Raw genomic sequence first — 231,748 nt, forward strand, 5'->3', positions numbered from 1 at the left:
AATGCATACAACTTCATCTGAAAGTAACGAGTGTTTGACAGTTATCATGCTTACAATGCATTTATTATTTATGAATTTGTGACCATACAAGAAGCATTATAAATGTGATAGTGAAATACTGATTGCCTTTTCAGTGGTATCTTAGATGAAGATTCTTAGCCAAACCCTTCCAGATATGTGTAACTGATTCCCAGCTGACTAGTCTGATTCTCTAATCAACTAGACTTAATGCTTTTGGGGAATCTTCAAACAAATTCAAGTGTTCACCCCTGTCTGCACAAAGTAGACAAAGAGCTTCACAAGTTGAGCTGCTGAAAGTAAGAAAGGCTTGTCTAAATATTTCTTGTCCCATACTTAACTGTGGTGGCAAAAATTCGCTTGCAGTTCTCTCCAAAATCCGACTCCAGCCCTCCTTTTGTCTGAGTAAAGTGGGCTGCTTCAGTGAGTTTACACTTCAATGTAATTGTTTCCCAACTAGATAAACATTTGACAGCAAACACTGTTTCAGACATTGCCAAGATTTGTAGAACACCCTCTAAATGGTGTCAGATGGTCTCCTGTTTACTGCAATGTTTACTGCAGTAGTGTCTGAAACACACAAATACCCCCCTCAATTATTTTCTGTCTCCTTTACTTTTATCTCACCTAGACTGTGATCTCTTCAGAGTAAGAACTGGCTTAATTTTGAATTTTGCATGATAACAGGTAGAGTGTCAAAGCTCAATGATTAACAAACTGTTAAAGACAAATCTCTGCAGGAGCCATACAGGACTGCAAAGGCTGGATTTTCTCTAACAAAACTTTTCCCATATGAAACTTCGGACGTACTGTACTTTTTTCCACGTGCAAATTCCCATTTTGAGCAAGGATATGCAAAAGATTAATAGAAATTGAGAATGTTCATACATACACGGGCTAAGAGTCCTTTTCAAACAAGTGTAACCAAACTCCTGTGTCTTTAAGAAGCCATAATAAGTACATTGCTCTTAGATATATTTATTTTTTTCTCCATAGATACATAATCACAGACTTTCACTAAGAAATAATATAAAAGCAGCACCACCTAGTGGTACCAAAATCACAGTGTAGTATTTTCAGTGGTTTCCTGAGGAGAATCCTGTTGGAAAAACAGGGAAAACTCAGCTGAAATTATTTTTGAAATACCCACATGACATTTACGTGTTTGGTTTTTTTTTTTTTCCAGCAAGAACATGCATAAATATTTTCAACCTCTTAGCATACATATATGTATACTTATTTTCTGTTGTAAGTATCCCTCGAAAGGGATAAAGGGAACACATGCATTAATCACAGCAGATAAAATATTTTTCTTTTTATTATACACACACACACACATATATATATACTTTTAAAAGATCAGGCACCAAAATAATTTACTACTCACACCTTTCCATTCACCTTTATTATTTACTACTGAATGTGTAAGGTTTAGGTGAAAACCTACACAGGAATAAGAAATACTTAGCAACTTTGGACTGCTTCCCAAATATTTTCCAGCACACATTCCAGGGAACTGTAGTTTATCTTGCTTCAATAAATATTGTCCACAACAGACGTGCTCACTTCACAAAAATCAGAAGGGTCCAATGTGTAAGACCAGTTGTTCTCCCCAGTGATGGTATTGGCTTACATATTTACATCTGTGCTCAGTATCTGTACAGTGCTGGGACTATCACTTGGTAGCATTTTAAATCATCCTACCATCTGCTTTTCACTTGGCCCTGTAAATCCTCTATTGACACTTCTGTGACACTTCAGGAGGTGAAAAACCCTTGGATGCATCTGCCACCGTGGGAGCCCGCCAGTGCAAACTAACATTGTTCTGAGCACTGAGAATCAGTGGTTTGTTACAGCATTTCTGAGTCTTTCTCTGGGCATGCACTGGCGAAGTTTGGCATTATCAAAGATATAAATCTCTAGTAATCATATGAAATTATGTGATAGCATGTTTTAATGTTAATATAAACATTGTATGACAACATACCATAGGAAGGAAAAGCCTCTGTGATCAAAACCAGTAGGGGCCTCTTTTTTTGCAAATAGTACACATCAGGCACCCAAACTACTCCTGCTTCATCCTTTTTTCTTAGCCTGCCCCATCCTCTGTGCAGTCCACAGCTCACCTCTCCACTTCTTGAACTTGCAGCCCATGTGATATTTGGTACAGCCACAAAGCTTCTGCTCCGTGTGGCTTTCCCACTCCTCGCTTCCCAGTCCCAAGTACCAGCACAACCCTTCTGTTCCTAGTTCCAAACACACCCCCAGTGCCTACTTCTCATGTTCATGGCTGCCAGGCATCCTACTCTCCATCTTCACAGCCACATCACTGCTGGGCTATTTAAGAAGCTCCGCTGGCATTCTGACTATTTCACCACTGACCTCATAGATTCCTTCCTTGCCTACAAGGGAGTATGGAAAAACAGAACAAACTGAATAGACTAACTCTAGTTGAACTTTATGGAATTCTTTTTACCATGCTTTATCATTTCATGGTTGGGGATATATTATTTTTTTTATTTTTTTCAGTCTTTGCCATGTCTCACAGTGACTTTATTCTAAACTTAAATTGTCCTGATAGTTTGAAACTTTCCACACCAGTTTATTTATTCACTGTTACTGGTGATATTTGTTTTGAACAGGAGTTGTACTTTACCTTAAGGAGTAAAGAGCTTAACCTGAAAGTATTTGAAGAGAAAATTGATGTCTTCTTACAATAGTCACTTTTCTAGACTAATTACATTAACTTTTTGAGAATAAATTTAGTCTCTTGCAGACATCTATGTTTCCACTATCTATTATCTAATCCAACTGGAAGGAGTAAAATCAGTCCTGAAGTTTTGTGTCCAACAAACCAAGTTCTCCTAAGCCCATGGTTACATATCTGCCAGATGTGCCAGGGCTTGATTTGCCATCAAACCACAGGGAGGCAGAGCAAAAACCATTGTAGTATAACCCTTTCTCCACTCACAGAAACTATTAACCTGATAATCTTAGTGTATCCTCATCTATCCAAAACAAACTGTACCTTTCTTGAACACTTAAGGACACTGTACTGTAGCATTTAAGAAGAATCTCTGATAGAAATTGGGGAAGAGTAGGTCAGATTGCATGTCATACATTGTAGGCTGTATTTGTCATTATTCTCACATATTTGCACTTTCTAGTCACCTGTGATTACGTAGGCCTTCCTCTACATATTACATTCTCAAGCAGTGAGCTCCTCAAATAAATTATTTTTATTTCCTACATACACATATTTTGCTATGAAATTCCAGCCCATTTCTATTACATTTTGGTTTTTTGTTGTTGTTGTTGTTTTGATTTGATTTTCACACTTTATGCCTTTTTTCTTTATATCTTAAATACTCTTCTATGTATTAAGCAATTAATCAAAACATTAACATTAGAGTCAGTCCTTGGGTATTTCTTGGATAACTTTACTAGCACCTTTCCTCCCCAATGACAGTACTCTTAACATAATGTTATTTCCCCTTTTGCCAAGTCATTACACACCTTCAATTCTTGTAAGAATCCCCGTATTTTCTAGCTGAACTGTTAATTTCCCATGAAGCAGTGAATATTTCACCTCAATACAACAAGTTAAAGACTTTAAGCTGTTAAAGGAAAATGCAAGTATAAATAGTAATTAATATAAGAACCAAGACTTTTAAATTCTGTATAAATATTTTATTATGTATAAAAGACAACTTACATGGATAGGTGCTCTATTAGAACAAAATGTTGGCTGTTTTCATTAAAAGATTCAAATGCTACAAAAAGCATTTTAGAATGTCTTTTCCATCTTCTACATTGATGTATTACTTAGGGATTCATACCAAGCAGCAAATGTACTGCAACATAGCAGTGGCTAGTGTTTCTAATGATGCTATGACAAAGCAAAAGCTAGGCACCATATGGCATCCAAATTTAGATTCAAGGCAGGAGTTCTTTGTCTCCAAGTCAACAAAACCAGGCAGAGTTATGGAGTCAAATACTCAGTCCATAGACTTTTAAACTGATTTTGCAAAACATCTCATTTGGGATGTCAGCTGGCTCTGGCAAATACAAATGTCTTCATTTGATTTAAGATGGAGACAATTGAAATAAACAATGAGAAAAGGGAAAAAAGGGGAAAAAAAAAAAGAAAATAAACCCAAAACATGGAGTAATTGGAAGCCCTGGAAGAAGGCAAGCTTGTTCTAGGAAAATACTCCTAACAGAATACCTGGTTTTCTTACAGTACACATATATACTCGATACAAGGATAACATTTTAAAGTCCTTATGTAAGCATTTAATCCTCTTATAGATCAGATCAATTTTATTCAGTGTTATTATTTTGTATATGAGTTCCATACAAAGGAGATTTTGGGATTTTTTTATCTAAACCTTGAAAAGGCACCACAAAAAGGAATCAAAATACTATAACAATGTGACTGTAGTAGCTAGCTAGCAATGTGAAATTTCATGTACACCATTAAAACTACAGTGTTATTTAATTTCTAACCTGTCTTTGACTTCCAAAGGTAGACAATCAAAGAAAAATTTTGCCAAAAACCAAGTTGCAAAACTTTTGCTAAGTTTATTTAGCTGAAATATTTATGATTGTCATTATGTAAACTACCTCCCAAAAAACAGTCAGAGCCTGACATGTAAACAGTTAACTATATATAATTACATATGTATCATATTTGGATATGCAGGCTTGAATGTTGTTCAAGGCATAAAGCGGATACAGGGTACAAGGTTTGTCTCAAAAATGAGAATGTAAGGTTAGTGCAGTGATACTAAAGTTATCCAAAGTATCATGTAAGAGTTTTCTGTTGGCTGTCACAGGAAAAGTAGTAATAATGAAAAAACCAACCAACCAAACAAACAAAATTATTCCCAAAAGACAAAACCCAGACTTCCAGGTGTCCACTCTTTCTGTTAGGCACCAGATAGCAAAAAACCTCTCTGAATACATCAGTAGTCACATTTCCATCCTACAGAACTCTGTATTTGCCTATGGGTTCAGCAAGTTAAAATGGGAAGTTTACAATTCTTACTGTTGAAGAACTGTGAATAAAGTTAAAAGTAGTATTTTAAAAATGATAAACATGTAACAACTACTTCCTTTTAATATTTACATTTGAGTTTGACATATTAGCTAGAACAATGAAAGTGTCTTGTGCTTTGGTGATGAGAACAATGCCTGGCTTCAAACTCTCCAATGTGAAGTTTAAATTTTCATTTTTAAGATTTTTATTTTTTTAAAACTATATAGAAACATTCTATGGGGATTAAGTTTAGATAAATTTGTATATGTTCTGTATTTCAAGTCTAAACAACATGACAAGTTGCACTTTTTCTATCTTTACTTTTTATATTACTGGATTTTTTTTTTCATACATGCAGAGTAAATGTTTTTACATACAAAAAAATGATCTCATAATTTCATTGTTACATGGAAACTTCTAAAAAAACCCACTGGAGGACAAGAAACAGGAAAATACAAACTTACACATGCAGCTAATTTCCACATATTATATAATAATCCCCTTGTTCTCAAATACACTCACTGAATAGCAGCGTAACAAAACTACTGAATGATATTGACATGTCCAAATTTACTTTGGGTTGATTTTTTTCAATGCATGTCTTGTTATTACTAGGAATTCTTCTAAATAAAAGGAGATTCCCAGTGCAAGAAGGAATTTTTTGGTATATATTTTCATATGTGTAATTAACTGTTACAGGAGAGGTAATTGCTCTTATGTACTGCTAGAAGGCAGAACATAATACTTCATTATATTGTCAAATACCTACAAACCAGAGAACAAGCGTGTTTTAAACTTTCACAAAATGCAAACCTGTTTCCATGAAAATTGTACAAGTATTTCCGAAACATTTGAGTTTCACTTCCTGTCAGAAAATCTGACATTGATGGAATTTGCAGGAGTCAAAAGCCCATGAGTTTTGGCATGAACTGGTTCAGTTTTGGGAGAAATTTTGATTTCAAAATTCTGAAGTAACTGTGAACATAAACAGGACAAGTATTAGAAAAACTGCAAAATTACCAGTGAAGAGTAGCCTTTAAACAAGAGAGCATAACAGACTGTCACAAGCAAAATATGTGTTGCCAGTTGGGCAGTGTTTAAGTGCTATGATTCCCATCCAGGAAAAAAAAAGAAGGTGTTACAAGGTAAAGATTATAGTTCAAAATCTTCCTCCTCTGATGGAGGGAGGACCAAGCAAGTCCTTACTGAAGAACTTCTACATAATCAGATTAAACAGTCTGAACTATCAGAGAAACTGGTCAAAGTTTCAAAGGTCTCTTAAAAACTTTGTGAGGTTCCTCTCTACGTGTTTTTTATTTCACTTCCTTTAGTATCAATCAATGTGTGAAATTATTAAGAAAGCTATAGGAATCCCAATCCCATCAGACACATTTTTCTGAAAGAAGAATACCTCAGCTATCTACTTTTACACTTTCAGGAGGAAAATACTGCAACATCCTCAACTTTTCCTAATAATAAATCTCAAACACTTTTTTCTATAAATAAAGTAGTTATCTCTTATCCTTCTTATTATCTTTGTCTTCCAAATATTGTTGAATTTGGCTATCTTGTCTTTAAAATGCAGTGTATAGTGATAGCAGTTTATAGTTGCCTAGTGAGAATTCATCAGTTTGGTAAAACTGAGTAATTTAGCTCCTCTTTCTGACATAAAAAATGCCTGCTAATGCTGCTGATATTATCTAGAATCACATAACCTTGTCAGAATTGACCAACTTTTTACTATATCACTCCAGTCTGTTCCTATGATACTAATATTATCCAGACAGTTGTTTATAAATTTGTATTTATGCATTTCTTTCTTCTCAAGGGCACTGACTTGTAACTGTTACTAGTGAATAATTTTGTGTTGCTTCTGGAACATTTCTCCTTTTTTGTCAAAATTCTATATTCACATCCCCTGGTTATAACTTAATTCACAACAGCTTGGTATCCCATGAAAACTGTAAAAGTATTCTCTAATCCATCACTTACTCTGTTAATGAAAATAACAGCCTAAATCAAATGCAGGACAGACTTTTATAGAATTTTAATTAAATGCTTTCCCAGTTCAACAGCAAATATTTGATAGCCACTGCCTCCAGCTATTTCCTTTTTCCAACCAGCTGTGCATGTATTTTATGGGCACTTCCATCTGGAACTAATTTTATTAATTTAATTGAGAGAAAAACATACAGGACATGTGAACATACTTCCTGAAGTCAGAATACCTGGCTTACTTTATACCCCCACATGAGGTAAGTGATCAAGTTAAAGAAAGAAATCAGACTGGTCTGAAACAATTTCTTTTTGATGAGCTCCATGTGTTTCTAATTTTAACTCACTTAAATATCACCTCTTTGTTTGTAAATAGGTTGTGTGCTATTTTATTCTAGTTTCTTTCCAGAAAACAAAGCAGGTTCTCCATGGCTTCCTTGAGTGTCTTTTTCAAAAAGATGGAAGCATGTTTGTTTTACCAACCCCCCTGGGAGAGCTCTCACTTGCAGTTCCAAAAGACAGGCACTAATTGTTCAGAGATTGCTCTAGAAATTTACTGAAGGAAATTCAAAGAAAAATTCAATCAGACTTTCCTTTGAATACATAAAATGGATCTAAATATTTTTATAGTTAAGTAGCTATAAATAGTTACCAAATTTTTGCTATTTGATTGCACAGTCTGGACTCATTATTTGAGCTATAGGCTGTCTTGTAAATGACAAAAAATGTAGCAGCTGTTGGGAACATTTTCTTTATGATATGACCAATCAAAAACAATATATCTCAATATGTACTATTTATATGACTATAAATTATGTATATCTAAAATGATAATGAGTTTGAAGAAAGAACAAGAAGATACAGAAAAGCCCAGAACACAGAAAAATTATACTGTTTGTCGTGACACTGTGATCAGTACAAGGATATAAAATCTATTTTATGTCTTTGTAAGTTATGAATTCTTTTAACTAAAACACAGAAACTGAGCAGGTAACCATTCTAATATATGTTAAGATTTCTGATTTTCTTACGAAAACCTTCTATGTAAGCCTACTACCAAATTTATGTATTTCCTTAACAAACTTACCTTTAGTTTTACATCATGTGTATCATACCATTTTAGATAGATAGTAGTTTAGGTAGTATGCTACATTTCAAGCATGATTATTTTCAATTTTTAAATCCTTGCCCCATGAGTACATTAGACAACACTCCAAAACAAAGGTTTTGGAGTGTTGTCTAATATTAGATACCCAGAAATGGCATACATAAAAAAATAATACCAATTCACTTTTCTTCTTGTAATGCTGTCACATAGTTCTAACCTGAATCAGTGCAAGATGGATTTCCAGCTCTGCAATTCTTTTTCCTATACAACTTCGAATGCCATAACCAAAGGGGATGGAGCCAAAGTTGTCCACTCTGTCCAAATTATCTTTCCTCAGCCAGCGCTCAGGTCGGAACTCATTTGCCACTGAGAAATTTTCTTCACTGTATGAAGTAGCATAATGACAAAGTGCCAGCTGGGTCTGAGGAAAAATATTATATTTATATTTAGCTAGTTCCAATGCACATAACAAAATTTAAAAGAATTTGCAATTACTGTAATTTCTGCAGTAAGAGGTGATAAAATTTAAGCAACTCTGAGTAATTCTAAAGACAAAGGGATACTTCAAAAATCAAATCCCTTTCTCAGTTGGTCAAAGGAAATAATCTTCCAATTGTTTTCAGTGTTGCTGGATATATTAGAGAAGATGCAGTGGAGAGGGAAATGGCAACAAATCACAAGTATTGGGAATTGTTTCATGAAGCTGCTATGAGAAAAAGAGAAAAACTTTCTACAAAGGGAGTTAACAGACAAAGAATTACAAAACTCCAAGAATAATGAAATTCATGCTTTTTTTATTGAATTATACCATTACACAAGTATGTTATTAATAGACCCCACCCTCAAAAATATTAAGAAGAAGTCACGATGATAAATTTCATTTGCCTGTGAGGACCCAAATAAAAAATGTCAAAACAACAACAATAAGTAATAAAATCTGTTTGTGGCATATAAATGGGTATTACTGACATACTTTCCTCTTAATGTTCTAGCATGGTGAAATCTTTTAAAATCAATGAAGTGTATATATACTGTAGCAGATCATATTCCATTAGCAAAAATTAAACTGTTCTCTGCAGCGGACTGCAACATAACCTACCCCTTTTGGTATCAAGTATCCTCCAATGATCAAGTCTTTTTGGGTTACTCTTCCATTTCCTGGCAGTACTGGATATAACCTAGTGAGAAATATTTATCTGGAGTTCAACAGTAATAACTAATACAATTTAAAAAATTTAGATTCAAATTTGCATTCGCAAATATGGTGGATGAATGCTATATTCATTTACACCAAAAATGTTTTTCAGGAGTACAGAACACCTTGGAGCTTCAAAGACCTTGAATCATCTGTGAGAATATAACCATCATCTGAGAAAAGTTATTTATTAGTAACTGAAGGTTGAGCTATTTGTCCTATGTATTTATTTGCTTTACACATGTACAAGCATGAAGGTAGGTGGTCAAGCTGCCAACATTTTAGCACTGCTGCTAAAGCTGAAAAAGCTTTATTGATGCCTTCTTTAAAATCCTCTTACTCCCCTCCCCTCATCTCATGATGGACATTTAGTATGAACATATTAAAAAAAAGTATGTCACATGCCTTTAATTTAAATCGAAAAGCTTAAAATCATTGAAGCGGCACTGAAAAGTACCAGTGTGGGGAAGGAGTTTCCTACATTTTGTCACACAGACTAAAGGGAAAAATCAAGCTTTTGATTCCTTACCTTAACAAACACGTCCTATGTATGTGATACCACTTCTACCATACTTAGAAACATTAAACATTACATAATCTATCTTATTCATTGCTTAAGCATCCTTGGACACAATACTGCTGAAATAAATAAAAGTAGAAGCAGCAAATTGCAATAGCAACAATAAACTAAAAATGCTAAAATGGACTCAAAATTCATTAGAATAACATTGAATTAAATATTTTAATTGTCTGCTGCTTACCTCAAGGTTTCTTTCAGGACAGCTCTAATCAGAGGCAATTTTGGGACATCATGGGCAGCTGGAACTTGATCTTTCCTCAGCTTATTGACTATTTCCTCATAAACACGTTGCTGCACCTCCGGGTGCTTTGCCAGCAAGTATATTGCCCAGGACAAAGTAAAAGAAGTCTAAGGAAAAAACCACAGTCATCAAGCTCAACAAGATTACATTAAAAATAATCTCAAGCCAAGAAAAACAATCAGCTTTCAACTATGTGTTTTATATGTTTAAAGTTATGAAACAGGCTGGCAATGATTCACATCTGGATTCAATGGGAGTTGCCAGACTTCGCCATCTCCTCCTTCATCCCTTTTCCATCTAAAAGTCCACCGCATATCAAAACAATCCATGTTGATATTTTCCCAGTGAAATATAAAAAGCAACAGACAAACCAAATGCAAACCCAACTATGTAAACAATATTGAAACATAAACACTCTAAACAGCAATGTTAGCCCTTAGTTTTCAATATGCATTTTACCTTTCCTTCCAACAAAAACACTTCACAGGAAACAAGATAAGAAAATACTACTCAGAACATTTCCAACCCTTTTTGAGCATATGGTGGTCCCCTCATAGCATCCACAGGACAGAATTGATATCATCACTGCTAAGATTATACTTTATCCTTTTTGGTAAGAAATGCTACACCACTACCATTTAGAATATTTTTATTTTGTGTGAAAAAGAAACACTAGGCAGGAGATAATCCAACTTTGAACACAAGATAATTTAAAGAAACCCATCATCTAATCTTTTTTCACCACAGCTGGAAAAAAAATCAGCTTGTGGAAATGTCTTATTTTGGTCTTAAGATCAATTTAGAGTGCAAATTCATCATGGTGATGACCTTTTATGTCTTGTCTTCAAACTGGGGTATAGTGCTAGAAGTACCATGCTCATAGGCTTTTCTTGTTTTTCTTGCAATATTGAATGGCTGTGCCTTCTACAATGCAACCCAGTTCTATTCTACAGAGCTCTGTACACAGCTTCTCTGATATAAACAGTGTTCCTTCCCAGCTTCCCAGTTTCTTCATAACTTCTTATAAATCAGGACTGTTCCAGCAACAGACAAAATGCTTTGTAGCCAACAACTGCCTCACAATTCTGTTGAAAGCTTTTATAATCCTCTAAACCTCTTTCAGTTTCTATGATAAAATGAGATCTGAATTGACGGCAGTAGGGAAAAAAAAGATTCCTTCAATTTTTGTTTTGTAGTTGAAAATGAAGAGATCAGAAGTATTGTCCTCTCAGAAAAAGACTGCTGCCAGCTGAGAAAGCTGAATCAAATGGAAAGGGAAATTCTTGTTGGCATGAGCATTGTCCTTTTATTTTAATGACAAATGTCACACACTAAAAATGGAAAATTCATGCTCTGAAAGATTAGAAAATGAATGGGATTAATAACTGTGTTTTATTCAAGAACAAAACATCAAAAATGTCTGCAAACTCATAAGCCCTTGGGACATTTAACTAATGGAGTCATATTCAGCATATAAAGAAGTTTTACATATGCTCCTTATTTTGGAACTCAAAAGTGACTGCTGTTGGGGTTTTTTCGTTTTCTTTAGAAACCTTACAACTTTCTTAACCAAAAAAAAATCTGAATTCAATTATCCAGAGAGTTTTTATTTTCTTTAAGACCATTTTACTTTTTTACTTATTTTAAACTTTTCTACTTTAAGACTATTCAAGTCCTACATACCACTTCTTTATCAAATTAATATAATTTCTTTTAAAAATTTGTTCAGTAGCAATCATCTATAGTAGTAGAGTTCATTGATATTCTAAATAACTCTGTATACATTGTACATACAATATCTCATCTTTCTTTTTCCTTATTCTTCCAATTATAATGCTGCAGTCAATACTGAGCCACACTGATTTCATACAACAGGAATGAGCAGGGAAGATACACGCACAACATTAATGTTACTTCAAATGGTCTGTATGGCAAATCAGAAGAATGAAGAATGAGAGACACTTGAAACACATTCCTAGGTGTTCACATACTGGATACACCAGCCCCATTAGTCCTGAGCCTTTACACAGCCTTTACACTGAGCCTTTTTGCCTCAGCCTGACTCTGTGTTGCCACCACAAGCAGGGGTAGAGTGAATTTATGCCTTATCCACATCATTGCTGGCCTAACTGCTCCCTCTTAATGGATGCCAGCAGAAAGCAGGTATCTGATCCATAATGTGTGTTCCATTTGGTTTAACTAGCCATACATGAAAATCCTTTACCAAACTCCTCACATGAGTTTATTGATCTATTTTTTTCACATTAACTTTCAGCTAACTTTTCTACTGTGGTTTACCTAAAGTAGCACAAACACCTACCTGATAAGCAAACTATGAAAAGAAAATGCTTGAAATACAAGCTGAATGCAAAGACAATTGCTATTTTATCTGTTTAATAAACTGTGGAACAGACACTCAAGCGGTGGGTTCCTGTAAAACACAGCTAGAGCGGTGATTTCATTCCAGTGGAGAGATTACACAGTACAGGAAGTATTTTGTATCACTTTAAAGGTGTCATGGCTTCAATGTTAAAATTACATCCTTACAAACAAGGTAACCCCTGTGAAGAGATCTGCCAGTGATACTGGTTTACAAAAATAACTATGCACGAGAAAAAAGGTTACAAGCTTACTGTGTCCACTCCTGCCAGAAGCATTTCAGTCATGTTGGCATAGATCTCTTCCAAAGTAAGTTCCTTACTCACTAGGAGGTGTGTAAGTAGCCCACCTTTCAGTACTTCTCCTTGGTCCAGCTGAGACTGAATAGCCTTCAATTTGTTGTCAACATGGATTTGACCTTTGGGATTCAAAAAAATTGTTAAGCCTCCATTTTTATTTTTCTGCTGGTTCCATTCAGTAACCACATTTCTCACACTACACTGCACATCTGGGGGGGAAAAAAATTTCCATAAGGAAAAATCTTAGAGTGGTAGTGGAGGTCCTTGGGTACTCATGGAAAGGAAAGATTGAGCTGTCAGGAACCCTGGTAGTTCACAGCATGAGAATGCTGAGCACAAAGAAATGACACAAGAGACTTCAGTTCCCTTCCTCGAGAGAAGCTCGAGGACAAGTTTTTATGCCCACCTGGCTTGTCTCCTGATGACTCTGCAAGAAGATGCTAGCAAGCATCTCTACAAGATGCTAGCAGCAACCAGAAGGTCAAAGCCACAGAACTTAATTACTCTGAAGACAAAGATGAGGAGCATCTTTTGTTTTGAATAACAAAAATTCAAAAACTTCAGTGAATGACACACTGAGAAATTTCACCTACAATTCCATGTATACTCTAGTGACTGCAAACAACATCTTTGGTCAAGCAAGGGATTTAAGAAGATAAAAACTCCTCAGAAAGTTAATGGCTCACAGAATAAACTTAGAAAAAAATGAAAACCCAGCTCTCAATATTTGAGAGAGAAAACAGTTCAAGTTTTTTTAACACTCAAGAACATTAAAAAAATAAAATTGCAAAGACAACTCCTTCTTCCTACTTACATGAACTTATATGAAAACTGATTCATAAAGTAGCCTGGAATGTTTTATTTACCAAAGAAACCCATATTGGAGTACATCAATGCATTTCAATGTCACCTTATACACTTGTGTATACATAAATCAACTTTATGAAGTATTTAATTAATTGCCAGAGGCTAGTTTATTAACTTTCTAGATAATTTTTGTGGTGATTATTTGTCAGGGTGCTTAATTGAAATTTTGCTGAAATCAACAAAACTACCCTCATTAAAATTGAAGTGGTTTAAGATAAAACCTTGGCAAAGCACTTGGACCTGGAGTGGCAAGTGGGTGCTGAAGCAGATGAAGATACATAAAGAAAGAACAGTAAAAAATAGGGGAGGAGTTTTGAAATTTACTGGTAAAGTTTATTTTCAGCAGAATATTTTTTAAAACAGTTCCCCTGGCCAGTCTGTATTTAATATGAAACTTACTTCTGCCACAAAGTCTTCTTAAAATTTTAGAAGAGAAATGCAGCTTGTCCCGTTCAAACACACACAGAACCTGCAGAAATACAGCTGAACTTTTCTACTACTAAATCTTACTAAATTTGAAGAGTCCATCCCAGGATCTGCAGAACTCTCTCCAGGGTTTTGGAATAAGTGGGCGAAGCCATTTGGGAATAGCACCTGCATACATAGTAGTCTTAAACATGCTAAACATCAATTCCAGAGCCTCAATATATTCAACAGTCTGCTGTGGAATGTTGTTTTCAAGGCAGCCCAACCGGCATTCATACAGAATAGTTGCCACACCTGCACATAAAAAAATGAAAGAATTGTCTATACACATGCATTAATACATATTAATAATTTAAGGAATTAAATAACATAAAATGAAATTCAAAACACAGTAAAACAGCCCAGCTAAGCACTGCAGCAAGAGAGTAGTTGCTATGTCAATAATGCTCAGCATGGGAAGAGACAGGAATTCCACCAGAAGTAGAGCAGCCTCCAGCCTGTTCGCTGTGTTTTACCCTGCACTACAAATCCTCAGCCTGCCCTGTTGGCCTCTGAACACACAGGGACACACAAGTCCAACGACATTTCTGATAACTGGTGACAACACAGGAGTTTCTACCAGTGGCTGTGTCTGTCATCAGTTAGTAGCAAATGGATATTGAGTCTGTGTAAATGGATAAAAAGCTTGCACTCCAGACAGTGCTTTACTCCACACACCATTCTCCACATGGCCCTAAAAAAAAGGAAGTGTGACACTGTTGCAAGTGACAATGTTGACTGTCTCTTGTTCTGACTTGTAATTTTCAGATCTTTTTCTGCAGTACTGTGGGCATCCCCACTAGAAATTATCTTTGCTGACAAAAATAATTTTAAAATTTGGTTATTTTCAACTCACTCTTCCTTTCCTAATTTTCCACCATGGGAAGATTTTTTTCTGTGCCTTTTCTTTCTTGTGTGCCTCTTTCAGAAACTGCTAGTTCTTCTACATCCTCTTGCTGCTTACTAGGTCCTTTCAAAGAAATCTTACGTATTGGTTCCCTGAACAGTTACAGAGTAAGTTAAATAAACAGCAAGTCATGTGGAAAATAAGTGTGCCAAGCACAATTATAAATGAAAAAATAAAAGAATGTGAAGAATTTAAACTAACCCTTCAGTTATAGTGAATCTGTAAGCTCATAGTTTGAAATTCCATAAACTGGTAGTTAAATGCCATTTTTAGACACTATTAATGTGAAACAGACCAAGCAGGCAGCCAGCAATTTGACACATCTTCATAAGTGAGCAATTTGGAAATTCTTCAAATCCCAAATTACTCAGCTGCCTGTCAGAAAAGAGTACCAATGTTTTTAAAAGACATTACATCTAACAAGATTAGAAAAGATAGTTAAAGAAATACATGAAGTATGTATCACTATGAGATTTCTGTAAGAACACAGGAAATGCCATACAGGCTCAGTCCAGAGCTTCATTCAGCATTCCCCTCATTAATGGTACCCAGTGGTAGATGATCTTAAGGCAAGCATAACAATCCCATACTTGGCATCTGTAGGCAGGGAAAAGAAGTATCTTTTCCCACATTAAGCTATGGACTGAATTTAGATGCATCACATGGGGATTCCTCATTGGAATTTGGCTGGTATATTGTGAAATTAACATGTCTTAGAAGCCATCTGTTAGAAGGTCTGCACCCTTATTCTTGAGAAATAAATACAGAAATATGGAATACTGAGACTGTTCAAGGCCTTGATTGAACATCTTACCTATACACCAGCATTTCCATAGGAATTGCTCCTTAATACAATGTATCATGTCTTTGAACTTTGCAAAGAAATTCTACTGATACCCACTGCACTAACTAGAAGGACACATGAATGCAGACTATCAAACTTCCCTTTCAGATTAATCACAACAGGGCACAGTCATTTGACAGACATGCCAAACCACAACCACACTGCTTTACATCCATTTTCTTTACAGATCCAGCCTGGGCTTACCTTCCATTGAGTACTTGAAGAAAAGGTTGTTAACATTGATCACTGTTTCCCCATCCTCCTCTTGACTTCTGAGGGTGTGGATTCTTTTAATTAAGTCTGTGATAACTTCATTGACTCCTTCAGAGTAAATAGCCACATCTTTGGGTTTCAGAATTTTTTGCCTCAGTACACTTCTCATTTTTAGCCATTGCTCCCCCTCCCTAGAAGAAATTATTAATAAAGTCTGTATGTAGTTTTCCTTAGCAATCATCAGCTGGGTAAGAGCTCTGCAACTATACTGTTTGTGATTTTTCATGTCAAATGAAAACAAATGGTAAAATGAAAATTATGATAATGGGTGTTTTGTGTTATGCTCCTACAACTTTATTCTGTATTTATTGCATGTCCTCATTAAATTTCAGTGTCACAACATGTATTTTAAGGTGTCAATCAATCTCTGGGTTGAGTGACAGAACTTGCCCACTCAGTATTCTGAATTTGACAAGTGTCCCGATGTTAGTCTGCTAGTAGTGGCTAACGCAAGAAATTAGTAAAATAATCTACTAAAATTGCTTTTAAATAAATATTTGAATAGGTAGTCTGCAAAATTGATTTTACACAGAACCAGTACTTAATTACCAAGTAAAAGTATCACATTCAGATCTGACAAATCAACAGCTTGAGTTGGTACCATAAATTCCATTACTGATACATCACTTTCAGCTACCCCAGTTCTAAACCTGCAGACCTACCTGTAGAGAAATGACTTACAGCTACAGATTCTGCTTTAGCTGATCCATGCATGGAAACCTTTTTGCTGAAGACTAAAAATCTGGAATTTAGTATCTACATGCTCCATATCAACAGAGTATTTGGGAAAAGTGGTTCCAGGAATACCTTTCCATTCCTTATGAAAATGGGTAATTATCTTTTATGTGTTTATTTTAAATTGTTATATTTCCCATTACTTTTTTTTTTTTTTTTTTTACCTGGAGCAATGCCACTGCAAGGCACAGAAACTTATTGGCCAGCAGAAGAATTTAATGTCTTTAATAAATATTTCCTGAGTCCTCTGATTTAAGATCTCTTTTCACTAAGTATCAAGAAACTGTTAGTTTGAGTCTCAACTGCAGCTTAAGATTTGAGTCTGCAATGCAATACATAAAGCCTTTTGCTACCATGAAAAAACAGACTGCCCATGACTCAGGAAATTAATTTCCCTCTAAATAAACATCCTATGTCAGTGGGGACTGTGAGTAGTTCCCAGTGGCAATTAACCACACCCACATGCTCTGCCAGGTTATGCAAGCTGTACAGACAGATAACTCCTCTGGAATCAGCCAGATTCAAAAATATCTGTGTGGGGATGCACTACAGTGTGAATTGACCATTCTCTACGTTAGTCTACGGAGGGGGCATTTCGGTGAACCATAAAGCTAAAACAAATCTGAGCTAACAATTCCGCACAGCACACCGCCATCCAGATGGAAGAGTCAAGAACTGATGCAATAAAGCCACATTCATGCAGTGCAATGCCAAAGCTAGTAAGCTCTATTCTGTAAAACTGTTTGCAGGTGAGTCAGCTCAGACAACTCCAGTTGATACACATTCCCAAAGAATGTCTTCATGTAAAGTAGCTCACTGCACGTTCAACTACACATCATTACCATCCCTTTGAAATTTCACAGCAGAACAAATGCACAGCATTCACCACAAATACCTGCTCCCTTCCCCCCACTAGACGAACAAATTTCCCCACACAGAAAAGCCTGCTTTCCCAGATGACTTGTACAGTCTTTCAGAAAATTACTAAACTTGCACAAGAAAACAAGGAAAGTGAAGGACTAACAACACTTACGCAGAAATGAGCCCTGTGGCTCTCCCCCGTAAATCTCTGTACTCCTGCCAGGATTCCATGTTGGCTCTTTGTGGTGCTCTGCCTTCTGCTCGGAGGACTTGAGCAACCATGTCTCGATCTGCAATGGATACAACAAACTGGGGACCAAAGTGAGACTTGAAGATCTTTCCATATTCCTGAGTGTGTTTTTGCTACAACATCACCAACAAAGAGAAACAGAAGCCAAGTATTACTAAGGAAAACTACCACAAAAGGAAACTGACAATTTGTCATACACAATCTCTCACATCTAAAATTTGATCCCCAGCCTTCTAGTCAAGGAACAGTTTGAAATGTCAGGAGAAGCATCTAAGCATTACTGTGAAATATTCACAAGGAAAACAGAGAGGTCACAGGGTTCAGGACCCTGACTGAAAAGACCCAAAGCTCTAAGGCAGAGCGTAAGTGAAACCAAACACTGAGAAGATGAAAGGACCTGGTGGACTTTAAAACACATCCCTTCAGATCAAACAGGTTAGAAAGAATGTCTGCAAAAATTAAAAACATGGAAGTATATAGGGTTAAATTACCAGCATAATACAAATATATAATTTAATATCATGTGTAATAACTACTTACTCTATTTAACTGCTTATTAAAAAACTTTGTATGAGTTTATCACACCTAACCAAGAATATTGACAGCACAACAGCCTAGTGAAAAGCTGCATTTTGGAACAGATTTGTCAGCAGTGAACTTGAGAGAGACATATGCTAATTCTGCAAAAGAAAGGAAGAAATGGGGTCTTATTCTTGCAGTAGAGTTTATTGAGTGGTTGATCCACAAATCATGTGATTCAGGCTGGAGGCAAACAAGAGGACTGGAAATTAATAAAGAGGATTGGAAAACATTGAACTGTGTATATATATTAAACCAAACAAACAAAACCAACCTAAAAAGTTTACCAGTAAGATTGCACTATCACTGTCCCATGAAATGTTACTGATTATTTAAAATAATTTTCATTCTGACATGGTCATGAAGTGAAACTCTCAATTTTCACAAATTCACTTGGAGTTGAGGTACATCCTCATTTCAGAGGGAAAAAACCCCAGCAAAACTGCAAAGCAGTTATTTAAAAGACAATCAATTTTAAAGCTTTTATTTCTGGTTAAACTATTAAGACAAGTTAAACAGACCAGAGTTTAACTTTGACACACTACCTACATTCTAATCTAAAGACATCTGCACAGAGAGTTACGCTGATTATAAACCAAAGATGGTTGACACCAACTACACTTGTGAAAGTCTAGTATTGACCCAAGATTAACTCAGGTGAAATATATTTTATTCAATCTTAGTTACAGAAATGAATTGTTTAATTGCCAACAATAAGTTTAAGACACATGAATCACTCTTCAGAATATGATACCAAGTGCACATAAAATTGTAATTCTTTTTGTCTAGTTTCCAAATAAAACACGAGTTGTGCAATTGTGGTCTCTACCAGTCACCTCTTAACTACTTTTGGAACACAATGGCCAACTTCAGTCTAAGTTCTAAAGGTCTCCCAAAACGATATTCTTACCATTTTCAAAAATCAGCTTCTGGATTCATATGAGACACATGTATTAGTCATCCTGATGAGTGAAATGCTACAGCAGGAAGTCAGTTGTCATTTCTGCTTGGTCTGCTCCTAACCAACACCACAGATGGAGCAATGTATGAACAACCACTCCCAAAACCCAAACTCTTGCCTCAAAAATACTTCAGGGATACTGAACTTGGAGGTCACAACTTTGAGAGTATGTGTCTCTAAAGGAAAGCATGAGTTGGGAAAGGAGTACAGCAAGGAAAAATCAGTGGAGTGAGGAGGATACAGGCCACCAGTCACAGAAAAATGGTTCAACAAATTTTGGTATTTATGGAGCAGTTTATTATTTTCACTGATGGTGAGGTTTAAATGGAACAACAAATTTCAGAAGAAAATAAATCAAGTGACAAGATATCCAATCAAATAAATTAAATACTAGTCTTACACCAGAAATGAACAAGGACAAAGTATTTGGACATCCCTTTCTTTCAATAGACGGAACACCATTCTATCAACTTGATGTATAAAACAATGCCCAGGATTTCTATTTCCATGTTTTCTATCACATCATGGGTTTTTCTTTCTCTCGTTCCAAACCTTGAAAATGTTCCACTCTAATGCCTCACATACCACTCTCACATCAGTCATTCTTTCACACACCATCAATTCAAACTGCTGGCATCCTAAGCCCTCCCTCCTCACCTTTCTTTTCTTTAGCCTTGCATAGCACTGATGAGACAAAGGAGATCCAACCCCATCAAATTTAAAATACTTTCCCTTTGTCATAATTGCTGTAGGCATTACTACTTTGGCCAGGACTAACTGGAATCATGTTACTGAGAACAGAACCTCCTTTGTGAAAAAGCACTTGGCTTCCCCACCCCTTCTGCATATAGCGGGCAAATATTTGTGTGCACCAAAGGACACCGTTTAAGTAGCTGTGCTGGTTCCCAAAGCGTTTGGGATTAATTAATTCCTCATGTTCACTGTATTGTTAAATTTAACAGACTGTTAAATTTAATGCCTACTTGCATTCTATGTGTAGGCAAACAGGGCATCCTGTGATTCTTGAGACTCTAAGCAGAATGAAAACGAGTATTATATTGCAACTTCTTCTTATCCTTCCTCACACTTTCCTTTCTAGGAATAGTATTCACTAAAGAAGAAAACATCCATATCAGTTAATGGTAGTGAAAAGGATATACTATTTAGTATGTGTTATATTTTTTTTAATATTTTGAATAATTTTCACCGTTTTGACAGTGAAAGAACTTGAATCCAATGGTAGCTTCTTTTTTAGTGCTATGAAACTATGATGAGTACCTCTCAAATTCTGTACACCACCACAGAGTTAGAGGAAAAAAAGAAACTGAATGAAACAAAAAGCTTTAGTTGTCTTCAGGTTTCATCTGAAGCTTGTGTCTCGGTTAGCAAGCAATCAAGCTGAGCAATTCATCATTAGCAAATTGATCTGGCTGCCATGGAATATAGCATAGATCCTAACATTTCTTCTTAAAAATCTAAATCGTAAATATAAGAAAGCTGGACAAAACTAAGCAACTTATGTGATTCTCTTTTTTTCTGTCACCTGCTTCTTTCTGGTGTTTTTAGGCCCATTGTAAATCTTAACTTTCAGGTTTTGATTCTCAAACAATTTAAAATTCTATTTTCTTTCGTTTCCCTTTTCTATTCTTATTTCCTTTTCTCTCTCTTCTTTCTTCCTGAAATTTCAGTAATTTTCAGGCAGCAAACCTCTTGGGGCTGACTGTGAATTTAGTCCTAGCGATTTGGGAAAGGTCACTAAGAAAAACAAAATAACAAAATAACCCCGTTTGAGGTATTCCAAACGGCGTACTGCCGATGGAAAGCTTATGGATCCACAGCTGCAAAAGAGTGAAAAACACAGCTTTCCTCTCTTCTACACAAAGTGCTTCCTTTAGAATCTCTTGGACTACACGGGGAAAGGGCCCCAGGAGATGCGCTGTGACTTTTCAGGAATGAAACCCACATGTTTGGCCAAGCAGCCAAAAGAATTTATCTCTGGATAGCGACAGCCTTATGGTAAGAGCGCTGCCCATGCCAGCATCCCCGAGGCGCTGCGCAGAGAAGGAGGATCCTGGTCCACGCAGCTCCCGCAGGAATAACGCGCCTCACCCGCCCTCACCAGGTGCGACCGAGCGAGGGACCCGCCGCGGCCTGCGGGACGCCACAGCACTGCAGGTGCCCAGACCAGAGGACGCTTCTCAAGCCCCACCCGGTCTCTGGTTGGCTTGACCGTCTCCCCAGGCTCCAGCACCGCCACACGCCAGGTGACAGGAGAGGCTCTCGCCCGCCTCCCTCCTTCCCTCCCCTCAGGCCGCCATCCGGCCCCGCTTCCCGCCACCCGCTCCCCTCCCCCGCTCCAATGTGGAGGCCGGGGAGGGGGCGGCAGGGCCGCGGGGCCCGTGGCCGCTCCCGGGCCGGAGCCTCGCCCCCCCGGCAGGGTTCAAACCGCCCGCCTCCCGCCCAAGGGACGGGGGCGGCCGCCGGGGGCCGGCTAGCGCTGACGGCAGCGGGGCCAGGCGCATCTACCGCCCCCTCAGGGCACCGATATAGGCAAAGTGTATTTACGTAAGGGGAGGCCGGGATAGGAGAGACAAAATGGTCCCTGAACGCGGCGGAGCAGCGCCGAGCCGGGCTGAGGGAAGGGCAGCGGCCGAGGCGCCTCAGCCGCGGCAGGGCTGTGCGGCCCCGGCTGCCGGCACAACCTCGCCGCACGGGTGGGTGCTGAGCTCTAAGAGTCCTGGTAAACTTCTCAGCCCTGCCAGCCAAAAATAAGCCCTCTGCAAGCTTGTGAAACAGCCCAGTTAAAAAAAAAAAAAAAAAAAAAAGGTACTTTTTTTCAGTCTGAGGCGCCTCCCCGGTTTAGACCGCGCACAAAGATGCGCGGGGAGCGCTGGCGGGCGCCGGAGCACGGGGAACCGGGATCGTGGGATCCCCTGGGAAACAAAACTACCGGAGCCTCCGGTGCTGCGGGAATTGGAGTGGGGGATCCCCCGAAACCCGGCTGTCCCCAGCGGGGAGGCGGCGCGGCGATGCCCAGCTGCGGTGCTGCTGACCCGGCGATTCACCAGCGCTTTATGAGGGGAGGAAAGGAAAGGTTTAAGTAGCGTGGCGTGATTAAAGCATTATATACCCGAGGGAGCTGTACCTGGATTTCATGAATGCGGCCGAAGCCGTCCTTCCAGAAGAATTCGTAGAGGTTGTAGAGGGTGTTGGGTCCGGGCATTTCGTGCAGGCTCTTCACCCTGCCCAGGCGGCGCGGGGGGGGCTCCAGCAGCTCCGCTCCGCGCCCCTCGCCTTTGTTCCCCGCCGCCGCCCGCGGGCTGCTCCGCACCTCCAGGGACTGGCTGCTGCACAGCCGGGGCTGCCCGGGAAACCTGCTGCTGGCAAAAAGCGCCTGGTAAAAGTAAGTCCTCTCACATTCAAGTGTCTGCTTGCATTTCATCGTCAAAACTCTGGTGAAGAAAGACATGTCTTTTAATTTCAGAAGGGTCCACTTTGCTCCTGCAGCTGCTTTTTATTTGGTTGCTCTTTCTTCAGTGCCTGCTTTAACTTGTACAAACAGCACTTCTCCAAACTCTTACTGCATGAGCATCAGTTTACACAGACCATTATTTAACGCTCCCTCCCCTAGGGCTGGAAAAGGGGGGTGGGTCTGGGATGAGACTTGAATAGAAAGAACCTATTATTTTGTATAATTCAAATCAGATAAATTTACCCATTATACATGCAGCCAAATTTCATTTTTTGCCTGTTTCACCCATTAGTTTGGTGAAAAGCTCACCCCATCTTTCTCCTGTTTTAAAAAGGCAGGATTAGGCCTATTTTTTCCTGTGGCATTAATTCATTCCCTTGTGTTAGAAAATAGAGTATTTTCTGTAAAAAATTATCTTAGAACCGTTCATTATGCTGTAACATATATGAAAAACATTTCTGCATCCATATGTAAGTAGCACAGTAACCTTACAAAAATTTATGTAAATTACAATATTCAGAGATGTTATTTGTATTTCAGAATGATTTATCTTTTGGTCAGGATATACTCCATAAGAAGCTTGTGTCAACTTTTGTAGAAATCTACACCATTTAGAAAGTATTCGTGTTATTTTCATATGTATTTCTGTATAATTCCAAAGGTGTTAGTGATTATTTGTAAAATGTTGATTAATTTCAGAAATTTTGTGGAAGAGACTATCTTGCTTTTTAAGTGAATCAGACACAGATAAAATCTGAGGACAGAGGAAAGTCTCAAGGAAGATCCACATTTCTAGAACAGAATTATGAGTAAACTGCTGGAAAAGTAAATCTAGTAAGCGTCAAAATTACTAGCTTTTGTTTTCCTTATTTACATTCACTTTGAATTTGAGGCTGTTAAGCTCTGTGCTGCTTAAGCTCTGTGTACATGCTTACTTTGAGCACTGATAAGTCTGCTGAAACAAATGACTCCAAGGTTAGACAGGCACATCAGTCTTTATGGATACAGCAGTAAATATTACAGGAATAAAATCTATCAAAGTATTTGCTGGTTAAAGCTAAAATAATGTCTTTGAAATGGACTTCATCATACTTGAAAGGGTCCAGAGAAGAGCAACAGGAAAAAGAAATGAAAAGGTTTTTAAAAACTACATAAGAAGGTTGAGAGACATTTCATCTAGGAAAGATGACTACTACAACCATGACAACAGCCTACAGATGTGTACATATTTTGTTAAAAAAAAGGTGTACGTCAGAGAGAGAAGAAAGAAAATAATTGGCTTAGTTTGCAGCTACAGATTTCTTGATTACTTTTTCAGGTAGCCTTGGTACATCACATTTCAGGTAGCCAAGGCATCACAGGACATTATGTACTTGCTATCACTGAGCTTTGCAAGAACATCACCAGGGAACCTCTGAAGTTTTTCTTTATACATTTCTATGTAGTGTAGCTACATTATTTCTTTGATAGTTGTCTAAAGGTAGAGAATTCTCTCTCTGGAGAGAAACAGTTACACAGATTTTTAAATTATGTTAACATTGTAATTTCTAGATTGATGGAAGGAATATGTGCACCCTTCCTAGAAAATCCTGCCCACAGCTATCAGTATGGTTGTTTTTTTTTGTTTTTTTTTTTAATTTGGAGTCATACATGATTAAGGTAAAGCATCTGCTGCTATTAATGTGCTAGTGAGATAAACTTAGATACATTATGCTGTAAAGGTTACAGTTTTGCAACTGGGTAGTAGCTTTCTCTGTATCTTTTTCCGGTTTCCCTATTTGGAATAGTCCACTGTTTTCCCCTGCTACCCCTTTTCCATGAACCTCATTGTAGGACATATTGTTTCTAGCCAGGATACTTGAAAAAGCTTCCGAAGCTTTATCTTTTAAGTACTTCATCAGAACAGTACCTGATTTCCTTCTGATGAATTTCTGGAGGTGGCAGTAGTCCCAGCACAGGAACTGTATTGTATAACCCCATCTGCACTCAGTTTACTTATTGTTAGATTTATGTTTGTTTGCAGTAAAATGGTCTGAAACACAGACCCCATTTAAAAAACTCAACATGCAAACACTCAGAGAATATGGGATTTCAGTGAAACAGGGAGCTCACCTGGCACAGCCCGTAAAGCAGCTCCAGATATTCAGATCTCATTACTGGCAAACCTCAGCAAGTTTTCTATACCAGTCAAACATTCTGTGATTACCAACTATCAAGTTTATATGTGCAGCTTATACAATTACAGTAGAGGCAAATTAATGAAAATATTCTAGCAATCCATTGTGCTACATCTCCTGAGGAACTGGATGCATTCTCTGCTGTCTGTATAGACTGCTGTTGGGTTTTAAAATTACACTCAGAAGTATGAGGTCTGAAACAGTTTATTTCATTAGTCAAGTGCAGATGTTTATTACAGTAAAAAAAAATCACCTAAAATTATAGAAAACCTGAAAGAAAATTCCCAACCCCCACCAAAATACAACTCCAATGTATAAAATTAATGTTGAATAGGCTTTTATACTTGGTCTAGTTTTAAAGAAAGAGTAGGATGTGCCATTTGAGAAGAGTCCTGACCCAGGAAATGTCTGTGAGACACCTCCATTACTGCTTACCGTCTTCTAATTTTATTACAAGGAGACATCAGTGTTTGATAAGCAAAGCCAAAACCACACAATCCTGAAGAATTTCCAGAGTACATTATTGGCAATGGCAGCGTGTAACAAAGAACGAAATTAGAGCAGAAAGTGGCAATGCATTAATGATTAAAATTGCCAAATTTCTTTGATATAACAGAAGGATTTAAAGGAGTGTAAAGGTGCCATTATGCAAATCTGTATAGAGCACTTTCCTTGCACAAAAGGAGATGAATGGATTGACATCCACAGAAACAATTTTTTTGTAATGCAGGTGGTAGGCCCAAAGGTCAATGGGCCAAAAATATGTATAAATAATAGATATTTATAGGCAGCTTGCCAGAGGGAGTAGAGCCACTAAAAGATGCAGCTCTGGTGCACTATCAAAACATTACTCAACAATAATTATCAGTAATACCATGGCAACCCATCAGTGCAGATACAAGTTTCTTTTTCTTTGTAAACTGTACAAAAAGAATACTCCAGACAACAAGAGCCAAATTGTAAGGTGGTTCAATAGCTGAATAAAGGAAAAGAATGTTTATGAATGTGGTGTGGGCTACCAAAACATAGAATGGGTAACTAAATCATTCACTTCTCTTTGCTCTGCCAGATCATAATTGTGTGGTTTTGTTTGACTTTCAAATTAGAGTTTTAGTGTATGTGCCACTAGTGTTCCTTCTTTACCAACAAACTTCACATCCTTACTACTGCAGAATCTGAGTTAGAGGTCAAACTTACAAACTGCAGAATGTTCAGTAGTCAACATTATGAGTAAACACCAAAATGTACATGACAAGAGACAAATGAAACTGAAATAAGTTTCCTAGTAGAGATCTGAAAAAGAGAGAGGAAGAGTAAAGGAAAGCAGCCAACAAATATTTGAAAGAGCCGCAGAGGGTGAAAGGTTTAGAGGACAACCTAAAGTGGTGGAGGGGCTTGGCATTGTCTGGTCCCATTTTCCTCCCAAATATGAACACAGACTTGTTTCAGGTAATAGAAGTCCAGTAGTAGTGCCACAGAGTTCCCAGGAATAATGGTGAGTATAGTGGCCATTCTACAAAACCTCCTTGCAATCCACATAAAACCACCAAACCATAAAGAAGGGAGGAGTTATGCCATCAGCATAGGCCAGCCAAAACACATTTATGTGACTTAAAAGATAAATATTTTCTCCTACTTGTACAACCTACCAGTATATATATTTATCAGACATCTTACCACCAACTCGGAAACACACGCAGAGTTCTTTAAATTTAAACAATGACGTTTGTCCTAGCCTGTTGGTCCTTGGAGTCTGAAAATATGTTTTATGTAACAAGTCAGTTGGGACTTTTGTTATTTTAAACAAGTTGGAGCACATGCCCTTTCACAGCAGACATGCTTCAGTTTTAGTTGACTTTTGCTATGTAATGGGATCACAGTAAAAACTAAACTTGGCTTATTGATAATTTAGATTATGTATTATTTTTGGATAATTTGTCTTCAAAACCGCAGTCCTGCTGTTCTCTCAGTCTAGACCCCCTAATGGTCTGATTAACTGTACTTGGTTACCTTCATTTAGTTGTTCCTAAATCCAATTTAAACTTGCCCTCCTCTTTGCATGAACTCTCACAAAGTTCAGTCAAAGCTCTTTATTACAATAACATTGGTATTCAGAGTCAATGGTTACATTATCATCTTACCAGGAATTCTGTTTTCTTGGAATTATTCTCACCTTTTAACAGTCTTGGCTATATCTGATTTGTAATTATTTGAATATACTTTTATTATATCCAGTATAATAAATATGGTACTGTATGTTTTACATAACTGTTGAAATAGCTACAAGTATAAATCATTTACAATTTATGGACATAAAAGAGATTTAATGGGAGGCATTTAACTTTGCCCAAGTAACACCTTCAGCTAAAACTACACAGATATGCTCTTCAGAACATTTGCAAAGAAAATCTGAAAAGGGGGCTGCAATGTCAAAAATGTAAGCAAAAGTTTTCAGTGTAGTTTAAAACCTTTTTACTGAAAAAGCCAGTAAGTAATAATTTTTGCCTTTTCTGACTGTCCTCAAACCCATTTTCTGAAAGACCCTTTCAAGTTGTGAAGTTACTTCTTTGTAATTTTAAATGCTTTCTAAATTCCTGGTTTTTCCTGAAAACAGGACAAATTTAAACTTCACAGGCTAAATACTGATTGAATGTTGTACAAAAAGAAGGTATTTAAATCAGAACAAGCAAGTCAGTGCCACTGTGACTTACTGTTCAGCCATTAATAAAACCCCCATGAATCAACTGTAAAGAATTCAGTTCTACTTGCAGACTTCTTACAGATTTAGATCCTTGCCCCGTGCCTACTAGGGCATACACCACTAAGTTATACTGAGAACCACTTGCCTTGAAGTCCAGAGTTTTTTAACACATAGAGGAAAGTATGGCATTATGAAAAATGACCGTCAGGATGGCATAAGGAGATAAAAAACTGGCTGTAGTTGGGTGTTTTGGTGAGTTGTAAGGCTGTGAAATTGCCACCCCATCACCACTGTGCCCTTTTAGTCTAGAATGCCATTTTAATGAGTAACAGCAGCATCCTTCAAGCATTAACATCTTCACATGGACATTTGCTGGTTTGCCACAAGAAGGAAGGGCATATAAACACAAGCTTCAGTATTGTAGCCTATCAGAAATAAAAACAGCAAATATTAAACAAATTCCTGAAGAAGATTAAGTCTCCAAAGAATGGAATTCAGACCAAGGAGGGGGCCGGGGAGCAGAGAAAAAGCTTTTCTTCCAGCAAGGAAACCTGAGTTACATCCAAGAAAATCACACCTCCTCTATCCACAGACTTCCAAGAAATCATTTACTTACCCCTGAGTTCACCTGCCTCTGGCATCCCTCATAATCTGAATCACAATTCTGCCACACTATCTGTTCTTTTGTAGACAATTTAGTTTCCTAGAGGACTGGGATTACAGATCTGGAGCTGTCTACTGTGACCCTTGGGTGCCTTGCCAGAGTGCAGGGGTAGGGAAGGGCTAGCAGGACAGAAGCCCCAGGAGCCAGCAGCTCCTCTGTGACCAACCTGGCCCACCCTCTTATGGTACAGGTGCTGCCACGTGCAGCACCAACTCAGTCCTAGTGAGTAAATGCACAGTCTGCCACTTGCTGCTACAGCCTGCAGTAACAGCGGGCAGTAATTACCACTTAATCTTATCAACGTAATGAATTTAAAAGTTTGAATGCCAAGATGCTATCACTGATGCACGGAGTCATTCATGCCTCGTAAAACTATTATGCTTGATGCTGAATGTACTGCATCCCACACACACATCACTTGGAGGAGTGATATCATTAGTCACGATTTACTACACATGAACTACAGCGGTACTAAATCCAGCTACTACTAGTGATACCACAATTACAGGGACCACTATTAAGCCATTTGCTTTTAGTAGGTTGTTGTGGTTTTTTCCAAGTTTATGAAGGGTGGAGAGTAGTTTCAAAGCAATTCATAAAGCTTTTAAGAGAGAATATTCATAAAGCTTTTTAAGAGAGAATTATGCAGAGGGACACTGTCTGATTTGCTCAACTAAACCCCTGTCACAGGCCCCTCCCATTACACTAAATTGCCATTTTGCAGCTGTTGCCATTAGAGCTGGTCCAAAATACTATCAGAAGTAAAGACTGCTTTATACTCTTTATACTCTGAAGAGGAGATCAGCACCAGAATACTAAACAATTATCTCTTCTGTATAAGCCACTCAAGCACTACTATGGCTGGTTTCAGGTTGTGAGGCAGAAGACTCAGCATAAGAGAAAGAATCAAGTGTTACAGAGTAGGGCTCAGAGCCTAAACAAAGTTTAAACTGAAGCAGATCAGTTCCCTTTTCAAATATTACCTGAGACCAAAACCAAGCACCATCTGTTCTCAATTATTAAACGCTTACAATATTTCTACATTCTCAATTTGTGAATTCATGCTAATAAGAAACAGAATTCAGTATTCTTCTGAAGCTCATTTGTTGTAAAACCGGAATAGCTGTACTATGCATGCTCCTGCCAGTATGGTAAACCTTTATACCACCCTATTTTCAACCAACAGAGGTTGTTCCTAAAGCCCTACAACCAACCAGTGGTATAACACCTCTTAATACAACACCAAGTAGCATGTTACATTATTAAGCAGATGTTACATAAAAAGCACTCTTCTGCCACAAACCACCAACATTTCTCCTATAATTTTCTAGAATTATAATGCAATCTTCATAAAAAAAAAAAACAACCAAAACTCAGGAATATTTCTTTCACACATTCTTCCAGCTCACCTTGCCAGAAATCAAAATGCTTTTTGTATCAGTAATAACTTCTGTGGTGACAGTGCACTGTTTAGCAGCTACAAAGGTTTTTATTGCATGGTTAATAAATAGAATATAAATAACAAGAGAAACAGTTTTTATTTGAGCAACTTCTCAACAGTAGCAAGAAAAATTAGGAAAATGAGCACAGAATTCATTTGCATTTACTACTAATACTTTCCTTGAGTTTTCTTTGGAGATAGAGTCCCTCTTTCTTCTTGTCTTAAACTCTGAAGTATTTCTGAAGTATTTCTGACCAATTTGTTAGAATTTTAATACAGGTAAACTCACAAGTATAAGTTAGCTCTCAGTTTAAAAATATAATGTAAAGTGCTCCTCTCAGGATTTGTTCAGCTTACTGAATGATTTTATTTAAGCATTTTGAAAAACAGTATGTTGTTGAGCAGACACGAGAATCAGATAAATAATATTTCAAACACCAGTACAAACTTCATTTACAAAACCTTTTCAGGACTCTTCTGAAAAAGGATCTTCAGCTGATAAAAATAAAATCTATTAATTACCCTGAAAACCAGACAAGTATTTCTCTTAAATGAAGTGGCCCGTATCCTTCTGCCCTCTGGTCATGAGGAAATGAGGGCATAAGACAAGGAGTACAGTGCCACACATAAAAAAAGTATGTGCTGTGACATATTTGTATCTTAAAGTTCCTAAAAATATTTTCATGGTAAGATTTAGTTCCTTCCTTGCTTTTCCATTCACCTATGAGAGCACACACATTGGTAAGTAAATATGTGGCTATACAGATGCATATAAAAGAGCCTTTTAAAGGACCTGTCATAAATTTCAACTCCATCTTTTCAGTTCCAGGAACAAGTACATGCACCCACAGTTTCAACAGGACGCCCATGTAAAGGATGTCACTTCCGGAAGCGTTTGAACAGGGGGTGGATGTGTTTGTTAGTAGAAGCCTTGCTCCGTGAGGAGTGGTATTCCATGTAAACCGTGTCATCTGCTCCGGACATGGAGCTCATGGTGCCTGTACGACGGGACACCTGCAAGTACAAGCACAGGCATGTGCTTAGTGTGTGATCAGAAGTTTAAAAATATTTTCATTGCATGTGACTTAAAAGATTTACTTAAAAATCTGTAACAACAGATCTGTTACCTTCTCCTCCAAATATGATGGAGAAGGTAACAGATGTCTAATGTCTAATTTCTTCTGAGTGCCCAACAAGTTAATTATTCCAATAGCTAAAGGCTAATACAGATTAAAAAATGAATCTGTTCTTTAATGTTTCACAAAGATACCAGGCCAACAATGAGAACATTACATTTAAAACTGGATGGAAATAAAATGGCCCAGTTCTGTCCCACCTGTGGTCATCCTTTTCAAAGAATTCTTCATTACCTGAGCTGACTTTGAACCATATTCTCCAGCAACTACTTCCTCCTCAGCATCCAGGTCAGATGCTTGCAGGACTTTCTGGAGAAGCTGCTGTTGCTCTTCTTTGGTTGAAAATGAAAGTTCTTCTTCTTCCATGCCTGCCAGCTTTGTGATTACCTAAGAAACAGAGCACACTACAAGGTGAGGGCTCTTCCTCCTCACTGTTAGCTGTTTAAAACCAAGAGAAGTATGTCTGATTCCATATCCTGTTGGAACTGCTTTCAACTTTTATTAATGGCTGGAAAAACCTCACACTATAGATAGCACAGATACATATAAAATCTTGGTAAGTGATGTACATATACATATACACATGTCTCTTGTTATATTCTATCTGGAAATGCAAAAGACAAATCTTTGGGGGAAAAAAAAAAGGAAAAGAAGAAAAGCTCTGAGCAGAGCATGTCAGCTAAACACTGACCAAGAACCTGACCAAGCACATATAACTCATATAGGTATTCAACTTAGTGCAAGGTTAGTGTCATGCTGTAGGCTCTAGATTTGTCTAGTTTAAGAACCAGTATTTTATATTTAACAACAATAATCCACTAGCTCTGCAAAGACTTAGAATTTTAGCAAGAAACATTCAGGACAATGGGGAAAAACCTTAAAAATTGAGATGTACAGCTGTTGTGAAACAGTGCAGCAACCTGCAACAGAGCATCAGCCACAGAGCAAAAGGACTCTTCCAGCCTTTGAGTACTTAAACACTTAGATTTGTTCTCCTTGGAATTCTCAGTACCTCATCTGGTAACTGTGGGTACAGGGCACATGTGACCTACTGGCAATGCAGTGCCATGGGCTCCATCAGCTGACAAACCTCCTCTTCTGAAGAACTGAAAAGATCTCAAGCTTCTGTTATAAAACTTGGCAACAGGCAGCTTACTTTAACCAGAGGTATTTTGAAAATTTTACAAGAATTTTCACTGTAGTTAAATGCTTTTTGTAAGCGTATGTTTATAGGTAACAATCAGTTTTCCCACTGTTCCCAACTTGACAAGGTTTTGAGAAAGACATTCTAATTCAGCCACTGATTATTCAGTGTTTTCCCTCCTCATCTTTTCTGCTTACCTCTTGAGTTAATACAATTAGAAACTAATTAACTCACAGGTTCTAACCTCTGGGTTAGAACAGATCACAAAGACACTGTAAATAAAGCTTAAGGTAAAAGAAATCCATATTAGCTGCCAAGTACCATTTTTTAAAAATGGGGTAGGGAAACACTGGAACAAATCATCAGTGCTGTGGGCTGTTTGTGGGAATTTCTAGTTTGAAAAAGGATGCTTTCCTGAGAAAATATCCAAGCCTGAAGAATCCATTCATGGAAAGAATCAGTTCTACATGGCTAAAGGAACACTACGGTACTCCTTGTTTCTTTAGGAGGCTATGTGCTATGGTCATCCCAAAAATAAAGAAAAAGGAGTCACAAAAATCCATTTTAAATTGCATTTGCCTGTTTCCAGCTCTGGTTGCAAAACAGTGCTAGCATGATTCATAGAATGGAAAGAATTCCCACTACATCATCTTTTAAGCTGTCCAACTGATGCTCTGTTTAAAAGTTACCCCAAATTCTTTAACATACAGAGTTCTTCTGCTACTGGTTTAAAATTTAGTATATTTGGTCTCTAAATAAAAACACAATACAATAGCAAAGGCAACCAGTTAGCTAACCAGAAAAAAACAGCTTGCAGTACACTCCAAGCAGTAAATTGTAATAAGGCTGATATTTAAGGAGCAAAGACAAGATACATGGATTTAGCAAAAACATATTACTCTAGTTCTCTCTGATGAAAGGCAGAGAATGAAGCTATTGAGAGATGACAAGAAGAAAATCCTAAACAAAAAGTGAAAACTGTTACCATTTTAAACTAGTAATGAATTTTTAGTTATTGAGGAACACAAATTCTGAAGGACATTAGCATTGAAATAATTACCTAAAGAAGAGGTAGAGTCTCCATATTTGTAATACTAAGAAGGCAGACATCTACTGAGAATGGCATACACATAGTTCATCCTTGCTTGGAATGAAGAAACACAATAGATGTTTTTTTGTAAGTTTCTTTCAGCCCTATTATTCTTTGATGCCAGCTATGACTAAGTTTGGCAAACAGAAGAAAATAGATATTCTAATGTTTTGTTTCTAATCTGCAAATAAAGAACATTCCAGTACTGGTCAGCAAAAATGTTGCTCCAGATACTAAGCTGGCCACTTGCACTGCTTTTGTCCCACATTACACCAAAGCTCCAAGGACTATGAGCTCCTTCTTTGCAAAATGAGAGCCCTCTATTTTAACCTCTTTCTCACTTCTAGAATCCAGGGCATTCAAATATAAGTAAAGGGATTGCTCTAATCTTCCTGGCTATAGCCACACAGATGCATTTGCTGTAATTAGTTGCAGCTTAGTACTGGCCTACAACTTTGTTGATCACTACAAAGGGAAACGAAGTTTTCACCTATAAAGACCAGGACACCTCTGTTTCTAAAGAGCTCTTTAATGGGCTGCTCTTTACAGAGCAGGGATTTGCTCCAGCCCAGCAGTTCAGGGGGATGTCCTGTACTGGCGCCTCATACAGACAAGCTCTTGCACAGCCAGATGTGGGAGCCTTATTTTTCATTCTCCCCAGTACTGCTTCTTGTTGGGAAGGCGTCTAATCAGAGCAGTAAGCTCCAGCTTTTTGAAAGAATAATTTACCTAAACCCAAGAGCTATCATGATACTCTGCTGCCTTTACAGCCTAACAGATGAGCATACAGGGAAATCCATGCATTAAAAGAAAAATAAATGAGATACACCATGAAATCTATAATATAGAGGAGCTTTGGTTATGTTTAGAAGATGACATAGTGAAATACTGGTCTGAGACTGGAGCTCTTTGGAAATTGTCACTTCCTCAGTTTTGGAAGTTGTCTAAGTTGCTGCTGCCCACTCTGACAACACCCAACACTGCTTTATGCAACACCAGTGCGATATAATGGGAGGCCTGCACAGATGGACAACTGAAGAGCACAAACATAAAACAACCAGAAAGGAACATACACTGCACTCTGCAGGGTGCCTGGTTTGAAGTTACAACACTTATCTTTCTAGAAGCTGTACAGGAAGCTACTTGTATCTGCCCTCACAATAATACAGATGGTAAAACAACACTGGAGCAGTTCTCACCTGCAAGAAAAACCTTCATTAATGCATTCCACAACAAGAATTCTCAAGTACTAGACCAAATGCTTACATTAAACAATATGAAAACGACATCCTTAGGCCTCAAGCATAATAAATAGAAGGGATGAGTTACCTTGAAGCTATAACCTTGATCTACAAGAAACCGTTGCCGTTTTGTTGAATATGCCATTTCCTGAGTGTCTTGGGATACAAGGGAATAAAAAAAGGCATTGTATTCCTCTGCAACCATGCCTAGGAGACAAAAGCACTCAGTGATCAGTTTCATTTGGAACACTGCAACAAAGAACAACCAAGGAATAAATACTGAAAACAGGTACTTAAGTAACTTGTCCCCACAAAAACTATTTGTATTGTTTAGGTGCACCCAGGCCTTGCGTAAACTGATTGACACAGCATGGAAACTCCTACTTTGTTCTTAATAACTTCAGGATAGGTGACAAGACGAAAACAGAAAAGGAAATGTAGACTAACACAATCACGCAGGTGCTCTAAGAAGAATCTACTGCTTTTTTCTGCTAGGCAAGGTGAAAGTTAAAATTTAAGTCTATTATGTCAAGAAGAAGTGAAAAGTCAAGAGCAGTGAATGTCAAAAAAGTTCAATAGAAAAAGACAAAGGAAATATTATCCATGTGAACTAGAGTTTGCAGTGGTTTTGAATTAAAAAAGTGAAACAAAGAAACTTAGCTAAGAATTCATAGCACTATCTGAAGACCAGCATATACCAGGCTGTGTAAAAAAAATTTTTTTTTTACATTTATGTCCTTTTTTACATTTTACATCCTTAAAGTCTGTTACTCTGGTAATAGGGTTCTCTTTTAAAACCCAGGGTTTCACTAAGACTTTGTCAATTCACTAACATGGGTTTTGTTTGCATTTTCTAACAAAGCCTTACCTGTAACAAGCACAAACTGCACATAAAATAAGTGTGCAGAGCTTAAGTCTGAGTAGAAAGTCTTTTAATAGTAATTGTTCTAAACAAAAAAAATTCCTTTGCCCATATTTTACAAAAACGCACTAGTCAAAAAACAAGTCCAATTTTTAAAAGCAAGTAATCTACAGTATCAAAAATGTGATTTCTAGAGGCTTGCTTCTTAGAACAATATTATGTTTCCTCACAATTTCATGTTGAAGAAAACATCAAGGAATGAAAAAGTAAGAGAACCGCCAAAGAACAGAAAGTCAGATTTCTTTCAGCTTTTTTTGTCCTTTAGAAATTTTCTCATCACTAAGTTTACTGACCCAGAAAATGCTTAATTTTCATTCACAGGTATATAGGTATATTCTCTTTGACTAAAACATAATGCAAGGACAGTATAAAGAAACCTCATGAACATCTAGTTTCTCCTGCTCTAGGGTGCTGTGATCCAAGGCCCAGAGCCCAACCACCACCTCCTTTACCTTTTTTGGCTCTCAGCACTCGTCCCAGTCTTTGAGCCTCCTGCCTTCGTGACCCACCATGGGATGAGATCTGAATGAGAACATTGGCTTCCGGCAGATCGAAGGATGTGTCCCCCACCTGTAACAGAGCAGCAGCATGTCAGCAGTCCCTTATTTCCACATTTCCCTAGCCAACATTAGATGAAATGGACAGCCTTCTTTGTGAGCTATGACACGAAGATGTCAAATCACACCACACTTGTGCAGCTGACTCTTAAAATTCACTCCAAAGACAGGCATAAGGATACAGTGAATGTACTCCCTCACCTTGGAGATGAAAATAGTGTTTATTTTTGGATTGTGCTTGAAGTTTTGTAGAATTTGCATTCTTTCCCCTTGTGCAGTAGGACCATAGATATAGGGTCTGAAAAGAACACAACATATACAAATGAAATAAATTCAACATTTCTCATGCATTTCTTATGAGGTACCATAGCAGGGAGGGCAAGACATATTTGAGCAGATATGAAAACAAACCAGATTTTGGTATAGATTTCAGTTTACTTTTAGCTTGTTTGGCTCCTCATGGCAGCTGCCCAGCAGTTTGTCGAATCCTTTGCAGCAACCCAGTCAGCCAGAAAGAAATCCTGACAGTTACAAATGTTTTGCAATTATGTGCACCAATGAAGCTGTATATCAACAGACTGAATATATTTGCTAAGCCCACATGAAAGACTGAAGGCAGCTGTTAAAGAGATTTTTTTCCTCAAATGTACTGAGTTAGCACATTTACAGCTGCAACCTTCACTTCCTATTTAAACACTTGAAAATACAGGCTCTCTATCAAGGATATACTGGGTGTCACAAACGGGCTGCTGGGTGTTTTTCTGGGAAAATTATTTTTGCTTTGAAAGCTAACCTCTTGCCCCTTCTAATACCTTCTGGGCCTACTGAAATAAGAAAAAGGCCTCAAACATTTCATGAGCACCTCACACTGGCATTCCATGTATGATGTCTAATGTTTGACAATGAATTACATGGAACTTTTAATGTCTCAATCCCAAAGGCTCAAACAAACTCTCAGTCAACTCACAGACTTCATGAGTAATTTGGACTGCTACGAAATTTCCAGTGTCTGGCTGTTTTATTTCTGCCTAAACAGAGTTAAAAAAACCGTAAAGCTAAAAAGAGCAAAGACCCTGCAAAAACAGTGAGCTGCATGCAGGACAGCACTGCTGCTGCTTTGTCATCTGTTGCATTACTTTTCCAAATGCTGGTTACCAAGCATCTCCAAACAAATGGAGTTAAGTTTTCCAATTACTCTTTTGTTCACATTTCCACAAATTATTTCTAACACAAAGAACCAAGCTGAAATTTTCTACTTAGTATTGCACATACATGAGTGGTAGCTGAAAATAAACACAGCAGTGCACAGGACTGAGTTTTTCTATTCTTACCAACTAATCCCTGTGCACTGGCTCCTCTTGCTTTCTTCATTACAAACTTTATCCTAGGTTTTTTTAGCAAACAATCCTAGTCTTCTCTAATCTAATTCTTCTATACAGTCTGTTTAAGCAGACTTTCAGAAAAAAAACAGCTAAAAAATGAAAGTGGCAAATGAGTCAACTCTGAAAAAATACCTTCATTATTCAAATGGTGGCATTCAGTAATATCTTAAAGTCTTATTCTAAATGTCATCTAGTATTTAAACTGTGAAGTTAAATGGCAGATTTACACTGAAACTAAAGCATTTTTGAGCCTTCCTTTTCTAAAGAACACCAAGAAAGCATTCAAACACATTTTGTATTAAAAACAGAATAATCCTGAAGCCCTGGCTATCAATCCCTCAATTTAACTTGCCCAGATCCTACCTGACAGCGATTCATTGGCATTCCTGAATACTTTGCTGTATCTAGAACATTAAGTGCTAACTGGGTTCTTTTTTAATGATTCATTTTCCTCACTGCAAAAAGACATTTGAGGGATTTACAGAGATAGATTCCTCTCCCATTAACTGACATAACCAAAGAGGCATGGTCTTTCAGAAACAGTGATTTAAACATATTCCTAACACCAGTAAAGTCAGTCAGTACATGAGCTATGCTATACTGGATGACAGACTCATGACAGAGGGAAAGCTGGCTAAGCAAATTTGGATTCTCTGGCCCCAAAAATTGCATTCAAAGTAATTCCGATCATGTGCATGGTCTTGCATGGTCTTTCCCTGATATTTCCCCACTACCAAGGGCAAGGGGGTTAAGGGAGCAGCCAGCAGAGGCAGCCGGACTGTGGCCACCTCTTCCGCCATGTGGGAGCCCACCCAGCCCAAATGCTTCTGTCAGGCCATGAGAAGGGCAGTGAGAGCTGTGCTCCTGCTGGGCACACAGCCACAGCACTCCTGCTGCACCCACTGAGCTGCTCTCTCCTTCACACACAGAATTCCTGCCCTGTACAAACTAACAGCTCCCTTTGGTTTAGCCTGCTCACAGCAAACTGATACAAAACTCCGATTAAAACAAAGGCTCCCTCACCTTCATCCAGCACTGCAAGCCTCCTTTCCTTCTAGGACTGACAACCTGGAGCTCCATAAATGACGTGAGAAACACAGAATTCATTCCAGAATATAAAAAGGGGCCACCTACTATTGTAGTTTTCCTGCCACGCTTCCACAGCACATACCCCACTTACATCTGCTGTGCTCCGTAGCATTCCCCCCTCCCAGCACTGCCAGTGCTAAAGGCTTTGTCTATGGTGCACTGAACACTGCTAGAGACATTCCAGAGGCATCATTACAGCTAATCTCTGTCCAGACAGATTAAAAAAATGATGAAAGAGACCACGGGTGTTGGAATTTATCCAGCACCATTAGCACTGCTTGCTATTTGATGTCACAGCATGCCAGCACAACATGGTCCCTTAAACTGCAGCCAGAACTGATCATGAATTTTGGAAAGTGTAAGGCTTGTTTGTGGTTTTGCTAAGGAGTACTGCTGAAATTCCTAGACACGCAATCATACACCATCAAAATGCCCCACAGCTTCTAGCAAGCAAGGCTGCACATTATTTGTGCTTGTCAAACAAAGTATGAGGCCAGCTTATATGGTTATGTTTCCCAATAATCTCTCCATGCCTGATCCTGACCAACTCTCCCTGACCATCCCTCCCCAAATCCTACCAACAGACTGATGCTGACCCCTCATTAAACCTTGTTTGCACAACCTTCTGTAACTGCACTCATGTTACAGTCATTTAAGGTAACCAAGGAGCTCTAGGGAGAAACGTCCTTTAGTTTATTAAACAGTTACTGCAGTTCTAGGTACACTTGTACAGCACAGATCCCAAAAAAGCTTGTCTCAGTTTTTTTAGACAAGGGTAAGACCTCTTGGGAACCTGAAGAGGAAGACCCTGAGTCTCAGAGCATCTTAAAAGATCCAGAGATTACATATCTGAAAACCTTTGTCTCAGAGAGACAGGGGAAACTACCATTCATTAAGGAAGCAGTTCTAGTGATATTTCTAAAAGCCTCTCATTTTTCCAGTGGCTTTTACTAATTAAAATAAAATAAAAATACTAAATCTTTCACAGAAACCCTGGATGTAAACTTTTCTGAAACAAAAGCGAAACAGAAACAAAAATACCTTCCTAAGCTTTTTATACAGGAGGAGTGGAGTTACAGCACTATAGAAAATATTAAAGATTACTGAAAGCTGTGAGGTTGCAAGGAAATTGTCACGGAAGGAAGAAAACAACAGCGCCATCATTCATTGAGAACACTTACTTCCCAAGTCTGACTGCATATTCCTTCAGTGCAAACACATTGTCAGCAAAGACGATGATTTTATCATTCCGTCGCTCATGAAACTTAATCAGAAACTGACAGGCTCTGAATTTATTTGGGTTCATGGTGTAGAGCAGTATCCTTTTCTTGGTTTTAATTGCTACATATTCTCTGTAAAATTCAGGTGACATTGGGCACCAGACCTACAATCAGAAAACACACGCACAAGCAAAATAGCACTGTTATTTACTGATTTAATTCCAGTGGGAATTGAAAAAATATTGGGGGACGGTAATGCATTAGGACTTTCTGTCTACTGCAGGTCACAGATTTTAGCACAGTCATCTCTGTACCAAAATGAAAGCTACCAGTCAGTGAAATCTCCTGCACCACTATAATCTGTTTTTCCAAAATGCTTTGGCATTGAGATCTGTGACAGAAATAGGCAGTGGGACTGGAACAAGACTGAAAGATAGTTATTTTATATTCACTCTTTAAAAATTTACTGAATGCTACTACTTCTTACAAAGCAGTAATTAAGGGAATGAACTTGTCTCTGTAGTCTCCCTTTCACAGCAGTCAAAGCTTTTCCCATGAAGACTAATTTTCATCCATATTCTGAAAGCTGAGACATATTTTGTGTGTCTTTCTTGTGTGATCCATCTTTCTTCATATATCCACAAAGGAGTGACCTTTATTTTAATAGCTATTGAGTCTAGAACTTCCAAAACACTAGGATTGATTGGAAGTTTGCAACAGACAATAACATCACCCCAGGATACCTAAGCAATTCTTCTATTAAGTAAATAACAACCATAGTACTTCAGTAAGTCTAGGCTTATTTTTTCTACTGTAGCATGAAAAAAGAAGAAATTATGAAGTTTAAGCCAATGAAGTGACTTGATAGTATTGATAACATCTGACACTATCCATATGGCATATAATTTAGGAAACATTCACTCTGCTATACATGGGTTATTCCCTCATATCCATTGCACAATGGAAATTAACAAACTACCACCTTTTTCGTAACCACTATTCAGCTAAAGAAGTTAATGACAATTTACAGGCATTTATTTAAGCAACATGAATAGTTCTGTACTGATAAGACCTAATTTTTTGTTTCAAAATATTTTTTCCAGTGAGTTAAATGCCAGATGATGCTTTTATTATCCTTTGGCTACATTAAAAATAAACTCATGCACTGAATAGGCTCTGTTGTTATTGTGTATTGTCCACATGAAAGACTTAAAACTCTTGAACCAGAAGACAATTACATCAAAGTGACAATGACATACAAATACTGAATATTTGACTGCAGTAAAAGATTTCATCTATTGCTCAATGCCTCTGACTACACAGCAAACACATGTATTTTGTATCTGCAGGATTAGGAAATGAGTAAGATCTACTTCTTACTCCAATGATATTCTCATTTTAACATTTTGCAAACAGGCACTCCAAAAACTTAGTATGGCTGCTCGGAAAAGGAATTATTTGTAAATTACAAAACTCTGAAAGAACAGGTAGAGAACAGGCTTGTTGTCTTTTTTTAAACTTCGCATAACTTTTTAGACTGTGCTGCTCATTTTCTTTTAGAGCAGTGAAAGAGCAACACCTACAACAACCATGATCTGCCCTATGAGACATCAGCACTGCCCTCTCCAGCCACCTGGGAAGAACTGCACCTACAGAGTGAGTCAGACACCTTTCCTGGCTGAGGGCAATAAATCAAATTGATTAATGATCCTACTCCTCAGGGAAATCCAAACAAATATGCAAAGCACTTGTGCACGTATTGGACTCAACACTGGGCTTCTTTATTCTCTGCTCTTGGTAGAGTCATCGTATGTTAGTTCGAAACATTGGCCTAAGGAATAGAAACTTGCAGGATTTCCCCATTCAGAACAAAAGGTAGCCCATGCTTCCTTTTTCAATGACTAAAGGACAGTTGAAGGACTGAGAATTTTGCTTGCACAGCAGAACTAACTGAAGTGCCTAAATGCAAATTTGAATTTGAGGACTGGTTACTCTCCCTTCAGCAATTATTTTCTAGGTGCCTTTCACTTGCATTCTATGAGTTCAAAACAGTGGGTTTTTTTCCTTATAAAACCTCCAGTTTGCACAGCGTTCAAAAGGAGTACAGCTGACTGCATCTGCATCTTTTATTCCAGTACCACAACTAGGGAGAATTGCATGAAATTAGCAAGACAGGTTTAAAATAAACCACCACAACAATAACAAGAACAAAAAGACAAAAAAAAACCAAACCCCAAACCAGCAAACAAAGACTGAAAATCCCCACAAACAATGGAGAAAAAAACACCAAGAAACCAAATAGACAACAAACCTTTGTAGAAGTCTACCATAACACATTGCAGCTGCTAAAATTTTACTTCCATTCAACAGGAGACCAGATAAATCCATGAAAAAGCAGCCCTCTAATGGTTATGCTGAAACCTTATAAATAACATAGAGCCTGGAGAAAGTTATACTCTTCCCCAAGTACCTTCCATGTCAATTATCAGAGGCAATACATTGAACTAGGCTTTCCAGAAGGATTACTTTAACATTCTAATATGCCTATTAAAAAAAAGATTTTTACTTCTTTTGATACCAGATTAATCTCTCATCCATATGCTGGAAAGACCAGAGGTAACACCTTTATACTGGAAAAAATGGTGAGATCCACTCCCACATTTTCAAATTTCACCCACTTCTGTTCAGGCTTGAAATATGCAGGTGTTTTCTTATGTTTTTTAAAATTTCTACTATCCTTCTTTGTTATAAGAGCTGCAAGTATTTTTCTCAACTTTATAAGCATACTAAATAAACACTAATAATACCAAAAAGCAGAGCATCACCTCAGCACACTGGACTTTAGCAATGTAGCCACTGTTCTGCAGCTCCATCCAGTTGGCTTCATAGAGCTTTGGTCCAATCAGGAAGTTCAGGTCAACAATTTTATCATCTTCTCTGACCAGGGTAGCAGTCAGCCCCAGTTTACAGTGAGCTTGTACAATAGTGAGCACACGTCTGAACATTTTTGCTAAGAAATCCAAGACAAATTTTTTGTTAACTTTCCTGAATGGTTTTAGAAGATAAATACTGCAATTCTAAAAGACATTTTCATCAACTCCTGAACATAAGGCAAGCACAGCATTGGGAAATAGTACCCCTTTACACACACACTCCTAATAAATCTGTGTTACAGCAAAATTTCACAGTTATTGCAGTTTTACTTTGCATTGTCAAGTGTACTCTGAAAATCCCAGCAAACCTTCTGGCATCTTTATTATTTCCCATTCCCCAGGAGAAAATTAATATATTCAGAGGTTACATGGCTTGGTTTGGGTCTATATTATTTCTTAGCAGGAACTATGACACAAGGACTCTTGGCTGACTGCCACATTCAGGACTTTCAGGATATGGTAGAATTACTCATCTTTAGTACTGCCAGAGATCACACAGGAGCTGCTGTACCTTCATTGCTATGAAGCCAAGCAAGAACAAAAGTGACAGAACAGTGCCAGCACTATGCTACTTTGATAAAAAGGCAATTAATCATCAAGGTCTACTTCTGAAATCCATTACTTCAGTAGACACCAAAATATATTCAAATAAGAATAAGGAAGAATAGCTAACAGGATCTTGGGTGGTTTTTTTTAGCCAGGATTATTCCACAGACACTTTAATATTACATTATTGCTTTCCAGTAGTACAGATCTCAATTACATGGTAATTTCAAAGACAACAGTTATTTCTGTGTGTTAATCACTATGGTTACTCATGGAAATTAAAAGCTGGCCTGCAGTGCTATTGCATCGAAGAGAATAAGGCAGATGAATTATTCTTCTGTTCAAATATGTCTACAGCAAAATTACGCAAATGTAATTCAGGTATTTTAAGAGCACTTTATCAACCTACACAGAGGAACTTGTACTTTTCACTGCTATTACAGAAAACACAGTGTCTAATTTGAAGGGTTTCAGAAAACTAGTGGTCAGCTAAACTATGTAGTATCATGAGGAAAAAAAGAAAAAAAAAAAAAGGTAGAACAAGGCAGTTTGCTTGTCTCAAAACCCTGAGCCATGGATTTACTCACTAATTAATTGTTAGAAGAACAGCAAAAAACCACCACTTCTACAAGAGCAGAAGGCCATCAACAATGTGCAACACATTGCACACCTTTTGCTTACCAGGGATGGTATGGACTTCATCCAGTATCATAAGGCCCCACTCTTGACTTTTAAGCCACTCCATTACTCTTTCTGCTTCCCAAGACCTTTTTGTTGTGTGCCCCAACATGGAGTATGTGCTGATGGCAACAGAACAGCCAATGGGCTTGTCTTTGGCATCAGATGTGAAGCGACAGATCTGGCTGTCATCGATGGTGGACCACATCTTGAACTGGGCCTTCCACTGCTCCACAGACACGGCGGAATTCCCGAGCACCAGGCACCGCTTGCGCACAGTGCATGCAGCTGTCACTCCCACCAGAGACTTGCCAGCACCTACACGGCAGGAGGAGTGACACTCATTAGTCTCTCAGACACCACAGGAGTAGGAGGAAAACAAAACAAAAGAGCAAAGGAAAACTATGAGAGGATATGAATTCATGCAAAGGCAAATTTCTTTGCTTAGAGGTGGCTACAGAAAGCTTCCCTAAGAGTGCTTTATTCCTCTGTCTCTGCCAGTGATCACATTCCCCCAAAGAGCAAGTCCTTAAATCTTCCCATCCTTCACACTCCTCCCAGCACCCTTTACACACACTCAGGCCCTCATGACATGTCCTATGCACTGCCTCCTCCCCCAATACTGGTACTGGCACACAGTCTACTGTTTGCTTCTTTTTCCCGTTTTCTGTAGGCTGTCTCAGTCAGCATGTTTCTCATTTCTTCCTCAAAGTCCCCTGCCCAGCACTTGTGCACACAAGCTCTTTCCTTCCTTGGACGCCCCTTTATGCCACCTCTGTATCCCCAGCTCCCCCCAGTTTCCCTACTCCCTATCAAGGAACAAATTCCAATGCCAACAGCTTTACATTTCCCAGGAAGATGAGCAGAGGTGGCAGAGGGCACAGCGGAAGCATGACTGGCAGTGTGAAGGTGCCACAGCTGCTCCCCTGCCCCTGTCACAACACTGACAGCTCTGTGACCCAGCTCTCCCTCAGCACAGCCTCACCACCAGAACTCTGCACAATGGGACCAGAACAGTCCCTGCTGAAATCCAGGCAGCTGTCATCTTTGGAATTCTCTTTACTACAGGCAAATAAAGAACAAATTGTCTAAGTACAACACAGAAACTTACCACATGGCAAGACAATAACTCCAGACCTGGCTCGTCCATTCCCAAACATCTTTCTTAGGCTTTTCTCTTGATAAGGTCTCAGAACTGCAGTAGGTTTCAAATCTATATTGATATCAGGATTCACAGAATCATTTCTGAAATCATATTCTGCCAGTAAGGGGTACTCCAAATGGATACAACGCTTCTGAAGTTCTTCAATCATCTCCTGAAGAGGAAACAAAACTTCAGCTGATAAAGTCTCCACAAGAATTAATTTCTTTTTCCCTAAAAACAACTAGGTTACATAGCACCAAGTGAAGTTACATTTATTTTTGATGATTATGAAGTCTACAAGAGCTAAGGTTTATTCTGGAAACTTTACCTGTGATTGCCCCAGCCCCCTAAAACTGTCATTTTGAACAACAGTTAATATTAGAGAGGGCTCTGTAGGCAGGTGGAAGAACACGACACATTCAGCTCAGATTGCTGCTTACCTGGCAATGATTAAACTACACCCTGAAGTTCTGCAATGAAGAGTTCAGTAACAGACTCAAAAGGTTCTCCATGTTACACAAAGCTGCACAACTGTTACCCTGAAAACCTCCATACCCTGTATGGAAGTTATTCCAAGACAACAATGGTCTGCATCAGTCACCAAGAGGTTGTTGGTTTGAGCTGGCTTTTTTCAAATACACAAAACAGCTACTAAGTTATCCTTCTCTAAATTCCTTTTGCCCCCACTAAAGCAACATTAGAATCACCAAGTCCAAAAACAACTCGAGGTCTACAGAGGCTCTCTGAAGGTCAAGCAAGGACTGTGCTCCAAACCTCCAGCTCCCCTTCTCAAGTGATGAAATTGGAACCACCAAGAAAGAGTTCCTTCTGCAACCATCAATTACAAAACAAAAGCAGGAGGGGAAAAAAAGCTCTCTGAAAGCAGCCCTCCACTGAATTCTAGTCTTGCAGTAAGTAATACTCAGCCACACGTGATGGGAACCTCCCCGAGTCCCTGGAGCCTCTGGCCTGTGAGCACCGCGCTCTGCAGGCTGGGAAGGAACAACATCTAGACTGCCACCCTCTAAGATTCTAAACTTTGCAAGGTCAAAGCAAAGAAATGTTAATGACTTCCAATGATCTCTTCTACCAAACAAGGAGCTACAGTACTTTCTAATAAGTTCTCATGCTTCTGTGCAGTATTCATACCTGCTTGACTTCAAAAGACACTGTCTGTGTTTCCTCCTCCTCCTCTTCATCTTTGTCCATCTGTTCATAAAACTCAAATAAGTCAGCTGGGACGTCTGGCTTATTCTGAGCATCTGTTCCCTGTGAAGTTGATGGACCAAGGCCAGCTTCACTGGATTTGGAAATCTGAAATAGAGGAACATGAATTTTCACCAAAGGTTTCATTAGAGATGGCTCCTCTCTTCCCCCCAGATTTGGGCTCATTAAAGAGACAGAGTTTGTTGCTGGCAGAATGAAGCTGATACAACAAACAAACAATAGCAACTCCAATCACTGCAGTAATTTTAGAATATGGCTGGACATACCGCTGATTTACTTGTGAATGTCTCTGTAATGAGCTCTGTCTCTTCACCTTCAGCATTTCTCAGACGACATTCTTTAATTACATGATCTTGCAGAAGCTGCTGAATGACATCAGGGTGGGTACTTTCCACAAAATACCTAAAATTAAAGACATTTTTATGACCTCATTAACTGAGTAATTCACAGGAAGAGTAGCATAGAGGATTAAATGCATAGCTGTCCCAGGTGCACTCTCAAGCATCCAATCTTGGGGTACTAATTTGAAAATAAAGACAAGGCAACCAAAACTTTTAAAAGATGCCTCACACCAAAAGCATCATGTACTGTGCAGTCATCCCTCCATCTTTCTCAGATGTTCTCTAACCTGAGCAGCAAACTCCAGCAGAAATACCCACACAGACCTCTGACATGTATGTCTTATTTGTGACACGCAAGTGAAGTAAATTGTTTTGAGACTGAACTGAGGTGAGTTTGTGAGAACATCACATATGGTGTCCACAGCACCAGAAAAGCCCAAAAGACAAACCTCCAAACTTCCAAAACAAAAACCACCTAAAAATCTAAAACTAATGCATCCTGGAGATTCCTCAATGATGATGCTGGTTGGAGATCACAGTTAAAATATGTGCTGACCTCTCCAGGCCCCTTCCAGCATTATCCTCTTGCTTTAAAACAAATCAGATTCAACACAAACACAAGCACCCACCTCTTGCTATTGGATTTGCTTATCTTTCCCAAATGATTTGAAAACCTCAAAGACATATTGCAAGTCCAAACAATAAAGAAACAATCTACAATATAAAATCTGCAACCTACTTTTAAAAATGTGACGACAACCAGCACTAGCTCATGATAACCAAACACAATTCATCAGCTGACGTATTAAATACTTCCAAAAGCTGTAAAAGTGATACCTGAGAACTGTTACACTCAGCTGGCAGCTGTGAGACTCCAGAGCTCCTGAGAGCACTCACTCACGCACAAGTGTGTATTTGGAGGGCTTCCTGCCACAAGAGCTAAGGAAGAAGCCACTTACCTGTTATGTTTCAGAACCAACTTCACCTTCCCATAGCTGACGGTGCACAGCTACAAAGAGAGCAGTCATTAGTAACATGCAAAAGAGAGATTCTAGGTTTAGGACCAAACACTGCAATGGCTTTAGCTCTTTGTGGGGAAGCACCTTACCACAAAATATTTACTTGCACTGCTATTATGCTCATGGGACAAACTTGAAAATGTATTTTCAGAAGATGCTCACATCATCTCATGCAGGAGATCAGGCACAGATACTCAGTTTTTGTATCTAATTTCAAACTGTTTGCAAGACTGTGAGAACACACTTGCAGGATAAGACAGGGTGTCTTACAGTGCCTCACTATTACAGACTGCTTCCCACAGTCTCATTTTCCCTTCAGAGCACATCTGAGGAAACTCTCCCCATGTATAAGTCATACTAGCTGAAATGATCTACACAGCCACTTAAATGTGCTTTTATAAATATAAAGGATATAAAATGAAAATAGTATGTGTGCAGCAATATCATACGCAAAAAGACAGAAAAAAAAATAATGTTCTCTTGAAACAATGACAGAAGAATAAGACAGGTAAAAGTGATGACTGATTAAAAAATAAATCAATTAGGCAGAGGCAGCAGGAAAGGAATTCCTTAGTAGAAACAGATGTATTCTCAATGCCAGCAAAATAGCCTTACCTTGATAAACTGAATTATTCCATCTGGGACACCAGTCTTGCTGAGTTTCTGCAAATACTCAGTGATGTCACTTGTCTGTAAGCCCACACTCACAGCAGCATATAGGGAGTAAGCAGTCAGCTTGTACTCGTGAATATGGGTGGGTCTGCACACAGGCTCAGCAATGGCAACCAGAAAGTCCTGGGCATATTTGTAAACTGGAGAAAATGCTTCCAAAAATATATGGCCATCAGGAGCCTACAGAAATAAAAACAAATGCTGAAGGCACAACAGTGTTATTAGTTGAACTGAATCTCATAATGAAGTTATAGAAAAAGAATACACATATAACTTTTGTCTTATGAAAATGGTCCAGGCATTGACTTGTCCATGTTCCTTCCATGGCATTATGAATAAACCACACCCAGATTGATAAAAATTTTTTCAGACTGACATGCTGGAGTATTCCTTCTTTTTTAATGCTACAGAAATTGGTTGAATAGAGGTGAGCTTCCAGTCCCATTCCCCTGGAACAACAAAACTTCTCGCTCGTTTTACGCAAAACTAATAAATGAATAAACGAATGAATTAATGAATGAATGAAAGAAAGACAGCACTTCGGTGTCACAGCACTCGGTGACAGGCACCCTGCAGAAGCTGGCTGGGAAACCACCTCTTCCCTAGATGCTGCACCACTGGCCAGACCTTGGGCAAGCTCACTAATGTCCCTTTCAAAGGGCAGAAAAAACAAATGGCACCAGTTACAGAAGATGAGGCCAGCCTGTCTTGAAGCTTTTTCATTCCAATGTAAAAACCCTGCTGCTGTGTCACTGCAGTGACAAATCCCTCTCGTGTCTCAGCCAACGCGCTCCTCTACAGCCCTCCCCGAGACGCCTGGCTGAAGAGCTGCTGTGCCCTGCCTGGTCCGCAGCGCAGCCGCGACACCGGGGACCACGCCTGGAGGCTGCCGGGGCTGGAGCAATTCCCTGGGCATTGCCGGGGCTCCCGTCCCGGCTGTCCCAGATCACGGCGCTGCAGGGGACGGGCCCACCCCGAACCGCATCAAACCCCGCTCCCAGGCGCGCCCGAGGCTCTCTCCACCCGCACGCTTCGGCCCGCCCCGGGCTCCCGGCCTGACCGCGCAGCAGTGCCAGGGGAACACCCCCTCCCCTCCCCGGCCCTGTCCGGGTCCCGCAGCGACCCCGGCCCCCGCGCGTCCCCGCCTCGGGCACACGGTGACAGCGGCCCCGCCGCCCCCCGCGCACGCACCACCCAGAGGGGCCGCGAGCTGTGGTCGGCCTTCAGGGGCATCTGCAGCCGGTAGTCCTTGGCGCCGTACTCGTCCACCTTGGTGCCGCTCTCCTCCACCTGCTTCCCCGCCGCCGACGGCACCGCCTCCTGCGGCTCCTTCCCGGCACCTTCGTCCTCATCGTCTTCGTCGTCATCGTAATGGCGCTTCTTGGACTTCTTCTTATCTGGGAGCAGAGCGGGAGCTGTGAGGAGCCCCGCTAGGGCCCCCCCTCCCCGGCCCGGCCCGCGCCGCGCCCCGGCCCCGCTCACCCCGCTCCTTCCTGCCCATGGCCGCCGCCGCCGCGCGCTGCGCCCGCCCGCGCGTCACTTCCGCCGCGAGAGAGAAGGCACGGTCGGCTCTCTGTTCCCGGGGCCGCCCCGCCGCGGGCAGACGCGCGGGAGGGCACGGGGCGGGGCCTCCGATACGGGAGGCAGCCACACCCCGGGCCACGCCCGGACCAGCAGAAAATAAGGAAAAACAATTTAAAAAATTAATAAAAGAAATTTAACTTCCGGAAAACGCACCGTAATTAATAAAAAAGCCGACTCGGAACTGAGATACATGACATTGCACAGTGTTCTGGAGTACAGAATTCTTAAAAGAGAAATCACACTGTTGTCCCTACAGAGTGTTTTAATATATTTCTAAGTACAATTCGTGTCTGATTTTGGAAATACAAATACATTTCGAATGGTTAAAAACAAAAATTAAAAAAATATTTTGAACATCAGCCAGCTGAAAATATATTTATCTAGTAAATCATCTCTCAAAGCTTTTATATATTTAATTATTCTAACTAAACATAGTACCCTTAAAAAACAAGTTCATAAAAATGTAGAAATGAAATTGTGGAATAAGATTACTGGAATATATACACACACACATTCAATGCATACACAGAATTACAAGGCGGGGTTGGTTGGTTGTTTTTAAGTTTGGAAGGTTGTTAACGGAACTAGCAAGCAATGCTCAACTCCTGAGTTCCTCAACCACAATAACCATAAGCTGATTTTTAAATTGTTTTTATCTTTTTTTTATACACAAGATATTCCATGTAAAGCAGCAACAGCAGTGCAGTTACTGGTAGCAACATCTCAAAAGTAATAAAAAACCCCATACACCCAGACAGTAGTACATTGCACACACACGTGATTCTCATACATCCATCGACAATTGGTCAGAGTATTAAATCAGTGTACAAATTAAATATTTCCAAAAATGTGCAAAAAAGTCAACGTTGATAGAAAAAAACACCTTTGTGTACATACATTACAAACTGTGCCCAGCATTCAACTGAGAGTAAAAACATTTACAGTGAGAAACTGATAGATTAAATAGAGAATTTAATGGCTACATAAAAATGTACATTAGATCAAGAGTAAATTTACAAATTTTTATTCATAGCTTCATGAAAACTAAAAGTCTACTTTCCAATTAATCTCAGTCTCCTCCACATATTTACAGTGATACTCCATTTTACAACTCCTGCGAGGTCTGAGATGACAGACACTATGCTTTAATAAACCATTCCAATTTTAGGGTGACACCACCTTTTTTTACTGGTATTAACAAGAAACAAACACTAGGGAACTGACAATCTAATGGCTGTTCAGAAAAGAAAATGAAATCCTTGTTTTTATATCCACATTATATAAACCTCTGGGGAAAAAGGATCATCTAGTTTTCAGGTAAAAAGCACAGAAAAGCTCTGATGTATTTCCTATGACTATCCACTCATGAGCTGGAGTATCCTTTTCCTTATCTCTCAACACAAGACCCAGACCTCCAATCCTTACCTGTGGACTCAACATAAGGGCTGAACTATGAGATACAATTTTTATGCTGTTTAATCTAGGTCCTCTCCCTTTAAAATAAGTTTCTGAAAACTAAGCCCTAGTCAAGGTGTGACTGCTCTGAAACATGAGAAATAATTTCCTCTACCCCATCTACCCCTCAACTTCTGTATTGCTAGAGGAAACCCAAGGATTGAGACAGCAAACTGGGAGCTGCATCCTGGGTTCAAGTGATGGACTCCATGGTCTAAAGCTGGACACACGCCTTATTCAGGAGCTATCACGGGCCACCACCTATGCAGGACTACAGCTTTGCCAGCTAGAAAGAAAAAGAAATGGTGTGGGCCAAGTGGAGGATATCAAATGAGAAAGGAGCTCCTTTGTTTCTGATCACAGATTTTGATTCAGAAACCCTGGGTTGATAGCAAACCTGTCTGACTCCCCAGTGAACATTAGTGGCTCCTCCTGAAGGCAGCACCCACACCCAGGTAACTGTGGGTGACATCTGGCTGTCACAGAAAGAGGACTGGCCGCTTCCCAGAGCTTTGGAACATTCTCACTATGGCACACAAAACAGATCAGGTCACAATTTCATCTTCACGGTGGTTCCTGAAATGTCCCAAGGCTCAGACCCAGCTACAGAACTGACCAGGTTTTAGTCACCAAGCTTATGCAGTAATTTTAGAATGACAACAGTAAGATCAAATTAGAAAGAGCTTTTAAAAAGAAAACTCTTCATTTTAATACAAGCATGAATTTTGCATATCAGAACAGCAACTATAAACACCCACATGTCTGAAATATGGGCAGTGTCTATCACTTTTTACTAGTACCTGCTTTACTCAGCAACAGTTTACTGGTGAATATAAGCTATCTATAAGTGACATGAAACATCACTTTTGGCTATATGTATATGGGATAGAAAAGCTTTGGTAATTGTATGTGATTCTACACTGCAGACTTGTCATTGCCACAAGACAGCAAGTTACCAGCAAGAAGAAATGACACTGGCAGCAATACTTCCGCTTTTCCAGAAACACCATAGGGACTTACATTCAAGCACACAAATTATACTTTTCTATATGCATGACACAGTCTTTCAAGATTAAAAAAGTAAGAAATTGGTTATAAATAACTGTAGATCTGACCAATTTGCTTGAGTCTCTGAAGCTGCAGTTAGACATAGCTCTATGCTGTCCAAAAGAATGGCTTGCTATACTGCACTGTACCTACGGGTTCTATGAGGCTTTCAGTCAAGACAATGGCAGGATTAGGATTATCCAAAAGGCACAGGAAAGAAATCTGTTAGTTTGCTTGGACAGATCATATTCCTGTGCACTGAAAGTAAACAGCTTTTAATACAGTACCATGCTTACAAATGTACCAACTTTGCTTTCAAGCCCGGTAAGAAACTCTGCTGCAGAGTCTGGTACCCAGAGCCAGGAAGTCAAATTGTGACAATCCAGTTACTTCTGTGCACGCAGACAAATCTCTTTCTGGCATGTGCATCAGTGTACAATCTCCAGAATGCAAATACAAAACGTGTATTAGCACAGGAAGCCAAAAATCACTTTAAAGTTCTAAATTTGAATGTCTGCTGCAGATTATAACTCAAGCACACTTTTCAATGCAGTTAGGCAAACTCTGCTTTGGGCACTTTGAAAAAACCCATTCTCTAAGACTGCTTTGGTGACATGGAATTGTATGACTTATTTCAATATGGTGTTCTAACATGAACAAAATTAAGGCATACAGAGAAAAAGGCACTAGCTAAAAAACAAAACTTTTCATTTTATTTGACTGAAAGGACTGTTTAGCTACAAATCTAATTGGAAATCAAGTTACAAGTTTTAAGACTATATTTAAACTGTCAAGAAAAGACAACTAGATTTAACTTTGCACTTATTTGATCCATGCCTTTTTGGGTTCGTCCATGAATATTTCTATCACCCAAATAAAAAATAACTTTTGTGTTAACTTTCTCTAACACAACACAACTGAAACCATGAGTCATACTCTAACAGGACTATTACACCATTAAAACCATACCACGAAGTAGCTCTTGTTACTTAATATGTGCAACAGAGAGAATGCTAAAAATCATTAGATAAGTAAGACTTTTGAAAATACACATACTCACCGTGAAATTTTTCTTATTTTCTGAGAGTATAGCTTCATTGTGGCATTTACAGAAAAGCAACCCAACCCTACAGCAGTATTGCTTTCACTGGCATCCTTTTATAATTGGATTCAACAATTAAGGCCAATTCACAATTCCAAAATGCTGGTGGCTTTTAAAGTGACATACAAGAAGGTGTGAGCAGGGATCTTGGCTCTGCAATCCTCCTCCGGTGGAGTTTAAAGCATGAAATTCCATGCACCCTCACAAATTCTAGAATGAGGGGTAATTCACCATCATCACAGGAGTCCCTGTAAGTGTTTAACAAACCCTGTATACAGCTCATTTTACTACATTACCTCATTAGGGGTAAGTAATAGCCAACCTCTTGGTAAAAGTCTGATTTAGCTTTATAATTATTTCTAGCTCAAAATATTTGCATTAATAACCAACTAGTTTACTGTAAGTTATTTAAGTCAGCAGAGATTCTCCTTAGGGTGAAAAAAAAACTAGCTTAAGCCTAACCTTGGTTAAATTTGTAAAATTTTACTAGAATCACTCAAACTGGAAAATGTCAACTTCATTTAAGAAGCACAGTTTTTACATTGGCAGCTTTCTGACATGCCAAAGACATGATGAAAAATGTATTTTGAAAGCTGCTTTTTTCCTGGCTCCAAAACACTGACCGTTGTCATGACTGAATGCCATTTTTTTTTTAGAAAAGGCACAAAAGCAGCAAACTTGATTGTTCAGTAATTAAAAATCACAACAAGAAAGTGATATTGCAATATACATGATCCAGCACTGTCTCACAAAAAGGTCACATTATAAGAAAACTAGATTCTGAAAATGTTCAAGCTTCAGAGAGTGCAGTTTCTCTTTAGAATAATATATTTAAATGTTATGAATGCTACAGATAAACCTGGTTACATTTTCCCTTTAATGTCCTTTTTTGGTAATATAAAATTTCCTTACCTTTTCAGGTATCACTGACCACTACTGATTTTTATATACATTTCCACCTTGGTTTTGGTACCTGTTTAGTCTAAAATCAATCACTTCAATTACACGATCTTGAAAATTACCTACATAAACTATTAGGTTCTACATTAAACTTCCCATCCCTACTGTCACTGTATTTTGCTTATAAAGCAAAGGTCCCTTACAGCAGAGTATATACCAATTCTTAAAGGCTGCTTCATAGCTTTTATCTAGTGACAGAGAAACAAGAAAAAAAGTCAGTACAAGCTGCCTTTCCTTTCAGCCTTTTATACTTTTCCTGGTCTGACTACTACTTCCTGTGCTCAGGAAACCCTGCACAGTTGTCTACCCTGACCAAGAAAATTCTAAGTTGGTAAAATACTCACATAAGCTGAAGAAGTCACCACTCTCAGTCTCTGGAGAGATGGCCACAAAAAAGTCATTCTTACTCCACTACAGGTAAAGTGATTAGGATAAATCCATACTCCGGCTTATGCTCTGATAAAATATATGGAATTCAGAAGAATAAATTCAGAAATCTCATATGTGAGTGACTGTGAGAATAGGTAAGCTTATTGTTCTGTCTCCATGCATTTTGTAAACCTGACAGACCTCTAAAGATGCAGAACAGGTAGAGCCTTGTCAGACTAGACAAGGGTCACAGTACCAGCCTGCTCTGCCTTTAAAAAACAAAAAAAGCAAGCAATGAATCATCCAAAACAGTAAACATAATTTCAGTTCTGTTGTCCAATAGTTTATTTCCAAATGCCCCTTTAAATTATTTATGTTCTGTTCTTCTACAAAAATATGAGTCTGACTTTTCTGTTGTGAAAAGTCAGTTATTCAGTACACCTGATTAGTACCTGGGCTTCTCAGCTGAGAAGCAATATTCCAGATTTTTACTTCTTTTATTATGTTCTTTCAGAAATAGAAAAAGTAAGTAACGTACACTTTATGACAGTTGGAAATCAGACAAACACCAATCTGGATTATCAGGCTGGAATAATCACACTGATGTTATTTAATTGCTGGCTCTCTCTGCACTTTTGGCCTGTTCTTTGTACAGTTTTCTGGGCTGTGCCTCCATCTTCATAGGATTCATCAGTGCAACTTTATTAAAAATACAGCTGGAGTCCTAGCTTTCTCAGTGACTCATTCCTGATGTTAAGAGATGTTTGACTTTATTTCAGGAATTATTAACACATCCTAGATGACTGACCAGCATTACTAAACCATTTTTTTTTTAGTGCAGAATGAGAAGAATTTTGTATTATTCAGGCACTTGATGTTGACATACATTCCATCCTAGCGCCTCTCAACAGCTTTGAAAACATTTCTTATAGCTCATTCTGAATCCAGTAACTCATATACTGCACAAGGATTAGTTACTCCCTTTCCCCTGCAGCCATTCATGGGACTGTGGAGGAGAACTGACCCTCAACACCAGTATTTTTTATCAGCTAAGATAACTGTCTCCCTTGAAGCTTATGCAACAGAGGTTCTCTTTGGCAGATAGAGCAGGAGGCGTTCTCCTAACTATTTACATCCAATAGCTGACCCTTGTCTAGCATGGAAAATTTCCCCTTTGCAGTATAGTAGTTTCTAGGAGTCTGGGCCCATAATCTGTTTACCTGTAATTATTTTCCTATTAAGATAATACAATAATTCTACACCAAAACCTCTAATTAGTACATCAGTTTTGAGCTCATTTTTGTTCTTTTCTTTTGGTCACACAGAAGTACCAGCTAGACATGCTGCTGTACAAAGAGTTCCAAGTTCTTCAGCTCCATCAATTAACTCTCAGAACTGCATGTTCCTGTAAATTCCAAACTGTAAATTCCAGAAACTGATTAAATGCTAAAATAAAATAAGAACTTAGAACTCTCTGCTGCAAGTACCTACAATATAGATAAGAATCACATAGAAGTAACCTTCTTGTCATTTAGCTGCATGTCTATTTTTCCCTGCACCCTGAGTCAGTCAGCGGTGTCAGAAAAAGTCACACAGTTCCTGACTGTCCAAGCATTTTAAATTTTTTTCCTCTTTAAATAAGGAACAAATATGTACTAAAGTGCTTTATCTACATCAACCACATCAGTACATTATAGAAACGAAAAGTTCTAGTCCTGTTGGGAGGAGGGAAGATTCTCATTATAGATACAAAATTTAGATTGTTTACAATCTAAGTGAAACAAAGATTCAAGAGAATATTCTCTCTCTTGTCTTTTTTCTCCTTTTTCTTTGTAAAAAATAAAAAAGAAAAGTGCAGTCAAATAGAAAATAAATGCAGTAGATGCAAGCTGAGTTGAGGCAGGTGTTAGTGATAGTGTGCAAACGTGTGTCTTAGCAGTTCATCTGCAAATGGTCGCAGCTTGGCCTCGATAAAAATCCGTTTCAAGAAATCCCGAGCGTGGTCGGAGACGTGAGGAGGGAGCTGGGGGTTGGTTGGCTGAGTGGCAATTTTAAAGATGGCAGCCATGGCTTCGAACTCTGCCCACGGGGGTTTCTCAGTGAGCATTTCTACCACTGTGCAACCTACACTCCTGAAACAGAGGCAGAAGTGAAACAGAAGGTTACAATAGAGTCATGCCCTTCCAGGAAAACAAGAAATAGCAGAGAGGGACTAAAATACCACAAATAAGCAGTGTCCACTGAACACTACAGAGTAGCTTCAGCATGAAACAGGCATAGGGAAAAAACATCATGAAATGCTCTACCTTTATCTCAAAGTTACACAAATCACTACCTATATGTCTCCACTTTATTACTTCCTTGAGCTGAAATCTACTACCTCAGTGAAGGGATAATTACATATTTTTCCAGGCAATACCAATCGTGGTAGGGCACTGCCAGGATCCAGTGCTCAGCGGGCTGACAAAGGCCACGCACTCAGCACTGCACTTGGAAGCTTTCCTGCTCCCTGAGGCTGAACAGAAATGCAAAGCATCATGAATGCTCTGTGCATGCCATGTGTACTGCCAACTCATTAGAAATGCACAAGCTATCACCAGTGAATAGTGTGCAAACATAATATGGCAGCTGAAGAACAAAAGCCCTACCTCATGATATCTTCTCTTTTACTTAAGGATACTAAAAATATACTTAGATTGACAAACAAAATTTTAAATTCCTAAACAATCTTTGTTTAGTAACACTGTTTAAAGAATTTAGGAAGGCAGAAGGGCATACATGGCCAGAGAAACTTTGTTCCAGATGTCCTTAAAGATCAGCATCTCCCAATAACAAGTGAATGATACTGCAAAAAGGATAGGCTGAAATGATTTCCCAATTCCAAAAGTTTGAATTTTCCAATTCTTCAAAGTTTTTCAAGATGCTTGCAAGAAATTTTGTGCTTTAACAGAGGCACAGTGCTTTACACAATAAGGATTTACTGACTGACAGCTCAACTTCAGTATTTTTTCTTAAGCTTCCACCAAAAACACACAATAACCTTGGAACTAATACTTCAAATTTGAACAAGTCAGCTACTTGATGCTAAGGATTGACCAATTATTCACACATATAAGAGTAGTTACTAAGTAACTGATGTAGCCAAAGTTAATTTCCCTGAGGTTAAAAGTATTGCCATTGCTTGTATATAATGTAGTTCCTCTCTAAACACACAGTGTTACTACTCCTGCCTGTCTTCTGCTGCCTGCTCATTACTGCGTATTCACAGGTCAGCTCAGCGCAAAGCGGGTCTCATTGCCAAAGTCATCTGGGCTAGAGCCATGTTAGACTGTAGCATATACAATGTTTCATTAACCTTCATTTTCGAAAATTACCTTTCCCTCTTAGTTCTTAAGTATTTGACAACTAACCAAATTATTTTTTTATACTCCCTTTTAAATCTGACAAATTCACTCTTAAGTGTTCAACTTCTGAGTTTAGAGGAGTAGCATTTTATTTTATGCCTTGCAGCAAAGGTATTTTGGTGTTGAAGCTTCATTACAAGATATCGACTGAACTGACGTTTCAAAGCTTCACATATTGCTTTCAGTCAGTACCTCTCCACAACTAACAAACAGTCTGGTAAACCTAACTTCATGCAAGGTCAGTTGAAAGGATTCTCTTATGATCTCTAAACTGATGGGCTGAGAAATTGCCACATGAAAAATTAAATTTCAGTGTTAAGACTCCAAATATGACTGTTGATGCTAACATTTGCCACCCTCTTCATCTTAAATCCCAGGATGAAACACTGCAGCGTCAGATAACAAACACCTACTCTCTGTTGAAAATGAACTGACACTTTTCAGTAGAGAAGGGTTTTTTTAACATACCAGATGTCTGCTTTTCTGCCGTACCCTTCTCCACTAATAACTTCAGGACTCATCCAGTAGGGAGTTCCTGTGACAGACTTCATTCCCGTACCAGAGAGACAAATAGTCTGCAGTCGTTTGCTGGCACCAAAGTCACCAAGCTTCACATTGCCTGCTGAATCCCGCAGAATATTCGCTCCTGGAAGGAAGGGAAAACAGCATTACCTTCACAAAAGACTCAAGGTTTTGGTACAGGAAAGAGTAACAGAAGTTTGGATTCAGTGATACAATTCAACATCAGCCTAGAATTTCTAGCCAGACAATTTACTTTCTCTGCTCATTCCTACTCTGTTCTGGAGCTCAGAAAATAATGAATTGCATACACTGGTTTGCATTCTAGGCCTTTTCCAGGAAGGGGTAGTCCCTTTGTAAAGTCCTCCTGAAAAAATAAGGAATGTGCCACACATGGGAAATTTAAAAAAAAAAATGGGAGTTTCCACACAACTGAAAATGTCTCCATACTATTTTATAGCAAAATTTCAAATAGTGTTACAGATTTATTCAAAGAAGTTATCTGCACAAGACAGATGTACAAATTGACTGTGATATCTCAGCCTTCATAGGAACAAAACACTGTTGATATAAAGTGACAGAAAAATGGTAAAAATATTAGGGAATACAACAGCATTGTGTTCAACACACCTATTCTGCATGCCACCATCTTCCTACATATTCACACCTTGCTTATGAAACACTTGCAAGTCACCTATACCTATCTGCAAAAAGTAAATGTTTCACCAGGCTTCCTAGCAGTAAAATGGAAGAAGCCTGATCAGGCAAGTCACCTCTGCCAGTCATTTCTTGTAAAGGAAGGAATTCATCCTGATTGTTTTGCAGATGGAGACTAAAGAAACATTGTCAAAACTCTACTAGAACATCCCAAAGTTGCTCATTTTTCCCTCCCCAGGTTACAACAGTGACAAGATTAAAAGATGGAAAGCAATCATACTAATTTTAAGTCAATATTTTGGTATTTCAAACTTAATTGCATTTTAGTGCTTCACATAAGATTGGAAAAGGTTCAGTAATAAAGAGCACTGAAGTGTGCACAGATCTATCATTACCTTTAATATCTCGATGGACAATCATATTACTGTGCAAATAGTGAACTCCTTCCAAAATCTGCCGTGTGTATTTACGAGTCACATTCTCTGTGAGTGCTCCATATGATTTCAATTGGTCTTTGATGGAACCCTATGGCACAGAAGTATAAAGCACTAACACTTCTAGAATTCAACTGAAATTCAATTAAATTTATGCCTGAAATGTAGACATTGAAAATTACAACTTTTCTTGATTTAACCTTGAAACTCGCAAGCAGCTGAATAGTTCCAGTCCAATGTACAGAAATAGAACAGCACCCTCAAACTTTTTGATGGGTAAGTGATGATACTCAGGATGGACATAACACATACCATGTGTGTTAGCTTATACTCAGATGAATACGCTGTCAAGAAAAAAAAACACCATGTGCTAAAGCACCATAGAGTGGTGCTTTAGGTAAAAAATAAGAGGTAAGAAAGTCTTAGATTAATATAAGATTAAATCAAAACTCCTCGGGCTTTTTGCAAATGTTTTTGTAAAACCTGTCTTTGTCACATGGAGTTACAAACTGCTAAGATTACTTCTGTCACACTGCCCTCCAAATTTCAGAAAAATTCAAGAAGTCCCACAAAACAAGGCCCAAAACTCAAAAAAAATGAAGCAGCAAACAAAAAGTCCACCACCAAGAAACAATGCAGACACTGCTTTTCCCCTCTGGAGTCTCATAGTAAGTAGACTGCTGTAACTTTTCAGAAATACAGAGCCTCTGTTTTTATAGGAGCACATTTTATTTAGTTCTGCTGACCCCACTTGGTGAGAAAATGAAAATCTGCAGTTTTCTGACTTTATAGTATATCCTAAGAAAACAGAAGAACAGCAGTTCAGCATGTATTAGGTGCCACACAAGAAGAACGTACCAAGATTATTTTCTCTATGCACTTATTCCCACCCCCATCTCAGCTACTTTTTATTTTCCAGAAATACTTCAAGCGTGGCAAAACAAAACAATAAAATTCAGGGAGATTTAAGAGCTTATTAATGATAATATTGTCTTTTCAAAGACATTGCTAGGCACCACTTATGCCAAAAACAAACACAAAGAGCTTTTGTATGAACCACTGAAATTCTGAAAACCCAAGCAAGCAATGGAGAAGACAGGAGGCTGCAAACACTTGTCAGTACCCATCTTTGGTGTTTTTAACTTGGACAGTTTTAAATATCTGTGTGTACTTATACAAAGCTGAATGCTTGGGTGCTCATCACACTGCACACAATCGATGGCTGAAGTGGATGAGCTCTGTTGCTTACCCCAGGCATATACTCCATGAATATTGAGAGTGTCCTTTCAGGTGAATCTCTCAAGAAGCCATAATACTGAACAATTCTTTCATGCAGCAGATTTTTCAGCAACTGAATCTCACATTCAAGTGCATTTACTTCCTGAAAGGACAAAACAGGACAGATTTACCATGCTTGATGTAGTAAAACTAAGATTTTGAATTTTTTCAAGCAGAGCAGTGTGTACATATTGAAGTGTTATGCAAAGTAAGTAACAAAATGCTACAGCTAATGTAAAGTTTTTTGCATTCTATAACAAGAAAATACCAATGTTAACTTGAGGTAATTAAAAATAAACCAAAACTATCTCTTTTCTATACATTATCTTTGGGATGATTTTGTTGTTTTTTTATTGTTTCTCCTCCTTGAAGTTATGTTTGTTTCAGAGCACAGCAAATATCAATAAGTGTATGAGGTCAGTGATCATTTTACAACATGTCATAAGCCTCCAGTTGGGTAAAAAAAAGCAACTAAGAAAACACAGAACCCACCCCTCCGCATTTTAACCTTTGTGGTGGAATAATTAACATTAATTCTTAACTCTTCCAGGATGATAGACTATACTTTAAAAATGCTTTTGAATAGCACTTCATATTGTAATAATGAAATACAACAGAGGAAAACACTAGCAACTGGTCTTTTCTCCAGAGCCATCCAAAATACTACAAATTTTGCAAACAGGAAGCAAGATAATTTGAAATGGACTGTACAATTAGATGCTGGAAAAATACTAACCCACAAATTCAAACTTGACTAGATTCCAAATTTCACCTAGAAGTTTTTCATCAAAACCTGAACTTTTATCTGTCATAGAGTATTATGGATACCCTCATACTTCTGAGACTAGAAAGGATAGAGATTTTTTTTCACACAGAGACAAATAATACTACAAAATGCTATGATAATTGAGCTCACAAAACTGTTGCTTCAGGAGAAATACTACCATATTTTAACATTTCCAAAACATAATGAGTTGTTTTGTTACACGTTTTTAAAAAGCAGCAACAACAACTACACTAGGAATCTACAGCACAAATGATTCTTGACTTTTTCTTTGATCCTACACCACTAATAGCAGCAACTATAACTGGCAGCCACTCAATACTGCAATCATGCTTACACCCATTGTTTCCCTGGCCTTGCTCCCCACAATGCAGAATGCAGCCATAATGTAGGGAAAGTTATAATTCTCTTCCCATCCTGTAAAAAGCAGCAAGTATGGTTTGGGAAAAGAAGAAATAGTGAATTGGTGCTACTTTTGAATTGTTTATCTCCTTCAGCATCCAGTATTTAAAGATGGACAAGTTTAATTTTAGAGAGAGAATAAACTAACAAGGAAACTTTTGCTCTTTAGGGAGAAACAGTGTACAACAGCGCTGCTGTAAGACAGCAGCTAGTCTTGATGCACAAAGTTAAAAAAAACAAAACAAACAAACAAACCCCAAACATAGAAATACCCCCAAAAAAGATGAAAAAAACATGTAAAAATCTCAAACTGTCTTCACAGCCAAAACCAATTTGTTTTCAGGAATACTTATATTCGTACAGCTTTTTCTGTTTATAAATGTAACTTCTTCCAATTCCAGTTAGTATAAATAATTATCTATTTCAGAGCACACTTCATAATAGATTGTTTAATTTTAGAGACCAAGACTGCACCAAATCAAATTATGCATCTTCACAGCATAAGGATGTGTCTGAAAATCAAAAAATGTGATGTAAAGTTAAAATCAGGTAAGCAGGTGAATTATCTATGGTACTACCAAAACAGAATTCCTAACAAGGACATGGTTTCCTAAAACAACACGGTTCAAAACATGTTCAAAACATGTTCATCCTGTTCAAGGAAAGGAATGTGAGTCTGGTCTAGTTCACACCACTCCAGCAGAAGCCTTTTCTCTTTTAACTTACCTTGCTGGTTTCCGGACTATCGGGATCAAACTGAACTTGTTTAACAGCCAGTTCTCTTCCAGTATCAGCATCGTAACACAGATACACTCTGCCAAATGCACCTTGACCCAGCAGTTTACCAAGTCTCCAGTTAGTTGGAGCTCGTGGTGCTGAAAATATAAGTATGTTTTGGTTTTCAAATGAGCTTGTTATTCAGCTGATCGAGAAAAACTGGAATACACAGAAAATAATTTTTTAAAAGACTACTTTTTCAACAACAGAGACTGTGTGTCCTAAGCCTTACCAAATAGATTACAAAGATCAATAAAACTCCCTGTAAGATGGAGAATATGAGCTACTTAAATTTATTCACAAAGTAAGTTGTGGTAGAACTAGACTTGCTTAAAACAACTAGCAATAGCTAATCTGAAAAACAGAATAAGCATGTTAAACAAACAACTTTCTTTTAAAAAAATCAAGGCATAATTACAAGGTATGAGCTACTGAAGTCATCACAAAGTATATTTGCTCTTGAAATTCTACCACAAGTATGAAGCAGTACCACTAAAAATGTATAGTTTAACTCAAAATATGACCAACATCTGTAAAAATAAATAGTAACTGCAACCTACAAAACCCTTCTCAGGTCCTAAAGAGTGTAAAAAATCACATACAATGTTTTGTTATCATAGATGTAAGTTCTAACTGAAAGTCTACATGAAGGTTAGCAAGGTAAACAATGAAAATACTGATTACCTTTACCTATTAGAGAGCTAAAACCAGGTTATTTAATGGTATGTATATATGTATAAATATATATATTTATTGGATGACATGCTAGGTGGTTTTGACACGATACACTTGAAGAGTAAAGAGTTTTACAGGAGGGTTCACAAAATGCCAGAGCTTACAGCGGCTGGGTGGGCTGATGTCCATGACTGACAAGGTAGGATTGTCTATGTCACTGCTCCTCCTCCTCATTCGGTTATCTTCGTATTCTGGCGTAAAGACGCTGCTCCCACTGCTGGTGCTCAGCGAGTGATCAGTGGGACTGAAACTAACTGGTGATCGGAAGTTGTTCCCCTGAGTCCTTCTGGCTCTTGGAAAAGTTTTACGACCTTCAATGATATACACAGAACACAAATGTTACAGTACAAAAAGATACTGCAATGCAATGCGTGCATGCAAATACTTTATGAATTCTACATCATCTAGTTCGGATCTGCCACAGTGGAGGACAGGACAATCATCATGAAATGTACTGCTTTAACCTTCCACTTAGAAGAAAACAAACATTCATCACAGATGTACATAAAGACTAGACAGAACCAAAATCTTGTGTTTAAGAGATGAAAACTGGGACCAAATTCTGGAACTGTTCTGAAATATAATCAATGTGCTTGAAAAATCTGGAGACCTGTAAGAGGAGAAAAGGAAACATCATGCCTCTGCTTTTATTGCTCTATTAATATGCAAATACCAAATTTCTGATATTTAGGAGAACAAAATACACGTTTACAATCCTGTAGTGCCCAAGCCAGCCTCTTCCTTCTGTAAACTAGAAAGAATTGAATGCAGAGAAAGACTGACACATGGAATCAACAGGAAGACCACAGAAGTGCTTTAGAAATCAAAACACAAGCAGTACAAAATTTGGAGATGGCTACAGCATCAGAATAGAAAACCAGAGCACCAATCTTCAACACGTTAATTTAATTACAACCAGATGACTAATACAATTTATGTTAATCTATTTAGATAACACAACTATTTTTAGGATAGCATCTCTTGATTAAGTTTCATCCTACAGAACTCAGCAATAACTGAAGAAGTCTCTGATTCATTAGGTATTACACTGGAGGACATGTTCCCAGAGGACTAAAGAAAGCAGATAAAATATCTTTGAAATAGTAGACTCAGACTTATATACCAGTCTGAACAATTTAAATTCCAAGAAAGATATGCGAGCAAGTAATCAAGCACTTTTATTCACCACTGAGAAGATAAAAATGTGATAAACCAGTCATAATTGGTTTGTCTTATGTAGCTAATCCAATTTTCCCATTCCAATGGGACATTCTCACAAGCCAACTCATGAAGTGTTGCAGACCAGCTTACTATGCAAATTATACTCAAGACAGATTCAGAGCCATTATCAGTGATTTCTCATCAAAGGGGAGGATAATTTAAGTATACATCCCTAGCAGCTCATCTTCAGTCCACTTCCATACACTGTTTTAATTCATGATGTACATATGATGGAACTTAACACACTGCAGTATTGCAGATGACATCATGCTAAGTGTGGCTGAAAGTCCATTTAAAGATAAAAATCAAAATTCACAGTGATACTGGAAGTTAGAGATGATTCAAAAATCAACAAGATGAAATTCAGTAAGGAAGTACTACACACATACTTAAAAGAGAAATCTACTGCAGAAACTACAAAGCGTGAAGCAATTGGTTGGCCTGAAGTCATGAAGAAAATGATATAGGAAATGTAAGCAAAGACTGAAGAGCAGTCAGAATGTAGGTCAGTACCAGAAAGCAGGGTCATTCTGCAATGTATTAATGCGACTGCTACATACCAACTTCTGCTTATATCCTATGTTACATAAATATATAAAGGTGGCCATGAGAAAAGCCTCAGCTTGGGGAGGAGAAGAAACTAAGGTGAGATAACAGGTAAGTGTGTGATGCAGTGACATATGAGAGCAATGACTCATTGTGTTAAAATAGAGTAACTAGTTACTATTTTCACTTGCAGGAAAAATGTTTTGGGAGACAGAGAAGTTAAGTTATAAGATAAGCTATTTTGGAATCTGGTAACATAAAGAAAGTATGTCTTCTGTTGAAGCCAATTTAGAGTTCACTTGAAAGTAAGTGTGACAGATCTTTGCCTCTTTAAATCTTGCCTTAGAGCAAGGGACTGGACTTTGCAGTGCCTCAGTTTGGTATTTCTGTGATTCCTGTAACATAATTCCATTTATTGCTGTGCTCATTCCACACTGCAAGTGACACCATCTGGTCTTGGGAGACATTTCTTCTTAACACTTCTTAACTAGTGCTTGACACACCCTTAAGTATGAAAATCCTACAGCTACTCCTCTCTACTTTTCCTTTAGAAATTTAACACATGTTAAATTTATATCAATGGTATTACTGTCCAAACCAGTTTTGTGGACACATTAGCAGGTGCTGCTTTGCATTCCAACAATTTATTTCACCTGCTAATTCTCAGTTTACATCACTGCTCTTAAATTTTATTTACTCTTTTAATCTAAGAAACTGTTAACAGGAACTCCATCGTACTTGAGATTTCTTAAAGCAAAACAAGACATTACAAACCGACGTACCTAGTTTAGCTATAAAAGGGTCACAAAGGTCAAAAACTTACAGTGTATGACCTGTGTGCGGCCAAAGACAGCAAACATTTCCACAGTTGTGCATATGAGTCAGAAATTCTGAAATCCATAACTCTGCCAGACAATAAAACTGCTCAGAGGTTCTATCAATCATTAGAAGCTTAGCAAGTGAGTTTGGGGAAAGCATATAAGCTTTCAGTTTCTTCAATATTTTAAGATCTTACAATTTTATTCACATTTTCAGATAAGAAAAACAGATAATTAAAACTGTTGCAGTGTTCATACTTACCATCACTGTAGTCTTGCTGATGATATGAAATATGATATCGTCTGGGATAAGTCCCCCCCTTTCCAAATTTCTCAAATATTGGGATATCATACTCTACTAGAAAATAAAAGGATTCATTTCAAAATTTAAAATGTGACAAAAGAATGTTAAATTAATCACTTTGGTAATACAAACTTACATATCAGAGGATATGAAGGATTGAAGCATCAGAGCAAAAAGAGGTTTATAAAACAAAATCACACAACTCAAAAGAACTGAAAGGACTTCAGTCAAAAGTCCCAAAGGACCAAAAATTCAATAGCTCAAGTGGTTTGTAACCTCTTCCTTAAAAAGAATGTTGGAGGACTGCAGTGTGCCTGATTATTCCAGTTTTAAAACTACTTTCTAGAGGAGAAACTATTCCAAAGAACATAATTTAAAGTTGTATAAATAAGAAAAACTGGTGAATGAGTCAACACAGCTTCAATTACTAAAACACATTCAATGGATCCTCTTTTAAAAGTTATTGAGGGGTAAAAGTATAAGACAAGGGGAAAAGTCCCTCATGCATAAATAATTGGTTAGAAGATAAGTACATAAATAGGGAGGAAACAGTCAACAGTCCACAGGAATCTGGGCTAAAACCCATGAGTTTAATTATCCATGAATTCTCTGTACAGAGCAAAGAACAGTGAGGTGACAAAAACCACTCTGAGAAATAAAAACAACAGAATAATTAGAGAAGGCCCTTAAGAGTCTACGTGACTGGTTATTTAAGTTGCAGATGAAATTCAGTGTAGGCTTCTGTAAAGGTTTGTGATAGAGACTTCCTAAAAAGCAGCAGCTGAACTCTTTGTATTAGCTGAGAAGAAAATTAAGTGCTGCAAGATACACTGAACAAAATTTTGGTCTACTCCATTTCAAAGAATTTAGTAAAACTGAAAAATATTCCGAAAGACAGAGATGATCAGAGATACGAAACTGCTTTTCCATAAGGAATGGAGGCCTCTGTATACTAGAAAAACAACAGCTCAAAGGGAGCAAAGAGGTCCATTAAAAAACCAAACCAAAAAAATCCACCAGAAAAACAGTAACAAAAAAAACCAAAACAAAGCAAGCATTAAAAAAAGTCACAAAGCACATACTTCTTCATAAAACACAATAAATTGCATAACTTTCTGTTGCAACCTACAGCTGATGCTGAGAAAGTTTATACAAGTTGAAGTAGGGACAAGAAAAATTTGTGGAAAGAAAAGAAAAAAATCTATCGAATCACAGATAGATATCATATATCAGATATATCAAATATCAGATAGATATCCGATATATCAAATATCAAATCACAGATAGATAGATACCGAAGAAGAACATCTTGCATTTACAGAACCCTTGAGCAATACCTGACTAGGAGTATATTCTGAGAGAGGAACACTACACACTCTCTGTAGAAGCCCAGTACTGGTTGTGGCAGGAGGAAAGACTAGGCCAGATGGACATTTTTTCTGCTTGTGCTACACATCAAATCATGATAACAAATATTGAATTAATGATTACTATCTATCCCACTGTCAACATACCAGAATATGCCATGGGAAAAAAACCCCAAGAAATCCCCATTAAAAATATTGCAATATGATCTTATCAGAAAAGTAACTGCAATGAACACAATGTAAAATAAACTACATTAGGATTATACAAAAGGCAAAGTAATTTCTGACATTTTCAAGTCTTTTGGTATTTATCTCTGCCACCTAAATGCTTCTTACACACAGTTTTAGTTTTATTTAAACTAAAGTTTTAGTTTTAAAGTTTTTTAGTTTTATTAAAAACTTTAGTTTTATTTAGTTTTATTTTATGTAGTTTTATTTTTATTTAAAATAAAATCTGGTGCAGTCTATGAAGCATTCCAGAATTCCAAAAAGAAAAAACTCACCATCACACATTTATATTGATAAAAGTTCAGAATCAAAATAAAAAAGTGCCTCAAAATATGTAACAGACTGAAGAAACACAAAACCTTTTTGATTTACTGGAAACTAAGTATTGTTCAACAGCAAAGTATTGTAGTGAGACATGACTGTGAGAAGACACTTCAGAGCACTTTCAAGGTTACCCACTGCACTTCACAGCCTGAACCCTGCACAACAACTTGGATTTGAGCCAGAGTATTGTATCAAAAAAAAACCATTAGTGGTGATGATTAATTTATAGGCACAGCACACAGCTCTCCATCCTTTCACTTTGCAGTGCTTTCAATTACAGAAGTCATGAGCACTTCAAAGTGATTCTTATTTCACATGGAAGAAAACGAAGGCTCCATGTACTGTTCTTGGCTGGGCTAGAGTTAATTTTCTTCATAGCAGCTCTTATGGTGCTACATTTTAGATCTGTGGCCAAAACACTGTTGATAACATATTTTAATTATTGCTGAAGCACATTTACACAGAATCAAGGAGCTTTTGGGCTTCTACCAGCTGGTAGAGTGGGCTGGGAGGCACAAGAAGTTGGGAAGGAACACATCTTGGACAGCTGGCCCCCACTGACTCAAGGGATATCCCATACTATCTGAGGTTTTGCTCTGCAACAAAAGCTGGGAGGAAGACAGAGGGAGGACATTTGTAGTGATGGTGTTTGTCTTCCCAGGTAACTACTAGGAGTGATGAAGCCTTGCTTTCCTGGAAATGGCTGAACACCTACCTGCTGATGGGAAATAGTGAACGAAGTCATTGTTTCGTTCTGCATGTGTGTGCAGCTTTTGCTGTACTATTTAACTCCCTTTATTTTAACTCATGAGTTTTCTTACTTTTCCCCTTGGATTCTCTCCCCGATCTCATATGGGGGAGTGAGCAAGCAGCTGTGTGGGGCTTAGCTACCTACTGGGGTTAAACCACACCACCTCCAAATTAAATAAACTGACTACAGTTATACACCAACTTAGATATTACAGTCCAATTTAACTAAGTGTTGTGTGCCCCCATACATTTGTTCTTTATATGGAGGCAGACAGTTATACTACACCCACTAGGAGTGGTGTTACACACAATCATCTGGAAAAATGTGAAATTTCTTGTAATTCCGTGCTATCTTTCACTGTGTGCGTTTAGTGTTGCTTTCTTCTACCATACTGTTAGTGCAATAAAATACTTCTCCAATGTGAAAATCCATTCTTAGTCCTGTTATTTGCAAGAGGAGCAGTTCTGGAAAGCTAGTGTGTCTCCAGTGATTTTTGCCTACCTGAGAATTCCTGATGATTATCTGGATAGCTCTGTGCTCTTGGCATCCGAGACTTGGGATAGTTGTCCCTGGAAGTGTAAAAATACACAGAATCTGGAATCTGTTAATCTAGACTTAAGCTTACTGTCGTCTTATTGATGAAAAGCCACTGTTTTTTTTACAGGCTGCTGCACTGGTTTACAAACGCGGAACCCAATTCTGAAACTCAATTCTAGTAGGTAACTGTAACAACTGAGGATCAGTAACAATGGGAAAGCTTGCTTATTGAGCTTAATGTAGGTAAGAAAGCAACAGACTGTTAATGAGCGATGATATTAGTAAAAACATGAATGATCACAAGTACAGCCACAAAGGAACACTGTTATATTTAACACCTTTATGGCTAAACACAAAGGTTTACAGACTGGCAAAATCAGTTATACAGACTACAGAAACTCTTGAGGAAATTTAACCAAAGAAATGTAGAACCTTTTAATGAGGAAAAACATTTCCTCTTCTCTCCATGAAAGCCATAGGATTAAGAGAGTGATTTTATTGAGTTATAGAATGATGAAGAATTTCTTGGTTCTTACATGATCACATTGTTTCTTACCTACAGTTGGTATGTAACTCCCAGCCACCAAAAGGAATGGATGGGATTGCCAGTCAGAGCAATCGATAACAGTTTATTTCCATAAACATACCAAAACAGTGTCCTCCTTTTTCTGGTAAGAATTTCTCTAATGGGTAACAGAAGCTAAATGGAGACACAAAACCTACATCTTTGTAGGAAATATTAAAATGGGAAAAAAAAAAAAAAAAAAGGAAAACAAACTAAGTAGAGGTGACAAATTAAGTAAATAAAAACAACCAAAAGAAGTTTTGAAGAAGAAATATGAATTGCATTAAGTTTGCTTTGTTTCCCTTCTTCCACTCTTACCCCACAAAACCCTAGATTTGGCAGTTAGGTAAATTTTTTTTCTATGGAGTCACATTAAACACTGTGTATGTATAACCTACCACACTAAAACCACAAAATACTTTTCACATCTACTGTCTTCTTGCTAGTGAAATGCAGATTTTTTAAACTCAAAACTGTATTTGTTAGACCAAATCTATTTGTGTCTTCAAACCACATATTATCAACTGAAATAGTACTACTGAGTAATACAGCTCTGATTAAATGCGACAGTGACCTCCAACTCTTCACCATTCTACCAATTAAATAAAGTATTTAATTAGCAGTTTTATTTGTTTGGCAGTTTGAAATAAACAAAGAGCAAATCTGCATATTAAACCCAAGGTTATTTGCCTGACCACCATAAACCAAACAGGAATATGTTTGTACTTGACTTGGCTGGTGGACAGTGACCCCTTCAAAACACAAGTCTCCTCAAGATTGACAAGAGGTCAATCCAAAAAGACTCCCCACAGCACACACTGCCCCTTGCTGACTGGTGGGCTTTAATAAAGAAAAATAAGTTCAAAGCTTGCAACAGGAACAAGGGAAAAAGGAAACAGACAGTAATTGCAAAGGAAAGGATGGGATTGCCTGTTGAAGCCTCTAAACGATTCTACCCTCCTTCTTGAATTGGGTACCCCCTGCTTTGGCAAAGGAAAGCCTACTTCATTCAGCAGTACCTAAGAACTGTAAATTTATTGGAGTGGCTCACTGCCAAGCAATATACACTACACATATGAATGACCTAGCAACATTTAGTAAAAACCTTCAGTACATTTTTTTACAACCTTAAACCTAAACGTTTGTGGTTTAAATACAAATTATTGAAGGAAAAAAAAAAGCGCTACAGAATTTTCTATGTATTAGTAAGCAATTAAGTTTCAGTAAGTTTTTATAAACATTTCAGAACTTACAAAGAAATTTCTGGAAGAAATACTGTCACTCGAGAGGAGCTGTATTTTACAACTGAGACATTATCCAAGCTAATAAAGATAATTTATTAATTAATGTAAATAAGTTTTACCCATCTAACGGGCTGTCAAGCGAGGGACAACTTCCTGAGCCAGAGTTTTCAGGACTGCTCAAAGACAATGGATCCAGCATCTAATAAATAATAAACAGAGGAAGATCAACAAGTTCAAGGGGGTTTTTCTTCAATTTTTTTTTTTTCTAAATAGTTAAGAGTTTTGCTATAAAACAGCTAATAAGAAACAAATCCAAATCAGATAAGAACTGGTAAAAACAGACTGAAAAGCTCATCTGTTACCTTAAAATGAGCTCCTTCCTAAAATGAAGCCTGCTTTGGCATATTATATAACATCTGTTATTTTCTATGAATTGGACACCAGGCTTTTGCTGTAAATTAAGCAGTTATCCCTCCAATTTTTATGGTCTGCGCTGCTTCTTAAAGGTCCTGGGCACATACTTTGCCATACACCAATCAAGGAGTTACTAAAGAAATAGTGTCCAGAAAGTGAGTTTGCACTCTACAAACTCAAAACACTTAAATGAACTCTGCATTAGGGAAGACAACATTTACTACAGGTTCAGCATTTTTATTCCTCTTGTCTCATGCTGAACCATATTGATTATCTCTCTAACCCAATGCACTATGGCCCAACTGGCAGCCCATGGGTTCTATCCAACCCCTCATCTCTTAAAGCAAGTATGGGGTCTGCTGCCAGAGTGCAAATAGCTGTGCTCAGGCAGATCAACAGCAGAGCAGAGCAAAACCCTCCACTCTAAATTCCCTTCTTGTCTTTGTTGGGCAGGCTGTGACAGATAAAGGCAGCATGGCCAACACTTGCCAAGGTGATGCGACAATGTGGGAGGGGGGTGGGGAGGGAGCGAACAGAATTTGTGAGTCTACTACCCCAAACTGGCCCCTGAGGTTGCTTAGGTTGAACTAACTTGGCTTCTTATGGAATTAAGATTCATTAATTTAAACCTGCTGACAGGTCACACAGCTATGCATACATGACCGTTTATATATTTCTGGAATACTTAAGAGTGAATGGACATCCCAGGCTTCAGGGATCATCCATCTGTCTGACCAGTCAGTGACCAGAAATTACTTTGCCCAGGCCAAAAGTAACTATTTCACTGGAATGAATCCAGACCTGGAGTGGATCTAACCACATGGCTATGATAATGAATAGCCCTGGTCTGGAAAGTAGGAGATTCAGTCTCTATTCTCAGCTCAGTCATTAAAATTGTGCAACAAGTTGCACTATCCCTTTGCCTTTATTTTATCATCTGTCTCTCATTTAGTCAGCTCATAAAACCCATTGCCTCTTGCCATTTGTAAATACACTGCCAATGTCAACAACAACTTGAACTGATTTGTGTATGCAGCATTATTTTTCTTTCCTCCTTGAAACATCTCTTTCTCCATTGCCAATTCTGTAAACAATTACATTCCTGCTTCTTTCCCTGCTGTTTTGAAGGGCAATTTTTTATATTCAGAGAGCAGGATTTTTATTTTTGCTTAGTGTGTTGATATCCTACACTAATGCAGGTGAAAAAGAAGAAAAAAATAACATATATTTGTGATCTTTACATACCAAAAAAGTGAATTTGGAAAGTATTTCAGAGCTTATTTATGCAAGGCCTACCGCCATCCCTTTGCCTCTTCCCCACCACAGCACCTACCACACAGAATCACAGAATATTCTGAGTTGGAAAGAACCCACAAAGATCATTGAGTCCAACTCTTAAGTATCAATTGAATCCAAATAATTCTGGCAGATCCAAACTCTTTCTAAAAATCTCCTTTTAATTACCTGGAAAAGTTGTAAAGCAGGTCTTGCTTACATATCATTTTCAGTAAAAATAAAGGGGCTTGTGCTTTCTAATGTAGACATCTCAGCTGTTATTTGTGTCTATCACTATCTCACTCAACTATTGTGACAATCAAGAATATTCTCTTTCTCCTTGTGACAGAATATTTAAAAATTGAAGAGACAAAGGATAAAAACCAACCAGGTTCTGCAAGACTAAACAGCACAATTATTACAACCTTATGTCACCAATCAAGTTTTATAGATTTATCATCAAATTTTTTGCTGTTCTTTCTAATAAATCCACATCCTTCTTGAATGGCAGTATTTAATAAATAAACTTAACAAAAACTTTAATTTCAATAATCACAGATGTACCTGATCCATACTTTCTGGAATGAATTCACCCTCACTGTTGATACTGGTGAAGGACCCATTTCGAGCCACCTGATGCAGCTCATCTGGAATGTATCCTGGGGGAGGTGAACTTCTATCACGAGTATTAGAACCTTTTGAAAGAAAAGGACCAGTCAGAATCTCTCCACCAACCCAGAATTCAAGGGCTTTATTCAAATGCTTCACAGGCACTGAACCTGCCTGGATCACTTCTTGCTTGAGGAATCCCCCAAATGCCCATGCAATACAAGACTTAAGTATAGCATTTAAAATCTGCAATCCAGAAATTATGATAAATTTGGGGCAGAGTTGTCTCAATGACATTAAAGAGAATTTTCATTATACAGGAACAGAAATATAATATGCCCACACATCTAGCAGGGTAAATTCCTTCTTTTGAATAAAATCAAAACCCAAACCCTTCTACACATGTCAACTAATCCTTTCCAGCTCTTGAGAATTTCAATATTTCTTTGTTTAATATTACATCTACAAGAACGTAAATACATGTATTCATAATAAATGCATAATGATTTAATTAAATTGTCTGGAAAATTATTCATTAAGCTCTCCACAGTTTCGTAATTAAATTTGGAAGTTAACATCACCCAACTTTAAAACATGATTAAGCAAAAAGGTTATACCAGTCCCAAAATCAGTATCTTAAACAAATGCTCACAAAGTAAAAAAATATGGGGGTTCTAAACTGAGCAAGGAAACATATTGCCATATAAGCAGATTTTTCAGTAGCTCACTCCTGTATCAGAAAATAAAGGGGAGTACTAACATCAGCTTTTTAGGTTACCCTGAAATAACTCTACATACACTTATTTACTTGTGAGCTGGTTTTGATAATTTTCTGTATCATATATTTAAAACACTTTTGTCTCAACAGTCAAAATCCACGCCCCCAAATGCAAATTCCCTAGTAGTCATTGATGAGTTGTAGAGACAGTCTGTGTTGAGAGCAAAATTTTCATTAAGAGAATACTACAAAAGACATTTTTACAACTAAAGCTATTGAAATGTGCAGCTTACCTATTACAGACAGTCGCCTTTTTCTGTCTGTCACACCAAACACTGTATTATCTAAATCTTCCAGTGAGGGCAAGGGTTCCACGTTATTTACACTGGGAGACTGAAAATGCGTAAGTATTACAACCTGCAGTTATTACTTTACATTCCTGACAATGAAAACACTTTACGAACTTGATAGGTTTTGTGCAGTACATTCCATTTTTTAAGCAGTCAAAAAAGTAGCTTGCCAATTTACATCAGAATTCATCTATTTAAGTAGCTCACTTGTAGTCTTTAAAATTCATTTTCAATATGCACCAGTATACAAATCCTATGAATATCAATGCCATGATTTGTTAGATAATACCAAAATATCTCAGCATTTAGTCTACAGTCCACTAGTCTTTGCTGCAACAAATATTGAACTTCCCACATATGACTTAAAGAACAGTTTCAAATCACTACCATTATTTGAATTCTGTATGCTTTTTTAGTAACATTCTACTAAGGCTCACTTTTCTACCACTGTAGGGTAGATAAACAAAAAGACAGGAACAGGATCTAGGAAAGAGTTAAAACTGAGTAAGAACAAAATGCTAATGGATGCTTAAAGTGAAATGAAGAAGCAATCAGTATTATATTCAATTCATAAAATGCCATCTTTAAGAAAAGATACAAATTATAATGCATTATGAAAACCGAGGTAAAAGATATTTATCATGTCTACTCATACCTGTGTATTTCCATGTATTACAAGCAGTATCTTGAGACTCTTCATATGTACACTACGGTCAAGTAGCTCAACAGCTTTGTCCAGGTCATCCTGTGTGGTTAATGGAATTACAAGCTACAAAAAAGGGGCGGGGGAAAAAAGTCTTAAACAGGACACAAGAAATTCACGTGCAGAGAAACCAACAATCTTTCCTTTCATAGCAAATAACTTGAAAATAAACCTTATTAAATGATCCCCTAAGTAAGTATTAAAAAGTCTGGAGATCAACCTTAACTCTTCCTTCAGATTCCTCTTTTAAGTGGAACAAGTCTTCACAAGAACCAACATTTAATATATAGGACTTAAATATCTGAAAGTTTCAGCAAGACAGATGCAACTGGATCAATGCCTAAATTAACACAAGTCTGTAGGATAAACAAAAGTCCTATTTCATAGAGAATAAGGCAGATTTTTGTATTTCAAATATTACAAATATACTTGTTTAAAGTTGCATCACTAACAGAATTTCTCCACTGAAAACCAGCATTTGTTAAGGAAGATGTGATCCACGGGCAACAACTCTAGTCTTCACTAGAATCTTACCTGGATCTAATTAATTACAATTAACTTGACATAAATGCATCTTTATAACAGAAAACTATGCCATTAATGTGCAGCTGAGGTCTGAATTCCATAACAATTAAAATTTGGCTCGTATTTCAGGAGTGTAAATTACAGCTTCTTCTTATAACAAAGCAAAAACTATACAGATTTTTAAATCTATTCTACTTGTAGAATAAATGTATTCTACTATTTTAAATCTGTTCTACTCAGTCAATGATACTCAAATACAACACCAGTCCAAATAAAGTACTTTTATACAAAAAAGATAGGATTGAGGAAGATCTTGATAAAATGAAGAGTATGCTTATTTGTTAAATTGCACTTTCAATGCTAGTGACACATTATTACCGTCACATTTCTGACAGGTGATGGGATGAAGTGCAAACTAGTGCAGAAGGTAATAAGCAGAAACATACTCAAATGCCTAAAAATCTACCAGTGGAAGGAGTTGAGGCTAAAGCATTATGAAGGGCCATTTCATCTGACCTTCCTAACTGCCAAAAACCTTCTGATGGAATTCTTAATTTTGAGGATCAGTTTCACAGAAGCGCCTGGTAGTGAGTAACCAACAAACAGCAATCACTGGCATTTTCTTCTGCAAAGATGCAGGGTAGATACAGCAGTTACATTGTGCTTAACCAAGCAGATGAACAAGCCTTCAGGCACTTTGCTGACTCAAGGCAAAAGCCAGATGTAACCCCTAAGAATGGATCCTGCATCTGTAAATATGTTTGCTATTAATAATTCCATGGCTTCTTCTAAAGGAAAGCCAGAAGTAATATTTATCAGGCATAAGTGGCTTGACAGTGCTGGCACTGTTACCAAGAAATCTTAGGGAACTAGATACTTTAGAGAAGCAACAGTTAAGCCTAGTTCTCCAATCTACACATTATCTAAATGCAGCATTCTAGCAATTATCTAACAAGATTAATCCTTAAAGAAAATTATCTACAAGAAAGGATAAATGCTATTTCAAGTTTACAAACATGACAAAGCTCAAAGAGGTAAAGAATTTCCCAAGGTCCCACAACAGGACTGTGGTAGATCAGGAAGACAATTTATCCATTCCTCAACAATTTGGAGGCATCATTATGATATAACACTACTCAAGAAACACTTCATGCATTTCCTGCCTATCCTAACTTGGACAAGACCTACATGTTTGAGAAAACACATATACACACATTTGGAATCTGGGGTTTTGTTACAGGAGTAAGTTGGGTCATAGAAGTTGTTCCCACTTCTTACAAGATCAAATTTCAGCCTTAAAACGATCCATGTCCAAGGCAAGAATTTAGAGGACACAGAGTATTACCTCATTATTGCTGTAATGTAAATCCATAGTCTGTCCAAAAGCAACTTTAGCTTTAGCTGCAAGATCTTCAAGTTTAACAGGCCTTGGTAATTGCAGGATCCTGAAACACAATTTAAGTTATAAAGCATTTCTGTCCGTTACTTATGAAAATCTGACAACTCATTACTTAAGAACTATCTCAGAACTAAATTTATTACTAAAAATACTGTTAAGAGGCTATACTTTACTCCCTGTCCTCCATATTTTGAGACTTTCAAAAAAGAAAGTAGTGAAAAATCTCCAAGGGATAATCAGATAAAGAATTAGATTTCATTGTAACTACTTAACACACTTAATGCTTAAGCCTCCACTTCAGAGGGAAATTCTTAGATACTTCTACATTTTTCCACTTGAGAAAACTAAGACAATGGAGTACCATAGCCTGACAAGCATAAGCATCAGAAAGGAATTACTCCTGTAGTCCCCACTTTTTGGAAATCCAAAAGACTATCTTACCTGAGGAAGGTAACTAAATGTCACCATCTTTACCATAATGAACTACACACTCAAACTGCCCAGTCCATCACTAACTGCTTCAAGTGTATTCCTGTAAGAATGGTGCAGTTGTAGGTCAACAACTTAGATTTTCTTTTAACTCAATGTCCCATCAAACCAGTTAGCCCTAACTGCCTATAACTAACCTTTTGCTATAGAAAACCATTTTATCTTTTGAGCTACAACACCATGAAACAAAAAAGAGCTTTCAATAGCGACAAAGCTATTACTGTACATTCAATTCACATTGAAAAAAGAAAGAGCACTCAAATTCTCTGATGTAGAAAAGTTAGCAAAGGGTAACTGTCCCTTTCATCAGTAGTTCAGTTAGTAGTATAGTGGTTTGGGGGACAATTTTTTTTTCACTGACATGAGGCTAGAAAGGCCACTTCCAGTTAAAAATTACTTAAAAAAAATAAAGTCTTTTAAAAAACACCCTAGAAAACCAAACAAACCAACCCCTCCCAAAAACCAACAAACACCAATTCTTGCTGTAGTTAACAATTTGGGCAGCAAGCCTGCAACTCTACCCATCAACTACACGGTCCTTGGAACAAAGTGCCACATTCACCGCTGAAAGCAAGTCTGGAATCACTTCTCTTTTTCACTTCCCTTTTTAAAAACTAGTGAGAAAGCCATTGCATAACTTTTTTTTTCTTGCATGATTTCTTTACTTCATTATTAGAGCTACATGCTCAGGCAAACAGAAGTATTACACTGAGCAATGAGCCTAGGCTGCCCAGTACCCCTGGGCAAGCAGGCTGAAGTCACTTGGGACAGTTCATAACAGAACTAGGACCATGAGCATAAAAACTTGGGAAAGGTATCTTTCCACACACTTTATGCCTGTAATAATATTGAACTGGTTAACTTAGTCCACTGTGAAAGTAAAATATGATGACCTGCAAAATGCACCTCTGTGCAAACTGGAAGAAAGTAAACATTTCTCTGTTTTAAATTCATGCTTCCTCTTACTTCACAAGAAATTGTTAGGTAGATGAGACCTCAATTCTCAAAACCTTCAAAAAGACTTATTCCCTCCAAGTTACTTAGAGAACTCAACCATTACTAATGCCGTTTTACATGTGATGTTCAGAGAAGTGATAGGAAGAAGCTGAAGAATGTTGATACCTAGGGAATGCTGGTTTTTTACTGCTCCATGTGAAGAGAGGGCACATACTACAATCAGTTGATACACAGCTGTTGCACTTGACACTAAGGGCTGCCCAGAACTAGTACAGGTTTTAATGAAGCTAATTTTACTTAAACAATTTACTATTTCTCTTGAGAAATAGCATGCCCAGGATATTACTTCCTTTTTCCGTAAGTATTTTCAAAGATCTTATTCTATAATAATTTCTCTGTAGGTAGAATGAAATTTGATACTTTCAGAAAGAGACAGACAAAATAAATTGTCAACAAACTGGTTCTGCATGGAATTATATATCAAATTCTGCAAAAGCTTTTGAACAGCCACCAGAAAAGAGATTATATAGACAGATGTTTGCATACTTTAAGCAGGTGCATCATCCACCTCTCATAAACAAAATGTAAATAAAAGTAACTGATTAAATGAAAACAATCTAATACATTTTCCTCTTACAGTTGTCAGACTGGCACCCCTGAAGTGTGAACAATCCAACCTCTTCCACTGGGTATTACATTAACAATAAATTATCACACATTTATTACACACACAATGAAGGACAAAAACTTATTTTCTGATCTATTCAAACTTGGGATCTATTTTAAAAACATAAGTAATTATTCATAGCTACAAATATCTATATAAAGTGTAACCAAATGAAGGATACTACATTGGATGTAGTTACAGTATAACATTTAGGTGTTTATGCATACTTAGAACCCACATTAATAGTTAATTCTCTTTAAATTGTGTTCATATAAAAACTAAATTTAAGCTCAAATAAAAAAAAAACTTAGAGATCCAAAGCACTTCAAACCATTAATTTGAAACTTTACAACAAGAGCACAACAAAATTCTATAAACAAAGAAACAAGACTGTCTCCTTACCTTTTTTCACCTCGATGTTCAAATTTGACTCTAACATCATTCTGTAAGAAAAGAGATAAAGGAACCACTATTAGTTTGTTATTTCCTCTTTTGATGAAGCCAATTAACTCCCATTCAATACTCCTACACTAGAACGAAGTTCCATATTAATTTTCTGTCCTTTCCAATATATCAAGTATTTTAACAAGCTATCTGCTGAGGTACATGATAGAGGCTTAAAGAGTTAAAAAACAAGTGTTAAAAATAACTTGAAGTGTTAAAATACAAAATACAGAAACTTATTCTGAAGCACAATGAATGCTTCTGTAAATAAAGATATTTTCTATCAATACACATTAATACTGTAATAGATTTATGACTTCAAATTTAATGTGGAATTGGTTACCAAAGAATTCTCTATCCTGAATAGGCAGATAGATTTAGCTACCAATAACGTGTTTGTAAGTACACGTCGCAGCTGAATGTTCCAGGTCTAAGAAACATATCTTGTTTCGTAAGCATTACCATAGAAACCCACACATGTAGTTAAGCCAGCAGTCATGCAGTACGTTTCTCAATAACCATCTCTGTATAAATTTGTAGTTACATGGAAATAATATTGCTTTGCAAAATCTTAATTTAAGAATCCAATTGTATTAGCAACTATTGCAGGAAAAACAATAATGCATTCAACCACAAAGTTTATCCAAGTAGCAGTGCTTCATCTTCCAAAAGAACTGACTTTCAAAAGATGACTTTCAAATCCACAAACTGAAACAGTGATAAACATTTTTTTTAACTTTCTAAACATACTTAAATAATTTTAGATTATATGTGCATGTTAGCACAGTGTCTAAAGTCACAGCTTAGAAGTGAGTTTCATGACAGTAGCAAAGCACCACTGTGTTACACACTGAACTCGCACAACTTTTAAAGCACAAAATTATGTAGACATTCCGTTTTGACAGTTTAAGAGTCAAATATACCCAAATATTTTGATTTTTAAAAGGTTAAAATAAGCACAAACTGAAGTTTATTGAACTGGAAATTAACAATCAAATCAAATAAACATACAGTTAACTCAATTTGGGAAGAAGTCTACATCCTCTCCTAATATCTCCATATAGTAGCTCAAACCTATCAACTAAGTATTTACTACTTTTCTATTTGGGTTCAGTATCTACAGAAAAAAAAAAATGCAGTGTAAAGAACTCTTATTTCCAGCACGTGAACAAGAAATTGAGGCCAAGGATGTAGTGAAAGAGTTTAAGCATATTACTGCTGCTGTACTGACATTCTTTAGTATGATACAGGTGACAACTGGGTAATCTACTAAACCTATAAAATTATTCCTTGGTATTTTAAAATAGTATAGTTTCAATATAATAACAATAACAAATATAAAATAACTTTACATATGGTGTAAATACCTCTATAATCTTCAATTTATTTATTTAAGCATACACTATGATCTGTTCTGAAATGACACCATTTCATTTTGCTGCTAGTATAAGAATATGAACAAAGAAAATGGCAGCACACGTGGGAGACTAATAGCTCATTCTGGTATGCTCACTGGTCTGGCAAGAAAAATAGTTATAGAAGTCACAGCAGGATATTCCATGTTCAGTACATTAGTGAGGATATTGAAGATTACCTGTTTTTTAGGTGAAGATGACTTTGGTTTTCCTGTTTCTTGCTGGGGCAATACAGGACGACTGGCCTTATGAAGCACAGCCAAATCCTGCATGATTGAATTCAAAGCTTGCTGCTCATCTGCTCAGAGAAAAAGACCAGACAAGTGTTACTTTTGAATGGCATTTCTGTCTCATTTTACAATTATACAGGCATTAATCTAAGAGTCTGCATTACACTTCAATACATAATTGCCAAATTGAAAAAAAAAAATCACTGCCAAATTGTAAACATTTGTATTTATCGCTAGCAGTGCTTAAGGAAATAAACAGCTTAATCAGTAATCCAAATTCAGTAACAGATTTTAAAAAATTGAAGTCATAACAGAGATTAAACTTTACACAACTGCAGGCTGTATTAATAAGAGAAAGGAGATGCAGGGGAAAGCTTTGTCTACTTCGATTCAAACAATATGCATGGATGAGATGTTGACTAGAGATCATACTTCCTCCCTCTTTCCAAAAAATAAAGAACAAAAAGCAAATTCTTCTGAGCTATTTCTCGTCTGTCCTGAACAGGTATGATTATGCCCATGAGAGGCATACACAAACTCCCACATGAACACCTCAATTGCCTGAGCATCTGCTGATAGTCCACAGAGCATTATAAAAATCCAAAACAAAAACCCCACCACAACAAAAAAACAATAAACAAACCAAATATAAAACATCACAGAACTTTTCCAGGACTGAAAATACAGAGGATTTTAGGGCTTAAAGGAAGAATTCACAAGAAGAATCAGAAGTAGTGAACCCAAGGGACAATTTGGGGGTAGGAATGCTATATAACTTAGGTTTCAGTTACAAAAAATCCTAAATCCTGACAATCTGCTGCAGCTGTGATGTCCTGATAGACAAGACTTGCCCTAGAACTGGGATGTTCCTTTACACAGAAAAGCACTTAGGAGCTCAAAAGCTTGTACATTCATCACTAAGAGTAATTTATTTCTAATATTTTATATTAATTCCTTGCCACAGCCATAGTACTGCACCCAGCATATATCTAGAACACTGGATAACAAAATTTATCTCCAGATGTGTTGACTGTGTGCCCTCATGCTCCTTCACAATGGATATGCTTGTTGAAGAATTCATTGGTAAATGCTGTGATTTATAAAGAACCATATTTCTCAAACATGGACCTGAGAAAAACTCAGCATTAAAAGGAGCAAGCAAGCACCTCATGTGTTCAGCAACAGTAAGAATTCCTTCACATTCTACTAAAATATAACCAAACATATTTATCATATAAGGAAAACTTGGGATTTCAGTGTTCTAATTTAACAGATTCCTTATAGAAAAGAAATCTGGTCTGAAAAGTTAGTAACTTTGATCATCACTCTTGCTGTCATTATTCATAACTCTACTAAGATACGCAAATCTATAAAATAAAGTTTTACCAGCAATATTTAGTAGCAGAACTGAAGGCGTTCTTGCAGGTCAGTTATTCATTTCACACATGGCAAACTTTGCCATAATTAAAACAGTTGAACTGTTTTATTGTGTTATGGCCTATTCTAGTGCTCAGCAATGTAAAAAATAAAATAATGCTTTAGCAGTTGGTTGGAGTTTACAGCAGTTACTAGATTGTGTATTTTATACAAAGAAACCAAAGTACTGTGACAAAGTTTCTAAAGCTACTAAATATCCAATATGACTCAACAATCGCCTCCCACACAAAATATGGGAGAATATCAGAAATCTGAAGAGTGCTGTATTCCTAGATTGAGCAACTTGATTATTAAGCATAAGGTTAGAAAATTGATTATTAAGCATAAGGTTAGAAAAAACTGGCAAAACATTAAAAGATAAACAAAAGCAATACAAAAATGTGTGTGGTGTGGCTGGTTGGTTTGCTGGGATTTTTCTGGAGAGAGAGCACCAAGAAATTATTACAATAGCAACATGGTTAACTCACCAAAAACATACAACTTGAAAAACTGACATACAATTTAAAACGTGCCATAAAACTAGAACAAGTCCGACCATCTGCTCAGAAGTGGCTTTGCACTGTAGTAAGGCAATAAGATAAAACTCTTATATGTAGATTTTTGTGGTTTGATTCTTTCTAACATTCATTACACCACTTAGTGCACAGTAAGTATTGCTCAGTACCCTAATACCATGAATCTCAATTTCCTGAACTTGAATCTCTAAGTTATCATGTAATGAGGGAAAAGTACTGTTATATGGAAGGTAAACAAACAACCCCCCAAAAAACCCAAAAGGAGTATTTTCAATACTAGTGAAGCTGCTGAACACTGCCTTTCACATATAGATGTTACACTGTGTTAAACAGCCAAAGCACATTTCCCAGGAATTGTAGTAAATTTTAATGTAAATTACACAGAATACTTACCCATTATAGCAGTGAGCCTGAAAACTCAAACTTCAAGGAAATGGTTGCTTCATTAGCATTATTTTATTTCCTAAAATACAAAACAAAAAACCTTACAATTACTAAAGTTGTCAAATCCATGTAAAACAGTCAACTTATTGTTTACGGGCAGTTTTTCTAAGATTCTACATAGCAAACACACATAAACCACAAATAAGCTTGCATAAGACACACATATGATGTGTGGAGAAAACAGATATTGCCCCCAAAGCCTCACCATCTCTGAGTAGCACATATAATTTCTGAAGATATCAAGCCTGAACTAAATATTCTAGACTAAAGCTGATTTTAATCTCTACCTACACCCCTAAATGATGATTAGTAGCTTAACAGTAACACTATACTACATGGGCTACCCACAACTGCAGATTATTAAGATCCAGTTCTTTTTCTACAGGTCCCTGTATCTGGTGTTCAAAGTTCTGTGTTCAGAACCACATACATGTAGTTCATATCTATAAATACATATGAAACTCACAGCACAAATCAAGAGCCAGCAATACCTACTGATTACATAAACTAGAAAATTTCTGCCTTTTACCTATATATCAGATGAGTCACCTACCACCAACTATTACAAGCTCCATAATAACCAAGAAGAGCTTCAGTTTCTAGGGAAGACCCAGAGCTCCCACTATGTAATCAGAAACCAGTTCAGCTAAAGAACACACAAAAAAGCACATGAGAACTAAAAGAAAGATGAAAATGCAATTGAAATGTATTCTGAGTTACATACTCCCAAGTCTATGGACACTCTCACAACAGTACCTGAAACATCCTACAAACGATGCGGGAAAAAAACTCCCATTTAATGCTTTGTAAAGCATTAAAACCTGTAAGAGTCTGAAAAGTAAACCTGGCCTGGGCTGTCCACAGCCTCATGGCACAACCCCAACTTTTACTACTAATGCGGTCTTCAGCCTCCTGATGCCACCACAGCAAGAGACAGAAAAATCAGTTTCAAAAAAACCTCACGCAAAACATACAAAAAACAAACAAACAAAAAAAGGTTCTGCTGCTCTGTAAAAGAAAAGGAAACCCATGAAGACAAAAAAGCAGGGGATTTGTATTAATCCTCAGAGGAAAATGGGCTGAATTTTCACTTGTTTGCTGATTGAGAGTGGCAAACATCGCTCAAAATAAGGACTGTATCTTTGAACCTTGCTCTCACACAAGATGCCAGGAGATCTGATTTACGTATTGAACTGGGATTACCTTTATGGCCTTAAATATCAAAACTAATGTTTCTTCCCCATGAGCGATTCTTCGCATCTTTTACATCCCTGAGAGTCCAAAAAAGCAGAACATACATTAAATGATTCCCTATGCTATGTTTTTTGTATCAGCAGTTGTCTTGGATGATCTTCCAAAAAATTATTCACTAAAGTGCTTATAAAACATCTTTTTAATTCTGTATTTGACCAACTGTCTTAAAATGAGAGCTAATGTCATTTTCGTAAAATGTCTGTTTTAATTAGCTGTCTTAATACATTAAACATGACAAGGTATTTCATGACTTTGGATAAAGTACTTCTGTAATATTTCTTCGTAAACATTTTTAAAGAAACACAATAGTTCTGTGAGGCATTTTAAATCTTCTACCACATCTGAAGAAAACAAAACCAACTTATATCTCCAAACAAAAACACCCCAGATGTTCTTCCTCAACCTAGATGAAAAAAACCCAAACTTGGAAGCTGAAGATATTTGAGCTTAAGGGCTCACATAGAGCTGAAGAAAAAAACATCTCCTCCAAGTTCTTCCAGCTACAACTCATTCTTTAGCATTAATCTGTGACATGTCTCACTAGAACATAAGCTAATAAGTGAGCATCCATTTATTTTCCCCTCCACTTCCTTCTTATTCCTCAAAAGAAAAAAAACTTTAGAAAATTAAATTTCTCTGAATAGCTTGTGTTTCTTCCTTTATCTCCCCTTTTAACCAAAATTTCTGTTCAAATATGAAGTATTATCAGTCGCTTTAACAACCTTTGTGTTAGCATTTAATGCTAGTTTAAAAATTAGCTAACAACATTAAAATTTCAATTAAAAACTTGACTCAGACCAAATGTTAAGACCTTTATGAATTCATCTTGTAAAATGAAAAAAGACTTCTGTTTTTAACTGATCATTTTCACTATGGGTGGTTGTAGAGAGTGAGTAAAAATCAGATAACCAAAACCAACATTTTTCAAACAAGAATATATAAATTCAGTAGAAAGGTGAAAAAGCATACCCTAATCCCTGGTTGCAAAGTAGCATTAGTATAGCATACACACAAGAGTAAATTAAAATCCAAGACCAAAAAAAAAGGAAGCAAAACAAAAAATTGAAACTTGGGGAGAGACTCAGAAGAAGCAAAGGCTGCAAACACAAAGAGCAGATGCAAAGGTAGAATAAAATTATGTCAAGGTCTTGCAGAGAGACACAAGCAGCCTGAATTTGAATGTAATTAAAGAAGGGATGACTGAGTGAATTTCAAAAAGGTGTTTGCTACAGTCTTATCACATCATCAAAGAAGAATATCCTAGCAACAGCATTTTGGATATAAGGGTGGAGAGACGTTGATTTATATTCATGATTCACTTCTCACTAGCCACCTTCCAGAGTCTGGAAGTCTTTCAGAATCTGAGAAAGCTAAAAACAATTTCCAAGAATCACCTGGATATTTTCTTTCTTTAGTGGCTTTGTCAATGCAAATGAAACAAAGCCTGAGGACAAGTACGCCATGCAGACGATGTAGCTGTTTCGGACACCCTGAGCTAACTGCCCGTTCTCACACACCTCTAGAATAACCACAACACGGTGCCTCTCAGCTACTATATCAAGAACAAAAAAAAAAAAACAAAAACACAACAACCCAGTGAAGCAAGCAATCTAGCTTAGCCTGATTTAGTAAGGAATTCAGACTTACTCAGGAATACTTTACTTACATAGAAAGGAGTTTTATACTGCAAACCTGTTGCAGTAGTGGGGCAAGAATGTCAAGGATATCAATTCCCTCCACTAAATTTTCACTAAAATAAGTGAGTGCAAGGATAAAATGGTTTGCAACCCTTCCACCAGAGCAAAATGACATAATGTGAACTCAAAATAAGAAAGATGCACTGTAATTATTTCAATCACAGGTAAAGATTAAATTAGACTTACACTGTATTAGAGACGAGCAAGTTAAACCAAGACAACACGAAAACAGTATCTGCTTGCATTGCTATTCAGAGACACTCGTCTATAATAGATGAAGCAAAAAGGGACAAGTAAAAATGAAGAGTGAGCATTCACAGCTGATTTTTCAGACTGCAGAATGGACAATCAGAATATAAAGTAAGACTATAAAATGTTACTTCATAGCAAGAAGAATGAGGCAGATAAAATGGTTTTACTCTAAAAATGTTGTTCTTAAACAATCAAATCGATTGGTCTCACACAACCAACCTCTTATAAATCACAGCAAGCAAGGCTGACAAAATCTAAAGTAATCACCTAGTCAAATATACCTACTTAACCTTTAACCAAAATAATGTTCAGCACTGCTTGTTAAGGTTTTAATTCTTTTAAAAAATAAACACAGTATCTGTGAACAAGATGAAGAGCAATACCTAAATCCAGACTTCTGTAGCATTTTTCATAACTCAAAGCAACTGCTGGCATAAATGACAGTGACACTACATAGTGTGACACGCATAGAAGTCAGTATTGTTACAAGACATTAGAAAATACCTAAAAGAAGGTAACTCCATAGAAATGAACATAAAGAAGAGGATTGTATATGGACATACACACAAATGAACACTGGATAAAAAGCCATCCTTTTCAAAGAGTATGAAAGCAGCAGCAGTAGCACAAAATCACGAATGACAGAAAAAAAGAGAATTAAAGAACGGTAATGAGAAAAAGCCTGACAGTAACACACCAGATGTGAGATCAGCTTTAGAAAAAGTTGGATCTTTAACATATTGTAATAATACATAAAAAAGGTATTCACAGGGAAAGCAGAAAAGGGAGAAAAAGATTAAACTAATCCAAATCAAAAGCCAATGATAGACTGCTAAATTAAGGTAACATTTGGAAAACAAAACAAAAAATAGGACTCGGGTCAAATTTGAAGCGTTACAAATTATGCTTAACTGGGTGAATTAAATAAAATAAAATAAATATAATTCCTGTCACAGTACTATGGGATCTTTTAAAATTAAAATATACTACAAGGGAATGAAAGGATAAATTCTTCTTAGGAAACATCTGCTTGATTCCAACCTTCTTTGCACACCTTGAGGAATCTTCAGGTCTGAAAGCCAGCAAGAAGCAATTCTTGGAGCACACCAGTAAGGGCATGGACCACACAGCAGTAATATTCTCCTCAGTTCCTTCTCTCTCATGTGCCCTCTTCTATTCTGAAGCTTCTATTTTCTTCCCCCCTTAATTCACCCCAGTTGTGAGGTTAACTGCACTGAGTGTCCACCTAGCTGTGCTGTGCTAGGAGAGACTGGCAAAACAGCAGAACCAACCAAGCCCTGCCAGCTGACACCGCAGAGCAAGGAAGACAATCTAGAGAAGTGTCTCTCACGACCAGGGAAGTAATTCAGGAATGATTTGAGCCCTGTCCTGGACTCGAGTAGCATCAAACAGTAACAGTATTCCCCTCTATTTCTACCGTATAGAATCAAAGAATCTGTAAGGTTTAAAAAGACCTCCAAAAGCATCAAATCCACCACATCCAAAATCCACCAAATCCAGCAGGAGCATAAACACCACCACATCAACTAAACCAGAGCACTAAGTGCCACATCCAGCCATTTCTTGGACACTTCCAGGGATGGTGACTCTTCTCACTTCCCTGGGCAACACATTCCAGGGCTTGACAACCCTTTTGGTGAAGAAATTCTTTTTGATATCAAACCTGACCCTCCCTGGGGAACAGCCTGAGGCCATTTCCTCTTGTCCTACCGCTACTTGACTGTGCTACACACAGCACCTTACTACATGGCTTTCCATAGTTACCATCACTCAACAATTCTATCTTGAACAGCTGAGCTAAACCCTCCTACCAACTCAAATGACTGTTTGATAGGAAAAACATAAGCACATCAAATACATTTTTACAAAATAAATATTTCTGGCATATTTCCTGCAAAACTACTTGGATTTATTTAAAAAATTATTTTAAGTCTTGTTCTGATTGTATGTAGCTTAGTTGATATCAAGTTTTGCCCTGACTTTTCTCACTCTCTTTTAATTAAACCAGTCTGCACCCCAAGCTATTTTAACCTGTTGTACAGAGACCAAACAACTTTAAACAGTTTAATGAGCTGGCAACCTCTATGAGTATGATGGGCTTCATAAAATAATAGTAATCAACTCACTCAAAGTTAATACTTTTTTAAAATTATTAATAAAAATATATTAAGGGGTAAAAAACCCCCTCAGTTGTGTTTACTACATTTAGGTAGTGAAATAGCAAGTGTGATAAAAGAACAGAAAGAAATAGCCAGCATTCATTTTTCGTCATAGTTTTGAGAAAAAACTCAAGAAGTTGTGTCCAAACCACAGCATGGTGTTACTGGAATAGAAATTGCATAACCAACAAGAACAAAGATAAAATACAGTATGTAATATGCTTCAAATCAAACATTTAAAATTCATGATCCAGGGATTTTTAAGAGTCTAAGACTCTTCACAAAAGCAGTGGTTTTGTTTTCTGGATCATTTTTGCAAATATTTGTAAATACCTGGAAAAAATAAGATTCTAGTGGATTGTGAATATTGTACAAATAACTGAGAATGAGAAAGGAAAGGGTCCAAAAGCTGACAATTACTCTTATTACAGCAATCGATAATAAAATACTGCAATACTTAGCTTGGTTTCTACCATAGTAATAAATGCAAAACACAGCAAATGCCTCAATTTCAAGGTTTATTATTACTGCCAAGGAAAACATGTCTTCTTGAAATAACTACAGATTAGTTAACAGAACTAACTGCAGAATCACCCTACTTAGGTTTTTTCAACATATTTGGCTAAGTATCACATGATATTCTAGTTATTTGCTTTAAAACCTCAATTAACTAACAGGAAACCCAGCTGATGGGACTAAAATAAAAGAAATCCATATTCCTACTTAGCAGAAAACACCAATGAACATGATTCCCACTGCAGGTCCCTGGAGACCAACAATGATCAAGCAGGCACAAAGAGATAGACAAGTTAAGGCTTAAGGTAATTACCTGAATCATGTCTGAAAAGAGTTGCAGTCCCACAAAATGTATTTAAATACCATTAAGTTGTTTTAAATACATATCATGTGTTCATGTGGTTACTCTCCATTTATTATTAATCAAAAATAATACTAAACACTTTAAATATGAGAGGAACTGCATTTATGGTACTAAAATGACAGGACTGCTTTCTGAACTTCTATACTCCCTGCAACCAGGAGGGCACCACCCAAATTAGAAGCTGTATTTCACATAAGTGTAAATATTGTGGTTTATTGCATTTATTCAGTAATGTGTTTTTGCATTGAATGCATTTTGACATAAAGACAATCATTTAGGAAACTGGAAAGAAAGTTCCAGCCACAAGATTGGACAGTCTTGGCAAGAAACAATTGAGAAGAATTATTAAATCGCAATGTGTAATTATCTAACGTAGGTGCAATACATATTAAAGAGGCATAGAGAAATCCTTGTGAGCATAAAAATGCAGTGTATGCAGAAGCCATCTTGCTTCTGTACGCAACCTGCAGGCACAGTGCTCTGTGCAGACTGCACACAGAAAGTGTGGGATGGCTGAAGCATCAGAATCTTTGTGGCTGGTACAGATGTATCAGGTATCTCTACAATGAGCAGACTTGTGATTTCCTACACTGAAGAGTTTTAAAATCTTCCTGGCAAGCAAAAAAAAGGTTAATTTATGTCTCATTGAGCCCACAGGAGCATGCAGACTTACCTCATCTATACTGCTACAGACATGATTTGGTATTTGTTTATTTTATTAAAAGAATGGTTACTAGCTGCACTCCTTCCAGAGTGCAATTCAATACACAGACAAACAAAAAAGTAACGAAAATCCCCAAACCAATAAAATAGACTAGACCTGAATATAAAAACAGTATGTATGGATGGTATCCTCCCAGGTCCAGGAAGAATAAAACCTTGAAAACCAGTGCTGTTAGAACTAGCACCTTAAATGCAGCTCTCACTCAAATTACCTTGGGAACCAGGTTTCAGAATTAACTGAAGGATCCAACATGCTCAGTGATAATAGCAAAATTTCATTCAGATGAAATCTTTAGTTCCTCCTGCTCTATAAACTGTAATTTGACAGTTATGTAACATTTATCATCTTGATGAACTATGATGTTGACTTGAAAAACTTACAATGTGCTGGAAGGTTTGAGAATGTAAGACCAAAGTTTTTAAAGACTGTTCTCATAAAAATGCAAAGCAGCAGTTCAATATGAGTTTATAGCAAAATTAGGCTTTTGAGATAAATATCTTAACACTTACAGCAATATTCACAAAGAGTAACCATAGTCTACGAAAGCTAATCTCTTTCCACTTCCTTTACAGTTGACAGGGAGAGATAAGCATATTTAGAGAGTTTCAAGACACTTAAATGCAAGTTTCCTGCTTTGAAAGAACCTCTTCTTTCCAAGCAGTATCAAGAGCCTCTATTAGCTAACCCTTCATAGGCCCACTCCATTTCAAGTACACCAAAAAGATAAGACTGTAATTGGCCTCAAACAGAAAAACATCTACTTCCCTCAACAAGATCTCTTTCCTCACCTAATTCGAGCTTTAAAGAACTTCTCTATTTCCTGTATTTGTCTTTGCCTTGGCAGCAGCCAAAGCACTTGACAGCTCATTTCTCAACCTAACTGAAAAATTACTTTGCAGAATACATCAAGCAAATCTTTCTTCAAAGTCATGATGCTTTCTTAAGATCTGTTCACAATTTTTAAACTTAAAAATTTTAAATTGAGGAAGGGTCACGGCAGCTGAAACTTGCAGACAGGCACCACAGCGACACCTGGCAAAATATTTTAGTGCTGCCAATTTCGCAACAGAACATACTGGCTGCAAACTGACTGTTTGTCCTCCTCTCTTATGCAGGACCAGATTTTCTCACAAAGGTATGTCAAAAAGTAACAGACACAGCTCACTGGGCTACACATAACTGCATCACTGCCTCCAGAGTGCTTTGGCATCTTGGAAACTTATCATCACCATCATCGTGGAAAGCATGACAACACGAACATTCCTTACCATTAGCTGGGCTATATGCTAAACAAACTGCTTAGTGCTATTCACATAATAAAAATGTTTAAGGCTAACTCAATATATTAAGATAACACTGGAGTGTCGGCAATCACACACAGTAAAACACTTCTGTGATGTTTGTAACTCTATCCTAATTTACTATCTTATGTGAAATGAGTAGCTGCATAGGTGTCTCAAACAAAACAAGTGTATGAAATTTTTAGACTCTAGAATCCCATGAAGCACGCACTACAGCGCGTGTTATAATGAGATTTAGGTGCTTCTGTGCCTCCTTCCAAAAATCTCAAGTGGTACTCTTGGCTCAGCACTTGTTGCTGTCATTTGGAGCCCTTGTGCTGAAGCTGTCGTGAGTGGCACCAATGTCAGTTTTACTCCACACTTAAGACTAACAAGTCAAAATACTTGTGAAGAAGGGCTAAAGGTGTTAAACTGAAAACCATTCCTCACTACAAATGCAACTGCTTGTGCACTATCCAAGATCCTACAGGACAATAACTGTTTGGAGGAGGTTTGTCCAACAGACAGTTCACAGCATATACCCTAAAAGAATACAGTTTAGCTCTCACCCTTGTGACAGCATTCAAGATCATCAGTTCAGCCAAAGAACTAACTGTACACAGTACAAACTTAATCCTATCAGCACTACCAGTACTGATAATTCCTGAAAACTTCACTACGCTAAGAACAGGTCATGCTACAACCAGCGGCAAACGGATTCTAAGAGTAACCACTCACTAAAAGAGTAAACCTATCACAAACTACTTCTATCAACAATATTCTATGAGCAAAAATAAACTATCTTAGAAAAAATGCAGTCTTCCAGCAGTTAATGAGCACTGCAAACAACTGGAGCATTTCAATTAATGTACAAGAGCGATTACATACAAATCAGCAGTCAGATACGGCTTTTGAGGACATACAGAAGAAAGCACCTCCTTCAATTCCAGTAACTAGTTCTATCCTTTTCATTTAACCTTCCAGTTTTGTGACAGTGATGGGTTGAAATACAAGCATTTTGAGAAATAAGCCAGACGAATAAACTCACTCTTCATTTTTACACCTAGTTTTAATATCTACCTTCAGGTACTACAATTGCAAAGCTTTGCTCTTCTTCAGAATAACAGTCATATTTGACAGAATCTTCCATCCAGAGCAAAATTCAACTATTTTGAATTTGCAGCAGTTGTGAATTTTAATCATGGCTGTAAATCACATCACCATTTCAAATCAAGTACCAAAAAAAATTAACACAAGGATACATATGAGCCCTTTAATTAATATGATCCACCTGGCATTTTGCTGTGACACCAGTAAGAACAGAATCTAATTCCCCAAGGACATTTTTGTGTCTTCACGATGAAGACAGCTCAGTCTCAATTACTCTCCGTCTTCCAAATTTTTCAAGACATAAAGGAGAAATCATCCTCAGTGAACAGTCTTTGTTATTATCTTACTCATTCCTCAAAGCACAGGTGTTCCTCAAAGCAGAGCTCTTCCTGCACACTACTCAAGGCAGTGATACATCGAGAAAATCCAGAGTACAGTAACACAACTATGATTTTTCTCATCTTCTGCTGCCTTGCTGTAACATTTTCCTACTCCAATGATGTACCAGCACCTGGAGCTTCTGCCTAAAATGCATTTCCTGGCTCACACTCAATTCTTACTCATTAAGTACCCCACGTGCTCTTCTCATCGTAATTCAAATTAGCTTTGTACATTCAGTCAGACAGTTCTTTCATTTTTTCTATCCTCAAAACAAATATAAAATGCAAAAGAAAAATCTCATCATATGCTAACATGGAATATTTAACTAGATAAGACATTCATGAGCCATAGAGATTTCCAACACAGCACAGAAAAAACACCCCTGAATGCATCTGCAATTCAAGAATAAAATATGCAACAACAAATAGCAATGAATTGAACCAGGAAGCCCCAGGTATGGACAGACTCAGAGCTCTCACACATGGAACTGTACAGAGCTCAATAATACCACCAAGAAGACAGGTAAGCGTGTAATTAATATACACTGATGGAAAGTGAGAAAACCGTGTGTACATGCACAGATAACACATAGTACACAAAATCCAAGTATTCTTTTACATGATTGTACAGCATTTTTGTAGCAAGTAGGTCTCAATGGACAATTTTTTAAGTTTATACCCATATGCAGTAGGCACTGTTTTAAACTGGATGACTTACAGAGTCTAAAGCACTAAGACACTGGTAAGCTATCAAATGCACAAATTCTTCATTGCTTTACACTTTGGTAATAATCTTTAGCTCCCTGTGAATAAAAAAAACATTTAAAAAAAAATCATAATTCAACCAAAACCCTCTTAATAATATTTAAGCCAAAATGTAAAAATAGAAACCTAGGTTTCTCAAAACACTCCAGAATTAAATGCAAAGACACAAAGACAATGTATTGTCACAAGGTTTCCTTCTTGCACCCACACTAGAACAGCCCTTAGCAGCAGGTACGAAATTATAAGGACACCTACGATACTTCATTATTATACCTTTCCCTCAAGTGATAAAAATGTAAAAACCCTCATAAATACAGCTAATAAGGAAAACTAACTACAGACTCAAAAGTTCCAGAGAAATGATTGCTATGTCTGTTCCCACTTCTAACCATCAACTTTAACACAACTGTTCCACTGCTAAGGTTGCATTTGTGTCAAGAGAGTAGTCCTGCTTGTCTACAGTAACTGCTGCTGTCCAGCTGAACCTTAATGACAAGCAGGAGATCTGAAGCCAACAGATGATCCAGCTGTAAAGATTTTACATTTTAATTAATAATCAGCCTATGTAACTGGTCTCACATTTCTACAGTATCAATGCCAACACAAAGAAAGGAGTAAGAACCCCTTCTGGAATCAACCCTCTTGGCCACTGCACAGATTTGTATCTTTTAAAAAACATGACATGCATAATGCAGGGATTTCAGGAAATTACATAACACTAATTATGACATATAACAAATAAACTACAAATAATGGACATATGTCTAATTGTGATAGAGCTGGGACAGCAGATAAAGCTCTCCAAAAAGAGATCCTCACTTTCAAATCTTGGTGCACTGTGTGTATGTGTATAAATAACTGATCTCACTCAGTATCATGGTCTACTTGGATTTATGGTGATGACGAAGTCTCACCAAAGGCCTTCTTGCAGTCACAGCATAAGAAAGATCTACCCTTGCATGAATAAATTGGTTAAAATATAAAAGACATAGGACATAGTTTTTTCACAAGGAAGGAGGATACCAGTGGGCCTCCACAACAGCGTGTTGTTCTATATATTCTAAATTATCCAAGAAACCGGAGCTTTCTGAAACCCCTGTTATTTGGGAGAGTAAGGAGAGGACTGACTACAGTGGAGGTGGTGGCCAATCAAAGACATAGAATGGGTTCTACAGGGGAAAAGAAATAGGCAAGGTGTGACTCTGGTTTCAATAACATTTGGGTGTGGGGAAAAGGTGATAAAGGACTACAGAATTGTACAAGGAACAGAGAGATGTATTCTTATAATACACAGAGAATGTCCACTCTCCTCCAACAGAAAGGTGGCACGAAAGGAATTCAGTACAAATGTTTAAAAAGTTTAAAAAAAGTATTTTTTACTAGAACCACTAACATACCTATAGAATTTCTTACAAAAGGGTACTTGGATGACAGACATTTATTTAGCTGTATGCAAAAAAAGTCTGAGAAAAAAAATCCAAACATTACTAGTTACAAAATAAACTGTACCAGATTTAGAATCAACCTTTACTAAAAATAATTAAGGATTGAAAGAATATTCAAGCTAAGAATGCTTACACTGTTCTCACTCCTCCATAAGCATTCATTCATGCTCATCATTGAGGGAAGAACACTGGACTATCTTTTGTTTCATTCTATCACAAATTAAGATTTTACCTAAAACTTGCCAGACAGTTCACCAATAACATATAAATTTTTCTTTTGAAAGTCTCATTCAGTATTCATGATAGTGCCAGTATCACAGACACAGAAGCACAAGAGATATTTCATGAAGGAACTTGCTGCAGCAAGGCATTCGTTAAGTCAGTCATTAAGAAGTCGTTATGTTATCCACCTCATCCCTGCCTGAAGTTACTATGCTCACTGCTACCAACAGTGCAAAAAATGCTTTTCTAAACCCAACTTTACACCAAGACAATTATCATCAAGCCATTATGGAAAAAAGCCCCACAATTCCCATCAGGGTTTGCTATTCAAATTGATTTTTATTTTTAAAACAAAGTCTCATGCTGGAGTTACAAAAATTGTGGAACTGCTAAAAACACACGTAGTGTGACAAAACACCAATTAAATACTGGTTGAACTTCACCAGTTTTCAGCTGCTGCATTAATAAATTGTTTAGGGGGACAAATCTCTTGCACTTCAATAGAAGGTTGTATTTTTTTTTTAGATTTTCTTTATAAGTTTAATTTCTGCTTGTGTCCGTTTCTTAGCTCTCTGATCTCTTTTTTTTTAATTATAAATTCAAACAGTTTGATCCAGATTTTTCCAGTTTTCAAATGTTTGTTCAAAGATGAGACTATAGTTACTTCTGGTAACATGGCATTTACAGACTTCCTGTCTAAATTATTTTAAAAAAATTTTAAGGACAGGTGAGATGTAATCAACACTTGAATACTTCTTCCTGCAAGAAACTGAAAAAGATCTTCATCAGTAATCATTATTGGCATCCATTTAAATTTTTGTGAAGAACATGCTGCTGAAAGAATTGCAAAATTTGTCCCATCTGTGATCTAGCTTCAAAAAATATGGATGAAATAATTTACTTAAGTCTGATAAAATGGAGTAAAACCAGGGAACATGCTGAACACATCTGTTCCATATCTGACTCTGCAATTTTTCCAATAAAGCATGCTTATAGGATTAAACTTTCTTCTGCTACATCACTGGACCATATGACATCTCATAATGGCAAAAGGCTTGTTCAGGTACAATCACACTGATAGACACTACCTCAGCAATATAATTTACTTCAAAAGACAGCACATGCATAAAGCAGACCAGTAAGGGGACACTTATGCCAACAGAAGCTGCATCTAACCCTAGAAGAACTTGCCCTCAATCAAATCTCCTACTGTAGAACATGCTTACATTCAAAAGCCACAGGGATTGCACATGCTGGGAAAGAGACACAAAAAGCATATGCTGCTAAGTCTAAAAATGCTTCATAGAAGAAAACTAACCCAAAATAAAGACTGAATTCAATACAGTGTAAGGTTATATTCCTTGGAAAGGTAACTCTAATTCATGTATATGAAGAAAGAGATAGCTGATACAACAAACACTAGTATGAGCTCCTGTGTTAGTAAATGCCAAGAGCCAGGAACCTGATGCTGTTGGCAGAAAAAGAAAAAAGCCCCAACAATAAAACCAAACCAAACCAAACCCCAGCCATACCTGCATGCACACACCCTAGAATGATATTTTAATAAGGCTGTCATGTTACTTCTGCTTCTTGCTGAGTAACTTAATTACTCTGTTGCTCAAAAACTGTCTGTAGAAATTTGAAAAAGATACAGGCGAATCAGTGCATACTGAGACTGAACAAAAAAAATCCTGTTTGCACAGTGTAGTAAAGAGAAGTCTAAAGTAAAAGGAGACAGAGGAAGACTCTTCATGTATGTAAACACTTGGTGAAAAAAGCACAGAAACCATTATCCTGAATGAACAGTAAGAGTAGGATGAGAATTAACTGGCTTAACTAGCACCAACCATTTAACTAGAGTTAAATGTTATGAAAAGCCTGCTAACAACAGTAATAGTCACGTACCAGCTATAAATAGACCAGTGAAGAGATGTGGTATTCCCCTCTTCTGAGTTTTTTAAGAGAAGATCAGACAAATATCTGTCACACACGATTTCAGAATATTTCCTTCTGTCTCTGGTGAGGGCTGACCTCATGAAATCCATTCCCTTCTTACACATCATCATTTCTTCCTTCATCCAAATGAGAAATGCTCTTCAGTGTTATCATACCTGAGCTTCAAAAGTACAGTCTTTCCTATACAAATATCTGAAGCATATGAATTTCATTACATTGTTGTTGTCAGATTGTTAGTGTACTTGGCACAAATCATCTCAGGAAAACAAAAAGCAGCATCTTTTACTGCTACAGATAATCCGCAAAAATGGACAAATGATGACTGGAAATACAGAAAGAGAAGCAAGTGAGAAAGATATTGTGAAGGAGTCAAAGAAAAAAATGGCTGAATACAAAGTTACAGCAAAGAAAATATACTTTAGACTAAAGAAAACTATTATCCTCTCACATGAAAAACTGAGTTAAAGTTTGCTGGTATATCTTAAAAAATATGCAATAATTTGAGATACAGAAGTACACGTAAGTCAGTCTTGACAAACGGATGGGACAAAGACACATCTACAGGCCTCCCTGCATTACCAATTCCCACCTGCCACTTTTTAAAGGACAATGCAGATACTCCTGCTTTGGCCTTGCTCAATAAGTCCACCTTCAAGTTCCTCATCAAGCTGGGCCCTAAACTATGCCACATGTGTATTAGTGGGTCAAGTATCTCTAAAGCAATGGTTCCCATTTCCCAGGGGAATCCCTGCAATATCACAATATAGAACTCCATCTTTTCTCACTGTCACTGATCTTCCTGCTGCTTCTAAAAGATTATATTTAAGATGAATATATTTAAACATACCAGAAAACCCTGCAAATAAGCATGGTTAGTCTAAGAAAATGGGTTTACATAGAGTCGTAAATTTCATTTGTCATACTATTAAATCAAGATGTCATGCCAAGATTCAGAAGTGAGAAGTGAATCACAAATAACACGCTGAATTCTGGACATGTTCCCATGTTTCCAATGTTGTTCTGTAAGCTGTGTGCAATCATAGCATGCATGATCTATTTTGACCTCAGCACTACAAAATACCAAAATATTAAAATACCAAAAGAAGTATTTCTTCCTAAAGAGATTTTTCTTTCTTTTCACAGAAAAATCAGTGTGCTTAACAGAATTCACACTTTTTTTTTTTTTTTTTAATTTTATTAATACTGTGTCGGTTTTACTTCAGAATTTTAAAAGCTTGCATTAAGAAATTAAACCTTCAGGACAGCAAATCTATTAGTTAGCCTAATGAGATAAACCTAGGGTCACTAGGCAATATTTACGTTAGTTTGCTACATATATGAAAATGCATGACATTTTCTGCAAATTAAGATGTGCTTAACTACATCAATCAGTCAAATTTTGATCATTAATTTATTTTTCTCCAAAAAGTCTAAACAAAGGATAATGTTAATAGTATGAAACATCTTCCAATAAGATATTACTAGAAAATATGTTCATTACTCCAAATTAAATGGGTACCTCTCCATAGATCAGAACACCATTGGTTGTATGTTGTGGAAGAGGGGGAGCAAATGAAAGGAATTTTATTCAGGCAGCATTTTATAAGAAAACATTACTTTTAAGTTCAGAAGATGCCCAGTTAGAGAGCCACTGAAAAACCTGTCACAAAACCAGATTACTCATTACTTTTGACTTAGTCTGCCGAGGTAAAAAGTCAGCCTTCAGTTAACACGAAAGAAAAAAATATAAAACTTTAGACTTCCAAGATTTCAAAGCTTTTTTTCTCCACAGTTCTCCACAAATACATATTATCAATGTCAAGGTTTTGAAAACAAATAATTCTGATTTGTACCTAAATATGAACAACTTCTAGGAAATGATCAGGAAAAAATGTGAAGTTAAAACTGTAACTGTGGACTAAAGTTACAGCTTGACCAACTTGCTCGCCTTCTTTTTTTTCTTTTTATTAGAAAGAAAACTTTCTAATAAAACATCTCCTGCATTTAGCATCACTAAGCTTTAAATTCCACAAGACTGTGCACTGACTAGCTTTCCCAACATTCAGCACAAAGAATCACTGATACATCTGTGACCAAAATCAAAAGACTATTCATTAGTTTTATCAACATAAAGCAAAAAAAACCCAAAACTTGCCTACTGATATTAAACAATAACACAATGGTTAGAATTTCACCACATTAATAAATTCTGTCACAGCTCTCTACCTAAAAACATTTACTATAAAGTCTCCTAAGATTCCCGAACTGCCTTGAAAAAAAAAGCTTCCTCTGACAGTTTAGAAATCTCAGCAGGCCAAGGCAAGCAATGCAAAAATTTCTGTTTTCTTCACCTTAGTCCTCTATCAGTGCCAGGTAAACCACCTCTTCAAACACCAACACAGAGTTCATCAAGGCAAACTCTATACAGATTTTTTCTTCTCAAGCAATAAGCCAATCTGACAAATGTTATCTTCCTTTATCAAAATACACTAAAACCCTGGGGGAAAAAAACCAAATTAATTATATACATCTTTGCTACCTGAATCAAATCTGGGTTCAATACATATTACTGGCAGTCACAATAGAACGCAGCATAAAGGAAACAGGAATTATAGCAAGTTCTGATTTTTAAATATATTTCTGAGGAAATTAGTTAATTACAAAGTCACTGTAAGGAAAGGTGTAGGTGAATGCAGGAAAAAAATAGCAACGAAAATTCAGTGTGGCATAAATACTAACTCATCAATGTCCCTTCTCTTAAAAATATCCACAGGGAATTCCACAGGAAAGAACACTTTCTAGGGTATTTCGTTAGTAAGTGCTTTGCCACGAAAGAACCCAAGATGTTGTGCAAGACAAGCCTGCAGCCATTCACTCTGCTAATACGTCTCTGCCATATACACAGCAATACAATTCCGAAGGCCTCCAATGCTCTGCAACGTGCTGCATTGTTTAAACAAACGCTGTAGTTGAGAGACATTTTCTGCGCCCGCTAGAAATCCCCCTTATTTCAAGGAAGGCTTCTATTATATTTTACCACCCTCTTAGAGGACACTGCATGATACAATATAGCTTAGAAGTGCTCAGCTAATTTAGCACTTTGATCTTCAGTAATGCCACAGCCAAAAACTAAAAGCAAATTTATGAAGCAAGAGAAACCAAGGGAAAACAAAACAAAACAAAACCAAAAAAGCAAAAAAAAAAAAAACAACAAAAAACAAACAAACCCCTAACCTCGTGGGTGCTGCAATGCACTTCAAAAGCAATACGGGAATAAATAATCCAATATTCACTTTTTCCCCTGACAAAAACATCTCGCAGAATCTGACCTACATACCCAATTCACAGCACTACCACTGCAGAGCAATTCAAAGACGAGAAACCACAGCATCAGCGCGCAATCACAGGAAGGTTTAAGGTGACACAGAAATACTCGGCAGGCACATAAAACACTTAAGATACTGCAGCGGTAACGTAAGTAAGCAACATTAACGTGTGACTGCCGGCACCGCAAACAACTACACCGCCGCGTAGCCGCACCTGCACGGGGCCGGGTTCGTGCTGCCCCCCCAGCCCAGGCACCCCCGAGGACGCCGGGGCCGCCCCAGGGCCCCCCAAGGCGCCCTGGCAAACCCGCCCTGGGGTTCCCACGCACTTGGGCCGCCCCCCGCCCGCCCCCTCCCTCCCCGCGCACCGACCTATGTCACGGCGGAGGCCGGGCGGGCGCCGGGGACCCCCCGCGCTTCCCGGCGGCGGCGGGCGCAGCCCCGGCTGGGCGGGCGGCGCGGAGGGAGCGGCCAGGATTCCGGAGCGGAGCCCACCCCCCCGGGGGAGGGGGGGAAGGGGCCCGTGGGCCTGCCCGCGCGGGAGCACGGCGGGGACGGTGACAGGCGGCGCCGAGGCCGGCGCGGAAGGAGCGACGCGACTCAGCAGGCGGAGTGGAGCGCGGCAGGTGCCTCGGGGCGCTGCGGCCGCGGCGGGGCCGGGCCGGGCCGGGCCGGGGGTCCCGTCGGGCGTGAAGCGCCGCGGCCGCCGCTGCTGCCGCCCGCGAGCTCCGCCCCGCGCGCGCCGGGCCCCGTGACGGGGAGGGAGCGCGAGGCGTCACCGCGCGACGGCGTCACGGCGAGGGGGCGGGGCGCGCCCCCGGACCGCGGGGGCGCGGGGGCGCCGTGCCCCATCCCGGGGTTCGAGTCCCGCCCGGGACCCTCCGCGGCACCCCGGCCTAGCGCCGTTCCGCGGCTGCGGGATCGGCGCCGTGCGAGGGCAGGACGGGAAGGCGCACCGCGGTACAACCATTGCCATTGCTCACTGCAACAAATCCCCCGCCTCTGCCAGGCCTCGACCGCAGCCCAGCGCAGGACGCGCCGCCTTGACTTGCCTCTTAAGGGGGCTGCGCAGGCTTTTAGGACAATTTAGAACGGCGTTCTGCCGCCTTCAGGTCGCCCATTTCTCCCGGCAGACTGACCGCTCTCTGCAGGAGGCACCTGCTTCCCACAGGAAGTCAATACATGCAAGGAAGAAGGATACTACCATCAATTAATCAGCGAGGAAGCAGTCCCTGATACGTAGCAGAACAGCTATTACAGCTACCCTTGCAGTCTTAAGTAACCGATGACGGTAAATAATAGCAGGGCACTGTAATTAGTTTTGTAAAGATCTAACAGTAACCGTACAGGCACGAACCATTGTGTGTGAGATGCACAAATGACCTGTGCGTGTCTAGCGGACGCCCTTTGAGACAATGCCAGGGCCCGTGTGTTCACACAGCTGTGCAGAGAGCAGTGACCTGTGCTGGGGCACCTGACTCCACAGCTCAGTAATCCCCGCTGAGCTGCTGCTCACATGCTGCTTTCTGGGCAAGTGGTAAGAGGTATTTAATGTGTAAGACATCAAGAGGTTTGCAAATCCTGGACAACCCCTCAAAATCTATCCAAAACAAGGGCTGGGAGCTACTTTGGTCACCCTTAACAAACCTGTGAAATAATGCTTGAACAGAAGTTTAAGACTTATGTGTCAGTTTCCAGCGGGAACCACATGCGAAACTAAGTAATTGCCCATCATGGTCCATTACATGATTATTTTGAGAGTTTCAACCAAAATAGGCTGCAGAAGATGATAAAAGCAAATACTGTCATATTTTTAAAAAGGCACTGAAAAAGACAACCAACAGATAAAGCACATCCAAGAAAGGCACAAGGCACTGAATCACTGATGCCAGAGCCATCATGCAGGAGACATAGTCATCTCAAAGCTACGACACTTTGATCCAGACTTGGGAAAATTGTCAGTGGTGCTCACGAGACACTTTCCACGACCAAGAGTCTTTAATTAGGAAGTTAAAAAGGTGACCTTTTTTGCCAAACAATAGGGAAACAGCCAAGAAAATGCTGACGTGATGCTCCTACACCATCAAGCAAAATCAATGAGCCACAGCTGCTTACACAGCTTTGAAAACACATCCAATGTTTCCCTTGCCTTAATGTTCCATTTCACAGCCATTTGTCAGTTTAGCATCTTGTAACTGGATTTAACTGATGGAGGAGGGGTTAGTGAATAGTTGGTTTCGAAGTCAAAGTTCTTTCAGTACAGAAGAAGCCAGCAAGGATTGTGGAAAATCATCCCACATTCCTCTGCCCATGTGATGCTTTGTATTGCTGCACAAAGCCTGCTCAGCACAGAGCACAATCGCGAGAGTGCCTTGCAGAGATGATTGTACATCCTGACAGGCATCTGTGCTGTCATGCCACAATCCTGAACTCAGGGCATCTTCAGTAGCAGGAGCAGGTTAAACAGCTAAATATTGACTTTGAGATAAAAAATACCTATCAACACCCAGGACCAGCACTTATGACATTGGCTTACACTAAGTTCAGCCCAAACCCAGGGGCATGGTTTTGGGATCATGTGTCATGCTACCAGAGCAAAATAAATCTTACAGGAGCAGTGTAATTGCCGATATGGAAAATAACAGTAAAAAATAGCTGGCAGGAGTTGAAATAAAGTATATTGGTTATTTATCCATTCAATTCAAACCCTGTACCGATGACAGAGTTTGGGTGTTGTGGGAGTAGAAATGATAGAATAGGTACATCGCAGGATAGTGTACTCAAGCAATTGACTGAAATCTGGGAGAATGGCTCTCCCTGAATTCCAGAATCAATACATCATTGCAATGAGAGGTTCTCCTATGTGTATTGCTTGAGGCTAACAAGTGTCTGTGTTAGTTAACACTAGAGCTACAGCTTCTGAACTCTTCAAAAAGGAACAGACCAGCCCCTTTTCAGAGCCGTACCATCATTCTCCTTTTTCTCCCAAGTTTGCCTCCCCACCACTCTTTCCTATAGATGGCACCGTATTACCACGCTTTGAATGACATCCAGAAAAGGGTAAGTTAGTGATTAATTTAGTATATATTTTAACAAAGGAGGGGTTAACTGACAAAGGAACAAGCTGCTGGAGACAGAGCAGATAACAGAAGTCAAAATGGCTTCTTCTAGGAACTGCAGTAGGGTAAAGCTTGTGATGCCAGGATGTTATAACATGATCCAGAATCTTTCCTCATCAGTAGGAGGACCAACAGTCTGTTTATAAACTTAAAACCCAGCACACATGCATTGAGCAAACAGCAGTATTATTTCAAACCTTTGTTAGTCATGTCTGCTATTGCTCTTCTGCCTTCCCATGTCAGAAGGAAACAAGTGCCTGCATCTTAGTACTTCCACTTCTACCCAATACAAATGCACCACCACTGTAAAGCTGGTGTGAAAAGAAAGGGAGAGCAGGTATGATAGGGAGGACAGTCCTAAACCACTGCTGGAAGATTCATAAAAATGTTATATACGCTAAGTGATGTTGGGCAGTAGTACTGATAGGTTTGTCTGCTCCAACCCCACCAGTGAAGTTTATGAAGTAACTCATTTACCTGTAGGTCTTGGCTGTATTCAGTAATGCAGAATACAGACACTGTTGACTTTACTAATAAGACAACTCCCCTAACACCTGCAGCACTCAGCCATTTAACACAAGGTTGCTACTTGAGATGCCAAGCGGAAACTTGGAGATGCTGATTAGAAGTATATGAAATTACACTATCTTGCAAAGAGCACACTTTCTTAAAGATTATAGGGGATATTTTGTGTGACTGCTCAGAAGACTAAACACAGCCATGAATGCTTATAACAAGCAATGGTTGCCTCATATTTGTTCATTTACATCTTAAAGCAGACAAGGGACCTTACTGCAGAATGACACTGCACAGACTGTTCTCTCCCTTTAGCAAACATGACAACTGTTAGTCTTTAAAAATGAAGATTTCTACAACAGAGACTTCATTTTACACTAAAGTAAACCCACAGAATAATCAGACTTCCCCTTATGTTAAATAAATACCCTGAATGAACAATATTCTGCTTAACACAAAGAGAAACCTGTAAAACATAACACCAGTGCAGTTGACAGATATTTACAGAAGTTCTCCTTCATTGAATTACACTGCTATCACAAATGTAAAGTTCTATGACACATATTCAGATATAACACCAGACAGTGGAGTAAAGTAGCAGTTGGTAAGCACCTATTCATCCATCAAATGAATATCTGGTAAGAATTAGGCAGAATAGGCAAGGCTTAGCCAGGTGTAAAACCAAAGTTTTACCAACGAAACCAACCAAAAAGAGTTTTCTAACAGAATGGTAAATGTAACTGTCATTCTAATAGTCTTCTCTTTGCTTATTACAATTATACAGTGCAGTAAATGTTTAAGTTTCAGTGTTTGGTCGGTAAATCTCTGATTCTTCATGAGGTTCCTTAGCCCTTTTCTCACACTTGCTTTTACCTTCCTTGTAAAGTAAATCAAATCAAGTTCTCTGTTCTCTGAACTCCAGATACCCCAATCATAAGGTCAAGGATGTTTTCGCTACCACACCCATTTCTTTTAACCTCTCAATGCCCTTTGATCATGGGTTGTTGGCATAGGAAGAGCTTTGCTACAGTTGATATTATCTGCAGCACTACAGCAGACACCTGAAACATTCTTGCTGCCAGCTGACACAATACTGGGTTTCTGCAATGTGCTGCAAAACTTTCAAAATAATTTTATATCTACATAAAAATTGACCAAAGAAGCAAGACCAAAATAAAAGCTCTGTTCTGAGAATTAAACACTTCATGTAATCCATGGTGCAAGACAAAAAACAGAAAAACAAAAACCCCTGAGAAATACAAATAAAAACAAAACAAAACAAAAACCCAGATTAAAAAAAAGAAAGGCTGTGATTATTTTTTACATTACAGCAAGGGAGTTACTATCCTAATATCTAAAAAATTGTGATAAACATTTCAATATTATGTACAGTAATCCTCAACTCATGGGGGAACCTTTGTATTATTACTGGGGAAAAAAAAGAAAAAGCAAAGAAAAGCAAACACTGATGTGTCCCCTTCTCCTTCTGAGGATGTATTTTCTCTATTTTTAAACCAGATTTACCCTTAGAGTATTCTGAGTATATTCTCCTATTGCACTAAGATGAGCACCTTACAGCTCCACGAATGCTGCCTGCTTCAACCTCCTGCCAGTTTAAAAAAAAAAAAGCACACACCCTCTTCTACAGAACTAACTTACATCTTAGTACATCCATTGCTTTGCTGAAATTTGAAGAAGGCAAGGTCAAACTGTATTCAGCACAAGCAGAAAAGTTTGTTATAGTTTTACATGTGAAGGAATTTATTACTTGCAGACTGAACCTGTTTCCCACATGGGAGAATGCTCACCTTTCTAATGTTCTCATGAATTCCTGAGGTTAATGATGAATTTTACCATCATTACATATAAACTTCCCCTCTTTATGAATATTCACACTATAGCACAGTAAAGAGGAAATCTGCAAGATTAAAAATTGATGATTTCCAAGTTTGTACTTGGAAATCTTTTCTTTTTTACATAATCTTTCAGTGAACATTTCTGGGATATAACAGAAGTCATCAATTCACTTCCACTTCACTTTAAATCCACAGTGCACACGTACCGTAGAAACTCACAGTCAAACAAAGTAAGTTCCACAAGTCTCACGCTTATTCATGTTTAACCTTCTTTTCCAGAAAGATGTTAAGAATGTTGAAATAATGTGTTAATAAATGAAATTCACTTGAATGCAATGGGCTAGACTTCTAGAGTTAGTTATCTAACAGGTGCATTTGCTTCCAGGAATCCTCTTGCTGAGTACCCTGAACTAATATTTGCAATAAACTAAAGATACCCTACACAAGAGGTTTGAAAAAATTTGCTTTATTTCTGTATTAATTTCTCACAGTCGCATAAATGACTGTCCAGTTACTAAGGAAAGAGCATAAAGCAGGAAGAACACACTTGGTTGTGTGCTCAAATCCCTCCTCTCCCCCCAAAACTGGCATTCATTTCATTTTCATGAAAAAGCAATCTACATGTACCTATATAAGAACACATATTTTACTGAAAGACACAAAAATCAAACATCCATCAGACTCTTACATTCAGTCCAAAATTAAGTATTTAAAGTTCCTTTCTATAGCAGCAACTAGATTCCAGGAATTTCAGTTTTTACAGCAAACAAGCACAGTCTTTAATATTTTTTATATTTTCACTAAAGTTAGCAGAATGGGAACATTTGCCTTAAAATGAATAAAAAAATTACAAATATAGCTTCTTCAAGGGATGTATTACAAGATTTCCAGTTTTTAAATGGCATCTCTTCATTGTTCACAAAAACCACATCTAAAGGCAGTAATGAACAAAATTAACATTGTAAGACAACACAGTATGGATAAAAGATGTTTTAGCTGGAAGATGAAGAATTCCAAATTCTCATTTACTAGTGTAGCATACTGCAGAGAGCACTACAATATACACCACAGATTTTACATGCTAAATTGTTGAATCTATACTGTTTTCTATCACTGTATTTATTATCTGCTTATTCTGTTATCAAGTTGCAGCCAGCTTAACACCATTATGTCATTATATCTGCAAACAATTCAAAACGCTCCAAATATGATATGCCATATTTGTCTGAAACATTAATAACAGTATTCCATCTTATTTTTATTTATTTTCAGAGAAATACTTACTCTATTTTGTCTTTAAAACCATTGTTGAATACTCAGTATGTGAGTGAACAGAAATACAGCTAACACTTACCCAAGGGCTACTGATGCAACTAATAGAAAAAGATTTACCTTCTCCGCAAATTCATCAAGAACAGAAGGATTCCTAAACATTCCCTCTTGGCTACCTTCACTGCAAAATCAGTATTCCTTTTATTCACTTCTGGCTGGGATTCTTCATTACTTGATGCCCATGCAAATGGATAGTTTGTCTTTTTAATATTTTCCCTTCCCAAAAGATTGAATGTTTTCAGGGTGAGTGTTTACAGAGATGTACAACGTAAAGCCTTTCAAAAGTTTTAAATATAAACCAACAAAAAAATCAAGGCACTTAATGTAGTTACATATGAGGAAAAAAAAATATTACTGAGAATAATAAGGCTAAATCACAAAGTGACATTATCAGCAAGGCTGCAACTGGGAACAAGGTAAAATATCTTCATTTTATAGCTTTGGTTTGAACTCGCCAGAAAGAAGCTTTTTCAGCATTTCAGAATTTTTTCCTTCTGGTGGTGAGGGCCATCTGTCATGATCTAAGGAAAACAAACAGAAGAATTTACTTAGTTGCTTGAGAAACTAGACATCTTACTTTTGTGTGCTCCTGCTGCACAACTTCAGTCACTTAAAGGGCATTATTTTGTAGCCCATTTCTTACCAGGTATTTCTAGAGTATTGCTGTACAGACTCTGGCCACCATCCACAACCATGGTTATCCCAGTTATGAATGATGCAGCTGGAGACAGCAGGAAACATACTGCAGGAGAGATCTAGCAAAAGAACAATTTTAATCTTTCTTAAACTGCTGGGAATTATTCATGTCAAAGAAACTTGTGAAAACTTTTACAGATATAGTAACATTTTCTACTTAGTAATGAAAACTGTAACAGCCTTAAAGCCATTTTTCCAGCCACAAACATCAGCATTTAACAGAGTAAAACCACTAAAATGTCACAGAGCACCATCAGATACCAAAAAAACCCAAAAAAAGGTTGATCAGTTTATCAAAGATGCACATTCTTGGTGGAAGAGAGCTAATTGCTTTTAAGATACACTTTTTTTACCCTTAATATTCATTCTTTCAGTCCTTCCTGCCAAAGTCAACTTCTTCAAGAAATAATGTTTACTTTCCAACTCTTCAGCTGTAAGAGGCAGCTGAATTAAATTCTCTGTATAACAGTGACTACTGGTTAAGTCTCTCACTTGGCACGACCACACATTGCTACAAGCTTTCTTCTTTTTGAATAGTCCATCACAGTGCAAAATTAAATCTTCTTGTTCTCCATATAATAAAGTGGTTTCAAAATAGAGACACAGAAGCAGGCATATCAGAAGCATTCTGAAATACATTACCTCCTCAGGAACAGCTGACCTCTTGGCAGGAACCTTTGGTATGCTCTTTAACCACATCATTACACCTTGTTCTCCATAGTTTGCAACAGCAGTTTCCGAAAATACCAGTCCCTATTTAAAAATAGTACAGTAAAACTTAAGTTCTCTTGCATACATTTAAACTGATCATTCTAAAATTGTGAAGTTGTCATTACTGATTTCCTGTGAGACTGAACTATCCAAAGAGCACTCAAATACAAGTTTTTGAATGTAATAGCATAGTATCATTTATACAAGAAGGTAATTTGGCTGCTAGCCACATCTCTGTTCAAGCACAATAATTCTGATTATTCCAATTCTCCACTGTCACTTCAATAACAAAAAAAGTGGAGTATAAAAAAAACTCATGTCTGCTTTGAAATTACAAGCATTTCATGTTAAATTACAGCAGGAAACTACAAAGCCTCAAGAACAAGTTCTCAAAAGTTTTTTGTCTTCTGTAGGAGCACTAGCCCAATTTATTGTGAATTACAGAAGCAGACAGATTTCAGTCAGAATTCTGACTCTCCCTACTTAGCTGCTGTAGAAGCAGAAAAAGATGACTGTGTTTGCTCTGGTGACCACACAGTCCAGCTTAGTTTTGAGAAGGAAGATGGCAATGTGAACACAGAGTTACATCCACCAGTTAGGACAGAACTTTCGGGACTCAAGTTTAAGTAAAATAGCAAAATTTGAATTCACCCATGAAGCATATACTGAGATTTTTAAGATACCTGTATAACATATGTGAAACTATTTTTTTCAGAACGTACACTTCCCTCTCTATGTATCAATTCCCAGAGGTTGCTCTCCTCTCATAAAGCAGTAACAATTTTGTATTGTTACCACAGACCTGATGGGTCCACAAAGTATATTATCGTAACTAAAACATTGACTTTTGTTACCAGCATAGTAATAAAGCCAGCAAATACTTCTGAAAGAGCTGAAGCCCTAAAGAGTTTGCTTGTCAAAAACTTCTGACATGTGCTATAATATCTAATCAGCATGATTCATTAGGTAATTAGCATGCCTGAAAAGTATATTCACATAATAATGCTGTCTTAATTACTTACTTCCCCAAGACTTGATAAATCAGAAAAAACAGATAAACAGGAAATACAAGTCAGTAGAACTTAATATTTAACATGTCTACAGATTAATTTGGTCTCACAAAGGTTACATAAAAGCCTTTACCTGAATGATTAACATGCATCTGTCATTAAGCATTCTATGCTTTGCCACACAAAGCCAGATGTTTTAGGACAAGAGGCACAACAGAATATACAGACATTCTACAAAAATAGCAACAAGATTTTCCAAGGGATCAATTAAACAAAAATGGCACTTCACTTATGACACTCACTGTGAGATAAGCTAAATTCTGGCTGTAGAAGTAGCTGGACAAAGTTTATGTTTCCTCTTTTAATTTCAAGGGAGTAAATGTGCAAAATAAATTGTGGATAAGAGAAAATGACAAGAGATCACACATACTCAAAAGTCAAGACTAGAGCTTCTATATATTTTCTGTATCTGCAGCACTACAAAACATAGGTGCTCTTTCTATACAGTTATTTAAAACAACTCTACCTGCTGTCTAATTCCTCAGAAATGTGGCAGGCATATTTTAGCTGACCTGTATAGTGGTTTCTTGTCTGCATAAATTTGATTAAATAAATGAAAACACACATTTTTACATATAATTTCTCTGAGAGAAGGTACACTCCAACTACAGTCTCTTTATATACCTAAAGCTAAACTAACTTAACATATAGGAGACAAAGTAAAAGGTGTTATGTGAGACATACAGAGATTTTCCAAATAAATTTGTAAACATAGGTGGAAACTATCAACATACCTGAACCTCAAACAGAAGAAGTTTCCTGAACTCAGAAGTAATTTATCCATTACTGAAACAGTAATTTTTATGTCAAGGCTTTATAAGACAGGTCACCAACTCCTACCAGTATCATTTCATTTAGCTATAAAAAAACTAAAAACCAAGTGTGCCAAATCAAGGCAGAAAGCAAAAGCAATTTTATCCCACATCCTCTGACTCATCATCCAAAAGTACAAAACACTGTCAAATGGTCCAAAGAACACAATAAGAGAATTATAAATAAACAAATATATAAATAATCTACAAACAGTTACTGGTAATAAATTTAAAAATCCAAAAGCTCTAACTATGAGCACATGAAATAGGTAATTTTAATCAGCTCATTGCCATTACGTACGGGAGCAACGCTGTTGATTCTCACTCCACTGTGAGCCCATTCTAAAGCTAAAGTCTTGGTTAGGTTATTCACTGCAGCTCTTGCAGCTCCTGTGTGCCTATGGAGAAAAGAAAGCAAAGGAAGCATCTGTTCCCTTAGCTAAGGGTGTCCAGTGTTAATTCTACTGCAGCCTCACTAGGGTATTCAGAGTGGTTTTCTGTGGCTGGACAAGCATCTGAAAGAGAGAGACTCTCTAGTTTCTAAGTTTGACCATAGCTTCACTGTTCAAACAATCTATGCTGTGATTTCCTTCCATTGCTAGGAATACTTAAAATCTCTTTCCCAACGCAACATGGGGTCAGCTACGCTCTACTGCAGGAGGAGGCTTATAAAAAGAGAAACAGCTGAAGTTCAAACCGTGTAAAACTACGTATAGCCTGCACAGGTAAAGCAACACTTGGAAGAACAGTGGTCTGAAAGATATATTTAAGTCTTCTGACAAACATGATTAAAATAAGTCACTATTCAAAAATTAGTGTAGGTAGATGGAGATAGAGACATGAGAGTCAGAGTGAACTCCTAAGCCTTGCTGCTGTAGATAACTAGTCTGAAATAATTACAAGCTTGAACAAATGCAAACAAAATTACTGCAGTAATGAATTGTAGACATTTGTAGTCAGAGAAAATGAATAAATTTAGCTGCTTTAGCCTAGTGAAACAGACTAAGAGGAGATAGATGCAATAGCTTCTCAAATAAAGGAAATGAATAAGAAAAACAAAAGACAATATAACTTATTCATATGTTTAGGCCAGAAATAGATAACCTCCAGGCACACTCTGAGGAAACATGACAACTTTTATGGTCAAAATTAACACTTATAAAGAAGTCCTATCAGATGACTTTTGGCATGAGTGCTGGCTGGACTTGTAAAGGCATATCTTTTTCAACAGTGCATTTCTGCAAGAAGTTTCAACTCAATCTAATTTGGAAGTAGTTTTGTCTATCCATCTACATACAACGGTTACTCAGGAAAATTTCTCCACTGTTATTCAGAACTAGCTTGTTTTTCCTCTTAGTTCAACTCAAATTGAAACATTTTCAGCCTATTTGCCATGACAGTTGAACCAGATACCACAGTGGAGATACTCAAATAACTGTAGCTTCAGCACCACCATGTGGATCTCTATATTTATTCTGTACTGTGAAGAACAAGCTAGTGAGAAAATATTCTGCTGTTCCTTAAAAAAATGTTGGTTTTGAAACCATTCAAGCCTGAATGAGGTCAAAGTGAAATAATGCAGCACTTGCTCAAAATATATTTTTATATTTCTTCAACAGAAACTCAATTTCAAAGTCTAAAAAAAAAAAAAAAAAAACAAACAAAAAAAGAAGCTATTTTGAATTAAAGCTTCACTGACAAGTCTTGCTTCATAGTTTCTTACAAACAAGCAGAGAGAGACCAGAGATGCCATCTACTGGATTAGTAAGAGATCCCCACACATAAAGCCAAGTGATATTCTTTCTCTCTCGACCTAACTACTATATTTCTATACTCCGCTGCTGCCCAGTACACACTTTTCTGAAGTGTGTGAAGGTCAGTTAGGAACAGTTAGTACTTCTGGGGGAAAAATATAGAAAAGTATGAAAAGAAAATATATATTACGACATTCCAGGAAAGCCATTTCTCACGGCAGCAGTAATGTTGACAATGGCTCCTCCATGTTCCTGCATCCAGGCATTGTACACTGTATGAAGGAGGAAGATAACCTATAAATATCAGAAGAAATACATACAAATGAACTTGCCAACTGGAAACCAAATTTGGAGTCTTAACTGCAATCACACTACACATTTGTCATACTGGTTTAGAAAAACAATCTGCTGTTTCTACCACAGCTTTGCCAATCCAGAGGTGAGGCCATGATGCAACAGGCATGGTCCAGGTAAGGCTCAATGTTTGTAAAGAAGCATTTGATAGAAATCAAGATTTCATGTTTCCATGTAAATTACTTTAGTTTCCACATTCCAAATGCTAAGTGAGAATGACATACCATACTTAAATTTAAGCCTAAATTTATATCCCCGAATAAAGTATTTTCCTATGTTATACACAGTGAATACAAGGCCATGAAAGTGAAACGATTTTCCTATAGTCTTTTAAATGAGTATCCAAGTCAACTGACTTCCAAACCTGGTATTAACCAGAAGATCATACTTGCCTAAATGTATGTTTGTATTTAGGAACAAATGTAATACACCATTTAATGCAAAGCTTTGCATGAGATTCAAGAAAACAAATATCCACTGTCAGATAAGTGCAGAAGCAGCTAGGGAAACTTTTCACTTCTTATCTTCTGGTATTTCTGTAAAAAAAAAATCAAATAAACATTAAGTTTAATGTTCAGACCTTACCTGCTTTGCAACAATAGAAGGTCCCTGTCAGATTTGTGTCTATCACAGCATTCCAGCCTTTTGCACGGATGGCTTCAGAAGGACTTGCAAACTGGCCCCCTCCATTATTCACCAGGAAGTCAATCTTCCCATGCAGACTCAGTGTAGACCTCACCAAAGCTTCTACCTGAAAGAGTATTTGTTAGTGTGGTATGCTGATCAAGGTCTACACCAAATTTTCTTCTCAAACAGTATTTTCTCCCTCATGCCCTTTGCACAGAAAAAGAGGAGGTCCAGCCTTCAGAAGGGCTGTAAGATCAGTATGAAAGGTTTAGCCAGCCAAGAAGGACTGGGCTGTATCCATGTTTACTTAGGAAATTTTGCTGGAATGATGCATGTGCTGCATAAAATACCAGCACCCAAAGAAGGGGATTTAAGCTGCCAAGATTTGTAAAATCAGTCACAAAAGCCCACTACGTACGACCTACTAATAATGTTCTGATGTTTTTCAGAAGAGTGGGGGCATTCACATGAGATCTGCAAAGAGTTCTATATAAGGTAGCTATTGTTATTTTTATCTGACCATACACCGGACCATTTTAAATAGAAAATATAACTCATCTTGTGGAGTTTTATCACCCTTATCTAGAAGTTTAGTACATTCACACCAGCTCTGACCTATGAATTGGTAATAGCCAGCGTTCTTACACAGAGCAAGAAGGTTAAGTACCCTACAAAACATGAAGTCTAAAAAATGCCGGAAATACAAGTTATCTTCTTTAACAAAAATATTATTGCAAGATAGTAATAAGAGCTCCATAGCAACAACTTAATAATTTAATATTTATCTCAAGAAACGGGACAATATGACTGTTTTCTGCTTACATCATCAATCATAACTAGATACCATGCATCAGTTATTCCTACTCAAGCATGTATAAAAAGAAAATTTAGCATCTGTGGTCAGAGAAAAACACAGAACAAAAAAAAGCCCAAAAAACCAAACAGGTGGAAAAGTGATACCAATCAAACAGATTGGGTTCAGGGAAGGATATCAATCAGCCTTTCTCTGTATTGAGTTAGAAGTAGAAAACATCAGAAACAAAAAAAAAAAGTGTAAGCAATGCATTATCTGTACGTCACAATGTGTGTTACCAACCCAGTCTCATAAATAGCTGCCTCACATCTTTTATTGCTCACAGCACAGGATGGTTTAACAGAATAGTATGGATCCTGAAAGGAAGCACCTCTTGAAAGAAAAAAACCCAAAACAAACATATAATGACTGAAAAACTCGTGCCTGTTGAGAAAACTGCCTTAAGAAAATAATGTTGATACCTAAACTAAATCTTCAAATTCTGAATGTCATCTTATTCTTCACTTATTAGTCACTGCAGGTTGTGGGATGTGAGGAAAAAACCCAGAAAACCAAAACATCTGTGACAGCAGTCCCGAACTCTTAGCTTGCGAGAACAGCCATGCTACAAGGACATTTTGGCTTTTACTTTTCTCTTGCTGTGAGCAAAGGAAAGTTATGTCTGGCTAGGCAGCAAAAGTTATGCTTTGCTCAGCAATATCAAACTCTTCTCCCTGTCAGTCTGAGAATGTTGCTTTGAATACTATTTTCTGTAAGTCACTGAAATATGGGCTCATTTATGGAACAGAAATGGTTACAGTACAAAGAAGATTTGAACAGACTAAGGCTATTCAGACTGTGGAAAGATGAGAGAGAGACACAGAAGGAATAATGCTAAGAATGGTAAAAAGAAAAGACAGAAGACAAATTAACAAGAAAAATCTGCTGAAAAGAGATATTAAAGCAAGTTTTCAACAGCTGGACAAAATGTTATATGCTATGAACCATTTTGAATTGCTAGGCTATATGTTACACTTAAGGAGCTGTTGTTGCTCCTACATGCTGCACCATATTCTAAGGAAAAAAAAATTAAAAACCCAACAAAAACAAACATATCAGTTCTGCTTTCTGAAAGCCAGGAAAGGCCAGAAGGCTCTCCAGTGACAGCTCAGATGGCTCCAACTGTAGTGATCTTCACAAAGTCTTCCATGCTGTAGAAAAAGCATCACTGCAACACTTCTCCCAGTTAAACATGGTGACAGCAGACAGCAGCTCAGGAAGAAGGAGGGTCTAATGGAACACATTTAAATCACACTGACTACTAAATAAGATTATTTTCTATTGCCGTAATTAAAAAATCCACTTTGAAAGAACTTCTTAAAAAAGCAATTAAAGACTCTCTTCGGAAGCAAAGTAAAGCTGCATGAGGTAGTTCTACTAGTTTAGGACATTCTTCTGAAAAAGACAGAAAAGAACAAAATCAGGCACTTCAGACATAAACAGAAGATTGGAGCTCTGCAATAAGGAGCTTTTGTGTGTGACTGCAACTTGGATGTATTATGTGGTACCACATATTCACAGATAACTGAGATGACAGTAGTCACTGACTCAGGGAAAAATGACAAATGTCCACACGCATTCACAGGTCACCCTGAGTGAGTAAAACACCCAGGCAAACAACCCACTACAGAATGTTACAGATTTGTGATTTGGTGGCTAGAACAAATAGGCATTCTGGCACAGTGGTAACACACAGCAGTAAATTTTCCCTGTGTTACTGCTGTGTTATTTAAAAGTACAACAACAGGAATCTCTTATCCACAACTACCCACCAAGCCACAGTCCTTCACTACAGGCTTCACACAGACAGGCATTAAGTATTTATAAACCAACTGAGCCTATGCTAAGCTATAAAGTTTATTGGAAAAGGTACTAGTGAACTCAGACACAAGGTATGTGCTAAGTAGCACTGTATTGAGTCTGTCTGAAGTTGTCTTGTTGATGTCCAAGCGACAGATTTTACCCTTGGGGTCTGGTCCAGCAGCAGGTTATGTTGCTGGAGTTCAAGTATGGAAAGGAGACACCATGAACAGAATTCTGAATTGCTGATTTCAAGAACAGCTGTGGCCTACCAGAAGTACAAGGTTTTATCTTCCACTTACCTAGACATGTAACTTCTACTTATCTAGGTTCCAGTTAAATAAATGATTGTCCACAGAGAGTAAGAAAAAAGGCTTTACAAGTATAAGGATTTAAAGAGTACAGCTGCCTGTCTCAAAACACTGTCAAGGCCACAGAAGGAACTTACCATAACATGATAAGCCACCAAATCAGGAACTTGAGAGAAGCACAGAAGGGAGGAATTTGTGACAGGAAAGCATTAATTCCAGGCCTAGCAGAGGTAAGATTGGGTTACCACATCTTGGCTAATGCATGCAGACAAATGTGCCCACTGTGGCAAACAGCAGGAAAGGAAGTAACTGCTCATACCCATCACCCCAAGTTAAGGGAAAGGCACCTGTGACCATCGCATGGATATTGGGAACTTGGCCTGTATGAAGGTAGTACCCCCAGAAGACTGACAGGACACTGATGTATCCATGTATCATGACTACCATCTGCTTGGTCTCTGTCTCTCTCAGTCTCTCTCCCTCCCCTCCTCCCCTTAATTCAGGCATTCATTCCTCATGTCTTGTCCCTGTCAACAGATTTTGCTGTAGCTCAAAATTTAAGACACAAAAAGAGATAAATAGACATGCACAGAGTTGTCCGGTTTGCATCTCACTAAGAGCAAACTGATCTGCTCTCAATACATTATGAGGGCAGTGCCAGGAAATATGCAAACAGTAAAAATCACTTCAGCTTCATAATTGCTAAGAAGCAACATCTATCACTATGTACACTCCAAAATACAGGAAAAGAGAAGAGGTACACAATCATTGCTCCAGGATAAGGTCCCATGATAGAATGTAGAAATATATTCTGATGACAGAATAGAGAAATCTCAGGTTCTCTTATCCCAGAACCCTCTACTCTGCCATTTTTAAAACATGTTTTTTATCCTTTACAGAACACTGAGGGAAAACTAGTCAAAAGTAGCAGCAAACTCATGACAAAAATAAGCCTGACAGGTTACACAGTGGTTGAAAATCCTCCATCAAGCAGGATTATTTCTTGCACATTAAACAAAAACTAAGCTTTACTAGAAAGCAAAAGTGCTGCTGAGGATGAAGATTTACAGACTTAAAAATGTGAATTCATTAAGCTATCCCCATGATATTTGCCATCAAGCTTCTGAAGCAATTAATTCACTCCATCTTCTCTGCCTCTTCCTAGGCCAGAAAGAGCTCTAACAAACATCATGGACTACATGATGATGGATGAACCTTTTAATGCTTGAATTTCACAGATCCAAACTACAGGCATGAACCATGTCATCTTCAAAGCAGGTCAGTTACTTTAAGATTTGCAGTAGGAGGCAAAAAATAATCTTCTGGCAATTTGAAAGCACCTTCATCTTTCTTAAATTTTTCCTATTCAAAATCCCTCCCTCCAGTTTATAAAATTCAAATGTAGACAAGATTTATAGAGGCCTTCAGAAAAACGCAGAACAATTCATAGAGAAGGAGGGACAAAAAAAATGGCAATCTATAATAAGAACAAATGGCTTGTTCCTACAGGTGATCAGGGTGGTTTCCTTTAAAACAAAGATTTACTCTTAGAGATACTTCAGTGACATGTCAGAAAGAATGATATATTAAATGAATTATGTAGTTCTTCAGGAAACTTCCTGGGGTTTGAAGTTTGTGATAGATCACTTCTGACATCTAGGGGAGCTTGAACTCCTAAGTTTTTTTCTCTTGTTGAAACATTTATAATGTTTTTCTCCTGCACATGTTCTTTGGTACCTGGTATAAGAGCTATAATAGAAGGAGGATGTAGACTCACACGGAATTCTTGCAAGAGGCTGTTCCTCTCTACCCAACAATGTGCTCCCATGATTTCTGAGGTAAATACTCTTCACTCATACTAAGCTGAAAGCAAACAATGAGTTGTAATGTTACTAATGAGTAGCACACAAAGCCAACACAGTTGTAACCAGTCTCATTTCTTCTGTGAGGCAAGCCAAAAGTTTACATGCCCTCTCATTCTCTCTTCCACTGTAACAAGAAGCTCTTCCTGTATTTGTGAAAATACTGAAGTGAGTTATATTACTGTGTTACCTCTACTCAATATGTGCCTCCTAGGCTACAAAAGTCCTTAACAACATCTTTTACTGATTCCTGTTCCTATGACTCCAAGTCCCAGGCACTAAATTTTAAGTTAAGAATGGAGTAGGTTTTGAAAGTGGATGTACAATACTCTTTGAGTTGAAGTAAAAGCCCAAAAATACTTTTCCTCTAGTTTCCACAAAGCAAGCAAGTGCAAATTAGGAAAAACGTACTTTTAATCATTGCTGCTCTAGGAAACATAATAAATAAGCAATAGTAAGCAGTAGGATGTGGAAAACCTGCCATACACCTCAGTTCTGACAGTTTTTAGCAGTGTAAGTTAACAATTGTTAATTTATCTAGTTTCAACTTGCAAACCAAAGTAGCTAAATGTAAGGAAGTGCTATCCTCACTACAAATTTAAGAGCTGAAATCACAAATTTCTGGTCCAACAGTAAATTCAGAAATTAAGTTACACATGGCTAGGACTTAGCAATCTTTGAGAATCTCAGCATTAACAGAAAAAAACAGAGCCAGAACAGCACAAGCTAAAGGGCAAAAATAACAGGATGTCTCTAACCAATAAAAAATCAGGCCTTGGAGATGGGCATCTGCAATGGAGAAATATTTAACAGGTACACAAGTTCTTATGTTAACATGCAACAGAAATTGCATTCCTTATTCAGATCATCAGCCAAAAGCCCATGAAATCTTCACAGCAATTTTTTTCTAAATAGGACTTCAAGAGAAATAAGTAAGAGCAGTTGGACAACTGAAGTGAGTCAAACTATAAGACTAAATCAATAACTGAAAAGTTCAAGACTAGAGTTTAATCTGCCTCTTTCCTCTGAAGCCTTTCTTCAATAGAAACATACTTGAAAGGATAACGTTTAAAGAGAACTTCCACTGACATCCAATAGAAATTTCACTAATATCATATAAAAAGTTCTAGGAAGGTTCTGGTGTGTCTGTAAATGGGTAGAGTTTAAAACTAAACTGGAAACAGGACAATTCTGTGATAAAACTGCAAGGTAATAGCAAAGACAGAAGTTTCTTCAAGTATCATTATGACTAGCCATACTACAGAATAATGCCTAAACACTTTACACAGCATTATAAAGAAGGCTTGAAAAGCACCTTCGAAAATTTCCAAAGCCACTTAAGCCTGTTTTGTCAAATAGGTATTTAGCCACACTTAAAAAGGAAACAAAGAAAGAATGCAAGTTCAGTGGAGAGTACCTCATTTCTCCATCCAAGCAAGCCCCAAACCATCTCCCAGAATGCTGCAGTTCCCACTAATCAATTTCAGACTGATACAGATTCACCTGCAGAAGGTTATTAAGCATGCCAGAGCACTTTCTGCGAGAAACAGACTTGCAAAAAAGCTTAAACCTTTTCTCCCTCTTTACCTCCTTTCCTTCCTGCAACTTTAATCACGCAAGTAGCCCTCTGACATCTGCCATAACCTATTATGTTGCACTGCTAATGCCAGTAAACACACACCTAAAATTCACTGGTAGGTGAAGTGACATACTGCACAGCCCCAGGGTTCACATCCTTTAGGAGAGAAATTCTGAGTAGATCACTATAAATATTTTATGGCACGAACTGTTCCACGAGGGAAGAATCTTTATTTTTATTTGTTTTATGGCTATGTACTAGGATATTTAAAGAATCTTCATAGCTACTGAAGGTCATTAATATCTAGGTTAAGAGAGACTTTGGAAGGTTTATAAAAATGTAGTAGTCAGTGGTTACTGGAAGATTTTCTAGCTGTCTTTAAAAAGTTCAAAATCCAACCTGAAGTTGGACTTCTAAATATTTAATTACAGAGATTAAAAAATTAGGAGTTGCATGCAGGCTTCTGAAGAACCTGGATTATGTATTTTTGCTCTTGATCTTCCATTTTTTTGTAATATGAAGAAAAAATTTAAAAATCAACTTGAATAGTAAGAGAGTTCACAATGAGACATACCTCAAACTGTAACCAAAATTTCTGACATGGCTAAAATATTATATATCTGTGGGGTTTTTTGGCTTTACTACAAGCCAAACCGATAATGCAAGGTACTTGTGTCAAGTCACAAGCATTCAGATTCCATGCTATGCCTTCCTGTTTGAAGGAACTATTCTGAGATCTCCATCTTCACAAGTTAACACCCCCTCACTTCTGTCACAGCAATGTGACAAAGAATCATGTTAAGTGGGCTCTGGCTTGCTGTAGATCATGCCAGTTACAAGACCTGTGTCTCCCAGTAATATCTGAAATATGTAAGCATGGTCAGAAAAATATTTGCCAATATTTACAAATGCTTTTTTGCTTAGATGGCTAACAAATGTCTTCCCTTGGGAAACACATCTATCCAGATCAATTTAACCAAGCTTTTCCCCACCTCTTCCCTGATCTAAGCTACTTTTGAGAAGCTCAGAAATCTTTAGAGATCTGAGCATTTATATACACGACATGCTTTTGATATGTTAAGAACAAGAACAAGATTGCTAATCTTTACCTCTTCTTCTTTGCGGATATTGCACTGTATGGGAGTCACTTGGGCAGGACTCATGGAAGCAAATCTATTATTCAGCTCTTCTGCAGCAGCTTTTAATCGGTCAAATTTACGAGAGGCAATAACAACACTGCAACCTGTAGAGACAAAATGAAACATCCTTCAGCTAACACAATTATGCTATTTTTTTAGCAACACCATGGAGATATCTTGTAGGATGTGCATTTATTAGTCACTGACTAGAAAATACAGTGTTGAAGTTCTTGCAAAAGAGAGAAATGACTGATGTCAGGTGCTTCTTAGCAACAAGATCCCTCTGTGCCAGGAAAAGAGCAATTAAAAAAAATGCCCCCAAGGTTTCCTTTCTTTCCTGCAGAAGGGAAGACAGCCTGTGAGTTGCAGAGTCAGCAAAGCAGCTTTCAGACATCACTTCTGCTGCTTCTGCTCACAGCTGACTCATTTATCAATTAAGTGATTTAAAGATGTTTCAGCAGGTCTTGATTACAAAAAATGCTTGCTCTTAAAACCACAAAAATAATCTTCCTGTACAACTGGCTGTAATTTTGACTAGCAGTGAGTAAATGTAATGGTCTGCTTTTTAACTCTACAGAGGCTGAAGGGAAGGATAATAGCCTGACAAGATTAATCCCTATCTGCAGTCTACAGACAGTGGGAACAGAGCCCTCCCTGTGGCACTGCAGAATCCTAGCTGCAGAAATGAGAGAAAAAAAAATAAGGCAGGAGCTCAAGTGCTCTTTTTTTTTTTCAGCATTTGGAGGCAGAAGGACTCATTCTATGGAGAAAAAACAATGCAGATGCCAAATTTAAGTCAAGCACTCACACTACAACCAGTCTAATTTCTTCTGTCACACCAATGGACTCAGGACAGCTTTGAGGCTTCAGCAATTTCTACTACATAGACTAAACCAAAGGACACCAAATTAATTCCTAGTGCAGATCCAGCAAGTCTGCAATTTCATGCAATGGATAAGCAAATTACTAGGCAAGGAGGTCTTGCACCCAGTTTGCTCCTTCTATAATCTTAGCTTTTCAGCAGAAGTAATCCTTTCTTCATATCAGGTCTGCTGCTCATCTGCTTTAATTTAAACCATCCTCAACCAGCCAAAAAATGGAAAATGTTTACATCTTGCCAGGTGTGGGGGTTTTTTCCACCCTCTGTTGCAGAGTGGAATTTGGCCTCTCATGTGATCAAGCAAACATCAGAATCAACTCAAAATAACTAGTGGGAGGAAAGAGCAGCAAGCTGTTCATTTGAGTCAGGCTGGCTTGTGGAACTATATATTTTAAAAAATATTAAAAAGAGAGGAGTTTCATTCTTCCAGAGGGAAGCATTTCAGCTGCATATCCTTAGGAAAAGGAACTTCACCTTTTATTAGTAGCCATCTTAAAACAACATATATAAAGACAGTGGTCTCTGAGGTTTCCTGATTTTTTTTAAAATTAAGAACTCCAGTCACTTGCACAACCACCTAACTAACACAAAGTTTGTAAAATGCCACACACAATTACCAAGCAACACAAAATATTGAATTACAGTAACCCAGCTGTATTTACCAACTTAAGTGTTTATTAATACACACACTGATATAGAATAAGGTCCAGTAAAAGACTATCTTTTTGCTAAATATACTAATTGGGAGAGAGCGAGATTCTAATCATGGAAGAGCACTTGTACATACTGTGCAAGCAGACACTATATCACTTAATTTTCTTCACAAAGAATGACCAGACCATTTCCTGATAGGGTCAGGGAAAAGGGCACAAGTTTGCAGATAAAAGGTTTAAATTTTCCCAGAAGACCTCAAAGGAGACTGGCTATATAAACAATGTATATCATGACTGCTATTATCTGTTACTGCTCCTATGCCTGTAAGAACCAGTCCCCCTTACCTGAAGTGCAGGATATACATGAAAACAGTTCCTGATCATTATCTTGTCAGGAGTAACCAGCAAATATACAGGCAATTAGGATTACTCAGTAAGTCTTAAGTCCTGTATAGGGCTTTCTTCATGTTTTCTCATGTGCTTTGTATAAATTTGTTTTCTATTGTGCTCTATTTAGGCTGTTACAGACACACTTTTGTTGTATTTTGCTTGAGAAAAACAGCAAAGATCAAATTAAGCACAATTTTAACGTAGCGGGTTAACATCACAATTGTTAAGCAGTGTGATGATGCTTAAAAAGCACCTCTTTAAAGCAGCATGTAAGGACACCTGAAAAAAAAAAATACTTAGCTCTCCAGTAATACAAAGATAACAGAACTAATCCTCCATTCAGTTCCACAAAGCTAGTGGAAAGCTGCAGCACAAAGGCCAGGAGAGGCAGAGATGTCTCCCAGCACAGTCTTAACAAAGAAAGCTCTTTACTATGCAGTGCAGTAGTGCGCATTCCAACAATGCAAACCACGGCAATGTGACACCGAGAGGGGTAATGCGAGGGCTGGTATTCTGAAGGCGCTGAATCCAATCATGACAATAAACTAAAATAAACTAGCCAAACCCAGTCTGATGCCGATGATCCCTGGCACTTATGTTGAAATCTGCAGGAAAGGTGTTGCAAAGTGGATGTAGGAGTCGTCTCTACCTCTCCTGGTCTCAGGCCAGAAAGTCAGGAGACTGCCTTTCACTCTAGGTTTTACTGCTTCTCTGTATTCAGCGTGGAAAGAAAACCTACGCCGTGCATCATTAAGATGTTCTTCAATCTCAGGACGCTCCTGAAATCGCAGAGGCTGCCTTTAACATGTTATTGTGCGGGCAGTAGTTCCAGGATACTGCCCTGTAAGGATCAAGGTTCAACAACCTCGTAAATTCTCCAGTTAAAGCAGTATGAGAACTCACTGAAGGGAGAGTCTTGAGAGAAAGGGTCCTGGTTTAACATAACCTCACTGACCTCTGTGTTTAAAATAGCGATTGTTTTGCGGGCCAAAAGGCACAGTCCCACATCAACCTCACCTCGAACCCCTTGCTATTCACCGACCCTATCACAATGTCCCACCCACGGGCTCCTCGCACCCTGTCCCCGAGCGCCGTCAGCTCCCAAAACACAGCACAGCCCGCGGGCATTCCCGGACGGCCCCTCAAACTCCGTCCGCCCTCCTCACATCCTCCTCGCCCCGCTGCCCCACCGGGGCTTCCTGCGGAGCCCGCTCCGCGCCCACCTAGCGCCAGCAGGTCGGCGGCGATGGCCTTGCCGATGCCGGTGCCGCCGCCGGTGACGATGGCGACCCGCCCGCGGGACAGCCCCAGCGCCAGCAGCCCGCGCCCCGCCGTCGCCGCCATCTTCCCCCTCCCGGCCTCCTTCCCTGCCCGCCTCAGCCGCGCCCGCCCCGCTGCGTGACGCGCGGCCCCGCCCGCCCGGGGCTCGGCGCCGGGGACGGCGGAGCGGTGGCGGCGGTGCTAGGGTCCTGTGGCGCGGACAGCTCGGCACCGCGGGCGGCAGGTAAGGCACGGGGGGCGGCTGTCCGCTGTCGGTGTCGCCCGGGTCCGACCCCGCGGGGCAGAGACCGCTGAGCGCCCGGGAGGGGTCGGTGCCTCCGGCGGCGCCGCGGGGTCGCCGCTGCAGCCCCGCAGTGAGCGCCCACCTGCCCGCAGTCGCGGGCTCGTCTGCTTGCAAGGGATGGGTCGCCTTGGTTTTCTATTCCGCTTCGGTCACCTTCCCCGTGGACGCGGGCAGGCACCCTGAGGAGCAGCGGGAGCAGCCGGCGGAAAGCCCGGAGGGTGTCACGGAGCAGAGGAAGGTGCTGGTGTGCGCTTGCCGCGGGCAGTCCTCTCTCTGGGCACGGACTTTGTCGGGAAGAAGCCGTGAAGGCTGAGGTGATCGCGTTTACCATGTCCCCAGCAGAGTCATTTTGGGCTAAAATGCCTTTGTGGTGGTGGTGTCCGTCCCCACACTCCCGGCCCCCTTAAAATGGCCCTAACTAAGCTCAGTTGACACAGAGGACAGAAAACATTATTTTCTTTTCTGTCCCACAGTGAAGTGACAAAGCATCTTTGTCCTTTCCAGGTGATTTTAACCAGCGCTGATGTGCCCAGCAGCATGTGTGTGCATGTTCAGTGTCTTTCCAGGCATCTCCTCTGTCCTTTTCAATAGAAGAGATGTTTGAAAGTATGTCTCAATTCTGTCTTGTTATTTTTGCCTTAGGAGAGTTGGCTAATGTGAGAAGAGAGTGACTTTGGTTTTGTTTTTTGTTTTTTTTGGTTTTTTTTTTTTTTTTTTTGAGACATGTAAGTAAAGTGGTAGAATCATTGAGTCTGTTTTGGGATTCTCATTTATGAAACAAATGTACTTTTTATTATTTACTTTTCCAAAAGCATATTTCAAGGTTTAATACTTTAAATCGGGGACAATTTTAGTATAACATCTTTATTCTGAAGTTCAGTGTGTTTCTAGGGAAGCTGTATGCCTTCCTTTTAAGGGTATGAGAGGGAAGGCATGGAGAAGTTCTAACAGTGTGTCCAGATTCATTCACCAAAGGGTGACAAGACAGGGGTGGATTTCTGCATGGTGACTTAGGCCAATAAGGCAACTGTTAGACAAAATTGCCCTTTTCAGCTGGGTCAATGTTTGCAGAATACTTCAGTGTTTAAAGCATTTTAATTTCTTGAGGCAAAACATGAAGCACTGTGAGTGACATTGCAAAAAATTTTTTCCCTTCCTTTAATTATCTTTCACAATCTGAGACTTCACAGATCCCCATTAACTGTCTCTGGGTGCTCTACATACCTTAGGCAGGCCGTACCAGAGCAATTATTAATTAATCCCAGGAGAAGTACTCATCTGTGCTAGTGAATTAGATCTTCATATTCCAGCCTGCTTGCCATCCCAACTGAGCTGCATAGCTCCAAGGAAAATCCAGTGGGCCTTTCTGCTCGTGTGACTTAATTGACTTCAGTGTTCTTCCTGGAGAGCACTATCAAAGAATTTTTTTCCCCTATCAGGATATATCTTGGTTTCTGGTATTTCCCAGTAGCTACAGAAATGCCATAAAAAAGGGGCTGAACACATGTGTTAAGGTTCTGTGAATGATGGGTTGGAGGAGAAAGGGGAAAGGCATAAAGACTGTAGAGGCAGGAGGAGGGAAAAGGAAACATCGAATTTAGTGGAGGGTAGCCCCTTCTGGTACAAAATGTATCCACAAGAAATAGAGCTGGGATAACCAATGCTCATGGACATTCTCAGCAAAGCAGTGGCTTTTTTTCACTGTTGTGTGCATTGCCTTTGAACCAAGGATTCAAATTGTACCTTTATGTGAATCGATTTGACCCCTGTTGTTGAAATTCAAAATTATTTCAGCTGAAAGGAAGAAAATCTTATTAACTAAATCAATTTTAATCTCCTCATATGCTTGTACTTTCTTAATCACAAAGGAATGTTACTTCTATTGATAGCATTAAAACATGTTGGTCTGTCATTCCACACAGAGTGGTAAATTCAGTAAGCATAAAGCTTTTGCATATTGATGGTACTCTATAAACTTAATGTTAAGATTCTGAATTTTTATGTGTTAGAAAATAGTGTCTGATTATACAGCTTATTTTTTGTTTTTTCGGTATGTGTCAGCTTGCATTTGGAAGAAAATAAATCTGCATTTAAAGCTTCAGAGTCTTAATTTTATTTTTTTTTAAGTTTACCATCTGACTTTTTTTGCCTTGGTATAACTATCGCTTAAAACATCAACCATTCAAAAGTCAAAATGACAAAAAAAATCAGTAGTTTTTTTCCAGTTGTCAGCTTCTTTGGAGTTGTAGGATTAGCATATGTCATTCTTGAACATCTACATTTTTATTTACATATTGAAGAGAAAAAACTAGATTTCCTGTTTTTACAGCCCCCAGATTGTGTCTTGGCTTTGAATGAAGTAGTTCAATTTATTGAGATGAATAGGAAATTCTCCGTTTTCAGAAAAGGCTACTTTTGTCCAAAGCTGACGTGCTTTGCCAGCCTATGGCTCAGCTGTTCAGTTGATGACTCCTGCCAGTCCAGTATGCTGCCATACTTTAAAAATCCTGGCACTGATATGTACTGCCTTGAGAATTCCTTATGGCATGCTATCCTTCAGAGTGTCTGTGCCCTCCTGTAGCTCAGAATACACGTTGGCAAGGGGAAAGGTTTCAAGAGTAGTTAAGTACCAACCTGATGTGAGAAAAGGGGTGGGTCCAGACAGGAGAGAAACCTCCACAGGATCCAAACCCTGTGAGAGGTATCCCTGGGGTCAGCAGTCTTAAAAGGAGCTGAGGGCAGAGGAGATTTAATGAAAATCATCTTAGTGCCTGAAATAAAATTTTAAGGTTAGAGACAGCTTTTCATAGAGGATTTCTGCTAGTTAGCCTTCAGAAAAATGCAGGCAAGCACTCCAGTAGCCTCTGCTTTCCCAGACCCCACTCTTACAGGTGCTTCAAGTTCATATTTTTCTTCTCCTGGGATACCAAAAACCACAATTGTAACAATAATAATTTCTTCCCTTCCCATACCTGTTACAAGAAATGCTTGGATTGAGACAAAACCAAATGAAAGCTGGTGTGAGTTTGTCTTTACCTCTCTGGACCTTTCCATGGGATTATGCAACTCTTTGGAAATCCCTGCTACTTTCACCTCCTGTCTGTACATTATCTCCTGAGGCTGCTTTTCCTTTCATCATCTCTCAACAGCAAGTGAGATCCTTTCTGTTTTGTGACTTCAGGTTTCCATGTCAGAACAGCCTCCTGGTCAGCCCCAGCTGATGTTCAGGCTTTCTAGTCAATTCATCTTTTTGGGGACTTCTCTCTGAAAAGACACTTTACTCTCAGCCATGTCTTGGGGGATTTCAGTCTAACTAGAACATAATCAGGATTATACAATCTTTTATCATTATCCCTAGCAATTTCATCCCAGTGATTAAAAAAAAAAAATAAAAAATGGAGGAGATACCAAGACAGACGTCCCACTCAGAACAGAGTTCACAGTGGTGCGAGATACAGAATATCAGCATCAAACAGTTTGAAACAGGTACGTATATAGATTTTCTAAGCAATCACACACCCTGCTAGTGCCATACTAATGATACTGAAGCTTTCACTTGCCTGCAATTCAAAGTGCTGCATTTTTAATATCCTGGCATCACAGGTCTCTATCTGCACTTGTATCCAATCACAACTCCCCTGAGCCAAGTAATTCCTGCTGCTGGAGATACTTTCTAAATATCCTAGATTATATTTACTGTGCAATGCATTAAACAATCCTGAACCACTCCCAGGGGGATATTCCAGTTGTAACTCTGTGCAGTTGTGTTCTCCAGCAACTCGTGGGCTGCAGCCAGGTGTTACTCAGAGAAAGCTCTGATTTGAAGCCCCCAAATACATTGCCTAAAGAAGAAGCACAGGATGTATGTAGCTTGTTGTTGGTATTTTTCAGATAATGCTTTCCAGACTGGATTTACAATTGACTGTATTTTCCATTAGGCTGTATGGCTGCAACTGCTTCCTCTCTAATTGCAGGTATTTCAATGTGTGGTTTCTCCTCATTTTGTCAGATTAAAGCACTGGGGTGGTTGATTTTGCCAGCACAGAGCAGGGCAGGAAAGGGGACTGAGACTTGAGATGGTCAGGGATCTTGAGTAGGAAGGAAGGAAAAAGCCTGAGGTGTTAACCAGAGTTCTTGTAGTTATTGTAAAAGTCAGAAAAGACTCCAGCATGCATTAAAATCTTCTCTTGAGACTACTACATGATGCAGGTCTTGGAGCTCTTCACTGGCGTTCCCTGCCAGTCAGGTGAGTAGCAGAAGTCCTGTGTTAGTACAGGTGCTTCACACCCACCACTGGTGTTTCATGGCTTTGGAGCAACTCCCAATGTTTCTTACTCCCACTTGTGTGTGTATAGGCTGTGTAGAAGGTGTTTTCTCTGCACTTTGGTGTGGGAAAGTCAAAGCTCTGTTTCCATGTACTACTTACTTGCTTTTTTCTGTTTTATAGGCATCTGCTTGGATGCCTGGAGGGGAGGAGACACAACTCTGGTTTGTGTATGCAGCAAGTTCCTAGTGCATCTTCCAATCCCAGCCAAGGAAAGGCTGGGTCTTATAGCAATAAAAATAGATGCTACACTTGATCCCAGCCTAAAGGCACTGCTTTGGAGGCAGGATGTTTGACTGAAGATGGTGGGATTGATTTTGTTCAGGTGTTCCTATAGTACAGTGTAATCCAGCAGTGACCTGGGGGATGTGGCAGGGCTTACAATGAGCACCTGCTTTTTCAAGGTACAGGATGGCCTGTTTTGGCAAATCCAGAAGTGAGGGGTAGAGCAGGGGAGCAAAGAAAATGTGCCTGTACAGTTGAAACCTAATTTTTCCTACAAAATTTAGGGACTTTTGAGTTTATTCAAGACTCATATCTAAATGCTTGGTTTGCTTTGAAGATTTCAAACCTTCCAATTCCAAATCAGGCTCCTTTTAAAGCCTTTGTTCTCTTCTTTAAAGGCTAATGTGCCTATGCCATTCCTTGACATTTTTAGCATAATATAATAAACATAAACAGATATCATCCATGTGGAGGCAGTGGGAAGCTTTGTCTCTTTTATCTCAATTTCTCTTTCTTCTAGCAGTCTGTTTAAATAAGTGGGAAGACAAGGGCAAGATAGCATTTCAGTCTTTTTCTCCAAAAAAGGTAGACTAGTACAGTTGGGGGATTTTTAAAAAGTTGGTGTGCAAGAAAATTAATTGGGCATTCCATTTACTATAAAATAAAAATGCTCAGCTATTCTCATATGCTGTCCTCCAGTTTTCATTAATAAGTGATCTACACAGCAGTTATTGTTCTGTGACATTTGGAAAAGTTATGAAACAGCAAAGGAAAATAAAAAGAACTGATTCATAGAACAGATACTCTGTAAAATGTCCTTGACTTTTAAAAATATCCTTGGAAAATGTTATTCAGGAACAATATAGTGACACTGAAATGCATCTCTTTACTGCTTTTTTTTGGTGTTTTGTCTGTATCTGTAGAATGCTGTCAGCAAGAGTTTGGTGTCTCGTGGAAGAATGGAAGGGAGAGCAAGGGTCCTGAGCTACCCAGCATGGCCCCAGGAGCCAGGAAACCCTTAATCTATTCCTAAGCAAGTCCAGTCTTGCTGCAGCTCCACTGATGATCTGACAGCTGAGCTGGCCACAGCAGGTTTGGCTCGTGGTGTGGGGCAGAGCTGGCACTAATGGCACCTGTCAACAGGCAGGAGCTGTGTGTCTGTAATAAACTGGAGGGACTGAGCAAACTTGGGTCTGGCAGTGCTTGCCCACAGAAATCATGTTGCTTGCCCGCGCCTCCCTTTGCTCTTAGCTTGAGCTTTTAGCACCTTCTGCTCCTGAGGGGAAGGCATGAAGCATGGCGGGGCTCCACTAGCAAACACCTGTAAAGTTTTTGGTGGCTTGAGTCATCTTACTGTGTCATCCCTTCTGCTCAGGTGCTCAGTGCCAACCTCTGCTTTTGGCAGTCCAGCTTGTAGTCTGCTTCTGCTTGGAAGTATGCCCAGAGCATGGTCATTTTTCTTGTTTCTCTTTCCAAGAAATTAAAGTGCTTGGAAGCCTGTGGATTAAGCAGGGAGAGAAAGATGTGTGTGAACTTTGACCTTTGGTGTTTGCTTTCTTTTACCTTGCTGGGGTGGCAGAGGTAGATGTTTTCCTTTGTATTTCTTGCTGTTGTCACACAGACAATGCAGTCTAAAATCAGCCACTGCCAGGAGGGGTAGTTTTTCCCTCCTTTCTTAGACATTCATTCCTGTAGAAGGAGCTGCTTGGTGAAGAATCTGTATGGCTAAAAATAACATTTTATTATTTTCAGTGAGATAAATCCCCCTGTCAAGCTCACCACAAGCTGCACAGACCCTAGTACTGATAGGGAGGAGCTGTTCTTGCCTCACCGTCTAATTCATTCATCACAGCTTTGATTATTTGCTAGAGTCAAGTAACTGTACAATCTAGTTTGAGCTATTTCACCATGAAATAAAGAGGAAACAGACATCCTCTGTTTTAACAGGTGAGGATACATATGTGAAAGCTAATGTGGAGTCATTTAGGTATTTAAAACAGATCCAAAGCTGTGGAGGGAGCCCTACCATTTGGCCCTTTTACTACATAATATGTGAATTAAATGTGTTTTCTTATATATGTCTTGTCACATGTTTTTCTAGGGCCTAGGGGCCGCATGTTCTGCATTAGACCAATGCATTTCATCATAACACGATTGCTTGGTGACAGACTGTTCTGTCCTGAACAGCTGGATGCATCTAATGCCACCTATATTTCATGTGTACAGTTTGCCAGCAGATAACCCCTTTAAAAATACTAGGGATTGGAGAAGATCCTTTGGGTAACATGCATGCTCAAAACCACACACATGCACAAAATCAGAGGTAGGGGTTGAGTGGAGATGGGATTGGGGATGCAGAGGTTATGGAGTAAAAGCCACAAGCAAAAGATCTGTGGCTAGGAAGCTCTCAAGGTGTGTCTCTGGGATAGATTTCCCTTCATCTCTTCCCCATCCTGCATAAATCACAGTGCTTCTAAAGCACAGGTTGTTTTTTTGTTTTTGCAGACAACCCCTGCATGATGTGAGTGAAGACACTGTGCCAGTTCTTCTTATGTGTTGTACATTTTATGTGACTATAAAAATAAAAATTTATGCTCTTTGCTGCTTACTGTCTACATTTTTTCCTCTCATGTCTGCTCTGAGCAGTCATAAAAAGGTTACTTGTGCTGTAGCAGGGATTTAAGATCAAGGATTTTATTAGCTTGCAGGGAGGCTCTTCCTTCCCATCTGCATTGAAACCAGATAATTTCTCTTCTGTTAGCAGCAATATCAAACCCTGAAAACCAATGGAAGAAGCTTCCTTTGACCTAAATGGTGCAAGGCCAAGCTTTTAGGCTCCTGTTTTGTGTGTCAAAGACTATTACTGTCACAGGAAGCATAAGCAGCCGTAGCTTTCCTGCATAGTAACAGAAGACTGTGCTTCTAAAAATTACTTGACAAAGTGTTTTTGCAGAGCAGCCTCCCCAGGGTTCTCCATCTGTTTTCATATGGAGATTAATAACAAATTGTTTGGCTAATAAACTGTTCCTTGCTGTCTCTGAAATATGACCATTTCTTTTCCTTCCCTCCCATGGTGGACAGTTATTAGATTCCTGTCTGCCTCTGAGCTCCCACGTGGGAGGCATTGCTGGTATGAGATGCACAGCAATTGTTAATGTTTCAGCTCCACAGCAAGGCTTTTAAAGGGTGAAGGTTTTGGTGTGTGGCTGAAGGAACTGGTGCTATGGATGGCTGTGTGGTGCTGAGAGCTGGCCTTATCTTTAGAAGTTGTAAAGAAAAGGAAGAGAGGAAAATTAAGCTCTTTGTACACTACTGTGATTTCTGCAAGAGCCCATTTCTTGTTTACAATTACAGAGAAAATATTCCCAAGAAAAATGGGACTGAAGCTTGAACCTGTTCAACTCAGCAGCACTGCTGTGGGATGTAGGGCTGATGGTGGTATTTTGAAGTGCTGTGTTCAGAAGTTCTGGACTAGCTGGCAGGAGATTCTAGCTGCTTCATTGGGAAACCAATGAGAGAAAAATATGCATGTACTGTGAGAACAGGCATAAGATCAGGAGGGATCTTTGTGATCTTCAATCTGACTGCTCCCTTATGCAAACCAGAGGACTTCCCCTCTTCTGGTCAAGTACAGGTGACCAAAATTCTGCCAGTATAGGCAGTCCAGATTTGGAGGTTTCCCGTGACAGTTTATCATGCAGTGATAGATACCATGGGACACCTACCCACTTTGTTAAAACACCTACCTAACATCTGCCCTGTATTTGCATCTTTCAGGTTTTTATCTTGCTTCATCCTCCTCTGCTGGGTCACAAGGACCTCCTACACGCTTTTGGTTTTGGTGTAGACAGACTGACATCAGATTTTATCTTCTTGTGCCTTAAACAGAATAATCTGGCCTCCTTCATTTTCTTATCCCAAGGGCTTTGACTCAGCCACAGCAACAGTGCTTCTTAGGGGTTTGTCCCCCATTCCCTCTCCTTTTATCAGCAAGAGGAGAAACTGAGCTGCCACTCTCAGATTCCCCTGTTGTGGAGGTGTTTGCAGTCCTGGTGGTAACTCACAGAGGCGGTAGCTGCTATAGTGCGGTGGGAACATCAGACATAGCAAAATAACTTGGGTATAGGATCATAGGAATCTTCTGGACATTAATCAGCATTCAGCCTGCGTGGTGAGCACAAGAACAGGACACAGATTGGCAGTGCCCATCTGTGAGAGATTCAAAAGGGACATCACCTTGCTCCTTGCACAGTCAAGGCTGACATAGTCTTTTGGGCTTTGGCATCACACTGAGAACTGACATTAGCTTATCATCCACTGTGAGTTTAAGCAAGGCCCAGCTGGATCAACTTAAAGGAAAAAAAAAAAGCCCAACTACAGATATTTGCTTGTAGCTTTGTGTTATTTTTAAATGTTACTTGTAAGTCATTCCCTTCTCAAGTCAGTAGGGACTGAACATGCAACTGCAGCCAGGAACTTTGGGAATCTAAGAAACTTCTGTTCTCCAGACTTTTAGAAGGTTATTACAGAAGTGATGCTTTTGGTTTCTCTGTTTCCAGGCCTGTTTTTCTCACTTTTGGAAGCAGAATCTGACTTTTATCTCAGGGGCTTATTAGGCTCAATCAGTTAATTTTAGGGTTTTATAGATACAAACCATGAATTTTTACAGCTGATTTTCAGAGAAAAATGTTAGAGCCTACTGTACTTCCTGAATGAATTCACTACAAAGAGACAGTTTATTCCATAGCATAAATTCATTCCATTTACTCGTGAAGGCATTTTTTTAAAAAACAACAAACAAAAGCTTACATGAATTTGTGTTTTCCACTATGTCTGCTAATTTAGGCATACATATTTTAAGGCAGGTGATGGCAATCTAAACAGACTCTTTCCAGCCATGCTGCAGAGCTAAAAATATTGTCTGCCCAGTGACTTAGAAGTAGTCTGGCTTCTGGGGTATGCTGAATCTTGAGGGGTTTTTAAGTCCATTTTATGTGTCTAAATGAGAAGATTTATTTTCTCTCATGCACAAAAATAATCTGAATTGTTGAATTCTTCAAGCCTCCGTAGAGCCAAATGGGCACAGTCTTAGGTGTTAAAGTGATACAATTACAAGTTTTGTGTGGGTGTGGTATGTGTAAGTGTGAACATAGGAGGCATAAATAGTTGATCTAAAGTTCTGCACAAAATTTAAAACACACCAGCAAAATCTTAGATCTGTGGGAAGACCAGGACCATACTGCTGAATTTAAAAATGCTCAACTTTTTTTATCATCCATTCAAAACTCTTTCCCCAGCATTATGTAGGCTATAAACTATGATACCTGTGTCTTCGTTTCCTGTTAAAGGAAAGACTCAGTTACTAGGTAGAAGCATAATTGTTGGTCACATGCATTCTTTTAAATACAAATGTTCATGTAAATGTTCAACAGAGCTCTTCAGAATTGTTAAAATGTTATTCATTGTATTCAGATTTGTACCTAAATGCTTCATGAATACTTGGCACAGTCAGTTTCCTTAAATGTTATGAAATCCAAGAACCATTAATTCTTTTTCCATATTCATGGAGCAGGATTTGTCTGCCTCAATGCATGTTTAATTATGTGTTTTTTACTTAGGCAGCTTTCCCATGGATGACAGTTTCACTTGATATCGCTGTTAACTTTGCTTGAATGAGGAACAAAAATTCATTTTTGCTAAAAAGATTTGTGAAGACTTGTGTTATTTTCTCTGCACAATCAGAAGAATTTACTGTGGTTTCCAATTCCCTCTCCTTAAAGTCACCTTAATAATAATTTTGCTTTAAATCCACTGTATATTCTGTGTTTTTAAAGTATGGCAACACTACATTTTGCTAAACCGTTACAGTTTGAAACATCACTGATTTTGACATAATTTGATTATTTTTTGTAATATCCTTGCAAAGGGGAGTAAATCATTAGACAATCAAAATGAGAAAGGCTGGCACCAATATAGCTGTTGTAATGCTGGACAAGCACAGTGTTCCTGCTGCAGTTGTCTGTAGGCCAGTCCCTTAAATTAACCTCTTAATTAAGTCCCTTAAGTTAACTTCTTTCTCATCTATGGTTTCAATCTTTATTCTGATGCATTTGGGCCAAAACTATTGTTTTCTGTTTCCAGCATTACAGAGGAATGTTAAATTCATCCAGTAAGCTGGCTATGTTTAATCCCTTCTTATAAATGTTAGTACTGTTTCCAGTAGCTTTGGTTTGTTATAGTGAAAACTGGACCCTAAGACTCAAGATAGATTAGATACCACAAAACATGTATCCATGTAAGAGAACTGATGGTAAGGACAGTAATAGAGATCTTCAGATGACTTGGAAGTAACCCTTTTTAGTAAAATTCTGTCAATCTTTTCTGTTTGGTAAGACAAAGACACTTTTTCAGCCTTCTCTCTCATTTTAGGCTGGGAATGGAGTGCATAGTTTGGATACCAGCAGTGGGACAACTAACCAGAACACAGCATCCATGGGACCATTGTTAATCAATGACTTCTAAGTGCAGGATTGGTGCTGTTGGATTGGAAACAGGTGCTACAAGATGCCAGGTGAGGTGACTGAGAGCAGCAGTAGGATGGAGGAGACTGTGCAGAAGGACATCAAGTCCGGAGGCCAGAGCCCTCGCTGTGGCACAATGAGAAGGGCTGTGGCAACCACTGTGACCTTTGATGGGGAGGCCACTATGGACCGGAGGAAAAAGAAGAAGAAAGAGTCCCGTCCCGAGTCAATAATAGTGTATCGGTCTGAAAATGACAATAAGGTGGAAGAAGAACAGGTGGATGAAGAAGGAGGGGAGAGGAGCTCTGAGGAAGGCTCCAAGTTCCTGGGTCAGTCTATGACAGATGGTATGTAGTCCTGAGAACTCTCACTTCACATAAGCTTTTTTGATACCATTATGCTTTAAAGTGAAATAGAAGTGACTGTGGGACCAACCCTCTCCAAGACTGCAGGCAAGGAGAGCTTGAGTTCATACATGAAAGTGTTCTGAAACAGAAAGCATTACAGGCTGATTTGGGATGTCTCCTTCAGTTCTTTGCTAGTTTGTTCACAAACTAGTAAAGTTTGGTTGTTGCTACAGTCTTAGTTTGAATGTATGTGCTGATTGGGGTTGATGTGCTGGTTGTGGTGCTATGCAAGCATTAAGCCAATGATGTCATCCTAAGCTGTGATCAAGCCACTGTCCATGCCTGAATAACTGCCTGTTAAGTGAAAGGATGGAAGCAGATGGAGTTAGTGGCTCTACCTTTGATAGGGAATTTAACTCATTATCTAGGATTTGTTGTTGCCTTCTGTTTGCATATACTCAGCACTGCTTCCTCTTAAAGGGTGATTATTTGGTAAGGTCATCATGGGGGATCTTGGAATCACTTTCACTTGTGCTATCTGCCCTGGGTACCTTTTCAGGGAAGTGTGGAAGGCAGGTCCTGTGGCTAAATACTCTTGTGAGTCAGCAGTGCAGGCTGAGAGGGGCTTAAATGTTCTTGTTCCACCAGATACACTAGATTCCCCCATTATCCCAGACCCTATCCTCATTACTTACCTGCTGCCTTCCTACTTTTGCAGAGGACTTCAAGCTGCTCAGCCTCTTTTTAAGAATTTCTGAAGACCCTCTTCCAAGCTAGTCAGAATTAAAACCAGGAGGAAATACACTGTAGCCCCAAAGAGTTTATGGCCAGTACCACTGCATGGCCCATCCTATAACAATGTCACTTGAAAGCTAAGGCAGTCCCTTTGTAGCTTTAACACATATACCAGCACTGTCCAGTTTGGTGCCTCTGCTGATCTCTCAGACTGCAAATATAATTTTATGACAGTTTGTTAAATTTTTCTAACCTTCAAAAATTAGTTTGGATTGAGATGCAATGCAAATGTAAAGTGAAATACTAGCTATTCAGGTATAATTCCATGTGTGGATGTGCTTATTCCAAAACAAGTGTCTCAGTGGTATTTATCTAATTAATCCCAAGTGTCCATGCTGTTCAGCAATAAATCTATGAAGTAAACAGAGAAAACAGGCATACCATTTTCAATTGACTTACTCTGTTGCAGCACTTTCCCTTCATGAATTGTCCCTAGTGGAGATCCTGGAGTTTTCTCCCTTGTGATTTCTATCATCTGGAATTCCTGTCTTTTTCCTCATTAGCTCTTCTTCCATTTTCTTCTGTGATAATTTTCTTCATACTGCATTGCTTCTTGCCTTCCATCTTTTTAAATTTAGTTTTAACTGTAACTCCATATGCACTATCTAATTTCTTTGGGGTCTTTGAGGATTTACACAAAATACTTTGTCCAGAAAATAAGTCTGATGTAGATGAGTTTATCTGTGTTGTAGGTGTCTGGAACATGCCTTTAGACAGCCGATATGTCACCTTGACTGGAACAATCACCAGGGGAAAGAAGAAGGGTCAGATGGTGGATATCCACGTCACACTAACGGATAAAGAGCTGCAGGAACTGGCTAAGTCAAAGGAACCTCCTAAAGAAGATGTACCTGAGAAGAAGAAGAAGTGTGATATTGGGTTAGACAGAGGGCCCCACATCGTCCTCTGGACCATCATTTGCCTCCCCATCATTTTTGTAGTGTCCTTCGTGGTTTCATTCTACTATGGAACCATTACATGGTACAACATCTTCTTGGTGTACAATGAAGAGAGGACCTTCTGGCACAAAATCACCTTTTGCCCCTTTTTGATTATCTTCTACCCAATTATAATTATGGTTGTTTCTTTCTCCCTAGGCCTGTATTCAGCTGTAGCCCAGGTAGCATGGTCCTTTGGGTACTGGTGGCACGCTGTCAGGGATATGGAGAAAGGATTCTGTGGCTGGCTCTGCAGCAAGCTGGGCTTGGAAGATTGTTCTCCGTACAGCATTGTCGAGCTGCTTGATTCTGACAATATCTCAGGTAGTCTCTCTGGCAAGAGCTCTGCGCAGGGGGTTGAGACCTCAGCAGTCTGAGCCTTTGTCCTGGATGACTATTTTGGTCACACTCAAGTGTTCTCACCTAGAAAATAATACACTGATTTTTAAAAAAATATACATATATATTTAAACACAAACTTAATGAATAAAGTATTGGGCTGAGGGTCCTCTTTGAATGTCACAGAATGCAAGAATGCTAGCTTCACATGCTCTGGGTGGGGAGGTGCATGGCTTTCCAAGGATTTCTCATGTGTTGTAGCTAATTACGGCTTCTGGGAATCATAAGAAAATCCAGGTCTGCAGGGCTCTGGCTGTTTGTAGAGTAGCAGAGATATATTATGAAAAGTCCACTTCTGTCAAGGTAGACTTTACTTTTCAGCAGTAGGACATAGTAGTGACCTATGACACAGTGAAAAGAAGTCTCTGCTTGGGGGATGAACTTCAAGAGATAGGAACCTATTCAGAGGTGGAGGCTAAATTGCAAAATGTGTGATGTTCCTGCAGTTTTCTTAGGGTCCTTTCCCAGTCTTTCCAACAAAAGCAGCTAACTTAGGCAGGCTGACTGCTTAGACACTGTCAGAGTCCAGTGTCACAGACCACTGGAATAGTGGGAGAGGACAGCATAGCTGCCAACAAAGGCAAGTGAGTTCTGCGCTGACCTGAGACAGCCCCATTGCACGACGGAAGAACGGGGCTTGCTTTGTAATGCGGTGTGTGGGGACCTGATGGGGGTGTCACCGAGATCCCTCAAGTGCAGGTGCTCAGATAGGTGCTTGGAACACACCTGCAGTGGATCTCTGGATATGTGCACTGCTAGGAAGGAACCATCTACAGGAGTCATACACGGTGTGCAGTGCAAACGGTTGCATTATAGGGAGGGAACACCTAAGGAGGTGCCTGTCCCTAAGGAAGGGGCAATCCATTTACATCTCACTGCAATGCAGGTGTGGACTTGCAGCACCTGGATTTAGGGAGGTGGAGTTGAAGGCTCTTGGGGATGCGAAGGGCTCTGAAACAAATTATTGTGGGTTTCAACTTGCTCTTATGGAAGAGCTGTTGGACCTCTCCTTTCAGAATTGGGAGTCCAGAAGTTAATTTCCATCAGCTCTGGAAATCTGTGTTGCCTTTCCCCACCTCATCCCTCTTCCCGCTTAATTATATGGAAGAGCAACAAGTCATACATGATCATACATTCTCCCCCCCTTCGTGTCTTATTTTCGTAATGGTTTTCCCTCCTTTTTGGATTTTTCACGGCTTCACAGTGGGCTTCCTGACCAGGCTGAGGTGGCCACCATAGGCTAGAAAAAATTTAATTATCTCTTTAAAAAATTACTAGCAGAAAAGTTCTTTTTTTCTTGATCAACTATTGGGGTTTTGGCCTAGGAAGGAGATGAGCAAAATTAAAGAGAGGTGTAGCAAATTCTAATGGGGGCTGAGTAACACATCTGAAACATGGTTAATTTTCTCAGTGCTCCAGTTCAGCTGGTGCTGCTGGAAAGTCGGTGATCCCCAAGCCAGAGGAGCCCACCATTTGCATGTGTGTAGGTAGGTAAGTTGTGGCATACAGTCTGTCAGTTGAATGGTCACTCCTGTCTCTGAAGGTGTCTCGCTTCCCTGGTCTCCCTATCATGGGGAACTGTTCTAGTGTTAGGATGGCAAAAAGAAGCATTCAGAAGCTGTATTTCACAGAAACTAATACTTTCTGTTGCATTTTAAGGTTGAGCTCAAGACTACACTGACTGTCCTGGTTAGAACATCTGGGAACTGGTGATGTATAAACAAGTCCATCTGATCCTCTAGTCCAGACACTGAGAAATAAGTAGTATCTGCTGCATCCTTGATCCCTGGGAGGTCAAAGGAGCCTCTTAGCATTGGCTGAAGGCTTAACAGTGAATAACGCACAAACAAAATATCAAGAGCAGTCTTGGCCCCACACTTAACTGAGAAAGCAGTGGTGCTCCCTGGGCACAGGTAGAGCCAGGCTGTGTTTGTTGCTTCCTACTTTCATTTTTTACTGGTGAGGTCTTTCAAAGCAATTACCAACTTCCAGAAAAAAAAAAAAAAATAGACCCCAACGTGTGAGACAATGTCAGGTAGTTTAGTGGGCTTTAAAGGGCTGACATATGCCTGGGACTGGTTCAAGCAGTGGAATGCCTTTCACAGGCCTGTTTGAATCAGGCAGGGTGATTTGCCTCTGAATTAATGGAGATGCTGAGGATGAGCCATGCCAGAGCTGGCAGTCTGTAGTGACCTAGTGCAGCCACTCTGCTTAATAACTGCTCCACATGGCAATTGCAGGTTCCCACATGGCTAGAGGGTGGGAATAAGTGATGCTTAACAAGCATTAAGGAAAAGGAAGGTCCACTGGCAAGTGTTCTCACGCTTTGCCTAAAGGGACACTGCTGGCATGACAGGGATGGATTGTGTATCTTGGCTCTAACATGCAGCAGACAAGTTTGGGGAAAGGATGGCTGGCAAGTGTGCATTGCTGCAGAGGGAGAAAACCCAATTCAGCTGTCACTGCCAAACAGCAGCTGTTCAAGACTAGACCAAAGGCTGGGGTCAGTAGCACAAAGAGCCTTCAGCTTACAGAGAGCTTCAATGATAAATACCAGCTCATTACAGAATACATCTGTGTAAAATGTCTGCTGAGCTGCAGGATTTGCTTTCATGATTGCTAATAGCCGGCTGTAGTGGAGACAAAACCAAATCTGTGCCTCTTACTGCTACGAAGACACAAAGGAGTGTCAGAGGAGTCACAGTACCCTCCCTCTGCAGTGGCAGGTGTGCTTCTGGGTTTGGAGGTCACATTTTGGAGAATATTCTGGGACAATCCATCCTGTGTTTTCTACTTCTTTACACTTAACTAAGCTTGCATTGGCTCCTGCTAAATTCAAGGTGTTCTGTCATTGATTTTGGTGGGTGCTATTTTAAGCTTGGGATTAGTTCTGGTGCTTGGGATTAGTTCTGGTGCTATTTGTAAAAGTTTAATTCAGACTTTTCTCTAAACAACTGCCCATTACCTTCTGTAGCAATTTCTCTGTTGCAAAATATATAATCATTATCAATTGTTGTAAAAGAAAAAAAGCACAAGTTTTTGTCTTGTTCTACCCCGCTTGCAGAAACTCCCAAGTAACTTCTGCTTATGTGCCACTGTCAGAATGCAAGGAATTCCAGTTACTCTGATTGTTGAGTGTGTTTCTGGCTGCTCTAGTCTGGATGTTTTTTAGGTAAAGGTACTGTTTGCTGATTGTTATTTTTAATTGCATTCCCTTTTCCCATCCTTGCTGGCCTGGGTGGAGAATAAAGATATATGTGGCTTTACAGGAGTGTTGCTCTCATGCTTCTGTTTGACTTTGTGTTAAAATCAGTGCTGTGGGGCAGACATAGTCATTCTATGCTGATAAATTATTAGAATTCATTGTATCTGAAGATCCACCTTAAAGTGTGTCTGAAATTGGTCTAAGTTCTACCCCTTGTTAAACTGTGCCTATCCAGAATTGTCATATATCTCTGGGTCCTGGGTTCATAGCTCACAAATGAAAACTTTTGATTTCATTTTACTCATTTGGTATCTGTTTAGCTTTAGCCACAAGGATCTATAGGGGGGGACACACTTCCATACCAAAACAGGAAGTACTTTTAATTCTACAAACATGGTTTGTGTGTCTGTGACTTGGAGCTGATATTTACAGCTGTGCTGGGAAGATTCTTACAACCCTTGGGTACTTCAGGGATGTCTCTCATAAGTCAAGAGAATCCACCACTACAGTTCTTCAAGGTGTCTAAATATTAAATGACACCTTTGGATCTCTCCCACATAGTCTTATTACACTTATTTGAAATCTTCTTTCTTCTAAGGAGAGAAAGATCTTCAGAAAACCCAAACAAAATTCCTAGCTGAGGCTTTGCACAGTTTCAGTAAAACAGCTCTTTGAGCCAAAAAGCTACCTGCAGGTGATTCCCTCAAACAGGAAGTGCAACAGTTGGAAATAACAGGAAGATGCTTTTGGTTTGATGCCTGTTGCAAACACAGCCAAGGGAACAGAATTCCTTATGTGGCAGATGTGTGTTGAGGACTTCCCACCTCCAGTGAAGAACATAATGAAGGACACTCAGCTTCCTGCTGTGACAGGGTGAGATGGAGATAGTGGGCCCAGAGAATTAGCTCATTAGCCTTTGCTGTTCTCACTTCTGAGGTGCAAGGTATTAATTTTATAAGATAATGGTTATCAGTGAGAGACTTCTTTTGAAGATCTTTCCACCAGGCAAAGCACACCTGTGTGACTGCCCATGTATCTCAGGAGGGGGAGAGGAGGTGCTAATTCTGCCTGCTGACTTACCCACCCCATTCAGTTTCTTTGAGGACTGAAACAACAGCATGAATGTGCTTTTATCCACAGCAAGTCCCTTGAATTCACCCTTCTAGTCCCTCTGGCCAGTGCTTTAATCGTAAAGCCAGGATCCTGCAATTCCTTGCTAGATTATCAGCAGAGGTTGCACCATGGATCCTTGTAACCACCCCCCACAGGTACCTTTTAGAAACTGCAAACACTAGCTAAGAAAAGCCACTCCAATGTGCTCTTGCACACTGAAGCATGCAATTACATTGCATTACAGAGAGAAAATAAGTATGCACACCCCACTGTGATGGACAAAATTTGTCTCAACATTTATGCAACCCCTTTTTGTCCCAGGCAGTGAATTATCTAGGGGATCAGTGCCCTCCCTGCTTCTTTCCAAGCACTTGGCAATGTGGAGGCAGTTACATTATTGTGTTTTCATCCCTAGATTAGTCCATGCACATTTATATCCTGAATGGAAAAGGGAACTTAGAAAAAAAGAAAAAGAAAAAAGAGGGGTTGAATCAAATTCCGGAGGCTAATCCACCTGGAAACACAAATTTTCAATTAATTTGGTGAATTAGAATAGACATAGTGTTTTCTTGTCTTAACTACTAAAGCATGATTTCTCTTCCAACAGGCAGCCACTTAATGATGACGGAAGGTTTGTGGTTGTGTGTTAGGTCCAGGTAAATTATCAGGGGGGGTCAAAAAACCCCTTAAGCATCCTTCCACATAACAGGTGAAGTATGTCTGCATGCAAACAAGCAGTCCAAAGAAACGAGGCTTGAGGGTCTCTCATGTATCCCTCTTGGTCACCCAGTTCCATTAACTTTCACTTCTCCTAATTTCATGTCATTATACAGTAACTGAGGTCTGTCAGAACGCATTAAAATACAGAGAATGCCTGAGTCAGGCCAACAATGCATTTTTCCCTGTGTTAAAAAATGTCCTTGCTTTTAGTGTGCTAAAACCTAAAACCTTACTCCCAGAGTACAGCAGCTAAAATCTCATGTGGTTTGTATCCATTGAAATTAGATATGCCATGGATGAATTTGACCTGGAGCCTGTTAAGATACAAATCTTAGATGTGATGCCCTTGTCTTAGGGCTCCTTTTCCCAGCCATTTCTTCCAGGTGGAAACTTAGCTTCACAAGATAAAAAAGAATAACTGCTGATTTTGATAGTATGTTCTGCCTGCAAATAGGATAAACCTCCCACCTCCCAAGCAACATGTTCCCCCAGAGCATGGTTTATTACAAGTTCCTCCAGCAGTAAGGTATATTAAGACCAATATATTTGAAGGTGCCTTTGACTGTCTTCATACATATGCCAAATACTTTCTGTTCCTACAGTGATAAGGTAAGAAAATCAATTATTTCTACTACAAAATACCAGCAAACTGGCTCATTAGGATATAACACAAATATAGCTTAATTTATTCTAGCCTGATTATCTGAATAACCTGCAGTTGTGATCTGATCACCCCAAATATCATAAATAAATTGAATGGCTTTTATAGTGTCAATGCTGGGCATGAATCCAACAGCTCCTGGGGTAGTCAGGCTAAGGAGAACATGCCTTTTATTCAGTCCTTCTTTCTAAAATACATTCTTATCCTGAAGTATGGAAGTGTCAGTTTCTAATGATGTACCTAAATTGTATTTGTAGTGAAGTGCCCTTATAATTACAGGCAATTACTAGAATATCCTTCCATGATAATGGAGATTTTCCTTAACACTTTATCCATGTAAAAATGGCATACAGAATTAATAAACACAAGCAAGTTTAACCTTCATTAATTTATTCAAATGAGCTCCTCTGTGACCTAAGAAAGGAGCAGAAATAATTTGTCGTATCTGCATGTAGTAAAGAAAAAAGTGAAATGTTTAATATAATGAGCAGTATCATCCCAAGGCACACGTAGTGTCATTGCTAAATGGTATCTCAGTTCTCCTCAAATATGTGTTGGTAGAGCTGCCTTCAGTGACTCACAGTGATTATAGCACCGGCTTCTCTCTAATGTGATTAAACACCACTGGAGTGATGGACTCTAGTATTGAAACAGGCTCCAAGGCAAAAGTTGCATGTCATGGGGGTGACTTCAGCCAGCCCCATGCTTACAGCAGGATTGCTCTGAGGCTCCAGTTTCACCCTAAAACCAAGTGTGTTTTGATGGCTAAATTTGCCATTTATTTCAATAGAAGGTTATAAAAAATTTAATGTCTGTCTTGAATGTCTAGGACAAAAAACCCTGCAGAAATCATTGTCATCTTGATGACTCCCTTCCAAGGAATTTCTGCATAAAATAACTGACAGAAAATTTGAAATTATTATACCTCTACATCTGACACTGTCACATATCTGCTAGTGTAATGGGTTAGCATCCATTAACACAAATAGAAACCAAACATAATCCCTTCTTTCCTCTCAAATATAAGCTCCATCTTTCACATTGCTGCTTTGTCCCCCAAAGCTGTACAAGCTGGAAACTCACAAGAGTTAAAATATTTAAAACATGACGTCCCCTCCTCAATGCTACAATGCTTCATTCTGAAAGTGCAATTAAAGCAAATATTTTTCAAAAGATCTGAAATTTTATTCTTTCAGTCTGATTTCAATCTGCTTCCAGGTGCAGGCAAACAGAAATTTAAAATGGGATCCACTCAGCTCAGAAAGAGCCTTGTTTGGCAGCTGAAGACTCCTCATCCCTTCCCACAGTTGAATGGATAAGGAACAAAATCCTGTGCTGTGAGGATTAAATTAGATTATTAGCCAGCGCATGTGCGTGTGTGCATGCAAACATACACGATGCTGGTGAGGGCAGGATGAAACTGAAGGGGAGGATACTAAAGGCTTATCCTTGTGCATCTGCTAAGCAAATCCTTCATGCAGTGAATTATCCCAGCTAGCTGGTCCTGAACAATCTGCTGCATGAAAGCGCTTTCCAGAGACCCTGCAAACACAGCTGGATTGCTAATGGCTGCCAGCAAAGACACTGCACAGGCAGCGGTGTGATAAAGACTGCGAAACAAAAGGGCACGTGGAGAACAAGATGGATGAGGTTCTGCTTCTGCGACAACCCCTTCTGAAACAGCAGCAACCACTTGGCACTTACAACCTCTTAATAAAAAACTGGCTTTCACTTTTATCCAAACACTATTGGATACTCTTTTGCTGGGCTGTTGCTTTCCCCAAAGCAAGTACAACTGACATGATCTCTCTGGTCTTCTCTAGGAACCCAGGTACTCTGGAGCTCAGTTGAGCCCAACTATTTGTTTGAAAGAGAATCAGCCTCTGCATGGCAGATAGTCCTATAAAATGTAATAAACAAATAATTTGTTGTAACAGATTTAACAACTAATCCAGAAAGGTCTGCTAAAGGTCTGTTTCCAGTGATGTCTGGGGCTTTTCACTTACTTAGCAATAGGAAATTTTCACCTCTCCTGATACCAGGCTGAGTGGCCCTTGCCTCACTGCCTGCAAAAATCCTTTGGCTAATCCATGGATTTAGAACTCGTGAAGCAATCCTAAACAGAAATAAAGATTTTAGATGTAGGAAGAAATTTTTTTAATCTATCTCCCCAAAAAGGAAAATGTAAGAGCATATGTTTCTTTGCTGCTGTTATTGCCCAGTTTCTGCCAGACTCGTGCAGAAATTCCCCTGCAGTTCGGCAGTGCTTGCTGGGTGACACGCCCTATGCCTGCGGGCTGCAGAGCTGCCTCCGCCTGGTGTCTGGGGTCACGTTGCCCTCCAGTGGCTGAACTGAAAAACGGAGATAAAAAGCCACTGCAGTACTTTTCTCTGCTTTAGAAATGCATCCAGAGAGGTCTGCGCACCATGAAATTGCAGTGGAAATACTAAGAGTTTAGTCATGCTAATTATTAATATATGAATGTAAAACTAATCCTGTCCTTCCTTCCTGTTCCTTGTAGGTATGCAATCTGGAACAATCTTCATCCTCACGAGTTCATGCTGCTCTTTCTCTGGCTTGCCAGGCTTATATAGTGGGCCCTGGGAGGATGTTTAATGAGAATCAAATACAGCATTTTGGTTTGTCCTTATACAGTGTGGTCAAACCCTATTTTCACAAATTGCACAAAGCAATCTCTCAATAATACATGTCACTCTAACGTATCTTCTCAAAAAATACTTTTGGGGTATTTTTTTCCAATAGCATGGGACGTAAATGCTGATAAACTAATATGTGGCAATAAAGGCACAATATTTTAAAAGATACAAAAATCTAAGAAAGCTCAGTGCCCATCTGAGCTGCCCCTTGCAGCTGATTTTTTTTAACATTTAGCAAAATGAGGCATTTTCTGTTTAGAAAGTGAAGCTCCATTCACAAACACCTGTGAGTGCTCAACATTTAAGCAAATCTGACTTATCTCAAACTGAGCACTAAGAAAATATGATTCACACAGCCAGTGCTTACTGGTGAGAGACTTGGTTCAAGTGATATGTAAATCAGATTACAGGCAATCTGCTGAACAGAACCAGAGTTTAATTCTTAAAGTGCCATTTAGTTACCATAATCATAAGAATTTCCTCTTTCACACTCTGTCTTTCAATTTTTGTAACAAATGAGATAAAAGTCTCATGACTCCTTCAGTGCACAGCTCTAACTTTATCCCAATACGTATTGATATAGACTGTGATATTGCCAGACAAAAAGTACCAGGTCCTGTAGTTGAATCTGTATCACAGTGTAGAGAAATACGTGGTTAAGGTTGGAAAAGAAACTTTAATGTCAGAAATTCCTGTAATTTTGGAGCTGGACTTTTGCAACTTTATTGTTCTCTTTACTTCTTACAGAAAAACAAATAAAGAAAATGAAATTACATTGAATGGACTCCTCCTGTCTGTTACATGAGATTCAGCTGGGATGAAACCTTTGGACACAGAGCATATGCTTCTGCCTTTTGAGCTAATTAAATAATTGACAGCTGTGGAAGACTGTCCATTTACAAAGGTCATCTGCAATCAGGCAGCAACACAATTAACATCAGCAGCAAAAAGTGATTAGAGATAAAACAGGAAATGTCAGAGTGTGTTTAAACAGTGGAGATGTTTTCAAACCAGCTGAGCCAGGTGAATTCCATCCAAGGCAAATATACAACTGGGCAAAGCAAGTTTTACTGATTTCCCTTGAAAATCATGTGTGAGATTACAAATATATCATCTACTTTGGAAGGGGATGAGAGAGGGCAAAGATGTCAGGGAGTTAGAGATTCTTTGTGTTCAGAAAGTGGAAAGCAGTACAGTAAACAATTAAACCTTTAGTAAGTTCTCAGAACATAATAAGTAAAAGGAAAACCAGGGAGGGGGGGAGTAAAGGACAAATACTGTTAAATTGTCCTCCCACCTTCTTTATTTTCTTATTCCTTTAGTAAGGCTTTGATGTTGTTTTAAATGCCATTCTCCTGCACAAGCTTGGAAGTGTTGTGCACTTTGGTGTACGCCAAAATATCTGCAAAAGCAGGTAGTGTGATCTATCTTAAGCTGTGCCTTAAGAAGTGGTTATTCCCAGGACTGGCTACCTTGGGATGTGCAGTGTCCTTTCATGACCTGGATGAAGACAAAATAGTTCTTCTGAAATCTGGAATTTCACCAAAATGAGGGGGGATGTAAAGCACCATGGCTGAGAAGATTAGAGCTAAAAAAAATATCACTGCAATTTCATAAATGGATTGAAAGAGGAAAGAAACCAGGATTCAACTTGTTAGACATATGTGTCGTTCAGTTCATTTGGAATAAAAAACAGCAGGTGGAAGAACTCCTGGATGGGCAGCAATTCTGCAGGACAGTACATGTAGGCTACAGAAGAGTGTGATTCTTAACTGTGACTCCATGATAGTGTGAAAAAGGTAAAAAACACATGGGGGAAAATGGGCTGTAAACACTGTTGGCCTGTGATTTTATGCTTTCCCTCTGTGGCACTTGATAAGGCCTCTGCTAGTGTATAGCCAGTGGAAGGGGTGTTTTTTCTGCCTGAGAAATGTGTAATCACTGCATAATCTGGAGAAGAGAAAGGGATGGAAAAGAGGAAGCTGTAAATTCAGCAGCTGGGGCGGGGGGCAGTGAGGAGGAAAAGCAACCGTGACACCCTTATGGGAAAAGAACAGCAAACATGGAGCCTTTGTCTCAGCTCCATGCAGAAGGATTTGAAGAGACATTTCTCCTCTGCAGTGCTATGGGATTAGGAGTTCTGGGTGTGCTGCTTTGAAGTAGTTTATCGGTGTGATCCACCCATTTGCCACTATTCAGGAGCCCCTGAGCTGGAATGTGCATGGCAGGACACACCTCGAGTCAATATACTCTCCTATGTTTTTCTTTTGTGTCTTCAGGCAATGTTGGATGGTGTGGTATAATCTTTCCTGTTTTGCTAATTTTCCTACTGCAGTAAAATCTTTGTTTCCCAAGAGGCTCATTTCTTAACACTACATGAACTAAACTGAAAATGGACAGAGCGTGTAGACCAAGAGGTAAAAACTGTTAAATCTCCCAAATTATTTTTTAGAAGTTATTTTTCACTTTATTAAAGGCACAGTTTTTTAATGGGCCAAATGTTTTTGAGTCACTGACACAGAACAAGCCCTGTGGACTTAAAGCTGAACCTCAAAGCCAAAGACGAGTTTTGCTTTAGAGAGTGGATCTTTGAGATTTTTTTCCCTGCAGGTATATTCCACAGAGGCAACTAAACAAACACTCTGAGTTAGGCTTGCATCCCTTGGGAAGGGCCATCAGAAATCACTAAACAGACCTAATATATACTAGTGTTAGTCTGCACCACAGTTTTGGCTTGTGCTTTCAAGCAGGTGTTTGGAAAAGCCTCTTGGGAGAAGACAACTGCACACCTCACAAAGCCCAGCATAGGGGGGGATGCTAACAGATTTGCTTTCAAGCTCTGCTTAGTTTTGGATGCCAATTTCCCATCTACTTTGTCTTCCAGCTTTCTGCCAAGCTTGTGCTGGTGGAAATACAAGATGATTGGTATCACAGTGTGTTTGCCCTGCTTTGTTTATCTGTAGAAAATTCAGTTCATAATTCTTCAGTTTGCAGTTAGCACCCACTTTTATGTATCATCCCAGGCAAAGAATAGGTAATGATTGCAGAGTTATTTCTATTTTTCTGTAGAAAATTCTGCTTCATGTATCCATTTCAATAAAACTATTAGGCTAGATCCCAGATGGCTATGGTATTCATCTTTCTACCAGGCATTTATCCAAAGTTTTACCCTGTGGGTAAAGAGGGAGAAAGGCCAAGTCATCTTGCTACTTTTACATTTAAGTCATTTACATTTGCTCAGAGATGCCATAAGCAGCTGGGTCTCAGCTATAGCTCTCTGGGTAATACATTCCTTCTTGTAAAAAAACAGGGAAGCCATTTTCCTTGCTGCCTTGTAAAGGCATTCAATGAAGTTAAGCACAAAGCAGACCATTCATTGCTGCTTCCCAAGAGTGTGCTTATTTAATCCAGGCTTGGTTTTGAGGGATGGAATTAACCAAAAAAGGAACAAGCAGAGAAATGAGTGAGAACCTCACTGACACAGAGGTGGGACTCAGTTTGGTGTGAATGAGATTACAGCTGATCACCCTGGATCCGGAGTCCTCTAAGATGTCACACATTTATTATTTATACCCAGAGACTGACATTCTGTACAATAGAAATGGACAATTAATCACAGACTTTTTTATTTTTTGCACACTTTTATAAGCAAAGATCCTCAAATCTAACACGGCTAACAAAGCCCCAGTGTGCCCAGATGGAGTTGATTAGTCACATCTGATGATTACCAATAATCATTGTAATCTGTTCAGACTTGCAAAGGAAAAAGGAAATGTGGATTAAGGTTTGTTTCAGGAATTATTAACCAGTTTTCCTTTGAATGGTGGAAACAGCTCTGAAGAAACCTGGTAGCATGAAGGTATGAAGTGGAAATGTTTAGGTTTATTGTTTGTGTATTTTGCCAGGGAGCTAAAAGCCCCCAGTTATGTCAGACTGAGAGCTAAAGGATAGGAATATCACAGATGGAGTTTCATGGTTATAGGTGTCTTTAGTTTTACTCAGACTTTGTAGGGAAATTGGATGCTGCTGCCTGGGCTGGGCATACAAAGCTCCTGCAATCAGAGGTTCACCATTCTGGCCCAAATTTGGTTTCCCTGACTAATGTTTGCAATTACAGCTCTAGCTGCAAGAGCTTGGACCAAAGCCTGGGATTCTTCAGTTTTCATGTCAAATCTAGGATTCAGAGAGAAGGGCTTTATGTCAGTATTCTGTTCCAGCAGTCAGGGCTGGGGTTTTACTTTCCAACCCCAGCATAAATATAAAATGTTCATTGATCTTGATGCCTTGCAAAATGCTTTTCTTCTGGTGTGTGAAAAGCTATTGTTGATGAAATTGGTGAATTCTTGTTTCTCTGTTCTTCCCTCATTTGTGTGCTCCATCTCCTGTCTTATACCTAGAATTCAAGCTATGTTGGAAATCAGCTGGAGTGGGGTTTGCCTGGTTGTGAGCCCAAGGCAGGGCTTCTGGACTAAGATAATATCAGGAATAACAATAATGATAGTAAGCAGCCTGATTTCCTTGGCTGATTAATCCGAAATCTCCTTAGAGACATTCAGGAAGACAATGCAAGATTTTCTCTGGCAGTAACTGACTGGGGTTTTTTGTCTACCAGTTTCCCCTAAAATGTTTGTCACTTTGCCAAGCTGCTCTGTTCCTTTGATATGCAAAGTGCTTTGAAGAGAGAATCCCTCAATTACCAGTATTCCCAAGGCATGGCAATGTAGTAAGGAGGGAAAGGGGATTTTTGTCTTCAGACATCACTCAGTATGAAAAGGAAACACTTGTATTTGTAGGGTCGTCTTCTGGTACAAGATTTTTGAAGTGTTCGTGTGAGATTTACTCTTTTGTAGCTATACTAGTATCACCACTTCGAGCTCTGTTTTGAGAATAATTATAGATAATATGTGGATTTTGAGATATACCTAGAAGTGAAAGACACTGGTAATGGTATGCTCAAAGGATACAGGGAAGGCAATGCAGAACAAGTACTCAATACATGTGATGAAATACTTGCATTCTCATACATCTCTAATGATTTAATAGCCAATGGGCACTAAGATATTCCTGCCATAGCACCTATTTTACTAGGACTCCTTAAAATCAGTAGGTTCCAGTTAGACCAAACAGCTTGGATGTAGCATGGTTCAGAAAATCTATCTGTTGTTCATGGTGGGAGAAAACTAGTGTTGTGCCAGTGTTTAATGAAGCAATCCTGATTCCTGGGCAGAATGCAACTTGTGGGATGCTCCAGACAGCTGAAATCCCTGTGCTAGTGATGAAGGGAAATGGCTGCTCCCCATAGGCTGTGTCCTGTGGGACTCATGAAGAGGAGGCTGGATAGCCCTGGAGACAGCCCCTCTGGAGAGATGTGCTGGGTTTGGCTGGGATAGAGTTAATTTTCTTCACAGCAGTTGGTATGGGGATGTGTTTTGGGTTTGTGCTGAACACAGGGTTGATAATATAGAGGTATTTTTGTTATTGATGAGCAGGGCTTACAGAGCCAAGGCCTTTTCTTTTTTTTGTATAGCCATGTTGGCAAGAGAGTTGGAGGTGACACGGTTGGGACAGGTGACCCCAGCTGCCGAAAGTGATATTACAGACCATATAACATCATAGTATATAAAGAGGAGAGGAGGAGGAGGAAGGGGGGGTATTTGGAGTGATGGAGTTTGTCTTCCCAAGTCAGCATTACAATTGATAGGGTCCTGCTCTCCTGGAGATGGCCGAACACCTGCCTGCCCTGGGGAAGCAGTGAATTAATGCCTTGGTTTGCTTTACTTGTGTGCATGGCTCTTGCTTTTTCTTATTAAACTGTCGTCATGTCAACCAAATCTCAAAAGTTTTCCACCTTTAACCGTTCTGATTGTCTCCCCAGCACGGCTGGTGTGGGGTGTGAGCAGCTGTGTGGGGCTGGGCTGGCACCGGGGTCACAGGGCCATGGGTGAGGGATGGGGGAACCGGGAGGTGCTCTAGGACAGGACAGGGCACAAGAGCCTCTGACACTTACCCTGCGACTGCCTCTCCTCAGGGACCCCAGTGCATCCACCTCAGGCTTGTCCTCGGCTACGCTCTGATCACATTTTGGCCAAAACGAAAACCACACCTGCGAGATGTGGCACTTTGAGGGAGGGCTGGGGAAAGCCCTGAGGAGAAAGATGCGAGGGACACCCGACATCTCCCTCCCCTCTCCCGTAGCCGTCCGTACCCAGCTCAGCAGGTCCTGAACCGGGGCACTGCCGGGAGCGGCCCCGCCCGGGCCCCCGCCCGCCGCTAGGCGGCGCTGCCCCCACCGCGGAACGCGAGGCGCTGCCGCCGTGTTCCCGGGGGGATGTGGGACGCGCGGCGGCGGCCGCCGGAGCGCTGAGCGCGGCGCACCGCGTCTCGGCACGAGCGCCATGGCGTCCAGCGGCAAGGTGAGGGCGGGGGGCCGGGGGTCCCGCTGGCCCCGGGCACACACATGTCCCCATCCCTGGCACCGGGTAACCCCTCCCCGTGCTGGCCGCCGAGCCGCTGCCGGTGCAAAGCTGACTAGCTCAGAGGGAGTCAGTGTTCCTGCTTTAGAGCACAGTGCAGCTCCCGCAGCAGTGACTTTTGCTGTTGCTAGAATAATGGTAGAACTGGTGTTGCTCTGTTAAAAATGCGGTTTGTATGTGTGGTGCGTTTAAGGAAACTTGGTGAAAGCTGTGTTAAGGTCTCTAGTTATACCGGGCATTTTAGTGTCTGTTAAACGCAGCTTTATCTGTGCCGCTTTAGCCATCTCTCTCTTTGCTTTGTGATAGCTACTTGAGCACCGAGAGGTCAGAGATAAAGGCAGGCTTGTTCCATATCGCCCTCACCAGTACTTGAGCAGAGCAGGTTGATTTAGCTCGGGTGTGACAGGGCTGTCCTGCTGTCACACGAGCGGAGCATCGGGAAAGTGTCGCCTAGGACCCTGCAGCAGCCCTGGGTGCTCGGGTGAGCGGCCCAGAGGTCAGTAATGGCTGAAGAGAGACAGAGGGGGGATACCGGAGGAGCTGCCCTCTCCCTGAAGGAGGATTCCACTTACCTGAACAGGCAGCCAGCTTGGGCTTGCTGCCTTCCAGAAGGGCACGTTGGCATTGACACTTGACCGTGTGTTTCATAGGCAAAACAGCAGCTCTTCTCCTGGTGCTTCTTTGGCTTCTCTGCTGTCATCCTGCCGTCTCTAAAGAGAATTTTACCCCTTTTAGACAACAGGATGGATTTGACTGCCAGTTTTTGGGTATTTTCAGGGTACACAGCACCAAGCCAAGGAGGGGCTGCAGCTGCTGATGTGGGTAGAGTAATTCCTCAAGCTGGAGGCGGGCACTGACGGGGCTCTTGTGACAATGCAGTGCAGCCTCAGTAACTACTTCTGTTCCACTCTAAGCTTCTGTGGTCCTGGCTGACTCAGACACTCATTCCCAGCTCCCAGGCAAGCCACTTGTGAAGCAGAATGAGGAGTAGAGTGCTGAGACTGAGTACAACCTGCTGGACAACTTGTGGAGCTCTGCTGCTCAGCCGTCTTTCTCTCTTCCCGTCCTTGCAGGATGCAGGGGATTAAACCATTGCTTGTTAAGATGTGCTAAATGTATTCTGGGAAAAGAAGGAGGGTAAGAAAATAGCTTGAGAGCTGCTAATGCAGAGCATTGGACTTACAACTTGGCCAAGTCATTCTTAACTTGGTTTTAAGACTTGTGTATTTTGGTGACAAAAAGGATCAGGTTCTTTCAGCTGGTCTTTGAAAAGCTACTTAGAGTTGCTTGCAAGGCTGTATGCAGAGCTTAGACCAACACCTTTTCCCTCTGTTCATCCATTTTGCTTTGCAAAAACAGAGTCTGCATCTGGTGTCACTTGACAGATTTAGGATTATTGCCCACATCCTTTTGCCAGCTTCATTTCTTTTGGAATTGGATATATTTGGTATTTTAAAGCAAGTCAGCTGGCACCAGCCTAGGTAATACCCAACTTTCCTGTGTTCTGGCAAACAGTTTTTTCAAGCAGTGTAATTTAATCTGCTGGCAACCCATCAAACAAGGTTTTGATGTATATTTAGGGAACTTTGATTTAATCCGTGAGGAAAAATTTGAGCTGGCCTTGGACATGCAGGACCTCATTTTGCTGAATTTCTCTTGCAACTACATACATCTGGATGATTAATCAAGATAGGGGGAGTCTGTGAAATGCTTTAGAGGAACTTAAACGAGAAATTGCAAGTAACAATTTTATTTAATTCTAGTGTATAAACCAAGTCATGGGCAGACTTGGGCAGTGCTTTGTGTAGGTCAGTTAAAGAAGTGATCAGAAATGCAAAAACAGAATAACTTGAGGGATTTAAGCCCTTGAATTGAAATTTGAATTCATCATTGCAGTTATCAACTAAAAGATCTGTTTAATTTCCTAGTGCAGAAAAGCCCTTATATTCTTAATACTTTCATGGGGTTGTGTAGAAATTGCATGCCTTTTACAAGTTATTGTGTAACAGGATTTTTTTGTATTTTCCACCGAAATGTGTGGAACATGGTACAGGATTAAATTATTTTCTTTTCAGTGCAGTTATACCAGATCTGTCTTCCACCATTGTCTCTTATATTAACAGTTACTGTAAAAGAAACCACTTATAGTGTAGTTTTGATTTTTAGGTGTCGTGTGTACCCTTTTAACCTTTTAAGTAATTATGCTTATATTTTATTTTTTATTCTTACTCATTCTTTCCAGGTGGCAATAGTGCTGTGCCTGGATGTAGGTCTTACAATGAGCAGCTCTTCCCCTGGTGAAGAGTCTTCACTTGAGCAAGCCAAGAAGATTATGACAAAGTTTGTGCAGCGACAGGTATGTGTGACTTCAGAAATGTTAAAGAGGGAGAGGAAACAATTACATCTGTGAAACATTTTTCATAATTTACTCATTTACTAATAATTGAGACTTCAACAATTAATAATTACCACACACAAGACTCATTTTGAGGGCTGAATCAGCCAATTTCATTTGTTTAATCCCAGATAACTGCTTGTCAATTTGTTAATTTAATTATATCTAACTTTGTGAACTCGCTGTAAGGTTTCATTTTGAGAGGATAGCACTGAATAAGCTAAAAAAAGTAAATCCGTTGTAACTGATGTTTCAAATTTAGTTCAGCTTGCTGTAAACTGCCTAACATAGTTGTGTATTAATCTACTGTGTTTTTATACTGGTGCTGTGTTCTCTGTATTTGCAGGTTTTTGCTGAGAGTAAAGATGAAGTTGCTGTAGTTTTGTTTGGCACTAATGGCACTAGAAATGACCTTTCCAGTGAGGATCAATACCAAAATATTACTGTACATAGGTCACTAATGCTGCCAGATTTTGATCTGCTGGAAGACATACGAGATGTGATTAAAGCAGGCTCTAAACAAGCAGACTGTATCCTTTTGCTTTTGAGCACTTCTTGAACTGATTCAGCTACGTAGGAGACAGGAAGGCAGTGTTGTGAAATTTGGCTCAGCCTCCCAAGTTTTAGCTACTATCAAAGTTGAGCTAATTTGTGGTTGCAAGTTTGTCCAAAAGCGGATTTAGCTGCTTTTTGACATTCTTTTAGGCTAACAGATGTAGTCTTGGCCTTAAAAGGAATCATTGCTTTTATGAAGTGTTCTGTTAATTAAAGAGAACAAAGATAGTGAAACAATTTTAGGCCTCAAATAAGGCATGTGTTTTTTAAAAATAGCATTACAGAACTTGGTTTATGCTTTTTAATAAAAATGTTATTTATTAAATAAGTCAGCAGAAGTACCAGAAATCAGACTGTCGTGGTTTAAGCCCAGCTGGCAACTCAGCCCCACACAGCTACTTCCTTATTCCTCCACCAGTTGGAAGGGGAGAGAACTGAAAGGGTAAAAGGGAGAAAACTCGTGGGTTGGGAAAAAGACAGGTTAATAGGGAAGTTCAAAGGTGTGCACACAAGCAGAGCAAAACGGAATTATTCACTACTTCCCATGGGCAGGCAGGTATTCAAACATCTCTAGGAAAGCAGGGGCTCCATCAGACTTACCAGAACTCTGAATATCCCCACTCCTTCCTCCTTTCTCCAGGCTTTACATGCTGAGTGTGATGCCAGTTGATGGATATCCCATTGGTCAGTTGGGACCAGCTGTTCCTGCTGTGTATCCTCTCAGCTTCTTGTGCCACCCCCAGCCTTCTCACTGGCAGGGTGGTACAAGAACCAGAAAAGGCCTTGACTGTGCAGGCACTGCTCACCAACCACTGCAGTATCCCTGTATTATCATCACTGTTTTCAGCATAATTTCAAGACTCAGCCCCTTGCCAGCTCCTGTGAAGGAAACTGGCTCTACCCCAGAGAAAGCAGAATAGATCAGATTGATTTATTGATGAAGTATTTCTAACGTTGCCAAATATTGCTTCCTGGTTTCAATGCCATTCATGTTTGAATGTGTTCTGCTTTTAGTTACATATAGGGAGAAGAGTTTTCAAGGGTGATCTATCTAATGTTCCTTCATGTGTTTCATTTACATACAGATCAGTTTCCTAGGTTGTCTCTCTCTGGCCATAAAGCGATTGCTGTGAGCTCTATCTGGGCAGTCAGACCTGTTTCAGAGAAGTGTGCAGCTAGTCAGCTGGCTGACACATTCCCAGTGGGAATTGTGATGAGGAAGAAACTAAGAGTTTGTCAGATGCAGGTGCTTTGAAGAAAAACTTGCATGATAAAATGATATATATTGAAATTTTGTTGATGGATTCAGAGTAACATTCTAAAGCTCCTTTTATTGGACTTGAGCCTCTCATTGACAGTTGGGAGGCTGTGATCTGAAGTAGTCTTTTTAGTGTTCCATTGGGTAAGTGGGGCAGAGACAAGATTACAGTACACACAAGTTATATAGGAATCTTTTGCACATTAGTTATTTGAAAAGTATTTACCTCAAAAGACTATTTCTTAACTAAAATGCATGTTTGCCAGTCTTTGAGAGGAAGTGAAAATGTAAAATTGTTTTATATGAAAAACACTTTTTGTTACTTGATTCATATCCTGAGATTTTTCTTAATTTCGCTTAGTTTTGGATGCTATTATTGTGTGTATGGACTTGCTTCAGAAGCAAACAATGTGAGTATGTAACCTGAAGTCTTGTATGATGTCTGACTTTGCAGTGGTCCGTTTTCTTGTCAGTCTTATATTTCCAGTACATATAAACATAGGAAGTGCTTTCTTAAAAAAAAAATAAATAATAGAAAACAAACAAAAACCAAAAGAACTTTAAAGATAAACAGCACACTACAGAAGTTTGTCTCTGAAGAATCCTTGTGGGACATCTGACTTCTCCAGACAATTGGAGAGCTTTCTGAGGCAACTGGCAACTCTGTAGTAGAGCCATGAGCATATTAAGCCATTATAGAAGGCACAAAGCCTTCGCATTCCTTGTCTTCTGCTTTCAAAATGTGTTAATCTGGATGTTAAAATGCTTAGAAAAGGACTACTGAATTTAAATGGAATGGCACATTTTAGAAAGAAAGAAAGAAAACAAAACTAGAAAAGTGAATTTGTTCAACCTAGAAATGTAAAGACTGTTGGCTGTTTGTAAATATGGAGGCTGGAGTAAATAAAGGTGCATAATGAAAAAACACTCTTTAAGCTGAGAAAAAATGGTGACATCAGTGTTACAAAGTTGTCAGTGAATGTACTTAGGCTGGCAAGGTGTTTCTAACACTCTGTTATGTAGTGGTGCAGGGAAAGAAAGGTAACTTTACTTCCTTTCAAAACAGAGCTTGAACATGTTTCTAAAAAGGTTATGTGATCTAATTGTGAGTGCAGAAGACTAGACTTGGTGATGCAATTTGTATTTTTATGAATACAGTCTAATCAGTGTGGGAAGCTGTATGCTTCCCAAATTTAATAGTTAAAACTGAGTTGTGAATGAAAATGACTGTGTTTATGGCATTATAGCCTTGAATAGCTACGGAGCACCGGATTTTGTTGTAGCCTGTATACACCAAGCCCTTTGATATGGAGTTTGCCTTCATTAGAGAAAATACTATAGGGTAAAAATTCAAGAAAATCTTATGTTTGATTATCCAGATCAAAACCGTACCAATTCAACTGAATTTTGTTCTGTCATTGGCCAGCCTTTCTGATCTGTACTGTTACTACTTCTTAGTCTATTGAGTAGTCTTGAAAGTCCATCTTCTCCGATGAATTTACTGAATTAGACTACTAAAATGGAACCCCTACCAGCAACAGTAATTTCAAATACATTTTCACAAGAACAGACTTACATCTGCAAAGGAAATAACCAGTGTAATCCATAAACAGCCTATTTTATTAGCATTTTATCCACACTGGTGAAAATTGGCAGAATTCCGTTCATTTAGATGTAGTTAGTGATTTATACAGTCACAGGGCTAGAGTCCTCAATTTTAGGGTAGAAGGGAGAAAGGAGAATCATATAAATGCTTAGGATAAATAATATAACCTATGGTAGAATAACTTCTACCAGGTAAATTTATTTGGTTTCTTTCATTTTACAAGTATATTTATTTGGTAAAAGTAATTGCAAATATATTACTTTTGTTACTATTTTGTAAGGAAATAATTTTTAAATGGCCTTATAATATTTTCAATATATGTAAATGTTTTTCTCTATTTTAAGAGGAAAGAAATATGAGAAGAGACACATTGAACTGTTTACAGATCTTAGTAGTCCTGTTAGTGAGGATCAGCTGGGAATTATCATTGCTAACTTGAAGAAAACAGGAATTTCACTTCAGTTTTTGTAAGTATGAAAATGACTATTAGGTACTATGCCATTTTTTAAAGGGAAGTTATTCTTTCTTAATGATTATCTTGAAATAGCTGGTGATCCACTGGTTTATGGTTTCTATGAAAGTGTAGCAGTAAGTAATGCGATTATTGTAAGTACCTCTGTTAGTTATACGTACCTTGAATTCCAGTTATGAGCCAGGTCCCCTTGGTTAAGTAATGTGCAAATTAATGTTAAGATGATGGTTTCTTCTCCTCTTAATCTTATAGCTTAGAGCCAGAGTCTAAAGTGGGAGACAGAAGGACAATATAAGCAGAGAATTGGGAAACAATAAGCCAAAAATAGCCTCAGAAACAGTGGTTTTGTCACAGCAACAGCCTAGATCCTTTTAGGTAAGGACATTACTGGGAAAAAATAATGAGGTATTGTTACAGATATTAATAGCTTGATTCTGGTGTCAATAGAGGAGCAGGTCTGAATAGAAGGGTTATATTCACAATGATGGCTTGGGAAATGGAAGCAATGTCTTAAGTGTTAGAACAGGAATCCCTTGATTGTCATGCTGTAGATATAGGCATTGATCCAAATAGTCAATGGTGGTCTTAAGGTCTGTATTAGCTGTTGCATGTGATGACTTCTGGAAGCTGTGAGCCTTCTAGAGTTTATTTTAAAGCCTAACTTTATGTGGCTGTTTATAAGAAATACTTTCACAGGAGAAAGTTAAAGCCCTAGTTTTCTTCTGACCATGTACTTTTTCCTAGATCCATCATTCTATAAGGAACAATGTTGTGAACTTAATAGTGAATTAATTTAAGCCATTTGCTAGCCCATCTGGAAGATAAAGAAGCAGTTAGGTAGGAAAATGTGACTAAAAATCATGGTCTGATCCTCCACAAAAAAATCTTTGCATTTGCTTAGGGGGACGCTGGGTGCAAAAATGTCAGGTTCTGTCTACATAGCAAAAGCAGTTATGCTTCCAATGTGACATGCCCCTCCTGGCTTATTTGAGCTGTTGTTGGCACTGGAGGCAGTAGAGGTGCAACACCATGAATCTGAGTACCTCTGCCAGTCAGAGTACATCTTTTGGAACCCTGGTATTCAGCTGCTGCTTCCTTGTCTACAAAGCACAAAAGAAATGTTGCTGTTACAGCACTGGCTGCAAGTTTGCACCCTGTCTACCAGCCATGGGTGCAAAGGATTATTTGATTTTTACTTGTACAAATGCAAAATGTTAGTTTAAAAATAATTTCTTGCTTAGCTTCTTGTTATAACCTATATTTCCATCTCTTATACCCTGTTCACAGACTAGGTTGTAACTTGCAGCAGATAGTTTGTTTTCCTCCCTGTTTCCAGGTGCCAAACACATGCTGAGCACTGTGTAGTGTTGGGTATTACATACTGCTCATCACAGTAGTCTCTGGGCATTATATAGTGAATGTAGCCTAACTTTTATCTGTCAGAGGTTTGAAGCTTGATGTTGCCATATCAGCTTAAAAATTTCAGTGGAATCTGCTTTCTAAAAAGGTACCAAACGCTTTCCTGAAGCTTGATCTTTAATTTTGCTGTATGTGACACTGTTGTGCGTAATGTTAACTCTGCTTATTGTGTGTTGCTTCATGGATAAGTTTAGTGAGGACTAATGAGGTGAAAGTATGGAAGAGATGTGTAGGCTGCTTTTTAAAAAACATAATGCAATGCTAAAGTTATTTTGCTTTGTAGAAATGTGGTAAAAGGTATCATGTGGTTCATTCAAAAATGGATCAGATGAAAGACCTGAAAAATCTGCAGGTGTTTTCAGGGGCACAGAGTTGATCTTATACATCTTTCTCTGCTGTGTTTGTAATACTCAGTTAATACTCTTCTATATTCTGAAGAGCTGCAAAATCATTTTATCTATAACCCCTGGCTAAATTTTAAAATCTGATTCATGAAGTGCAGGAAAAATGTGTCATCTTCAGTCAGAAATTCACCCAGTGTTGTAAGCTATTAAAATCTCAAAGAATAACATTTGTTCCAGAAATACCTAATAGCTCCACTGCAAAGAATGTCCTGCTTGCTGGCATTTGCAGCTGATACAGAGTCATAGGCCTGGGATGGCCTTTAACAAGTCATCCAGAGCAATCCTCTACTGCAGGCTGGGTCAGCTGTATGTCTGTCATTGCTGAGCAGTGTTTGTCTAACCTTCTGATAAAGATTTGCAGTGATGGAGACTCTTCTCTCTCCTCAGGCAGTTGGTTTTAAAGATGATGGTTTGAAATGCCTTTATCAGGTTTTTCACTATCTGACCTGACTCCATGATGTGATTGGAGTGCAGGCAGAATACAAAGAACTGATTGTTTCCTTCCTCTCTGCAACAGCTTTTTATATTTAAGGCTGTCTTGCCCTCCAATTCCCTCCTCTACGGGCTTTATTTTGTCCAATCTTTTTTAATGGATCTTGCTTTCTAATCAGCATTGGCTTTACTGTCTAATCTATTCCTGTATGTGGATATCTTTATTGATGGACGATACCCAGAGCTGGTGCATCACTCTGGTCAAGACGTTTCCAATGCCAAGTAGACTTGAAATAGTGCTTAATTTGTTTTGCAAGTCCTGTGGCTCTTTATACATCTGTCTGCAGCTAGATAGAAATAATTGATCCTGAGAACATTTTTTTTTTGTTTTGATTGGTTATTTAAATAAGGAAGAAAGTTAAACTAACTGCTTCTTCTTTTGTTCTTAGTCTGCCGTTTCCAGTGAGTGTTGATGGTGGAAGTGGAGATACAAGTGCCAGTGTACATGCTCATATACACAGAAACTCTTTTCCAATAAAGGGTTTAACTGAACAACAAAAGCAGGGTATTGATGTGGTGAGGAAACTCATGTATACTTTGGATGAAGAAGGAGGGCTGGAAGAAATTTATACTTTCAGGTAAATTTGGCTAAGCCTGGTTATTGTACTATAGATATACTTTGTGATTTCTTCTCCAAAAGATGAAGTAATCAGTTGTGTCACAGTTTCATTGAAATCAGTGAATTTTATGACTTGTTGTACCCTCAGTCCCTTTCATACAGCTTCTTCAGTGACTTTAGAATAAGTAGAAAAGCTTAGAGACTTCAGTTCAAAATTAATTTTCTGTATTTAAAGAAAAAAATCAGCTTTTTCTTCCATCTTTAGTGTTGGAGGATTTTGGAGGGAACATTTCTGTAAACGTCATTTCAAAAATGTGTTTTAGAGAGAAATGGCATTTGTGGCATAGTGCAGCTTGAATATCTGCATTTAATTGGTAGCCTTTGTTCCTTGGTCACAGACTTCTTTTAGCTCACTGGTTTGATAAACTTCCACAAATTCTTTGAGTAAATATTGTTTGTTGAATTCTCCTCTTTAATCACAGTCTACTGTGCCACCGTGACAAACAATTTATTTTGTTGTTTTTCATTTTTCTTGCATTAGGAATACAAGAATTGAAAGATGATTTTTCACTTCTTGTTTCCCCAATGAAAGAATAAAAGTTTGTGTATCTTTGAAAAACTGTAGCTAATGATATATCCAAAACTTTTCTATGCAGGTGTTGTCTCAGTTGGGAAACAGGCAAAATGCATCTACGTGCCTTATCATAGTCTGATGTTACTGTCTCAGTAGTTCTCTTCTACAGTTATGAAAAGTGATCTTTTAGACAATGTGGTTTTCAGGAAGCTTAGCAGACCACAGCTGTAATGTTGTTATCAAAGGTAATTTATTAGCTTTAATTATCTAAAAAAGGTAATTTTTAGATGAGGACTGTCCCTGTAGGTTTGTGTGCTGTAATTAAGCAGTTTATTTGTGGGATTTCCTTCCTTTCCCCAGGTCAGCTGGTCAGCTTTGCACCTCAGCAGCCTGAGAAGCTGCTCCTTGAGCATCAGTGTGCATTAGTGAAGAGACACGTGTCTCTGTGTTCTGTACTAGTCAACAGAGCAGTCTGAGTCTCTAGAAAAAAGCAGGCTTTGTCACTGCTTCAGGGACTGCACAGAAAAGCAGAATCTTCCCTGGCCCGTTTATCCTTTAGGATAATCCATATGCATGAACCTACCATGTGGCTTGGCCTCTTTATACTTTTTTTATCACAGACTCTTGCTATTCTACAAGCTGTCTTTGTGCCATACTTTCAGGGGAAATCCAAAATCTCTGGATAAATAGGCATTTGGCTAGTAGATTAAAGCTTTAGTTGGAAAAGTTGTTTAAGAATATGTGAGGGTTTAGATGCAATTAAGTTGCTTATCAAGCTTTAACAAGTCAGCTTTGCAAATCTGTCATGATAATTGGCCAATGCAGATATACTCTCTATTTTCCTAGATTCATTATTCCTGCTGTTAAAAATATTTCAACTCTTGTAAAAATAAATTAGCCGTGCCAAGAAAGTGAGTGAGGAGATTTTGTTGTGTTTTTTGTAGTTACGATACTGGGCCTATTAGACAGGAGGCACTTCTGCTGCCTCTGGGTTTTAGGGGAAGGGATTGCAGAGCAGAAGAGAAAGATTGTGTTCATAAAATACAAGCTAAAATGTACATTTGCAAGGGTTGTATTGACTGGATCATCTTTGATAACAGGCAGCATTTTTCTTCTATAAATATAAGAAATTAAAGGATAGAGATAATAAATTGAGCTTAAATTACATTTTTAGGCATTTGGCACTTATGTATTTGATTTTTGTACTCATCCCTGAATATATGTGTTGCAGTACTCTTAATGATGTAGTACCATGTTCTTTTTTAAAATCCTGTATTGATGTCTTTATTGCTAGAAAAAAAAATCTTCCCTTACTTTCCCTAAGGAAAAAAAAAATCTAAAAAGGAAATCCAATGTTTATCTCATATAAAAATCCCAGTGTGTTTTTGCCTTTCATTGTACTTTTGGACTTCAATGAAACCAACCCTGTTCATACTAGGAAACCTGAAAAGTAGAATGCCAAGTTAAATTCTGTACTGATCTTGAGTTGATCTTGATTTGTGCCAGACAAGTGCTTTAATCAAAAGAGTGGTAGATTCCAGGTTTTATCATAATGTGAAAAAGAGGAGTTCAGCTTTGTTTTATCTTTGCTTTATCATGCAATGAAAGAAAAACAAAAAAAAGGAGTTCTTTCTCTGTGTTGGAATTTTACAGCCAAATAGCCAATACTGAAAATAGCTGAAAGTTGTTCGAGGAGAAAGCCTATTTGAATTCACAATGATATATTATAAATTACTGTGAATTGTTAATTTTGGATGCTGTTGCTAAAAGTTGTGCAATTAAATTTACGCTTTTTAGTGTAAAGTCACTACAGTTCCTTTTTTAATATATTTTTTAAATTTGTATATCTCCTATTTAGGCTAGAAATAGTTGAAGTAACCTCTTTCACTCTGACAGAATGCCCTTTAATGCATTCACTAGTACTGTATAAAAAAAGTGTCAAAAGTTTATTTCCACATAAACAAAATCCTGTTAATTGAAACTGGATTCTTTATTTCTTCACTAGAGAAAGCATTTTATCGCTTAGAGAGCCTTTTCTAATTTGTGTTGTTCAGCTTGCTACATGCCCTAATTGGGTGAGCACAGATAAATGGAAAATGCTTAATTGTGTAGTTTTATCACTAGATGTAACACAGGGTCTTTAAGCCCTAATGTCACACCATCATAAAGTCTCAAGATGGGGATTATCTTCTGTTCCACCTCTTTTTTTCATTCTCTTTTCTGACAATGGGTAATGATAAGATTATTGATAGAGTTTATTTACTTTGTGCAATCTGAGATGAAACAGTTTGGACTCCTGCATTTCCTTAAGGAGAGTGTATTGTCTGTAATACTTATTAGAGTCCACCAGAGTTCATTTCTGTTTTCCTGATTCCTTCATTTAGAGAGAGCCTGGAACGTCTTTCAATGTTTAAGAAAATGGAAAGAAGGCCTATGCCTTGGCTCTGCCAGCTCACTATTGGTCCCAATTTGTCTATAAGGATTGTGGCCTACAAATCAGTAAGTGTACAAAATGATGTGTTTTAGTGTAATTTGGCAGCAAGTTAGGTGCAACTGCATTTTTTTTTTTTCCTTAAAGCTAAAAAAATAAAGATTATAAAAATCCAAATAATTAGCTAGAGATTTTTCTTTGGTTAGAAGCCAGTACATCTAAAATTGTGGTTCCCACAGCAACTTTAACTTCACCATACATGTTAAATAACTAAAATTCATAAGGTGCAGAAATAGGAGTAATTGCTATCTACTCTGGCACTAAATGGTATTGAAGTTGATGACCGTTTAAGAATGCTGTGATTGAAGATTTACGTTCAGCATAAGTGATACGTGAGACTATTTATATTTCTTAAGCCCTTAGGCTTGAGAGGAATTTTGGACATAAGATTCCAAATGTGTATGTAAAATGGTGGGTGTAAATGTTTTACCAGCCATTGTTTCAAATCACATCTGTTGTTATTTCAGACTTGGAATAAAAGATCTGTTTTTCCAGCTTGTTTGTACTATTTGGCAGAGCTTGGACCCAGTCTGTTTCTTATGGTTTATATGGTTCTTTTAATCAGTGCTAGGAAAAAAATAAGTGTACTTAAAGGCAGAAAATGTCCAAATTTTTGGTTATAGTTAATAGGTAACTGTGTAGTGTGTCAGTATTGATGGATCTGGTGAGATGGAGATTAATTGGTTTGTTATTTCAACACAAGATTGAGTCTGATATTAAGATGAAATATATCTGAGAGAGCTGGGTATGCTAGCCTTGAAAGACATCAACATTCTATTTATAGTTATTACTAATTCTTTTATTAGTCTATTGTGCCAGACCAGTGCAAATAGATAGAAGGAGTCCTTTCCCAAATATGTTTACACACAGAATAAAGTAAGATTGGGAGAATAAGCAGTGTGAACTGAGTGACTGGCCTGAAGCCATGGAGCAGTCCTACTGACATAATCTGTTCTGTCTTTACTGTTTTCTGCTCAGGTCTACATTTTTCTTTTCATGTACCAACTATACCATCAATTTCACTTAAGCAGAGAGAAAAGAAAGCAGTTTTATTTCCCTGTAGTTGGGAAACAGTCACTCTTTGTAAATACTTATTCCTTCTTTCCCTCCCAAGTTCCATAATGCAACTGGGATATTTTTGCCTTTTGGGGAAGTTGCACTAATATAAGGTATTTTTATCCTGTAGTGTAGTAAGCCTGATGGAAAATGTGGCCAAGCAAGCTGCGTGAACATTGAGTCTTACTGTATCAATAACATAGTTCTTAATGCTTTGTCAAAAGTATCTATACAGTTGGAGGTAGTAAATTGCATAGCAAGCAAGTTATGCGTAACCTGTGTATATCCTGAGACTCAAAGACTTTCTCAAATGGCTTAACCCACAGGTTTAATGAATAACCAGGACAAGCTGTCAGTATGCTACAGTTCATGTGTTAGGTCTCATACAGATGAAGTGGTGCTGAAAGCACAGTGGTGGCAGCCAGAGATGCATTTTTTGACACTGTCTTTATTAGTTCTTTATTGGCAAAATAATGCAGCACTCAGGCTAAGGATTTTTTGTGTGTTCTGGTAAGTACTCTGGGTCCCACTGAAATGTTAAACATTCCTTTTCTTTGAATTCTGATACCCAGGTCACAGAAGAGAGGGTGAAAAAACTTTGGACAATTGTGGATGCTAAATCCCTCAGAAAAGAGGATGTGCAAAAGGAAACTGTTTACTGCTTGAATGATGATGATGAGACAGAGGTTCAGAAAGATGATACTATTCAAGGTATGACATCTTTATGTTCACCCTGAAGACAAAGGGACGATAATGGCTTGGACTTTTAGGTGACCTAAGGGCCTCTTAGTTTTATACTTTGAAGCCTAGCTGTGATCTTAGAATGTAAGCTCTGTAGGCTGATGGAACACAGAGACTGTTACATGAGACTTTGTTTTCACATATTTAAAAAAAAAAAAAATCTTACTTTGCCTGTAGTAGGAATAATAATAATAGGAATAATAATGACAATAGGAATAATAATAAAAGGACTAACAACAACATCAATAATAATAATAACAACAGATGGAACTTGGAAGGCACTACAGTGTTCTGAACTGTGGAAGGCCATACCACATTTCTGTAGTGTGTAGTTGTGCTACCACTATTCTGTTTTTAGATCTTCAGTTGTAGTGATAACATGAATACTTTCATAGTGCTGCTTTTTTGTAGATGAGCAAATGCTCTAGTTATTCTGCACTTGGAAAGATGAAGCCATCAAAGGAAGGTTTAGTGTTCAAGAGTACTAGCTTTGCTGTACTGTAACAGGATCAATCTGAAGTAGTTGTATGCAAAATACTTTTTATGACCTGCAGCTTCTTTCTGAGCAGATTAATTTCCTTAGAAGTCTACCAGCCCCAGAAACAGCAGGAAATAGTGTACTTACTTTTAAAGATGGAGTTAAGCAAATCTTTTTCATTTTCTGTGATTGTATAGATAAATTTTGTTACTGTTTTTTTCCTTTCCTTTTCTGTTTCAATCCTATGCAAGTAGGGCAAGTATATTAACTATAAAGAGCAGAACAATTCAGATAACAGTATAGAGAGTGCTGTCAAATGAATAACATAAATTGAAAATTAGAATAAGCTGTGGCTTTTATTTAATCTATTTCAATTTTAGCTTTCATAGGTGTTTCATAGCAGTATCAGATAAAGTCCCAACGACAATATGACCTTCTTTAAACAGAAATGATGGTTAAAAAACAGTTTAGTTATGTTTTACAACTTCAAAGCTGTGTGTAAAAAAAAATTCCACTTCTTACAGAGAATGCATTTTGAAGGATTTGTGACTGGTTCTCAGCTAATCTCCTGACTGCTTAAGTTAGTAAGTAGTTGTGATATACTAGTAAAAAGAAGTGGTGAGCAGTTCAGTGTGAACAAAACAGATACAGGATTTCCCTATCAGTGGTGTGATATTTCTAATGCTAAAAGAGCTTCTGATGCCTCCTGGACTTTTGTGAATCTTTTGAGAAATGTCATAATTAGACAATATTTTATATTTGCAGCACCCGTACTGATATTTTCATTCTGTTGGTGTGTTTGCTTTACAGTTTGTAGGAAAATAGATCTGTTTGTAGGTTTTTCATCCAGGGATTTATCTCTGTTCCTTCTTTGTTCTTCACACCTGAGGGGTACCATCCTTAGTCTGTGGTAGTATAATAAAGTGATGATGTTACAGGGAGGATATTGGAAGCTGAGATAGGAGAATAAGCAATTGGAGCAGATGATACCTCTGAGAAATTACAGCTTCCTGTTTTGTGGATGTATGCCTGTAATGTATGGCACAGGAAGTAAAACACAGAAATATATAGGAAGATCAGTTCTGCATACAGGAGTGTTTTCATTTTCCATTGTGTATCTTGCTTCCACTGTTAGCACATTTCATTCTCTGAATCTCTTCTGGTGTCACCTCATGTGATATGATTTGTGGTATGTTTGAGGTTGCTTGTACTATGTTTGCAGAGAGTGTTGCAATCTGTTTGCTGAAATCTATTCTGATTTGCTTAAATCTATTCTGTGAGTGTAACTTTGTTAGGCAAGATGTTCTCTTATTTTCTTTCCTGCTCTCTGAGGGTACTTGTGTTACATAAAATGATGTACAAGGAGTAGTGCAACTGCTGTTCACGAAGTACAAAATGTGTCTATGGGTGTTTGGGGTATTTTTTGCTAACAGGGAAAATAATTTGATGAGCATGTGTGGAATGTAGCTGTGGGGCATGAATGCATTGTTAAAATATTCAGAGAACTAATTTTGGTGTTAAAATTGTAGGCCCATATGCTTACCAGATGCTCTTCTCTTGTTCTCCAGGTTTTCGGTATGGGAGTGATATAGTTCCTTTTTCCAAGGAAGATGAAGAGCAAATGAAATACAAAACAGAAGGAAAGTGTTTTTCTGTTTTGGGATTCACTAGATCCTCTCAGGTGTGATACTAAATGTCTTCCCATTCAGCTTCCTGGGTTATTCAAGACAATTGATCGTGGTTAGAATTCAGTAAAGTCATGGTGTTGTATTGAGTTTCAATATTGGGAATGGGGCACCTCCACTCAGGTATGCAGGGGTGACTTATTTGCTGATTCTAGTAATTCATGTAAACAGTATGTGGTCTTGTGAAGGAGAGTAGCTTGTAAATGTGGCCATTGGACCCTGAAGTGGAGCCAGAGCCACTGAACTCAGATCTCTGTAAAGTGGAGACAGAGGTATTTCATCTCGCAAGCTTTAATGGTCTGTCTTCTGTTCAGCTCATGCAGCAACCTTTCTGGGCTTTGTCCAGCCAAGAGTAAGGCTGCTTCTTAACAGAAGCTTCTCCCTCAGCATTAAAGTAATATTAAAGCAAGACTGAAAGCTGACTCCATTAATTCCCAATTCCATAAGGATTAGTTAGTGAACCATGACTTGCCTCTTCTTTCTATTGTGATAAAACTTAAATGTAGTGAAGACTTCTTAGAACTTAGACATCATTCAAAAACTCTTCATATTTCCACAAGGTGCTTGGTGTTTGTAATGCACTTATCTCTAGTTGTGGTATTGACTTTGCTATTTGTTGTCCCTGGCAGTTTTAAGAAACTTACTTTAAGCAAGTACTTTAATAAAAGTTATCCAGCTCAAGGTGATTTCCTTCAGAAAATCCAGGACTTAACCATTGGCAAAGCCTTAGGCAAAGGCTTAACAAAACTGTTCTTGAAGCTGGACACATGAGGAAAAAGTACAGAGATATGAGTGCCAAGTAATTACTGTGAATATTAAGCTGCTCCCCATCTTTTTTCTCCAGCATATTGCACAGGGTGACTGAAACTTGACTCATCTTGGAGTTATCCACACCTAGTTCTCTTCACCAGTCAAAACTGAAATGAAATCATAGGGCCATTCTACACCTGTTCTGACAGCTCCTAGCCCTCCTGCTCTTTGAAATCTCTCACTGCCTGAACAAAGTAAAAGGCTAAGGCATCATCACCTTTACCATCAAGGAAAGATGCTCATGAAATAGGAAGCATCTGTGGGAGCTTACTCCCAAATGGATGTAACTGAACATCTTCTAACTTTACAGGTGTCACAGAGACCTTGTGCCTGTTGCTAGATATGTCATTAGACTATGACAGTGCAGTGTTCCTAAACATAATAACCGAGGAGCCAGGAAGTTATATGATTTACTGAAATGAGGAGCCAGCCTAACTGGAAACTGTAACCTGGTTGCTCCTTGAGGACCTTCAAACGTAGTTGTTTAGTGTAGCTCTTTAGTATATTTGTTTAGTACCGTGGGATCTTGTGCACTGCTAGTGATTGAGCAAGGAAACATCTCATGCTTGAGCTTATGTGCCCTAAATTGGTCAGGGCCAGAGAGGTGTTAGGGAGTGCTACCTCCTGTACCAGTAACCGGATCTAATGAATGAAATGTGTCTGAACCCAGTGTTCCAATGAGACAATTTCTTGGATCTCTTCATCCATTATTAGCCTCCAGCTGAGTCTTGCTATTGTCATTTAGTTCTGCAAAATGTATTTCACTGTGTGCAGACTTTTCTTATGCTGGAGGTTGGCCTCCTGTTTCTGTTGAAATTTATTTGAAAATGGAAACTAAGAGGAAAGCAGATGATGAATATAGTGTTCCTGTGAGAAAACTGATATTTCAGGTGGATTTTTATTTTCCCATTGTTGGTCAGATACTGTGGTAATACCTTCAGATACATAGTTAATAATTGTAAGGTTACAGTTAATTTTAGGGATACTTTCTGAGTCATATAAATATGCATAAAAGAATCAACAAGTTGTTTTTAAAAATTTTCAATGTACCAAATATTGATTGCTTTTGGTTAATTTTTATGATACACTTCTCTTGTGTCTAGATTTCATAACAAACAGAAATTATATCTTAAAGTGTGCTCTGGTCCTGTAGGCAGGAGTGTCAGTAGTTATGCCCAGCAGTAGCTGCCCATTCCCTCAATGGAATAAAATTATTTGGGTGTGCTTGCAGGATTAAAATTACAATGCATAGATAATGATATCAGGAAGTTTTTAACTACAGCTGGAATTTTCAAGAGCCATGTGTTATATCAAGTTTTGCCTCTTAAATTTTATTGTTTGGAATAATAAAATTGCCACTGTTCAAATGTATGTTTTATATTAAATTGTTCCTTTAAAAAACTTTGATGGAAAGATAATTCATTATTGACTAGAAAAACTGGAACAGCTCCAAATACATAATTAAATAAGGAATAGAACCACCTTATATTATTTTCCTGAGCTGTTCACATCCCTCAGGAAAGAAGATCAGAGGCCGCTTAAACTTTGATTTTTAATTTATGAGCCATGCCGTGTAAATCAAGAAATAATACTTGAAAATATTACAAAGAGACAATTTCTTTTGCAAACAAAAAAAGATGTAGTGATACACATCTAGTTATACTATACTGAACGTAAAATTTCCTGAGCATTTAGAGACAGAACAGGAAAGAAGAATTGCAGGTAGAAAAATCTGAGCCAAACTGTGCTGTAGTACAGTAAACAGGTCTGCTCTGGTGCAGGTTGTCACTGACTTCAACAGCCTCATGGTAATTTGCCGAATAAAGAAGATAAAATAAAAAGATGAGTGAAAGAAAAATCAAAGGTGTAACGAAGTTAGTTCTGCAGCTGTAATTCGAAGAGTTTTTTCTTTAACAGAGAGGTTATTTTAACCACTGTTCATAGTAGTGTGTGATCTTTGTGATGGGTCTTCTATGACTGCAGGGTTTCTATGTGTGTGTGAGCTGCTGTAGCTCCAAGTATTCCAGTGATGCTCCTTGATGAAACTATTTTTTCTTTTTGATTCAGCCATGTTCATGAATAGAATAAACTCTGCCAACAGAAATGCTTCTTTGCCAGCACAGCTGTATATATTCTGGGTTGCCGTTGAAGTAGCTTTATTAATTAAAGATGCAACATTTTGCAGCTCCTTTTTGATGTATCTTTGCCAGAAAAATGTAATAGCATAGATATGGTGTCAGGTTTAGGTCTTGTATTAACTACTGTAGCTTCCCACAATAACTTTTGAATTACTGAAGTATAATTCAGACTGGTAACAGCTGCCAGTAGCACTGTCTTTCATTCCATTCATGCCCATCAGTATGAAGCTATGAGAATATCCTACCCAATATGACTGAATTCCATATTAAGTGATAAATGGAGATACATACAAGGCTTTAACCTCTATGCACTGTAATTAAATTTGGTGGCTTCTGGCTTGAGTAATGTTAGTTGTTTTGTAATTTAATTGGTCCAGTTGCATTAGTGACCTTTTAAGTCAGGCTAACTCTTGACCATTTGAATTTGTAGATCCAGAGGCATTACTACATGGGCAACCAGGCTCTGAAGGTCTTTGCAGCAAAAGGCGATGAGGTAAGGTGAACTGAAGTTTAATGCTGAATGTACTTTGCTGTATAGTAGTGATGCTTGAGATTGTCCTGTCTTTCTGTGTTAATAAATGGTTTTAATGCAGCTTACAGAAATGTCATATTTCATTGCCCAGTAGGTTAAAAAGAAGTTGGATTAAACCCCAAATGAATACAGTATCTCATGAATAATGAAAAACTGGTAGATACTATATTTGAGCAAGGTTATGATGAGCCTGAAATTGGTGCTTAAGTCAATTCTCATGCAGAACAGTAACACAGTCACTGTGTTGTTTAGAACAGACCTCCAAAGTACTGGAGGTAAAAAGCTCACTGTGGTGCTCTGATATGTTCCTTTAAGGGTCTGATTTATCTCCCTTTCTCTATCTCTTGCAAAACCTCTGAGAGTTCTTCACACCTGGTGAAAAAGGTGGAATGTGCTGAGTCTAAGTTGGCTCAGCTTTGAATGGATCCACTATCATGATGAGATTTGACCTTTCTGCTTCTTTGGTTTAGAAACATGAAAAAATGCTTGTGTTAAAGTTATAGCTAAAATGGAAACTAGTCTTGACTTAATCGTTGCTGTTGAATTCCCTGTGGAAGATGTATTTTATGATTAAGAACTTGCATGATTTTGTAGACTTCTTTTTTCCCTCCAGAATGCAGCGGTTGCTTTTTCTGCACTTGTTCGCGCATTGGACGAGTTGAAAGTGGTGGCTATAGTGCGCTATGCTTATGATAGAAGATGCAACCCACAAATTGGAGTAGCTTTTCCGTGTATTAAGGATGCATATGAGGTAATTCTTCACTCTTGCCCTTCTGCAGAGAGACGCAGAAGCAACACAGTATGTCAGAACTTTTGCAGCATATGTTTCCCTTGATCTTTCTTACGAGAGACTATTGAAAGAGCTAAATATGTATAGCATGGCTGAGCAGTGATGGAGGTGGGGGCGGACACAACAATCTTCAGACTTTTGAAGGGTATAAACATAAAGGATGGAAAGGAATTATTTAGGGTGGTATGAGCTGGAGGAGGTAATTGAACAAAGAAAAAATGAGGCAGAGAAATGTTAAAAAAAACAAATCCAGCTTTTGACTTTAAAACACAGTAAGCTGTGATAAAACTTCCCAAAGCGCCAATATATTGGATATTTAAAGCAAGGATAATTGGAACTCTGCACAAGAAAAAGGGATCAGATGATCAGGGAGGTCTTTATTCCATGAGCAGAAAAATTGAGTGTAGCCATCACTATGTTATAAAATATAATGTGTGTTATTCTGATTGTGTTGCTCTGTAAATATTTTAAGTGTTTTGATGCGCACAGACATTACATCTTCTGATTTTTTGCATGTTTTATATCGCCCTGATATGGCACTCAGGGAATACAGATTTTTATTTTTTTTTCCTTCAGGCTCAGTTGTTTGTTCTTTCCTCTTGCACAGTGTCTCATCTATGTGCAGCTACCCTATATGGAAGACCTAAGACAATATGTGTTTTCATCCTTGAAAAACAGTAAAAAATGCATTCCTACAGGTAAGACATTTGCTGGTCAACTGGAAAAGGAACCTGCTTGTTGTCTTCTAAGATGCTGTAAAAGAGTTAGAATATTTGGTTCTCCAGTGAAAATACGAGCTTTATTGTTATTTTGGCTTGAGGAAACACCCAGGTATTTGGGCATCCATTATGGTGATGTCATCTTGGAGCATACATGTGTATTAAAGCTTTGCCACTCCAGGTGTGGGCTGAGCAGACCTAAGATTGCAGACAGTATTTCAGCTGTCCTGTTAAATGACTTCTGGCATTGTGAGTCTCACAGGATCCTGTGATGGAGAGCTGAGATTAGTCCTCTATCCTTTGATCTTTGAACTCATTTGTGGGAGTAAATGGCCAAACCTTGTGAGATCTACAGTGTGTGATTAGCTAGCTAGAATTAGAGCAGAGGCAGCTATTCTGTTGGTGCAAAGCTGGTCCTGTAGCTGTTTGCAGTATGGTCTATTAATATAATGTACAAAGGCAAAGACAATACTTTCTGTGGAGTGTTATTAAACCACTTATAGGTGTCCGGATTGAGATAGATGGCATCTTTGGAGCACATGCAGGTACACAAAGCTTTACTTGTTGTTCTGAGAGTTTTGCACAGCAATGAGTCTTAAATGAATGTAGTTTAAAATTCACTCCCGCTTCTTCCATTTGCTGTGAGATGCATTGAGTGGGCACCTGCACATCAGGGTATATAGTACAGTTGTTTGCTTCTATAACAGTTTCTATCTTCTTGCCTGGAACCAGCAGTTGGATAACAATTCTAAAACCTTGCTTACCAAGGAAGTCGCTGGCTAGTGTGAACTGTGTTAATTTGCAATCATAACTTCAAAAATTTATATTGCACCGTTTAGTTTTGCTAACCAACTGTTCTCCTTATTTTCTAAGTGGCCTATAAACCTTCTGTTGCAAATGAAAACATCTTGAAAAAGAAGAAAAGAAAAAGCAGAAAGGAAGCAATAATTGAGGTCTTGAGGAAAGAGAAAAAAGCTTTATGACTTTACACTGGAGTCCTTAAATAAAGTAGGGGTTTATTATTGTGTCTGTTATCCATATTCTTTATTGGCACATCCATAGCTGCAGTGTGTTCTCTGGCATGTAATGACTTGGTGAAAATCTCACATCGTGAAGCGGATCTTCATTTAGAATTTGTTTCAAGAAATGCATCCATCTGCAAGTGTATTTAATCTTCCTTTGTATGTAATTGCTGCCTTAGCGGATCAGTTATCTGCTGTTGACTCACTGATTGATTCTATGAATTTGGTTCACGAAGATGGAGAAACTTCTGAGGACCTATTTAAGCCCAGCAAAATTCCAAACCCTCATTTTCAGAGGTTATATCAGGTGAGGTGAACTATATGGTATTTTTAAAAAACTTATTTTCTTAAGCCTTTTCACCTTTCTGTCTTTCTGTGATTCACATTGGAAAGATCTGCATTGTGAAAATGCAGGTATAAATCTCTGGCATTAAAGTATGTGGTAACCAGTGATTTCTGTGTCCCTGACATAGATTTATCTTTAAAATTTCTAGTTTCCAGGAAGGAAGGGAAATGATACCTGTGCTGAGGTGTCTGCAACAGCACCAGTTATATTCACAGGCACATGGACTAGGCAAGTAAAAACTTGCCTCTCAACGCTGTATTGTGGACATAGATTCAGTCTCAGGCTTTTGGACAGAGATAAAAATTTGCTGAAAACTGGGGATATCTTCTGCTTCTTGTTCTGTGTCCCACCACTTTTTTGTGCATTTTTGCATCTAGCAGTGTTCCAAACCAGGTCAGTCTGAGGTGAACTAGATCAGTAAGAAATGGTTATTAACACTATTGACATTTAAAATGTTCTGTTGGGGTGTCTAAGCTGATGTACTTTATGAGCCAGCAGAACAGTTCACACTTCCTGCAATTATTATATCAAGCTGTCTCCATTTTGATTTACATTCCTTTCATATCATGAAGACTTTCATTTCAACTGTGAGGATGAGAGACTTAATTATACATTGAAATTCAAGTGTTTAAAAAAATGACGCAGCAAATTCAAAAATAAAGAAAATTATGTTGCAATTTAAGCAACTGCAGAATTCTACTGTGTACAGAACCATGGAGATATATTGAATGTGTGACTCTGCTCTGAAAATTGACCAAAAATGGTATTATAGCAATCATGTTCATCATATCTCAACAAGTCCACATAATTTATTTCAGTTTACGAGTAGGAAGAAGATATTTTTTAAATTAAGAAAACTTACCCTAGCTTCCCAAAGTCTCAGTGTTGTCAAAATAACCAAAGGATCTGAAGGTCAATGTGCGTTTCAGAAACACATGTAAACCCACTGTCTTCAAATCCTACTCTGATTGACACCCGAAGAACTTGGTGTTCTCATCAAGTTCTGCCAGTCATATTGACAAGACAGTGTGTAACTGAATGCAAGATTTGATCAGTTGGAGGTTATTGCAGGGCAAGAACTTCAAATGATCTGACCTCTGCACAACTCTTATTTTAGGAAGGATTGTTAAGCTTGGATATTGCAAAACTTGGGATTTGCTTGTAAACTAAATACTTTGGGGTAGAATTTCCTCTCTTGTATTGCTAGTTAGAGTTTTGTATTCTTTTGGTTTAGTGAATGTCACCTATCTTCAGTGAAAGATGGTTTTGTTAGGTGTGCTGTTTGTCTTCTGAAACAGTGTGATGATGGTGTTCCAGCACTTGAGTTAGTTGCTGCTGGAAGAGAGTAACTTGCCAATTTCCTTAGAGGATAATAGGATTTTTCAAGGGTGACTGCTACTGGTAGAAAAAGTATTTATCGACTTAATGTGTGGGGTGGGATACAGTTTCTGTCCTTGCTGTTCAGAAAGCCCTAAACTGTCAGTCCTCTTTGTGCTTTCTTTTGGCCACACACAGCCCCATTTGTTTGTCTTATTACAAAATTGCTATTAATCTGTGTAAGTTGTTCTCTCCTTTGCTGCAAAAATGTTCCAGATTCTTAGTATTTTGCTATTAGGCCAAGTGGCACTGCTGGTTCCTTAAGAACTACGAAGAAAATTCTGCATAATCTTTTGACTGTAGCCAGTGAGTGGATTGGGCTGAATAGAACCTATAAATGGTTTTGAAAAATAACTCTGAAGAAAAGGATGAACTCCTACTTCATTTCCTTGCTTTGTTGCCTCATGAGGATATTTGGAATAAGTGACATAAGTGACAAGAGCCAGAATTTAAACAAAAACATCAAGCTAAATTATATCTCTGGAAGTAGTGGTAGGCATCAGGAAATGACAGAGTGGGTGAGAAGTAGTTGTTAATGCTTGCTGGAGTGGAAGATGAGGAATATCCTATATCCAGACTTTCAACTTTTATTCCTTGCTTCCAGAAAAAACTAAGTGAACTTCTGTAGCTTTTGTGGTGGCTGACTTCCAACATTATTGTTTAAGTTGTCCATCTTAAATACAGGGATTTGAAGCATCTAAGACGTTTAGGGAATGCAGTGCATTATATCTGTTAGCCAAGTAAACAAATTGCTCAACAGTGGTGTTTCTGTACACAGATGACCTCTTGGTCTGTTGGTGCATATATGTCATTGCTTATCACAGAGTTAATGATGTGAAGCCCACTTCATTACATCCATTGACCAGTATCTTGGTGTGACCCCTGTTCCCAAAAGCTGACTGTGTCTCTAGAAGCGGACATATAAGAAGTTAGGAAGAGCAATGAAGAGTTAGTGCCTTGGTGGCGTTTGCAAGGCAGTGGCACTGTGGGTTGCCTTCTAGCTGTGAAGGTAGGAGTGGTTCTTGCTGGACACAGAAGGAAGGGGAAGCAAGGTTAAGAGAGTCGGTGTTGGATTAGAAACTCCAGGTTGTCTATTTAACTTAGTCTTCATTTAGCACCTGAGTTTTGACAGTACCTGCCATCTCAGGTTTCAGATGTAGTCATCTATTTTAAAAACAGGTAAAAATGTTGCTGGATGCTGTAGCCACTCAGTCTGCTCAGCTCCTGCAGCTGCACACATAAAGATTTGAGTTCCAAAAGCCTGAAACACAAAGGCTTAACAGGGGACTTGAGTTTTTTTGCTTTGTGAGTTTAATTCAATTACTTAACTTTTTAATATATTTTTTTGTATCGCAAGAACCATTACTGCAGTTTTCAGCAACATTTTTAATCTCTTTCAAAATAATTGTGCCTTAAATCATTACAAGTGTTTCCAAATCAGTAGCCTTGTACAACTGCCTCCTTTTGACAGTATGTTCTAATATGGACTGGAATCTTAATGGCAGCCTGAAAACACATCAGTATTGATGTCACACATTGTCTCCATCTTCTGTATTGGCAACTTTCCAGCATGAGTAGGGGCTTTTATTTGCTTTGATTTTGTTTTTTAAATTAATGCCATGTCTGACAACTAACAGGGCAGCAAATCTCTGCTGTATTCTTAGTGTACTGAGTAGGTACCTTCATATGGGTGTCTAATGCACCCAGTACAATGGGCATGGAAAAAAATTGTCTCCTTTGTACATCACATCATTTGTTTTGATGTGTTTATGTGCATGCACTGGTATCTGTGTGTATTTATAAATGTACATACCTCTCTACTGCTATCCCACACTTCACAAAATTTTAAAGATATTTACTTTTTTTTCAAAACCCTCCATGGAATTTCTGTAGCCTGCCTCATTAACCTTGTCTCCCCCTCTGCTTGGCTCCCTGACTGTGTGTACTGACTCTACACTTGGGTGAAAAATCCTTCTCTGTAGCTCTCACCATCTGTTCCAACTTTGTGCATCTGTCAGGCCACTTCATTCCCTACTCTTTTCAAAGCTAGGTTCCTAACATACATATATTCTGTGCCTCACCTGTGCACATTTAGTATTCTGTCTTTCCATTTCCATTTTCTCTTAAGTCTGTGAATGTTTCTTCTGTATGCTTACTGAGTTCAATTGGCCAAGAAGAAATGTTTTCTTTGAAGGATGTTAAACTGTTACAGTATCTGGAACGTGTGGTTGGCATAGATCTCATTTACTTAATTCTGAAATTAAGTATAGAAATCTCTCCCATATGACTTTTATAGGATAACTGCATTTTAAGGTAGAGTGAAGCTAAAAATACGAACAGGTGCAGATGACTGTTTAATTCCTGGGATTTTTCTAATAATTTTCATAAAAGCCATTCCAGTGAGTGTGGGAACACTCATCTGCATCAGTATTCTTGTTTAATATCATTAATGATCTCCTTAAACAGTTGATCATAGATTTTCAATCCACTGTGAGGCAGAATATTTTTCAGCAATACAAAGACAGTATGTTTAATATGGAAGATACTTGCAGTTACCATATGGTGTACAGGCATAACGTTAAAAGTTTTTAATATAATTGAAAGTTCTGCTTTGCTCAGAGTGTTTTGTTTCTTGCAGTGTTTGCAGCACAAGGCTTTTCACCCTGATAAGCCACTGCCGCCAATAGAACAGCACCTCTTAGAAATGCTGGAGATGCCTTGTGTGGTAAGAGAACGGTGTCAGACTCCTCTGGAAAGAGTAAAAGCACTTTTCCCCCTAAAGGAAATTGGCAAGAAAAAAGAAGAGAAGACTGCACAAGACATCTTCAAAGACAAGTAAGTTGGAGATGTATTATAGATTTTTTTTGAAACTTTTTTTTTTACACTTCAGGTTGTTTTTGCTGGATGAAGCAGGCTCAGAATCTTTTGAACAGAAAATCAATGAGTTACACACTGAGAAAAATGCTGATGGATGGAGAATATTGTGGTGCCACAGAATGTCTGGAGTATTTTATGAATAGTGGTGGTCATACTGTTGCAGTGCAGAATACACTAGGAACCAGTGTGTCAGTTCCTTGTGTCTGTATTTGCTATCAAAGAATCACAGAATCTATCAGGTTGGAGTGGACCACAGGAGGCTTCTTGGTCAACCTGTTACTCAAAGATGACCTGTGAGATCTAAGGAGGGATTCATCCAGTCTTGAAAACCCTTCAGGGTTTGTGCATCTGTTCTGGGCAACATATTGCATTACTTTCTATCTCCTAGTCAGATAGTTTGTCCTAGAGGTGGTTATAAAATAGTTCAAATAGCACTATCAGAGAGTCTAATTTAGTTTAGAAGAAATTCCGTGGTTCTTTAAATTAGCCATAAAGTTGAGCCTTCCTTCTCAGCATGCTTGATTTAGGTAATTGTCGAGTTTTCATTTTGAATATCAAAAGAAAAGCAGTTTCATTATTATCTGCTGTGCAATTAATATGGTTGTCTCAAAAAAAAATCAAGCTGTTATGGACTCTTCCTGGGACAGCTATTGTTTGAACAGTTTTAAGATAGTGTGTTTTTATTGTTTTTGAATATACTGTGTTTAGTTTATTTGTGCTGCAGATATGAAGGGTAAATGCTAAATTGATACTGCAGTTGTACTGTCACCCCAGTCAAATCAGTTTGTGTAAACAAAATCTGCTTCTTAGAAATTAATTTATTGAAATCTGTAATAACTAGTGGATCCCTGAGATGTTGGAGTATTCTCAGTTAGCTCCTTCTCCCTTCATTTTGTCATTTTTGGTTCAATTCTTTCAGTGCTAGGAGCAAAGCTTTTGAGGTCTTTTGAGCTCTTGCTTAGCTCAGCTGTCATATATCCTTTCATCTGGGTTGGGTAGAGCATTCTCAAAATATTGTCTTTGGGAAGACATGACACAGGACCCCTCACTTTGCTGCTTGAGACTGATGACCACATTCCTTTCTACAGACTGGGAAACACCTGGCTTTTTTGTTGTTGTTGTCAAGTTTGTTGTGTTCCTGTTGCCTTGGTGTGTCTGTGAATTCATAATGATTCATTCTCTTTTCCTTACTCTGTGCTCCAGTTTCTCAGGGTTTATGTACATATGTTCATTTATATGTACATCTTAAAAAGTAATAGAGCCAGTTTAGAAATAAAAGGCAAAAATTGAGCTCAAACAAGCTAGAGAGAGAATTTGAACAAAAATCAGTGACCCATTACTGTTAGTTGCTTTAAAATACATCTTCCCAAAAGCATCTGACAAGCAAGAAAGAAATCTATTTTGTTTAAAAACTAGTTTCCTCTAGAGGGGTGATAAAAGTAGCTGTACAAATAATTTAGATAGAAATGGATGTGGGCATTAAAATGATTTTTTTAAAAAAAACTGTAAAGGAAGTGAAAGGATACAGACTCAACTATGCAAAGAAGAATGAATGATGGTTAAGGTTGTAAAAAAAACTGCAGAAAAATGTCATTGCTGTAGTAATGAATGGGACTGGTGGTATTTTATCATTGCTGCAACAGCAGTCTTAACTATATAGTTTTGTTCTGTGGGGAAAAGCTGAGATGATACAATTTATTCACTGGATAAAGAAAAATACACCACTCTTCAGTAATAATTAAGGAAAATATTAAACAACAGAGACACTGGCCCAGGTTGCCCAGAGAGGTTGTGGGTGCCCCTTCTTGGCAGTGTTCAGGGCCAGGCTGGTTGGGGCTTTAGGCAGCCTGGTTTAGAGCCCATGGCAGGGTTGTAGGAAGTGGGTGTTCTTTAAAGTCCTTTCCAACCCAAAGCATTTTGTGATTCTAAATGCTCTACTTCTATGAGATTCAACTCACTAATACTAAGATATAGGTTTCACTGAAGTATTTGCAAAAAGTTGTTGAGAAGATGTCTTGGCCATTATTTTTGTTTTATAAAACTGATTTGTATTTCCTGTCCTCATATTGACCAGATTCTTCTCTGTTAATTTTTAAGGTCTAATAGGACTAAAGCAGCATAATTGTAGGCATGATATCTTAACAGAGATTTCATTATTGTATCACCTTTGGTTAAGATCTGTGTAGTTTAAAAAATATTCCAGTGAAATAGAAAACATTTTACTTTCTCCTTCTTAGGTTGGCTGTGGAGAGGCTGTTATCTCATCCAGCTTTGTAGGATGTGAGAGGCTTCTATATTAATGTAGAAGTGGGTGTTTTAAATTAATCTTGTATTTTATTAATTTTTCTCAAATAGTAATTGCACGTTTTGCAGTTTAAAAATACTGCTAATCAGTGCATATTCTAAATGTCAGATCCTTGGCTGGTATAAATGGCTATGGATTCATTAGTTTCTGCTGTGCTGCACTGATTAATGATAACTGTAGATTTGGTCCTAGGCTGTTAAATGCAGCATCATCATTTATTTTCTCCTTCTTCCAATTCCAAAGCATTTTGAATCGGTAAAAATAATGCAGGAAGAAAAAGAAGAAATTTGATTGCCATATACTTTTGGAGGGAAATATTCTAGAAGAGAATTTTCCTTGTTCTTTACACCTTTCATCAAACTGTGTTAATACACAAGATTTTTGGTTCCAGTGGAGCTTCTAAACTCTCTGGTGTTGATAAGTATCAGTTTCTCCTATAGAGAGACACACTGGATGTTCAAAACAATGAAGTAACTCGTTCCGGGTTGGATAGAAAGTCAGCAGAGTTGAGAATGAAGCAAAGATGTCCTATCCTTGTCCTTAGGCATAACTAAAGCCATCATTTCTCCTAGAGTGGTAAGTAAGGTTATGCTGAATGACAGGAGTTGCTGAGGAGAAGGGATTTCATTTCGGTAGTGACAAAACTAAGTAAAGGACAGAGAAGATTGCTGAAACAAAGTGAGATAGCCAGTGATTGTAAAGTAGGGGAGGAGTGTGCTATAGAAAGCAAAAAGGAGGACTCCACAAGTTCTTTCTAATAGTTGATTGCTTCTGTAACGTGCAATTCAGCTTTTGCAATCAGTTCTAATCTTGCAGAATGAAAAGTTGGCTCCTAGTCCAGGATCTCTGGCTTTGTCCCTACATCATCAAGCTGTTTCTTCTTTTCACAGTAGTAGAATTTTTCAGAAAAACTTGTTACTTTGTTTTGGGATTCCTTGAACACAAATCCTACCCTTTGGGGTGCTGAGTAGCTTTCAGTCATTCTTAAACTGAAATCAATTCATCTGTGTCAGTAGCCTGACAGCATCTGAGTTTCTTCCCCTTTTGTGATTATCTGGCTTTTCGTCTGTTGCTGAGATGTGCTCTAAAGTTAGCATGTTACATCTTAGAGTTAAGTTCCTAGTTTAAATGTATACCTTACTCTATGTTGCCTGTAAGGACAAAATGAGAAAGTAGCCCAAAATCACGATTAGCTTTTTAAGAATAATAAGTAGTCTTCAGAAATAATTTTGAGAGGTAGCTTAAAATGTCCTAAGAGAGTTCTGATCTACTTAACTGGATTTTGTCTACCTAGTTTTAACAAATATAAAGTGAAAGTTTACAGAGCTCTCATATGCTGATGGAGAATAGTTGTCATTACACTCAAAAGTCACTGTGTAAACAGGTTTGTTAGCTGTAAATTTCAAGACAGGATCTAGCAGGTAGTGTCTGAATTAATGGCTTACTAAAATGGTAAATTTTCACTGATATTTCATGTTTAGAAAAAAATCTCATGAGAATACCAAATTCTTATTACAGTTATCTTATATACTGTAAATTATCAAGATTAACTCAACACAGAGGTTCCAAATTGTGTTTGGAGATATTCTGTATTTAGAAAGATGAAGAAGGTCTGTGTAAGTAAATTCACACCTGAAATAAGCACTAATAATCTCATACCTTCAACAAGTGATGCCTTTGCTGTATGCTAAGATGAAGTTTGATCTCTGTTTCTACTGTCTGGTTTGTGCAGCCTAAGGGACAAATGAGGCATGGTTAAGTGTTGATTTTGAAATGGTTGTGTAATGAGGTTTAATTCAGTGTATATTTCATTAATTTACTGACTCCCTAGTTAGTAGGCAGGACAATCTCCAAGTGTTTATATTTATTTTTGTCCTTCTCATTTGCAGTGAAGACGAACCCAGCCTTAAGAAACCAAAAATTGAAGATGAGGAAGAGAGCTTTAGCATTATGAAACTTGCTGAAGGCAGTATCACCTCTGTAAGCATATTTTCACAAATCTGATTATTAAAGGGGAAGACTAATTCTGTAAGTCTATTATAGTGAATATACAGAATTCCTTATAAAAGGAGAGTTTCTAGCTGAAACATGACTGAAATACTGTTTACTTGTACATTTGAGACTCTCTGCTAGAGATTGTAAAGACAACTTTCTCTGCCCTTAGGCATATGTTAGCACAAGTTTCTATCAGTCGTGGATATTTTAGGACAAAATTCTCTCCTGGTGTTTAGAATTTTAAAAGGAAAGCCTGGGGATCTAAAAAAAACAGAATTGGAGCTCAGTGGTTGAATTTTGTTCTTGCTGTCTTTCCTATCTTCTGCAACATAGAAGTTGTCTCTTTGTATTTAACCAAAAGTATTGCTGTGATTTTAGACATTGTTCTCTCCATTAATCGGGGGTCTAAATCAGAAATTTGGCTTCATCTTGCCACTAGATATAATTTTGTGAGTAGATGAAAGTTGTAACATAACTGTGCACCCTCCTTTATTTGTTGTTTTCCTCTTATTAAAAAAAAAAAAATTGAGCTAATTTCAGTTTTTTTCAAATGTGTTATTCTTTATGGTTCATTTTGAAAAATGCATTATTGGTACTTATAAAAATATTTAAAGTCTAAAAAGATTTCAGTGTTCTGTAATCCTAATATAATTTTCTGGTATTTCCTGAAAAGTGGCATTGCTAGATCTTAAAGAAATACAGTGAGACCAAGCAAATGTATTGCAAGGTCCATGAATTATTTTGATAGCAAAGCATAAAAATTATAAAAAAGTAGGAGAATTATGATTGCTGATAAGAAAATTCAAGCAATGTAGAGTTTTTGGTTTTTTCCCCTGTAGTTAATGCATCCATTTTTCAGTGTTTATTTATATTTGACCTGGTTTTAGTTCCTTTGAAAGGTTTCTGCATTTGCATGCTCATTTAGAGCTTTGGCTTTAAGATGTCAGACTCTGCCAGATAGCCTAGATGATTTAAGGGCAAGTTTTTAATTTTGGGGTTCCTATTGGAGTGGCAAACCACCTACGTGCCTGGGAGCTCACATTCCTCACTAAGCATCTGGTGAGATTAGGGAGGTCTGAGAGGTCTGTGCTACAGAAGATCTCAAAGCTGAACTAGCAGATAACCTGAATTTTTATGTTTCTGTCCTCTCAGTACCAGAGAAGTGGTCAACTTGCAAGAGTGCAGCAGAGTGAGTTCATCTTGCTCATGTCATAACCAGCCTTTGCCAGGAGTTACTTGCATTTTTTGAGTCTGAATGCAGAGAAGTACACAGCTGCTGTTTTCATATTAAAGTAAAAAGAAATTTAAGGGTTCTTGTTGCCTGACAAGAAGAAAGAGATGGATGTTGGAAGACAATTGAATTGTTTTTTGTACGTTTTCTAGGTAGGCAGTGTTAACCCAGCAGAAGATTTCCGAATTCTGGTGAGGAAGAAAAATGCTGACTTCAAAGATGGTAAATGACTTTTGTCTATCTTAATTATGCTAGAGCACCTTCAGGGTTCAGTAAATGCAATCCATCTGTCTAAACATAAGTTTCTGGTGTGAGTTCCTGTAGAATTTACAGGTTAGCTTGTAGTGCCATGCAGCCAAGGAAGGTGTCATCTGTAATTCCCATTTAATAATTAATAATTAACCCATATAATAATTATTCCAATAATAATTATTCAATATAATTATTAATAATAGTAATTATTAATTCTTATTACAGTAATTAATAATTAATTACAAGTTAATACTTGCCTTCCCCAATTAAAAGTCTCAGGTAGCTGTTCTTGGGTAAGAAGGCACTAGACAGCTCCATTGAGGCACCTGAACATCCCCTCAGGTGTTTCTAACAGAAGACCTCTTGGTATTCACTGACTGCCTCACTCAGAATGAACCTCAGCTTCTCATTCCCAGGATCTTCCTGGCCTGAAGTGGAGAGATGTTGGGTGTGTACGATGTGAGAAATCTGTCTTGTGTTCCATGAACAAAAAAGAGACTCTCATGCCTGGGACTTAAATCTTTACATGCAAAGGTCATTTCTTACTGTTTGTGAGTGAAAGAAGGCTCAGGTCAATTCAGAGTGGAATAACCAGGTAGTATTTGTAATCTGAAAGTTGGAAGGGAGTTCTGTGTCCACTGACTCTTCTCAGAGATGAAGAACACAAGGCACAGGTGAAAGCACTGTCTTGCATGACCTAAGTCTGAAAATGCAATGAAATTATCATTGGTTTGTATGGTATTTCCCTCCTGGAGTAGCTATATGTACGAGTTCTATGTAATCCAAAGTTGTCTTGAAAAGAGTGTATAAGATGGATGGGGTCCTTTATCTTGTAAAGGGCGATTTGAAGGTTGTGGCAGGGTAAACCTGATCTGCCAAATAGCCACAAATGTCACATTTCTTTTCAAAGAAAGATTTGCAGAAGTGCTTAAGTGAAGTGCTGGGTATTTCAGTAAGACCTTTGGTCCTTTTGTATGTAGTTTCAGGAGTGTGTTTAGTGGTATATTGAGTTGTGATATGGTCTGTTAAAGCCTACATAGCTATTTCTCTCCAGACCTCTAAGCCAGCTAGCTAGCTTTTTTACATGGATTTTTCATTACACCCAGAAGAAATTATTTATTGAAAAAATGTTTGGAGTTGTGTTCTTAAATCTCAGGTATATTAAGATGCAGTAAAAAAGCATTGTACAATGCATTACAATACAGAAACTGTGGAATGGTTGACTACTTTGTTATGGTGATAAATTTTGTCATGTAGGAAAGCTTTAAGGCAGAAATAAGTATAGTGATTACCCCTGAAGATGGTTTGACTAGAAAGAGTTTTTAAATATGTCTACTTGGTAGCTGTGCTGGAGATAACTGCAGTACATTCGGTAAGTTCTGAAATTTTGAGCAATTTGCTTTTATTCTATGTGATCTGCTCTATAATGATAAGGTGTAGTTAAACAGAATATAGTGCAGTCACCCATTTAAAGGAGAGATAGAAGCCACTAAAAATAAAAACATGCTTTGCATATTATCTCTTTCTTCTGGATAATCCTTTTTGTGCTTTTAGAACCTTTTAGGTGGCTTAATACACTGAACATTGCAAGCATGTTTTTAATGGCTTGCTGTATTGCACTTTGGTTATGTAAATAGTCAATTCTGCCTTAAAACTATTCAGTGGTTCTAAGGGTTTTTTTGGTATAATTTTGTCATTTAATGAAACTTTTTTTCCCTAGAACATAAGAAATATGAAATTTCTTTGCAGAAAAGGATAATGTCTATTATTCAAATACTTAATTGTAAAAAGGGTAGCATGTGTCATGATGCAGACAGAAGAACTGCTAAGTTGCATTCTGTTTTTCCTTCTTGTATTAAAAAACAACTACTACAGTCTTCCTAACTGAATAGAGCTTACATTCACCTTTTAAAATAACAGCAGTCCTTTCATTGGGAGAAAGATCTTCCAGCTGTTTGATTGGAGATGGGTTGTTTTTAGACAAGTTACAGCAGTAAGAAAGAGTTGTACTTTAGATACTGACACTACAGTTGCTTTTTAATTCAGCTGCAGGTTAATGGCACACCCACGCCAAAATTATAAAGGGATGGCAAGGTGATTATTTTTCTTCTGAAACGGCTTGTAGGATGTTCTGATGGTATATTTATCATTGAAAATAGGTACCAGTATATTTCCTGCAGTGCCCTCACTGGGATTCATTAATCAGGGTTTGTACCTTTCATAGTAGAAGTCTTAGGTGGAAGCTAGTCCGTGTCGGATGCTACGTGAGAACTTTGCCACTAATGCCTAAATACATATCTTTAGAAAAACCAAGGATTTTCCGATTGGTAAGGGTCTTAGGTTTTCTGGACTGGCAGCTCAATTCCTGAAACAATAATTCACTTTGGTTTTACCTGAAAACTCTGTAGTTTATTACAGTAGGGAGCTGCTCAAGGGTTACGTGGTGAGTTACGTTTGATGGTATCAGCTTACTGGTTAACACTGATGCTCATGTAACTAGAATTGTGTTCCAGTCTAGACATCCTTACTTTCTTATTTGCATTCATGGCCAGAGAGATGTCATTTCATGCAGGTCTTATTTTGAGCAAGTCACAAGGGTATAGTCATCACAAAGAGATGTCTTCTGATAACAGCTTCTGACGTTTTTGTCAATGACTGCACATAAAATAGATTAGTTTACTGACTAGAATCTAATTGTTGCTCCCAAGGGTGTACAGTGAATTTTTTCATTGCTGTGGCTTCAGAGAAGATGCTCAAATGCAGTCAGTGCTTGCCAGCTTTGTAATGCCAAAGAAGTAGCCATGTACTACTGCTTCATCCTCCTATTTGGAGGTTTCCATCCATGTCTGCGTCTCTGGAGAGCAGATCATGTCTGATGCATTGTATTTTCTTAGGCTTCTGTATAAGATGGAATTGGGGGAGTAGAAAAAGATATTGACGCATCCATAGTATTTTCTTTGATTTGTAAATTTTCTGTGTGAGTTTATAGCCATGTTTCATTGCATCTTACAATACTCCTGTCTGAGAACATGACAAAAATGCTTTTTCTATTTTACTGATTGTCAGCTGGGAGAGAAATCTGCAATGACAACTCAACAGTTTACGGACCTAAGAAAAAATGTCCAGAGGCAAATTGCACTAAGCTCTTATTCTTATATTTATAGTAAGTTTGTTAATATTTTGTTCCTAGGCATTTTTAGAAAAATACAGTTAAAGGAATCAGTAACTGCATGTGAACAGTATTGGTATTTTGTTGCAATATTTTCTGTAGAAATAAGTATGGTTAATTATCTTTCTGGAGCTAAGATAGTTTTTGAAGAAGCTAATACTTAATTTCATTCCTTGTTGGCATGTTTTTGCAGTTTGTCTGCATTTTTATCTTGCTGGATGTTTTTGTATATTTCAGAGATTATTCATGCTCTACTGCTAGGTAGGCCAAATGCAATGACTGGTTTGATGAAAATGATTCAGTCATTAGAAAGTTTTTACAAACCAAATACTTGTGTATGTAGAATCACTTTGAAGTTTTCTGTATATCTGCTTCACAGAGAAGATGAAGCCAGGTTTGTCTTTGAAGGGCATAGTGATTGGATGAGACTCAAAGCTCTGAGTTGCAATAAACAGAATTTGAATTAGATGTTATGGAGAAAAAGATAATAAAGATCACAGTGATGGGACTTGAACACAGAAAAAGGGGCACAGGGAACTTGGAGACTCTCCATCTTTGGAGCTACACGGAACTCAAGTCTGTGAGGCACTAAGCCACCTCTTCCACAGTGAACCCTGTTTTTAGCAGGGATTTGGGTCATTTGGATATGTCCTTCAGTTATCCAGCCTCAGTCATTTTGATCCATACTTACAGAACATTTAGAGACACCATTTCCAAACTGAACAGCACCTCATAGGGTATTGGAGTAGTTCAACAGCCAACAGCTCTTGATCTTCAAATTCTATTTTCTTGGCTTAAAGATGGAGGTCTGTAAAAATTGGTACCCTTTTCAGTTCAGAATTTCTTTCTTCTTTTCAGTTCAAGAAAGATGATACAGAGCAGTATTTTAAAATTAATTATCAGGTAATTTAACTGATTTGTCAGTGAATCACACTTTAAGTACTGTCCATGAACACAGATTGTTACCACCAGCAGCACGTTAATCAGAAGATTAACAACGGGAGTCTTTTGTCTAAAGGAAGAATTATTTTGTTAACCTGATTTATTTTTTTTAGGGGGGGGGAAAAATCCCCAAAGAATCAAACTCGGACTGTAATAATAGACATTTTTGGCTACTCTTATTGTGTATATCTGATTGGTATAGTAATCAAGACCAAGAGCTGAACTGAACAAACATAAAAATATAACTGCACTTTTGTACTGTAGCTGTTCAGAGATAACAAGTGAATATAATTGTTCATGGCATATTTCACAAAAAATGACAGCACTGGTGAATGTGTTTTGGAGTAGGAAATGTATCTGAATGTCAGAGGGGAAGGGATTAAATTCTGCTAGAACTAAAAGATCTATTCTGTGATTTATTTTTTTTTCTCCCTGCAGTTCTCCAACCCTTAATAACTGTATTTGTTATCTAACCAGTCAGGTACAGTAGAAGGAGGAAAGAAGAGATTAAAATTTCTTGGGATGTTCTGCAGAATGTGTTGGTTATTAGGAGTGCTGGAAATTTCAGTTAATGCAAAATGTAGAAGTCTGTTGTTAGTTCATTTCCTTAAATGTGTGTGGAATGAGGGAAGTTGGGAAAGAAGAAAAAAGTTACAATTACACAGAAGTGGCCTGAATAGGCTGTAGGTTTGTAACTGAAGGGTCTACTCTTCAGAACCTCAATGCCTGAGATTTGTTTGGGACACATCAGAGTTAATGCCTATCACAGCATAGTTAAAAAGACATCTTTATGCAGAACATGCCTTCCTCCAAAAACAGGGACATCTATTTTTTGCAGCATCCAGACCCAAAGATTCAGACTAATGAAAAGGCAGCAGGAAATCAACGAAGTTCTCAGATTAGAAACGTAAAGGAATAGCAACCACTTCAAGAATTTCTGGCTGTAATCCTTATCTACTGTCTTTAGTATTACTTTTGGCCCCCCTGAAGTAATTTGGTAGTCTGATCAGAACATAGGAATTTTTGTCTATTTTAGATTCACTGGCTTATCATTTAAGGGAAACCAAATGGACAGAACCAACTTCTTAGCCAAGCTATTTCAGGCTGTTAGAGGAATGTGACTTTAAATACTGCTGCCATGTAACATGTTTGCTGCCTATATTATGGACTCTCAGTGCCTGGTAAAACATTGCTGGTTTTGTTTTTTCCTTACAACAAATTTCAAAAGGAGACACCTCACAGTCAGTAGCAAGAGAGTCTTTTCTTCTGATGGCTGCCAGGGCAATCAAATGGACAGGGATTTAAAAAAAATTAAATGCAGAAGAAGCAGTAGAGTGTCTGATAATTTCAAACAGTATGCTGGAATCTTTCTGACAATAAAGACTTTTATTGCACCCTCATAGTGCCTGAGGTTTTAATTTAACACATCAATGAAAAGACAGTGTTTAAAAAAACCACCACCACTACTGAAAACACCAGCAGGACTTGCTTTTATTAGTGCAATTCATAAGAAATTAGAACATTTAATGAGAAAATCATTAACCATGGAAAAAATGGACTGACTTAACTTGGGAAGCTTAAGTAGTTAGACTTCAATTTAGTTTGTCAGCTACTGGTGAAATAAATAGAGTGAGCTGATTACCTCTGGCACAGTAGGCACTTTAGCACACTTTCTTGTGCTGTAGCTGCTGTTGGACAGAACCATTATTTGCCTCCTTTTCAGAAACTGTCAAAAGCTAGCGGGAGAATATCAAACATGCCTTGTTTCACACTATTCAGGGATGTTGTCCTTCAGATTCAGTTCAATTAGGCATTTTATAGAAAATAATACAACAGCTAGGGCTGTGCACACTCACAGTGAGCAGAGTGGAACACAGTACTTAAACAATGTCTCCTTCTTGGTGTGTTTACTTCTTGTTTCTTCCACCACTCTGGCAGGTGATTTTCTTTTTTGATGCTTCCACAGCTGATATTATTGAGGTGATGTCTATGCCCATAACACCTGGAGCTGGGAAGAGCTGTAGGTCAGGGGAAACGTTCTGCTAATCCACTGACTGGTCTTTAACAGTTCAAGAACAGGACAGGCAGATGCTGCAACTTGGTCAGGAAGCTTTCCTGAATCTTTTTCCTCAATGGCAACAATACTGTTAATCTCCCGTGGTAGACATCCTCTTTTAAGAATTCTAAGAATTTCTTCAAACATTTTTTAAGCTGTCAAAACTTAAATCAGCCTGTGGTAAAGGGGTTAACTGATGTACATTTTAAGAGATCCTGTTTTGTTGTTTGTTCTTAACCCAGATCTTGACTCTTGTTTTGATAGAGGCAGGGCACTATTAGCTCCCTATTTTATCCCTATCATATTTTTCACAATTCTTCTGAGTTTATAGATCACTGTTGGATCCTCCTCACACTTGTGTTTTGCCTGGCTAAGGTGTCTGCTAGAGGGTAAAATTGGACAGTTCCTTAACTGTAAGTAAATATTGAAGAGAAAGTAAATTACTAAAATCCTGCAGAAATTAGTTGGGATTTTCAGGGCTCTTGGGTAACATTTTCTCTTTGTCTGTTAAATTCATTTATCTATGAATTTATTTCTCCTTGTCTTCCAGTGAGTCAGCAGTTGATAAACCGCATTGATCAGTTCTTGGAAAATAAAGGTTCACAGTACTACATGAAAGGGATTGACTGTATCAGAGTTTTTAGAGAGGAGGCCATGAAGGTAATGTGTGAATACTCTTACCTCTTTCACATTGAAGGTATGGTGGGCCTATTTGCTTTATAATTTATTGCTGCAGCAGAAAGAATTTAACTTTAAATATATTTCAAATTTTAGAAATAGAGTTGCATTTTATGGGGGCTTTTATTGGTACTGGAATGGGGACTAGTCTCTCTGGTATTATTTGCTGTTGTTTTTGAGTAAACATAAAACAGAAAGCCTATGACCTGATGATTGTGCTAGTTAAAAGTGCAATCCTACAATTTTCTTCTTCAACAAAGCTAGTTACAAGAAAGTCTTTCCAGCTTTCTGAAAGGCACATTTTGTGGCTTGCCTTTCCTTAGAAACTCATGGTTTTAATAGAAATAAAACCCAAATTCTGTAGAGATGTTTGTGCTCACCATGTTAAATGACTTCATGAAGAAGCTTGTAGTGCTCTTTAGTAGTTTTAGTATTTCCTGCTTACAGTTGCTGTTATATTTTTTCAGCTGTCCAAGGTGCAGTGCTTTAATGACTTTCTGCAGGCCCTGAAATCAAAGTTGGAAGATAAAGCCTTATCTGATTTCTGGGAGATCATGGTACAAGGTAGGACGGCGTGTAAAAAAGAATCAGACAATTTCTAGTTGTATTATGCATTTATCCATTAAGTAAGAAAACTTCATTAGCAGTGGGGCACTTAGACTAACCCCACTGCAGCATCTTGATATGCTTAATTCCTGCAGCCTATTTAAAAAAAACAACTTTCATGTTGCAGCTTCTTTTCCTTTTCTGCACTAATAGTTTCATATCAGCATTATTCATAATGCATTACTAAGTCTTGTTGAAATGGTAAATTAATTGTGGAAGAAGGGACAAATTAAATGTTATGGGGTAAGGAGAAGGCACAATTTCAGCTGAATTTCAGAATAAATGGAAAAAACTCATGCCATAGAGCTATAAAAAAATTCTTGCAGTTTAAGCTTCCAAAAAGTCACAGATAACGTTGAAATGTGTCACTGATCATTTTGTATTTAAGTAACCTGAAGGACAGAATATGTGATAATATGACACTTAGCAATGATTAAACTGGGAGATAAAAGGCAGTGCCATTCTAAAACACATTCAGAGACTGTGCAAGTGATAAATAAAGGAACATTTTCACAAATAGAAAATATAGTGGACTAAAAAAAAAGTCTTTTGCGTCATACTCTTGTTTTTAATTGGAACCAATGCTAAGAAAATCTGTTAAATGTCCAGCTGTATCTCTTAAGTGTGCATACTATAAAATGCAGTGATGTGCTTTTGTATAATACCATTCAAAGTGGTGAACTCCAGACATGCTGTAATGTCTAATTCATCCAACGTCTTTGAATTACAGGATGGGAAGTTGTTTAGCAATGCAAGAAAAACAGCACAGGACAGCACTTGATGAGAACATTATATTCAGTAGTGCTGTAGGGGACCTTCTCTGTATAAATTTGGAAAAAGAAACAAAATTTTGAAAGTAGCAAACTTGGATCTTTAAAGCCATGAACAATTTTTAGTTTGTATAAATCAGAGTTTTTTTGACAAACTGGAGTACATTTCTGAGGAAAAAAATCAACTAAACAAATACAAAGAGAGATGATATTTTCATACAGCAGAGATTATCTTCCTTTGAGAACATGGTGAAATGAAATCTTGATGCTTTATGCATAATCTGCCTACTCTCAGTAGGCAGCTGAAATTGCTTTTTACTGGCTGCTAACAAGAGCAGAAGTCCCGTTTTCTCTTATTCTTGTCACATGACCCATCCCCTCTTTTCTGCCAAATGTGGTGTGCATTGGGTCTTGACATGAGTGACTGCAGTCACCAAAAGAAGATGGATGTAAGTTAGTGAGTTAGTGGCTCAGAAGAAAGGCCGATCTGTTTGACAAATTCCTTTGTTTGATGAAACTCTGCCATGTGGTTCTGTGGGCACATGAAGGTGATACTATGCTTACACTTCTGCTGAAATTTTTATGACTCTCCAATTCCTTGCTCTCACACCCACAGCTGCTTATTTAGGCAGAAGCATTGATACAGCCAAGTGATGAGCTAGACTGGAAAAACTATTGGGGTCAAAATAAATGGAGATTTTTAAAATTTCTTTTTTGGGGGGGTGGGCAGGATTTCACTGCACAGTGTGGTGCTGCTGGCACAACCAAGGAGCAAAGTGAGGCAGGACTAGCACTTTGGTAGTAAGGCAAGGTAATCACAACACAAGTGTGAATGAAAAGAGTTAATTTTTTCTGAGGACCTGAGAGCACGCTGTGAATGACTAAAAGTGTAATTTCTAATAAATTTTCAGCATTTCATCTGTGATCTATGATTTCAGTGTCTCATTAGTTTGATTGTCACAATATTAGCAGTTTCCTAAATGGATACTTCCACAAGCTTATGAATATGCTCATTAATTTATTTTTATATCATATTTTATATCATAGTTGACTCATTTATGCAAGTCACTTTTTCCTTTGAATGATACTGTTTTTTTGCTGGTGATGATGACACATCCAGAAGTTGGAATGTGGAATAGTTTTTTCACTTCTAACATTAGGTGAATTTTTGGGAAGCCTTCTAATGATATTTTTATGGTTTCTTTTTCTTTTTGCAGATAGAATTTCTTTGATCACCAAAGATGAAGTGGAGCAAAGTTCAGTGACGGGTGAAGAGGCTGCAAAGGTATAGTTTTTTTTAATGAGCATCTGTTTTTATAGAGCCCTTGCTGTGGAGCTGAATACTTTCTTATGTGGATAAATCTTCATCTGAATGAACTAAGAATGGTTATTTGCCACACAGTTGAAACTTCTTTATTTCAGAACAAAAATATCTTAGCATGTCCTACAATGCTTTACTTTAATTGGTCTTTAAAAAGTAGCATGTATTGAAATTATCTGAAAATACCCTCTACAAAGAATAGGAACTTCAGCAACAAGTGTAGTGGAACAGCAAAGTACTATTTATGTATGTAAGATCACTATTTGAACTTCACAGAAAGAAATGTGTTCTCAGTGGTAGCATGAGTTCAAAAATCCAGTACTTTTTCTAGAGGTTTTGTTAACTCTATCAACTCAAGTTGTTGAGGCTAGTTTTCACCATACATGCAGTGATACCAATATTTTCACTTTATGCAGCTCTTGTGGATTGGTGGTTATCAAAGATGATGCTGGGGGTATTATTGGTGACCATACTAGATCCTTTTGGAAATGAGAGTTTTGGACTATTTACAGGTATAATTCCTACAGATATGTATGTAGCATTTCAGTAACTACAGTGATGAATGAAGGATGTTCCAGTTAAAAAGGACTGAATTTCAACAGGCAGAATGGTGCCTTCTCTTTGGAAGGAAGCAGAATTCAGAGCTGCTGTCAAAAATTATATTTGTGTGGAGAGGATAAGATGGATTTTTTTGTCTCATGCTGCTAGTTCAGGAGAAAGTTCCTTGTATCACAAACCCCCCAAAGGTAAAACTGTGGCTAAAATCACCATTTTTCAGAGAAGTAGCCTTTATAAAAGAGACCACATTGATTTTTGCAGCTTCCAGGCCTTCCATTAGCAATAGCCAGAACTGGGTAGCAATAGGTTCTCTATGATTTAGTTAATGAGTAGAAAATGGTTGTATTTTAGAAACTTCTTTTTTTCATCGGTAACAATTTACCTTAAGGTGAGGAAGGCACAGAAATGTCATGAAAATGAAAACCTAACAAACTAGGAGTCCAGAAAGCTGAGCACATGTGCAGGGTGCAAATGACAGAGTATAATTATTTTTCTAGACATGAAGGACCTGTTGATTATTTATCATTACACATAAATATATAGAGCAACTTTTCCTCCAGTGGTGGTTTTAAAGAGTTATCAGTCCTTTTTATCTACTTTAAGTGCTATGAATTTACTTGGAAGCTTCCTAAGACAATATTGTTCTTGAGAACTTTACTTTCTAGTCTGAAACTATCACTGATGGTCAAAAAATGTGCTAATGCTCTGTGAAATAGCCAGTGTTCCTTAAGGAAATCTCTACTAACCACAAAGACCTTGCAGCATACCATTGTCTTCACTGTGAGCTTGTGGTGGCTAAGAAATACTGTGCCTACATGGCACTGCAGCACAATTGATAGAGTATCAAGGACTGGATTCACAGCTGCTAGGCTAAGCTGGAGCAAAGCATTTGTAGACTGACTGCAAATTTACATTTCTATTTACCATCATCCTACAATCACCCTATATTGCAGGAAACTATTTTGTGACTGGAGGTAATTTTTTGATTGATTGAAGGTCATACAATAGCTATATCTTCCCATTAAATTTGGGGAATACGAGATACTGCATGAAATCAGTTTTGCAGCAGAGTTCTCTAATATGGTAATTACTTTAACTTCCAGAGTAATTGCATCACTTTGCTAACTAAGAACTTGGCAGTTCCAGATATTCACTATATAGCCACCTTCCCACATACTGTCCAAATCCAAACCCAGAACCCTAATTCCCATTGCCTGTTAAGGGCTCATATGACTTTTTCATTAAGAAACTGCAAGATTGTGTATTCTTGGAGTAAGATCTACAGGGATAGAATATTTTATATTGATATTGTGGGACTGGTATAAAATCTAGTGCTCTTTGGTCCAATTAAACCCTGTCACAGGTTTCCTGTGTGATACAAAGCCAGCATTTTCCTAGGTCTAGAGCATATTACAAAAGTGGTTCATTTGTTTTCTGTACTGAAGGTGATACCCTTCACTTAAAGATTGTATTAGATTTTTTCTAGTATCTCCCAATAGAGTAAGAGACGAGTTTTCTTCACCTCTGCAGAGGTTATGTGCAAGCCTGTTGTAGGTCATTGTTGTTGGGGTTGTCTGTCAGTGTAGACCTTTGTGACACAAAAGCCTAGCATGCTGTTTACTAGCTGCTAGTATTTTCAAGACTGTTTTGTCTGTAAGATTACAGGTTTTATAGAGTTACTATCTGCAGGATAAAGGAAGACTTCCATTTTTCTTTTTGCTTGAGGTAGGTTATGAATGCATATTTTCCTATCACTGAGAAAGATCTTTTTTTTTCCCCCCCCTGTAATAGTGGAGATACTCTTTTTAGAGCATGAGGATGGTAGCTTAAAAGACTAGGAATGTCAAGTACTTTTTCTGGTGGCTTTAGGGAAGATAATGGATTTCAGCACAGCTATTATATGTAATTTGCTTTTGCATAAATGTAAAACAGATTCTCAGAAAAAAACCCAACTTTGGATGTTCAGCATTTGATGGAAACTTCAGGATTCAATTTACTGCAAATATTCATAGTACATTTCTCTAGCTTTTAGCTTCCTTTGCATAATTTAGCATGAGAAAGCTGATTGTAAAAATTTTGAAAAATGTGCTACTTCCAGAAATACCATTTGACTCTTAATTAAATGTGAAAAAAGGAAATTTGATCTGGCACAAAAAGCCTTTCAGAGCTGACAAATGTCATTAGCTTTTAGTTTCATAGTATGTGCTTTATATTACTGCTAGATTAAGAACTCTTCCAACAAAAAAGATAAACAGACATACGGCATCCTGAAATCCTAATTCCTTCTGGCCTTGTCACATTCCCTGCCTTGTTTTCTTTTTTCAGCTACAGAATCTCTATGATATATTAAACTCAGCATGTTAGAACATGAATATTGTCTGTGGAGTGAGATTTCTGTGTTCCTCTTGGATGTTGCTGCTTAGGATGTAGGAAAGGTCTGACCTTTGGTCACTGAGACAATGGGGCAGATGTTGCCTATATCCCTATACCCTCTGTCTTTGGTGTTACCCAAACATGACGTATTTACTTTTCATCCTAGAGGATGCAACAGGAAAGTAAGAGTTTTACCCCATGTCTAAAGCTGTCACTAGGGTTCTAGAGAAGGATCAGAATATTTTATTTATTTAAAATAATGTTTCAGCTTTTCATGCTACAAATGTATGGTCTCGGAGATTGGTGATGTTAATAGGGATCCCATGGCCTCTTACTCAACCTCTCTGGCTGATACAGTTGAAGTCCCCAGCTGAGCAGCAGCTCCCTTTTAGGAGCACAAAAGAGTTATCTAAGCAGTTATTTATAGCCTGTTTAATGTAGCTGTTTTCTGCTTAGCTGTTCTTTCATCATCTGGAGTTATAGTGAAGTTGCTTCTGACTTGAGGATGACAGGACTCCAAGTCTGGGAATGTGGCTTTTCCTCCTTAGATTCACATCTGTGTTTTCTTGGGGGGCAGGGTTGTTTCTGGCTTTGTATACTTGTTCTGATGCATTTTAATAAGAAAAAAATGCAGATACTTTATATTAAGGATATTGGTAAAAAGGTAGTAACTAAGACTTACAGACAGCTGGATGCTTTTTTAAAGTAAGAGTTAAGTATTGACATTTTTTTCCCTACCATTTTAGTTTTTTCTCTTTTTTTAGGCTAAGAGAAAAATCTGTGAAATAATTTGGAGGTGGTTGTACTCCAGATATTGTCTGTATGTTTGATTTCAGTTTTTATAGTATCTGAGCAACTTACCTTTCTATTCTGTTTATGAATGTCATACTTTAAGTGAAGGGCATATGGTGAGTTGTATCAGCAGCTATGGCAATGTAACTTTACAAAATGAATTTTCTATTTTTAATACTGGCATTCTAACAGTCTTGCATGTTAGAGGGTTTTTAAAAAATATGTATCTTTGTTCATTTGGCAAACGTTAACTGAATTAAATGGGGAAGCTTATAAATTCAACACAGAACTAGAATGTGTGTAGGACATGTCTCAAAGAAGCCATTGGTCACCCTCATGAACGTACTTATATCATTTGGGGTATTTTGTTATCCCTGAGCATTTTGTAGCTACACACAATATTTGTTAAGAACATAAAGTCGGTCAAACTGAAATGGATAAAATTTCCATCTAATCCAGAATCCCATGTCTGACAGTGGACATAAAGGGATGGATAAAGAAAAATGTATAGTCCCAGCCTGCAGCCACTGATGTCTCAAAAACTTTTTGTGCTCGAGGTTGTTTCTGTGGAACTAGTAAGCTTCAAATGATTTCTCTTCTATGCATTTTGCTTATCTCGCCCTGAGTCTATGGAATAATATTTGCAGCATCCTTATCACAGGGTGTTCTACAGTCTAACCATGTGTTGTCTCGAGAACAATATCCTTTTGTCTGGCTTTTGACACATTTCACCATAAAATCCTTTAAAATCAAGTCTTACAGAGTTTTTTGTAGTTTAGTTTTGGAGGGTGGAAACCAGAACAAACTTCCTTCCTGACTTTTGATGACAGGTGGGTTTGTTTTGATACACAGAGGAGGCATTCTGTTAATTTAATATTAAAGACTCTCAGTTTTGTCAGTATCACATAAATACATTTTTATTTTTAGTTCTTGGCTCCAAAAGAACAGAAAAATGAAAGCCTGCCTCCTACAGATGAAGGTGGTGATGTTGATGATCTGGTGAGTACCATAAAGATATGGTATGGCTTTTAAATTAAGCTCTAAGTGAAAGGTACAATGAGAGAGCCAAATGCTTCTTAAAACAGTAGTTATTAGAGTGCATGGCTTAGAAAACACCTAAGGAATTGAATCAGAAGAGCCATGTGAAATTACTTACTTGCTATTGTAAACCGTAGCCAGGTGTGAAATTTCATGATGGCAAATACTATTTGATGTAGTAACATAGGTGTTTACAGGGGTGGAATGTGTCCTCTAATGTGTTTCAAAAGAGACAGTGAGACACTCATTTAATAGTGGATTGGTATAATGTACTATAATAGCATTTTAAAAAGTTAATAGGTCTTGAACAGCTAGTTATGTGGGTTGAAAACTGAAAAACATTTTTAGAAAGATGTTTTAGTCTTTTGAATTAAACTTCTCTATATAGGCTTGCTGAAATTCAAGGATACCAAGTTTTTTAATAAATATTTTAGCTATCTTACAGGCTGACTCATTACAAATCTGTCTCCAAGGCTTAAGCTGATGGTATAGATGGTTTTAAAGAAGCTTTGGTAACTGATAGACTTCTACATTTGGACTGTACTTTAAAAATCTATAAATTGCACATATGATTATGTGAAGATGAGATTTTTTAGGTTTGGTTTTGTACTTCATAGAAGATTAGTACTGAATTCTGTGCAATACATTTATGTTACATGATAAGGATTTCCAAATTTGCTTGGTTTTCTCAGCACTAAACACATGTAAGAAACAACTTCAATGCTGCTTCTTTCAAATCTATTTCTTCTGTTTGCAGCTGGACATGATGTGACCAGTGATATATGGTGATTATACAAGCAAAGTTTTGGAAGAGATGTCTTTGTAGGGTGGGGCACAAGAGAAGATGGTAATGAGAAGATACTACATCCATCTTTATTTTCTCAAATGAGAACAGAAATCCCAGAAATGTTTCCAGGTGGTATAAATGTCATCTGACTTTGAAAACTAGAGCAGAAGATTGAAATTGTCTGAAGTGCTTGGGAAGTAATGATACCTTTAAGGCATTTTTTTTTTCCCTCTTTTCTTTAGAACACTGAATTTAGCTTGTCCTTTGTACTGCTTTTAGCTAAACACTACTAAATTTATTGATAATCTGCTCTGGTGCCTGAAATTCTTGTTACATTACCTGGCAAGGAAGACAGAAATTTCACAGCAAGGTTACCAGGTAATACTGAATATTTAGTGGAGGTAACCCTATAGATTTATTGTTACAGAAATTAAAAAGTCTCTATTTTCATGCTTTAAAAAAACCAGCTCAAAACAAATAAAAAACAAGATAGAGCAAAAAAACTTAAACCAAACAAAGCACCATGAAAGCTGCCACAGAGCCTTGTGGGAAAAAATTCTAAGCACGGGACTCAAGAGTTTGAAGTACCCAAGAGAATCTAAAGGGTACAGCAGAGCCAGGTGTGCTCATTTTGCCACACTGTCCCCAGGTCAGTAATTATGGTAATCTCTGTACTACAGGTTCTCTATCCTGCCAGCTCAGCAGCAGCCCAAGGTCCCTGTTACCCATTTTCCTGTTTCATATGCTGAGATTTTTGATTTTTTAAGTTTCTAACTGGTACGGTTAGTATAGATGCTCCTGGTGCTAAAAGGAGGAATGAATCAGTTCTATGTCCATTTCATACACTGCTGAGAACTGCTAACACAGAGCAGAGGAATCCCTCAAAGCTGTACACTGACAGCTGTGATAGGTAAGTGATAGGAGTTACTACTGGTAACCAGGATGAAGTAACGTCTACACAGAGCAATCCAAACTAGTCAAATACTGCTTAGAAAGAGACATTCAAGTCTGATTACAGAGCTGAAGAGACAGTAATGACACTTTCACACATGCTTGTCTGTTACAACCAGATTAATTCCTTTAAAAGCTGTTCTTTCATTATTATAAATGTATAAATATACTGTGGAAAATGGTATTAAGATCACAAAAAATGGAAAAACCATGATCTATAGTTGCAAAATGTTGTGGAATATTTGCACTTTATACTGGCCAACAGCTCCTGTGTGGAAAATGGCAATTGTTTTTTTGCCCCTAATTCCTTACACAGCAACCTACTCTCTCCTCTCTTGCATTCTATCTTGACTGAGTTGAGAGCATTTCTCAAATGCAAATGGCAGGGAGCAAGTGGTTTTTGCAGACCTTTATAGCTTTTGTATCACCAGAAGATATTTTCTCAACTGTAAATAAGAATTATTTGATCAGTGTTTTGAATGTCTTTTAAGGCCAATATATGGACTATACTGGCTGGGGGTTTCTTTTTTCTTCTAATTTTTTTGTTCAATAAAAATATTTTAAAGGTTGGGTTTTGTCTTCAGAGCCATGTTTGCTAAAATCAGGTGATTACTTATGCAGTACCTAAAGGAAACAATCAAAAGCCCCTTTTCTGAGCCTACAGTGCAAATATTGAATATCAAAATCCCTCCACAGAAGGAGAGTATACTTACTCTATTCTTTACAAACTCTAATCTTTGCAACACCCCAGTAAAGTAGGTTTTACTGTATTGCAGAGATGATGAGAAAATCTTGGTCAAGACTGCATAGAATATAGAACCTGGTGACCAGAATATGGTTTCTTTTGATTTAGTTGATCACATTTCTAGAGTGTATTGCTTCTGTCAAGAAATATACATTTAGTTCATGGAGAATTGCTTCATAGATCTTGCTACCTGTAACTGGACAGCACAGTACATACAGGTAGGCTCAGTGTGGTGATTGAGTTGCTAGTACTGAGAAGAGGAATGAGAATTTATGACTTGAAACAAACAAAAGTGAGTTCTTGGAAGGCAAGAAAAGCATCTTTCATTTTGTCCAGCCTTCCAAGTTCAGTCTTCAGAAGTTTCTGATCTTAGTGAGGATCTGTGACACCTCATTTTACATTTGTTGTTTGGCAAAGAGCTAGGTTCTTATTCAATGACTGGAAGAGATCTAACAGTTCAAACTCACATTTTCAGTTACAAAGTCTGACTTACTGTTTAGTGGGTCTGACTCACTGTTTACATTGAGAATTCTCATTTTCAATTGCTGCACTGACCAGTCCTCAGAGGTGCTAGAGCAGTTGTCCACTTCAAAAGCCGCTATAAAGAAAACATAAAGTGCATTTGTCTTCCTTCAAGCAGCAGAACATCCCTTGCATAGGCAGAGAAATTATCAGAATGTCTACAAAAAAGAAGACTGTGATTTTTGTTATATGTTACTGGTTTATTTTCTCTTTCCCCCCTGGAAATGCCTCTCTGGAAACCTCTTTAAATGCTAATGGTACGGGGCAGTAACCATAGTAAGCCTTGCTTCCTATGAGATTAAAGCTTATGATTGTTGTTCCTGTCTTTCTGTTAATCTGCTGCTCATTGGGCAGAGTCAGCAGTAGAGGGGCAGTGATTTCAGCATTAGGTTTTTGAAGTTTTTTTGTGGAAGTTGATGCTGGGAAGAGGTGAAAGGGAAAGGAATGATGAGTTTAGCTTCAGGATGGTTTCTCCCCCCTTGATCTGGTCCAGCAGCTGAGTTCCAGCCAACAGGCTAATCATTGTGTCATATCAGCCTAGTCTGTGATACCTTCTTTCTTCTCATCCTTAATTAGAAGAGGGGTGTGGACTAAAAAAAATATTTTGCAATGTGGACTGTGAGAGGTGGAGAATATCCAAAGCTATTGTACCAGAAATAAGTATAAGTAACATGTGAAGAAGTTGGGACCATGGCATGGAACTGAGAGTACTTCACAAAAGAGGACAAAATACTGTGTTTGGGAGTCACAGAGAAGGACTCTTCTGGTAACAATATACTGTGAATCTGTAAGTATCTAGGCTGTATCAATTCTGCACAAGGCTTTTTGCTCTGTCAATGAGTAGTGGGGTCTGCTACCTCTTTGGTCTCGTTCCTTTTTGTACTCAGAAACCAAATTTGTCCTTCTGGACAGTTGTCAATATGCCACAATAAAAAATAAAATAATAATAATAAAATAAATAATAAAAAATAACTTCTAGAATGTTACCGAGTTGAAGACTTGTGATTTGTGTGATACTAATCAGGTTGAAATGAGTGTCAGGTCAACAGTATGATGTCAACATATTTGGAGAATTCTAAAAGCAAGGCTTCATCTCTGTCCTTAGAATGTGGCACCAGAACTATTACACATACCATCAAAACACTTCCAATATGAAGAGACTTCTTCTGCTGCTCGGTGGTCTCTTAGTTGCCAGATTGGTGGATTTACATCTTGCTAACTTTCCTAGTATTTGGATTTTGACAGAATTGTCTGTTTGATGTTGAAGCAGGGTCTATGGAATTAGAAACTGAGGAAGGGAAATCAGTTATCTCAGTTGTGAATTCTACAGACACAGGCCATTTTTATATTCTGCATTTGCACATGATAAAAGGTAAGGGAGGAATTCCCTTATGATCTCAGTAGGGTTGGGGATAATCTGGAAAGAAGAGTTTTGACTTGCATGTTGCTAAGCTGGCAAATACACTGGTAGATGTTGCTGCTGTGCTTGTAAGGGTGGGTTGAGATTTGTTCAGCCCCGCTGTCAGTGTGAAATGAGCAGTTAACTTTAGCTCGTGGTTTGTGACAGTGGAAAACTCATTTCCACTTCAGCTTTGCTTCCTTTCCCCTTCCATCTTCATTCTTCTCTTGGTGCCATTACAGTAATGGAGTGCAGTGCTGGGAGCACTTCTGAATGTCAGATGTAGGAAACCTCCAAGTTTTCTTTTGTCTCTTTTGAGATATGGGTTACAAAGATTTTTTTAAAAATGTTCCTAGTACTAGCAGGGGACTGGAGGTCCACCCAAGCATTTGTTTCTAAATTCTTTGAAGAACTACTACATAGAACAAACAGTTCTTTCAGCAAGCCCATACCAATTAAAGGTGCTGGTAAAGGAAGTCAGCACTGACTTCTGCAAGAGGTGACTTGCCTTTCTGGGGGGTGGAGTTTGTGTATAGCATTTCTCTGCACCATTTTGAAGGCATCTCTAGAAGAAGTTCTGTACAGGACTCTACCTGTGGTTACTGTACCTGAAAATTTTAGAGGAATAGATTACCGCATATTAAAGAAAATAAAGGAAACCAGAACAGGTGAAGTTTTCTTTTGTAATACTGTCATAATCTGATATGAAGGACTAAAATAGAGATATTAAAAAAGGCAAGGCTGTGATTTTTAGCCTCTCTTGCCTTTCCCAAAGGATCAAAAACCACATTGTACTTTACATAAAAAATTGGCATAGAGGCAGAGATACTCTTTACAAGAAAATTACTTCGAAGACATTTGAACAAAGCTTAGCTTAAAGTTTAATCACATTTTTCAATGCAGCAAGTTTTGGTAAGCAGAAAGATTAGTGTCTCCTTCTACCTTCCCTCTTCTACTGTTTTGGAATAGTGCTTGCATTTATGAAAATAAAAGAACTAAACAGGAACTAGAAAACCTCTCAATTGTGTTTTTACAAACCAGGCATAACTTTAGTGCATCTGTGAGATGAGTACCTTCAAATAGACTCGTTGCTCATCAGACTCTGCTCATACTGTACTTTAGTGACTTAAGCTGGCTAGAAATTAATCTGCTTCTTCCCACTAAACTTTGTGAAGACAGCATGACTAAGACATAGTCAAATTAATTCTGTTTCTTCTGAAACCTCCCCAGTACAAGTCTCAACAGTTTACCATCAAAAGCACCTCTTTTGCCAGCACCCTGAAATACTTAGAGTACTTTTGGTTGTTACCAAATAATGAATTATTCCCCAGCACTAAAAAGTACTCAGATTTGGTCACATAGATATTTACTGTTGCGTTAATTCTTAGGATGCTTCCATATGTACCAAGTCAGCTGTACTGGACTTCTGTGTAGGTTTGGGGAGTCTGTAATGTAATTAGTAGGTTGACCATAGAAATAGATTCACTGTTGCTTTAAATATATCAAACCAAAGGATTGTTTTTCTTCATGGTCTCACTGAGTTCCAACTCTGTCTCATCCTTTCTTCCCATTTTAACCTGCAATAATAGGCAGTAATAACTGTCATTTTCTTTTCCTCCAGAAGGGAGTGAATCTTGCAGCTTTCAAGATATTAACAGAAAACAGAAATACCTCCAACGTAGGGTGTAACTAGAAACGTTTTCTGTCTGCTGTCTGAGACAATGCATAAATGGAGCACAAGCCCCTGAGGAGACCAACTGCGGTGCAGATATTTTTGCCTGAAGCATGTGGATCAGACATAATACTAGGAAAAAAAAGGTTGTTGGATTGTTTTATATTACTGGGATGTATGAGAATGCCTTCTCCAGCCTGCTAATGCAAGTAGTCAAATGTTCTCTCCCCATGGAGTGAATATATCTACAGTGTATAGAAGAAATATATAGAAGAAATATATAGAAGAAATGGCCCCTATGCTGACTTTTCCCAAGAGTTACAGGAGTTGTATCAGAATGCTTAGGGACCCTTTACTTACTGAGAAAGGAGGGAGTGCGGCGGAGAGAATTTTTTTAGTTTGGTCCCAAGCAGGCCAAGGTGAGAACCAGCCAAGAGCATTTTCCTGTGATGCCTTAATACTGTGCATGTGAGTCCTGTGTGAATTTGATCTCCTAGTCCACAGTTGTCCTGACTGTTGAGAAGGTGTCATTTCTCTGCATGCAAAGGATAAAAAATGGCTCAGCAAAGGTGAGTTGAGAAATCACACGATCTTTGTCTAGTGATTGTGATGCAGATTCTTCCCTATTACTCCTTGGCAACTTTCAGTAGTTACTACTTGTAGGATCTCTACATTTCAATTTAACATCAAGGTTTTGAAGGCTAAATGTTCTCCAAGAAGAGCATAGCGTGATAGTAATCCACCTTTCACAGAATTGTGCTGGGTATTGTACAAATTTGTGTATCATCTGAATCCCACCTTTAACTAGCTAGCAGTTAAAGGTGGTCAGCTAGCAGCTCAACTTGCTGATTCACTTAATTTTCTTGTGCAAGCTGGGGGAATTTATCAAAGATAACATCAGCCAGTAAGTATATCCTTTTTCTCCCTGAGTAAGAGGAATAAAGATTTTGGGAAGCAAAGTGGGTTTGGTGAGGGAAATTGCATATGTTTAATGAACTTGCTTTTGTTTTATGTGCTATCACTTAAAGTATCAGGACTATCAGTTTGCTTTGTAGCAATTGCTTAGTAGCAACAGTAACATTATCTTTGGATAATGCACTCACTACAGAAATGTCTTGAGGAGGCAGAGATAGGGAAGCTTTCTGTCTTTAGTACTTCTGCTTGCTAACAAACAAGAAAAACTTGGGACCACCTGCACTTAACAGGGACCATATGCAGAGCTAAGCTGGTTGGGTTTGCTGCATGTTATTTTTAAGGTGTCTGTGGCTTTTTCACAAGGGGTGGCTCAAAATTCTGTGAGATCTGGTGGTCAGGCTTCTTGGAAGATAAAGGAGGTACTCTAGATGAGGTGAGTTCTATAACAGGTGAATCCTCAGTAATTCCATCTGCCTGTAAATTAAACAGAGAAAAAGGCTGTGTCCTCCATAGCTGCATTAAATTTTTCTCATTGTTTTATTTTCTAAGAATGTAAGAGAGCTAATATGGTTCACTATTTGAGGATAGCAGCAGTAGGCTTTTTTTCCTAGTTCTGTTAAAGATTCATTAGGGGCCGTTTATTCACAGTTTCACAGAATATCCTGAGTTGGAAGGGACACACAAGGTTGATCATGTCCAACTTCTAAGTGAATGGCCCATACAGGCATTGAACCCACAATCTTGGTGTTGTTAGCACCATGCTCTGACCAAAAATCACTCTGCCTGTTGATTATTCTCCCTCTGCAGTTGGGGAAAGTTGTTTACTTACGATGTCTCCCAGGGAAGGCAGATGAAAGACTTTAGTGGACTTTGGTGGGATGAGACTTCATATACTGAGGGTGTGTCAGTGCAAAAGTTTTATGACAGAAGATGTGGGGGGATGGGAATAAAGAAAGAAAAAAAAGTGAGTTACTGTGATGTTCCCTGGGCATGAGGAGAACATGATCATTAGTCTTGAGGAGAAATGGAACAGTGGGAGTTCCATTAAGTGTCCCACAGGCACCAGGATTATATGAGAAGCAGACATTAAACAGACAAAGATGGAGGTATTCTGGAGAAATGGAGAAGTAGTTATTCCACTTAATGACTTGGAAGGGCAAGGAGAGGAAACAGATGAGGTTTCAAAGTTTATTATTGGAAAGAATAGCCTTTCTACATCTCTATTCACATTCCAGAAAGACTTATCTGTTTTACATAATGAGCATTTACTCACAGTTTTCCCAGACACACACACACACACTGACCTATTTAAAAATGCAAATGGTCGTGAAGTTCCCTTCGGGCAGCCGTGACAAAATCAATGTAGAAGGAATAGGGTTAGTCCAGCAAGACAATATGTAATTGGGTTGTAGCTTGTCTGCAAGAGATTTCTCCGCAGTCCTCAGCAAACGGGAGCAATATAGGCTTTAGCATTGGAATGACTCACAGCTCAAGGTTTACACATGAGATTGTGTATAATCCCTGTTAACCTACAGCTGCTGATGATTCAGAAGTAAGAACTGTGATGAGACAGAGGACATGTGAAAAAGAACAAACATAATGAGAGAAAAACATGCAGGAATGACCTTTTGCTACCGTCAGGTCACTGTAATTTAAAATACCAGGATGACACGTACCCAAGGGGACCACTGGAAATCAAGGGGACCACATTATGGATATATGTTACAGATTGAATGTACTGGAAGGATTGAAGTGCTGGAAGGCAGGACCAGCTTCACCTTCTTCTAGACAGTTGTGTATTCCTCAAGGGAAGATTATTCTGCAGAATCTAGCTCTTCACAGAAGAGCTGTGGGCAGTTTCAGAGATTTATTGTGGGGTAAAGAGAATTGAAATGTCAAGTCACAACTACATAGAGAAAACATATATTAGGTATCCAAAGCAAAATTGTTTCCTTCTCTGAAGTTTAACTGCTGGAGTTTTTGTGCAGGAATTTCCTTGTGACGGAATCTGGTCTTTGGGTTGCCAGTATCTGGTCTTGAAAAATTACTCTAGGTCAGGCTGCAAATGATTTGTGACTGGTACAAAAACTCATCCTATGGGATGAGCAAAACTGAAGAAAATATAGTTCTATCATTCACTCTGTAGCTGCAGAACGGCAGGAATTGTTGGGATGTAATCCTATATTTTTTTCGGCTTTAAGTCATAGAATAGTTTGGGTTGGAAGGGGCCTTGAAAACTCATCCAGTCCAGACCCTCTGAAATGTTTTATTAAAGAAACAATCAACCCCACTTACCAATTCCTAGGAGAGCAAATGCATTTGAAGGTAATGTACCCTGTAGTCTTTGTTATACAAAGATTTCTTAAAGTCTCTGAGGATTTCCTGTGTGCTGTCAGAGACAGTAAGAAACCAGCCAATGGGGCAGAAGTTGATGTCTTCATTGCACTACAGTTTTCCTCTGGGTAGCATTGACTGCACAGATGATACTGAGGCAAAATCCCCCGGTACATGTAGAACTGGTAGCCTGGTTGGTCAGGTTCTAAATGCTCTGGTGGCAGGGTGCATGGAAGCTTGCACAACTGCTGTGAGTGCTCTTCCTCTACACTCTTGGGGATTTGTTTGGTACCCAACAAGCCAGGCATGTCTGTGGAGCACAAATTGTTCCCTGCATGAATTAAAGACATCAAGGGAACTGAGAGAGGAAGAGAAGGGAAAGGTAATTAAAAAAGCATATAAAATTTAAAGTCAGATAATAGCTGAAAAAACAGTGCTGCTAGGTTGCAGCTTCAAGCCATATGATTCCCCCTCCAGCCTGTTTTGTAGCTGTGCTTCATTCCTAGCTCTTACCTTCAGATAAAATCAGAAATGTGCGCTGCACTTCCAGGTTTGGGAGTCAAAACCATTAATTGCGGGAAATTGCCATCTGATTCTGTCTCTTGGGTACTGGAATGAGACCTCTCAAATCCTTCTGTCTTAATGGCTTTTGAAAAGTCACCTCTCCAGAAGGTACCAATGCAGCTCCAAGGCACTGTTCTTTGGGGTCATAACTATTTCTCCAACGCTTCATGGTAGATGTCTAGCCAATTTGTTATGCTAGGCTGCTCCATTATAGTTTTTTATCTTGTTCCTGCTGTAAAACTAATCTCTGCTCTCTGAGGCCAGAGTCAATCTGGTGGCCTATTATTATGTATTCTTGAGTTTTCTTGTCATCACTAGTTCCTGAAGATAATTTTGGATCATGTAGTGAGAAAAACTCACATTATGGTGCTACTATATGAGCAATTATAGTGTTAAACATATGTATTTAATTCATGTCCAGAAACTTCTATGAGTAATGAACCAAGGATTCAGGTTTCCCTGCTGCTGAATTTCTAGTATGTACAGGTGGTAGGGTTTTTTTCAGTGATAATCTGCTAAAAAGATTTCAGGACTTTGTGTGTTTATTAATAACTTAGTGGCACAGAGAGTGCTTTAACAGCTTACTTTATCCTGAGGTTTTCAAAAGAACATTGAGTGTTGCTCCCATTTTTCAGCTGAGTGGTTTATAATGTAGAGAGGCAATATGCACACAGATAGGTCAGTATTGGTAGAAATGCAGATGTAGGCAGGGCAAGGTTGTTCCTATGGAGAATTTTGAAGATGCCCATTTTGGGCTGTGGCACAGTCAGTGGCAAAGGCTGCGTTCTGCCTGTGTGTCCTGTGTGCATGTTACAGTGTCCCAAGGCTGCATTGATTTCCTCACAAAAATTAACAAAGAAACAGTTCTTTAACCACAGGCCTCTAGGGTAGGTGTCCTCAGATGATGTCTACAAAAATAGGTTAGATCTGAAAAAAAATCCAGTGGAGGCAGACTGCTTGTACTGTTCCCTTACCACCCCCCATTATTGTCTGTTCTCCTCAAGAGGCTAAAGCATTTTCTAGCAATAACAGGGTTTCAAATTGAAATCCTTCTTCTGCCTGATTCTTCTTGGCTGTTAATCTCTAGTCTGTGTCTTCATCACTGAAGATGTGCTCTTGTATAAGGGTGTATTCACAGGGTGACCAGCTGGAAGCTGCATCTATGAGGTGACTATAAAGTACCAACCTAGAGCTGCATTTTCTGGGACACTCTCAGCCTCCTTTGCAGGCCTCATCCCCTTTAGGCCACCAGCTGCTTAGAAAAGAGTCCCTTTGTTCTGAGGACAACATCTGTTTGACCACACTATAAATAAACTCAGCACTTCAGGAGGGATATGTAGTAGGAAGGTAGAGGGAGGTGGGCTAAATAAAACAGGACATCATTTTACAGTAAAGGAGAGCTAGGCTCTGCTCTGGGTTCTTCCACAGATACTCTGCACCTTACATTCAATGTACTCCTCATTTCCTCCCGCTACCTGATTGTAGAGTGCCCATTTATCTGTGCAGTGGATATATCCTCTATCTGAATCATGGTGGAAGTGCTGTGTTTATTTAGTGACATCTCTTCCAGCTGCTCTTTGGAGCTGAACTCTGCTCCCTGGGTTACAGTGAGTCATATAGCTTGATGGCAATTTTGACCATATAGTTTGTATGACAAAGGAGTGATTTTTTTATAGCTCAAATGAGATCAAGCATAGATGATCTTTTAATGAAGTGATCCTTGTGCCTGATTGTATTAACGTCACAGAGAGACAAATGAACCTGAGCTGCAAAGAGCCCCCCTGCAGCTATAATTAGATGAATAAAGAGGTTCATATTGATCTATACATTGGCATGAGGAAGTAAAGAGCATCATCCATATATGCTTTCAAGACTGGTGCAAGCTGGTGCAGGCTGCAGAGATGTCAACTTAAAATTGTGAACCTAAAGCAAAAGTTTCAACCTGCTTGTATGATACTGCTCTACCTACTCTGCAAAAGAGATGGCCTGGAGCACAGTCTGTGCCACTGTAGCTTTTTGTTGCCTGGGAGGAGCTGTGTTTTGTGTAGTGCGGCTAAGAGAGCAGCTGTGCTTGGTTGATCTAGCAATGAGCAAGGTGGTGGTCTGATACCTGAAGAAAACCCATTGTAGGATTTTCCTTCTTTGTTGGCACCAAGTTGACTTGTGCTCAGTGCCCACTAGTTCCTGAGCACTGATCAGCACCTTCTGGCCAATCCCTCCAGTTTATATACTGAGCATGAGGTTCTGTGGTAGGTATCCCTTCTGTCAGATTGTGTAAGCTGTTCTGACCATGCATTCTCCAGGCTTCTTGTGCACCTATTTGCTGGCAGAGCATCAGAAACTAAAAAGTCTTTGATTTAGGGTAAGCGCTACTTAGCAACAGCTAAGACATCAGTGAGTTATAAACATTATTCTTACAGTAAATCCAGAACACAGCCATGTACCAGGCTACTAAGAAGAAAGTTAACTCTCTCCCAGCCAAAAGCAGGACACTGCTGTAGCCCAGTATGTAGGTGTTTGCTGTCTCATGCAACTACCTGAAATCCTCACTCCAAAGGGAACATAATCCCTTTCTAATAGGCGATCACTCCCTTGATTGCTTTTTAAAATGTCTAAAAAGCATTTTCAAAACTATCAAAGGAATCTAATCATCTGTTTATGCTTAATTCCGTATGAGATTGCAAGAGGGCTCCAGACACAATTGCTTCAATGCAAGGGGTTGTTCATGCACTCTTTGCTGTCTGCTGCAGTGTGGCTGATGGAGGAGAAAATGCAGGAATGTGTCACTAGAATTGGTGTTGCTCTCTGCTTGGCAAAACAAAGCCTATAAAAACATTTCCAAGATCTTATGTGCTAGCAAACATACTTTATATTCTGTTGGCTAATGGGTGATACTTGTGATTAGGGCTTATGGGATTTACTTGTAATTTTGCGGTGTTCTACCCTCAGGGGAGGTGTTTGGATCAGTTCTCTGAGCAGAGCTTTGAACAGGACTTTAACCTCAGTTTTCAGTGCTGCTCACCACAAAAACTTGTCTTTCAGTGCTGGTACACCTTTGCCTTGCTCAGTTTTTGTGCTAGAAGGAGAATGCACTTTCAGTACACCTTTGCTTGAGAGCAACTTACTGGGCAGTTCTTGAACCCTTTGGTAGATTCAACATATCTTTTACAGTTTCTTGGACAGTCATCCTTCCCCTTTCTGTGCCTCAGAAGGAACACCTGGCTCAGAGGCCGCCTGTGAAGGAACTGTGAAAATGCAGTAAGTACATGAGATGGAAAGAGATTAAAAAAGTGTAATAATTTTGTTAGAGAAGAAGATATTAAAAGTTGTATTATATACATGAGTGAGGGCAAAATCAGGTCAAATTAGAGGTGAGCTTGAATCAAAAATTATCTCTCATTACTTCAAACCTAAATGGTGTTTTTGTGTCTTGAACTGAGTTCTTATCAGCTGAACCAGACCAAACTGCTCAAGTCCAGCCAAATGTGAATGGTCTGAGACATCATCTGTGATTGCAAATCTCAGATCAAGATAAAAATGCTAGAAGCGAGGTGTTGCATTTAGATGTTATTTTTGCTGTTTTGCATACCAATACAATTTCATTGACTTCATCAGAGAGATGCTTATTTTGTATATTCTTGTGAATAAAATAAGTCCCTCTACGTATCCAGATGGGTCTATGACAAAAGTAAGGCAGCTACCAGTTACTGCAGTAACTGGTTAGTCAAGAACTATACTACATCAGAGAAAATTTGGTTTTGGTTTCCCCTCTTCCTCCTCACAGCTTCTAGAGATACAAATGAGACATTCTTCTGATATTGAGAACTCAGAATCTAATTAACAAGTGTCTATTGTGCCAGTCTAATTAGTGCTTCTCGTGACTGTCCATGACAATAATGCTATGTAACTGGAGGTATTAACTATTTATAAAATAGGAGTTAAAAAGTGATTTTTAAATTTTTTTTATTACTCTTTTACTACATGCCTGCTTGTGGAAGAACAGGACAGAAGTGTCGTAGAGAATCACTAATTCAATATGACACTTGTTTTGCAGTGTGGCAGGTTACACCAAGTTCTTCTGTAGCACCTGGTCTATACAGAGAGTAAAAATAACATTGGGGCTTACCTCAAACTGACAGTGGTAAGAAAGAAATTTGAAGCTGATGTTATACTCACATCCCCATCTTATCTTCTAATGGCCAAACACTGCTGGGAGTCTGGAACCATGGTTCTCTTTGCAGTGTGTGGTAAGGTTTTAATGTTGTTATGAAAAGTGTTTCTTCTAACGTGATTTTTTGCAGGGAGCTAAGTCAGTTTGTGAAATGGGCTTAAACCTAAAACTGGGACAAAGAAAAAAAAATCTCTGTCCTTGGAGCATGGTTTCTCTTTTCCTGAATGTGCAGTCTTTTGGGGCTGGACAAGGGAAGGGTTCTTGGAGAATTTGATGAGTTAAATATGTAATACTTGAAAGGGTTAGAAAGCAAAAAGATATGAAAAACCCGAATCTCTACCCCACCTTTGATCTCTGGTTTTTTGAGTGGTCTTTAGTTGAGCTGCAGGTGGAGTCAGAAAATCTGACCCAAATCTTAGATTTAATAATGGGTTCAGTCCACAGTGGATGCACATGTCTGTACCTATCTGTCACGTCAGCTGATCTGCAGAGACATGCCACATTATCTGCTTCCTGAAGATGGCTTAAAATGCACCAGTGGAAGATTAACCTCCTCTTGCCCTTTGGGCTCAGGGGAGCACAGTGTTCAGAAGAGATACTTGCATAGCTCTGACCTAGCTGGCTTTTCTGAGGTGCCTAGGGCACTTTTGCATACTTCTGCATGATACAGACATACCTTGAGGCAGCTGGGGCTCACCTGAGCAATAACAGCTCCTTGTGTTTTGGTCACTCTTCAAAAATTTTAATCCTTGAACATCTGGTCTGTTCTAATTTCTCTTCCATTCTTCTCCTGAGAAATATAGATATGTATGTGGCATCTGTCTCTCACCCTTCTTTGCTTACATGGAGATAAATAGTTATATTACTATTTGTAAATGGCCATGGCATCTGTTGGAAAGTGCCTTCCCCATTTCAGATCTGTTTCTTTCCTTGACTGTTTTCCTCTTTTTCTGTAGCTGGAAAAGGGGCCTGTTGTTACTTTACTTGTATGTTAGAAGTTCCTTTCTGTACTGAAGCCTTTTGAAACACTGTAAGAACCAGGTACTGTAATTTGAAACAAGAGCCCTGTGACTATGGTTCCTTTTCAATTACTGAACTAAAGACCCAGCAATAAGCAAGAACCCTGAGTATAATCACCCTCTCTCTAATGTGGGGGTGAGTCACTGGAACAGGTTGCCTGTTGTGGATGCCCCATCCCTGAAAATGTTCAAAGGCTGGTTGGATGGGTCTTGGAGGGCAGAGAGGTTGAAACAAGATGATCTTTAAGGTCCCTTCCAACTCAAACCATTCTATGATCATAAAGCAGTGGTCTCTGTATTTACTTCAGCATGTCAAAACTTGCTGTTCCTTGTTCCATTCCAACCTGGGAAGCGATGGGAAGTTTCAGCTACATCATGCTGAGCTGAGCTGGTGCTGCAGAAGACTGTCCTCTTGTCCTCAGAAGTTAGGCAGTGTTTAATGAGAGCCAATGCACTGATGCTCCCAGTTGACTGGCAGGCAGTGGGATTGTTGCATTAGGGCCATGTTAACTAACCACTGCTGATAATTGTTATCAATCATTGTCTTGGATCTGTAGTATGAGGAAGCTTTAGTTCCTCAATTGTTACTGTTCTAGGTGAAATGCAAGAACTACTTAACAATGTGTAAGTAGGATAAAAATGGAAGGAAAGGCTTTTTCTCCGCATCTCTCTAAAGAAGCAGCACCTTTTGCAGGTCTCCAAACCACATGTGTGAGCTGCACTGGCTTTGAAGACAATCTGGTACCCCCTATCTCTGTTTTTTGCACAAGAAAGTGGGCTTTTGTGGTGTTCCCTCAAAATCCCATTGTGTTGTGGTTGTGCTTAGTTTGTAAAACTTCTGTGCAGACAGAAGGCAAAAAGTGACAAGCACTAATTCCTCCCCTCTGGCTGTGGGCATTTTCTTGGCAGTACAGTGACAACATTTTTTGGGTTTAAATGGTTGTACACTAGGGCTTTCCTCTTTTCCCTTCTTTGGAAAGTGATTCTGGAGTCTAGGATTTCTCAAAGTAGAAAGTGCCTTAATCAGCTTCATCCTGTTGGACTAGATCCTTGTGGGTCTCTTCCTTCTCAGGATGTTCTGTGGTTCTGTCATGCCCTGTCTTTGCTGTGATGGAATCAGGACACATGGTTTGTATCTGGTTTCTCAGAGTCTTTCTTTTCATAACTGGGCCCACAGGTGCCCACTTTGCCACCACTTCCTGAGCAACTGCTGCTGATTGTTGTCATGCTTTGATTGATGAACACAGGAAGCATTGGAAGTGTTTGATTTCCCATTGCGTTTCCAAAACCCCTCTTTGTTACTGGTTACTAGTCCAAGGAGAACAGACACTCAAGAGCAAAAATTTAACCCATTCATTACAACTTGGGGAATCCGGACAAAGGACAAAAAGGGCCAAAGCCCTTGATTTCCTCAGCAGTTCATGTCCTTTACTGAGACTGCCCCTTCTCACGATGAGAGGAAAGAAAAGGTGATTAAACAAGAAGTTAAAATTGCTAGGCTGCAGCTCCCAGCAACACCGAAAGATTAATGCATCATGTTGGGGATGCTTCAAACTCCATGATATGCTCTGCTGCCTCTCTTCTGGGGCTGTTCAAAGTGGACTCTTCTGACAGTTCAGTCAGTGATGCTGTTAGATTTACTGAGGACTTTGGCAATTAATTTCTTTCAGACCTGAGAAGGGCCTTATTGTTGTCCATCAGATTTTTAATTAATCAAAGTGGCAGATGGGTAGTATTAGCCTCAGATGCTGGTGTAATTAACTCATTCATTATCATGTTCTCTTGCTCTGTGACAGTTTATAAACGACATCTTTAATCTATCTGTCATGATGCTGTCCCCAGAGTAGGAGTTAAATGATTTTGATCAGTCTTTACTATAATTACCCTCTGTCCAGGAGACCATCAGGGAAAATGCTGATTTTTGCCAATAAATATGGAGGCCCCCCCTTGGCTTCAGACAGGACTAGAGTTTGACCTGCAAAGATGAGCAGGGCTGGTGAAATCAGAGATCCCTTTGAAAATCTCTGGAACACACCTTTTTGGGCTCTCAAAACTGGATGTGCAAATTGCTTTAGGAGGCTTTTGTTAGCAGCTGACTAAGTCCTTGCTGGGATATAGTGCCAGTTTGGGAGGAGTTTCTTGGGTCTTTCTGAATATGCCCTACCAAGGTAATTTGAGACATGTCCTCATCGTGAATGGATGCCCAGGAAACACTCCCAGGCTCATCTTGGTAAGTTGTTAACAAAGCTTTTGACATGCTTTTGGCCCAAGCTGTCAGCATGAGAGTACCCAGCAAAATTCAGAAGTTGACATTGGTCAGGAACAGTAGACACTTTGGCCTTTTTTGCCCTGAGGAATAAGAGCTTGGACTTGGCTGAGTCTGTACCAATTGACATTGGCACCAGAAAAAGGTCCTGAGCACACTGGAATAAGTGTTGCTATAGATATACTTATCATGCATGAAATGAAGAGTTTGAGATAGAACCAGAAGCAAAAGAACAAAGAACTTAAATTCTTTGTATCTGAAACGTAACCAGTACTCCTCCTAAATCATCACGTGATGCCTGGGAGGATTTCTGACTGTCTTGTGGCAGCAATTGCCTCAATCACTTTGGAGTGACCTGCACAACTGTCCATATCCAAATGGCTGCTTGCAGCCTGATAGGGCTGAAATGATATTTCCCAGGCTGCCTTGAAAGGTTGTGAAAAAGCAGAGACTTTGGCCTGCTGAGGAAACGTTTGTCCTGGATGCTCTTCCTAAGAAGTCGAGGGAAGGTCACAGCTTTATCTCAACTGTGGCCCCTTACATGAGGATGGAGGTAACCTCTCCACATCACTGTCCATGCCAGCTGTGAAACCAGTGCTTCTCTCCAGCACTGAGATATCTTAAATAATGAGATCATTCACCTTTAATGTGGCATCAAGAAGGTAAAGAGTATGTATCTCTGACTGTTGAGTGAAGACTTTACTGCTGCCTGCATTGTTGCTTTTGAAACATTTGTTAGGAACAAAAAACCCATTAAAATTTAGACCAAAATCCTCAGCTAAACCAATGCTGTGACTTTATTAAGCACGAGGTTTGGGAAAAGAACAGCTTGGCTGTTCTTAATTAAGGTTGTCTTTCCCTGGCAGATTAATTACCCAGAATTCACTGCAGATTCCTGGCACCATGGATGTTATTGATCCAGTCAGGCTGATAGTCTGTGCTTGCAGGGATCTGCCTGTGATCCTCCTTCCATGGGAATTTGGGGCGGGAGGGAAGGAGGGAGCTGGCTGGTAGTTATTAATAGAATTTGGAGCAGGTTTTGTCCCCATGCTGATTAAATCAAAATGCTAGACAGTTGCATAATCTTGTGCATCTCAGTAACAGCAGCAATTACCACCACCACTACAGGGCAGAGAAAAGTGTGCAAGAAGTGTGAGATGCCAAAGGAAACAGTGGATTTTAATTTTTTTTCTGGAGAGGTAAAGTAATGGGATTATTTTACACATGTTCAGAAACAGAGTGCTGAGAGTATACTATGAATGTTTCCAATGTCTCCTGGGCTGTAGTTTTAGTGTAATATGATGTGTTCAAATCAAGTCCATGGCAAGGAACAGGGTTGCCCTGGTACCCTCTGACGTGCATCTGCAGGTTAGGGCTGATCCCATCACTGCTTGTGAGCTCAGCCCAAGGCCCACTTGTTGGTGGGGATAGGAAGCCAGTGACATCTGCTTCTGCCCTGCAGGAGAACAGCACATCTTGGCTTTCCAGAATGGGAGGCTGAGACAGACTGTAGGTCAAGTGATGGGAGAGGAGGATTGCTGTTCAGGTAGCTGAGAAAGGCAGTCCAAGGACTGTCTCCTGGGTGCAGAACTCTCCCTTGTCATGTAAGATCATGAATGATTCCCTTTCAGAGGTTCGTTACTTAGGAAAATTTAATGGGCACTTTGGCTTGTTGAGCCCATGATCTCCTTCAGCCTTGCAAATTGTATTTTAAACCCGCAAAACACCTCCATGTGCCTCTTCTTATTTGCTTTGGCTGTCAGACAAATGCCTTACTTAAACATTTTCAAGCATGATTTCTAATCCTGAGGCTGTCCTTTAGCATGAGGCTCTGTTTTCCATCAGGCCAGCTTGTTGGCTGTGGTAGCTTTACTTGCTCCATTTTGTCTGGTACTCAGCCTCTTTCTACCTTTCCTTGTCTGTTTTCTCAGGGTTTTTTTGCAGGCTTTAAACAGGTAAACAAACTATTCCCCAAAGCTCTGAAAGAAGCTTCTGTTACAAGATGTGCTGTAATGATGAGAGTCACAATGGTGACAGGCATAGGACTAGCTGCCTTGCTGTTTAGAGAACAACTTTTTGCCAGGCTTCATCCACAGTCATTTGCTGTTTAAAAAATCCTGGGTTTCCCCTGAGTGTTTAGAAATTCAGGCCTGAATTTTCAGGAGGTAACAGTAGTTTGAGGTGCTAAATTGGCCTAGAAAATGTTTTTTTTTTACTTTTAGGAGAAGTTGAACAGTATTTTACTTTATACTTTTGCAAATTCAGAAGCAAAGTTGAGAATAGGAGGCAGGTTTCAAGCACAGATGTAATGATCTGTAGACCCTAAGCACAATTAACTGCAGGGTGAGGTTTGGTAGTTGAAGTCTCATGCTGACTGTGGACAGTAGGAGAACCTCACAGTTGTCATAGGTTCCTTCTCCCTTTCTCAGTAAGTGAAGAAAAAACTGCTTTGGGGACCATGTCTTGTATTCAGCCTGGGCAGCCAAACTTGCTTCCTCTGATTAATAAAATTAGGGGAAAGATGACTGATGCAACTGCTGGATACAGGGTACATGCAAAAAAGGGGAAGGTGCTTTTTTCCTAACTTTACAGATAGGTGTCAATTTAAAACTGAGACAATGGAGGCCAGTCAAGCATCTCAAATCATACTAGACAACTGTGTGGGCAGCTTGGTGCAGAGCACAATTGAGATGAATAATTCCTAGGAGGCACCTATTTTTCTCTGATGATTACTAAGGAAGCTTAGAATTTGACAAGTGGCCTTTAGATGTATAAATTTGGGTGAGCTGTAGCTGTAGATGACTATATTAAATACGTACAAAGGCAGGTGGAAATAGATGGCCTTAAGCATTGCTCAGCTCACAGAGGTGGTTTACTGGAGATTGAAGACAGAGAGAGCTTCGAAGGTCACTCCATGTGCTGTGAGCAGAGACAGCTCCATATCTGGCATCTTTGACCACTGGGAAACCTTATCTGAATGGAAAAGACATGTATTGTATGTGAAAATGGCACTCAAGTGAAATAATTTTGCCTCCCTGTACATCAGTTATAGCTTTGAAAATGATCCATTATGCTCTGACCTGAGACTGCTGCAAAGTTTGATAAGGCTTTAGTGATGCAATAAAGTTCACAACATTCACAAATTAGAGAAGGCTTGGGCATTAAAAAAAAGTATATAAAACAAATGAGTTTATGGGTGTCTGTTGTTATTTAATGCATTAAATACCCAGGGCACTGTTTATATTAAGCAATCAGTGCTTGTTGCTCCCAGATAAACCTGAAATGAGAGTGAGTTAAACACTTCAATTATTCTCTGTAAGGTGTGCAACTCTATGACTGTGTCTTTCCTGGATCCACGGGGCTACTTTTGGCTCTTTTTGAGGATGGGAGACCTTGTTTACAAATGTAACTGACCTTGGTAAGAACTCAGAATATTTCAGCTGATCTACCATATCTGCCTGTGAGCAGGTTCTTTTCCCCTGCAGATGCAGGTACCTAACTATGTTTCTACTTTGGCTGATGCCAGTTCATGGGGCAGTAAGACAAAGGATTCCAGGAGTCATCTCAGATAGCCTTGCACTGACTTGGTGTGTGCCTGAGCAGTGCCACCTCACACCAGCACATATTTACACACGTAGGCATGACTGGATGTAGCTGTGTAGATTCACACGAGGTTTTTGGCAAACATGATGCTTTAAAATTAAAGGCTATTGATTCAATGAGGGAAGTGGGTGGGTTGGGGGCTGTATGGTTGAAATAGTAATTTTTGCAAATCCTGCAGCAAGACAGGCTCAGTTGAACACACAGAGCTGATCCATTTACTGCTCTCCTGTGCTCTTGCTTAAGGATTGCAAAAGCAGAAAAGTACTGAGGAGCTGGGAGAACAAAATGCCCAAGGGCACAGCCCTGATCTTACGATCTTGCCCACTCAAGCCTGAGGCAAAATCCTGCTGATTTCAGTCAGATTTATGTCAGCCCCTTAGGTGATCTCATTCAAAATTAATAAACTTGTTGTCTGATAGACTTATATTACACTGGGAATTTTACCACTGCGATTGCAGACAATTGTTTGCCATCTTCTTTAGAGATGGGCATTCTCTGGCCATTGAGTGGACAGCTGTTATATTGCCTCTAGAAGTGGCCAGTAACTTCTGGATGGGAGGCACTGACTTTCTGCTTGAAATTCTCAGACCAGATTATTTTCTCTTTAAGGTTCAGGTAAATACATTCCCATTCAGATGATACCTACATTTTTTAGGTTTTGAAATTTCCTCCCGTTTCTAAACCAAAATACTTCCATGTTTCCAGGGGTTAAAACATGTTCCTACCACCACCTTGCCTCTAAAGCTTTTTACTCTCAAGACTGTGATCTTTGCAATTCTGCTGTGAATTTTGCAGCTTGAGCTCAGATCCCAATGTTTTGGCAACACTCCTTTCTGTGTGTGAGAGAATCCAGGCTGCAAAATCACTCAAACCTAGTTTTACAGTCTACCTTACATCTCTATAGAGCAACCCAGTGTTTCAGTATCCCTGTTCTCTTGAAATCCACTGAGGTGGTAAAGACCGCAGTGTGTTATAGCTGCTACAATTCATCAGAGCCGTGGTTGGCTGGTGTAGGAAATTACTTTTGGTCTGAGCAGGTGCAGGGCACATGATGGCTTTTAGCAATGGAGCTGTGTGCACTGAATAAAACTAGCCCTTGGAGGCCACCTTGAATTAGTAATAATACATTCTATTAAGAATAATTGGGTTAGAGGTAAACTGTGTGCAGTAATTTTTGTTTGTCTAGTCTGGGTGATGCAGGTTTTTCTTAATCAGGGGATATGATCAAGCAAGAAGTTATTTTGTCAGGCTGCAGTCTGTGACAGAACCAGCTTTGATACTGGTCTCATAGAAAGGCTGGTTAGAGAGGGCTCCTTGAAGTCCAGTTTGTCCGTGTTTCATGGCTTCTTCCTCATTTCCCAGAGGATCATTTAGGACCTCAAGCCATCAGTGTTATCACTGCAGTAATTAATAGCTGCCACCAGTCTCTTCATGTATCTTCCTTCTCTCCACCAGTCTTATCTCTGCTCCCACTGTTACAGTCCTTCCTCTTTTTTGTCCCTCATTTCTGATTAGCACAGCGGTTTCTTCACAGGCACCTCCTCGTCCTGCTTATTTCCTTTTCTCTGTTTGTTCCTTTCTCCCTCTCCGTCTCTCTGCATTTCAATAGACTTACTGAAATAGACCTATATTTTAAACAATGGGAAAAAAAAGTGAGAAGAAAAGGACTTATCTGCTTCCAGGGACTGGATGAGGAACAGACTGCCTACCTCTACAGAGCAGTATCCTCACATGTGCAAGCATGGGAAAGTTCAGTGATCTTTTGGCATGAGTAAAGTTTTCAGAGCTTCTTGTGACCATCTTCTGGTGAAACACTGCCCCTGCTTTCCTCCTGAGATGGGAGGAATGTGTGGCTGATGGCACTGGACACTTGACAAGTGATGCTCTAGGCATTCGGCAGGCACCTCAGAAACAAAGGGCAGCCTCAGAAGATGTCCTGGGGCACAGCTTGGCTGCCCATGTGTACTCGGGAGGGGAGCTGTGGATCTAGCCCAGCTCTTTACCACCTCCTTCCAACCGTGTCATTGCTGATTGTTTCCACTGTCCTCCCTCTCCCTGTGCATGCTTGATCTGAGCATTCCCTGTGTCTTGGTGTTTCCACAGCAATCTGTAGAAGATATCCTGGACTAGAAGTATGGAAGCCCTGGAGTAGAGTTTGACTCCAGCACTGCTTGGACAGGAGATGTTCTCTGTTGAGGGTAGTTCTGTACAGTCCCTGGGAAGGACACAGCACATCAGGGTGGATACTCTGAAAATAGATGCATGTACTTACCATGGTTGCCTCAAGCTTCTCTCTTGAACATAGGGAAGACACTACACAGGAATGTTATAGTGATGCTTGGTAAACAATTTTTGCTGTTTAATGCTGTAAACAAATGATAAGTCAAAGTGCTAACACATTATGCTATGCATGCTGAGCCCTGGCCCTTTGTTCAAATGTCCTTATGTGAAGTCTTGGCCGCTGATGTGTAAAGAGAAGATAAAAGTTTACTGTGTAAGGCCCTGTGTGGACTGTGACCAGAAAGAAAGAGTTTTTATTATAGCAAACAAATGAGAAAGGACATGAATTTTACAATGTGTTAGAAGTGAAGAGAGGAAAGGAAAAGATTACCAAGAGTCATTAATTTTCTTTTATTATGTATATTTTCATTAGAAAACAATCTTGAACACCCAGGAATAGTTTTCTAATAAACGTAAGCTCATGAAGAGCACTTGGAAGTTTCCATTCTGGGTTCAGGAGAATGACGGGACAGTAACACAGTCGACATGGTCATTCCTCTTAGTCAGCCCCTCCCTTGTGGCTGATTTTTCCTTACATTGCAGCCTTCCCTTCCCCGTGCTTCCTGCCTGGACAAAACCACCCCCTCCCTCCCAACCCCACAGACATCTCTGTAGTAGTCTCAAAGAGAGTATTTCTGCATGGACACACCATTGACTCATCTTAAACCTCAGTGAACATAGGGATTTCTTGGAGGCCTGAATGAGGATCCCAGCAACGGACCTGGGGTATCCATGCAGACACTGCTTCCTCTCCTGGGCAGACCCTGTAGTAGTGAAGGAGGCCTTGGGAGTGATTTCAAAAGGGATTCACATGTAGAGATGCAAAATTTACCCACTGGGGATGAAGATCCAGGGAAGTGTTCTTGCCATCCCTGCTAGCTACCTCCATTCTTGCACTCAGCCTCTCAGGGGCAAAAGTCCTGAAGGGATTGATGCATAGCTACGGGCTGGTTGTGCTTCTGGAATGAGGAAGGTTTCCTCCCCAGGCCTGGCCTGCATTGCCTACAAAAGGGTTTGTTTTTAATGGAGAGCTAATGTAAATGAGCTAAAAACACTAGGGAACAAGGCAATTTTGATTTGCTACCATATAAAGCTGACAAAGATTCTTGTTCTCCTGTCATCAGAACAAGCCTCACCCAGGTTTACCACCATCTAAAATACAAGTGCTTTGTCCTTGCTGTGTTTTTGGCTCAGGTACATCATCCACTGTAGTTACCCTGAGGCTAAGAAACAAAAGGTTCCCCATGCCATTATCCCACAGCTTGATAGCAGTGAAGGAGATGCTTGAAAGCAGTTGTTCTTCTGGATCAAGAAGCGAAACTCCATGAAAAAGGGTTCTGCTGGCCACATCAGTCTAGAGGGATGGGGGGAAGGTTTGTGTGCCTGTTAGCAAGGAGTAGAAGGGCTGTCCAGACTCCCATCTCAGAGAAATGTTCTTCCATTTGGTAGCAATGAATCACCCCTTTCAAAAGGAAAGTGAAGATTATGGAGTACTGAGTGAAAGGGGAGGGGGAATATAATCTCATAAGAACATAGGTACTGAGATCAGCTGGTCACAGAACATGAATTTTTGTCTCTCTAGCTGGAAAATAAGGTCATGTGGGTTAGTTAGAGGTCTGTTCATCCTTACAGGAAGAAGAACCTCTATAAAGTGTAGTAGAAAAACTCCCAGAGAAATGTGGCAGGCTGGATTTTAAAGGAAAGCTCTCCTGTGATGAAGACCAAAGACCAGAGTAGCTCTCACCAGCTTGAGCTGTAAAAGAACGAGACAAGTCACTTGCAGGAGCACGATGGGCATGTGCAATTTCTGTGATTATTAATATCATAACCTGTATCAGCTGATCAAAGCTGCCTAACAGTGACTTGCTAACAACAGGTGGTGATCCTGCCACAGAAGAGTGCAGCTGGATGCAAACAGCCTGTTGCCAGCTATCCCATCCAGATGGAAGCTCTGGTCCTCAGGAGAAGTCTACACTCTAGGAATTCTCCTTGAGTAGACTTGGTCACTGAGACTTTCTTTGAGCGATCAGGGAACTGAATGTGATGCCCTAATTCTGTTTGGCAAAGCACATCTTGATGCATAACATAACATATAAAGGAGCATCTTCTCTACTGCTACTTACTTCTTTAAGACTTGGATAGCAGAACCCTCCTTTTTAATTTTCTCTTTTTTTTTCCTTTTTGAAATAAGAAATATGGGAAAAATACTGACAATGTGGCTCGGAAAAGAATTTCTGTCTGAGTTTGTGTCCCATTTAGAAATCCATCTCTTTTTCAAGCAGTTGTGATGGCAGCTATTTGTGCTTTTGCATCGTTGTGCTTGTTTGAGTATGGCTCAGATAAGTATGAGGTGTCTTTAGTCTGTTTCCTGCTGCTGGAGCTGAGAGTCTGTTTTCCACGTATTTCTGTCTTAATTAAGTGCTATACAATAATGAGCACGAACCAAAGACAGGCCAAGAGAACCATAAAAGTATTTCCCTCTTCTGTCTTCTATTTGCCTGAAGTCGAACCCTGTGTTGCATTTTCCACACACCAGCTCCCTAGCTCCTGTCAAGGCTTATTCAAAAATCAAGTATTATTTTAGGTTTATTTAGGGTTTTTTTTCTCTTCTTTTTGTTTTCATGATAACATTTATAAGTATATATGTATGTGTTTACATATATATATATAGTCTTGCAATTCCAGTTCTGAAAGAGAAAACCTCATTCTTTCATCAAAGGAGAAATTCACCCACTGACCTGGAGGTAATTTGAATAATGAACTAAGGTAGTTTTTGATGTTTTTGTAAACAGCACAGACCTGTCAGATTCTGCTCTCCTTTTATCCGACATGATAGATGTGAGATCAAAGACTGCCTGCAGTAACTGCTGCATGTCAGACTTGCATTATTGAGGGAAATATTCCTAGAGACACTGGTCCATTGCTGCCAAATGGAGGAAACCAATTGGTGTTTTCACCATATTTCCTTCAGCATGCAAGAAATGGCGAAGGTCAATGCAATAGGCTCCTACACTTGCTTGTCCTCTCAGGATTTGAATGTCATTGTTTATCAATGGAATGAATTTGCCTGTCTGGGAACATGAAGGATGTAGAAGACTTAAAAACTAGTCTGGGAGGAATTCTGTGTCTGCTCATGAGATCTTCAGGGCCAGTCTAGAGATGGCAAAGGGAATGAGACATCTGTTGCCTCAGGAATGAGGAGCAGTCACAGGAGAAGTGACTGGAGGGGAGATCAGGATACTCAGACAGTAGTCGCTAAGGCAGTTGCACTGCTGACTGTTTTCCTCTGAGTGCTTGATCAACATAAAAGAGTAAGAGGAAGGAGCAGCTCTTCTGACCATGCATTCTCACAAGGAGATGGGCAGGAATCCTGGTGGATATACCACAGGTTACAAGTGCTAATGGTGCGAATCATCCTACACTGAAGAGCATTAGTGTTTTGCTTAGTCAAAAGAATCTTTCTCTTGAGGAAAATGAAGAGAGGATGCTTGAATGACTGACCACTACATGTGGAGAAAGGATGGTCTTCAGAACCGGAAAGTCTTCAGAATGGTCTTCCAGCTACAGCCATTGGCTCTAGTGTTTTACTGCTGCCAGATCAAGGGCTTTGAGAAGGGCCAGGGATCTGGTAAGCCTAAGTAGTATTTTCCTGTCTCCCTGAGTGAAAACAGGACAGCTGACACTTCTCTTGACTCAAATATAAACTGCTGACTTCCTCTTTCCATGTGTTGCCCATGCCATCATAGTAAGGTCAAACAAGAACCTCTTCACCACCTTCCTTGGGAAACCACAACAGGGAACACACCAGATTTGTTTGAAAAACAGCCAATAATTTCTTACATTTTGAACTGGAAATCAAGTCTTAGCTGGGTATATGGGTTCTGCCAGCATTAGTGGTTGGTTTGTAGCAACCAATTAACAGCAGACACAGACTGGCAAAGTAAATATATATCAAAGACTGATGGTTACAGAGTTCAACTTACTGATACAGGCTCTGAAGGGTCCCTGTGTTATTTGGTGACCCTTGGGTTAGTGCATGTGCTTGACCCCTTGCAGGCACAGAGGAAGAGGGTTTGAACTTGGCAGTAGTATTTACCAAGAGACAGTATGGCAAGAATGGAAGAGCTGTGGAAGCTGGAGGCCAGCACTGATGTTTCAGTAGGCAATAACAGCATTGACAACTGACACAGAGCAAAACACCTCTGAAGAGCATAACCAGAAAAGCATTTGATAGAAAAGACCTGTCAAAGCTGACAAAATCAGGGGACTGGCAGAAATCACAAGGTTGAGCAGGACCATACACACACAGTTTCTGAAGATGGCTGAACACAGTCCTTCACACTGACCACTCCTCCAAACAATGCTGGAGGACCACAAAGCCCAAGAACTGAGGGGTCTCCACAGTGATAGGACCCAGAATTTTCTCCATTGGGAGAAACAGCTGCCAAACTCTGCAAGCTTTGTTTGTCAGTGGAAGGTGATCTGACAGCTTTGTAATAAAGTACAGGGAACGTCTCTTCAGGGACCCAGCACACAAGACAAGAAGAAAGACATGGGGAAGGAGAGATGCCTCTGTAGCATAGCTCTGTCCCATCTTGTCTATCTGCTAGAATCACCCAATACACAACTTACTTTCATGTCTCAGGAACGTACTGTCTCCATTTGCACCTTTGAAAGTCCTGCATAGTAGTACAAAGGGGACGGCACAAGGAGATTGTGGGAGATGAGAGAACTGTGGTAAAGAGGGAAGAGATCCTCATCAGTATTTCTGCCATCAAAACTTTGAGGAGGAATGAAAAAGGGAATTCAAAACCCCAACCCCCACACTAAATTTGCACTTGTTCTCTCAGGCTGGCAGCCTAGAAGTTCATAAACTCAGAAGTACCTTGTCCTGGAGTAAACTGTTCTGAAAACAGTTTCCAATGGCTTCCCCCGAGTTTGCTTTGCTGGTGGCAGCCCTTCGGCTCCATGCTGGCACATGTGTGAAGCTCTTTGAACAAGTTTTGACCTTCCTTTAGCCCCTATGCCCATCAAGCCAGCTAATGACATGCTTTGTATTGCACAGAACACATACAATTGACAAGTTCATAGTGTTGTTTAAATATTAAACAGTCTAGACAGGCTTTTGAGTCTTATGCCGCTGTGAAAAGGCTCAGACCATGCCCATCTCTGAAACTGGGCTGCGGGATCATTTGCACAGTAAGACAGACAATAAGACTTGTATACATTGCCATGCAACAGAATAGACCCCAAACCGCCAGCCCTAAGTGGAAAGTTTATTTCTAAGCACAATATATGGAAAAAACAAACCAACAAACCCCACAGATATAGAAAACGTTGTAGCAAATCCCTGGTCAAGTAGGACTTCATGTCTGTCGCTACCCTGCACCTCACAGCCGCTTAAAATGTCATGCAATGGAGGAGAGGGCACTCGGACGACAGCCTCCGCTTCAGATCAAGGAGGGTCTCCAAGCAGGAGAAGGCTGATGGGACTCCCGCTGTGATTCAGACTGTAACCAGCAAAAGGGCAGCGCTGCTCACCCCCACCACACACCTCGTGACTACCGGTGGTAGACTTAGCACTTCAACAGGCTTTACCAACGTGGATTCTCACAACACCCCTGTGAGGTAGGTACGTATTGTTATTCCCCCTTTGCGTGGAGGGGGGACTGAGCCAAACAGCCCAAGGCTACAGAGTCAGTGGCAGAGCTGGAGTGAGAGTATGCAGAGTCCTGTGTGCTCAGAGTACACCACTCTTTCACAGCAAGTTGTGCTTCTGACCTCATAAATTTTTATCTGTTAGCCAAATTAAAGGAATTTGACTTCTCCATATTAAATGAGTGGAGGGCAGGGAGGGAAACGACATCATGGGTGACAGCTGTCCCTTCGTCTGTGTATGGTTCCCCCTTCCCAAAAACACTATAATTACCCATCTCGTGGAATGAGGACAACTTCCAGAACAGGCATAGGGGTGAGAGGCTGCTGTGTTTGCTTGCTTTGGCCAGGTTTCTGTCTACTGAAGCAGTTCTTCCAGACATCATTCATTTCAACACCTTCATTCTGGGGGATAGCTACTTTCAGAAATGATTGGAACTGCCCCTTCCCTCTCCCTCTGCCCACCACCTTCTCTTTTCTCCCTTCTGCCAAAAGCACTCTTTGGTAGATAGTAAGTCTGGTCAGACAAAGGTACAGTGGCCTCAGAAACCATGCTGTTTCACACTGGTCCTCAGTAAGCTGGCTTTCTCAGATGGTGTTCCACCTCCCACATTCTCTGCCAGAGAAGTACCTGTTCTGTTGCATTCTGATATTTAAAGGGACACTGTCAAGTAGTCAAGGTGAAAAATATGATCTTGCCTTAAGCTGCTGACCTCCATCTTCAGTGTTGCAGAATGGCTGCTGTGTTCAAACACAGAGGCTGAAGTTTGACACCTTCTCCAGTCCAGAAACACCAGACCTGTGACAGCCTGGCTGCCAAAGGAGCTGGTAGCCCATGTTTGCCTTGTCTCCACAGAAGGTGTGAGAGGTGCTGGTATGATGATGGAGGGCAGCTGCATTCAGCCATCATGCAACGTTGCTTGGCACTGCTGCTAAATGGATGCAGTTTGGCTGAAGACATCATCTTGATTTTGGAGGGAGCCGGGTTCAGGCTTGATCACTATAGGGTCATTGTTTTGTGACAGCTGAGCCTTTGCTCCTCAATTAGCTAATCTCTGTATTTCTAGGGTTCCTGCTCTTATGCTTCCTCTGTGACAGCTGCAAAATAACTCAACCCCGCAGAGTTGGGACATACCCTCCATAGAATGAGGACAGTCAGCAGGAAATCAGAAATACAGATTTCCTCCTGTTGCAGAAGAAAGGTGGGGAGGAGAAGGACAGGGATGGTGAAAGGAATGGGGTGAGTGGAGAGAACCATACATGCCCAAATGGAAAAGGACAAAATCGGTAGGGAAAGAAATTTTATTTTCAAGCTTGTAAGAGAATATTACAAACAATGGAGAGTAAAAAAAGCCCAAACCCTAAAAACTATTTAAAAAGTACTTGACAGTGTCCCTTTAATATCCACAAATGATTCAGCCATTGTGCATTGAAAGAGAATGTTCCTGAAGAGCAACCGATACCTTCGAGGATATATCCCAGAGAAGGAGACTTATTAGAAGTGCTACACAGTCAGTCAGCAACTGTGCTCCCTCTTCAGACTAACTCTCTTTTGGATGATTGAATGGAATAGACTCTGTAATAAACTAACAGACTGGATGTGAAAGGATCAGCCTACAAGACTGAGTGAGACTGTTGCAAATTGAGCAGCAGAGATACAGACACCAAAAAAAAAAAAAAAAAGACATCTCTAATACATGAGTGTCTGAATCAGCAAGGGAGCAGAAACCCACCAAAGATGGGTCAGCTTCTTGTGATTAGAGTAAAATGGAATGAAATTAACCTGGAATGTCTGCATGGAAAACGATGTGTGTGGGTGGCAAGGTCTGGATGTTGGATTTGGGGTTATGAAGGCATG

General features: G+C 38.8%; 6 protein-coding genes across 17 annotated transcripts; 2 read left to right on the forward strand and 4 right to left on the reverse strand.

Annotated features, from left to right (window-relative positions):
- Positions 1–5,917: 5,917 nt before the first annotated feature.
- On the reverse strand, positions 5,918–23,067 carry CYP27C1 (cytochrome P450 family 27 subfamily C member 1). The gene is made up of 9 exons (XM_005519680.3): positions 22,744–23,067; positions 17,981–18,171; positions 16,144–16,343; positions 14,234–14,443; positions 12,812–12,975; positions 10,119–10,285; positions 9,262–9,340; positions 8,380–8,583; positions 5,918–6,034 (listed from the first exon to the last, which is right to left on the reverse strand). The coding sequence occupies exons 1-9, from the start codon at positions 23,065–23,067 to the stop codon at positions 5,918–5,920; spliced, it is 1,656 nt and encodes a 551-aa protein (XP_005519737.2).
- Positions 23,068–30,785: 7,718 nt separating this feature from the next.
- Positions 30,786–49,982, reverse strand: ERCC3 (ERCC excision repair 3, TFIIH core complex helicase subunit). The gene is made up of 15 exons (XM_005519681.3): positions 49,877–49,982; positions 49,586–49,791; positions 48,338–48,574; positions 47,663–47,712; positions 46,629–46,764; positions 46,285–46,449; positions 45,103–45,307; positions 43,995–44,309; positions 42,660–42,844; positions 39,796–39,998; positions 36,345–36,441; positions 36,039–36,156; positions 34,753–34,871; positions 31,424–31,576; positions 30,786–31,067 (listed from the first exon to the last, which is right to left on the reverse strand). The coding sequence occupies exons 1-15, from the start codon at positions 49,893–49,895 to the stop codon at positions 30,933–30,935; spliced, it is 2,343 nt and encodes a 780-aa protein (XP_005519738.1). The 5' UTR covers positions 49,896–49,982; the 3' UTR covers positions 30,786–30,932.
- Positions 49,983–50,986: 1,004 nt separating this feature from the next.
- On the reverse strand, positions 50,987–102,302 carry MAP3K2 (mitogen-activated protein kinase kinase kinase 2). 2 transcript variants are annotated; one of them, XM_014249439.2, is made up of 17 exons: positions 102,241–102,302; positions 84,347–84,416; positions 81,951–82,069; positions 80,315–80,355; positions 77,746–77,845; positions 75,828–75,941; positions 75,116–75,215; positions 74,060–74,190; positions 71,926–72,005; positions 69,962–70,029; positions 66,749–66,841; positions 64,006–64,212; positions 63,116–63,264; positions 61,175–61,306; positions 59,887–60,016; positions 58,784–58,961; positions 50,987–57,043 (listed from the first exon to the last, which is right to left on the reverse strand). In XM_014249439.2, exons 2-17 carry the CDS (start codon positions 84,348–84,350, stop codon positions 56,818–56,820), a joined length of 1,872 nt encoding a protein of 623 aa, XP_014104914.1. In that variant the 5' UTR covers positions 84,351–84,416; positions 102,241–102,302; the 3' UTR covers positions 50,987–56,817. The 2 variants fall into 2 exon arrangements, with proteins under 2 accessions (XP_014104914.1, XP_005519740.2); XM_005519683.3 differs by having other exon boundaries at positions 66,749–66,844.
- A 5,507-nt stretch (positions 102,303–107,809) lies between these two features.
- PECR (peroxisomal trans-2-enoyl-CoA reductase) lies at positions 107,810–125,526 on the reverse strand. Its single transcript, XM_005519684.3, has 8 exons — positions 125,406–125,526; positions 122,230–122,363; positions 114,674–114,839; positions 113,925–114,006; positions 112,282–112,378; positions 110,030–110,140; positions 109,335–109,446; positions 107,810–109,212 (listed from the first exon to the last, which is right to left on the reverse strand). Exons 1-8 carry the CDS (start codon positions 125,524–125,526, stop codon positions 109,124–109,126), a joined length of 912 nt encoding a protein of 303 aa, XP_005519741.2. The 3' UTR covers positions 107,810–109,123.
- Positions 125,527–125,559: 33 nt separating this feature from the next.
- TMEM169 (transmembrane protein 169) lies at positions 125,560–142,551 on the forward strand. 9 transcript variants are annotated; one of them, XM_088059234.1, is made up of 7 exons: positions 125,560–125,686; positions 126,251–126,352; positions 129,105–129,232; positions 136,725–137,163; positions 138,651–138,939; positions 139,056–139,220; positions 140,707–142,551. In XM_088059234.1, the coding sequence occupies exons 4-6, from the start codon at positions 136,860–136,862 to the stop codon at positions 139,201–139,203; spliced, it is 741 nt and encodes a 246-aa protein (XP_087915360.1). In that variant the 5' UTR covers positions 125,560–125,686; positions 126,251–126,352; positions 129,105–129,232; positions 136,725–136,859; the 3' UTR covers positions 139,204–139,220; positions 140,707–142,551. The 9 variants fall into 9 exon arrangements, with proteins under 9 accessions (XP_087915360.1, XP_014105142.1, XP_087915359.1 ...); XM_014249667.2 differs by having other exon boundaries at positions 140,955–142,551; XM_088059233.1 differs by having other exon boundaries at positions 138,651–139,220; positions 140,955–142,551.
- A 6,256-nt stretch (positions 142,552–148,807) lies between these two features.
- On the forward strand, positions 148,808–203,593 carry XRCC5 (X-ray repair cross complementing 5). 3 transcript variants are annotated; one of them, XM_088059130.1, is made up of 21 exons: positions 148,808–149,451; positions 156,368–156,481; positions 156,867–157,050; positions 158,695–158,743; positions 160,284–160,406; positions 163,116–163,304; positions 166,244–166,358; positions 167,979–168,117; positions 170,194–170,306; positions 173,689–173,751; positions 174,404–174,541; positions 175,188–175,278; positions 176,501–176,628; positions 180,683–180,879; positions 185,116–185,206; positions 186,605–186,674; positions 193,422–193,531; positions 194,017–194,113; positions 196,143–196,210; positions 200,897–200,968; positions 201,765–203,593. In XM_088059130.1, exons 2-21 carry the CDS (start codon positions 156,404–156,406, stop codon positions 201,777–201,779), a joined length of 2,130 nt encoding a protein of 709 aa, XP_087915256.1. In that variant the 5' UTR covers positions 148,808–149,451; positions 156,368–156,403; the 3' UTR covers positions 201,780–203,593. The 3 variants fall into 3 exon arrangements, with proteins under 3 accessions (XP_087915256.1, XP_005520033.2, XP_087915255.1); XM_005519976.3 differs by lacking the exon at positions 148,808–149,451 and adding an exon at positions 153,996–154,065; XM_088059129.1 differs by lacking the exon at positions 148,808–149,451 and adding an exon at positions 155,224–155,262.
- The last annotated feature ends 28,155 nt before the right edge of the window (positions 203,594–231,748 follow it).

Source organism: Pseudopodoces humilis, chromosome 8, assembly GCF_049639895.1.
Source record: "Pseudopodoces humilis isolate 2021_Gansu_Grassland_sample_001 chromosome 8, ASM4963989v1, whole genome shotgun sequence".
NCBI classification, from domain to species: domain Eukaryota; kingdom Metazoa; phylum Chordata; class Aves; order Passeriformes; family Paridae; genus Pseudopodoces; species Pseudopodoces humilis.

What these genes read in the sequence shown, in the direction of transcription:
- MAP3K2 (XM_005519683.3), bottom strand. An exon ending in CATCAGCCCACCCAGCCGCT is followed by an intron (nt 63,265 to 64,005) that starts GTAAGCTCTGGC and finishes TTATATTTTCAG; the next exon opens with CACCACGAGCTCCAACTAAC. An exon ending in TCATGGAGTATATGCCTGGG is followed by an intron (nt 60,017 to 61,174) that starts GTAAGCAACAGA and finishes TCTGTGCCATAG; the next exon opens with GGTTCCATCAAAGACCAATT.
- CYP27C1 (XM_005519680.3), bottom strand. Translation starts at nt 23,067, where the DNA reads ATGTCTTTCTTCACCAGAGTTTTGACGATGAAATGCAAGCAGACACTT. An exon ending in CTTCAAGTACTCAATGGAAG is followed by an intron (nt 14,444 to 16,143) that starts GTAAGCCCAGGC and finishes TTTTATGTGCAG; the next exon opens with GTGTGGCAACTATTCTGTAT. An exon ending in GATACTTGATACCAAAAGGG is followed by an intron (nt 8,584 to 9,261) that starts GTAGGTTATGTT and finishes ATTTTTCCTCAG; the next exon opens with ACCCAGCTGGCACTTTGTCA.
- XRCC5 (XM_088059129.1), top strand. Translation starts at nt 155,239, where the DNA reads ATGTATTCTGGGAAAAGAAGGAGG. An exon ending in TTGCTTCAGAAGCAAACAAT is followed by an intron (nt 158,744 to 160,283) that starts GTGAGTATGTAA and finishes CTCTATTTTAAG; the next exon opens with AGGAAAGAAATATGAGAAGA. An exon ending in CGGGTGAAGAGGCTGCAAAG is followed by an intron (nt 196,211 to 200,896) that starts GTATAGTTTTTT and finishes TTTTATTTTTAG; the next exon opens with TTCTTGGCTCCAAAAGAACA.
- ERCC3 (XM_005519681.3), bottom strand. An exon ending in TGAAGTCCATACCATCCCTG is followed by an intron (nt 42,845 to 43,994) that starts GTAAGCAAAAGG and finishes TGGATTTCTTAG; the next exon opens with CAAAAATGTTCAGACGTGTG. An exon ending in AGTGCTGAGAGCCAAAAAAG is followed by an intron (nt 34,872 to 36,038) that starts GTAAAGGAGGTG and finishes TTTGTCTCCTAG; the next exon opens with GCATGGTTGCAGAGGAATAC.
- TMEM169 (XM_014249665.2), top strand. Translation starts at nt 136,860, where the DNA reads ATGCCAGGTGAGGTGACTGAGAGCAGCAGTAGGATGGAGGAGACTGTG. An exon ending in GGGTCAGTCTATGACAGATG is followed by an intron (nt 137,164 to 138,650) that starts GTATGTAGTCCT and finishes TCTGTGTTGTAG; the next exon opens with GTGTCTGGAACATGCCTTTA.
- PECR (XM_005519684.3), bottom strand. Translation starts at nt 125,526, where the DNA reads ATGGCGGCGACGGCGGGGCGCGGGCTGCTGGCGCTGGGGCTGTCCCGC. An exon ending in CGCCGACCTGCTGGCGCTAG is followed by an intron (nt 122,364 to 125,405) that starts GTGGGCGCGGAG and finishes TTGTCTCTACAG; the next exon opens with GTTGCAGTGTTGTTATTGCC. An exon ending in CAATACTCTAGAAATACCTG is followed by an intron (nt 109,213 to 109,334) that starts GTAAGAAATGGG and finishes TGTTTTCCTTAG; the next exon opens with ATCATGACAGATGGCCCTCA.